Source organism: Castor canadensis, chromosome X (genome assembly GCF_047511655.1).
Source record: "Castor canadensis chromosome X, mCasCan1.hap1v2, whole genome shotgun sequence".
Lineage (NCBI taxonomy): Eukaryota > Metazoa > Chordata > Mammalia > Rodentia > Castoridae > Castor > Castor canadensis.
In genome coordinates, this window is record NC_133405.1 from 44,881,867 (window position 1) to 45,120,379 (window position 238,513).

General features: G+C 37.9%; 3 protein-coding genes and 1 pseudogene across 9 annotated transcripts; 2 read left to right on the forward strand and 2 right to left on the reverse strand.

Moving 5' to 3' along the window:
* Positions 1-38,448: 38,448 nt before the first annotated feature.
* Positions 38,449-131,936, forward strand: Acsl4 (acyl-CoA synthetase long chain family member 4). Of its 5 annotated transcripts, none has more exons than XM_074063338.1 (16): positions 38,449-38,540; positions 79,201-79,249; positions 88,597-88,836; positions 89,179-89,356; positions 91,644-91,753; positions 97,447-97,585; positions 100,287-100,437; positions 100,722-100,845; positions 104,534-104,605; positions 108,207-108,346; positions 109,166-109,338; positions 111,258-111,332; positions 113,442-113,633; positions 123,568-123,682; positions 125,137-125,294; positions 129,058-131,936. In XM_074063338.1, the coding sequence occupies exons 3-16, from the start codon at positions 88,609-88,611 to the stop codon at positions 129,213-129,215; spliced, it is 2,013 nt and encodes a 670-aa protein (XP_073919439.1). In that variant the 5' UTR covers positions 38,449-38,540; positions 79,201-79,249; positions 88,597-88,608; the 3' UTR covers positions 129,216-131,936. The 5 variants fall into 5 exon arrangements, with proteins under 5 accessions (XP_073919439.1, XP_073919441.1, XP_073919440.1 ...); XM_074063340.1 differs by having other exon boundaries at positions 38,451-38,540; positions 88,600-88,836; XM_074063339.1 differs by lacking the exon at positions 38,449-38,540 and adding an exon at positions 65,493-65,673.
* Positions 131,937-146,070: 14,134 nt separating this feature from the next.
* Kcne5 (potassium voltage-gated channel subfamily E regulatory subunit 5) lies at positions 146,071-147,516 on the forward strand. Its single transcript, XM_020158908.2, has one exon. The coding sequence runs from the start codon at positions 146,233-146,235 to the stop codon at positions 146,674-146,676; it is 444 nt and encodes a 147-aa protein (XP_020014497.1). The 5' UTR covers positions 146,071-146,232; the 3' UTR covers positions 146,677-147,516.
* A 30,859-nt stretch (positions 147,517-178,375) lies between these two features.
* On the reverse strand, positions 178,376-180,060 carry LOC109698641 (mitochondrial outer membrane protein SLC25A46-like; annotated as a pseudogene).
* Positions 180,061-200,833: 20,773 nt separating this feature from the next.
* On the reverse strand, positions 200,834-207,368 carry Nxt2 (nuclear transport factor 2 like export factor 2). Of its 3 annotated transcripts, none has more exons than XM_020182989.2 (5): positions 207,292-207,368; positions 207,014-207,098; positions 206,102-206,188; positions 203,929-204,073; positions 200,834-202,943 (listed from the first exon to the last, which is right to left on the reverse strand). In XM_020182989.2, the coding sequence occupies exons 2-5, from the start codon at positions 207,026-207,028 to the stop codon at positions 202,762-202,764; spliced, it is 429 nt and encodes a 142-aa protein (XP_020038578.1). In that variant the 5' UTR covers positions 207,029-207,098; positions 207,292-207,368; the 3' UTR covers positions 200,834-202,761. The 3 variants fall into 3 exon arrangements, with proteins under 3 accessions (XP_020038578.1, XP_020038579.1, XP_073918587.1); XM_020182990.2 differs by having other exon boundaries at positions 207,221-207,364; XM_074062486.1 differs by lacking the exons at positions 207,014-207,098; positions 207,292-207,368 and adding an exon at positions 206,601-206,886.
* Between the last annotated feature and the right edge of the window lie 31,145 nt (positions 207,369-238,513).

The window sequence follows — 238,513 nt, forward strand, 5'->3', positions numbered from 1 at the left end:
TATTAAAAAAAGGTAATAATAAAACTACACCTGAATAACAGAAAACCTTAACTGATTACTTCCCAGTTTCAAACAAACATGATTTTCAGTAAGGCAGAGCTAGTAAAAATCTGATTTACTCTCACTCTTCTGGTCTGCTGTGTCTGTAGGGCCAAAACAGAGGCAGTTTAGGTTGGTGAGGGGCAGTTTAAAGTATGCTTCTGGCCTCATAGGGTGCAGAGTTTCCTTTTCTGTGGTGAACTGAGCTGACTTCACCTTTTCCAGTTTGGTCTGGTAAAGCTACAAATTTCATGTTCCACATTTACTTAAAGGCACCAAAGTTAACTCCCATATGGTTATAAAAAACATTGTCTATGGAGACAGGTGAATAAAAATTTCTCAGAGATAAAGTTTGGTTTCTAACAGTGGAAATAGGCTTAATGACATTTGGCCTCTGATGGGGGTGTAAATTCAGAGTTTCAACAGGTAATAGTTATACGCATCTCTAATTTTAAAAATCAGAGATTATAAAGCCCCATGATTTCTCACTGTTGGTGGGTGGATAAGAGGAAGGGAAGAGGGCATAAGGACAGTCATAATGGAAGGTTTATTAAATTGTTATATTATAAAGAAAGCTGAGCAATGAGTAAGCCATTCCCTCCAGAAGCAAGGCCATCTGGCAGGTTCTTGGCAGAATTAAACATGAAACAAAGAAAATTACTTGTGAAATCCTTTTCAAAATCAAAAGCCATTCTTATTTCTCATCTAATGAGAAAAATGGTACATACTTACCTAGAGTATAAACTGCAAATGTCTGTCTCACTGTCCTTGGATGTTTTGAGATGAGTGGGGAGGATTGCTATTTTAACAATTGAAACAAAATAACTCTCCTGCAGCTGCCACCTTCTTGCTGTGTGGTTTATTATGCATTCATATTGAAATGATCCACTTCCTGGTGGGAAACCTCACCTTGAAAAATCATCAAGCTCTCTGGCCACATATTCAAATATAGTTATGAGACAATGAGAAATATTAGCAGAGTCATTTAAGGAGAAGTCAGTCTTTTGATAAGATGGCATCAAAGAGTATCTCCCAGGAGGCATCACATTTCCTTGTGTCATTTTCTAAAATGGCACAAAATAAAGCAGCCACTAGTGAATGAGATTACCTTGATTCTGATTCAGTAGAGTCCTCAGATAGCTTAGGTTAAAATACCTTTGAAAATTAGAGCCACTAAGCACATTGTGGAAGTCACTAATACTCCTGTAGCATTTAGCCCCCATCTACACCCCTAATTCCATATGCCATTGGTGATTCACTTTGCTTTGTTCCTTCACTACTTATACTTTTTCGGGGGATGGGTAGAGTAAGGAGGTCTGTTCACTTATGCTTCTTATTAAGTGGCATTTAGTTGTGTGGGAGTCCTCTTTGGTTAACATGTGATAATTCCCTGAAGCCTTTCTAGCCTTTATTTTCAGCTAACTAAAACTTCTGATCCAGAAAGAGTCAATGATTTAATCCAATCATCCAATCTCTCTCTCTCTCTCTCTCTCTCTCTCTCTCTCTCTCTCTCTCTCTCTCTCTCTCCTCTCTTCCTTTCTTTCTTCCTCCCTTATCCCCTATCCTCCCTTCCCTTTGTTTGGTCTGGACATTCTGAGTGTTCTGAGAGCTAATTCCAGGCATCCAACCAGGTCCTTGAAGTCATTGCTTTCCTGGATTCTCGTGATTCTTGAACTAGCTTAATTGCAGGGTGAGCCTTCTAGATAGGGTAACTGTGGTAGAAAATGTTTCTAAACTTCACTTGACTTCCAGAGGAAATTCAAGGGTCTCTTAAGCCACTCTTGTACCCAAAGATTTGGAATGAATGTTTACTTAGTGGTCTAAAAATAATTTGGGGGCAGGAGTGGCTAGCCAGCTTGTTACTTCGGTATAGAGAGAAAACATTTGTTTGTACTCAACACATATATAATGCCTTACAGTTTTCAATGTTGTTTCATTAGATTGTTCCACTTGTGAGGCAAGGGGCTTAGTAATATTCCCATAGGGAAACTGAAATCAGAAGATTAAATGACTTCTTCAAATGTATTATTCCAAACTCTTCAACTGGAAGGATCACTTTTCACAAAAGGGAATTTATTTGTTCACATACCTGCTTGGTACCTAGCAGAATTGAAGGGAGAAAGAGTTGCCAAGAACTAGGTGCTTAGAGATTGAAATAAGAACTTAACATTACGAGAACTTTCTTTCCACTCAACTTCATTTCTTCTTGTCTTTGCTTGGATTCATTCTGTAGAGGCTCTCTCTATATGTGGGAAATATGGTGGAGCCTATCTCCACTCATATACTCTTATAAGTCATGATCAAATTGAGAGCTACCTTTATGTAAGGTTGTCAATTCACTTAGCTTAGGCCATGTGACCTCTTCCTTAGACCAATCCCCCTTTCCCAGGAAATGCTATGCTATGGTTGGATAAGACCTGGGTCACGTACTTACTCTTGTATTCAGGCAGGATGGCAACAACCTGGTTGCCAGCTTCACTCTCTTGGCAAGGGATCAATTGAGAGAAAGGTCTCCAAAGGAAATGATAAAGCATGCAGGGTAGATAAAAACAACTTACACAGCCTACTACGTGAAAATTCTGAAAAGTCCAGTTCGTTTACCCTAAAACATTCTAAGTTCTAAGTTCTAAGAGAGTGAGGAGAAACAAACTGGTTGAACATACAGAAAAGTGTTGGAAGAATTTTAAAAGTTATTTTATAGCTCTTAGTCATTATTTTTGGGAAGCCACGAAATCTAGACCTGGAGAAATGAACTGTTTATATTCAACCCATAATTGAAAAGAGGAAAATTGTCTTAATGAGATTGGGAAGCTAAGAGAGAAGTAGTTTTCAAACATTTTGGTCTGAGGAGCCCATTATATTTTCAAAAATTATTGGGGACTCCAACGATCTTGTGTTTATGTAAGTTATAGCTATCTAGATTATCAAAGTGAAAATTAAACTAAGAAATTTACAAATATCTATTAGTTTATTTTTCAGACTGGTGGAGTGGAAAAATAAAAATAACCCATTTGAGTGTAAAGATAGCATTTTAAAGCTGGGATGTGGCTCAAGTGGTAGAGTGTTTGCCCAGCAAGCACAGGGTCCTCAGTTTAATCCCTAGTACTGCAAAAAGATAACATTTTAATGAAAAACAGTGATAATTTTCTATCACTTTGTCAGGGATGCTCTTAGGTGAAGTGCATCTCTTTTTCTGCTAGTACATGTGACTAGTAGTATATTTTGGTGCCCTTGCCTGGATGTATGCTACTACCAGCACTTTTACCCATCGTTGTTTGTTTACCATCATTACAAATGCCAACATTCTGGAAAAGCAAATCATAATTAGGTGTCTTTATGAAAACAATTTTGACTTCTCCAACACTCTAAAAGGATCATATAAATGCCTATGCATCTGTAGACTACATATTGAGAATCAAACCTGCTCTAGTAGAGGAGATCCCCAAATAATTCATTTGCCCATTGAGATCATCAAGTAATCAGCCCAGCTTTATATAGAACAAATCCATTCTATGACATTTACATTTTAATTTCCTTCTTTGCGAGAAAAGTTAGGCCAATGAGGGAAACAGTACCATTGTAATGAAATCATTTTGAAATTGTTTAAAAGTCATGTTAGGTTTTCACAGTCATCAACATCAAAAGGCATTTGTTGATCTTGCAATTCCCTAGAACAGATCTCTTTTGCTTCTAAGGGATTATAATGTAAGCCAGAATACATCAACAGAGTTCATCATAGGAATACATATGTAAGAATAGCAAGTAGCAAAATAAAAAATAAACAAGCTCAGTTTTAAACAATTTAATTAATATATTAAATACTAAGATCTCATTTAATGTCATAGTCTTGTCCATGATACCATACTCAATGGTAAGTGGTAAATACTTGTCAATGCATAAGACATGAAGGACTATGTCTGTCTGGAAGTCCATACTAAAATAAGAGAGTGTCAGTGGCTCATTATTAACCTGGAAAGGATGCCCGATGTGGTATATTTCATAGACTAAATTCTGGGAATGGTGTATAAATCCACCTATGACTCCAAAAAGATTGCTGAAGTAATATACTTATATATTGTTCTACCTTGGATACTTGATTAAATTGAGACTGCATCCTGGGAGCATGCCAGGTAATATTTATTAACCTATCAGGCCACTAGACAAAGTTTCAGGGCATAGAACTTCTAGAGGCAGAACTTTGTAATTATAAATTTGAATGTTTATTTGTTTAACATCTGCCCTTCTCATACAATCACATAGCCTGATTGTAGAGTACTGTTCAGTAAATATTTGCTGAATAAATAAAGAATTGATTGCTACTACATGGTTGTTCGCTACCTATCTTTCCTGCCCCATCCCCCATCATGCTCCATCTGGCTCTCTGGGCTCCAATCATAGCTTGTTTTCATCTACTGAATGCACCATACTTTCTAGGGTCAAAGAACCTATGCCCTTCCTTGTGCTTATACTGATTCCTTACCATATTGCCTAATAGAGTAGCTCATTTGTCCAATTTCAGTTCCAGATTTCTTTTTCTTTTTTGTTATAATTATTCAATTATATTAAATATACAAATTAATGTGTTTCACTGTGACATTTCCATACATACATATATATCATACTTTGATTGTGTTTACCTTCCCTTCCACCCTCTCTTGCCCTCCCTTCTTCTCCCCAGTCCCCTTCAACTTCCCCGATAGTACACTCTTTATTTTCAGGTCACCTTCTTTTTAGTTTCCACACATGAAAGAAAATATGTGGTACTTATCTTCCTGTGCCTGGTTAATTTTGCTTAACATGAGGATCTGCAGTTCCATCCATTTTCATGCAAATGTCATAATTTTGTTTTTTATGACTGAATACATGTACTACATTTTCTATATCCATTCATCTGTTGATGGGCACCTAGGCTGATTAGATAGTTTGGCAGTTGTGAACAGTGCTATAATAAATATGGGTGTGCAAGTATCTCTACTGTATGCTGACTTTATACCCAGTAGTGGTACCAGTTCCAGGTTTAGATTCAGGTTCTTCAGGGAAGCCTACCATGGGATCTATAACTAGAACAATCCTCCAACAAACTTTCATAGTACCTAGTATGGGTACGATTTACATTTGTTTGTGTGGTTATTTGAACAGTGTTTCTCACTATCCTCACCTTACTAGCTTCTAATTTACATAAAGGTAGATACTAGCTGTTTTCACTTAGCATTACAGACCACAGCATGGTGCCTGGACATGGTAATTGCTTCATAATTCTTTGTTAAATGGAGAGAATAAATGGGGTATGCTGCTCCCTTGTCATCTAAAACCTCTGATACCATTTGGGATGGCACTGGAGGAGCCATCACTTATCCTTCCATTTCTTAAATTCTTCTCACCTCCTTTTCCCCCTCTGCAGTTCATTTGTGTTCTGTGGTTACCTAGCTGAAGTGGCCATTAGCACTCTGATAGTCTAGAATAATTATTTACAGCACAGGTGGGTAAACAATGACCCATGAGGTAGATCATAGCTTGTTTTTGTAAATAAAGTTTTATTGGAATAAGTATGTGCATTCATTTACATACTGCCAACCACTGCTTTTGACCCACAGCAGCACAGCTGAGTAGTTGCAACACAGACTGTCTGGCCTGTAAAGCCTAAAACAATCTCCCATCAGGCCATTTACAGAAAAGGTTTATCAATCCCTGATTTGCAGAAATGTATGGGTTTTTTGAAGCCCTGTATCTGTATTTAACTTCCAACATATCACTGGACTTCCTAGTTACAGACTTATAATTATCACTGTGTGTGAGGGATTGACACAAAATGATATTGGGTAGCTGGCAGTTTTCCCATACAATCTTGACAAAAGATGTTTTTTTGATCAGTAAGTCAAAGTTGCCCTGTATAGCACTGAAAATTTTGAGTCTCTTGCGGAAAATAGCTAACGTTTACCCAGAATTCCTTCCTTCCTTCCTTCCTTCCTTCCTTCCTTCCCTTGCTCCTTCCTTCCTTCCTTCCCTACTTCCTCCTTTCTTTCTTTCTCTCTCTCTCTTTCTTTCTCTTTCTTTTTTTCTCCTTCCCTCCCTCCATTCCTATTGCTCTCTTTCTCTTTCCCTTCCTCCTTCACTCTCTCTCCCTCTCTCTTTCTCTCTTCTTCCTTCCTTCCTTCCTCTCTTTTCTTTCTTCCCTTCCCTTCTCTTGCTTTTCTTCAGTGCTGGGACAGACTCTAGCAACAGTGCTACTACTGAGCATGTATTCAGCAAGTTCAATGTGTTCCTTATACAGATTATCTATTTATTCCTCATGACAATTCTGTGGTACACAGATTATTGTTATTATTATGATTATTGCTTAACAGATGAAGATAGTATGGCACAGAAAGGTTATGCAGCATACCAATGTCACACAGCTTATGGCTGTAATTCAGAAGGAATTTGGTTTGTGAACTCTGACTCACGACAAGATCCCATGCTCTTAACTACTCTGTGATCCTGTCTGTTTGAAGCATTTACTCTAAAAGAGCCACATTATTTTCAGTTTCTAAATACTAAGACAATTTACGTGCTCTTATTTCCAAGTGGGCTATTTAGAGTTTTGAGGTTTAGAGGTAAGATGTAGAAGGGTTTGAAAATCCCATTGCTCAGCAGAGTGCAAGATATACAAAAATCAGTCCATAAATGTCTTTACATTGTTGGCAGTGAGATGACATTGAGTATAAAGAGGATGAAGACAAAGAAATCCTCATCAGGAGTGTTTCTTAATCCCAGGTCATTGCCAATGAGTGAGGAAATAGTTTCTAGGTAATTGGTTTCAGTGCCTGGGAATCTGGGTACTTTGGAGTACTTAAGAGGAAGTATAAATATCTCAGTGCTTTGATAACTTCTTCTTTACAAACAAAATGGAAAGTAGAAGTAGTCAGTAATTAATTAACTGTATAACTAAATCAGAAAGTCATACTCTAGAAAGCTTAAAAATAATGAAAACACAGTTTGAAATGTGACTATAAAATCTAACCTGTTTTATTCAATTTTCTAATATAATTTTAACAGACTTCATCAGGACAGTTTTGTCATGACTACATCCACAACCACTGGTTAGCTCTCTTGTTTCTCCCTATCTTTTATTCATAGTTCTTATGGGGACTGGTTAGTTGAGTGGTATACTCTGGTAGACCATCTCATCTTTCTACAAAGTTGCCAAGTATGGTCTCAGACAAAGGAACATTGTTTAATATGTTCAAACTCTAACAAAATTAAGATTCCCTTCATCAACAGATAAACTATATTGTTTCAATTTGTGCATAAAGCCTTGTCTCTGTCTTTTGTGGTGATAACTGAACCATTTGGGGGAAGCATGTCCTGTATGTTATGGTTTGTGTTGCAGTGAACTAACATTTTTTCAATGTTTGCAGTCTGATTAGAGTCTGTGACTTGGTTATTGGTGAAACCATGCTGACAATTAACACACTTGATTTGGTCAGGTAACCAATGCAAGGAGCATGTATATGATTTGTTCACTTTCCACAACAACCTCATACCATTTTAATGATGGAGGAACTTGCAAACCTGAAGGAATTTTCAAAGCAGTCAGACTTATTCAAAGGTTGCTATAGCCCAGATCAATTGCGGGCATTATGTGCTTTTGCTAGGTCAAAATACCAGGTGAAATCCTGATGCTAGTCCCATTTTTGCAAAATTTACCAAATGACCACACACAGAGAATCATTTTACTGCTTCATGTCCCATTCTCATTCTTCAGGTTCATGGTTACACAGTGCTGTTTGAAGATGGATTTTGCCAGCTAAAGGAACAGTAGGAATATGTTCCTCATTTTTTCATTTGATAGCTATTTATTGTGTGCCTGTGTGCCATCCTATATTGTAAGTGCTAAGCAGACAAAAATCTGCTCTCATGGAGCTTGCATTCTTGCTGGGAGGAAAAGAGAAACACAAATATAAGGGGCTGGAGGTATACTCAGTGGCAGAGTACTTGCCTAGGAGGTATAAGGGCCTGATTCTATCCCTATCACTGAAAAAAAATGATGGCAGGTGGTGATAAGTGCCATAAGCAAATCTATGAGGAGGGAGACAGAGACATAGGTGGCAAGGGTGAAGGATGGGTGCCACTTTAGATAAGGCATTTAGGACAGTTAAACAGTAGTTAGGGAAAGTCTTCGTTTAGTGTATCACATAGCACTTGCTGAATCAGAGTGAAGTCTGGATGTCAGAGGAATTGCATTTTAAGTGAGTAGCAACAACAGATAGTTGGCAAATTCCTACTGTGTGGCCCAGTGGGCTAAGTCAAGACTTTCGAATTCTTATTATGATTAAAAACTAATCTCTAGTTTATATTTTTTATAGTTTCCATTTGTGAATTAGACCATTCATTAATATAACATTTTATTTAGATCTTTTGATATTTAGTTGTGGTGGTAGAAGCAGCTAGCATGTATATTGATAGCTCAGCAACCTTTGTTTTAAAAAGAAACATGATTTAGAAATAAAATAAAAACAGGAATTGACACATATATCATGTAAAAAGGTTATCATTAAGGCAGACTAACTCTGAGTGGATGGCTTACTTTTTGGCATGATCATATCAGACATCTTAAAAATGCTTTCAGATCTGTGATATCATCAGGCTCTCGTAACAACCCCAAGAGATAGGGAGGACAGGTGGTATTACTGATATGGAAACAGAGAGAGTTTGTATGGTGTACCCCATGATCATCCAGCATATGACTCATCAGACGCACAGACTCCTGACTCTGAATGTACTTATTGTCTGAGAAAAGAATTATTGGGTAACTTCTTAATTCAGAGGTCAAAATGCTGAGTCGACCAAATTATTAACTTGTTGCTCCCAGCTCTCAAGGGCATAGAAAATATGAACTATAGAAGTGAGCCAATAAAGAGTAAGAGTCCTTGCTTCCCCCCTTCCCCCTCCCTTTTTTTCTTATTCCCTTTTTCCCAGAGCGAGGTCATTGTCCTGAAGCCTGTATACTTTAAAAGTATAGCCCTATTCTCAGAGAATGATAGGCATGTAGGTCATTGACCACCCACAATAGAGGGGCCATCCCTTTTCCCACCCTGGATGAAACCACACTAGTAAGAGTATAGCAGCTTTCTCTGAGCCCCAATTTTTTGCTCATTATTTTAACAAGTATGTCTGTCATGATATTCTCAACTTACACTATACTTACTAGCATTTTCCTCATGATATTTTATACAAAGTGAAAGCACCCCCACAAAATGGCACTCCCTTCAACAAATGGAATGCTGATTTAAACAGGGAAAAGTTGTTTTTCTGGACAGTTCCAAGTAATTGGGTGGCCAAGGAAAAGAAAAAAATCAGGATTTCTGAATTATGGAATTGGAGAAATCATCCATGCATCATTATAACATCTTTACCCTTTCAAATATTGTCTTTTCCTAAGGCCCAGTCTTCACTTCTCTGTCATCTCACTTACGCATTCTTCCTAGTTAAGCTCACCAATATCTACAGCTTAATTACCACTTGCACAGCAGCAAATTCCCCAATCTATATTTCAGAACAGTATATCCAACTGCCTACTTGACCACTTCTATAGGATGTCACAAAAGCTCCTCAAACTCAACTTGCTTCCCAAACCTGATCCTTTTCCAGGTTTCTCTGTCTCCACGGTTTGTCCCACCATTTAAAATAACTATATTCAAAAATCTTTTGACCTCTCCCTGTCCTTGTCTCCACCCCCAAACTTGTGTTCATTAAATTCTTTACTTCCTAAAAATATTAAGAATCATTTTCTTCTTTCCATCTCCATACCACCATTGTAGCATGACCTCTCATCTAGGTCTCTGCAGTACCTGCTAACCTACCCAAGCCTACATTGGGTCTTTGATGAAGAATGCCATATCATTGTCATGTTAAAACCTTCATGAGTTCCTGTTATTCCTACAATAAACAAAAAACTCCTTATTGTGGCTCTGAGGCTCTGCTTGATCTGGCACATACTTATTTTTCAGCCTCATCTAGAACTCCTCAATATCCACATTACAGTCCATTTTTCTTTAAATATTTATTTATTATTGTTATTGCTGTGCTGGGGCTTGAACTCATGGCCTTCCCCTTCAGCCACTCCATCAGCCCTATTTTTGTGAAAGGTTTTTCGAGATAGGCTTCGAACAGTGATCCTCCTGATCTCTGCCTCCTGAGTAGCTATGATTACAGGTGTGAGACACTGGCACCTGGCTTATTTCTTATTTTTTGAAACAGGGTCTCACTGTATAGTCCAAGATGGCCTCCAACTTCCAATCCTTCTGCCTCAGCCTCCTGAGTGCTGGGATTATAGGCATGAATCACCACACCTCACCAAAGCCCTTCTTTCTGTAAAACATTTGTGGACCTTCTCTTTGAAAACAACAAGGCAAGCTTCTGGGCTCTGCCAAAGAATGGAGCAAAGGGAAAAGGTTTCTTTGTTCTGAGGACCCCCTCTAGTATATGTGAGCTGCATTACCACCCAGGGCTCCTTGGCTATCCGTCCTCTAGGAGGGCTGCCCTTCCAAGCATAGACCTCAGAAACTGGCATCCTGGGTCTTGATTACTTGATTATCATCAGTGTCCACTCACTAGACATGAGTTCTTTGTGAGCAAAAACTCACCATGGGATTCCTAGTGCTTACCAGAGCGCCAAGCATATAGCACACTCTTTTTCTTTCTTTCTTTTTTTTTTTTTTTGGCAGTTTGAACTCAAGGCCTCACACTTGCTAGGCTGGCACTCTATCACTTGAGCCAATCTGCTAGCCCTTTTTTGTGTTCCTTATTTTATTTTTGAGATAGAGTCTCACTTTTTGCTTCAGTGGGCTCGTCTTCCTCATCTCTATCTCCTGGGTAACTAGGATTACAGGTGTGAGCCACTAGCGCCAGGCATAGCACACTCTTGATAAATACTGGAGCAAATGGTGAATATGTCTAAGCAGATTGGGCCAGTCCTCTTCCTCCCCGAGGACTAAGTAGTGAGCATGTTCAGTGTTTTAAACCTTTATTAAACTACTGACTGGATTCACATCTATGCCCAAGTTCAGATAGTTTCCTAAGTTTCTAATAGTATGTTCTAGGATGGAAAAAAATAGACCTAAGCATGGCTCCTGTTAATTAAAATGCCAGTGTGATGAAAGGAATAAATACAGCCTTACAACTGGAATTTCTGATGTAAATCATTACAAATAATGTCATCTAATGGTGCCGTTAGATTAATTTTTCATTGTTTCCCCTTTTCTTATGTCTACTTATTAGACATTATTTTTTCTTTCATATTGTACAAAGTAACAGACTTTGTTATAACATTTCTGTGCACGTATATAATGTACTTTGATCATATTCATCCCCATCACCCTCTCTTGACCCCCCTTGACACTTCTGCTGTTTGCCTTCCTCTTCCCAAAGAGACTCGCTTCTACTTTTGCTAGACTTTATGTTTTTAGAGCAGTTTGAGGTTCACAGAAAAATTAAACAGAAAGGATAGTTTTCCTATACACTCTGACCCTACACATGCACAGCTTCCTCCCTACCAGCGTCCTGCTCCAGAGTGCTGCTTTGTTACAAGTCACCATCCTACAACATTATCACCCAAAGTCCATTATTTACATTAGGGTTCACTCTTGATATGCAATCTATGGGTCTGGACAAACGTATGTGTCTCCTAATAGACTTGCGAATCATTTTTGATATCCACAACATAACTTTATGAGAGTTTGGTTGGAATTGCATTGAATCTATGTATCAACTTAGGAAGAACTGACATCTTTACAATATTCAGTCTTCCTATCCATGAACACAGACTATCTCTCTTATTTAGTTCTTGTATTTATTTCATCAGAGTTTTATGGTTTTCTTCGTATAGATCATGTACATATTTTGTTAGATTTATACTTATTATACCTAGGATACTAATTTAAATGGTATTTTGGGATTTTTTTTCAAGTTCCACTTGTTTATTGTTGGTAATATAGGAAACAGTTGAATTTTTTATATCAACCTTATATCCTACAACCCTACTATAATTGCTTATTAGTTCTAGGATTTTTTTGGTCAATTCTTTCATAGATAGTCATGTCATATACAAACAAAATCTGTTTAATTTCTTCCTTCTCAATCTGTATACTTTTTATTTCTTGCTCTTGTATTATTGCATTAGTGAGATCTTCCAGAACAACGTTTGAAAAGAAGTGATGACTAGGCTATCTTTGTCTAGTTTCTCACCATTAAATATGATGTTACCTGCAGAGTTTTTGTAAAATTCTTTTATCAAGTTGAGGAAGCTTCCTCCTATTCCTAGTGTGCGGAGAATTTTATCATGAATAAGGTTGTACTTTATTAATTGCTTTCTGTGCATCTATTCATGTGATTGTATGATCATGTGATTTTTCCTCTTTAGTTTTTGAAGTAATAAACTGCACCAATTGCTTTGCAAATGTTGAAACAGATTACATATCTAATATATCTTATCTGGTTGTGGTATAAAATTCTTTTAAACGTCATTAAACTCTAGTTGCTGAGATCTTGTTGAAGGTTTTTGTATCTATGTTCATATGAGATGTTGGTTTGTAGTTTTATATTCATATAATGTTTGTGTGATTTTGGTATTAGTGTAAAGTTAGGCTCATAAAATGAAGTAGGAATCTTTCCCTTTGCTCCTATCTTCTGAAAGTGATTATGGAGAATTATTATAATTTCTTCCTCAAATGTTTGGTACAGTTCATCACTAAACTCATTTTGGCCCTGGTGTTTTCTGTTTTGGAAGATTATTAATTATTGATTCAATTTCTTTATTATATTAAAAATGTTCTATTTCTATTCAAGTGTATATTTCTTCTTGTGCACGTTTTGGCAGAGATCTATGAATTGGTTCATTTCATCTAGGTTATCACATTTTTATAGTATTCCTTTGTTATACTTTTTATGTCTACAGGCTCAATAGTGATGCTCTTGCTTTCATTTTTGATATTAGTAATTTGTGTCATCTTTGTTTCTTAGCATATCAGAAGGCTTATCAGTTTTATCCACCTTCCCAAAGAGCCAGTTTTTGGCTTTGTTTATTTTTCTCTATTGATTTACTATTTTAATTTTATTGATTTCTGCTCTAATATTTATTACTTTTATTTAGCTCACTTTGAATTTAAATTGATTTTGTTTTTCCAGTGTTCCAAAATGAAAGTTTATTGTGTTTAGATTTTTCTTCTTTTCTAAAATATGCATTCACTGCTATAAATTTCTCTCTAAGCACACTGTTTTCATTGGATCTTACAAATTTCAATAGTTGTATTTTCATTTTCATTGAGTTAAAGTATTTGTAAATTTCTCTCAATATTTCTTCTTTGCCCCATTTATTATTGAGAAGTGTGTTGTTTAATCTCCAAGTATCTTGGGTTTTCTGGTGATCTTTCAGTTGTTGATGCCTACTTTAATTCCATCATGGTCTGAAAGCATACTTTGTGTAATTTCTATTCTTTTAAATTTGTTCAGGTGTGTTTTATGGACCAGGATGGTGTCTATTATGGTGTATGCTCCATGTGAGATTGAAAAAAATACATATTCTGCCTTTGTTGGCCAAAATAGTGTATAGAAGTCAATTTTTAAAAGACAAGGTGTCACTACATAGTTCAAGCTGACCTGAACTCACTATGTAGACCAGACTGGCCTTGAAATTGTGGTCCTCTGTCCTCACCTTCCAGAGTGCTGGAATTAGAGGTGTGACCCATAATACCTAGCTTAGAGATGCCAATTATATCCAATTATTAACGATGGTGTTGAGTTCAGCTGTATCCTTACTGATTGCCTGCTGGATCTGTTCATTTCTGGTGGAAGGGTGTTGAAGTCAACTATAATAGCATATTCATCTATTTTTTCTATTTGTCAGTTTTGCCTCATATATTTTGATGATCTGTTGTAAGGTATATACACATTAAGTATTGTTATGTCTTCTTGGAGAATTGACTCTCTTATTATTAGGTAATGGTCTCCTTTATCCATGATAATGATACTTTCTTTAAGGTATGCTCTCTCTGAAATTAATATAGCTCCTCAAGGTTTTTTTAAAATTAATGTTAGTTTGATATATTTTTCACAGTCTCCTCACTTTTTAAAGTTTTACTTTATTTTTATATTTAAAATTTTTTTATTAGTATATGATAGTTAAATGGGGGTTTTGTTGTGACATTTCTATATATACATATATTGCACCCTGGTTTAGTCCATCTCCTCCATTATTCTCCCTCTTCCACCACTCTCCTTAAAATAGCTTTGACTGGTTTCAATGTTCCATATTCATATATGTATAGAAAGTACCTCAACCATATTCACCTTCTTTTGCCTTCCCTTCATTTTTAACTTATGTGTGTCTGTATATTTAAAGTAGACTTACTATAGACTAAATACAGTTGGTTCTTTTTTTGTTATCCACTCTTGTAATCTTTGTCTTTAAATTGGTGTATTTAGACCGTTGATATTTAAAATGATTATTAATATAGTTGGATTAATATCTACCATATTTCTTACTGTTTTCTATTCATTACCCTTATTCTTTGTTCCTAATTTTGCCTTCCACTCTTGTTCTGTCATATTTGGTTTTAATTTTTTATTTTATATGATTTAATTTTCTCTGTTCTTAGCATATCAATTATACTTTTTGTAAACTTTTTAATGGTTGCCCTAGAGTTCTTAATATACTTTTACAAACAATTCAAGTCATTTTCTTTCTATGTATCCCAGGCTGGTCTGGAACTCACACTAATACTGCCTCAGCCTCCTGAGTGTTGGGATTACAGATGTGCAACACCATGCCTGGCTCAAGTCCTTTCAAATAACACTGCAGTACTTCATGTGGAGTACAAATACCTTTCAATGACAACATATTCTTGATTATTCCCTCTTGTCCCTTTTATCATCGCTGTTACTTCATTTATACATAAGTATACATATATAGACATAATCTAAGACATCATTGCTATTATTATTTTGAACAAACTCATCTGCTAGATCAATTAAGATTAAGAAAAAAGTTTTTATTTACTTTCATTTATTCTTTATCTAATCCTTTTTTCCCTTTCTTTATGTAGATCCAAATTTCTGATATACATCATTTTCTTTCTCTCTGAAGAACTTAACATTTTGCAAGCAAGTCACTGTTAACAAATTTCTTTAATGTTTGCTTATCTTAGAAAGCCATTATTTCACTTTCAGTATTTTTCTTTTTTGTGGTGGTATTGGGGTTTGAACTCAGGGCCTTGTGTGTGCTAAGCAGGTGCTCTACTACTTGAGCAGTCCTCACCTTCAGTCTTGATAGGAAGTTTTGTAGGGTACATAATTCTAGGTTGGTATTATTTTTCACTCACCACTTTAAATATTTTACTCCACTCTCTTATTATGTATAGTTTCTTTTGGCAGACATAAGTCTTGCCTTTACTTCCTTATAGTTTTTCCTCTATCTTCTTTCAGATTTTTCTTTATCTTTGATTTTGTAATATGATATGCCTAGGTGTAGTGCATTGTTTTTGATTGTTTGGTATGGGTTTTGCCTAACGTTCTTTAAGGTTCTCGAGTCTGTGATTTGGTGTCTGACGTTAATTTGGCCAAATTCTATTTTTTTGAGATAAACTTTCATTGTGTATCCCAGGCTAAATTCTATTTTTTTGAGATAGACTTTCATTGTGTATCCCAGGCTGTCTTTGAACTCACAATCCTCCTGTCTTAACCTCTTGAGTGCTGGGATTAAAGGTGTACACCAACATTCTGAGCTAGGGCAAATTCTTAGTCATTATTATTTCCAAATTTTTCTGTTCTTTCCTTTTTTACTTTCTTTGGTATTTCTATTATGTATATGTTATATCTTTTGTAGTTGTCTCACAGTTTTTGGACATTCTGTTTTATTTTTTCAGTGTTTTTTCTCATTGCTTTTCAGTGTTGAAAGTAACTATTGACATATGTTCAAACATAGTGATTCTTTTCTCAGCTATGTCCAGTCTACTAATAAGCCTATCAATAGCATACTTCATTTATTCTATATTATTTCAATCTATAGTATTTCTTCTTAATTTTTTTCTTGTTTGCATCATTAATCTATTCATTTTTGGTTTTGTTTTCTGGTGTTGGGTATGGAACCTTAGAGCCTTCTGCATGCCAGGTAAGCATACTTACATTTCCAGCTTTATGCATCTGTTCTTATATGTTGTATACTTTTTCCGACTAGGTTGCTTAGCATATTAATCATAGTTGTTTTAAGTTCATACTCTGATAATTCCAACATCCCTGTCATGTATTGTTCTGATTATTGTTCTTCCAGATTGCATTTTGTATGCTTTTTAGTATGCCTGGTAACATTATTGAAAACCAAACATGAATGTAACTCTGTTAAACATGCCTGTTTGATGTTCTGGTAAAGTGTGGTAGAGGGGAGAGGAAGCATTCTCTAAATCTATGATTAAGTCTCAGTCTTTTAGTGATTCTGTTTCTCTGAGCTATAAACTTCACAGGTGCTTCTTAGTGTCTTCCCTCCTCCAACATTAGGTGGGACAGAATGGCTGGAGTTGGATCCATTCTCTGTTTCTCTTCCCCCACATCAGTTAGATTCTGATAAAATCCCAATGGTTAAGGCTCTGGTAAATACATTCTCTTGAGAACAGTGCTTGTTAAGAACAGAATGATGATTTCCTTCCCTTTATTGGAAGCTCGGGGGAATTTTTCTCTGACCTTCACTGTGAGAATTAAATCTCACAGAGGAGTATTTAGCTTTCAGACTTGTCCACACTGAGTATACAGCAATGCATCAATTACAATTTAGGTATTTTTGCCCTGTACTGGTTTCTGTGGAGATCTCTGCTCATGGTTTCTGCATAGGTAAGCTATGATTCTCCAGATCTACCTGTATCTCCAGGTTTTTTTTTGGGGGGGAGGAGAAGGGAGGGTAGTGGTTTCCCCTTTGACCTTGTTTCTCTGACCTATCTAAGGAGAGCTGTTGACTTTTCAGTTTGTTAGTTTTTTATTTGCTAATAGGATTGAGTGGCAATGTCCAAACTCCTTACATGCTGGACAGGAAACCAGAAATGTCAGTTGTGTTTTTTTGATAACATGAGTATAGATATTAGCTCTGCAACTCTTAGATAAAATTAGAAAAAAAAAGAAAATGATCTAATCTATATTAAGGATGAAATATTGGCAGGTTGTAAAGTGGACTTCATTGTACAGTAACTGTACAGTTGATCAAAGAGCTATTATTTTTCCCTAGGAAAAATTTAATTTTTCTGTAAGAAAAGAGTATTAACTTCAGTGGGGGCACAATCATGGTTTGCTTTCAGGAGACAGAGGCTATATCCCAGTCTATTCTTTTAAAAAATTTTACTTTGCTCAATTTCTACACCATCTCTTCCTCCTATATTGTTGAAAGAAAACACTATTTGCAGAGGCCTCCACATGCAAAAGAGTGGTTGGACACAGTCATGGTGATGCCATCTTCTCCACACTGGTATGTACAAGAAAATCTAGCTACCATTTGTGTGGCCTTTCATGGTTTGTATCTCTAAAGTTCTTTTCCAAGATGTAGCCTGTATTTCCCAAACTACCTGCTCACTCTTCCCCACCATGAATGTTCTGTTCCTGTCAGGCCAATTTCTGTGCTCTTCCCAAGACACTCTATTCATTCCCAGTCTCTGCTCTTGCTCATATTGTCTCTTCCAAGGAAGTGCTCTGTTGTTCTCTCTGCAGTCCATCTAAAGTCCACACTGTGAAATCATCCACTATACTAGCCCTATTGAACTTGTTCTGATGTTTCTAGTCTATGTCACAGCAGTTAGCCTGATGGTTTTATTTGATAACTTCTTTTGTTTTATGTGTTCAAATCTTGTCTCCTCAAGATGAGATAATACATCTCTTTCATATGGCCCACAGCATCTAGTACAGTGGAAGGCACATAGCAACTTCTGCATGTTGATGACTTGCTTGATTGATATATGCCACATTGGAGTGTTTACTGTTATGAATGTCTGAAATTCAATAGTTATGTGAAAAAAAATCCTTAAAGCATTGCTTCACTTTGACTTTACAGCATTTCCTTGGGGAAAGAGGTAACTATAAACATAGTTACCCAACCTGTACTTGCTGTGTGGAAACTGTTGGAATGTGTCAGATCTAGTACAATTCCACTCACCTTCATTCAGAGACTTCTTTTTGGTGATGCTGGTTTGCCATATGGTTTTAAAGATTTCTTAAAAGCAATGGTGACATAGTTATCGAAGAAACCAGAGTATTCTGGGAGTGTGACTCAGTGGTAGAGCACTTTCCTAGCATGTGCAAGGCCCTAGATTCAATTCCCAGCACAGCAAAAAGGAAAAAAAAAAAGAAAAAGAAAATAAAAGGAAGAAAGAAAAAAATACAAAGGCACAAGTCTGGCAACCTTTGGACTGAGGTTGCTTTAACACTACTTCTGCTTACTCAAATCTCCTGATAACTCAATTTTATAAGTATGATTTTCTGCTTTATCTCAGTAGGATTTGGCACTAATATTCACTTGCCTGTTTCTGTAAATATTTTAGGGTGCTGTATTAAACATCCATGATGTACTCTTGTATGTAAGTTCAGTACTATTCATATTTACTTTCTTGATCCTTTGCACACTATGCTGTAGATATTTTTCCATGGCACACATTCACACTACAAGAGCACACTACTTGCACCTCATATGTTAATTCAGAAGCAAATTAGAAGCTTAATCTAAAGAAAACCTTCCCAGTTCCTTGTTGGATTATTATCCAACAAAGCTGCCAATGATAAAAATGGACCTACCACATAACCTTACTTCATCTCAAGTGTAGAGGGGAAGGTCAGGATTCCGATGTCTACATTATAACTAACCATATAGCTATGAAATATTAAATGGATTTTATATGAAACTTTAAAATCTCAGGAAAGAAGACATGTGGTTATAGCCCAAGAAAATTGTGTTCTTAAACTATTTGTCAATTGATAATATATTCCAAAAGTCTTGGCGTTCACTGAATTTTTATCTGTACTTGCCACATGCAAAAAGTGTGAATGCTTGTTTTTCCACATTGACTAAACAGTTCAAAGAAAATGAGATAGGGGGCAAAATAATGGGTGTAGTTACTTAAAAGCAGAAAAGTTGGGATTTTCAATGGAGTAATGATGTGAAGAAACCAACTCTCACAAAAGAAATACTACCCATTGAAAGAAGGGTTGGCTCTCAACGGGAAGTGTTTATAAAAGGATATTTGGAGCTTACTAAGAAGTATAAAGTAAATATAAGCTTGATGACTTTTTCGAAGGAGGAGTGTACTTGTTAGGTAGGAAACTATCTGAGGAACACTAGGGAATTTACACAGGATCAGAGGTATAACCACTTACTGTGTTACACAAGATAACTTGAAGGACTCTCAATGGAAACAATAGGGTCCCCTTAGATCTTGGAGGCATGTGATGGCTTGGGTGTAAGATCAAGACGGGTTTCAGAAGTCTCAGTTCTTATTAAAACTGACACTTAGAAAACAAGAAGTATAACTTTTTTTTTGTAGTCCTGTGTCTAGAACTCAAGGCCTTGCACATGCTAGGCAAGCACCCTACTACTGAGCTATAGCCCCAGCCCAACAGTAGTATATAACCCAAATATCCTAGATTTTTCCAGCTGGTGAAATGAGATCACATGAATGCTACTATCCAAATTTCATTAGCTATAAGCTGCCATTTGTTAACAAAGGAAATTAACCCCCTCCCAAAGACTCTCCAGTTCTTTCCCACCATCCTCAGCAGGTTGGTTTACCACATGTGCTAGTAACAAGTTCACTCTCTGTAGCCTGCTACTCAACACTGTCTCTGCTGCTCATGTTCATTGTGCACACTGCACCCTTGACACATCAGAAAAACGATTAAACCTTGAAAGAGTTGGTGACTGCCCTTCTTACTGAGAAAGTTTTGGTGACTTTCTTTCTTACTGCTATCTTTCATTTCTTCAGGTTTAATTTCAATAAAGGGTCAAACTCTTTGGTTCCTTCATATTTATCTCTAGAAGACAACAGAAATTAATATTCATGGTTGAACAACTACTACTTGAGAAGTTTTTCTTTTAACATAAAATGCTATCAAAACTGACTAATGTTGGGTTTGGATGATTCCTTTGGCTTAAAATCATTCTAATTTCATACCTGCAGTTGAAGCCTTTTGTTCCATAAATCAGTGGAATATCTTTCCAGGACAAAGCAGCATTACTGTAAAGACAGTATCATTCTCAAACTACAGCAATTGCAACAATGATGAAGTACAAGTAGTCCTTCTGAATCGGTCATCTCAATGTGCAGATTTCCAAACTGAAAAACATATTGAACTATTACCTCATGTCTTGAAGTAGAAAAATGTATAGACTTGATTTTTTAGATGGTGTTACCCATAAGCGAAATGAACACAAACCTACTTCAATTGGTATTCTGTGAATAACCAGACAAAAGTGGAGAGGAGGAAAGTTCTGGAAGCTGTGGATGAAGACACAGGAGATTTTAAAGTTGTAAGAAGATTTAAAGTTGTCAAGAGTTTCTGACAACAGGCAAAACCTGGACTAAAAATATTGTCAAGGGTAGAGAGTGCTATAATGAAAAGGCAAATGATTATTTTGACCTAGAACAGTGAGTCTCAATTGAGGGAGATTTTGCCCTCTAGGGGACATTTTTGTTTAAGTGTTTTTTTAAAAATAATTTTTTCATGTTTTAATTTTTTTGAGACAGGATCTCAAAATTTTCTAATTTTTTGAGGTCATCAAATTTGTGATCCTACTGCCTCAACTTACCCAGTTCTAGGCTCACAAGTGTGTGCCATCATGTCTGAAGACATTTTAAAAATAGTTAAAAATTTTGGAATGGTTTTAGAGTTAAAAACATGTTGACAACATAGTCAAAAACTACTGTATACCTCCACTGAATTTTCTCCTATTGTTCACAACCTATATTAGTATGATATATTGTTACAACAGGGATTAATATTGACATGTTATTATTAACTGAAGGTTATACTTTATTCAGACTTCTTTAGTTAGTACCAAATGTTCTTTTTCTGTCTTAAGAAACCACATTGTTTGTAATTGTCATGTTTCCTTAGACTTTCCTTGACTGTAAACCGTTTCTCAGACTTTCTTTAGTTTTGAGGAGTATTGATTAAGCATTTTGTGGAATGTCCCTCGAATGGGATTTGCCTAAAATCACTTTCATGATTAGACTGTGATTATGAGATCTGGGGGGAAAGGCCATAGAGGTGAACTGCCATTCTTATCATATCACATCATATTCTATATCATATCATATCATATTATATCTGGAGCTATCAGAATAACATCCCTGATGACAGTAAACTTGACCACCTGTCAAAGATAGTGTTTGTGAAATTTCTCCATTATAAAACTATTTTCTTCCTTTCCATACGCTACTGTTAGGAAGTAAGCCACTTTGTGCAGCCTTCACTTGAAGGATGAAGAGTTATTCTCTACCCCCTTAAAAAGAGTGTATCGACATCAATTATTTAGAATTTTTCTGTGTGAGAGATTTGACATTTATCTCATATTTACTTATTTATCCATTAATGTGGAGTCCTGGATATTTATTACAAACATTTCTTTACTTTTTGAGTGAACTGTGAAGGACACTTTTGGCGTCTGGTGGGAAGAGACCAGGGATGCTGTTCAATATCCTACAGTGTAGAGGGCAGATATAGGCCGAGAGCTCTCTGGCCCCAAATACCAATGGCATGAAGGTTGAGAAACCCTGCTCCAGAGTTTCCTATGTTCTCTCTGCTAGGAGCTGCCACATATGGAAATACAGCTCTGACCTTATCATTGAAGTCACTGAGTAAAAGTTGTGTTTTCAGGAAATGTTGTTGGAATATCTAAAATGAATAATTCTTTTGGCATTCTGAAGATATACAGGGGTTTTAATTTCTTGAAGGCTCTGTATGTATAAAATGAGCTGGAAAGTTGAGGCATCTATCCAGGCTATTCTAATGCAGTCATATAATCTGCCTACACTGTTATTGAAGAACAATTGACTCGGCATGTAACAGATTGGTAGTATGAATTGGATGAATTTAACAGTATATGTGTTCCAAAGGCGGGGGAATCAAGAGATGCTTTGGAATGAGTCTGGAGATGGGAAAGGTGAAATTAAAAAGAAAATGCAATTTCCTTCACAGCTTACCTTCTCTACATGGCATTTTTTACTTCCTTTTCTTGAACTAGAACAGTGGCAGTCCACAAAGACCAATTTTGCCCTTCCCCTGGAATGTATTTGGCAAAATCTAGGCATGGTTTCGGTGGTCACAACCTGAGGTGGAAGGAGTGCTACAAGCATCTTGTTGGTAGAGATCAGGAACGCTGTTAAACTTGCTACAATGCACAGGGAAGCTCCCCAGTAATAATCTAGCTCAGATGTCAATAGTGCTGAGGTTGAAAAATCCCTGGACTAGAGGAAAGGAAAAGAATCTTTCAGATGTTCATATTAGTTTTTTGCAAGAGGAAGGTATATGTCTTGGCATACCCCTCTTCTTTTATTTACCTTTTTCTTATTTCTGAGATATGGGCTCACTATATAGCCCAGACTGACCTCAAATTTGTGACCCTTCTATCTCAGCCTCCAGAGTACTGGGATTACAGGCATTTGTTACTACATCCAGCTTGCACATTCCCTTTTAAATTATGCATGTGTGTAGAGCCAATCCCTTTTTGCTGCTGCTGTTATAGATTATTGTTGATACTGAAAGAATTTTCAAGGCATAGGTATACTTGAATAAATCAGACTTCTTACCCTGGACTATATTACCCTGAAAAACTGGCACTTCCCTACCTCTCTGGTTTCTTTCCATGTCTGTCTAGCCTTGGTTTTCTGCGATCCAATCAACTATACATGGCCCAAGCCCACAGGGGCCGTACAGCCTTTGCTCTTGGTGATCCTTCTGCCTGGACCAGCCTTTGTTCTGACCTGGGCATAGCTGTGTCACTTTCATCATTCATATCTCAGGTCAAATGTCACATTCTCAGCAAGCCCTTCCCAAATTACCCTATCTAAATTAAACTTCATCTCTACACAAAAGGTACATTTTGGTCTCATAGATGCATTTTATGTTGTCCATGACACACCACCTTCTAAAGTCATCTCATTGCTTGTACTCTACATTAACATATAATTTCCTTAAGAGCTGCGGTCATGTCCCTTTAGTTCAGCACAAAGCTGTATGTCTCATTTCCAGTCTGGCACAAGGTTGGAGTTAAGTAAGTATTCGTTGAATGATTGAATGAATGGATGAATTAATTTGCAGTAAAGAATTAAAATTTCTGTAAATTGGCTGGGCATGGTGGTTACTTGGGAAGTGGAGATACAGAGGATGGTGATTTGAGTCCTGCCCAGGCTAAAGTCTGCGAGACCCCATCTCAACCAATGGCTGGGTGTGGTGGTACATGCCTGTCATCCCAGAAGTGCAGGGACACACAAATAGGAGGATCATGATCCAGGCTGGCTTGGGCGTAAAGTGAGATCCTATCTCAAAAATAACCATTGCAACAAAGCCTGTGGGAGTTGCTCAAGTAGAGCACCTGACAAGCAAGTGCAAGGCCCTGAGTTCAAACCCCAGTACTGCAAAACAAAAGCAAAAACAAAACAAAAAAAACTCTGTAATTCAGCAGAAAACACATTTTTTAGTGCTAGGGTTGAACCCAGGGCTTAAGTAGGCTAAGCATATGCTCTACCACTGAACTATACCCTCAGCCCGGCAGAAAATACCTTTGGCTGCCTCTTTTTAAAAAATTTTATTTATTTAAAAAATTGTTTATACATTTATTCATATGTGCATACATTGTTTGGGCCATCTCTCCCCCATCACCCTCCCCCCACCCTCTCCCTCCACCCTGCTCGCTTCCAGGCAGAACCTGTTCTGCCCTCTTCTTCAATTTTGTTGAAGAGAAAACATAACAGATAATAAGAAAGTATTTTTGCTATCTTGAGCTAAAGATAGCTATACAGAGAGATTCCTTGCATTGCTTCCATGCACTTGTGTATTACAACCCACATTGGTTCATCTCTACCAGACCTCTTCACTACTTCCCAGTCACCTTCCCATAGTGGCCTCTGCCAGTTTAAGATTACTTTACTTGCTTCTCTACAGTGGGCACATCACTTTCAAGTTTTAGGTTTCCTTCCTTTTCCCTATCCCTTGTGTGTGCGTTCTCCCCTTAGCGTGTGACCCATGTCCAATAATATTACTGCATTTGTTTTAGGTCTGTAAACCTCATATGAGGGAGACCATATGATTTGTGGCCTTCTGAGCCTGGCTAACTTCACTTAAGATGTTGTTCTCCAGTTCCATCCATTTACTTGTGAATGACAAAATTTCATTCTTCTTTGTGGCTGAATAAAATTTCCTTGTGTGTAAATACCACATTTTCTTAATCCATTCGTCAGTAGTGGGACATCTTGGCTGTTTCCATAGCTTGGTTATTGTGAATAGTGCTGCAATAAACATAGTCACATTCCTTTGGGTATATCCCTAGGAGTGGAATTGCTGGATCATATAGCAGATCAATGTTTAGTTTTTTTAAGAAGCCTCCATATTGTTTTCCAAAGTGGTTGTACTAGCTTGCATTCCCACCAGCAGCATATGAGGGTTCCTTTTTCCCTGCATCCTCGCCAACATTTGTTGTTGTTGGTGTTCTTGATGGTAGCTATTATAACAGGAGTGAGGTGGAATCTTAGTGTGCTTTTGATTTGCATTTCCTTCATGGCCAGGGATGGTGAGCATTTTTTCATGTGTTTTTTGGCCATTTGGACTTCTTCCTTTGAAAAAGTTCTGTTTAGTTCAGTTGCCCACTTCTTTTTTGGTTCACTGATTTGGGGGGAGTTTGGTTTTTTGAGCCCTCTGTATATTCTGGGTATCAGTCCTCAATGAGGGAATATTTTCTTCCACTCTGTGGGTAGTCTCGTCAGTTTAGAGACCATTTCTTTTGTTGTTTAGAAGCTTTTACTTTCATGTAATCCCATTTGTACATCCTTTCTCTTAGTTGCTGGGCTGCTGGAGTTCTACTGAGGAATTCTTTGCCTATACCTGTTGCTTCCAGAGTATTCCCTGCTCTTTTCTGTACTAACTTCAGAGTTTTGGATCTGACATTAAGGTCCTTTGAGTTGATACTAGTGCAGGGTGATAGGCATGGATTTAGTTTCAGTTTTCTGCAGGCAGATAACCACTTTTCCCAGAAACATTAGTTGTTGGCTACCTCTTAAAATGAAAAAAATTGGAGTAAAATTTCAATATATATGGATTATTTTCAAAGAACCACTTATGGTTTTCATGCTACATCATTTAGGAGCATACTACATAATATCCTAATTTGGTTAGATCCTAAAATGATTGTACTTGTTATTGCATATAAATGAAAAAAATCATTCAAGTCACTGTAAATTTAGTGTTGAATTTTTTAAAAGAATAATTAAAAATTTGTTCCTAGTTTTTGTGTATTTAAGAGAAGGAAAAAACCTTTAGGACAGATACAAATGTTAATGCTATAATAAAGCAAACAAAGCTGTTACATTGTTGGACTTAGGCTCTAAACAGATATAGGAAACATTCATTCTTAGAAAATAAGCCAACAGAAATGATCATGATAATCACCCATAATTCATTGAACACACATTTTACCCCAAGGGAACTTGATCTAACCAGTTTTGCTTCCTGAGGTACTCTATCAGCAGTGTCTTCTCAGATACTTTTCATGAACTTTTAAAAAGTGAAAGCTTGCAATCTTTTGCTTCATGCTTACAGTGCAGATTTATTTCATAAATAATTTACTGAGATCAAATTTAAATAATACAAGTTAAACATTTTTTGGCTATCCTGGGGTTTGAACTCAGGGCTTTGTACTTGCTAGGCAGGTGCTCTACTGCTTGAGCCATGCCTCCAGCCCTTTTTGCTCTGATTATTTTGAAGTAGGGTCTTAACTTTTTGCCCAGGTTGGCTGGACTGTGATTCACCTAGTTTAAGCTTTCTGTTGTAGCTAGAATGACAGGCGCATGTCACATCATCATGTCCAGATTTTTTTTTTCCATTGTAGATGGGGTTTCACACACTTTTTTTGTGTTGGCTGGCCTGAAATCTTGATACTCCCAATCTCAGTCTCCTGCACAGTTTGGGATGACAGGTGTGTGCCATTGCACCCAGCTATGAACTGAGATGGGAGTCTTGGAAACTATTTGCCTGGGCTGGCCTCTAACCATGATCCTTACAATCTCAGCCTCTGAAGTAGCTAGAATTACAAGCATGAGCCATCAGTGCCCAACCAAAATGAGACGTTTTAAAGTAAATAACTAAGTGACATTCAGTACATTCCCAATGTTGTGCAACCACCATTCCTATCTGTTTCTAAAACCTTTCCATTAGTCCAATGTAAAACTATCTATTAAGCAATGTCTCTCCTTCCCTGAGCTCCTGCACGTACCATTTTCATTTGGTCAATAGAAATTTATTTTGGGCAACACAATGTGAGATCTTTTGTGTTGGGCTTCTTTCACTTAGCATACTATTTTCAAGGTCCATCCATGTTATAGCACGTATCAGTACTTCATTCCTTTTTATGGATGAAAACCATTCCATTTATGGATATAATAAATTTGCTTGTACAGTGTCTATTGATAGGAATTTGGACTGTTTCTACCTTTAAGCTGTTGTAAATAGTGTTGTTATAAACAAGTGTGTACTGTTTTCAGTTATTTTGGGTAAATACTTAGGAGTGGAATTATTGGATTATATAGAACTCCAGGTTTAACTTTTTGAGGACAGGAGTGGAATTGTTGGATTATATAGTAACTCTAGGTTTAACTTTTTGAGGAATTGCTGAACTGTTTTCCAAAGCAACTGCACCATTTTTCATTCCTAGTCAGAATGTAGGAAAATTTCAATTTTTCTAGCACTAATAGTCGTAGTGTAGGAAGATTACAGTTTTTGCCAACATTTACTATTTTTTGATGATCTTTTTGTATTATTACAGCCATCCTAGTGGGTGTCAAGTGCTTCATTGTGCTTTTTATTTGCCTTTCCCTAATGACTAGAGATACTGAGGATCTTTTCATATGTTTCTTGGTCATTTTCAATGTAGATTATTTCTCACTTTAGAGTATTTCTGAAATTCCACAGTTTCTTTTATATACTGCAGAGGATGGAAAAATTAGAAGCAAACAAGAATGACAAAGGTAATATTACAAAACTGTATTTGGCAGGTGCCAAATATCTTCCTGTCCCCTACCTGACATGCCACATTTTCCATAACATTTGGAAATTCCTTTCTGATATCAAGTACACAGACCTGGAATTTTTCCAGATACCATTAAATGAAATAGAAAGAGTATCATAAAAGTGGTAGATGGAAAATAAGAAATGCCATGGCAGATGGGACAACCTATGAACTCCATGAATCCACTGATTACAAAGGAGGTTGCAACCAGGAGTGAACCTATAAAGAAGTAGATTGACAATAGGGAAATAATGGATAGATAAATTGGAAAACATTGGTGATTTTTTTCCTTAACAAATTATGTAAAGGAGAAGAAATCATCTTTCCCTTCAAAAATTCCACTTGCTACCTCAGCCACAGTCCACATAAATTGAACAGATCATATTTTCCTGTTCTTCTTAGATATTCATGATGCTTTTTTATTCAAGCAAACCAGGGCCCTTTAACAAGTGTGGTTATAGTAATTTTGCTTACAGTTAAATTGTAAAGCCTCTGGGAAATTGGTATGAGGCAGGCAATGTGGTCAAGTGGGATAATGTTGAACTGAGAGTCAGGGGATCTGTGTTCTATTCCCCAGTTCTGAAATAGCTAGGTTTGTAACCTTGCATAAATTACCTAACCTTTGGAGCCCGTTTCCTCATTTGTAAATAAGTAAATGACTAGTCTCTAGATGATCACTAAGATTCCATTTGAAAAGTTATGTTCAGTACTTTAAATTTCAAACGAAATGCATATTCTTTGTTGTTTACACGTACACAAGTAAAAGTGTTGCCTCAGTCAAACCTGTATCAACAGAATTCAGGCCTAGAGACACAGACTTTCAAGTCCTGAAGCCATTGTTGGCGTTGTGGACTGGCCAAGAGCCTTCGCCCACTTGAACATGTGGTGATCTGCCCTCTGCCTCAAGGCTTCTTAATCTACATTTTGCAATGTGTGTCATAGATGTTTCTTTATCAAACACAGCTCACTGGTAGAGACAGGCTATAGCTCTATTTCCTAGTCAGTGGATAAAATATTTCTCATCTTCTGATTTTTTCCAGTCTTTCATTTTATAATTTCTGTGACCTAAAGTGAGGGCACTTTGACTTTTATTTAATCTGATCATCAGTTCTGTTTTTTTACAGGAAAAGTACTGGGTTTTGAAATGCTTTCCTTTCTCTGCCCCTCATTTGTAGGAAAAGTCACAATAAATGCTGAAGCTATCATCTGAGTCTTTCTCTCATAGGTACCAATGAGCTTGGGATGAACTCATTGCCGTTGGCCTTTTATTTTAATCCCAAGATTATAAACAAGCTATGCTGTGCTGTCCCCAAATGTAACATAGCCCGTCCCCAGTAGATCTTATACTCTGGAGTCCTCATCAGGGTCATGTGTGATGAAAACAGCTGACATGCTCATTACATTAGTACTGCTCACTCCCAATGAGGTGTTCTCATCCTGAACATTGAAGCAGATAAAGGCTCTATCAAAATTCACTCTCAGATACCATTATCAGGGAGCTTATCTTACTGGCATTATCTAAACATCTGTTCTGGGTATTTTTATTATGTCTTGGCTATTTCTTTTTTTGTTAATTTGCCGGTATTCTTTGCACCAGTGCTCTTTGTATTTTCTGTGGTTAGTGTTTCTTTTAGCCCTTGGTCAGCTTGTTTATTTAAAAAAAAGCAGCAACTTCTACAAAATGTGGGAAAACAGGGTAGAATATGGGGAGGGAGGTATAATTGAAGCTGAGTGATCTTTTAAGGTGAGTGTGTTTTATTCAATTAAGCTTTCTCTCCTATCACTTTTTTTTGCAGTAGAATGTTAAAACAGTGTACCCCTGAAAAATTCTCCCCAAACTCAAGTCCTAAAGAAAAGAAATGACCTTTCTTTACCCTGAATCAAACATTGTTTATTTGGGGTTGGTGGCTTTTTTCAAGAATCATTATATTAAATTTAATTTAAAATTTCATTTGTGACTTTAATGCATCAGGTTATGAATATGTTCTTTTATTAGCAGTTTGCTTATCATTAGGACTATTACTACAGATTCTTTTTTTCATTTTCTTTAGAAGATCAGAGAAGAGTGTTTTGATATGAATCAATCATCTTTAAATTTATCATTTGATTTGGCAAGTTGACATAGAGCAGTTATAATAAACTAGAAGGGAACACAGATTTATGTTCATAACACACTATTTATATTCCTGGAAAAATTTAGGGGCCGATCCAAATACCTCACAAACAATGTGGGATGGATTGGATAAATTATGTGGCATGTACATACTATTATGCAGCCATACATATCATGTCTTTAATGACTTTTTAGAAATGTGTAGGAGAGTTCATGTTCAATGTTAATTGAGAAACAACACAATACTATATATAAAATGCCTTGAATTTTGGGAAAAAAATCTGTAAGAAGAAATGGTAATTTATCAGAATATTAACACTGGCTCTCTCAGGGTAGTAGACTTACACATATAAAAAGTATTCTTTAGTCTACAGCCATACCACCCTGAACATGCCTGGCCTCATCTAAAAAGTATTTTTCATACATTTTTGGTTTCTCCTACAATTCGTACAATGTATATTTTCTACAACTACTGCTTTTAGAAAGTTATAAAATTGTTATTAGACATTTGGTGAGGTTGTGACAGGGTCTCTCTTTGTAGTACAGAGTGGCTTGAAACTCACAATTCTCCTAGCTTGGTCTCCAAAGTACTGGAATTATGGACATGCACTACCATGCCTGACATAATTAAACACGTTTAGTGAAAGTGACTTACACAACAATGAACTTTTTTGCCTATCAGAATGGCAAGATTTTTAGATAGATAATATTTAATTTTGACAAGGATATGAAGAAACTGGAAGTCATACACTGAGTAGGAGACTCTTTTAGAGGTAATTTGACAGTATCTTTTACAATTTAGAATGTACATCCTTTTTCAACATCATTCTCATTGATAAGGCTCTAAGAAAGCTTTTTTTTCTTTTTGTGGTACTGCAGATTAAACTCAGGGTCTTGTGCATGTTAAGCTAGAGCTCTACCACTGAGGTACGTCCCCAACATGTATGGAAAAGCTTAACTAAATACACAAAGATAGATGAACAGGAATGTTAACTGGAGAATTATTTCTAATAGTCTAAAATTAGGCAAAAATCCTGAATGTTCATCAATAGGGGTAAGGTTAATATTTTATGGTATATCCATACTATGGAATACTGTGCAACAGAAAAGAATAGGGTATAATTATTTAGATATCTTGATACAAATATAATGACAGGGAATGTAGTTTGTGATAAGTGAATAAACAATATATAACATAATATAGTCTTGTTTTTATTTAAGTTTTTTATTTTGGGGAGCTAGTATCCTCATTTTTTATAAAAGAAATATATGTGACCATATATGTGCACAGCAAACATCAGAAATGATCTATACCAGATAATTAAGAGTTTTTGTCTCTGTGGAGGGACATCAGAAATTCCTTTATTTATTTCTATTTGAGCAAAAGAAGTGAACTGCACTTCTCTATAATAATAATAATTGCTATTATAAGTGGAAAAGTGGGGCTCCCTGAATGAAAATTTGGTTTATAAATAGGCTTTCAGGATGTATTTGGTCCAAGTACAGTGATATACACCTATAAAGAATTTGGACACCTTCACATAGGGCCAATTTTCACCATGACTCAATAAATATAGTCACAGGGAAGAACTGAATCATAAGCCGATTCAGATCTCCACACTTAAATCTTTGCCCGACAGCAATAAAATAAGCTTTGTTGAACTATTTCATAAATCCTTTTCAAATGAGCTTGCAGAAAGTTGAGGTTACCCACAGATTCTGAAATCTACACACACACAGAGTTTGGATTAGAAATGACTTTCTTAAAACTTATGAGTCCACTTTCATAGTATTTGCTACAAACGTCTTCTCATGAAAAGGGTTCTTCTTGGGGTCTAATATAGAAGTAGGGTATTTCTAATTGAGACTACTTCCCTTTAGGTAGAATTATGTGACAATGAGATAAGCATATAAAATATATTTATTCATCCATATTCATATTTTCCTCTGAAAATTGGTTAACATTCAGTATTTTTTGCCTAATTTTCCACTATTATAAATAATAGTATCTAACTTATAGGCTTGTTGTGACGGTTAGATGAACTAAAGCATGCAATGTGCTTGGTGCAGTGGCTGGCTCATAGTAAGTGCTCAATAAATGGTAGCTCTTATAGTCAAACATATTGCTAAATATTTTCTATTTGAATAACAATAACTTGGCTTATACCAGGTGTCATATAGGGTTCAAGTGAAGCAGACAGTTTATTGTGGTATTATAGTTTGAAGAAAGTTTGCTTTGAATAAATTTCTAAAGATTTAAGCAGAGTGAATATTTACATATAATTATAAGGTTTGTGCATTTCATAGAAGGCATAGACAAAGTGAGTATTTGAAGGGTTGAAGGGATGTGAGGGCGATCTGGCTTCGACATCTGTCACCCCATTGATCGCCAGGGTTGATTCGGCTGATCTGGCTGGCTAGGCGGGTGTCCCCTTCCTCCCTCACCGCTCCATGTGCGTCCCTCCTGAAGCAGCGCGCTCGGTCGAAGAGGACGACCATCCCCGATAGAGGAGGACCGTTCTTCGGTCAAGGGTGTACGAGTAGCTGCGCTTCCCTGCTAGAACCTCCAAACAAGCTCTCAAGGTTGAAGGGTTGAAGGGAATGGGGATGAACTTGGAGATCAGACAGTGATTTGGTGAATGAAGTAGCTGTAGACACTTCTCAAGACTTAAACTCCCAGCCTTAATGAAAGTCACTCAGGAGCAGGGGAAACTGGAGAGACTGTTCTGGTTGAGGTTTACTTTTTAAAAAACATTTTATTAGTATATGACACTTATACAGGGGGTTTCATTGTGACATTTCCATAGATACATGTATTACCCTGCTTTGGTTCATCTCCTCCATTATTCTCCCTCCTACCCCATTCCCTTTCTTAAGGTGACTTGAACAGGTTTCAATGTTCCCTATTCATACACGTGTAGGAAGTACATCAACCACATTCACCCTCCTTTACCCTCTTCATTTACCCTCCCCTTATCATGATCTATTTTACATTCCTGTCCTTCATTGTTTAAGTGTCTGTTCCTTGTTCAGTGGGGATTTTGCTTTGATGTTTTACTTGTATATATACTGTGCTTAAGTCAGTCTAACCCCCTCCACTACTCTTCCTCATCCTTTTCCCCCTACCCTGTGTTGTTCAACAATTTTTAGAGTGCTTCATTGTGCTTGTTCCTACACAGATGGGCTACATTTCATTAGCATTCATTCTATCATTCTTTTCTTTTTTTCCTTCTCCCTTGTCTCCTCTAACAGTCACATTTGGAAACAAGTTCTGTATATATTTATATGTATATGTGATAATGCTTGTATTTGCATTGGATCTATCTTTACATATGAGAGAAAGCATGCAACCTTTGTTTATCTGAACCTGGCTAACTTCACTTAAGATGATGTTCTCCAGTTCTGTCCATTTACCTGCAAACAACAAAATTTCGTTATTCTTCATGGCTGCATAAAATTCTATTGTACATAAATATCACATTTTCTTAATTCATTCATCAGTTGTAGGGTTGTTTCCACAGCTTGGCTATTGAGAATAATGATGCAATAAGCATGTGTGTGCAGGTGTCTTTATTGTAAGCTGACTTACATTCCTTCAAGTATATGCCTAGGAGTGGAATTGCTGTATCATATGGCAGTTCTGTTTTTAGTTTTTTGAGAAGCCTCCATACTGTTTTCCATAGTCGTTGTACTAATTTACATTCCCACCAGCAGTGTATGAGGGTTCTTTTTTCCTACATCCTTGCCAACGTTTGTTGTTTGTGTTCTTGATGATAGCCATTCTAACAGGAGTGAGGTGGCATCTTAATGTGGTTTTGATTTGCATTTCCTTTATGGCCAGAGATGGTGAGCATTTCTTCATGTGTTTTTTAGCCATTTGTACTTCTCCCTTTGAAAACATTCTGTTCAGTTCATTTGCCCATGTCTTCATTGGGTCATTATTCTTTGGGAGTTTAATTTTTTGAGCCCCTTATATATACTGGTTATTTATTTCTTGTCAGATGTAGACCAGATAGACTTTTCTCCCATTCAATGGGCTGCCTCTTCAGCCTGGTGACTGTTTCCTTTGCTGTGCAGAAACTTTTTAGTTTCATATAGTCCCATCTGTCAACTATTTCTCTTAGTTGCTGAGCTATTGGAGTTCTATTTAGGAAATTATTGCCTATGCCTATATGTTCCAGTGTATTTACTACTCTTTCCTGCACCAGTTTCAAAGTTTCTGGTCTTATATTAAGGTCCTTAATCCACTTTGAGTTGATACTTGTACAGGATGACAGACAGATATGGATCTGGTTTCAGTTTTCTGCAGGCAGATATCCAATTTTTCCACCAAGTAGTTTACTTTTTTTTCTCATCTGTAAAATGAGGAGGTTGAACTTGATAATTGTGTTAGGCTTTTCCTTGTTGTGTCAAAATACCTGACATAAACAACTTAAGGGAGGAAGGATTTATTTTGGCTCATGGTTTCAGAAGTTTCAGTCCACAGTGGTTGTCCATTGTTTCTGGGCTGTGGTGAGGCAGAACATCATGGCAGGGAACATGTAGCAGAACAAACCAGTTTACCTCATTGTGGACAGGAAGGAGACAAAGAGGAAGGGACAGGGGACCAGGTGTAAACTTCAAAGCATCCTCAGAAACCTACTTTCTCCTAAAGTTTTCAGAACCTCCCAAAATTGTGCCACCAGCTTAGGACCAAGAATTCCACACATGGGCCTATAGGAGACATTTCATATTAAAACCATTACAGTAATTAATAACCACCATTTTCCACACACTTGCCATGAATCAGGCATTTTATGAGCATAATTTCATTTAATCCTCTCTCAGATGAACCTTATAAGTAAGGTACCTTTATCACCCCCAACTTACAGATGAAGATGCGGAGACTAAGACAGAGGTTATGTAACTTGGTCCAGGGTGACTTACCAAGGTCCAAAACCCATATGGTTTCCCTCCTACTACCTGCCTCCCAGTGACCTCCCAGCTATAATGGCCAATGATTCTGAGTAAGAAACATTTTTTAAAAAATTGTCATTTTATGATTTCTTTTAACAAAGACTAATGACTAGGACGTGTTGAAATTTTCTTGTATGTGAAAGAGCAAATCTCTCTTGTAAGAGAGATTTGGGTGAGTTATGAGGTTGATGATCTATCTTTTTCTAACATTACTCAGCTAGAATTACTAATAGAGTATGCCAAAAAAGGTAACTGGGAGGACACCTGTAATCTTAGCTACTTGGGAGTTTGAGAATATGGTTCTAGGCCAATCCAGGCAAAAAGCTTGTGAGACCCATTTCAACCAATAGCATGTGCCTGTCATTCCAGCTAGAGTGGGAATCCTAAAATAGGAGGATCACAGTCCAGGCTGATGTAGCCAAAAAGCTACACCCTATCTCGAGGATACCAGAGCAAAACGGCCTGGAGACATGGCTCAAGTAGAGTGCCTACCTCACAAGTGCCAAGTCCTGAGTTCAAACCCTAAAACCACTAAAAAAAAGTACCAAAGGTAAATTTCTTACAGATTTGGTGATAATCACAGTACATTTCACTCCACCCTGGCCTTATGGATAACAAGATTTTTTTTTCTGGGGGAGGGATAGCTGCTGAAGCAATTTTCAAAGATAACTGCCAAGGATTTTATTTAGAGGGAACAGGAGTTAGCTTTTTAAAAGGACACTAAATAAGTTTCACAAGAGAAACTGAAATTAAGTCCCACTAGAACCATATTGGGATTTTGATGTGGACTACACTGACTTTATAGATTTATTTGGGAAGACCTGACTTCTCATAATGTTGGATCTTCCCATTCAGGGGCATTAGATGTCTTTGCACTTGTTTTGGTTCCTCAATTAATTTAAAAACTGGTAAAAAGCATGGAAATGAAAAGAAATGGTTATTTGAAAAGATGAGTCATTTCTCAAAAATATTTAAATCTAACTATTATGCCTCTGGCTATTTTCCTATTGTTTTTATTTGGTGCAGGGGATTGAACTCAGGTCTTCTTGCACACATGCTAGGAAAGTACTCTATCCCTGAGCTACACCTTTAGCTCTGCCTTTGATCATTTTTGAAAGGAGCAGCTTAGGTCATCACTTAGTTCACAGTGAGTCTTCTGCCTAGGTTTCTGATTTCACAAGTTCGTTCAGACACACCACTAAAGAAAACATTTGGCCTGGTTATTAGGTCTGCAGAAAATAAGGTTTGTTAGTGGCAAAATCTAACATAACTTGTCTATGCAAGTATTATTATAAAATCCTGCCATTGTAATTAGACCATGGGAGGAAATTATTATTCCACTAACCTGTGAAGTAAGTTTAAAATGCAAATACGTGTTATACAGTCAATGAAGAACAGTTGTTTTCTGTCCTTCCATAAATAACTAATGCCAAGAGCAGCCTGGCTATCTGTTTCAGCTTCTTGTTACACACCAGCAAAATGGGCAAGTCCTAAATATCAGTGCCTGCTAACAGAGAGGTCTTGTTAAATTCTGTTTAGCTTTGAAAGGTTTAATGTCTATGCTTTCAGTGTTTTTATGTTGTATTTTGAATTTGTTGATCGCATTGTGCATTTTCTCAACTATTCCATTTCCATATACTTATTCTGTTTCTAATTGGATTGACAGTTCTGGGTAGGAGATATTCCCGAGTGAGGCTGACCTAGCGGCAAGCACCGTGGTGTGGTAGGAAATCCAGGCTCTGTTACTAGTTAGTTATATGAATGGAGAAGTCATTTCAATTGCATCTGTTTCTTCATCTTTCAAACAAGGATAATAATCTCCCATGTTCCTAACTAGTAAACAATGGTGCAAATGTTCTTTCTAAAATGTCAGACAGCTGCTTGGGGAGTGTTTTGTTCCTAGGTTCTTGGAGGGTTTCTGATGGAAAGAAATTAAAGGTTTGTTTTGATTCTGAAAAAGGAGGAGCTGGCAATAGTATGGATATATTTGGTTTCCTTTTTGGAGATGTAGCTTTTGTTTCCTCTTCATCCTGGATGCGTATAAATGTGGAGGAAAAGGCGAGATATGGTAGGTAATAAAGATGTCCAGAACTGTGCACTAATAAATAGTTCAAATGATGAAGATCTTGAAAATACAAGAAATTTCTTGGTCTAAGTATATTATATGCATGTATGGAAATATCATAATGAAACCCCTTTGTGATATATATATATATATATATATATACACACACACTCACACACATACATACACACACATATATATATATAAAATCTTTATATCTCATAAAGTTGGAGGAACTTCACTAAATTGAGGACTACTGAGTTTAGAGAAATTACCTAATTGAAGCTGTTTGGGTTAAGAAACTGATAAAAGAAACTGGCAAAAGTGCTCTTTAATTGCAATCTCCTTTTCATCTTGGTCTAACAGATTGGTTTACGTGCTACAATGGACTTGTATCGTGCCTGTGTTTTAATTCCACAAATAGACACTAAGTTTGTTGAGGGCAGGGAGGATGTTCCTCTGAGTTCTTTTGTGTTAATCCTATTATAAATGACAGTTCACTGTAAACCCTAGGTACCTGGTGGATTATATAGTTGACAAATGATTACCTATTTCTGGTATTGCAACAAAATCTCATAAAAATAAACACAGCAATTAAGCTTGTTGTTTGAAGTCCTGAACTTTCTAGGTCAATCTTGAAAAAAGAAAGTACACGACTGTCTTAGCAATGTTTATAGGCATATTATATGTAAGTGGGTGGGTCTGTTGGAAATTAAATGAGTTAATATGGCTTCAGAGGAGCAACACACAAAAGCTGTAAGTCTGTACTCTCAATGAGCCACATATAGTCATCTGAGATGCTTATTAAAAATTGACATTTCTCAGCCTCACTCAGATTCACATCAAAATATCTGGAGGTGATACCTCTAGGTACCCACATTTGAACAAGTACCCTAGATGATTCTGATGCATACTAAGGTGTAAGCACTATTGTAGCCCTTATGCTGAGATGGTGAGAAATATAAACATATATGTGCATATATGCATCTGTTGAGTCTATGAGAAAATGCAAAATAGCAAGTGAAATGAAATGCCCATTACTGGCAGAAAGAGGAAGTTAGTCCACCATTATGCATCAGGGAACTGGAAGACTACTTGACATTTATTTCTTTGGGTGATATATTCTTGGCAGTCATTTGCAATTACAGTCTGTCCTTTCTGAAGTCCTGAGACAGTTCATTGGAATTTTATTTTTAACAGTAATTTCTCAGATCTCTTGGGGAAACCATTTGTAGGTCTGGATAAGCAACGATCAGGGCCAGTAAGATGTCACAGTGCCGTGCTGACTTTTGTGATTAGTCGTGGGGACTTTTTGCCATCACACCATCATGCAAACGGAAGGCATAACGTGAAAACCCTGCATCCTTGAGATAGTTCATGAGCGGGAGGGAGTAAGGGTCTTAGGGAGGTGAGAGGCAAGATAAACGGATGAGAGGCATTAGCTCAGGCTTCCAGGAGCAGGCTGTTTTCCGTCAAGAGTGTTAACATCGCTCTCTAAAGGAAGAGCGATAAAATCCAAAGATGAGTATCTTGAAAGGGCAGCTGGATGATGACCTCAGGGGAACTTTCATCCTGGGTGAAGCGCTAGGAAGCAGGTGGGGGCGTGGGCCCATTCGGCTCCTCTCGGCAATTAGGTGCAAGGCCCTGCGGAAACACACTCAGCGGCACTGCCAGCAAGCCAGGCGGCAGTGGCAACCCGCGGGGAGCCGTTAGCCGCCTCCGCGCCCCGGCAGCACCCCTCCTTCTCAGCTGGAAGCGCGCTGGGCTCCGCCTCTTCGGCTGACGTCCTGGGCAAGCGGGGGCGGGCGCGTGGGTGGGCCGAGCAGTCTGCCGCCTGCGATTCGGCCGGCTCAGCCACACCACCGCGCGCCCCCGCTCCGCCCGCCCCTCCGGGCGCGTCTTTTCCGGGCTCGCGCCGCGCCCCGCCCCCGCAGGCTGTCCGGGTGCGCGCGCGGCTGCTGCGGCTTTTTCTCCGGCCTCCGCGAAGCTCCTCTCCTCGCCCCAGCGCTAGCGGGCACGCGGCTCCTCTCCGTGAGCTTCCCGAGGGCCGGGTGCCGGCTGCTGCGAAGACGTGGTGGGCAGCGCCTTGGGTAAGTACCCCTGGCTGGGGAGGCTTGCGGCCCCCGGGACCCCTGCCCCGTGGGTCTTGGGGTCCCAGCTGTCGCGGGGTAAGCGCACATTACCTGAGCCGGGAGGAGGTGGGGTGGGCATTCCACTTCCCAGAAGGGGCTGCTTTCTGGTGGAGCCCTGCACATCTATCTGCCCGCCTCCCCCGACGCCGGGAAGATCCCCACGGTCACTATCTTCTCCTTTGATAGAATCTGGGGTCCTCGAGAACCTGGCCTGCTTCTTCCTGTCGCTCCAGGTACCCGGAGGTCCACAAGTCATCTTCCTGATCGGGTGCTAGGGTTTGTCATGACCCTATTGAGAGGAGCACATCAAGTGCCTGTTAGACCTCCAAACGACCTTTAGGGCTCCCCTAGACCTCAGTTTCATTGTGACCCCTCCCAGTCGCTCTGTGTCTGAGGATCAGGGGATCTCTCTGGCTTTACACGCATCCGCCCTCTCGAATTTGAGGGATGCCTTGGCTTCCCTTTTCCTTTTAGCATCCATACCTTGATGAATGTTAGAAAACAGCTGGGTTCTAGCAGAAGCATGCACCCCCTGTTCTTTCTGTCTACATCCCTGCTTTCAGTGGGCGCTGTATATTTAGTATTGGCTCTATTCACTTCCTCTTCCTCTCATTTGAGTGCCCGAAAGAACTGTGGCTGATGTCTATAGATATAGAAAAACCTAGGAGAATATGATTCATTGCCTAACCCCATCAAGGGGTTACATATTTGAAATAAGACGTCATTTCTCCGTTTTACTCCAGCATCTCCTCTTTCGAAGGCGAGTTTTCACCGTCTTGAAATTAATTTGCTTCATTCGCTCTTTTCACCTTAAAGAAAAGTCAGTGCTCCCTTTGAGAAACGAAGGTGAGATGCTGAATCAGTGTAAAATGGCATTGAAATGAATCCTGTTGATAAAGTGAGCACTTTGCTTTATTGTGAGTGACTTAATCAACTGCTTAGTTTCCTCTTCTGGAAAAAAAAAAAGAAGTCCAGCTATCGTACAGTTGCACTCGAGCATAATGAAGGTTTCCTCTCGTGGTTTGACTCTTGGACCTCTGAACTCATGCTTAGTAACATGTTGCTGAATAACAGACAGTTAACCTGATGAAATTCCTATTTTCCATTCTTACTTGTTATTTCAGTTTTTGTTTTATTTTGCTTCTGACAAGAAAGAGTTTTCAATGTTGATACATAAAGTAGCAAGTGGAGATTCAATTATAGTACTGCCATGAGCATATCAATCAAGATTTTTAGTACTGTGAGGCCTCTTCTTTAAATTGTAAAATAGCTCATCTTTTCAATTTTAGCTGCTAGAGCAGAAGACCTGTTAGACTTCTCTTAGAATTAACACCGTGCCCTTTAAGTGGGGGCTGAAATATTAAATTACAGGTTTGCTTTCACATTAGAATAAAGTACCTTTTGGTCCTGATATGAGAAGCAATGAAAATCCATGGAAGGTGTAATGCAGCCGTGAAAAGTCTTGAGTAAACTCGTTTTTGTGCTTTTTTTTTTTTTTTTTGAAAAGCACAAAATTGATTCAGATTAAGATTTTTGCTTGAGTGTCTTGGGTATAGATGAGATGGATGGAGAAAGAAGATTTTTGCCCATTTTAGTGAGAAGAGAAATGAATTGGGACTCTGGAGAAGCTCAGAATTCAGTCCCAACTGTAGCTACATGTGGAACCTTGGTCAAGCCACTTACCTTTCTTAGTTTTCACATCTATAAAGTAAGCATCTTGATTTGAACTCTGTATTCTTATGCTGTATAAATATGATATATGTATATAGTTAATGTACTTTACATTAAGGCTATGACATAAATCCAGTTACACTAGCTGTTTAGTGAGGGTTTTTTGGCTGTATTGGGATTTGAACTCAGGGCCTCATGCTTGCTAGGCAGACACCCTACCACTTGAGCCACTCCACCAGCCCATACCAGCTGTTTAAAACATTTTTCTGTCACTCCAGAGGAACTAATACAGAATCCTTAAAATGACAGGTTATCATAAGCAGGGGATCAGAAACCAATGTAAAGATCATTGATTTGGAGATGAATCAACATGGGTCATGACACATGGGTACATGAAAGCAATAGTAGGAATCTTTCTGTGTAGCTATCCTTAACTCAACTAACAAAATCGCTTTGTCTTCCTTATTATGCTTATGTCTTTTCTTCAACAAAATTAGAGATAAGGGCAGAACAGGTTCTGCCTGGAACTGAGGCGGGGAGGGGGGAAGGGTGGGGTAGGGTGAAGGGAGAGGGTGGGGAATGGGGGCAGTGGGGAGAAATGACCCAAACAATGTATGCACATGTGAATAAATCAACAACAAAAAAAATTTTTCTGAAAGATCTGCATATATTAGCTTAAATCTGGATATACTTAGTTATTAATTTATTCTAACTTTATGAATTACTACGTATGGAAGTCTATACATTAGGAAGTAGTTTTACAAAAGGCAAGTATTATATGTTGTATATAGTTTATAATATATATTACATATGTAATATACATAATATACATTATATATTATTATACATTCCACTTACAAATGAAATGTATATATACCAAAATGAGTTTGAAACATTCATAGCTTTTAGAACCTTGTAAGGGAATGTATATATACTGCCTTATAAATGTAATTAGCTGGAAACTTTAAAAAAATATGCAGACATTTCATTTATTCTGTTTATTAATTCATTCAATTCTTTTTGTTCCTTATCTGTCACTTACTTTGTGCCAGGCCCTCAGGATATGATGGGTAAGAGGACAGCCCCTACCCTATGAGTTTATAGGTTGGGATGGTTGTGGGGTTGTAGAGAGACAGATATATGTGCAGTTTATTTATTAAGAATAGCAAGGGCCAAAATTAGGGGCATAAATAAAATCCTGGGGAAATTAAGGCTTCATAGAGGAAGAGGAGATGTTTGCATTAATTGCAGCCCTTGGACTCTTTTCAGCGTGACTTGTTTGCTTCCTTGATTTTCAGTTGCTGAACCTTTATCAAAAATAAAACATTTCTTTGTTTACTCCTTTGACTAATTTTACATATACTTTTTCATTTTTTCCTTTTGCCTTTGAACGTTGACATACTTTTAGATTATCATACAGTTGTGAGAAACAATACCCATTATCTGATTTCCCCCAATACCAAGTAATTGAAATAGGTACAATCTATCCATCTTATTCAGATTTCACCGGTTTTCGCATGCATTCATTTGTGTGTATACAGTTCTATGCAATGTTATGTGCATGTGACCACCACAGGCAAGCTACTAAGCAGTTCTATCACCACAAGCATCCTTTGTGTTACCCTTTTATATTCATAGCCCTCTCCCTCTCTCTCTCCCTGACTCCTGGCCACCAGTGACCTGTCTTCCATGTCTGTTATCTTGACATTTCAAGAACTATATATATATATATATATATATATATATAGTTCAAGAACTAGGTAGTAACCTTTTGATATTAGCTTTTTTTTTTTTCACTTGGCACAGTTCCTTGGAGATTAAGGCAGGGAATGTATCCTTTATCAATAATTTGTTGCTTTTCATTATTAAATAGTGTTCCATGGTGTGATTTCTTTTTGTATTTTGGTGGCTCTGGGGTTTGAACTCAGGGCCTCATGCTTGCTAGGCAAGCGCTGTACCACTTGAACCACTCTGCCATCCCATGCTTTTTAACCATTCACCTGTGAAAGGATAGCTGGTGTTTCCAAGGTTTTATTTGTTTTGTTTCTGGTCTGTTATAAACAGAGCTGTCATGAACAGTTATGTACAGGTTTTTGTGTGAGCATAAATTTCTATTTTTCAGTACAATTGCTGGGACGTATGATAGTTTCATGTTTAGTTTACTGAAGAACTGCCAGACTGTTTTCCACAGTGTCTGTACCATTTCACATTCCTATCACAATGTGCAAATGTTCCTCATTCTTGTCCGTACTTGATGTTGTCGTATTTTGTATGTTAGCCATTCCAATAGGCATGTGGCAATATCTACTCATAGTTTTAATTTTCAGTTTCCTGACAGCTAATGATGTTGAATGTCTTTTCATGTGCCCATTTGCCATCTTCTTCAGTGAAATATTTGTTCACATCTTTGTCTATGGATTTTTTAAACTGTTGGGTGTTGGAGGTTCTTTATATGTCTTAAATACTAATCCTTTGTTGGGTGTGTGGTTCGACAGTATGTTCTTTCAGTCTGTATCTTGTCTTTCCAGCCTCTTCACAGGGAATTTTGTAGAACAAAAGGCTTTAATTCAGATAAGGTCCAGTTTATTAATTTTTCCTTTTATGGACAGCTTTTGTGGTCAAGAGATCTTAGAGTTTTGTTATTTAATTTTATTCCCTTCTATTCTGTGTAGTATCAATTACTTTTCTGCAATCAGTGTGAGCATATTCTTTCTCAACAATGCTGGAGCTGAAATATGTTCTGTAACAAGTGGCCTAGAGTTTATCATGTGTATACATACTCACACATACTCTCACATATTAAAATGGCTGCCATCCTCCTTTTTCTGCCTTAAAACTATGATGTTTACATCACCAGGCTGTCAAATGCAATGTAAAAAATTGTGCTTTAAAACTAAATGGAAACCTGATATGCCAAGGAGGTTTTTGGTTTCACTTTCTAAATTAAAAATATTTTGGCAAAACTATAGTTTTCCATCACATATCTTGTTACCTAATCCAAAGAACAAATGTGTGATCTCATTTAAACATACCTTTGAAAGTCTGTTTCTGCATTTTAAGTAGTGAAGTTACAAATCATGACTGTATACTTAATAGGCTTTCTCTAGTTACTTTATCAGAATAATAAATAAAAGATTATTGAATTTGACTGTTTAGGCTGCATATTTTCCTTTTCATAATAGCTACTTAACATTCATTTTAACTGTTTTTGAAATAAATATTAGGTTTAAATTATGCTTATAATTTTATATTTAAAATTTATGTGTTCATATTATGAGAACTTATAGCAAAAGGTTAGTGATTAATTTTGAGAATATTCATTTTTGCAAGGTACTACTGGAATTATCACTTGGCCTTTTGTTGTTGCTATATTTGCAGCTAGGGAAATGGATTCTTATTTGAAAAAGATCAAACTTTGTTATAAGGCAGGGACTTGCAAAATACTCCCTGTGGCCGAAACCTGCCTACCACCTGTTTTTGTAAATAAACTTCTATTGGAACACAGCCACATCCATTCATTTATGTATTGTCTGGTTGTATTCACAGTGCAACCTTATGGCCTGCTAAGCCTATTTACACTTCTGGGCCTTCATAGAACAAATTTGATGAATCCAGAGACAAGGCAACCTTATAAATTACCATTTTTGTATATTCTAAAGGAAATTTAATAGACTTTTGGTTATATTTCCAGGGGACATTGTGCTTCAGAAGATTGTCTTCATTTTCCTGGCTAAGCCTGGCAGCTGTATTAAAGCATGCAAAGAGAGCTGGGAAGGTTGATTTTTGTTGTTGTTGTTCAAAGTGGGCTATTTCAATGTGAATGTAAATTTACATGTGTGGCAACAAGTAAAATTTAGACAGAGGCCTATGTAGTCATGATGCCCTTTAGAGATCTTACTGTGAGCCAGAGTGGAAATGAGTAAGCCAGTTATGGCAGCCCTTTTGCTCCTGAAACTGCTATATGAACTTTAAATACATAGTAGGATAAAGCTATCAAACTGAATTTACACTGTTGTTTATTATATTGTTTGCACAGCTTCCTTCTAAGTTAAGGTCATACTATAGTTTTTTAAATGCCCTATGTGGGATGTTAAAAATGGAAATGGAGTTAGGACAGTTGGCTTTACCTTTGCAAGGAAATGGATCCTCACCTCCCCTCATGCACAGAAATAAAGGAAATATTTTTAAAGCATAAGTATATTTTTTAAAACTTCTGGGAAGCATAAGATACCACAACAAAGTTAAAAACACAAGTGGCAGACTAAGGGAAAATAGCTTCTGCATATGCTGTAGAAACTTTAATTGACTTCCGCTTACCTGACTCACCATATTAAATGGCGATCTTCCTTTCCTTTGTAAAATATACTGTGTGCTCTTAGTAGGTTGGCCTCATTATTCCAGTGTGCTTGTGGACCCACCAATAGGGAAGATGTTTTTATTAATAAACCTGTATAGGTTGGTTGTACATGCTTTTTTGTTTGTTTGTTTTTGATTTTGTGGTGCTGGGAACAGAACCCAGGACCTGTGTATGCTAGGCAAGTACTCTACCACTGAGCTACATTCTCAGCCCATGATTTTTAAACATATAATTTAAAAAATATTTTAATAACCTTATAAAATATGACTGGGGAGAATTGGAGTTCTTACTGAAAACTTTCAGATAAAATGATATGATGTCTGGAATTTGCTGCATATTTTATGGGGGTGGACAGTGGAGGTGAGGAATGGGCAGTTGTTAAAGAAAATGCAGCTCAGCACATATGGATAACTTTTGAAGCTAGGTGAAGGTTAGTGAGTTCATTATAATGAAAGAAATTGAGTTAGGAAGAGTTACTGAAAGTTGCTAAGAAAAATACTGTTGAAGGAAGGCAGAACACATCCTGTCTCTGGGGAGTTGGTACCAGTGGGAGGGGGGAGGAGGTGGGGAAAGGACGTAGGAGGGTGAATGTGGTGCAAACACTGTGTACATGTGTATGTAAATGGAAAAACGAGACCTGTGGAAACTATTCCAGGAATGGGGGGAGAGAGGGAAAAGGGGTGAATTCAAGTATGATGTATTTGATAGAGGTAAGAACTTTTGTAAATGCCACAATGTACCCCCACCCAGCACAACAATTAAAAAAAGAAAAAGAAAAATACTGTTTAATTAGGTATGGGTAAATCGACTGTAAAAGATTTATGTAAAATAAATATAAAAATGTTCTGCACTCACATTGCTTTGCAAGTATTTTCAGTTCTTTGAAGCTTTGCCCTAAGGATTCAGATTAAATTTCTTTACAATCCATAGGCCTGGGTTAAAGAAAAAGGTTATGACTTTTTGGCCCTATATCAAGTGTTTGGTGAATGAGTGTACCTTTACCACTGATAAAATGAAGATAAAATTAAATGTTTGTCATAACATTTTAAAACTAATTTTTCACCCGAATTGACCTTTTAAAAGAAATAACCAACTGTTCCAAATCACATTAGATAAAGGGCCTTTCACTTTATAATCTGCATAATCTAATGAGGGTCTACAGACCCAAAGGAAAAAGGTGCCCATTAGAAAAAGGGGTGTAGGATTATGAATGGGCATTTCCCAGAAGAAGAAATAAAAATGATGAATAAAAAAAGAGAAGATGCTCAAAGTCCCTCAATTAGGGAATTGTAAGCCATTTTTTAACCAAATAGTTTGGTTGGTATAAAGTAAATGTAATACTTTTAGCAAATGGGTACTCATATGCTATAAACCTGTTTTTTTATAAAGAATGCCTACATTCTCTCATTTAAAAATGTACATGTATTTTAATCCAACAGTTCTGTTAGAAAACATTTCTAGGGAAATATCTGCACATGTATAGAGAGCTATGTAAGGTTTCACTGTAGTGAAACTGTTCATCAGTGAAAATTTGGGAGCAACCTATATATCCACTATTAGGGGAATGATTTTGATAATAAGCTTACTATAGAATACTGTAGAGTAATTAAAGAAAAACTCTTCAGACAGACCTATATGGACTGACATAGGAGTTCCAGAGTATGGTAAGTGAAAGAGAGGTGGAATGGAGTCATACAACAGTTTTACACCAGGATTCCACTTATCTAAAACCAAACAAACTTTATTATGTATATAGATAATAAAAAAGGTCTGATTGATAACACACTAAGAGTAGTTATCCCCAGAGGAAAAGGCTTCCTTATGGAAGGCAGTATAGGGATACTTTTACTTTTTACAATTCCTTAGTATATTTAACAATTTACAGTTGCTATTTTGTTAGTTCTTATACAGATTAATAAGAAACATTTGCACACTGGAGCATACTTACAATATGATTCCGTTATTTTATAGCAACACTGTGCTAGATATGGAATGGTTTGCACCCAGTAAGTACTCAGATTTTTAACAAAAAACAAAACTTTTCCTCCCGTTGTTGAAATACTATTTATATTTTCTAAATTTTCTACATGGAAAATATGAGGAAGAATAAAATCACCAGAATCTCATACATAGATGCATTGTTAACTTTCTGTTACATATGGTTATATATATGCACGTGTATGTGTGGACATTTCTATGCACAGGTGCAAACACACACACATATATATAATCTTTGTACAGAAATGGGTCCTTGATTTGTAACTTGGTTTCTTTAACTTGACACTATACTGTGTATCTTTCAAGATCAGTAATTCTGAATTAGTGAAAAAGACATCTGGTGAGAAAAGAACATTGTGTCATGTAAATATAGTGTTTTAGTTAAAATAATTTGTTTCTAGGACAAATTATACTCTTGGGGAAAAATGCTATGGTCGCCAAAAGTAAATAAGCAAAGAAGTTTTAAGTTTCCAGTGTTGAGCCAGTTCAGTTCTGTTTTGAATTTAACTATGAACATGCTACAGTTATGTGTCAATAGTTAGGATATATTATGAGAAATGTGTCATTAGTTGATTTTGTCGTTGTGCAAAGAGAGCAGGTTGTATTTATGCAAGTTGATTTTGTCATTATGTGAACATCACAGGTTGTATTTACACAAACCTAGATGGTATAGCCTACTATGTCCATACCTCTGCTTTCCTATGATAGCTTGATAATTTTGTTTACATCAGCATCACCATAAACAAGAGTAATGTGTTGAAAACAGCCTTGCTAGGTGATAGGAATTTGTGAGCTCCATTGTATTTCCTGTCATTAATGAAAATGTCATTACGTGGTTCTTGACTATATTTAAGTTGCAGTTAAAGTGATGATGTGTAAGTGCAATATATTGAAATGTCACAAGGAAGCTTTTTTATGTGAACTTGGGTTTTAATGAAGATTATAAAAACTGAACCTGAATGATTATTTTTGTTTAAAGAAAAACCAGTTTCTTTGTCCACTGTTTGGCTAAAGGTGTGCATGGTGAAGTTCTTTATTTTGCAACTTAGAAATGTAAAAAAAAAATCTAGGTATCTTTGTCTAAGATATCCCTGAGTATACAGCATATAAATTTGAGTATTAGGAGGACTGTGTTGGAGGATCAAGTTTGATTTGGGCAAGTATGTTTGTATGCTGCTTCCTTGAATCATTTTAGAGGTATGTATTAAGCAAATCCACTGAAGGTTCATTATTATCACTGAGCTTATATTGTGGGATTTAGAGGCAGAAATATGTTAGTTAATTTTGTTGTTTTTGAGCCAGGGTCTCATAGTATAGCCCAGACTGGCCTCAAGCTCATAATCTTCCTGTAAAAATTCAGCCTTCCAAATGCTGGGATTACAGGTATATGCCACCATGCCTTGCTAAAATGTTATTTTTTATGAAGACTTTTTGTTCCTTTGATCATTTTTCACAAATTTTATAAAAGAAGACTATACCTTGTGGACAATTATGTTAATGTGAAGGCCTTGCATATCTATTCACATTTTTGTTGTGATGACTGAAACAGTCCCTCTTTTTCAAGACTAAGACTGTCTGCATCTTGACCTTTTTGAAATTGATTTAATAGCTGGAGGATTTTCTTTTCATAGAAACTGTCAAATTAGCAGACTTTACAGGGGAGTCAGACTAAAGATTCTCTATTTCTCACTTGATTAATGAGAAGGGCATATGAAATTAGACTATTAAAAAGGTGTTCAAAATGTTAAAGGTGGATTCTAGTGGTTGTTTTGAGGTTAATGCAGTGGGGGAGACATGGTGAAATATCTGTTTTAAGTATTCTGTTTATTACCTTTAATGTGTGCTCAAACTATTTTAATACTATAAAAATGTAATGATAGAGTTTTGAAGGACCACTTCCCTGGGGGTACCTGAATGATGTGTCATAAAGAAAACCCAGAGAAACGGACAGAGCTGTTACTGCTGAGAAGGTAGTGATTGTTCATTGTGCTCAGAATATGTTAGTCATTGCTGCTTCTCAAATGAACCGAAAGCTGAAAAGTTCTGTCAGACAGGAAACAGGAACTTGGTGAATGAGCTTAAAATTCAGTCATGGCTTTGAGAAGAGAAGAGAGGACACACACTAATATTGCATGGGTTGAATCCAAGTAAATGAGGTTGTGTGCCACATGGTCTCAAAGATATTACGTTGAGAAATAGCCTAAGAGAATAGTTGGAAAAAATTTACAGAAGGATAGAACAGGACAGAAGTAGTCATAACTATTGTCACATGAATTTGTTTTAGACAAGTAGAACAGAAAAGGGAAAAGCAGGCCAGGGGTAATGATATTACTATATAGCTGGAACCAGAGACTTCATGGTTTCAGAATATTTGAGGTGGGGAAGGAATCAGGTACCAAGGCAAGACCAAAAAGGTCTTCTGTGCCCAGACAATTACTTATGTGGTAGAATTTTGTGAAGTTAGTTTCTATAACCTGGAAACTAGAAAAGGTAGGATTCAGGTGTACCTTTGATGAATTATGCTACCTTTAATTGGGAAGCTATGTAGTGTCTATTTTCCCAAATAGAAATGTCAGTATTTGCATACTCATTCAAATATGGTTACGTGTTACACATTTTTAAGCAAAATGACTACCTCCTGAGGATGTTATATGACTCAGAATTTCCCTCCAGAAATTTTTGGACTGCTTAAAACCACTTAGATCGTGTTTTTAATGTCAGATATAAAGATCAGTATTTTTATGTGGTAGCAAAGCAGGTTTTTCATTTATATACATATTTACATTAAATTTTAACATTTCATTGATAACCAAGAGATTAAAAATTAAAATATTATTTGTGGGGAACGAACTTTCTTTAGGAAACAGTCCCCAAAGAATTCAGTAGTTTCCTCTTATCTGCAGTTTCACTTTCCACAGTTTCAGTTACCCGCGGTCAACCACAGTCTGAAAATATTAAATGGAAAATTCCAGAAACAAACAATTCATAAGTTTTAAATACCCTTTATTACAGCTTAATGTTTGAATTGTTCTATTTTATTAATTGTTATTGCTAATTTCTTACTGTGCCTGCTGTGTAAATTAAACTTTATCATTGGTATATATGTTTAGGAAAAGGCATAGTATATCTACAGTTTGGTACTATTCACAGTAGTACCATCTGAGGAATGTCTTCAAACCTATCAGCCATGGATAAAGTGGGGGGGGGGCACTCTATTTTATGAAAGGTGGTGTCCCTGAAAGTACAGGCTTTTTTAGAAGAGACACATGAAAGATGAATACTTTCATGGTGAATCCCCTACCTCTTTTTTTAATTCCTGTTTTAAATGGACTTCCCTAGTATCATTTTTATAGCATAGCCATGTCTTTGCATTTCTTTTGGGACTTGCTTGGCTAGAACTGCATGACTGGTTACTCTCAGACTCAGGAGTACAAACTAGTAGGGTTAAAAAGGCATTGGCTCCAGCCCTGCCAGCTCTCTTGAACCCTAGCTCAGTTGGGGTGTAATAGTGGGGTATATACAGACATAAGAGCTCCTCAAAGGTGGCAGCTCCCAGTGGTGGGGTAGCTCCCCAACCCCTGTCTCATTTTGTGGTTACTGTGCATTTATGCCATTCTTGTTTGGTTACATGAAATATTTCTGTGGGGTGATAGGCTTGTGATTACAATAATATTTAATAAAATTGGCATTTTTGTTTTTGGTTGTACTGGGGTTTGACTCACAGATTCAGTCCTGCTAGGCAGGCATTTTACCATTTAGCCACACCTCCAACCCTTTTTTTACTCAGGTTATTTTGGAGATAGTATCTTGCTTTTTGCCTAGGCCAGCCTGGACTGTGATCCTCCTAGTTGTGCTTCATGCCATAGCTGGGATGACCGGCACATGCCACCATGCCTAGGTATTGGTTGAACTTGGGTCTTAAGACTTTTTGCCCTGACTGGCCTGGAACCACCATACTCCTGATCTCCGCCATGTTTGAGTCAACTGGCCAGGCTGGGAGATTTGTTCTGAACACAAGTTTTAGATAACTGATGTTTTTCTAAAAAATTTAAAAAGAAAAACCCTAATCCTAGATACCATGCTTTTGTATGTATATATGTATGTATGTATATTGTGTATGTATGTTTGTGTTTTAGCTTCAAGGATAAAGTATTTCCTTATATCTTGTTTCCAGTTTTTCTCTACTGGGGAAGACTGGTGACTACTGCCTACCTACCCACCTTTGATTGAAGGAGCACCTTGCATAGGGCACTGCCAACAGAAAAGAGGAGGTAGATACTGTACTAGGGTGTTCCCAAAAATGAGGGGAAAGTGACAGTGAATATGGTCTATAGGCAGAGTGTACCTTGGGTTTTGAGAACCAGGAATCTGAAATCCAGTTTGTACTTAAAAGACATATTTTAAAAAGTAAGTTGGGGCCTAGGAGTTCCTTAAGCTAAGTATTGAGAAACTCTGCCATGTGTGATGATCACAGTCTCCAGTGACAATCTGTAAAATCGAGTCAAAACTCTGTCATTCTTTTTCAAAGGTGAGATTATTGGTTTTAACACTTATGTGCTACATTAATTAAATGTGAACAGCTCATAAAATAGGTAGTTGACTTTGGTTACAAAGACTGTTTTTCAACCTAGATTTCTCTTACTTTTCCTCGTTCCTTGCTAAGGAACAAACATTTAAGGTCTTTTTATCTGTCTAGTCTTTTCTGGATGTTATAACAGTTCGTCACAAAAACATGGAAAAATGTTTCTTTTGGATTGGGAGGAGTGACTAGAAATTTAAGATTGAAAATTAGTTCTTGAATTTGTGAACTCTAATGATGACCACCTCTACTTTCTTGTTTTTTGAGTCAAATTGGCATCCTCCTGCCTTAGTCTCCTGAGTGCTGAGATTGGACTCTGGAGTTAAACAAAATAAATTTAAGGTTGCACAGTTACCTGTTTGGGTTGCACAATACTGCGCTGTGGAATGACTCTCTAAGCATTTGGAGTTTGGTCCTTGACCAGGTATGCAGCCTTGCCATGCTATTGCTAGACTCGGCCTCTACTCCCATCTGCCCTGATTTTACCGTTTGGGTCCCATTGCTGCTGAAAGATCAGGATGTTGCCTGAACTTAGCACAAGACTCTGAACCTCAAGTATAGTGTCCCTGGAAACCACAAGATAAGGGTTTGAAAGCATTTTGGTAATACTTTTTCTTATTTTTTACAAAAATACAGCTGGCCCGAAAGACACTGTGTTTATAATCAGCAGAGCTTAAGATGATGTGTGGTCAGAGAGAATTTCACAACCATCCTGTGTTGACCTTAGTTTTGCTTTTGAAGAAGAGTAAGCAGCACATTGTTCCATATACGTGAAAAAGCAAACTATCTTCTTATCTTTTTACTGCTGTTGACATTAGTTGTAGATGCCTCAGAGAGGATTCAATTACTGCCTAGTTTAAAGATGATATATTTGAGATTAAATAATCAGAGAAGTAACTGCAAAGGGTTGTCTTAAAGGCACTTTACATTGCCAGTGCAGCAGAAGCTCAATGCATCAGGGATTTATAGGTAATATCTAGTAGTAGGAAATACCAGCATTTGAAATTACAGCAGGTTTGTTGGCTGACCTTTGTATGGGGATCTCTAACTCCTCTTCCTTACATAGCGTTTCATTGCTCAGGATCTTTTAGTACTCTAGTGATTCTCTTGCAATCTGTTCTTATTTTTATTTTATTTTATTCTGTAGTTTTGAGGATTAAGTCCAGGGCTGTGAGGATGCTAGGCAAATGTTGTACCACCCTCAGCCCAGAATTCTTGCTTTGGCACTCTGTAGAAGTACCTTATATTAAGGCATTTGAAATGCTTAGGTAATGAAACTTTCATTGACTGTGTTCCATGGTGGGACTCACCTATTCTAAATTTTACCCTTGCTGGAATAATATAACCAGCAGGAGTGTTGTTTGTAACAGCTAGCTAGTCAGTAGATGAACTTGATCAATACCTTTTAAGTTTTGTTTGTGTTTTTGACACTGTATTTTCCCCCTCTAATCTCTCTTAAAATCTCATTTTCATCCTTTGCCCCGTATATCTTTTCATGCTCAAATATTTGAAGGAAACTTTTCTTTGGTGGCATTGGGGTTTGAACTCAGGGTTCACACTTGCTAGACAGGCGCTCTTACTGCTTGAGACACTCCACCAGTTTCACTGAAGGAAACTTTATTTCATTTATTTATCTATTTTTGCAGTACTGGAGTTTGAACTCAGGGCCTATGCCTTGAACTACTCCACCAGTCGTTTTGTGTGATGTTTTTTTTTTTGAGGTAGGGTTTTGTGAACTATTTGCCTGGGCTGGCTTTGGACTGCAATCGTCCTGATCTCTGCCTCCTTCGTAGGTAGGATTATAGGTGTGAGCCACGCGTGCCCAGCTGAAGGAAACTTCAAAAATTCACTCTTAGGCAAGCCAGCTAATACCTAAGCAGTAACAGGTATAACTGGATAATGGCAGAGGGTAGCCAGTATTATAAACTTGATTTTGGTGATACAGGAGTTGGAACTCAGGGCCTTGCACTTAGTAGGCAGTTGATCTACCTTGTGAGCCACACCACCAGCCCGTTTTGCTTTTTTAAAAAATTTTGTTTGTGTTTTTATTAGGATGTATTCATTATCCAGGGGGTGATTCGTAGTGACAATTCCGATTAGACTTACATTGTACATTAGTTACATTGCCCCATCGTCTCTCCCCCTCAACCCCCTCTCCACCCACTTAAAGCAATTGCAAGAGGTTATTTCGTTCTGTTTCATATAGGTATATGAAGTCCATCTGCCTTATACTGTCACCTTACTCTCCTTCCTTCACCCTTCCCCTCCCACTGTTACCTCCCACACTATACCTATTTCACAGTCCTGGCTTTCATTATTAATATTTAAGTTGTTGTTCAAAGGGGTTTCTCAGTGTATGCCCACTGTGGGTGTACTTCACTTTGATCTGTTCAGCCCCTTCCATTACTCTCTCTTACCCCTTTACCTCCCAACCCCTGTTTTTCAACGGCTTTCAGTACACATCCTTATATCCTCTACCTTCACATAATTATGGTATGTGAAATTACTGATGCTCTATCGTTCTCTTTCCTTTCTCTCTTTCCCTGAGTTCCATAGAGTAGTTCCACTGTTACAAACATGTTCTGCATCTGAGTTTGTATGTGGTCATGCTTGATTTTAATGTCTATGTTTACCTTTGGATCTATCTTTGACATAAGAGAGAAAATGTGTCTTTTGTGTTTCTGGGCCTGGCTTACTTCACTTAACATAATGTCCTCCAATTGCATCCATTTACCTTCACACCACATGTCATTATTCCTTATGGCTGAGTAATACTCCATTGTGTATATATTCCACATTTTCTTGATCCATTCATCAGTTGTAGGGTATCTGTGTTGTTTCCAGAGCTTGGCTATTGTGGGTAGTGCTATGATGAACATTGGTGTACAGGTGTCTCTATTGTATCCCATCTTACTTTCCTTTGGGTAGATGCCCAGGAGTGGTATCACTGGATCATATGGCAGTTCTATCTCTAGTTTTTTGAGGAATCTCCATACTGTTTTCCATAGTGGTTGTACTAACTTGTATTCCCACCAGCAGTGTATAAGGGTTCCTGTTTCACCACATCCTCACCAGCATTTGTTGTTGTTACTACCATTGATTATGGCAATTCTAACTGGGGTGAGATGAAATCTAAGTGTTGTTTTGATTTGCATCTCTTTTATCTCTTTTATCAGGGAAGTTGAACACCTTTTCATGTATTTTCTGGTCGTGTGTACCTCTTCCTTGGAGAATTCCCTGTTTAATTCATATACCCATTTCTTCACTGGGGTGTTGATTCTTTTGGGGTTGAGTTTTTTGAGTTCCCTATAGATTCTGGATATCAGTCCCTTATCAGATGAGTAGCTGTCAAAGATTTTGTTCCATTCTGCGGGCTATGTCTTGAGGCTTATGACTGTTTCCTTTGCAGTGTAGAAGCTCTTTATTTTGATGGAGTCCCATTTCTTCATTGTTTTTCTTAGATGCTGAGCCTTTTGAGTTCTGTTTAGGAAGTTGTTCCCTATACCTATCTCTTCAAGTGTACCCCTACCACTCCCTGGAGTTGTTTCAGCGTTTCAGGCCTTATATTAAGGTCTTTAATCCACTTTGAGTTGATTTTGGTGCAGGATGAAAGTCAGGGATCTAGTTTCAGTCTTCTACATGTGGATATCCAGTTTTCCCAGCAGCATTTGTTGAAAAGGCTGTCTTTTCTCCATCTTGTGTTTTGGGCTCCTTTGTCAAAGATCAATTGGCTGTAGATGTGTGGGTTTAAGTCTGGATCTTCTTTTCTGATCTGTTGGTCTTCATGTCTGTTTTTGTGCCAATACCATACTGTTTTTATTGTTATGGTTCTGTAGTATAGTTTGAAGTCAGGTATTGTGATGCCTCCAGCATTGGACTTTTTGCTCAGAATTGCTTTGGCTATTTGAGGTGTTTTGTGTTTCTATATGTATTTCATGATTGGTTTTTCTATTTCTGAGCAGAATGTCATTGGAATTTTGATAGGTATCGTGTTGAACATGTAGATTGCTTTTGGTAGTATGGCCATTTTCACAAATGATCCATGAGCATGGAAGTTCTTTCCATCTTCTGATGTCTTCTCCAATTTCTCTCTTCAGTGGTTTTTAGTTTTCATTAAAAAGGTATCTGGTTTCCTTCGTTAAGTTTATTCCAAGCTATTTTATTGTTTTTTGAGCCTATTGTAAATGGGATTGTTTCCTTGATTTCTTTCTCAGTCTGTGCATTGTTGGTATATAGAAAAGCTACTGATTTCTGTATGTTAATTTTGCATCCTGCTACTTTGCTGAAAGAGTTTATGATTTGTAATAGGTTTTTTTGGTAGAGTTTTTGGGGTCTCTTAGGTATAGGATCACGTCATCTGCAAATAGGGATAGTTTGACCTCTTTCTTCCCTATTTGAACTCCTTTTATCTTTTACTCTTGTCTTATTGCTCTGGCTAGGAATTCCAAAACTGTATTGAACGGGGATGGGGAAAGCAGGCAGCCCTGTCTTGTTCCTGACTTTAATGGGAATGGTTTCAGTTGTTCTCCATTTAGTATGATGTTGCCTCTAGGTTTGTCATATATAGCCTTTATTATGTTGAGGAACATTCCTTCTATTCTTAGTTTCTTCAGAGCTTTTTATCATGAAAGGGTGTTGAATTTTGTCAAAGGCTTTTTGTGCATTATTTGAGAGGATCATGTGGTTTTTGTCCTTGTTTCTGTTTATATGCTGTATTAACGTTTATGGATTTGCGTATGTTGAACTATCCTGGAATGAAATTGACTTGGTCATGGTGTATGTTCTTTTTGACATGTTGTTGAATTCTGTTTGTATTTTGTTGGGAATCTTTGCATCTATAGTCATTAAAGATACTGGCCTATAATTCTCTTTTCTGGTTACATCTTTATTGAGTTTTGGAATGAGTGTAATGCTGGCTTCATAGAATGAGTTTGGTAGTGTTCCTTCATTTTCTATTTCCTGGAAAAGTTTGAGGAGTATTGGTGTCAGTTCTTCTTTAAAGGTTAGGTAAAATTTGGGTATGAATCCATCAGGTCCTCAGCTCTTCTTTGTAGGGAGACTATTTATTACTGCTTTGATTTCATTACATGTAATAGGAGTATTTAGGTGTTTAATATCTTCTTGGTTCAATTTTGGTTGGTTATATGCATCTAGGAATTTATCCATTTCATCTAGATTTTCCAGTTTACTTGAATATGAGTTTTCAAAGTACTCTAATGATTCTGCAGATTTCACTAATATTTGTGGTTATGTACCATTTTTCACCTCTGATTTTATTAATTTGGGTCTTTTCCCTCCTCCATTTTATCATGTTGACTAAGGGTTGTCGATCTTGTTAATCTTTTCAAAGAACCAACTTTTCGTTTAATTGATTCTTCATATAGTATGGTTTCGATCTCATCGATCTTGGCCCTGATCTTTATTATTTCTCTCCGTCTGATGGTTTTGGGTTTGGTTGGTTCTTGTTTTTCAGGAGCTTAAGTTACATCATTAGGTTGTTTGCTTGAGAGATCTCTGTTTTTTTTTAGTGTAGGCACTTATAGCTATAAACTTTCCCCTTAGCATGGCCTTTGCTGTGTCTTACAGATTCTGGTAGGTTGTATTTTCATTTTCATTGGATTCTAGGAACTTTTTGATTTCTTTGTCCACCCATTGGTTTTTTCAGCAGTGTGTTGTTCAGTCTCCATGTGTTCGAATTTTTTCTGGGATTTCCTTTGTTGTTGAGGTCTAGTTTTATTCTGTTGTGATCTGATATGATTCAGGAGGTTATTTCAATTTTCTTGAATTTTTTGAGACCTGCTTTATGTCCTAAAATATCAACGAGCTGCAGAAAAGAATGTGTATTGCCTGGTTGTTTGGTGAAATACTCTATAGATATCAACCATGTCTATTTGGTCTAATGTGTGGAGTAGCCCTGAAGTTTGTTGATCTTTTGCCTGGATTATTTACTTATTGGTGACAGTATGGTTTTCACTTCTCCCACCATCACTGTGTTAGCGTCTATCTGTGCTCTGAGGGCCATTAGAGGTTTTTTTTTTTTTTAATACAGATGGGTGCCCCTGTGTTTGGTGCATATATGTTAAGGATTGATATTTCCTCTTGATGGAATTGTTCCTTTAACTGATATGAAGTGACCTTCATTGTCTCTTCTGATTGATTTTAGTCTGAAGTCTACTTTTTCAGATCTGAAATAGCTACTCCTGCCTGCTTGTGGGGTTCATATACTTGGAAACTTTTCTCACCCTTTGACTCTAAGCCAGTATTTTTTTTTTAAATTTCTTCTTCAGTGAGATGAGTCTCTTGTAAGCAACATATGGTTGGGTCTTGTTTTTTTTTTTTTTAACCTAGTTTGCTGGTCTATGTCTTTTGATTGGGGCACTGAAGCCATTCACATTCAGTGTTAATTTTGAGAGGTGCCTGTTGTTTCCAGCCATTTTTATTCACCTGTTGTTTAGTTTTACCTAGTCCTTGTTTACTGGTCTGGCTTGCTCAAAAGGGTTTATTCTTTCTTGAGTCTTCCTGTCTCACTCTAGTTTCTTCTTCTACATGTAAAAGTCTTTTAAGTATCTTCTGTAGTGCTGGATTGGTGGTCATAAATTCCATTAGTTTTTCCTTTTTGTGGAAGGTTTTAACTTCTCCTTCAGTTATGAAGGATAGTTTTGCTGGGTAGACTAGTCTAGGTTGACAGTTGCTTTCTTTCAGGACCTGAATTATGTCTTTCCATGACCGTCTTGCATTTAGAGTTTGAGTTGAGAAATCTGTTGTTATTCTAATGGGTTTGCCTTTATATGAGACTTGACTTTTTCTTTTGCAGCTTTCAGAATTCTTTCTTTGTTCTGTGTGCTGAGTGTTTTGATTATGATGTGTCTGGGGGATTTCTTTTTTGGTCCTGATGGTTTGGTGTTCTGTAACCTTCCTGCACCTGGGTGACTCTCTTTCTCGAGGTTAGGGAAGTTCTCTGCTATTATTCTATTGAATAGGTGGTCAGTGCCTTTAGTTCATATCTCCTCTCCTTCTACACCCATGATTCATACGTTTGGTCTTTTGATGGTGTCCCAGATATCTTGCTTGTTACATTCATATTTTCTTAGCATTCTTTGATGATCTTTTACTGTTTGATCTTATTCCTCTACTTTGTCTTCCATTCCTGATACTCTATTTTCAACTTGCCCCACTCTGTTCACCAAGCTTTCAATGAGATTTTTATTTGGGATATTGAGTTGTTTATTTCAGGTTGATTATCTTTTAGGGTTTCCATATCTTTATTGATTTCCTCTTTCATATCCTGGATAGTCTTCTTAATTTAATTCATCTGTTTGTTTGTATTCTCTTCAAGCCCATTTAATTGTTTATTCATATCCTCTTTGAGGTCAAATACTAGCTTTTGTGCTTCTTTTTTGAGGTCATTAACCATTTTTACTATTTTTTAGAATTCATTATTTGATATCTCTCCCTCTACACAGGTGTTTAAATTCTTAGTGGTGGAATTGGCTTTTGATGGAGAGCAGTTGTCTTGCTGTTTCATTCTGCATTGAGATTTATGCATCTGGAGTTGTTTTTAGTTAGGGTTTTAATCCCCCTCTGTGAGGGGAGTGGAGGTCCCACTCTTTGATGGGGGTGCGGGGACTCTCCTGCAATCACAGTGGTGAGTGCTGGATCTCTGTGCACTGTGGGAGGCAGGCATCCTAGCACCTGCAGAGTAGCAGATTGGAACTCAGTGGAAGAGCTGAGATTCCAGCTCTTGGACAGGAGAGACAGGACTTTCCTGCAGGGAGTTGGGGGCTCTCCAGCTGTCAGGCACAGTGGGGAGCACTGGGCCTCTGTGCACCTCAGAAGGCAGGCCTTCTGGTGCTACTCAATGGGTAGGTTACAGCTTTATCCCCTCAGTGGGGAATCTAGCGGTTTTGGTCTTTAAAGGAGAAGCAGGGGCTCTCCCATGGTTGGACACAGTGGGAAGTGCTGGGCCTTTTTGTGCCTTAAGGAAGCAGATCTTCTGATACCCAAAGAATGGCAGATTACCACTCAGTAGAAGAGCTATGTTCCCATTCTTTGATGGGGCAGTGGGGGCTCTCCCATGGGAGGACTTGGTGGTTTGCACTGGGCCTCTGTGCTTTTGTGGGAAGCTAAGCCCCCTGGCACCAGGACAATAGCAAAGTGTGGAACCTGGGGTTCACTTGTGTGTGTTGCAGCAGGCTCCTGGCACTGGGTAGTAAGTTGAGGGTGCCTGTGGGGCAGCAAAGCCGGCAGGCTTGAATCATCTGGTGCCCACAATGCAGTGGATGCCCAGGAATCTACTTGTGTTGTGGCATGGGCTTCCAGGAGCTATGGCAGCTGCTGCAGGAACCAGGGGTACCAAGCCTTCAGGCAGCGGGAGCCCTGGGGCCTGCTTGCCAGCACAGGCTACCAGGAGCCACAGCAGCTGCTGTAGGCACTGAGGAGCTAAGCCTGTGGGCAGCAGGAATTCTGGGGTCTGCTTGCCAGGTGCTGGCTTCCAGAAGTCACAGGACCTGTTGCAATCATGGGAGAACAAAGCCTGTGGACAGCAGGAGCCCTAGGGCCTGCTTGCTGGTGTGGGCTGCCAGGAGCCATGGCAGCTACTATAGGCATGGGGGACTGAAGCCTGCGGGCAGTGGGAACCCTGGGGCCTGCTTGCCGGCACAAGCTTCCAGGAACGTGGTACAGCAGCTGCTGCCCACTGGGGAACCAAGCCTGCTGGCTTGCGCCTTCTGTTAACGCATGTAGCACCCAGAGCCCTGGGTGCTGCTTATACAGGGGCACCAGTTTTCCCGGCTTTTCAGGGTGAAGGTAGCAGGTCATGTAGTTGGGGGGAGTGTGGATCCCTGAATTCCTGTGTGTGCCAGGAAGCAGGACTTACTGCTGAGCAAGCTCTGAGTAATGGAGCCTGGAGCCACTTGGTGACTTCAGGGGTAGGGGATTGGGAGTGTTGAGCTGCAAGTCGTTCTTCCTGTTCTTCCTACGGTTAGTTGCTTCTGTATTTGAGGATTCAGAGAGGTCTTTGTTTCTTGTTGGTTATGGGGCCCCTGTGGGTGCCTTTTGGGGTTCCCTGATCTTCCTTCTTCAGGGTGGTTAGTAGCCACTGGGGTATAGGGATGTCAGCAACCCGCCATCTTGTTCCGGAAGGTCGAATTCAACTTTTAATTAACCCATTTCCTGATTCTTATGTGTCCAGGTGACCTGCCTGAAAGTAAAAAGAAATCACACAGCTGCTGGAGCTGTGTAGCCTGACTACTCTCCCTGCAGCAGATGCCTGACAAATATGGCAATAATGTGGTAGGCACCGTCCCATTTTGCTTTAGTTACTTTTTTGGTAGGGTCTCCCTTTTTTGCCTTGGCCAGCTTTCGACCAGGATCCTCCTACTTACATCTCCCTTATGGCTAGACTTACAGGTGTGAGCAACTGTGCCCAGCTTTATTGGTTGAGATGGGTCTTGCTAACATTTTGCCTAGATGGCCTCAAACTGAGATCCTCCCAATCTACCTCCAGAGCAGATGGGATTGTTGGAATGAACCACTGCACCTGGCTTTGTTATTAACTTTAAAAAGTCTATAATCATCTGGTTGGGCTATTATTATAGGGTTGAGGATTGCCTCATGGGTGACCTTCCTTTCCTATTCAACCCATATATCCAACTCTCTGTGTTAGGTTGCTATCCACTTAAAATACTGTCCATTGAACAGTTTTGTGAGGGCAGAGCATAGCATATACTCATTGAATGTTTCCTTAACAAATGCATTCATGTGCACTTGTACTACTTGGAAACTAGATTTTAAAATGTGTTATGAAGGAAAAGGATTGTTACTGGCTATTCTTAACTTTTAATTCCTTCCCTCTTCAATTCTGCATATTGTTATGGTAGATGGTCTTTAGCTATGATTTTTACAAAACCAAATAAGCAGAGACTTAACCGTTTTTTCCTGCTTGAGTCAGTGTGCTCAGCAGGGTGACATCACTTCCATATTTAGGAGAGGCCAGATGATACAGTAATAACTGCTGGAAGGTGTAATGGCTTACTGCCAAATAATTTATTTTTACCACATTCTTGTTTGTATGTAAGGATGGCTTAGCCAAATGGATTCTTTCTTCTAGATTGAAAACAATTGGCTTGTATTTATTTTGTATAAAATGTGATATTCATACCTGGCCTATTGTTTTTAAATAAACATTTAATTTTGGAATAATTTTAGGTATATAGAAAATCTACTAAAGATAGTTCAAAGGCCCCATGTGTAATTTTTAACTATCTTCCCCTAATGTTAACAGTTTATATAGCATAATACTGGTGTAATACTATTAACTAATCTACAGAAGTCACTTGGACATCCCTAGTTGTTCTACCAAAGTTTTGTTTCTTTCTGTTTTAGGATCCAAATATATTATACACGTTTATTCTAGAAAACATATATAGGTAAAATGATAAAAATAACACCAAAATATGGGTAATCCTTCTACTCAGAAGTAGTTGACACTTTTGCTATACATATGTTTTCCTGTGGAAAATATCAGTACATTACACACACACACACACACACACACACATACACACACATACACACACACACACAGACTTCCCTAAAAGATAGACTGCAGAACATATTTTCATGCCATTTTAAAATTTACTTTTTTACACTTAAATATAGCATTTACTTTTTTTTTTGGTTTTAGCCTCTTCCCAAGGCTGCTGTTTTTAATATAGTTTATTCTATATCCTCGTGTATTTTGTTTTATCTATGTCTTTTCTCAGTTAATTCTTTATTAATTTAAGTAAAAGACCAACTATGTATTGTCATCTCCCCCTCACAAGCCAGACAAATATGACATACTCGTATCAGTAGCAATGGCTTAATATATGTGTATGTTAAGTTGAGCCATTTGAAATTGCTGGTTATGTATATAACCGATTTTTGACTGCTGATAGTTTTATATGGTTCAACCTAAAGTTTGAAAACAGTTTCCAGGTTATTAGGATCCCCTTCTCCCTGTCTCACTTCACTGAGAATCTCTGCATTCAGAATAGTGAGCTGACTCTGAAATCTTTTGATTAGGCAAAAATATCGATAGCCCACTTTCCAGGAGCTCTGACAAACACAATATCCCCAACTAGGTGGCAGCCTTGGAGAACTTGAACTCCAGTGAATTGCTCCTGCCCAACTGTATATTGGAGATAGACTCCTGAGCTCTCAATGTAAGCTCTGCAAGACAGCCGGATGGTAATCCTGGTTTCAGTTGGGTGGTGGGTAGCTAGAGGCACTGGCGCCACCCAGTGGCACCTTCTAGACAAGCTGCTTAATGCTCCTGTGCTCTCCACAAGATGAAATACTTCTATTTCTTTCTTGTATGATCTTCACATGGTTTCACCTTCTTTTTCTTCTCTTCACTTATGCCACTAGCACTTACGGGTTTCATTTAGCCCTGCTGATATTCAGGGAGATATACTAGCCATATAATTTTGTTGTAATACTCTTTGGAATATGAGACATGAAATAAATAAGTGTAGACACATTAAACAGACTGTTGTTCACTCGGTTTGTGAAGCCATGATTTTCTTTTACCCAAAATGTGCATCAGGTGTATACTTGCACAGATAATCGCTTTTCTGATGTTAATGGAAGGTCTCACTGTATGAGAGGAAGCACTCCTATTTATCTCAGATGTGTGAAAGATTTAGCGTAGAAATCCTTCCTTGCTTTCCTTTCTCCATCACATAACTTGTGATTTCATTCCATGCTTATTCAAGGAATGGTTATTAAGCACCTATTCTAAAGCTGTACTGTGCTAAGTCTGAGTATTACAGAGGTGATCAACACAAACCTTAGATAAGTTTAAGTGCAGCGCTACAGGGTGCTTGGAGGGCAAGCACCACACACACACCTGACATAAATAGGGGGTGAAGAGATGCTTTCTGCAGGTTTCATTGTAACTACGACTTCAGCCAGGAAAAGGGAGAAGTGAATGTTCTTGGCAGAGGGAAAAATGTGTGCTGGACGAGGAGGTGCGAGATTAAGGTTGTTGCTTTTAGAGAAACCGTAAGTTCACAATGGCTACAGCTGTGAGTTCAACTCTTAAGCCTTGCAACAGACTCAGCGGGCAGTAGTAGTATTCCCTCCACTTTTTAGTTGCGGCGATTGATGTTAAGGGGTTAACTTACCCTAGGTCACCCATCTGTAGTAAACGAACAGCCAGGAATTGAAGATAGGCTCTCTGGTTATAGCATGTTGGCTCCTAACTGCCATAAGATTGCCTCTCAGCTGAGGCATGGTGTTATGTGGGAGACTTAATGAGCACTTCCTTGATCTTCAGTGAAGCACAGCACCTGCTAATCTGTGGTCTTTTTTGCTGATGGGTCATTTTAAATAAAATCTTTATTAGTGAACCAATTAGTACTGTGTACGAGAGACGCAGCTGGTTCAGGAGCTGGAGCTTATAGGATCTGGATTAGGTTAGAAACGGTCAGATTTGCTATATCATTGATTGGGAACCAAATACTTCATTTGACATGCAATTCAAAGGGTGTGCTCCCATATTTTCCTGATAATCATAGATGTGAAGTCATATGTGTATGTGTGTATATATATATATATATACACACACACACACACACACACACATATATATATAAAGCATAAAATATTCTCTGTGAGGATAGAAGTTTTGTTTGATTGATAAGTTAACTTGGCAGTATCTTTTTCTCTGATTTATAAAGTTAATTAAAAGGTGAACACAACTTCTTAAATAGGATTATAGTCTTTGAAATATAAATCAACATGGTGGCTCATGCTTGTAATCCCAGGTACTTGGGAGGCACTGATTGGGGGGGATTGCAGTTTGAGGTTGACCTAGGCAAAAAGTTAAGGAGACCCCCATCTCAACAAATAAGCCAGGCATGGTGGTGCACATTGTAATCCCAGCTCCATAGGAGGCATAGGTAGGAAGATTGCAGTCTCAGGCTGACTTGGGAAAAAAGCATGAGACACTATCTGAAAAGGAACTAAAGCAAAAAGGGCTGGGGGAGTGGCACAAGTGGTGGAGTGTTTGTCTAGCAGGTATGAGACTCTGAGTTCAAAAATCCCAGTACTGCCCCCTCAAATACACACACACACACACACACACATCAAAAAGCTATAAATGTAGATATTTTCTTACTGTGCATCTGATTTATTCTGTATTTAAAATAATGTGTTTTTGTTTGTTTGTTTGGTTTGAGACTGGGTCTTACTCTGTACCTCAGGCTGGTCTTGAAATGTCTGTGTAGCCCAGGCTGGCTTTGGACATATGATCCTCCTGCCTCTGCCTCCCAAGTACTGAGATTACAGGTGTGGATCACCACGCCTGCTTTAAGAGTTCTTTCAAATGAGGAGCTGACTTCAGTTTGAAGTCAACAGTTATGGTATTAATGTAGGTGTTAGTTGGATTGTAAATCTGCAGTTGTACATAAACTATTTTAAATTATAGCAGTTTGATACTGTTGTAGCACAGGAATAAAATAAAGAGTCATGTTTGTTTGTGTTTATTGGATATAGCTGGTGCTTTTGTTCTCTCGCCCGTTATATACTGAGTGTGAATTCCAGGAGGAGTCTGTACTTGAAAGTGGTTTTCCAGTACTGAAGGCTGACTTCTGCTAATGCAGGCACACATTTGTGCCTTGTTCTCTCTGGGAACAGAGTTACGATAACAAGGGTCATCATGAAGGTGTTTTTCTCAAGAGAGGGGCTTTGATAATACCCTGGGGCAACAGCTGTGACCTTGGCATGGTATTTGGCAACCTGGGAACTGTGTTCCCCTTATAGAACCCATTCCTCCAGGGGTCAAATTTGTGAGTTTAGCTTCAGAAGCTCTGGCACAACAGAGCTAATCATCAGCCCTGGAGCAGTTTCCCTTTGCTTTGGAGTAAAAACGTTATTTTTTTGAGTAAATATACTATTGAATATTGTAGTGCAGTAGCATGTGTAGCACCTATATTCCTTCTGTCATTTTTAGTATCGTGAACTTGGTGCTGCTGCCCTGTCGAGGTTATTACAGGACACTTTCATAGACATGTGGGCCTTACAGGAAGTGAGATTACTTAATGGTACTTTACATTGCCTAAAACATTTTGAAATGAGAACTTTGAGGGAAAGAAATGATTCAGCCTTTTCTACTCGCTACTTCTTTTTGAAGTCAGCTAGTATGTATTTGTAATGTGATATCAAAGTTGACTGGAATGTCTGAAGCACAACCATCTTAGGTAAGACTATATCGTTTAAAGTTTGAGTGTTTTCTCCCAGAGGCCAGGTTGTAAACAAGAGAGGGCTGCTGGAGAGTTCACTTCTGAAATCCTCTCTTCACAGTCCCTCTGATCACCCATGTGGAAAACAACACTCTGGGTAGAGTAATAACAGCCGTTAAAGGAGTCATACTTTCTTGGTCCTTTTTGCTTGAGATACTTGCTCTTGGAGCAGGTTTCACGCCGTATGGGGGACTGATTCTGGTAAGTAGGAACATTTTCATTATGGGGTGATAGTCTGCAGATATGATATCTAATGTAGATATCATCTGGTGTTTGAGTTCCTGTTTGTTTCAATAGAATAAGTGGAACTCTGGGCTGTACCAAAATTATTTATTCTTTCATCTGTGTGTGGAACCCCTCATGATTCATAATTTCCTTTAGAGTGGTAGTTATTTTTGTTGTTGAATATGGTGGGACCTGAATAGTAGTCAATTTTTAGTTAGTCTGTGTGTGTGTGTGTATGTGTGTGTATTTTTTTTGCAATGCTGGGGATGGAACCCAAGGCCTTGTGCATGCTAGGCAAGCACTCTACCACTGAGCTAAACCCCTACCCCCTCATCAATCACATTTTGACATAGGTGACAAAGATGCTTAGCCTTTGGAAACAGTTAATGTTGTAGTCATAATAAAAAAATGAAATGTCATTTTATTTAGCTTCATAGATCATTTCACATGAACAAAAATGAGTTCATTTTACTTTGAGTGCAGTTTAAAACGGAAGTGTCTAAACTGCTTTCCTTAGTACAGCTTAAGTCAACTCTGGGCTCTTTATAAGTATCCTTTTGCCCCTTGAGCAGTAGGGCCAAACCTCTTTTTGGCCATATTCATTGTCACTCATCAACACTCATTTATACTAGAATGAATTGAAGAGCTAGTGCTGTATTTTCTACTTTATTATTAAGTGATAAAAGTAATATATTCTCTTAGAAGTTTTAGAAAATGTAGGACAAATATAATTATAAAACTGAAAATCACTTATAATTCTATAACCTAGAGATTAACATTTTGGATTGCAGCCAACATAAATTTCAGGAAGTTGATGTTGCGCTTTAAGTTTCATCTTAACCATCTTGGCTTCATATCTTACATATTGTCTCATCCATAAACACTCTTTGCACTTGATTAGCTGTGTAGTGTTTGATCCCATGAATACATCATTATTTTATCAATCTCCTTTTGACCATTTGAAGCTATCGCTAATTATTCTGTTATCTATACCATAGTGATGGCTCTACTTTATTTTTTGTGAGCATCTCTCATTATTTCCTAAGGCTATTCCTAAAAGTAGAAAATGAAGTTCCCAGACCATGAGGTATGACTTAAGGCCTCTTGCTGCACATTGCTAAATTGCTTTCTATAAAGCATGTACCAGGCTGGGTGCCAGTGGCTCACACCTGTAATCCTAACTAATCAGGAGGCAGAGATCGGGAGGATTGTGGTTTGAAGCCAGCCTGGGCAAAGAGTTCCATGAGACCTTATCTCAAAAAACCCTTTGCAAAAATAGGGCTGGTGGAGTGGCTTAAGGTGAAGGCCCTGAGTTCAAGCCCCAGTACTGTAAAAAACAACAAAAACAATAAAACGTACCAATTTCTACCTCTTTGAACACTATATAATGTACTTACCTCTTTCAACACTATGTTAAGTACTTTTTTGTCTACCTTTGCCAGCACTAATTTCTTTATTTTTAATTGGCCCTGCTTTTGATGGAATCCCAATGCGTTGCAGTCTGTTTTAGTCAATAAAATTTACTCATGGCTGAAATGAAAGATGGAATGCAAGTAGTAGTACTGCGAGGAACTGGCAGCCCCAGATGATACTTTGAGAATCATTGAAACAGGCCATAGTTTAGCTCTAGGAGTCTCTGTTTCTAAAAATATATTTTTATTTTCTTAAATAGTTTATAGGGGAAAGGGCAATATTTTTCCTAAAATTATTACTCCCTAAATTTTTACTGCTCATTCTGTTAATCATTTCTGTGCATACAGTTATAAGACTCCTGTTTTGTGGTTTTTAAAAACAAAGTATGACTTCTGGCTGAAATTGCACAAATTCTGTAGAAAGTCATGATTATCCTAGGGAGTATTTTTCTCATCAAGATCACTTAGGTAAAAAGCTCTTCCTTGAAGTATTATTCAGGTCTTTAGTATTTTAATTAAAGCCTTGGGAATTCAGACTCATCCATGTGTCAACACACTTCTTGAATAAACTTTTAAGAGAGAGACTTGGTAAATTCAGTGCTGGCTATTATGCAATCTATTTGTTCAGAATATTTAAAAATCAGTGTCGAAAGATCCTTGAATCCCTGAGTCAAAAGTTTCCACTGTGACAGCGATTTTCATCTTTTGAAAGTATTTCCTCCTAGTGGTTGTTTTATGATAGTCAAGCCAAATCTAAAGTGGACCTCAAAAATAGGATTTATCAGTGGTTGTGACTTTAAAAAATTGTTTTTTTCTTATGGTACTTGGTTGTGAACACAGGGCCTTGCACTTGCTAGGCAGGCATTTTACCACTTGAACCACACTTTCAGTCCCACCCCCCACCAAATTCTTTTTTTTTATTGTGCTAGGTGGGGGTACATTGTGGCATTTACAAAAGTTCTTACAATATATCAAATGTATTGTACTTGAATTCACCCTCTCCACCATTCTCCTTCTACCCCCCCATTCCTGGAAAAGTTTCAACAGATACCATTTTTCCATTTACATACATGTGTATACAGTATTTGCACCATATTCGCCCTCCTTCACTATTTCTTCACCTCCTCCCCTCTCCCACTGGTACCAAATCCCTCAGGCAGGACCTGCTGTGCCCTCCTGTTCTCCAGTTTTGTAAATGAAAAAAAATGACATTTTTGTTTGTTTAAGATAGCCACATATGACATTTCCTTGTAACATTTCCGTGTGTGTGTGTATGTGTGTGTGTGTGTGTGTGTGTGTGTGTGTGTGTGTGTATGATATAACCTGAATCGGTTCATCTCCTCTATTTTAGTTCTTTCTACCTTAGTCCCTTTTTCATAGTGACTTCAACAGGTTTAAAAATTCTATATTCATTCTTGTATAGAGAGTACATCAACCATATTCACCTTCTTAACTTCCTTCTTTTACCCTACCCCTCTCGTATGTGACCTCCTCTTAGTGTGAACTGTTTTTCATAATATTGCTGTATTTGTATTAGGTCGCTATTCCACATATAAGAGAAAACATGCAGCTTTTGGCCTTCTGATCCTGGCTAACTTCACTTAAGATGATGTTCTCCAGTTCCATCCATTTACCTGCAAATGACAAAATCTCCTTCTTCTTTGTGGCTGAATAAAATTCCATTGTGTATAAATACCACATTTTCTTGATCCACTCATCAGTAGTAGGACATCTTGGCTGTTTCCATAGCTTAGTTATTGTGAATAATGCTGCAGTAAACATGGATGTGCAGGTGCCTTTGCTGTAACCTTACTTACATTCTTTTGTATAGCCCTAGGGGTGGTATTGCTGGATCATATGGCATTTCTATTTTTAGTTTTTTGAGGAATCTCCATACTCTTTGCCATAGGGGTTGTATTATTTTATATTTCCACCAGCAGTGTATGAGGGTTCCTTTTTCCCCACATCCTCACCAATATTTATTGTTGTTTGTGTTGTTGATGGTAGCCATTCTAACAGGAGTGAGGTGGAATCTTAATGTGGTTTTGATTTGCATTTCCTTTATGGCCAGGGATTATTGTGAGCATTTCTTCATGTGTGGTTTTTTTTTTTTTTTTTTTAGCCATTTGGACTTCTTCCTTTGAAAAAGCTCTGTTCACCTCATTTGTCCATTTCTTCATTGGGTCATTGGTTTTTTGGGAGTTTATTTTTTGAGCTCTCTGGTTATCAGTCCCTTGTCGGATACATAGCTGGCAAAGACTTTCTCCCATTCTGTGGGCAGACTTATCAATTTAGTAGACCATTTCTTTTGTTGTGCAAAAGCTTTTTAGTTTCATGTAGTCCCATTTGTCCATCCTTTCTTTTAGCTGCTGAGCCTTTTGAGTTCTATTTAGGAAGTCTGCCTATGCATGACTTCCAGTGTATTCCCTGTTCTTTCCTGCACTCGCTTCAAGGTTTCAGGTCTTGAAAGGTTTCAGGTTTTAGGTTTAAGGTCCTTGGTCCACTTTGAGTTGATACTTATACAGAGTGACAAACGTGGATCTAGTTTCAGTTTTCTACATGTAGATATTCGGTTTTCCCAGCAACATTTGTTGAAGAGGCTGTCTTTTCTCCATCATATGTTTTTTGTACCTTTGTCAAAAGTCAGGTGGGTGTAGCTGGATGGATTTATATCTGGGTTTTCTGTTCCGCTCCACTAAACTTCATATCTGTTTTGTGCCAGTAAATGCAGTTGACAGCTTGTACACACCTGTTTTCCCAGCTACTCAGGAGCCAGAGGCAGGAGGATCACAAGTTTGAGGTCAGCTGGACAAAAGTAGTAATGGGATCCTGTCTCAATAGCAAAATAAAAACAAAAAGGGTTGAGGGTGCTTGCCTATCATGTGCAAAGCCCTCGGTTCAATCCCCAGCACAATAATTAAATAAATAAACAAACAAACAAATATAGTTGATATATTGAGAACTCATAAAGAAAATTTTTCCTTGGTTTTATTTTTGGTGTTTTCCTTGGTTTATTTTTCGGACTCAATTTTATCTTCTGTAGTCATTGGGGACCAAGTGAACGTTTTAAAATTACAGTTTTCATCTTGTTCAATCTTTTTATTTAGTTCTTACTGAAATCTTGCAACATAGGTAAAGAATAGTTGAATTACTTCAATACCAACTAAATCTTTCACTCCATAATATTTTTTTTTGCGGTTCTGGGGTTTGAACTCAGGGTTTCACACTTGTTAGGCAGGCGGTCTACCACTTGAGCCACTCTGCCAACCCCATAATTTGTTTTATACTGAATTATTTTACCCTAGAGTACACCCCTACTTAAAATTCAAGATTTAAAAATTTTTTATTAAAAAACAAGTGGAATTTCAAAGCCCTCTCCTTGCCTTCAGTTTTTCATTTTGTGGACCAGATGTTGAAAATCTCTCTAGCTTTGGTAGATTCTGGGAGCTCATCTCCCATCCCTGCACTTCAGGCAGGTGGCGCTGTTCTCTCCCTCTTTTTTCATGTCTCCCTACTTTATCCTATTATGCTAAAATAGACCTTTGCTTCAACTTAAAAAAATAGATGATTTTTCTCACTAAATATCAGGGAGGTGTGCATTAGTGGCTAAGGAAAAATTAAATAGCGACACTTTTCCGAAAGGTAAATATTTAAACTGAATTTGAAAGCTGAGATAAAGAGAAACTGTATAGATTGAACTAAGCATCAGTTAAAAGAGCAAATGGGTAGAATAAATCACCCAGGATTTCTCATGTTAGTATGCACCCCAGTGCTTCCTGTCTCCGTCACCCTGTTGTCTGTCACTGGTAGCAGAACAAGAAAAGCATCATCGAGCGAAACTGACAGGTAGAGTACACTGTAGAGGCTGCGGGGAAAAAAAATGGATTGACTTGTTTGGTAACCTCATTGCTACATGTTCTAATTTATATTCATTTAAAATTGGAGAATGATTATAATGGCATAATTAAAAATTGGCTTTGAAAACTATTCCACAGATAGATAATAATTAATAAATATCCTGTCCTTTATTTTTTAAACTTTGAGGTATAATTGACATACAAAATTCTGTACTGATTTAATGTATGTAACTTGATGAGTTTAAAGATAAGTATACACTATGAAAACATCACCATAATATATGAAATAAACCTATCCAGCACCTCTGAAAATTTCCTCCCATCTTCTTAATTATTGTTGTTATCATTACTTGTGCGTTGGTGGTAAGAACGCTTAACGTAAGATCTATTCCCTTAGTAAAAATTTAAGTATATAATATAGCATCTTTAACTACAGTTACCATATTGTTTAGTAGATCACTAGTAATTATTCATCTTGTATAACTGAAGTTTTGTACCCTTTGACCAAAGCTGTTTCTTCCTCTCCCCATCTCCCCATAAACTGCCTTTTTACTCTCTGCTTCTATGAACTTGGCTATTTTGGTCCTTACATATGTGTTATCATGTAGTATTTATCTTTCTGTGCCAGGCTTATTTTACTAGCATGATATCCTCTTGATTCATTCCTGAGAAAAGTTTCTCTTTAAAAACTAGTTCACGGTTTTCATTTTAATGCTTACTTTATCTCTGAAATTCTGTAACCTTGTTGGTAAGAAGTAGAATTTATATGCCTGCAGTTTATCTTTGTGTTCTGGGAGAAGCATGATACTCACATTGTAGATTAGGCACTTAATAGACCTCTTAATCTGCATAACAATTATAGGGGGAAAACGTATGTAACAAAATGGACTCTAATAGAATTATTAGCTAGGGTTGGCTATTTGGGGGGTAGCAAACTAGATTCTGTCAGTTGAGCTTAGATGAAGATATAGGTCTAGTATATAAATAAGCATTGACTGAAAGCTGATAAAATAAAATTTTATCAGAATACTGCAGATTTAAGCATGCAAAGAGTTATTGACTCTTGTCCTAGATATACAATTTATATGTTTTTCCAACACTCAAAAAATAATTCATGGATTATGAGTAGAACCAAGGATCTTGTCTGGCTAAAATAGTCTCATCTTTCTAAAATTTAATGGTAGCTTCTTGTCATATTTTCCCAAAATATCTGTTAAAGTTGATAACCTAAAAAAAGAGCTTAAAATAATTGCAAACAAATGAATTGAAGGTTGATGTTAACTCTGAGGGATAAAAAATGGCTCAAATCAGCTATATCCCCTGTAAGAGTTACTTCCTTTTATTTGTTCTAGGAACTACTTGATGCTATTTACAAGACAAAGTAGGATACAGAGGTAATAAGATGTTGCCTTGCTCTGAATGACCTTATAGTTTTAGGTGATAGTTTTAGGTAAGTATAGTTTTAGTAAGAGAATTTCATAAATATTACAGGGTAATATAGAATTTAAGGACCGTGAAAGAAGAGCTGTAAGCATTCAAAGAAGGATACAAATTCTAGATTAAGGTATCAGTGACAGTATCCTAGAAAAGCAAACTTTTGAGCAAAATCCTACGTAGAAGGAAGAGCATGAATAAAGTCTCTGAAGCAAGAGAACTTCAGAGAATGTGCTCTGGCAGTTTTTAAGGCAGAGTACAGATTAAGTAGATATTTTTGCCTATTAAAATAATAAAATTATTTTATAGTAAAATACTCACTGCTGATGGGAATATAAGTAAGTATAGCCTTTCTGAAAAGTAAATTTGTTGTATATATGAACAGACATCCCCACGTTCCTACCTATACCCCTAAAAGTTCTATAATTGATGTGGTTATAACACTTTTAGGAAGTATGAGGGAAAGTTTTTATAATCTCGAAATCTGAATATGACCCAGAAGGCACAACGAAGATTTATTTTGCTACCTAAAACTTAAAAAGTAATTTTTGTCCAAAGGAAGCACCCAAAATGAAAAGAAGAGGTATACTGGGAAAAATATTTATTTCAGAAAAAGGGCTTACTAATATAAAAAGAGCTCTTAATGAGCCAACAAAATAATGTTTTTTCCACTTAGGTGGAAAAATGGGCAAAGGACTTGAACAAGGCCCTAATATAAAGGGTTCAGATACAGTGAAATATTTTACAGTTTATTGGCTAAAAATGAAAGACACAGTGAAACTCTTTTTGGCACTTACCATGCAGTTCAGTCCGGGGCTGGAAGGGATATGGGGAAATGGGCATGTTGATAGACTGCTGATGGGAATGTGAAATGGTATATTCTTTTTTTAGAGGGCATACTTGTTTTTTTGAAATCAATTTAAAACTTTTACAAAAGAGTTTTAAAAATAATAACCATTCCTGTGGCCCTTTGCTCAACTTCTATTATTAACATCTTCTATAATTCTATCCATAGCACAATTGTCAACACGATTAATATCAGCACAATACCGTTAACTAAACCACAGGCTTTCTTAAAATTTCTACTAACTTCCTTTTTTTCTGATCCACTATCCATTCCAGAATCCCATCTCCTCTAACCCACAACCATTCCTCAGTCTGTCTCTCTTTTTCAGGACCTTGACAGTTTTGTGGAGTTTTCTGGTATGTGTGTGTGTTTTAGTTATTGTTTCATTTTGCAGTGCTGGGGATCAAACTTAGGGCCTTGCACTTGCTAGGCAACCACTCTATCACTGAGTTACATACCCAGTCCCAGAGCTTGACAATTTTGAAGAGTACTGGTCAGTTTCTTTGTTGAATGTCCTCAGTTTGGGTGTCTCTGATGTCTTTCATGATCAGATTGAGATTATGCAATTTGTGCAAAATTACCACAGAAACAACGTGCCCTTCTGCATGCGTCTTATGGGGGGAGAAGGATATGATGTTACATCTTACTGCTGTGATGCTAAATTTGGTCATTTGCCTAAGGCAGTATCTGTCAGGTTTCACCACTGTGAGTTACGGTTTTTCCTTTCTAAGAATACCACAGAAATAATGTGCCCTTCACAGCACATAATACCAGAGCTTGCGTGATGTTGAGGTGCCTTATAATTGATGATGGTAACTGACCACCTGGTTAAGATATCAACTGTATTTCTCTGCAGTAATGTTACTATTTTCCCCTTTGTAATAAATATTAACAATTACAGTATATTTTATTGCATCAATGCATATTTGGGGAGGTACTTTGAGACCATGCAATATCCAATTTTCAGCTTTGAACTTTTGCACACCAGTGTTAGCATTCACTGATTTTTTTTGTCTGTCTGAAACTCGATCTCTGTCTCTTACTCTGTAGAAAAATTACTTTAAAATGCATCAAAGACTTCAATGTAAGGCCTAAAACTTTGAAACTACTAGAGGAAAACACAGGGAAGACCCTTGAAGAAACAGGCATAGGTAAATGCCTTTTTGAGAAGACATCCAATTGCTCAGGAAATAAAAACCCAAATTGACAAATGGGATTGTATCAAATTAGAAAGCTTCTGCGCAGCCAAGGAAGCAACAGAATCAAGAGACTCTACTACAGAACGGGAGAAAAATGTTTGCCAGCTATTTATTGGATAAAGGATTAATATCCAGAATATATATATAAAACTCCAAAAGTTAAACAACAAAAGAATAAACAATCCAATTGGTCAGTGGGCAAGTGAATTGAACAGAGAGTTCTCAAAAGCAAAAACACAGATTGCCAATAAACACCTGAAGAAATGTTCAACATTCTTAGCCACAAAAGAAATGCAAATTAAAACTGCACTAAGACTCCATCTCACCACAGTCAGACTGGCTATCATCAAGAAAACAAACAGCCCAATCTGTGGGAGGCTGAAATTGAGAGGATTGTAGTTCCAGGCCAGTGTGGGCAAAAAAGTTTGCAAGACCTTATTTCAATGGAGAAAAAGCTGAGCATAGTTGCTATGGCAGAAAGCTTAACATAGGAGGATTGCTGTCCAGGCTGGCCTGGGCAAAAAAGCAAGACCCTAACTCCAAAATAACCATAGAAAAAAGGGCTGGAGTTATGGCTCAAGTTGGTGGGAATGTAAATTAGTGCATCCATTATGGAAATCAGCCTGGTGGTTCCTCAAAAAACTAAAAATAGAACTACTATGTGATCCTGCTATACTACTCCTGGGCATATAACCAAAGGAATGTAAGTCATCATATACGAGACATACCTGCACGCCCATGTTTATACAGCACTATTTACAATGGCCAAGCTATGGAATCAGCTTGAGTACCCATCAACACATGAATGGATAAAGAAAATGTTACCTATACACAATGGATATTTTTCAGCCATAAAGAACAATGAAATTAGGTCATTTGCAGGAAAATGGACAGAACTGGAAATCATCATATTAAGTAAAATAAGCCAGTCTGAGGAAGACAAATACTTTATCTTCTTTCTCATGTGCAGAATCTAGACCTAAAAAACAAAATGAATGACATGCGTGTAAAAGGCGGAACTGATTGGGGAGTGAGAAACAGTGGGAGTGAAAAGAGAAGCTTGGCGGGGGGATATGATCAAAGTACTTCATACACATGTATGAAAATAAAATAATGAAACCTGTTAAAATTCTTTAATAGGCTGGGCAGGTGGATCGACCAAGAGAGCCCCTGCCTAGCAAGATCAAGCCCCTGAGTTCAAAATCCCAGTACTGCCAAATAAAAATTATTTAAAAATGGGAAGGGAGGTAGGATAGAGTAATAGGGGGTACATGTGATCAAAGTACATTATTTGCATGTATGGAAATGTCACAATGAAACCACTTTGTACAATTAATATATGCTAATAAAAAAGAGATAAAAGTTTTTAAAATTGTATGTTTATGCATTAAAAAGGATACTTTCACTTTAATGTATTTTTAATGTTTGAATATTGGAAAATACTTTTTAAAAAGTCTACCTTTTCCATGAAGCAACATTCTAGTCTATGACAGTTTGGAATTATGTCCATATCCTTTTCACTCTACAGAATAGATTTTGGATAGTTGTACTTAAGTTTTGTCTTTAATATGCTTTAATATTTGTGAACAAAGTAACCCACAATCTTATAACCATTTAAGCCCCCTGAAATATTTACATGCACATATATTCTTAAGGGGAAAAGGAATATTCTTCCACAGCTTAGAGTCTGAGCAGTACTGTCTAGTAGTTTCACTAACATAGGATTGTTGTCTTGCTTTAACTGAGTCATTATCTTGTTCTTTATAATTTTTTAAAAATCATTTTTAAGTATAGTTATTTATGGAATATTTGGAAGATACTAAATCAGCACAAAAATACAAAAACATAAAATTCACTTATAATTACCACCTAGCAGTAACTAGCTTTAATATTTGGTGTACATGTTGTTAATTTATGGATAAGCAGTGCTCATAGTATGTATAATAGAACCATGCATACTGTCTTGTACCTATATTATTATTTTTTGATATTTCTAGACTTTGAGCTCTATTTTACTAAGGCAGTTTTTCATTTACTACTATGTGCCAGTATATGAATTACTTCTAAAATAAGAACTATGAAAGACTACTGCTTAGGAAATTACTTTGAAAGGACTTGCCAGAATTTACTTTTAGATTTGAACCTTATGTGCTAATGACTTTGTTAATATTTTCCCATTGTTTTGAACCATCCTATTTTAAACTTGTTAAGATTGGTCCTTAAGACATTAAATACAGAGGGACAAATCATCATGCTTGAAACATTTTCAACAGATGATATCACAAGTTTAGTGTTGACTAAGAATGTTTCAAAATATTAACAGACTAATTTATTTACAGAGAGGGCCTAAACCAAACTTGTTAATGGCTTGTTTTAAAGACTGTCTCCAAATATGAGGGTTGTCTGAAGTTGAACAGCACTCCCTTGTATCTGTATCGCTGTTTGCTTCTTTTTTTTTTTTTTATCACATTTTACTCTCCTGTTAGCTGTGTGGACATTTTTTTGCTCTCTGGCATTTGGATAGTTGGGTTTTTTTCAGTGCTGTCTTCTTCCATAATTGTAAGATGATAAACTGTTGATGCCATATTATCTTTTTTCCATGCTGCCAGTATATTATTAAGTAGAAACAAACATTATATGCTTCAGTGTATTCAAATTTTGTTAAGCTAAGACATTCCACCTTTCTAAAATTACAAAATATTTGAATATCTATGAAAGTGAATAGCCTGCATCATTTTCATTTTGATTTTAGCCAAGTCATCATTTTCCCTGATTATTTGTATTTGTAAATAGAACCTGTATGGTGGTAATCTACTTAGTTCTTTTATATTAAATTATTTATTCAATTTATTTTAATGGAATGACTTAGGAGGGCACTGTTTCATGGGAGGAGGCTAGGAGAGAGGAGAGTGCAGGGTCATTGAGTTAGGTTAGAAAACAATTTGGCATCTTTTCTCTGATGGGTAGCATTGCTTTCATTTCTTTGTGCATTCATATGTGTATGCACGCACTCGTGTGAACATGTGTTGGGGAATCTAACCCAGGATGGTACATGCCAAACACGTGGTCTACCACTAAGCTACATCCCCAACCCCTCTTTCTTAGGATGAAAAAAAAGGGCTTTAAGGATGTGGGCACTGAGAAACATCTTTTCTGTTGTAGTAAAGAGCCTCTGAGAGTTGCTTTTCCTCCCCAGTTGATTTAGGACTATAAGACCGGAAGCGAGTATAAGGATGAAGCCGGAATGCTCATCTAGCTGAGAGAGTTCTCTGACACTTGATCATCCTTTCCAGTTTCTTCCTCTTTGATAGCATGGGTCAGATGTTGACTATCCTTCGCAAATATTTATTGATGGAATTGTATTCCAGATTTAGCAAACTTACGGATAGTTTTGTGTATTTGGCCATCATTTCTCTCCCACTCCTCATCACCTATAGATCTTTAAATTATTTTATAGAAGGATGTTTTATCACTTTTCAGTTATCAGAATTATCACTAGGGGAAATAATATAATTTGTATATAGAACTATGAAGGTTTTCTTCTTCAGCATTCACCTTGGAGCTCTTTGGATTTTATTTTAATTATGTATATGCAGGGTTTCCCACTTGATGTTAATAGCAAATGGGAGAAAAGTAAGAAAATAATAAATAAATAGTACAACTTCTGTTTATAATTAGTCTTAACCATTTGTGTTCAGACTTAGAATGATACTGTCTGTAGTACTCTCTACCTCAAAGCAGACTGTGGATATTAATTTAAAGTTGAAAGTAGCTCTATTAAATATAATAAAAGGCATCATCTGTTAGTGATAGGTCTAGGTATAAATCATTCTTTCCTTCACCTTTGTGATAGTGTCAAAGAAGAAAATTAATGACTTGAATTAGTACCAGCTAGTTAGTGTGGTGATTACAGTTATGTGGATGTTTGTCGTTTATGACTTCCATTGGGATATCTAGATTAAAAAGAAACTTGGAGGATTGTTCTCATAACATAATTGTACACAAGTGGTGCTGAATATTGCTGAATGGAATAAAACTTCAGAATAATAACATCATCCCCAGGATGCCCCAGTGGTGTTAAAATGTAAATAAGCAGTATGGAATTCATAAAGGGCCCTATTTTACTGTTCTGAGTATTCAGTGGTAACTTGTTTTCCCCTTCGTTGTCCAAAATAGGTTAATCCTCAACCATTGACTGACCCTTAAAAAACTTTTTTTGGTATATTCGTGTTAAAGAATATCACACAAATGATCTGTTTTTGAATTTAAGGAAGGTCTGGGTTTCTACTTTCACAAGTACTGCATTTGTATTTGAAAAGAATCTTGCATTGTTTAAAGGAAAGTATTTTTGGTTTTGATAGGAAAATAGCTGGATGCCTACAGGCATTTGGGAGTGGGGTGCCTTTTCTTGGTAGGTTGATGAGTTTGCTGTGGTCAGATGGTATTTCATCTCTAAAGTTGGTTATGATCCCGACAGTGGGGAAATCAAAGGTGTAAATAAAACCATTAAGATCATGACTTCTGTCTCTTGCCATGTTTGCATAGAGTCTTCAAGTCTAGCTTAGTTAACTTTTCTGAGATTCTAATAGGAGTACTCCTCAGGCATTCATCTTTAGTAATATCTTATTTTTCCTTTGGTGCCTGTCTTATCATGAGCTAAGGTTTACAGAAAATGTGAAACAGTGCTTGACCTTTCTTTTACAGAGGTTCATTTACCACGAAAGTGTATTCATAGATGTTTTCTCTTATTACAGATTGAAACCGCAGAAGATTATACGTGTTCTTCTTTAAAAGAGGAAATCTGTAAGTCTGCATCCTTTAGAAATTCTAAGTGTGTAATTGTATTGAATTTTTGATAAAATTATGGGACTACACTAACCAGCATGTGGACTCTTTTTATAGTGGAAAACCCCATTAGTATTTATGGTGGTGTTAAAAAGGCAATATTTGTAAAAGTAAAATAGGAAAACGTTTTATTCTATGCGGCTTCTAAAATTTAAACCATTTGCTATTCATTTATAAAAAGGCAAGTGGTAACTAAAATCCTAATAAGTTCTTTCTCTTTGAGTTATACCCAAAAATGGAGTCACAGATTAGAGCTAAAATTCTGACTATTAAGGTGTATAAGCTCTGTGTCTTTGGCAAGCTTCTCAGTGTTCCATTGCCTCAGTTTCCTCATCTTAAAAATGAATGTAATAGCAAGCACCCAATCAATGGCTCATTACTACTGAGGAAGTAGTAATCTGTAGCAGTTTATATTTGCCTCAGTAAATCATAGCTTCTTCCAGTTTAGTGGCTATTTCTCAAACTGATTTAAGTATATATCTGATCTTCATAAATTTGTCAGCACTACCCATCACTGAGGCATCTACTGTAGACCATGATATGGAATAAAAAAAACACTGAAACTTAAAGATTATAGTGTTTAACCTTGGGCCTTGGAAATTACCTAGTCTAGTGGTTCCCAAATATGTTGATCTTTAGACCACTGCTGGCTGGTGAAGAAGTTTTCACAAGTTCATGGTGAAGTGAGGAAAAGAACACTAGGTTGTGAGGTTTTTAAAGCTAAATATTTTAAGTTTAAAGAGTTGCTGCTTCTCATAGGATATATCCTTCTAATTTGGGGGGAGATAAACACAGTCTTTATTTTATAAAATGATAGTTATAGTAAATGGTAGGGCTTTTTAAATATCCAAGCCTGGCAAAAATTGGCAGCTCTGTGTCATTTCCTCTCACCCTCTTTAAATATTTTTAAATTGGTCTTTGATATCTTAAAATCTGAATCCAACTTTATTTTATACATGAGAAGCTATTTAATTTGTCCCAGGTCTGATAGCTAAGCAGCTCTCATGCTGTCTCTCTGGTATTTCTAGCCTTCTGATAGTTGCTTCCATTATAATAGGTTATGAATAGAATATATTGTAGTTCTTTTGTGGTAATAACTATTTTTGATTTCCAGGCATAATGAAATTCAAAAGACTTAATCTTATCTAGATAAGTGCTGAAGTTCACTGATTAGCCTGCATTAGAAGAATCTTAAATATATATGGCTGTAGATTTTCATCAGCAAGCCAGAATTAGCTTTCTCTGAATTCAGCCATATCAGTAAGGTTAGCATTTCCTTTGGAAATTGGCAGACTGTGGTACTTTGTGAAGGCTAGTATATCAAGCTTCTAAAGTTATTTTCCCATGGAGAGTACTGTTTTCTTCTATACATACACACCTACACACACACACATACGTGTTTATAGCATCGGCCTGCAGCAATTAGTCTTACCCAATCCAATTCTAGATTGGCTAGAAGAGAAAAAACTATCAAAGTGAAAAATAGGATTTGTCAAAGCATTGGCAGAACATCTGACCAGTTGTGTTCAAGAGTTTACACATAGTTCCCTGTAGCACTTTTGAGGTTCTCCATCAATGGTCATAACTTTGCCTCAACTATCCCAAAATATGTTTAAAAATGGAAATAATTATGTCATTTATCACCCTGGCCTCACTCACCTTAGTGAAGCATGGGCCAGGTGTAGAATGAATATGATGAGAGAGAACAGCATGGAACGTATTCCTATCCCAGCCATGGAGATGTTAACATTAGTGTATTTAGCTTTGTATGGCTTCCTTCTTCAGTTAAGAATTTGTTAATTTCTGAAATGTCAGATACATCCATCATGAAATGTTAAGGATAAAAATGACATTTTGCACTATTTTCTATCTTTGGAATATATGCTCTTTTCTTTACTAGTGCTAATATGTGAGCATTGACTATAAGCTTTCAATATTTAACTGATTTATCAGTCTTTGAGTTCTTAGTATTGTCTCACAAGATATGCCTACTACTGATGAGCACATTGAGCTCTTTAAGAAACCACAATACAGTTTCGCTGGAGGGCAATTAGGCAGCTGAATTTTAGTGGCTTAATTGCCACTGTATAAGAAATAGTTTGACTGTGTTGTGACTAACTTTTAGCAGTATAAAGTACTGAGAAGCAACACTGGCAAAGAGCCATCCTATTGAACTGCCTTCCCTTCTAGAAAATGGGGAGGGCAGGTCATGTGGTTAAAAAAAAGTCCTACTTGCAAAATTCTCACTGTGATACAATGCTAGTCCTGTTGGGAGTACTGCTTATTAGAGATTTTGGATCCTGCACTCATTGTTGGCAGCCCTCAGTTGTATTACTTTATGATAATAAATATGTACGATGACAGGAGATAAATGTATAAATTATAGATATATACTCTGTATATTCCTTACTTGAAGAAAACACATTTATTATACCTATAAGTATGAACAAAATGCAAGTCTACGCCATGGTATAATTGGGCAGTTTATTTTAGCAGCAAGGTTTTGTGTACAGGGACCTATAGCAATTACTCCTTAGCAGCAGTTGTTGAACCATGATATTGTCATTGTGCTATCTGCCTCTTACATCATTGAACCATTTGTATTTCTCCCTAAATACCTAACTCCCAGACTTAGTTTTTCTCTCATTTAATAAAGTTGGATTGTAACATCATGCTTTGCCAATAAGTGCTATTTTCTAGCACAATTTCTCTTCAAAATTCCTTAGGCTTTGGATTATATACAGTCAATTTCTAACTTAAGAAATCTACATATTTAAAAATCAATCGTCTCTATTACTAAAATGAGGAATAGATATATAATCATAGACAGTGTATGTAAAGTGTACAAACAGAACATTGTCTCCTAGATCTCCATATTTCAACATATAGAGATAGGATCCCAATTATATATAGCAACCTATGACCTAGAAAAAACATTATCTGATGAATCCTGGGGTTGTTCTTAAGGCATTGTGGGAGGGAGGAAACTTACATTAGAGCATGAAATAGCATCTTCAACATGGCTGCGAAGGTGCTTTCTTTGCTGGGAAAAGCTGGGAAGAGACTGGTAGGATGGCAACTTCAGGAGTTAATACCGCTCCAGGTGGTAAACAGGTTTGGTTAATCTTGTGAGAGACGCACCCAAAGATCAGTCATAGCTGTAAAATGCTTTCAGTCAAAAATAACTAGGCACAGGTGTAATGTGTTGGTGTGGGACATGGAGAATACATTCATTCTAGGCTTTTGTTTTGCACTTTATTTACAGTATAACAATTTTTAGTTAAGTGAGACTGACAACAGCAGTTTGATATTTATTTCATGGGATGATTCAATCTTACAGACTATCTGATAGCAAGAGATTCTGCTGGGAATTCTTAAATGCCTTTATTTTCTTAAGATATTAACAATTTTGTAAGTTTTCATATTAAAGTGTGAAGTTAACGATATTGCAATATAACTTCTTAAAGTTTTATTTCATTTACCAAATGCAACTTAAAAGTCATAGTATTTGAGCTTTCTCTTGTATGTTTTAAGTCATTTGGAAGTTTTTAATAGTGTGTGAAAGAAAAGTAAGATTTCGATTAAAGCACTCCACCCTTTTCTAAAAGTCTTGGTGATGCAACATCTATTTAGAAATATGATCTTTTAAAATATAATAAGCATTCTTATCTGTTTAATCTTTTGAAACTTTCATAATTGTTTTCTGATTTAATGTTTCATAGATACAACTAATCTTTGCAGAAAAATTACCTATTTTGTATTTAAATTATTCTTAAATAATATATGACTTTAAAATGTAATCTCTTCAAATAGCACTTACATAGTTGATTTTCAAATTGATATTTAATGTTTTCATAAGATCTTAATATCAAAGACAGATGAAATTAGTTACTACTGTGCCTTTCAGCTTGGCAGATGCATTGATCCTTGCTTGATTTAGCACATTTTCTAAGACTTTTGAAAAAATATCTTGGCATTAATCAGCTTCAGTTTATCAGTTTTTCTTTTTCATTCTTAAATTGGTGTTGTGTCACATGCTCCTGGTGGAGGTGATTTCGTCTTTTAAATTCAGACTTTAATCAGTATGTAGTGTTTGTTTACTTTGGGCACTAGAGCTTAATGTATCACTAATGCTTTTTGTGTTTAACCTTTCTCAGGGTGTTTGAAGTAACTGGAATGAAATACTTATCATTAAACTTGAGCTCAGAGCAAAAAATAAAATTATACATGATTCTTCACTAAAACTTCTGGGATTTACTGGACATCTAACAAATTTTTTGCCTCTGTAAAATATCTAAGTGCTCAAAATTGTTGTAAGGACTTTTTTCACACATAAAGTTTGTCACTCTTACTTATTTTAAATTGTTCCAGTATGACCAGAATCATAGGCAATAGAAAGAAAAGTATGGAATTTAAAATGAGATAGGCCTCGGTCCAAATCCCTTCTCAACTGTGCTGACTTTGGTCAAATATTTTATCTCTTTTGAGTCTCTGTAAAATGAGGGCTTTACCTCAAAGGGGTTTTCTGAAGGATTAAATGAGATAATACATCTGAGAGACTTGGCACAGTGCCTCCCACATACTAAATGCTCAGGAGGTGGTTATAAAAATGATCCCTATATGGAATGATAAACTTCAACAGGAGTATGACTGAAGGTTCTGCCCTGCTCTTTCCTGATGTACAAATACATTACCTGATCTCAAGGCAGCACAACTCAAGAGTTCATGTCCACTAACAGTGGGGCAGCAGTATACTTTCCATATGTGGAAGGACAGCATATCTTCATAAAAGTAATCAGTGAAAGTGTGAAAGTGTACCTAGTACAAATTGTGTAACTTTCCTGCTTTTATAATACCAATCTTTACCCTCGGCACTAAGCAGTTTTTCCAGTTTCATACTTTCTATCAAGCAACCAATAACTTGGGCAAATTTATTTTAATTACCATGGATTTTAATAGCATAGTATTTCCTGGAATGTTGGCATGGGCAGGTGATGACTAAGGTTAAGTACATTCATGTTATTGTACTTCGAAGGATACGCTTTTACTTTTTAGGTTCAGAACAATTTCATTACCTTCGTATTCAACAAACTTATTGACCAGCTAACACATAAAGGTACTTGTCTGGTGGCTGTTTTAGTAGCAAACAAATTCTGCCTTATAGAGCTTGTGTTTGAATAGGGACATAGACAACATGAAAAATAAAACCTATTGTATATTAGCAAAAACTGCTAAGGAGAAAAATAAAGCAAGAAAGGAAACAGAGTGGTTGGAGAAGGCCTCACTAAGAGTATATTTTTTGAGTTAAGACAAAAAGGAGGTAAAAAAATAACCTACACAGGTATTTGAGAGAACATTCCAGGCAGAAAGAATAGCAAGTATAAAGACCCTGAGGCAGGCTTGATATGTCCCAGGAACATTAAGGAAAAAGTGATATCACTGCAGAATGAGCTAAAGGGAGTGTAATAGGAAGTGAAGTCAGAAACTTGAGGTCAGAGGAAAGATCATGTAGGCTTGTAAGTCATAGTAAGGGCTTTAGCTTTTATTCTGAGGGAATCATTTGGGGATTTTGTGAAAGGTTTTGAGCAGAGGAATGATGTAATCCAACCCACATTTTAAAATGGCTGTTGAGTTTAGAATTTATTACAGGGATAGAAGGTGGAAGCAGGGAAATTAAATCAACTATTTCATTTGTCCATATGAGAGATGATAGTGCATTGAACCAGGATGGTAGTAGTAGAGGTGGTAAGAAGTAGTTGAATTAGATATCTGTTTTGTAAGTGGAGCCATTAGGTTTTACTGATGAATTGCATGTGCAGTATGTGAGAAAGGAGGAGGAGCGAAGCCAGGATTTTTGGTTAAAGCCACTGGAACACACAGAGATGGGCAAGACTGAGTGAAATCTGTTTGTGGAAAGGTCATCAGTAGCTCAGGTTTAGTTTTTGGTGGTACTGTGGTTTGAACTCAGGGCTTTGTGCTTGCTGGGAAGGTGCTCTGTGTAGCACTTAAGCCATGTCTCCAGTTCAATGGCTGTTTTGAGCATGCTAAATTTGAGGTTCTGATCTGACTTCTAAATGCATGCACTGAGGAAATAGTTGGCTATTCAGATCTGGTATTTCACAGAGAGAGAAATTTTGGTCTCATCACCATATATAAGATATAAAAATCTGTGAGACTAAATGAGATCACCATGGGAGTGAGTGTAGATAGAGAAGTGTTGAAGGACTGAGTCCTCAGAGGTCAGGGAGATGAGGAAGCAGCAACTCTTTTGCTTCTCTAAGGGATCAGACAGTAACTATTATGATTCAGTTGAAATGGTGGTTCCAATGAGTCCCTTCAGGAGTTGTCACAGCCTCTCCCCTATCAAAGCAATTCTTGTTTTCATCTATATTTTTATTTTCACATCCACGTAAGATTTTAATTCAACTGGACAACCCATGACCCATCACTAAATGATCTCTCTGGTGTCTTATCACCTGAATGCTCTTTGGGCATTGCCTACTACGTGTGTTTCTGTGTGCGTTTACGTCTCTGTGCTAAGCACTGAAGATTATGTAGAAGGCATTTCTCAACCTCTGAGACTTAAACCAAGTATGTATAAAAGGTTAAATATGCGTAGCATCTTGAACAGCTAAAAACATACAATGACGTTTAAATCCAAATAAATTATAAGCCTTTAAAAGGCTGCTTTCTAACGTCTTTGTATAGTTTTGACCCTAAGTTTGACAATTTCTTATTTGAGAGGGTGGTATTTGTCCCAGTGGACCATTGTGTAAATTTGAAGACATGCTCTTTGTATTCTGATATTATCCCTAAGAATTTATATATTCAAATAAATATTTTTAATTTCAAATTAATTACCATTTGGTACTCTTATATGCCCAATAAGAAATTATTTAAAAAATTATACATGCAGGTAGTTTATCATCTGGGACTATCTTTTAAGTTTTATTCAGTGGTATTACAAAATCTTTGTTATAAGATGTATTGGGTTTATAGAGTTGAGAACTACTGGTCTATCCTGTATAATTAGGTGCCCAGATGTTTAGAAATGACGTATAATATAGTCAAGTAGATATTCTTTATAATGTAGGAAAGTAGGAAGAGGAAAGATTATTGTGGATTTAGGTCATTGTAAGATTTCTGATGAAGGAGTGGATTATTAGAGGAGACTTTGCATATTTGAAGACACTTGACATACCTTATCTTGAAGAAATGAATGGCCAGACTTGTCAGGGAGACTGAGAAAGCAATTCTTATTTGTAGGGTAAATCAAAGAATTCAGAGTTAAAAGGGTCCAAGGAAATTGTGTGGGACAGAAATTCTTAGTTCAGGGTCCATTTCTTCTATGAGGTTAAGACCTACTATTAGTCTAATCCCAGACTTGATCCCAGACTCAGATGATTTGCCCCAGGTTATACGGCCAGTTAGTGGTAGAGATGAAGACTGAAACTTAGCAGCATTTAGTTTCTTGCTCATTTCACCATACTCAGCTGACAGACATTAAACAATGGCACAGGCAGGATTAAGCCACCATTTTGTAGTAATTGAGGCAAAGCAACTAGCCTGGGGTTAATACTAAGTTTGTTTCCATAAGAATTGAAGAAGGATGGGCATCAATTTATCTTGTCAAAGTGAATTAATATTTTAATTTTTATAATTGAAATATGCCAGCTCTCACCAGAAACTGTTTTCTTAGCTGAAGGCAGACTCCCTGAGATATTATTATCTCCGAGACTATTCTGCATTTCCTTTCCAATGGCACTGTTTTTCTGACCTGCCCCCAGTTTTCTGCCTGATCAGATCAAAGTTAACTTAGCATGATTGGTCAAATCCCATATTCCCATTGCCTCTCTAGCAAACACACACTCCATGCCCTAGTCAGACTATTGTCCTGGTTATTGGCACTCCCTGGTCTCCCAAAGTCCTTTCATTTCCTCTTCTGTATCCTTCTTTCTGTGGTTTCCCAGCCTGGGCTGCACTTCATTCTTCCTCCATTCCACATGTCTAACATACGGTCCAGCATAAGTCTAATCTCCACAGAGCCCTTTGTAGTTACTCTTGGTGATTTTGCATTTGCTCTGAATTCCTTTTGCATCTTTTGCTTGTACTGTACACCATCAAACTGGGTTATAGATTACCTCAGTGCTTTTCAGTGGTCACCTTGGGACTGCGGTTCCAGGAGGTCCTGGGTGGAACCCTAGACATCCCTAACCCCTGCTTCAGCCAGAGTAACTCCAGTGTTATATAGGGGCAGTTTGCATGAGTTTTCTTTTGAAGGAATGGTTTATCTACCCCCTTTGACTCCCCCAAATTTGAAAAACACCAGATCTATTGTATGGGCTAATTGCCTCAGATGTGTTAACTCATAATAGGCAGGGGCCAGGAGTTAATACCAGTCTGACTTATAATACTCCTCCCAGGCAACTGAGCAGATTTGAGCACAACTTGAACGCTTAGGAAATTACTATACAATCATATAAGCTCCTGTTTAGGGAATAGAAGATAGTGGTCAGTATTACCTCAGAAATTCACCTTAATGAAAATGAAGAACTCAGAATAATACTTCTGGGTTGTTCTTTGAGAAATAGACCTAAATTTTTAGTCCATCCTTGTTTGCATAAAAAAACCTAATCCTATTTAAAGTTGTTTGGTTATTGATATACCTTACTATATTCTAGAGTTCAGCCAAACTTAAGTATCATATTTGTGCATTTGTGTAAGCATTAAAGTAATGCTACTCACCTGACTTACAGAATGATACACAGAGTACCAGTACACCTAAAAACCTGGAAATAATGAAATTTGGAAGTTTGTGCACTAAAACATTTCCTTAATGGTTGAAAATGAAAATGCTAGTCTTTCATGCCAGTTATTTCAGCTTTCTGTATCAAATCAATTATATGAACTAATAAAGATCTGAATATTTAAATAAATTATGCTATCAACTTGTTAATACTCTTGTTTTATTTTTTTCTCCTGATCTCTGCCTGGTTCATTGTCTTCATCTACAGGTGTACTTTATTGTCGGCTTCCAAAGATTACTAACTTTTATCTGTATCACTAAAATCAAACTGCCTTGGCTATATTGCTACTCTTATTGCTGCTTCCGTTATTGCCTTCCTCAGCAAAATAAGGCTTTCAGAAGCCAAAGAATAACACGAAATAAGCACCATTTTAGAAGCCTTTCCACTATGAAACTTAAACTAAATGTGCTCACCATTATTTTGCTGCCTGTCCACTTGTTAATAACAATATACAGTGCCCTTATATTTATTCCATGGTATTTTCTTACCAATGCCAAGAAGAAAAACGCTATGGCAAAGAGAATAAAAGCTAAGCCCACTTCAGACAAACCTGGAAGTCCATATCGTTCTGTCACACACTTCGACTCACTAGCTGTCATAGACATCCCTGGAGCAGACACCCTGGATAAATTATTTGACCATGCTGTATCCAAATTTGGGAAGAAGGACAGCCTTGGGACCAGGGAACTCCTAAGTGAAGAAAATGAAATGCAGCCAAATGGAAAGGTTTTTAAGAAGGTAATGAATTTTTGTACTTTTTAAATTTTATTTTTAAAGAGGAAGGTACATTTTACTTTGTCATAAATCAATGGCATTTTGAGGTTGAGGATGTAGCTCAGTGATAGCATGCACAAGGCCCTGGGTTTGCTCCCCAGCACCACAAAAAAATTAATTAAATAAATAAATAAAGTGCATTTTAAGAATGCTGGCATTCTATTACAATGCTGTGTAACAAATTCTCAGAAGGTGCTCAGTTTCTGTATACTCACATAAGGGCATTTTTAGGGTTTTATACTTTGACTATTATAATTGCTTATTTAAATAAATATCCTAATATTGCAGAATGTCTTCTTTTAACAGTTAATTCTTGGGAATTATAAATGGATGAATTATCTTGAAGTGAATCGCAGAGTAAGTAACTTTGGTAGTGGACTCACTGCATTGGGACTGAAACCAAAGAATACCATTGCCATTTTCTGTGAAACCAGGGCTGAGTGGATGATTGCAGCACAGACCTGCTTCAAGTACAACTTTCCTCGTAAGTGCTTCATGTTTTTTGGCTTTGCTTACATATGGCACTTGTTCTGAGATGCTACTGTTTTCATAGTAGATGTTCTGGACTTGGGGGTGAGATAAAAGTGTTGCCTAGAATACAAGAGGCTGTGGGTTTGATCCCATGTACCACAAAACCATGAATAAGTAAAAATAAGCAAAAAAATCTTTGAAATAAAGTAGGTGTTCTTTAGCCATTTTTCTGCTTCATTTATGTCCATAAAACACTACATAATGTTGGGGCTAAACAATATCCAATAACTCCTGTTAAAGATGGCAATTTCTAAGAGCTAGTATGGGAATTGGCAATTTGGTGACTGTAATTTAGAATTTTACTTTTCAATTGGAAATAAATTGTACCCAAAATATTTGGGGATTGAAGGGTAAGGTTTTGGAAGTGATACACCAAATGACCAAAACAATAAAAACATTATTACTTTGGACAGTTTTAGTGATTGCTTTACTTTGAAGTCTCTTTATTTGACTTATTCCATTTTGTACATGAAATAAGCATGTGACAGCTTGGACTGGCATTATAGTTGTTAGAGAGTAAGTGGGATATATTTCTGATTTGTAAGCATTTGTTTTAACATTATACGAGAAATAATTTTTAAAAATTGAGTTCAGAACAATGTCTCGTCATGTGGAGAGTGGATTATAAGAAGCCTATGAGAACTGGGCATAAGCAAGTTGAGATGCATCTCAACTGTTTTTCCTAAGATGTTTATCTGTAGGCCAAGATTGGCACAGCCCCAGCCACAATAGAGGAAATTGCGGAACAGCTGCTTCTCCTAGGTTGTTTATGTTCAGAGAAGCAGGAATGCAGGTTTCTCCTGTTACAGTGTCATGCCCCTCCCCGAGAACTGCTGCTCCACCCTGTTTACCACTGGGTATAAAAGACTCACTGAAGGAGGATGCAAGGCTTTTGCTTTAGGGGCTTTTGCTTGTTGGCTTTTGGCTTTTTGATGTGGGAGGCTTTGGAAGGGAAAATAATTGCTGAAAAAGAATTGCTAAAGGGGAATTGTTAAAGAGGGGTTGATAGAAAGTCTGCACTGGGAACTTTATACATAGGCTTTAGAAAAGCTAAGCTAAAGAAAAGCTAAAGAGAACATGGGACAGTGCAAGTCTGAGCACCAAGGCTTTAAGAAAGCTAAAGAGAGAGCATGGGACTGTACAAGTCTGGGGATAAAGACTTTAAGAGAGATTATGCTAAAGAATAGCTAAGAGAAAACATGGGACAGTGCAAGTCTAAGGAAAGAGACTTTAAAGAACAGAAAAGAAGACTTTAAAAGCAAGGTTTTAGGGAAACACTTTAGAAGCAAGGTTTTAAAGAACTGTTAAGGAGTAAGTCCTTAAAGAATAAAGATAGAGAAAAGAAGGAAAATAATGAAGAGAATAATAGAGAAAAAAAGCAATGAGGGTTGTGCGTCTCCACCTGAGCACCCCATACACCTAGCCCCAACTTTCTGTCTGTCTGCATATCCTGTTTTTCTACATCTCCAGTCACCCCCAATTAGCCCCAGTTAGGTTCAGTAATAACCAGGAGTGAGCTTAACCAGGATCCAACAAGGGAGCGGGAAAAAAAGCTCGCTCCATTGTCATATCCCAGCACTTGGTTATATGTTAAATGAATTAGGGCACCATAGATCTAGTGTAGGAATCAGTTTCCATTTCAAACAAACAAAAACAGATAATATGAAAATGATCCCTTACATAACCTGTCACCCAGCTTCAACAATCAACTGTGAAAAGTGGCCTTCAATCTTGGCTTCAGTTTATGTTATCTTTGCTTGGTGGCTCTTAAGAAATAGATCTACTTGGCCCCTCCAGGTAAGGTATGGAAGTCACCAATCAGATTGGAAATTGATGTCACTGCAAAAGCTTCTTATAAGAGGGAGAAAGGGTATAATTTGTGACTGGTCTTCCAACCTGAGATCCTCAAAATTTTCAAAAGTTTATTCTTCCTCTGGGGTTATCACCAATAGCTCTGACCTGAATTAAGAGTTCAGCCAGGAACCATTGGCTTTAGGCATCTCAGGTGACTAATTTTTGGCCAGTTGTGGCACTGCCAGTATTTCTGAGTATCTTCAGGTTTAAAAGGTTAGACTCCTGGGAATTTGCAAGACTAACTTTGGGGTATAAGAGAGGACCATGAAATTAATTTATAAGATGTTTTTGTGTCTATTGGTGTACCTGTCATGAAGGACTGGCTTAATAATGTAACTTTCTAATAAATGTTAATCATTTAATATTTGTGTTTGTTTATTATGTAGTTGTGACTTTATATGCCACACTTGGGAAAGAAGCAGTAGTTCATGGACTAAATGAATCTGAGGCTTCCTATCTGATTACTAGTGTTGAACTCCTGGAAAGCAAACTTAAGGTAAATAAGATATTTTAATTTTAAAACTTAAATTTCTTTTAAACTAATACATAGAACATAAAATTATAAATATTAATGGGGTATCATGTAATGTTTCACTGCATGTATACATTGCATAATGTTAAACACATCTGTCTCCTCAAACATTTAATCAGTTCTTTATGGTAAAAATGTTCAATATGCCTTCTTCTAGTTCTTTTTTTTAAATATACAGTACATTATTGTTATCTGTAGTTAGTTAGCTTCAATATACATAAAATGCTTACATGGTGTAATGTTTAATAAACATATCTGTGTCCTCAAATATTTATCATTTATGTTAAAAACTTTCAAAATCCTTTCTTTTACCCTTTTGAAGTGTACAATGCATTATTATTGTCTATAGTCACATACTGTGCAGCAGCACTCCAGAACTTCTCACTCCTATCACACTATGACTTAGTACCCATTGATTGACCTCTCCACATCCCTCCTTCTACTTTCCCCAGTCTACTCTCTACTTCTGTTAAATCAACTATTTTAGAGTCCACACATGAATGAGGTCATGTGTTACTTGTCTTTCAGTGCCTGGCTTATTTTGCTTAATAATCTCTAGTTCTACATATGTTGTTACAAATGACAGGATTTCATTCTTTCTGATGGCTGAACAGAATTCCACTGCTTACATGTACCACATTTTCTTTATCTAGGCATCAGTTGATGAATACTTATGTCATCTCCATTTCTTGACTATTGTGAATAGTGCCACAATAAACACAGGAGTGCAGATTATCTTTTCTACGTACAGATTTCATTTCCTTTAGATGTGTGCTCAGAGGTGGGATTGTTGCATCTTCTGGTAGTTCTATTCGTCATATTTGAGGAGCCTGTGTACTGTTTTCCTTAAGAGCTGTGCTGACTTACAGTCCCACCATCACTGTGCGAGGGTTCCCTTTTCTCCACAAACTTGCTAACATTTTTTGATATCAACATGGGATGAAATGATATCTACATTATGGTTTTGATTTGCATTGATCAGTGATTTTGAACATTTTTTCATGTACCTGTTAGTCGTGTATATGTCTTCTTTTGAAAAATGTCTATTTAGATCTATTGCCCATTTTTAATCGAGTTGGTTTCTTTGCCATTGCTCTTGCTAGGCAGATTCTCTAACACTTGGGCCATGCTTCCAGCCCTTTTTTTGCTTTAGTTATTTTTTAGATAGTATCTCACATTTTTGCCTGAGGCCAGCCTTAGACTGTGATCTTCCTGCCTGTGCCTCCTGAAAAGCTAGGGTCACATATGTATGCCAACACACCCAGCTTATTGGTTGAGATGGGGGTATTGCTAACTTTTTTTTTTTTTGCCTGGGCTGGTCTCAATCCACGATCCTCCCAATCTCTGCCTCTCTAATAGCTGGAATTACAGGCATGTACCACTATGCCTAGGCTGCTTATGAGTTTCCTATATATTCTAGATGTCGACCCCTTGTCAGATGTACATAGTTTGCAGATATTTTCTCCCATTCTATAGGTTGTCCTTTCAGTTTGGTGATTGCTTCCTTTGTTGTGCAGAAGATTTTTAGTTTGATGTAAATTGATTTATTTTTGCTTCTGTTTCCTGTGCATTTGGGGTTTTGTCCAAAAAAATCATTACCCATTCCAATGTCCTGAACTGTTTCCCCTATGTTTTTATCTAGTAGTCTCATAGTTTTTTGCCTTTCTTTTAAGTTTTTAATCCATTTTGAGTTGATTTTTATAACTGGTGAGAGATAGGGATCTAGTTTCACTCTTCATCTGAATATCCAATTTTTACAACACCATTTATTGAAAAGACTGTTCTTTCTCCCAGGTGCATTCTTAACACTTTTGTTGAAAATCAGTTGGCTGTACATAAGTGGGTTATTTCTAGGTTCTATGTTCTTTTTCACTGGTCTCTGTGTCTGTTTTTATGACAGTGCCATACTGTTTTGATTACTATATCTTTGTAGACTATTTTAAAGTCATATTGTGTACTCTGTCCTGCTTTTTTTTGTTTTTTGATCAAGATTGCTTTGGCCCTTCAGGGTTTTTATTGTTTAATATAACATTTTGGTAGGAATTGCATTGAATCTGTAGATCGCTTTAGGAAGTACAGACATTTTAGCTATTGGCTTATTATAAATGTCCTTTATTATGCTGTGGTACATTCCTTCTATGCCTAAAATTTGTTCAATTTTTCTTCTGTACATAATTTGTTCAGTGTTTTATCATGAATGGGTGTTCAGTTTTGTATTCTGCATGTATTGAGGTGATCATAAGGATTTTTCCCTTCATTCTGTTGACATGGTGTATCATATTTATTGATTTGCATATGTTGAACAATCCTTGCATCATTGGGATGAATAATCTTTTTAATGTGCTGTTGGATTTAGTTTATTTTTAAAAAATATTTTTATTAGCATATATTAATTATAGAAAATAGTGGGTTTCATTATGACACTTTCATGCATGTTTTTCATACATGTTTTTTCGTGTTTCATAAAAGCATGATCATGTCTTTGCATCTATAGTCATTGAGGAGATTGACCTGTGGTTTTCTTTCTTTTTTGTGTATGTCCTATCTGGTAATGCTGGCCTCAAAATGTGTTTAGAAAAAGAGCCCTTCCTCGTCAATTTTTTTGGAACAACTAAAGAGAATTGGTATTATTTCTTCAAAATGTTAGGTAGAACTCAGCAATGAAGATATCTGGTCCTGGGCTCTTCATTTTTTATTATAAATTTTTATTAGGATTTATTCATTAAACAGGGGGGATTCATAGTGACAATTCTGATTCAAATTGTATTATACATTATTTACATTGCTCCCACCCCACTTAAAGCAATTACAAGAGGCTTTTTAGTTCTATTTCATATAGGTATATGAAGTCCATCAACCATATACCATCACTTTAATCTCCTTCATTCACCCTTCTCTCTCCTACTAGTACCCCCCCACACACACTGTGCCTGTTTTACAGTTCTGATTTTTGTTATTAATGTTTAAATTGACGTTCAGAGGGGTGTCTCAATGTATGCCTACTTTGGTCTGTTCAATCCCTTTGAATACTCTCCCTTACCCCTTTACCTACCACCCCCCGTTTTTCAACAGCTTTCAATACACATCCTTTTATCCTCTACCTTCACATCTTATGTTATGAAATATTACTGAAGCTCTATCATTCTCTTTCCTTTCCCTCCTTCCCCAAGTTCCATAGAGTAGCTCCACTGTTACAAACATGTTCTACATCTGGGTTGTGTAAATTTTTGTCTTTGGACCTATCTTCCACTTTGAGAAAACATGTGCCTTTTGTGTTTCTGATCCTGGCTAACTTCACTTAGCATGGTATTCTCCAATTGCATCCATTTACCTTCAAACCCTATATCGTTATTCCTTATGGCTGAGTAATACTCCATTGTGTATATGTACCACAATTTCATGATCCATTCTTCAGTTGTAGGGCATCTGGGCTGTTTCCAGAGCTTGGCTATTGTGAATAGTGCTGAGATGAACATTGGTGTACAGGTGTCTCTACTGTTTCCTGTCTTATGTTCTTTTGGGTAGATAAATTCTGGGGTTGAACTCAGACTACACCTTCAGCCCCTCCACCAGCCCTTTTTTGTGGTGGGATTTTTCAAGAGAGGGTCTTGCGAACTGTTTGCCTGGGCTGGCTTTGAACCACGATCCTCCTGATCTCTCCCTCCTGAGTAGCTAGGATTACAGGTGTGAGGCACTGGCACCCAGCCTTGGCTCTTTTTTAAGGGCGACTGATTCAATCTCATTACTTGTTCAGGTTTTCTGTTTCCTAATAATTTACTCTTGGTAAGATGTAGGTGTTTGAGAATCTGTCTATTCTAGATAATCATTTTTGCATATAGTTATTCATAATAACTTCTAATGATCTTTCATATTTCTGTGGGGTCAGTTATAATACCTGTTTTCACCTCTGATTTTTACTTATTCCATGTCTTTTTCTTAGTCTAGATAAGGGTTTGTATTTTGTTTATGTTTTTGAAGAATTAGCTGTGTGTTTTGTTGATCTTTTTTGTCTCTATTTTGTCTACTTCTGCTCTGGTCTTTATTATTTCTTTCCTTCTTGTAATTTTGGGTTTCACTTATTCTTGTTACTCTAGTTCCTTGACATGCAGTGGTTGACTATGATAGTTCTAGTTTTTAAAATATTTTTTGCAGTAAATTTGAGCTATGCCCTAGCTCTTCTTTTCTACTTTTTCAGTGTAGGCATTGATTGCTATAAATGCCCTGCTTAGTACTGCTTGTTTGTATCTTATAGGTTTTGGTATTTTTTCATTTGTTTCAAGAACTCTTAAGGTTTCTTTCTTAATTTCTTCCTTTATCAATTTTCATATATTTGTATTGTTTTCAAAGTTTTTCTGGTTATTTATTTCTAGTTTTGTTGTATTGTGGTCAGAAAAGATACTTGATATGATTTCAGCTTTTGAAGTTGTTTTGAGATTTGTTTTGTGGCCTATCTTATATTCTGTCTTGGAGAATATTCCATGTGCTGATGAGAAAAATGTCTACTCTGTATGTATTAGATGCAAAGTTCTGTAGGTATCTGTTGGGTCTACTTGGTCTAAGGTGCAACTTAACTCTGATGTTTCTTTGTTGACTTTCTGTCCAGATGATCTATCCATTGCTGAAAGTGGAGTATTAAGGTCCTAACTATTGTATTGAAGTCTCTTTCAGTGTATTAATACTTGCTTTATATATTTGGGCATTCCAATATTGCATGCATGTATTTAGAATTGTTGTTTCCGCTTGCTGAATTAATCCCTGCATCATTATATAATTACCTTCCTTGCCTCATTTTATTGCTTTTGGTTTAGAGTCTATTTTATCTGAGATTAGTATGGCTACTTATGCTTTCTTTTGGATTCCATCTGCATGGTGTATCTCATTCTATCCCTTCACTTTCAAAGTATGGATGTCCTTAGTGATGAAGTGAGTTTCTTATAAGCAACATATAGTTAGGTATTTTTTCAAAAATTTGTTCAGTCACTCTGTATCTTTTAACTGGATAATTTATTCCATTTACATTCTAGTGGTGTGTTTTGATTCCATATTAGTTTTGGTTTGTCTATTTGTGGTTACCATAAAGCTTACAAAAATATTTTGATTATAACAAGCTATTTTGAAATGATAGCAACTTAACATGATCATAAATATTAGAAATAAAAAAGAGAAAATACACTAATAAGAAAACTATATTTGTACTCATTCCCTCCAACATTTTGAGCTTTTTGAGACAGGGACTTGCTGTGTAGCCCATAATGGCCTGGAACTCACTATGTGGCCCAGACTGGTCTCAAACTTATGATCTTCCTGCCTCAGCTTTTCAAGTACAAGGATTATAGGAGTGTACTACCATAGCCAGCCACATTTTGAATTTTTGATAACTCATTTTACATGTTTCTGTATCACCTGTCTCTTAATACGTTAATGTGATTATTGTTATTTTAAATTGCTTTGTTTTTTAGTCTTTATCCTAAAGAGATGGATGATTTATACGTCATGTATAGTATTAGAGCACTCTGAATTTGTCTGTACAGTTAGTTTTTCTTAATACTAGGATTTTCTTTAACAGTAGTGTTAACTGGTAGACTGGAAAATGTTCAATGAGAAAGTTTTTGTGGCAGGCCCAAATTTAATAGATGAGTTTTCTTTCTATTCAACAGACTGCATTGTTAGATATCAGTTGTGTTAAACACATCATTTATGTGGATAATAAGACTATCAATAAAGCAGAGTACCCTGAAGGATTTGAGATTCACAGCATGCAATCAGTAGAAGAGTTGGGATCCAAGCCAGAAAACTGTAAGTAGAGCAGTTATAATGAATTTATTCATCAATTTAAGGTTTGTTATTTCAGTAGGGTAGGAAAAGAAGTGACATGAGTGAAAACACTAAAGTTCTTTGATTAAAATAAAGTTTTGTAAGTACATGTAAAAACGATATAAAAGTAAAGTTTTGAAATGTTTAAAAGATGCCAAGACTACAGGTGATTAAGATTTTTCCCCTTTCTCTTCAAAAAGGTAACCATTGCTTAAAATTTGCTTAATAGTTGACTTGTAATAAATGGTTTAGACTTTATGACACTGCCAAACATATCTTTAAAAAAAAAATAACCCACAATGAACTTCCAATTTAGACTCATAAAAGGAAGATATCTCAGACCTTCTATTCAGTAAGTGTATTTTTTAAATGTTACTGATCATTTTTTTTCAATACTTGGTTTTGAACATAGGGCTTCATGCTTACTAGGCAGGCTCTCTACCACTTGCACTGTATACCTCTAGCCCTTTTTGTTTTGGCTATTTTGGAGATAAGGTCTCGTGTCCTGGACTACAATCCTCCTATTTTACACTTCTTGCCAAACCAGGCTCACAGGGTGAGCCACCATGCTCAGCTTTTTTTCTTAAGATGAGGGTCTCACAAACTTTTTGGCCCAGGCTGACCTTGAACTGAGATCTTCTTAATCTTAGCCTCTGTCATGGCTTGGGATGACAGGCGTGGGCCATTGTGTCCAGCTATTGGGTGAAATGGGGTCTCACATATATTTTGTCTGGGCTGGCCTCAAACTGTAATCCTCCTGATCTCAGTCTCCCAGGGAGCTAGGATTACAGGCCTGAGTCACTAGTTACTAATGTTAGTGATCTTAGTGATATCTCAGCAAAATTATGCTTGGATTTATTCTACCGCTGAAGTAGTAGTTGGTATTTCATTGAAAACAAGTAAATGTACTTTGTAGCAAAATGTCAGTTCAGATGGTCACTAAGAGAGTAGAGGAAATTAATACTCATGTAAAAAGTTTTCTTCTTGTGTTAAACATGAAGGCCACAGTACTGTACAGGTGAGGAAAGGATTCATTTGAGCCAGAGAAAATGTTGGTTGGTCCTCTACTTAGCCTCTGAGTATTTTACCATTAGAGAATGGAATATGTTTACAATAACAGGGATAGATTATAGCTTTCAACCATGTCTTAAAAATAGCAAAGAATCTGTGTGAGATTTTACCCTACTTGAAAGTGAACAAGTGAGCCTGCCAAATTTGGAGACAGTTTTTGTTTTGTTTTGTCTTGTTTTAACTTAAAACAGTAGTCAGAGTATCATATTAACATTTATATAATAGGAAAATAATTCTGAGCTTTGAGAACCCAAATATTTCATTATCATCATTGTTCTGGATAGTTAAGCAGACCTGCTGTTTACTCTGGGGAGAGAGACTATCTCTGTATACATATCCTTGAAAAGAAAGTCTGGAGCAAATCAGTGCCTCTGCATTTAAGATATTCAGAAATGCAAGAGATCTGTGGAGAATTGTCTCTCAACACTAGGTTGACCCTGCAAGATTGAGGTATACTTGGCTGGAAAGTTCTGATTGATAAGGGCTCCATTGCCATTCATCTGATTCACCAGGGCATGTTGGCACAAAATTTAAGAGGCTGTCTGTCAGTCCTCATAATTTTGTTTGAGCAATAAACATGACAGGCCACAGTCTTACTTCCATTCCTCTCTGGGATCCATACATTTTTGTGGTACTTTACCTGAGTAGACCATTATGAGTGTGATGACACTTTTTGCCCATTTATTAAAAACCGGCTAGATGAGAAGAGTCACATTGTGTGCTTAGACTGGAAAGAATCTGATCTATCTATTGTTGCTGCTTCAGTTAATTATCAAAGGAGATATGCAGTCTCTATTTGCTTGGTTTAGAATACTGATGGTGTTTTTAAAAAGCACTCAATTTGGCCAGTTTAAGTATCTAACTTGGTGTTTAGATGTTTCTGTGGTATATCTTGCTTTTAAAATTTTTAATTTTAACTGCTATATAAAATGTAAATAATTTTTAAACAAATTTTTATTCTACTAATCTTTAATTGCTTTTTAATTTTGATGATACATCTGTGCATTCTTGGCTGCCTTGGTGTATTCTGGGAAGGAAAGGAGGTTACTGTGTTAGCTGTGTCCAGTGTGCCATTTTAAAGTTAGTACCTTAGAATTTTAGAATTGAAGTCACCTTAAAGATCAAATCAGTAGTTTTCAATTGGATTTGTATGAGACCTTTTGTTCCATCTCAGACATACAGAATCTGAATTTTCAGAACTAGTATTTTGTTTATGCTCTGCAGGTGATTCTGATGCCCACCAGTGGTTAAGAACCATAATCCAGTTCATTCTACTCAGTTTAGAGATGAGAAAACTGACTTGAGGAGCTTACACACAATACACTGTACTCCTGATTGTCTAAAGCCCCAGAAAAATTTCCACAAAATGACTGCACAACACTGTGAAGAGGCATGAGCAGACAGGGTTTAGGCTAACCATACAGAAAATGAGCCAAATTCAATTTGAAATTCTCATTGCAGCCAATCAAAATTTGGTAACAATTTTTGTTTTGATTGTCAATACAGATTATTTTCTTTAAATTGTTTCTCATCATGCAAAATCAAAATGTCTTATTGCCAAGTAATTTAACTGTTGAACTGAAGAAAATGTGGTGTTGTTTCATTCATTTAGCAAGCATTCCTCCAAATAGACCGTCTCCTTCAGACATGGCCATTGTCATGTATACCAGTGGTTCTACTGGTCGACCTAAGGGAGTGATGATGCATCATAGCAATTTGATAGCTGGAATGACAGGCCAATGTGAAAGAATACCTGGACTAGGGTAAGAGAGAATTATTCAACCTTATTCTTAGAAATACAGAGTTCATGTTCGGCATTCTCTAAACTCAGTCTATATTGAAATGATAACTTTTTGATTTTTTTTAACTTAAAATGCCTTTTCTTTTTAAGACAGGATCTCACTATCTTTCCCAGGTTGCTGTCGAACTCTGATCTACCTGCCTCATCCTCCTGAGTGCTGGGATTACAGGTGTTCACTGCTATTCCTCACTTTAATAAAAATACCCTTTCAAGATTAGCTAAAATGTTTCTCTTATTTTGTTTTAGACCAAAGGATACATATATTGGGTATTTGCCTTTGGCTCATGTGCTAGAATTGACAGCAGAAATTTCTTGCTTTACCTATGGCTGTAGGATTGGATATTCTTCACCGCTTACGCTGTCTGACCAGGTGACAAACTTTTCAGTGTTCATGATCATATTAAGTTACCATGTTTGGGTTGTTACTAAAATGAGATATTTTAATTCACTTAAAACTTTTTCTGTGACTTCAAAAATAGCTTTTGTGATTAGTGTGTCTGTGATAAATGACCCTATGGATCTGTTAGCACTGCTTTAGCTGCATATGTTAAAATTTTGAAATGAATAATTACTTTCATCTTGTCTTTTTGTGTTAGATTTTTATTCTGGAGAATTAAGATGCAGTGCATAAATACACTGAGTCTTTTTGACATATTAATTGGGAACATTGACAGATTCTTTTGGAGGAGATAAGGGATTTAGCCTAATTTTCTCTAGACCTGTGTTGTTTAATACAGTAGTTACTCAGCACATTTTAAAAAGAAATAACTAAAATGAGATTTTAGTAATTTTGGTTCTCATCTCTAGCCACATTTGATGTTCTCATTAAGTATATGTGATTACGTCACAGCACGGATAAGGAGTATTTCCATCTGTGCAGAAAGCACTATTGGACAGTACTGCAGTATCTCCAAGGGCAGCCCTCAGCTTGCTATACTGAAAACTGAAACAGGGTTCTCCCTTCTCCTTGTTCACAGCAGAAGGTCCCAGCAGCCGGGGCGAACTCATGTAGTTTAAGCATGCTTGAAATTATACATTGAATATTTATTGTCCATAGTTCTGGTACATTTCTTCTTTGGAATGGTTGCTATGAAAAAAACCTTAAACAGGCATAGGGGGTTGAAAGAGCTACTGCAGTTGCTGCGGGGTTTGGAGTCTGAAAGTTAAAGTGAGTATAGTTAGGAATGACTTGACTCTGTACGACTCTGCTGCTACCATCCTTGCAGGCCCAGCAGCTATTTTTCAGACCCCCCCAGGCAGCAGTGCCTTTTGTTTGGGAGTCTGATAGAGTATGCAGTTCATAAGGAAATGTATCCTTGGTGCTCAGACTTGGAAATTGTAGTACTTTTGTTGTTTTTGTAGAAATACCAGTTTAGGCAGGGGTTAGGTAGATTGTACAGTAGTAAGACAAAAAAAAGTTAAATCAGTTTTTTAGATTTGAGAATTCAGTCACCTTTTTGTGTTTCAATTTTTGCTTTTGATGTTTAGTTTAAAGTTCATGTATGTTATGTGCACTACTTAATTAGATTTAATATACACATGTAGACCTCTGTTGTTCACCATGTAGATCAAAAAGGATGCTTTCAGCATCCCAGAATGTCTCTGTGCCCCCTCCTACTCATTACCACATTACCACCCCACAGAGATAATCCATTCTTCTTTTTTGTGTAGTTTTTTGAGACAGAATCTCTCTGTATAGATCAGGCAGACTTGTGTCTCACTATACAGCCCAGGCTGACCTCACACTTGGGATCCTCCTACCTCCATCTCCTAAGTGCTGAGATTACAAGACTTGCGCCTCCATGTCTGGCCAGCCATTCTCCTTTTAAAGTGGATTTTTCTATGAAAAAGTGTTCTGTTCCAAACATCTGTCACCTTTGTATTTTGGAGGACACAACCAGCTTGTAAAATGGAGTGTTATGTATTTAATATAACCATACCTAACTCAACCCAAATTTCACATTTAAACTCTGATATGATAGTAATAGGATAAGTAAGCTGTCAAATAAACTAATAAACTGAACTTGATCTATAAAATTCAAGGTAGATCTATGGTTAAGACTGAGACTTTATTGTAAAAAGTTTAAAAAATCTGTGAGGATTATGTATTGAGGCATTAAATGGGTTTTTCATATGTTCAGTGACATCATCAAAATGTAAAAACATTTCCATAAGCTTTGAGTATGTTTTTCCCCCTTTGGGGAAGTTCGAAGCCAGAGACTAGCAATCCCTTCCCCCCTTTTTCACTGCCTTTCTGAGAACAATAGCCTCAGTCTGGGTAAGGAGGAGCAGTTGGAGTGTATTGCTGGTCCGACTTAATTCTTGTTGTCTTTTAGACCATGCTTTAGTACATTGGGAGCCTGTTAAATAAAAATTCACACCTACCTAGTTTTTAAATGAATTTTGCTATAAAGATTCTGAATTTTACTAGGAATCTAAAACTCAAGAGTCATCCTCACATAGAAAAGCAGAAAAACATACGAAACCAGAGGCACCACATTTGAAGCTAGCAGATGATAGTGATATTGTTATTATTGTAGTAGCTGTGATCTTAATAAGATAAAATAACTTATAAATGCAGGGTGAGCATCCCTAACCTGAAAATATGGACTCCAAAATCCGAAACTTTTTGAGCCACAAGTGGAAAACTCCACCCCTGACCTCATGTGACAGGTCACAGTCAAAATACAAGAGCACTGAAAATATATAAAATTATTTCAGGCTATGTGTATAAAGTGAATATGAGGCATAAATGAATTTGATGTTTAGACTTGTGTCTCATTCCAAGATACTTCATCATGCATATTGCAAATATTCCAAAAACTGAAAAATAATCCAAAATTTGAAACACTTTTGGTCCCAAGCATTTTGAATAAAGGCTACTCAACCTTTATTACTAAGAATACTAAAGAAAATAGGAAGGGCTCTTTGTGATTCCTGCTACCCTAGAACTGCTCTATATAGTAAAAATTGGTCAGTAACACATAAAGGTCAACTCCCTACTTGAAGAACTTGAAAGCTCATTTTCTCTTTGCAGAGCAGCCCTCTTGTGCCTGGTGTGCATGCCTATAGAAGGTTTCCAATCACAAATGTACACATACTTGCCCATGTATAAACCACAAGGAGTTATTTTGTCTCCTTTATCCATATTAAAGAAAAGTAGGAGAAAAACAATTTAGTTCTACCAGCAGAACCTTCTATATGGCCAAGTTGGTAGTTCTTGTGGATCACACTACTATTTTAGGGCTAGTTTTCTTCTTCCCTGTATTAGCCCCTGACTAACACATGCTACATCTAAACTTACAGACTAATAAATTGCATTTCAGATTATTTTATCTACCTTTTTCGGTGGATGACTTTATCAGTTTGTCTACTGACTGATCTGATGCTTAAAATCCCAAATATTATGTATGTATAAAAGAAAGGAGGGAAGGCAGGAAGGAAGGGAGGGAGGGAGGAAGGGAAAGAGGGAGGGAAGGAAGACATATTTTGTGTTTATGTATATATATGCATATCTCTGCTTGGCTACTGGCAGTATCCTGCCTATGCTACCACTTGGAGTATTACCAAATTAGGATTTCTGTATGTTAATTGATGCTCATAGTGGTGCTTTTGAAATGTTTCTTTGCCTATTGATTAACCAAAGAAGTTCAAGTTACCTTCAGTTTTGTTTTAGTGTTAATTGTTTAATGGAACTTTGTTTTGAAAATTTAGTCTGTATAAAAAATTACCTTTAATAAAAACCATAGTATGTGCTACATTTGATGATACATTATTGGTAAGAATCATTCATTGACCAAAATATCCTATCCTATTGTCAATCTGGATCAGAATAGCTCTTCTAAGGAAAGCCAACACATACTGGAAGCCATAATCTGCAGGATAAAGCACTAAAGCAATTACATTTCAGACTTTAGGCTATGGTAGTTGTAATGGATAACTCAGAGCAATAGATCAAATTCCATGTGTACATCTGTTTTAGTTATTAATACTTTAATTACTCCATTTTTTTGCTAAGGTTGATTTCCCTGATCATGTTTACTTTTTCTTTAATGTAGTCAAGCAAAATTAAGAAGGGAAGCAAAGGTGACTGTACCGTACTGAAGCCCACTCTTATGGCCGCTGTTCCGGTAAGTATATATAGAGTATGAATATGAACAGAACGGGGTCACTTAAATAATTTCTTGCTTACGTTTCTATTTTTTACAAAGTAACAATCTTAAAAATATGCATACATTTTTAAATAATTGTACTTTGTTGAAATCATGGCAAATGTGTTCCTTAAAATCTTAGATATATTGAGAGAGATAAGATGGCAAATTCCTGAAATGTATGCTGATACTTGAAAATTAGGTGATGAAAATGACTTATTCAAATTACCTCATGTGAGAAGTAGAATATGCTCTAAAGATCATTTTGTTTAATCTATTAATTTTTAAAAATGAGGAAACTCTAGGCTGCCCTCAGAGAGATGAGGCAGCATTTCCAGGGTTATGGAGTTGATTAGTGACAGAGCTGAGCCTAGGATGTGAGCCTTCTGTCCTTCTTAGCATGACCAAGGAAAGTGCGAATTTGAAAGAGATCCCCAAAGAAAAAAGTTTATTTCTAGATATTCAAAATACTCATGTAAAATACTGCCTTTTTAAGAAACAGGATATTATATTTTTATGCCTTGTAATGATGAATTTTAATACAGTATTTCAAATTTGCATAATTAAACATATTCTAGCACTTGGAAAACCCCAGGGAGATTGTACATCACTATTGCTTGTATTGCAATCAGACTTTAAATCTTATCCCACTATCTTTCATAGAATTACTTTAATATGTGGAATGTCCAAATTAGATAATCAAATGTTCAGTCCAGGTTTTTCTAAGCATTGCAGATGCTTAGAAAAATTAGAAGCCTTTTTAGCTTCTAATTACAAAATTACCAAATAATCAAAGTATTAGGTCAGAGAAAACTCTGCTTTTTTATTTAGAAGAGCTGTAGAATTCAGCAGATTTTTGAGACTTCTGACTAAAAACATCATGAAGTGATGCTAAGGATAGCTAGCGTAGTGCTTACTATGTTCCAGGCTAATCCTTCTCCTAAGACTTCTAGGTGGGTCCTGTTATCCCCATTTTATAAAGAAAGAAACTTGCCCAAAGTCTCACAGCTTGTAGGTGATAGACTTAAAGCTTGAATTCTATCAGTCTGATGTCAAAGTCCATGACTATCTACTTAGGACTGTTTTGTGTTTTGTTTTTGCTTTATTATCTGAAGTATAGGACTCCCTAGTAAAGTGCATCCTTATGTAGGAGGGGGAAGGGCCAAGGTGTCAAGGAAGTAATCTCTGATTTTAGGCATATTGTGTCTTCAGAGAATCACTTTGGTAAAGATGAATACCTGGGTTTCTTTGCCTTGTGTGTTATTCAGACTTTCATCACTCTGACCAACTACCTGAGAAACAATTTAAAAGAAGGAGGAATTTATTTTGGCTCATAGTTTCAGAAGTTTCAGTCCATGGAGGCTGATTCCATGTTTCTGGGCCTGTAGTGAGGCAGTACATCTTAGCATAAGGGAATAGAAGAGGAAAACTTCACCTCATGACAGCCAGGAAGCAGAGCCAAGTAAGATACAGTCCCCGAGGATATGTCCCCAGTGATCTACTTCCTCCAGCCAGCACCACCTTCCACAGTTCCACTAACTCCCAATAGTCTGTTCAGAGTTTGAATCCATTAGTGGATAAAACCATTAATTAGGTCTGGGCCCTTATGACCTAGATGTCTCTAGAAATGCTCTGCAGACACATCCAGAAGTGTTCTTTACCAAGTTCCTAGGCTTCACTCAATCCAGTCAAGTTGACAACCATCATGTATAATTTCTGATTGGTTCCAGCCAATTGGAGGGACTCATGAAAGAACAGAGGGTAGAAAGATAGAGGGAAACCTGCTTCTGCTCCTTCCCTACTGGGCTGTGAGTTTGGCTATTATCAATCACTTGTAGGACAGCTTCTGTCCTATTAGCTGTAACCAGGTCTTTTCCATGACTATAGTCCTTACCCAATTTCCAGTGATACCTTCCTCTTACTTTTCAAGTCTAGCGACAGTAAATGGTGCTTCACCAAACCTTGTTTGTTCCCTTAGTTCCTCCAATTCTTCTAAAAATAGACTTTTTTAAAGACAGGAATGAATCTATTTTTTAAAGATGGGAATGAATCTATTGAGAATTATTGTTGATAGATTCTATTTATTGAGTTTGTTTATTTCCTGGGAGAGAATAGATCAGATTAGTACTATTAATATTCACAATGTGAGAATTCAGAACAAATCACTTCTTATAAGCAGTAACAAAATTGAACATCATGTAATATTAGCTTGAGATAAAGGGTGATTTGATAAGCTAACAATAAATCCTGCCAACTTGTTAGAACTGTATCGTGTTTATTCGCTGAGGCTTTTCCATACCTGTAATTAGTATCTAGTGTTAGAAAAAGCAGTGGAAGTGGTTCTCACACATCGATCTCACCCCCATGCATTTTCGTTTGTGTGTATATGTTTTAAGATCCCATATGCTTTTTAAGAGGGGTGGTTATAGGTTGTTAAAGTCCCTATAGGGAGATACTGGGATTTCTCCATCACAGATCTAGAAAAATATTTTAGTCACACAATTGTGATTCCTTTTGTGGAAATGGAGAAAATAACCTTATATATCATGCTTTGACTACTGTGGTAGCCTTTTTAAGGGATGGTTCTGTTGACCTCTTTTCTGAATTACTCTGCTCTAATAGTGAAAGAACCATCCATCTATAAACTTGTTCATTATAGTACCACTTAAATTATACTGGTGATTGATGCTATAAGTATTTAGAACCAGGTATTTATATAAACAGGTTGCTGTGTGCAATGGTTCTTATTCATTTGTACTAAGTAATTTTAAGAAAGCATTATTTAGTGATTGGGCTGTTTTTTTTTCAAACATATTAGACTGGGTCAGTACATCCTAAGCCTTGTCCTACCTCTAATTTCCAAGTAGAAAATTTTTTTGTGTCAAACATATTAGACTGGGTCAGTACATCCTAAGCCTTGTCCTACCTCTAATTTTCCAAGTAGCTATGAGCAAGAATCTTATTCATCTTCTTGTCTTTGCTTCCATGAAAATTGAGTATAAATGCCTAAATTGCAGGAACGTAAGATTTTAAAGAAGCTATTACACCCTCTGCCTGGTAAGAGGGTCATAAGGTCATTATAATAAAGACAGAGTATCTGGATTAGATTCAACATTGTTAGGTATTTTGGTGCTGTGTGAGAATAAGTGAATTTATTTGAAATAATTTATTTTTCTTGAAAAATTCTCATTCTCTGAGAACTGAATGAATTTTCTGCACTCTAGTTAATATTTCTTAAAGTTTTAGATGAACTTTGTGTATAGAACTGAAGAAATCTTTGTCTTTGGCCTATTTTTAAACTAAAGTTTTATTTTATTTTAGACTGACAAATGAATTGTACATTACTTGGGATACAATGTGTTATATCATATGTATTATTCTTAGTGTTTTTCCCTTAGTCTTTTTGAAGTCATAAACAAGTAAACTCAGTGAAATTAATTCTATAAAGAAGGAAATAAATATGTCTATTATTCTAGTGACTTCTACCTAAGATGTTGTAAATAAGGTATCATTAATTAAAGACTAAATTAGTATTGGTATAATTCTTTTCAGATTATTGAATATCTTGCTTACCTTTTAGGAAATCATGGATAGAATTTATAAGAATGTTATGAGCAAAGTTCAAGAGATGAATTATATTCAGAAAACTCTGTTCAAGATAGGTTATGATTATAAATTGGAACAGATCAAAAAGGGATATGATGCACCTCTTTGCAATCTGTAAGTACATTTCATAGGCCCTGTTATTTGAGCTTTTATTTTTATGTATGTATGTATTTATCTTTTTGAGACAGAATCTCACTATATTATCCAGTCTGGGCTCAAGCTATCTTCCTGCCTCAACCTATCTAATAGCTGGGACTTTCGGCATGTACCACTGCACCTATAAATTTTTTATGTTTTTAAGTCTGAAAGATGATGAAATAAATGCCAGGTTAATTTAGTTTGAATATTACCACCATGATCATAGCCTGAATTTCTCCTTTAGCAGAAGACCCTCAATGTAGTAATTGAACAAATTTTAATGATGAAGTAAATATTATAAAATTGGGTTCATGGAGACAAACTAGAATAGACTTTTTGTTATTATTATTATTATTATTCATTTATTCACATGAGCATTCAAAAGAATAGACTTTTGAATTAAGACACATGAGTTTAAAGATGCCAGTTGTAAATTAAGAAATGATCTTCAAGATTTATTCTGCATGAAGGGTTTTGATTTATTGTATTTTAAGAAATAGTACAGTAAGTATGTTAATATAACTGTTATTTTAAATGTGGTACTGGGGAGTAGGGATGTGGAAGCATTTGAAGGGAGATAAGATAGGTGACTAAATGTTCCAAAGATAACTTTAATTTTTTTCTTTCACATAGTTTTCTTTTACTAGCTGTTGCTTTGTTTATCCCTTATCACCATGATTCTGAAATGTAATGTTTAACCAAGGTTGAGAAATCTTTCTGAGAGTTTATAAGTTAGCAAGGTGCTGAGAATAATGTATGTACATGTGAAAATCATCTGTCCCCTCTTTTGTGAAGGTTACTGTTCAAAAAGGTGAAGGCACTGCTAGGAGGGAATGTCCGGATGATGCTGTCTGGTGGGGCCCCACTGTCTCCTCAGACACACCGATTTATGAATGTCTGCTTCTGCTGCCCCATTGGCCAGGGTTATGGACTGACAGAATCATGTGGAGCTGGGACAGTTACTGAAGGTAAGCATTGTTAATGTGGCAAATAATTCTGTATTAGCCACTACTAATAAAACTATTTGCATCGCCTTTGGAAGCCAAAGTTATTTTATAATATCTTTTACATAATAGCAGATTAAATATAAACCTACATAGTTTCTCTTAGAATATCACATGTGCCCTTTATTTTTCATCCTTATAAACATTTATGCCATGTTGTGAGTCCTCAAAATTCTGTCACCCTGGTCCTTTAATCTTCTTTCTCTGAATTTCCGCCACTTTGGAGAATTGCACTCTTGGGAATGAAGTATCACTGTCATGCCCTTCTCCAATATACATTCCTGTCCTGACATCTGTCCTTTCTTTTCTGTTATTTTCAACACCTAAGGCAAGGTTTCTCAATTCTGACACTGCTTACATTTTTTAACCTATCTGGTTCTTTGTTGTTGAATGTTCTCTTGTGCATTGAAGCATATTTAGCAGTCAGATAATAGTAGCAACTCGCTTACTCCAGTTGTGACAATGAAACATATTTCCAAACATTGTCACATATCTCCTAGGGGGCACAATCATACCAGGTTGAGAAATACTGGGGTATAGAAATTTTTTGATGTTCTCACTATCATTTCATATTCACTGTGTCCAGAATCAATACCCTTATTCCAGACTGTCTCCCTGTTGCCAAATTATTTGTTTGTGTCAGTGGCATCTCCATCCTTAAAGTCATTCCATATATCAGCTTTGAAGCCATCTGATTGTTTATTTTTGCTATCTTTAACTTTCATCAGCTCTTTCCACTGCTTCATTAGGTTGTTTCTTCCCTCCGTGCCAAATTTATCATCCTACCCTTTATTACTTCAACTGCTCTGTGGTGACAGCCCATCAACTACTATGTCTGCCTGTGCTATAGCGTATCAAATCCATCCTGTCTCCTTTCACTAGACACACCTACTCCATCCACTGTTTGACATATACCAAATCTAAACACACTTTACCTAGCTTCAAAACATCTTTAATTTGGCACCATTGATCCTATCCATCATTATTTTCCACATCACCTTTTCTCTCCAGGCAAGCCAGTCATCTCAAATTTCTGCAGTTTTTAATTCTCTTCTCTTGGAATGCCCTTTTTGTTAACTGCTAATAGCCATTCTTTAGTGCCCAATTCTTCATTGAAGTCTTTCTCAACTACTTTATTTTACATTGATCTTGCTAGTGCTAACCATTAGTACCATGCAGTTTAGTATTTAAACATTCTCTAAATTGTTTCTCATATATTTCCTCTGAGGTAGTTTGCAAGGTCACTGAGGGCAGGGTCTTTTTGTCCTTTATGTGTTTTCTTCAAACTATTTAGTGTAGCTAGGTATGTAATGAGCTGTGTATAAATATGTGACTATGGTTAACAATAATCACAAATTGTAAAGGGATAACATCATTAGCATTATGTTTGATAACAGTGGCTAACATTTATTGAACACTTAGTGTGTGCTAAGAAGTGTTAAGCACTGTCCATATATCATCTCACTTAATCCTCACAGCATATTCCTGTATGAAGAAAGTTCTGTTACTGTCTGCATTTAATAAATGAAGAAATGGAGGCTAAGACAGGTTAAGTAACTTGTCCAGGTTACAGGGGCAGTATGTGATAGAGCAGGAATTCCCAACAAAATCTGTCTCATCAGAACCCTGGGTAGATAATGGTGGAGCCACCCCTTCTTTTCTTCCTCCTCTAACAGAGATTTTCCTACATAATTATCTAAAATGTAGCCCTGAAAAGCAAAAACACACAGTTGATCTGGAGATAAAACACTGAAAAGTGAACATACTTTGCACTCATCACTGTGGCCTCTTCTTTTGTCATCTAAACCCATTGTTTCTGGTATCTCATTGTGTACATCTGAAATGTGGTATTGCTAATATTTTTGTTGCTTTTTCTCTCATAGTTACTGACTATACTACTGGCAGAGTTGGAGCTCCTCTTATTTGCTGTGAAATTAAACTAAAAGACTGGCAGGAAGGTAAGAATTTCATGGCAAGGCAACAATTCTAGCTAGAATTCTAGATAGAATTCAACTACTGTGAGCCTGAAGAGTTCCATTCCTTTAAGAAAGTGTTTGGTTGTCTGAGGCAGCAAATGATTTTTTGTGATTGCCTGTTCCCTGTGGTTTCTTTTTCCTCAGTGATACTTTTAGGTTCCTAAGAGTGGAAAAAAAAATGTCTAGATTCTAGGCATAGTGACTCTCAATTTAGGAATACTTGATGGTTAAAGTGGAAAAAATATCTTTATGGGGCTATCCCTTGGTTTGGAGGTGAGGAACCTTTAAAGCTCAACTTTGTGACGATGTTGAGGCAGAAAAAGAAATCCCAGATATTCATGGAACAGAGTGACTGATTACACACATATGCACATCAGTGTCTTACATCTTGACTCTAGCAAAGATTTTCAAAGTCAAGACTCACCTGTCCAGCAATTTGTATAGTTGAATTTTTACATGCAATGGCCAGCCACTTAAAGGAAACCTGCACTGTACAGACCTGGGTGCTAATCCCTTTTACAAATGAGCAGTAGGCAAAAGAAAACCAGTCTTCCTATGATGAGCATAATAAAAGATATTAAATATACATTAATTGCCATAATGTGGATTATTAAATAAATAATAACAGCCTAGCCATGCAAGATAAAGAAAGTAATTAAAAAGCTCAGGATTTTACCTTGAGAAGGAACTGGGAACTGAGATTTGAAGAAGCATAAGTTCCTTTGTAGGGTACCTCCATTAGGTTGTCCAAACCCCAGGCAAATGAATGGGTTTCATCTAGCATCACTTTTAAATTTCTGAAAGCCTTTCTCCTTTATGATTTTCTTATTCTGTGAAATACTATTGTCAGTTCTCTATGAGAAAACAAATATTTCTTGTTTAAAATCTACTTATTTATTTATTTTGGGATGGGTTTTTCCTATGTTGCCCAGGCTAGTCTCAAATTAAAAATTACATTTAAAACCTAAGTGCATTCCCAAGAGTTTTGCATCTTAAGACTAAGTCCTCCTTTCTTCCATTCCAATTTTAGAATGAAAATATACATGGTGTGTGTTTATTTGCATTGGGCATCAGCATCAAAATTGTTTTATTAGAAAAGTTGTTAGACACTGGAACCAGGGAAATGTTTGTAGTAAAACTTAGTAAGAATGATTTTGACTTTAGTTTTTGTTTTCTCATTTCTTGGTGTTGTGCTTTAATGTCAGTTTGGGGGAGCGGGTCCATTTTTGGACATGTATTTGGGATTCTACTTGCTATGAAGGATTCTTGGCATTATACAGTAGGAATGATCTTAATGTTTTATACACAATGAGTTTTGTTATTTTGAAACATCAGTAGTTTAAAATTTATAAGAATAGCTAATGGCTGAAAGGTACTCTGCTTTTAATCCTTTGATGACACAAAATCTAATTATCTCAGTTTACAAGTTTAGGTTTTGGTATATTTTCCTTAAAGTAACCTTTATTCAGTAATAAAGCTTTACTTAGTAGGGAATAGTGTTAAAATATTTTAGTAGTTATCAGTTCTTTCAGTATCTTAATTTTTTTAAATTTTGATTTTTAAATTCTTAATTTTTAAAGTCATGACTGGCCATAGACAAAATTCATAAAATTCCCCTCCTGTTTCTCATAGCTTCCCCTTCCCTCTCACTTAATGGTGTTGCCTTTTTAAGGTACTCACTATCTGTTCTACCTTCCTTAAAATCTTCTTGGCAAAAGATCTGAAATGTATTGATATCAACAGATTAGTAATTTAGTAGTAAACAGCCTTAAGTGCCACTTTTTGTTGGGAATGATTTCATCTTAAGAGCTCTACGAATCCTAAGCTTTCATAATGTTCCAAGTGTGAAGTTTTATGTCATGGGCAGGTTTGGGATAGGAGGTTGTCCATGGTAATTATTGTCTCCTCTCATGCTCCTGAAATCATAGCCATCCACTATCCTCATGTAAAACCAGCTAAATTAAACTAGTGTTCTCCTATAACATGATGTAAATTTTGATCTGCAGAAAAATGTTAACAAAGGGACTTTAAGCATTAATGACAGTAAATTTTCTTTTAGAACAATAACTGATTTGCTTTTATGGTTTCTAGGTGGTTATACAGTTCATGACAAGCCAAACCCCAGAGGTGAAATTGTAATTGGTGGGCAGAATATCTCCATGGGATATTTTAAAAATGAAGAGAAAACTGCAGAGGATTATACTGTAGATGAAAATGGACAAAGGTGGTTTTGCACTGGTGATATTGGAGAATTCCATCCTGATGGATGTTTACAAATTATAGGTCAGTATATTCTCTTTTCTGTGGGTTTTTTTTTTCAGTTTTTATAATTTTAACCCATGTAAAAGATATAATGGTCAGGTCATCAATAAGGTTGATGTTTCCATTGGTTTAAACTTGGGGAAGGTTATTTTACTTACGCCTCAGCTTCTCCATCTGCAAAATAGAGATAGTTACCAACCTCACAGGGTGGCTGTTAGGATTAAATGAGTTGACATATATAAAATATTCAGAGAAGTACCTGAACTTTAGTAAGTTGTAGCAACCATAGCAGCAGCAGCAGGAGCATTGGGGATGGGGAAATCTGAGTAGGAAAATAACAAATTGGTTAATAAGAAAACAATTATAGTTCAGAAGAGGGCTTTTTTTGGTCAACTACATGTGGTTCTGCCTAACTATTTACTGTAATACACCCTACTCTAAGCCTTCCCTACCCTTTATTGTGTACTCCCTTTACCTCCCCACTCAAGAGACAGAATAGGCCCATTTTTTTTCACGGTGGCCGTTTCTATGGCTCTAACTAGCCCTGAACCCTAGAACAGTACATTAATCTTCAACACCAGTCTGTTCTTCTAAGAACATCTGCTATTTTGGCACTTCCCTTACTTAGCCTTCAGAAGTAGACATTTAAACTCAAAAAGCAACTCCAAGGGAATATTCTGTTCATTTTAAACATACAAAAGTTAAAAAAATTGACTTGCTGAAAAGGACCATTCTGCACTCCAGGGCCTCACACATGCTAGGTAAGTGCTCGCCACTGAGCTACACTTTCAGTCCTCTGTTCGATTCTTAATTGCACTACAATCAAAGGTTGTTTCTTTTTTTGTTATTCATTTATTCACATGTGCATACATTGTTTGGGCCATTTCTCCCCTCTACCCTCCACTCCCCACCCCCTCTCGCTTCCATGTACAACCTGTTCTGCCCTTATCTCTGATTTTGTTGAAGAGAACACATAAGCAATTTTAAGAAAGACAAAGCGTTTTTGCTAGTTGAGTTAAGGATAGCTACACAGAGAGATTCCTAGCATTGCTTTCATGTACAAATGTGTTACAACCCAAGTTGATTCATCTCAAACTGACTTTTTCACTAGTTTCTGATCTCCCTCTCATACTGACCTCTGTCACTTTAAGGTTTCTGTATAAGTCCCTCTGTAGTGGGGACATCAAACACTTTCATGTTTTGGGTTTCTTACCTGTCCCCCATACCTCCCATATGTGCTCTCCCCTTACCATGTGACCCAAGTCGAACCACATTGCTGTATTTGCCCTAGATCTAAAGTCTGCATATGAGGGAGAACATACGATTTTTTGTTTTTCTGAGCCTGGCTAACCTCGCTCAGGGTTATATTCTCCAGTTCCTTGATTTACTTGCAAATGATAAGATTTCATTCTTCTTCATGGCTGAATAAAGTTCCACAGTGTATAAATACATTTTCTTTTTCTTTTCTTTTATTTTTTTATTATTTTATTATTCATATGTGCATACAAGGCTTGGGTCATTTCTCCCCCCTGCCCCCACCCCCTCCCTTACCACCCACTCCGCCCCCTCCCTCTCCCCCCCACCCCCTCAATACCCAGCAGAAACTATTTTGCCCTTATTTCTAATTTTGTTGAAGAGAGAGTATAAGCAATACTAGGAAGGAACAAGGGCTTTTGCTAGTTGAGATAAGGATAGCTATACAGGGCATTGACTCACATTGATTTCCTGTGCGTGTGTGTTACCTTCTAGGTTAATTCTTTTTGATCTAACCTTTTCTCTAGTACCTGTTCCCCTTTTCCTATTGGCCTCAGTTGCTTTTAAGGTATCTGCTTTAGCTTCTCTGCATTAAGGGCAACAAATGCTAGCTAATTTTTTAGGTGTCTTACCTATCCTCGCCCCTCCCTTGTGTGCTCTCGCTTTTATCATGTGCTCAAAATCCAATCCCCTTGTTGTGTTTGCCCTTGATCTAATGTCCACATATAAGGGAGAACATACGATTTTTGGTCTTTTGGGCCAGGCTAACCTCACTCAGAATGATGTTCTCCAATTCCATCCATTTACCAGCGAATGATAACATTTTGTTCTTCATGGCTGCATAGAATTCCATTGTGTATAGATACCACATTTTCTTAATCCATTCGTCAGTGGTGGGGCATCTTGGCTGTTTCCATAACTTGGCTTTTGTGAATAGCGTCGCAATAAACATGGGTGTGCAGGTGCCTCTGGAGTAATCTGTGTCACAGTCTTTTGAGTATATCCCCAAGAGTGGTATTGCTGGATCAAATGGTAGATCAATGTCTAGCTTTTTAAGTAGCCTCCAAATTTTTTCCAGAGTGGTTGTACTAGTTTACATTCCCACCAACAGTGTATGAGGGTTCCTTTTTCCCCCGCATCCTCGCCAACACCTGTTGTTGTTGGTGTTGCTGATGATGGCTATTCTGACAGGGGTGAGGTGGAATCTTAGTGTGGTTTTAATTTGCATTTCCTTTATTGCTAGAGATGGTGAGCATTTTTTTCATGTGTTTTTTGGCCATTTGAATTTCTTCTTTTGAGAAAGTTCTGTTTAGTTCACTTGCCCATTTCTTTATTGGTTCATTAGTTTTGGGAGAATTTAGTTTTTTTTTTTTTTCATTTTTCTTTTATTATTCATATGTGCATACAAGGCTTGGTTCATTTCTCCCCCCTGCCCCCACCCCCTCCCTTACCACCCACTCCACCCCCTCCCACTCCCCCCCTCAATACCCAGCAGAAACTATTTTGCCCTTATCTCTAATTTTGTTGTAGAGAGAGTATAAGCAATAATAGGAAGGAACAAGGGGTTTTGCTGGTTGAGATAAGGATAGCTATACAGGGCATTGACTCACATTGATTTCCTGTGCGTGGGTGTTACCTTCTAGGTTAATTCTTTTTGATCTAACCTTTTCTCTAGTTCCTGGTCCCCTTTTCCTATTGGCCTCAGTTGCTTTAAGGTATCTGCTTTAGTTTCTCTGCATTAAGGGCAACAAATGCTAGCTAGTTTTTTAGGTGTCTTACCTATCCTCACCCCTCCCTTGTGTGCTCTCGCTTTTATCATGTGCTCATAGTCCAATCCCCTTGTTGTGTTTGCCCTTGATCTAATGTCCACATATGAGGGAGAACATACGATTTTTGGTCTTTTGGGCCAGGCTCACCTCACTCAGAATGATGTTCTCCAATTCCATCCATTTACCAGCGAATGATAACATTTCGTTCTTCTTCATGGCTGCATAAAATTCCATTGTGTATAGATACCACATTTTCTTAATCCATTCGTCAGTGCTGGGACATCTTGGCTGTTTCCATAACTTGGCTATTGTGAATAGTGCCGCAGTAAACATGGATGTGCAGGTGCCTCTGGAGTAACAGTCTTTTGGGTATATCCCCAAGAGTGGTATTGCTGGATCAAATGGTAGATCGATGTCTAGCTTTTTAAGTAGCCTCCAAATTTTTTTCCAGAGTGGTTGTACTAGTCTACATTCCCACCAACAGTGTAAGAGGGTTCCTTTTTCCCCGCATCCTCGCCAACACCTGTTGTTGGTGGTGTTGCTGATGATGGCTATTCTAACAGGGGTGAGGTGGAATCTTAGTGTGGTTTTAATTTGCATTTCCTTTATTGCTAGAGATGGTGAGCATTTTTTCATGTGTTTTCTGGCCATTTGAATTTCTTCTTTTGAGAAAGTTCTGTTTAGTTCACATGCCCATTTCTTTATTGGTTCATTAGTTTTGGGAGAATTTAGTTTTTTAAGTTCCCTGTATATTCTGGTTATCAGTCCTTTGTCTGATGTATAATTGGCAAATATTTTCTCCCACTCTGTGGGTGTTCTCTTCAGTTTAGAGACCATTTCTTTTGATGAACAGAAGCTTTTTAGTTTTATGAGGTCCCATTTATCTATGCTATCTCTTAGTTGCTGTGCTGCTGGGGTTTCATTGAGAAAGTTCTTACCTATACCTACTAACTCCAGAGTATTTCCTACTCTTTCTTGTATCAACTTAAGAGTTTGGGGTCTGATATTAAGATCTTTGATCCATTTTGAGTTAATCTTGGTATAGGGTGATATACATGGATCTAGTTTCAGTTTTTTGCAGAATGCTAACCAGTTTTCCCAGCAGTTTTTGTTGAAGAGGCTGCTATTTCTCCATCGTATATTTTTAGCTCCTTTGTCAAAGATAAGTTGCTCATAGTTGTGTGGCTTCATATCTGGATCCTCTATTCTGTTCCACTGGTCTTCATGTCTGTTTTTGTGCCAGTACCATGCTGTTTTTATTGTTATTGCTTTGTAATATAGTTTGAAGTCAGGTATTGTGATACCTCCTGCATTGTTCTTTTGACTGAGTATTGCCTTGGCTATTCGTGGCCTCTTGTGTTTCCATATAAATTTCATGGTAGATTTTTCAATCTCTTTAATGAATGTCATTGGAATTTTGATGGGAATTGCATTAAACATGTAGATTACTTTTGGGAGTATCGACATTTTTACTATGTTGATTCTACCAATCCATGAGCATGGGAGATCTCTCCACTTTCTATAGTCTTCCTCAATCTCTTTCTTCAGAAGTGTATAGTTTTCCTTGTAGAGGGCTTTCACATCTTTTGTTAGGTTTACACCTAGGTATTTGATTTTTTTGAGGCTATTGTAAATGGAATTGTTTGCATACATTCTTTTTCAGTTTGCTCATTATTAGTGTATAGAAATGCTAATGATTTTTCTATGTTGATTTTATATCCTGCTACCTTGCTATAGCTATTGATAATGTCTAGAAGCTTCTGAGTAGAGTTTTTTGGGTCTTTAAGGTATAGGATCATGTCGTCTGCAAATAGGGATATTTTGACAGTTTCTTTACTTATTTGTATTCCTTTTATTCCTTCTTCTTGCCTAATTGCTCTGGCTAGGAATTCCGGTGCTGTGTTGAATAGGAGTGGAGATAGTATTACCACATTTTCTTAATCCATTCTTCAGTGCTGGGGCATCTTGGCTGTTTCCATAACTTGGCTATTGTGAATAGAACTGCAATAAACATGGGTGTGCAGGTGCTTCTGGAGTAACCTGTGTCGCATTCCTTTGGGTATATCCCCAGGAGTGGGATTGCTGGATCATATGGCAGATCTATGTCTAGATTTTTAAAAAGCTTCCAAATTTTTTTCCAGAGTGGTTGCATGAGCAGTGTACGAGGGTTCCTTTTTCCCCACATCCTCGCCAACACCTGTTGGTGGTGGTGTTTTTGATGACAGCTATTCTAATGGGTGAGTGAGGTAGAATCTTAGTGTGGTTTTGATTTGTATTTCCTTTATGGCTAGAGATGGTGAGCATTTTTTCATGTGTTTTTTGGCCACTTGAATTTCTTCTTTTGAGAAAGTTCTGTTTAGTTCAGTTGCCCATTTCTTAATTGGTTCATTGATTTTAGGAGAGTTTAGTTTCTTAAGTTCTCTGTATATTCTGGTTATCAGTCCTTTGTCTGATGTATAGCTGACAAATATTTTCTCCCACTTTGTGGGTGGTCTTTTCAGTTTAGAGACCATTTCTTTTGTTGTGCAGAAGCTTTTTAATTTTATGAAGTCCCATTTGTCCATCCTTTCTCTTAGTTGCTGGTCTGCTGGGGTTCTATTGAGGAAGTCTTTGCCTATACCTATTACTTCCAAAGTATTCCCTGCTCCTTTCTGTACTAACTTCAGAGTTTCGGGTCTGATATTAAGGTCCTTGATCCATTTTGAGTTGATAGTAGTGCAGCGTGATAAACATGGATCTAGTTTCAGTTTTTTTGCAGATGGGTAACCACTTTTCCCAACAACATTTGTTAAAGAGGCTGTCTTTTCTCCATCGTATGTTTTTAGTGCCTTTGTGGTACTAAAAATAAGGTGGGCATAGTTGTGTGGATTCATATCTGGATCCTCTATTCTGTTTTTGTTCCAGTACCATGCTTTTATTGTTACTGCTTTGTAATATAGTTTGAAGTCGGGTATTGTGATACCTCCAGCATTGTTCTTTTGACTGAGTATTGCCTGGGTATTCATGGCCTCTTGTGTTTCCATATAATTTTAATGGTAGATTTTTCAATCTCTCTGATGAAAGTCATTGGGATTTTGATGGGAATTGCATTAAACATGTAGATTGCTTTTGGGAGTATAGACATTTTTACTATGTTGATTCTACCAATCCATGAGTACAGGAGATCGCTCCACCTTCTGTAGTCTTCCTCGGTCTCTTTCTTCAGGGGTTTGTAGTTTTCCTTGTAGAGATCATTCACATTCTTAGTTAACTTTACTCCTAGGTATTTGATTTTTTTTGAGGCTATTATAAATGGAATTGTTTCCATGTATCCTTTCTCAGTTTGTTCGTTGTTGGTGTATAGAAAAGCTAATGATTTTTGTAAGTTGATTTTGTATCCTGCCACCTTGCTATAGCTGTTTATGGTGTCTAAGAGTTTTTGGGTAGAGTTCTTTGGGTCTTTATAAGGTATACGATCACGTTGTCTGCAAATAGGGATATTTTGACAGTTTCTTTACCTAATTATATTCCTTTTATTTCTTCTTATTGCCTAATTGCTCTGGCTAGAAATTCCAGTACTATGTTGAATAGGAGTGGGGATAGTGGGCACATTTGTCTCATTCCTGATTTTAGGGGAAATGGTTTCAGTTTTTCGCCATTAAGTATGATGTTGGCTGTAGGTTTGTCATATATAGCCTTCATAATGTTGAGGTACATTCCTTCTATTCCTAGTTTTCTTAGAGCTTTTATCATGAAGTGGTGTTGGATCTTGTCAAAGGCTTTTTCTGCATCTATTGAGATGATCAAGTGGTTTTTGACTTTGCTTCCATTAATGTGCTGTATTACATTTATAGATTTACATAAAGGTTGTTTCTGTAGAGTGGGATCTCGGGCTATGGGTAGGTCAGTCAGTGCTCACAAGAAAGTTGTCAAGCTGATGATTATTCAAGCTAGATCATCCAGTGCCAGTACTTTTTAAAAACTTTTATATTAGTGTGTATTAATCATACAAGGCAGTTTCATTATGGTATTTCCATACATGCATACAATACACTTTGATCAAATTCAGTCCTTCTATTACTGTTGCCTATTACCCCTCCCTTTTAAAACAGTTTTAACTGGATTCATTATTCGATTTTCATACATGTGTATAAAGTACTTCAATCATATGTTACCCTTAGCATCCTCTCCTTTTGCCCTCCTCCTGCTGCTAGCTTCCACTCCCAAAGAGTCCCTGTTTTACTCTCCTGTCATTCACTTTTTAAGTTTTAGATTCTGCATATGAGAGAGAATACGTGATATTTGTCTTTCTCACTCTGGCTTATTTTGCTTAATATTATGTTCTCCAGCTCCACCCATTTTCTGCAAACAACATAATTGTATTGTTCTTTATGGCTAAATAATAATCCGTCTCCATTGTGTGTGTGTGTATATATATACATATATATAATACATCATATTTTCTTTATCCATTGATCAGTTGATGGGCATCTAGGCTGATTTCATAGTTTGGTGATAGTGAGTGAGTAATGCTGCTATGAACATGGGTATGTAGCTATCTTGATTGTATGCTGACTTATATTTCTTTTTGTATATGCCAAGGGGTGGTATAGCTGGATCATATGGTAGTTCTATTTTTAGTTTTTGAGGAACCTCCATAATGATTTCCATTGTGGCTGCACTAATTTACATTCTTACCAACTGTGTGTGTGGGTTCCTTTTTCCCACACATCCTTACTAGCATTTGTTGTTTTCTTGATGATTACCATTCTGACTGGGGTAAGATGGGATCTTAATGTTATTTTGATTTACATTTCCTTTATGACTAAGGAAGTTGAACATTTCTTCATGTATTAGCCATTTGTATTTCTTCTCTTGCAAACTCTGTTGAATTCATTTATACACTTATTAAACTGGAGTATTTGTTCTTTGGCTGTTTGACTTTTTTGAGCTCTTTATATATTCTGGATATTAATCATTTATCTGATAAATAACTGGCAAAGATCTTCTCCCATTCTATAGGTTTTGTTTTGATTCTGGTAGTTTCTTTTGCTGTGCAGAGGCTTTTTAATTTGATGTGAACCCATTTTTCAATTCTTACTTTCTAAACAATTGGGATTCTATTCAGAAAAGCATTACCTATGCCTATATCTCCAAGGATTTTCTCTGTTTTCCTCTAGCAGTTTCAAAGTTTCTGGTCTTACGTTAAGATCTTTGATCCATTTGGAATTGATTTTTTTTCAACACTGTGAGAGACAGGGGTCTCATTTCAGTCTTCTACATGTGAACGTCCAGTTTCCCCAAGACCATTTGTTGAAGAGGCTGTCTTTTCTCCAACATAGGTTTTTTGTACTTTTGTCAGAAATCAGATGGGCATAGCTGTGTGTGGTTGTTTCTGAATCTTCTATTCTAGTCCACTGATCTGTGTATTTGTTTTTGTGCCACTACCATGCTGTTTTTGTTATTATGGCTCTGTAGTATATTTGAAGTCAGGTATTGGGATACCTCCAGCATTGCTCTTTTTGCTCTGAATTGCTTTGGCTATTTGGGATCTTTTGTGCTTCTGAATACGTTTTAGGATTGATTTTTCCACTTCTGTAAAAACTGACATTGGGATTTTGGTAGGGATTGCATTGAATCTGTAGATTGCTTTGGTAGTATAGTCATTTTCACAGTGTATTAATCTTACTGATTCATGATCATGGGAGGGCTTCCCATTGCCTAGTGTCTTCTTTGATTTCTTTCTTCAATGTTTTATAGTTTTTATTTCAGTGTCTTTCACCTCCTTTGTTAGATTTATTCCTGGGTATTTAATTTTTTTGAAGCTATTGTGAATTGAATTGTTTTTCTGATTTCTTTCTCAGTCCATTCATTATTGGAGTATAGAAAAGCTACTGGCTTTTGTACGTGATTTTGTATCCTGCTACTTTGCCAAAAGCATTTATGAAACATAAGTTTTTATGTGGAGTCTTTAGAGTCTTTTAGGTATAGGATTATATCATGTGCACATGGGGATAATTTGACTAGATTTTTCCTATTTGTATCCCTTTTATTTCTTTCTCATGCCTTATTGCTCTGGCTAAGAATTCTAGCATTGGACTGAATAAAAGTGGGAAGGGTGGCACCCTTGTCTCATTCTTTCCCATTTTGTACAATGTTGGCTCCAAGTTTATTGTATATAGTCTTTATTATGTTGAGGTACATTTCTTCTATTCCTAATTTCTTCAGCTATGCCAGTACTTTCTTTGCATGCTATAATTTTAAAAAGATAATGCCATATATGGAATAATTGGAATTAATATTTGTTGAATGTGTTCTATATGAAAGACACTGTGTGACATGTATGTATGAGGTAGGTATCTCTGATTAAAAAAAAAGCAAAAATGAGAGAGACTAACTGACATGCCAAGGATCACTATAACTAGTACTAGGCTGACCTTCCATTCAAATCTCATGCCCCCAAAGTCTGTTCCTTCCATTAACTTCATTGTAATAATTAAGATTTTGATAAAATATTAAAACTTAGACTGGGTATGGTGGCACATGCCTATAATTCCAGTGACATAGGAGGGGAGATGGGTACGAGAGGATCACAAGTTCGAGTCCAGCCCAGACAAAGATACTATTACCTTATCTCAGAAACAAAATCCAAACAAAAGTTCTGGAGGGGCTATGGCTCAAGTGGCAAAGTGCTTGCCTTATCCTATGCAAGGCTCTGGGTTCAATCCCCAGTGCTACAAAAAAAAAAAAGATGTTATAGCTTTGGTATAGGGTATAACTTTTTTAAACTAGTACCTCTTTAGGCATTTTGGCAAGTATTATATACAGCAAAATTCTAGAAGAAACATCTTTGTAAATAAAAACTAACACAACCACATTCAAAGAAAATCAGCATTGTACATACTTTAATGAAACAGACTGAAAATCACTTAACATTCTTCATGACCTTATAGATCGTAAGAAAGATCTGGTGAAGTTACAAGCAGGAGAATATGTTTCTCTTGGGAAAGTAGAAGCAGCCCTGAAGAATTGTCCACTTATTGACAACATCTGTGCTTTTGCCAAAAGGTAACTTTCAAAAGTTGTGTTTTGTGTTTCATATACTTATAGTAAAAGGAAAATTAGAAAAGAATTTGACTATATGTCACCACAAGAGTAACATCAAACTCCTCTTAAGAGTTTTCATCATAGGTTGGGAAATTATACAGTTAGGAAGGTTCTAGAGTTCAACAGCTTGGAGCTTACTTGTGACAATTTAGATATTATAACTATATATTAGACACCTACTCTCTTACTAAATTCTTATCACAAGTTATTTCATCTAATACCCACAACAACTGAGACTTAGCCTAAGCAATTTTTCCAAAAAGGTCACTCAGCTACTACGTGTTGAGACGAGCTTTCCACTCAAGGTTTTCAAAATCAAAAGCCTAAGAGATTGAATCATTTTCTTTAATATGTTTTATTTTTATGACTTTATCATTTTTAATCATAATTGTAAAGAAAAGTAAAAAAAATATCATCTTTGCTATTTCTAAGTGTACAGTTTAGTGGCATTAAGTGTATTTACATTGTTGTGCACTGAATCTCCAGCACTTTTTCATCTTGCATAATTGAAACTCTCTACCCATTAAACAGCTCTCCATTTCCCCCTTCCCTTGAACCCTGAAAGCCCCCATTCTACTTTCTGCTTCTATAAATTTGACTAATCTAGATACCTCATATAAGAAAAATTGTACAGTATTTATCTTTTTATGATTGGCTTATTTCACTTAACATAATGTCCTCAAGGTTCATCCATGTTGTGTATATATCAGAATTTCTTTCATTTTTATGGCTAGATAATATCCCATTGTACATAGAACTATATTTTGTTTATATATTCATCTGTCAATGTACATTTACTTTGCTTGCACCTCTTGGCTATTGTGAGTAATGCTGCTGTGAGCACGGGTATACAAATTTTTCTTTAAGAGTCTCATTTCAGTTCTTTTTGAATAAATACTCCAGTGCAGAATTGCTAGAGCTTATGGTAATTCTATTTTTAATTTTTTTGAAGAGCTGCCATACTGTTTTCCACAGTTTTTCTAAGAAAAACTGCCAAATCTATTTTTGTGAAGAATTTCCCTCTGGGTTTTAAGATCTTATAGCTCTTAAATGTTTAGGTATTTGATCTAGTTTGAATTAATTTTTGTATCTTTTGTAAGGTAAAGGTCCACCTTCATCCTTTGCATGTAGATATCTAGTTTTTCCAGCACTATTTATTGAAGAAACTGCCCTTTTGCCGTTGAGTGGTCTTAACACCCATTTGCATAGATGCAAGGGCTCATTTCTGGGCTCTCTTTTCTGTCCATTGGTCTGTTTGTCTTTATGTTAGTACTATGGGTTTTAATACTTCTTAATGAAAATTTAACAAATAAGAGGAATGTATATTTAAAATTATTCATACTATACATTTCACTGAGTAATTTGAATAATTTTGCACAATGTTTTAATTTCTATTTTATTTTCTAATTTTTTAGTGACCAGTCCTATGTAATCAGTTTTGTGGTTCCTAATCAGAAAAGGTTGACACTTTTGGCACAACAGAAGGGGGTAGAAGGAACTTGGGTTGACATCTGCAACAATCCTGCCATGGAAGCAGAAATACTGAAAGAAATTCGAGAAGCTGCAAATGCTAGTAAGTATAATGTTGTTAGACTACTGAAGTCCATAAGTCTTCTTATAATATCTTATGCATTATACTCTTCAAGGTATGTGTTAATAATAAAATATGGGGTTCAAAGGATCCTACCTCTTTTAAGAGTATATAATGAATTTCCATGTAGGAAAGATCCTTAAGTGTCATATGGTAAAGTGTCTAATTATTTTGGCAGTACTGGTGTTTGAACTCAGGGCTTCATGCTTGTTAGGCAGGTGCTCTACTGCTAGAGCCATGCCTCCTGCCCCTATCCAATTCTTTATTTCTTGTGACAATATCCCTGCCAAGTGGTTATTTAGTCTATCTTTAGAGCAGTCCATCTTTGGAGATATGTGTTTTGTAGGTATATTGTATATGCAAAGTAAAAACTGATAAGTCTTTAATAAATGGCATAGCTGTGAGTGTGCTTTTGGCTCTGTACATGGACTATCTCAGATGGTGCATTTATAACTAATTGGAGACCATCAGAATATATACCACGTGCCAAACAGTGTATAAGACATTAGGAATACAAAAGGTGGGAAGACAATTCTTACTCTCAAGGAGCTCATTATCCAATGAGAGGGACATAAGAGATAGTAGTCTTAATAGCACTAGAGATATGAACTGATAATCCTGGCACTGTGAATGAGAGGACTGACCTAACTCCATCTGGGAGGTTATGGAAGGTTTCCTTATAGAGATATTACTTAAGTTCATTTTTCAGGATTGATTAGAATTGACTAGAGAGGCATTTTGGGCCAAGGCACTAACTAGTAAAGACAAAAGGAGTTCTGTGCAGAGAATAACAAGGAATTTGATGTTCTTGGTAAAATACTAGGTGAGGCTGTAGAGATAGATATGTATGCCATTTACCAAAATTTGGACTTAATTCTGTAGGCAATGGGAAGGTTTTTTCAGGTTAGTGATATAGTCAGATTTTCATCTCTGGTAAATTGACTCACTCTGGAGGCCAGACTAAAGATGCATTTGAGGCAGGGATTGAGGGGGTAGTGCTGGACTAAGGCAGAAGGCCAGTTTAAGAGAGCTGTAGTAGGTATTTTGATGAAGGTGGGAATGACAAGGGCCTGAACTAGGGAATCAAGAAACATTTAGAAGGGCTGGTGGAGTGGCTTAAGTAGTAAAGTGCCTGCCTAGTTCAAACCCCCAGGACCATTCCCCCCCAAAAAAAGAAACATTTAGGAGGCAAAATTTGATCTATAACATAGGCAAGGGGTTTGTGGTGGCCCCTAGATCATAGCTCAAATGGCAAAGTAGATGTTCCTACTGACTGAGCTATAAAAAAAACAGAATGAGAAACAGCTAATATGAGAAGATGATGAAGCCAGTTTGGGGCATACATAGTTTGACATGCCTGTTGGATAATCAAAGTTGAAATATCCAGCAGACAGTTGTATATGCTGGTCTGAAACTTATGAGAGAAGCTTGGGTTGTTGTATAGACTTCAGGATAGTCAAAGCTACAAAAGTGGATGGGCTGACTTTGGGAGAGAATGTAAAGTGGTAACAGAAGGCTGAGGATGGGCCCCTGGACAACACCAGCATTTAAGATGCATGGAGAACAAAGAGTGCAGAACAGTGTTGAGAGAGCTGCAGGAAAGGGAATGAGCACCAGTTTCATATTGGCAGAGTGGTCAGACAAAGCCTATCAGAACATTGATTGGGAAGTGAAATAATATAAAATAATCAGAATTGTATTCAGCTAGTCTGTCTAAAGTTATACATCTTTTCTAGCAGACTTCTTCATGTTTAAATTTAAGTGTGAGGTATCCATGGCATCGTAAGAATGCAAAGTAATTGTTTTCAGGTAACTTGGGCAATTACCAATCGCTATAAAAATTAATATATGCTGCCACCTGTAGATCACACTTTATAATGTTCAAGTTAATTCAGATAAAACTGCCATATGTAAAATTGTTTTTGTTTTTCCTTCCCCTAATCTTCCATCTTTCTCATTTATTGGCAATTACTTTATTCTATTTGTAGGAAACTGTGATTATCCATTGCTCTGTATAACTCATGGTACTTTAGGAGTTCCCAAAATGAAACCCCTAAAGTAGCCCTTTTTTCTCTTTAAATAGCAGTTTTGCTAATGGAGGTTAAATATAGGGACATTTATACATATGCTTTAATTAACTTGTGTACAACTGAGATAATATGCTTGCCTTCCTAAGATTTTCTCAAGTGTTTCTGGAATACGATCTATGTAAGTAGGGAAAGTAAAAGAAAAATAAAAGATTTTGGAGCCAAATCTATACTTGAGAACTTACATGTTTCCTGAGATCCAGACGTGATCTGGGGAGCAGATGTTTCCGGCACCCCTGTATAACTGAGCTGTAATCTGTTAAGAGAGTAGATATGATCAGTACAAGCAAGTTTTATGTTCCTTTGTTAATTATTCAGGAATTATTTTTAGTAAGTTAGTTCTAAGTAATATTTGAAAGATTATTTTCATATTCAGCTTTATATTGATTACTAATTTTAATGAAAAAATTACTAGTTCAACTAAGGTTTCATAAAACTTAAACTACTACAGTAACAAGAATTCTCCTTAATTTGAATTCTTTATGCTTGCCACTGAAACCAAATTGTTTATGAAGTCAACTAGGCTATTCAGAAGTAGGTTTTTAGACATACAGATGTTTGCTTCTGCACAATTATTATTTTAAATCTCATGTGCAAATTAACTTTACTGCTAATGGACCTTTAGAATTTAAGGATGACCTTGTATTAAAAATAAATTACTTGGTGGAATATAACTTAAAATTAAGTTATAAGAATTGAGCTAAAGGGCTAGTGGAGTGGCTCAGCAGTAAGAGCTCCAGCCTAGCAAGTGTGAGGCCCTGAATTCAAACCCCAGTACTGCCAAAAAAAATCTCTTAAGAATTAAGCTAAGGTGATTGGATACTGTATTGATTACCTCTCTGTCTTTGTTTCCTTATACTTCCCCCAACATGTAGTGGGTTGTCTAGTTCAAGTACAATATGTGCTGCATCTCTTCTTAGACCATTTAAAGAGGATTGAAATTCACAATCCCCTTTTTGGTTCATATTTGAATATATGCTACAGCTTATGAAGAATATTTGTCTAGAGACTTAATTTTCTGTAGAAGGAATTAATAAGCTTGTATGTATTCATTGAGGGCTTTCATTGTAGCCTTGTTGATGGCAGTGAAATAAACAAATGACCATACTTCCATGGAGCTTACATTCTAATGCGTGAGACATATATATATATATATATATATATATATATATATATATATATATAGGGGATAAGTGCTTTGAACAAAACCTAGTGTAAGAGGATATAGAGCAACAAATGGATTTATCTTGTTGCGAGTGCTCAGGGAAGTCCTCTCTGGGGAGGTGGCATTTGAGCAGACACCTGGATAAAATAAGGGAGCCATGCAACTATATTTGGTGAAGAGAATCCCAGGCAGAGGGAATCTTCCGGGGCTTTATAAAGCCTCTGAATAGGATGGTGTGGTGTGTGTGTACTTTGAATAGAAACTACATAGACTTAAAACTGTCCAACTGAAACAACTTATATATACTTTGAGAAATATAAAATCAAATTATAAGGTAGTGGTATCTTTAATAATTGTCAGACATACCATTAAATAAGTTTACCTCATCACCTGCATCATCTAGGTAAATTTGGCAAAACTCATGTTTTATTGATTACTCTTCTCTCCCCTCTCTTTCCCCCTCTTTCTCCCATCACTTCCGTTCTCATTTCAGTGAAACTAGAGCGATTTGAAATTCCAATTAAGGTTCGCTTAAGCCCAGAGCCATGGACCCCTGAAACTGGTTTGGTAACTGATGCTTTCAAACTGAAAAGGAAGGAACTGAGGAACCATTACCTCAAGGATATTGAGCGAATGTATGGGGGCAAATAAAATGTCACTCTCTTATTTCCGGTGATGTAGGAAGTGATCTGGTGGTTTTTCAATTCTAGAGTTTAAGCCTTTGTTGAACTGTCTGTTAGAATGTAAGGTATATCATTCTAAAGACATGGTAATTAAAAAAAAAAAACAAAACTGATTAAAATAGTTGTCAAGTCTACTTTAACTTAGTTTTTGTATAGTTCTAGTGAAGCTGATATCAAAGTTTTTTCCCTTTAGATGTGTTCTTAATTTTAGAGCAGAAATTCTGTTTTTAAAAAATTAGCCTAAGATACAATTGTTTTCATAAAGAAGAATATTTAATGTTGAACAAAATAAAATGGAGTTGGAGTAGAATGTAGTTTGAGGAAATTTGCAGCTTCCAGTGTCTATTGTCTTCCTAGTTCAGAAGTTTAAATAGTGAGCATGACGAAAATATGTAGTAACACTACTCAAAGCAAAGTGCTGTGAGGCTTTAAAATTCTCTTCCAACCTTTTATCCTGAAGGGAAAAATCAGTTATAATCTAATTTACAAAGTCAAATAATACCTCAGGAGGTATTATTTTAAGACCATAATTCTTGCATAGGTTACACATAGAATCACTATAATATTGTGAATAATTACAGTTCCTAAACTAAGAATAAGACAACATATACATACCAAAAATATCTAGTAATATGATTGGAAAGGAAATTTAACTACTCCTTTGACACATTGAGATCTAAAATCAGTAGCTGTAATTATTTGGATTACTTAAGAAGAAAGTACATTTTTTAAATGGTGAAAAATGCCTTTCTGTGTTTGTTCAAAGTGAAAGACTGAGACCAAGAGGAAAATGATAGAAAGTCAGTCAAAATTAAACAGGAAGCATTTTCTGTATTAGAAAAGCTGAAGAAATCATAAGTGTTTGGAATGGTGGCCCTTGCACAGCCCTGAACCTGGGAAAGAGATTTAGTCTCTGAATTTATTGTTGATAACAAGCATTGATTTTTAAATGTACTCATATTAAATTACATTTGTAATTTATGGTCTGTTTGCTGTTGCTGATTTGATTCTTGATCAGTAGTTTGCATTCCAGAAAGCCTTTCATTTTGCTTTAATTTTAGCAAAGCGGGTTATGACAAGTAACTTCTCCAAAATCTTGTTCAGACCTACTACGGGTGGCTTATTATCTTGGATGAGTTTTGGGAAATTAAAGAGAAGAAAACACTGTTACCACTTTCTTCCTGTTTGTGAAGAATTTAGAAACTGGAAATACTAGATTTGGGAGAAGGGCAGAGTTACTGGGTAAGGGACTGATATGTGCTCAGTAACTTGGAGTGTGGGTTTCTTTTTAAATCTTTAATTAAAGGCTGGGATTATATGTCCCTGATAGATATTCACACTTGAACCATAGTTACTGTAAAAAGCAAAAGTTCTTAATACTGTTATTCTTTGCACTTTTTCTTAATCATTATATATATATATATACATTTTATATGTGTGTGTGTGTGTGTGTTGCTTACATTGCATTGTACGGGTGTGGGCCACCACTACAAGATAAATTCCTTTCGCTCTCAAATATTTATAAAGAGAATATTTAAATGTTATGTATATGGTGGTAATGAGGAAAAATCATCTGGTAATATAAGCAAGAATGAAGGTTTTTGTAAAGATTTCTGTGCAGTGTTCTGCAAAGTAAAATTCTAGACAAATTTTCCTTGAAGTTATGTCTGAGTATTCTCATTCTTCCCAACTTGCCTTTGAAGAGTGAAAAACCATTATCAAGTAGACTACTATTCAGCTTCTATTATTCCTGGCTGCTGTTTATCCTTTAAGGGTGATTTTCTTAGACTTTTCCAATATGTGGTCCTCCATTTGGAATGGTGATTTTAACATATGAGTGCATGCATACCATTTTATCTCAGATGTTTGCAACCCCACCCCCATCTCCCAAAAGCTGGAACACTGCCAACTGATCTGTTGAAGAGGTCCTTTCAAAATGTATCATTAATGCTGACGGTTGGGTGCTGCTAATTCTTTGCAAAAATCCAAATATTGTTAAGGGACCAGGGAGATGCCACTACCCCCTGATTTTTCATCCAAAAAATACATGTTTATGAAAACAGATATCTTTCCATATTCATAGTGACTTTTTAAGTATTTGAGCCTAAAGATTTCGATCTCACACTTTTATACCTGTTTAAATCGTTCACAGTTATTATTACATGTCAGCCATCAAATAAAGTTGTATTTGATAAATTTACTACAAGTATGTACATTTCTAAGTCAAACACTTGTGACTTTTGCTTTAATCATATGAAAGTATCTTGCCTCCTTGATATTTGTATTCATTTGTTTCCTAGAGTGGATGTATAATTAATTGTGTGACTTTTTAGAACTGAAATACAGGTGAATGATTCAAAAAGTCAGAAACAAAGGGGAGTTGTGCGTGTTTGATCTCAGAGACTGGTTAGTAATCCTTGCCTATGCTTTCCTGATAGCATATGACAAATGTTTCTAAAGTAAGAAGATAAGAATGGGTTAAAGATTGTGTGGCGTTTGGGATTTGGAAAGAAATATTTTAATTTTTTGAATGTAATAAAAAATTATGTATTCATATTTGTACTTTCTGTTAAAATGCACGATTGCAGGAATGTTATTTAGATTTTGTCTTTACTCTTGATGAAAAGCTTTGTCCTTGTTTTTAAGTTTGCACTCAAATCATATGAAATAAATTCACCCATGTTATCAATCCAATTTGTACTTACTATGCGTCGAGATAAAACCTGTAAATTTGAAGATTAACCAAACCTTTCTAAAGCCCCCATTTCTAAGTTTGTGGAATTATATCAAGATGTTAACCTAGATTTGGATTATTTGCATCCAAAGCAATTACTTTAATGCATCAATAGAGTACAGTCCCTTTGCAACAGTGAAATTGTGTGACAAACCGTAGTCATATTGTATAGATTAATGGTAGATTCTAATAAATGGTAACAGTTACATTTAGGCTAATTTATATTTAGGGAAATGATGAATTATATGGGAGTATGTATAAGGCAGCGTTGAGAGCTCTGGAACCAGACTGCTTTTATTTCTTGCTTTTGCCACTCACTAGTTTTGAGAATTTTGAGCAAGTTAATTAATATCCTGAACAGTATTTCTCCATTTGGGAAGTGGATTTGATTTATAATAGGATCTACCTCATAGGCTTGTTGTGAGGGTTAAAATTAAGTACCCATGTAAAGTGTTTAGAACAATAGCTTACATTAGCTATTGTGGTAATTGGTATTCTGTGTGGACAATATTCATCAATCAGGTTGGTTTTGGTACTGACTAGCACACTCAGGGCATTGAAAAATTTTCTGTCCCTGAAGATTTTGTGGAAAGAGTTTTAGATTTAGTGTTAGGAGACTTGGCTCATTCTGTCACTAGCTATAAAACAGTGGTCAGATTTCATAATGATATTTCACCCTTAGTTTCTTCTTTCTGTTTGAAAAACAAAGAAAGCATAGACTCCAAGAAAGATGCCTTTGCCAAGAAAGAAAGATAAATGACAAAAGAGCCTCCCTAAGGTTTACCATGTCTGGATTTCTTATTGCATTATTGCTGTCCCAGGCTGGCTTTATTTTATTAAAATGATGTCTAGATTCCAAGTTTTCCACCGGGATGTGAGGCTGTGGATGGTGTCATCACACAAAGTGAGAATTCTAGGAATAAAGACCCCTCACGGTTTGTTTGATTGGTCTTTTGAGACAAGGTTCTCACAGGTTGGCCTCAAGCCTTATGATCCTCCTACCTCAACCTCCCACGTTCTTGGATTTCAGTTGTGTGCCACCATGCCTGGCTCATGTTTTATTTTTAATAGGGTTGTACACACAGATTTTAAAGTGGTGTTTTCAAATATCTTATTGTGATCCAGAATGCTGTGCACATATACTTGCGTGTATGTAAAATAATATTTTACAAAGATGAATTTGTGAAAAAACAGTACGGATGAGATGTACACTGGTTTTCTATTTGTTTTTAATCCACTGAATTGATTTGATGATGCTGTAAAATGATGCCATCCAGTAGAACTTTCCATGATGTTTACAGTGTTCTCTATCCTTGCTATTCATTGCAGAAGCCACCAACATGTGGCTATTGAGCATTTGAAATGTGGTTAGTGTGACTGAGTAGCTGAATTTGTGATTTTATTTCCATTTTGGACAGCACAGCTCTAAAGAAAGTACAAAGCACAATTTGAAAAGCACAGGTTTAAAGTGTGCTATTCTGCAAAGTCTATGAAAGACAGCTGTCACCTGCCCTCTTTCCCCCCCCCCTTTTTTTTTGGTCTCAGAGGCAACCACTTTCAACTCAAACTTGACTGTTTTGGTATGTACTATCTTGTGTCTAACTAACGTGCTTTACTACTTAATGCTTCTTGATTTTGTCACTATTGACCTCTCTCTACACACAGACATACTTCTCATCCTCCCAATATAGATGTGTAGTTAAGTCAGCTAGTTTTTATGACTATGCTCTTCAGAACTGAAATGTATAGTAGGAAAACCATGATTAATTTTCCTTTCTTACACTTTAAACTCCCCAGAGCTAGTAATTATCTTTCTTCCACTTGCTTGTATTCTGTGTACTTATCACTAATTCAACCCCAGATTCTCCACCAATCATCTAAATCTTATCTCAGCACTTCTGGGACTGAGGGTGTGACAGGGTGGTAGACCACCTGGCTCAACATATAGAAGGCTAGATTGATGCCCAGCACTACAAAAAAAAAAAAAAAAGAAAGGAAAAAGACTTCCAGATAATAAGAATTCTAATAATCTCATCTGGAATAAACTTTTCTAGAACCTTCTGATCTACTCTATTGTAGATCATTCACCTTCGTTTCCCTTGTGTATGTTCATTATCTCGGGATGTACCTTCATCATCATCCTGAGATTTTCTTTTTCTTTTTTTTAGTACTGAGGTTTAGTACTGAGGGCCTGGCACTTGTTAGGCAGGTGCTCTACCACTCTACCACTTAAGCCATGTCCCTAGTCCTGTTAACTTTAGTTAATTTTTAGATAGGATCTTAATGTTTTTTCCTGGTCCATCCTGGACCACAATCTACCTATATGCCTCCCACATAGCTGGGATGACAGGCATGTATCACCACTCCCAGCTTATTTCGTTCAGGTGGGGTCTCACCAACTTTTTCCTAGTCTGGCCTCAAACCATGATCATCCTGAACTCTGCCTCCTGAGTAGGTAGGATTACAGGCGTGAGAGACCATACCCAGCCTATGATTTTCTTTATTATATCTTAGATTGCCTGTTCTCTGTGTACCATGTCTTTCTCTTATTTGGATTATTACTTCTTTTTGATGGAACATATCCTACAATGGAAATATCTTGAGACCTTGATTGATAATTTGTAAAATTTAAAAATTTCCCCTCCATGTTAAGAGTATTGTTTCATTGTCATTAAGCTTCCTACCTTCTCTGTCCAACCAAACTTTCCATTCTGTTTCACTTCTTTGTTCTCCAGTATGTCAAGCTCATTCCTCCCAGTGGTTCTTCACCTTGGCCACTTAGGAATTATATGTGAAGATTAACAACAAAACAACAGTGACATCTTTTTTCTCTCTCATTGGCCAATGGTGGCCTTCCTGCTAGAACTTTAAATTCCTTCATTAGCACCCCTCTTTAGGATTAAGCCACAAAAATGTTTCACAAAAGAGGGGTTGGTCTTCACAAGTTACCAGAGACAGAGTCTCCTGGTTAATCGTCAGCTTCCCTAATTGTCCTCTGCTTGTATAAGATTGGTTTTTCTTTCACTTTGACGGATTAGCTAGCTATTTCTTTTTATACTAAAGAGAATGAGAGATTCTGACATAATGAGATATAGAACCAGAGCATTTCTTAGAAGATAGTCCTAAGTGTATCATGAATCAGAAATGAGCTGTAGCAGAGACTAGGATGTGGGATTGCCATACACCAACTTGTCCCAGTTCATATTTTTGCTTTGGGATTGTAAGAAATCCATCAAATAAAAAAAGTACCAGGAGACTCCTAGAGTCAAAAGAAGAGACAGACAGGGCTGCTAGTGGAGTAGCTCAAGTGGTAAAAGAGCCTGCCTAGCAAGCATGAGTTCAAACTCCAGTGCCCAACAAAATAAAAAAAAGAGAGAGAGAGCACATTGAAATCTACCCTCCCATGTGTCTTTCCAGAGTGACTTTTGCAGCAGAAATTTGAAAATGGTTCTTTTGGAGTCAGGTATTTAATCTTGTGCCCAGCTGTTAGCTGCCCTGGAGCTGTGAGGTGCTCATAATCATTACACATTTGCAACAGACACACCATTTTTGTAGATGCCTTTCTCATCTTAGTTGTGTCTTCAGTATTCTTCAGGATAGAGCACTTCAGCTCCCAAAGTCACTCTGGGATGGTGCAGAGCAAGCATCAACATAGGAAAATGGCAGTGTGGCTCCCCAGCAGTGAGTAAGGGACAAGGACAGTGAAATCAGGAAACGTTCCTGCCCAGTGACTGAAGCAGGAAGTATGCAATGGAACAAGTCTGCCGAATATCCCCAACATTCCTCTAGGTGGCATCATTTCCCATCCAGAGCTGCATTTGCTTACTAGGATTCAGGAGGGTGACAGAATTCACCTCTGTCAGGGAGTCCAAGTGAAGGAAAGGATATGGAGTCTTCTATTCCATTTTAGCAGGAGTCTTTGCTTTCTACGCAAGAGGCCTCCTGGGTCCTCTTTGCTTGTGAATGCTCCGTTTTTTGATCTCTCAACCCCCATCTCCTGGAGTTGTGGGTGATCTTGTTTGACCTTTGGTTTTGCTCAGAGAAGAAAAACTCCCAAACCAGTCTGGAGCTGCAGGTATTCAGCATCCTGTCTCGAGGAATAAGGCTTTACAAATACATTAGCTTGAGCTATTGGCTTCATTACTTAACACTTGGGGACTTTCTTAAAAGTTGGTTGTTGGTAGTGGATTTTTTTTTGGAGAGGGGACAGGGTTTTCCTATGCAACCCAGGCTGGCATAAAACTGTCAGTCCTCCTGTCTTGCCTTAGGCTTCCTGAGTGCTGGGATTATAGTGTGTGCCAAAATGTCCTGAAACCTCTTAAAAGGTCTTTGTTTTGTTTTGCTTTGTGGTGCTGGGATTTGAACTCAGGACCTTCTTGCATTTACTAGGCAAGCTTTCTAGCACTTGAACTACATACCCCAGAGCCCTTTTTGCTTTTTTGTTATTTTTCAGATAGGGTCTCACTTTTTGCCTGCAGCCAGCCTTGGATTGGGATCATCCTACCTTTATCTGCCACTTAGCTGGGATTACAAGTATGAACCACCATGCCCAGCTTGTCAAGATGTGGTCATGTTAACTTTTTGCCTGAGCCGTCCTTCAACTGTGATCCTTCTGATCTCTGCCCTCTGAGTAGCTGGGATTATAGGTGTGAGCCACTGTGACTGACCCATCTCTTAAAAATTTTTAAGACATGCCGGGCACTGGCGTTTTCTTAGACAGCAGAATCATTTCTGTTTTAAGGCCCTGTTAAGTTCCAGTACTATTAGATTTCTTTTGTCTTAAAACATGACACTTGGGCTGGCAGAGTGGTTCAAGTAGTAAGAGCACCTACCTAACAAGCATGAGGCCCTGAGTTCAAAGCCCAGTCCCACAAAAACCAAACAAACAACAAAAATTCAAACAAGACACTTAATAATTGCTTCTAGGACAAGTGTGGTGGCCAGGCCTATACAGTAGGTGGAGACTAGGAGAATTGCAGTTTGAGGCCCACTCAGACAAAATGTTTGCAAGACCCCATCTCAACCATTGCTGGGTGTGGTGGTGGTGTGCCTGTCCTCCCAGCTATGTGGGGAAGCACAAATAGGAGGATCCAAGTCCAGGCTGACCCTGGCATAAAGCAAAACCCTATCTCAAAATTAATCAAAAAGTACTGGCAGAGTGGCTCAAGTGGCAACACATCTGCCTAGCAAGCACAAAGCCCTGAGTTCAAACCCCAGTACAATCCAAAAAAATGCTTCTGGGCTCTTACTTAGTCCTGCCAGATGTTATCAGGGGATGTGCCTGAGCACATGATAAAAGATTATGGGGATGAGTTAGAAGCTAACATTAAGCTGAAGACTGCATGTTGAGCAGAAAGCTGGAAAAGGCACAGACCCTCTTACACTTCAGCTCTCCGGGAAAGCTTCCTTGGAAGCCTTCAGTCTGAACCTAATGCTGAAGAGGCAAGAGTGGTTCTCACCAAATTCTGGCTAGTAACAAGGCGTGTGCAATTGTCCCCAACAGGATCACCTCGGAGCCCCAGCAGCCTTCAAGGACTAAGGGGGGTGACAAGGGGACTCTCATAGGCCACAGCTCAAATTTCCAAGAGATTCATCTGTGCCTGACATATCGAATGCCCTCTGTCCCCAGGGTGCTGGCCCCTGGGGTCCTTGGCCAGTGGCCTTCTGACCCATTTATCCCAAGGGACCCATCTTTGTTATCTATGTGTGCTAAGCATGAGAACTGGTTGGCAATTCATGTTCTAGGTGCACCCCTCTTCTTGGAGAGTGTTGGTGACACGTTTTTTCCTGTCCGCAGTCCCAGGTAGGCTGTCATCAGCTCTGGGAAGGGAGACACTGTCAGTCTCATTCACTGTTTATCTCCAGTGTGTGGCACACAACGAATGAGGAAGTGTAGGCCTTGAAGGATGGTACAACTTGGATAACTTGGCAGCGTTAAGGTTTGCAGGGGAAGTGAATAATATGGATACACTTAGACCTGGTGTGCACCATGCTTTGAGCAGTGGGAAATGATCAGGAGCCACCGTACCTCTTAACAGAATGCCGTGTGATTAATGAGCCACTGAAGCATTACTGTTCAAGAACATAATTAAAATTCAAACAAACAGATGGTAGTTGACACCACTGGTCTTGATGCTCCTTTTAGCATCAAATTTCTAGTCAGCTTTCAAGTCCATTTTCCCATCTACCCACCATGGGAACAACTTCTCACATGGTCTGGGGCCTGAGTCCAACAATTCCTAAATGTTCCCGTATCATTTTCCAACTCAGAAACCCTCATGGAAACCCCTGGCACCCCAGAGGCAAAGGATGCATGCCTTCCCTGCTGATGCAGGAGTACAAGGAGGTGAACCCTGCACCTTTTCCAACTAATGTTGCGGGCATTGCTTTCCACATGGAGAAAGGTCTGAGTGAGGATTCCCTGCTCAAAGCTCATCTCAGGTGTCCCATCCTCAGGGATGCATGCCCTCTGCTCTCCGAGGCTGAGTCAAATGCCTCTCCTCTGGTTCCACAGCATGATATGCTTATTGTTAATAATGAAATAACAACCACCACCACCATTATTGAGCATTTAATCATTTCCAAGTACTTCACAAGCATTACCTTTTCAGTCCTTGCCACAACATCCTTTTGAGAGGCACTGTTTATATCCATTTTCAGATAAGGAAAGTGAAGCACAGATAAGTTGAATGACTTTGCTCAAGGTGATACCACTGGTACGAGGTCAAAGCAGAACCCAAATATAGATTTGGGTGAAGGGTGAAGCTGCTATTAAAGCACTATGCTCTGCTATGGGCCTCTAGCAGCATTTTCATCACGCCTTATTGTAATGCTCTGCCTGGCATCTGTCTTTCCCTTGCATCCCTCAAGAATGTGAGCTCCACCACAGCAGGAGCCAAGTCGCCTCTGGATCGCCAGCATCTAACACAGAACCTAGTATAGAAACAGCTAATAAACCTTACTGATGAAAAACAGGCGTCCACCAGATGGCGCTGTGGAAGTCCACGAGAAAAGTGCTCCCCCTCCCCAGTTTTCTCCTTTCCCACAAAATACCCCAAGAAGCCACATTGTTTTCTTTCCTTGTCCAGAGAAGACTGAGTGGGTGGGAGAAACATTTTCAGGATCATGTTCAGGCAGGAGTTGACACAAGTTTGACAATTTCATTTATGATCTTATTTCTTAAGCCCCAAAGGGGAGGTTGACCTTATTTCATTCTTAGATTCATGCACTTCTTTTAAAGATCTCCAAGTGCTTTTAGATCCTTGGCACCACTAGCAGGATAGAATTCAAAATCAGAATTGCCCAGAGCATCGAAGGAGGCCATGCAGCAAAATGGGAAGTTTTCCTGACTAAGAAGATTCTGATGCCTCTGCCATTAACTATTGGGAGACTTCCAGCAAGTCTCTTCTCCTTTGTGGACCTCAGTATTCTCAGCTGGAAAATAGGAGGGTAAGCTGAGACTTCTAATTTGAAAGTCTGCTATACAAAGGACATTAGACTTCAGCGTTATAACGCTGTGCTAATAAAGATCTGGTTCAAATCTCAGCTTAGCCACCTATGTGACTTTGGGCAAGTTACTTAACCTCCCTGGGCCTCAGTTTCCTTGTCTATATATTGGGAATGGTACTGTACCTACCTCTGATGGTTGTCATTAAGGACTGAGATAATGCATCAAACATGCTTAACACAGTGCTGGCACACATAAACTTTCAGTAAAAGCATTATGGCATAGAGCTGGCTCTCCCATTTTAGCAACTTTTCAGAGTTCGGATGTACGTGTAGTAGTCATCAAAACTGGGTGTAGCTAAGAAGTAAGACACACAGGCTTTGCCCTTTTATAGGTATAAGGGAAAATGCATTTCATGGGTACGAGACAAGGTTAAATATGTGATTGAAGCAGAAGGCTGCAAAAGTAAGTATGTGATCGGAGTCCTTGTACATTATTCGTGGGAGTGTAAAAAGACAATTGCTTGGGAAAACGGGTCAGCAGTTTCTCATAAAACTAAACTACACCCAAAATTTCTACCCCTAGGTATTACCTAAGAAAAGCAAAATCATATTTTCACAAAAGGATTTGTGCAAAGACTATTCATAGCAACTTTATTATAAATGGCCAGAAACTGGAAGCAGTCCAAGTGTGTATCAGTAGAAGAATTAATACACAAACTGTGGGGTTACTCAGCAATAAAGATGATGTTTGCCATGACATGATATGGTCCTCAAGATGTGAGATTCTGAGTTCAATCCCCAGTACTACCAAAAAATATGAAAAATAGAATGCCATGTGATCAGCATACCTATTGCAGCACTATTCAAAGTAGCCAAGATATGGAATTAACATTGTCACCCATTGGTGGATGAATGGATAAAGAAAATGTTGTACAGCCGGATCCCAGTGACTCACACCTATAATCCTAGCTACTTGAGAGGCTGAGATCAGCAGGATAGCAATTTGAGGTCAACTGGGCCAAAAAGTTTACAGGACCCTATCTCAACTAATAGCTGGGTGCAGTGGCACGCAAGCAATGCAGGAAGCTGAGATTGGGAGGATTGTGGTTCCACACCAGCCTGGGCACAAAAGTTTGTGAGACCCCCATCTCAACAGGGAAAAAATTGGGCATGGTGGTATACATTTGTCTGTTATCCCAGCTATGGCAGGAAGCATAAAATAGGATTTTAGTCTAAACTGGCCAAAGCAAAAGGGCTGGAAGTGTGGTTTAAGAGGCAGAACTCCTCCTGCCTTGCAAGTGTGAAGCCCTGAGTTCAAACCCCTGTACTGCCAACAAAAGAAGGATAGATGGAAGGAAGGAAGGAAAGAAAATGTGGTGTATATGCACACTGGGATATTATTCACCCATAAAAAAGGATAAAATCCTTTTATTTCAGCAAAATAAATGGAAATGGAGAGCACCATGTTAAGCAAAATAAGGAAGACGCAGAAAAAGGAGTAGCACATGCTCTCCTTCATGTGAACACTAAAAAAAAAAAAAGGCAACCTGGAAGTAGAAGAGGAATTATTAGGGACTGCGAAGTGTGCTGGGGGAAGGGGAGAGGGAAAGGTAGAAGAAATGTGGATGGATGCACATGTATGCTTTGTGAATGCATGGAGATATCACAGTGAATCTCATTACTTTGTGTTAATAAAAATATTGAGGGAGAATGGTGGAGAGGTGAATCTAATTAAGATACACTGTAAGCACACATGTAAAGGCCAAAATGAACACCCCTCTACATCTAACATGCTAATAAAAATTGTAAAAAAAAAGTTTTACTTAAAAGAATTCATGCAATGCTTTACTTTAGAGGACTTCACAGGTGAGTACCTGAATAAGCACTGGAAACAGGTGAGCATCCCTAGGGAAAGAGGAGGTTCTGATGAACCGGGACTGCCCTGAAGCCCAAGGAGATGAGGCCTTGCTTTGATCCTCTGAGAAGTGGAAAGCTACTTCTTTGCCCCGTGATGTTGTGGCTCGGTTAAGCCATGATCGTTCACTAGTCCATTATGATTGGTCCATGTTCCAGATAACACTGCTGTTACGTATTTTTCACATCGCCCTGCCCAGCTCATAGAGCTGATGTGAGGTTAATTGACATAATGTATGTAATATGCCTGGCACATGCTAAGAACTCAATGAGTGGGGCCAGAGAACATACTGATGCTACAGTATATGGCTTGGGCATGGGGCAATCCCAGCACGAGCCCACCAAGATCTCCAAGAAATCTTGAAGACAGGCCCTTGAAGCCCTCAGCCCATTCCTACCCATAGATATCATGACGTTTATCATGAGCCTATTACCGACCCAATAGTATGACGTTCCCATGGGACAACTGAGAAGCCCCAGCTGGATCTAGGAACTGTCCCATTTATTCTCATCCATCTTTTGACAACAGACCTGCTGGGTGGCTTGTAGCAGGCCAGATAGCAGTACTAGGAGCTGGTAGGGTGAGATGCTAGTAGCAGACAGTGAGCTCACATCACCTAGGAACTTCCTTTTTTCAGATGACCCTTTGGACCCTAGTGCTTTGAGTTCGGGTCTAGAGTCACAATTTCCTCCAAACCAGAATTCTGGCTGGCCTCCCTCCCCACAGCTCACTCGTCTCCATGTCCTGGCCCTCTCTACTAGTTCCCAGTTCACAAAGAAGTGGCTGAGAGAGTTAGAAAATCACTGACTGTTCGATGTACGTGTCTTACTCACCGATGTGTCTCTTGGACCCAGCATGGGGCCTTGCACAAAGTAATCTGTAATAACTAATTGCTGAATGAGTGAATGATTCATTCTCCATCTGCAGTCAATACTTCATGAGTCTGCCTCTCCTCCCCTCTTTCAGAGCCATTGTGGCTTTGCCAGCCTCTTGGACACCAACAGTGCTTACCATCTGTGCCTGTCCTGTGGCAACTAGCCAAACTCAACTCGTTCAATTCAACCAACTTCCATGGAGCTGCACTGTTGGCAGGAAGCACTCACAGTCTCAAGGAATGTCGAAAGCATTTCCTAGTCCATGGCGCCTCAATTGTACTTTTAAGAAAACGCTGGCATGGATTGGAACCTTTTCTAAGAGTTTTTGAAAGTCTAAATATATGATTATAAATTACTTCCCTTTGTCAACACACTTGATTACCATTCAGGAAATAAGTAAATCCTAGAGGATGGGTAAACAGATGAGTATTTGACAGGTATGGGGCAGGTGTGGAAAGGGTGGAGGGATGGGGAGGAATAAATAAGAAGCAGTCCCTGTCCAAAGGATTCTCTGTTTCATTAAGTGTGGTAGGGAAAGGGTTTGGCATTTCAGCCATCCAGGGTTGGCTCGGGACTGGGATTTGAAGGGATGCTCAGCAGCCCCTGGTGTAAAAAGAAAGCCAGAATCCCCACACACACCTGTTGGTTTTTGTTTTTTCCTGAGGGTTGGGACTATTTAAGTTTTATGACTATTCTCCATTTCTGTTTCCACCCTGTGATGCACATATACTGCTCCCCATGCCTGTGTAAGTTGGTAATTTGCTTTCTCTTTGGTCACGATTTCTTTTAATGGAATTAGAATTAGCCTTGGATGTGCTCGTCAAAACATTATTTTTAATTGTGAGAAATCTAGAAATAATAAAAATCTTACAATAGGAGCTAATTTAAATAAATGACAATAGGCCCATAGTCTGAAATACTCTGTAGAAAATGAGATAATGTTATAGAAAAATAGCAAGAGACATGGGGAAAATTCAAAACGTACTAAGTGAAAAAGATAGGCTATGAAACAGTGTGTGTGTGTGTGTGTGTGTGTGTGTGTATGTACATGAGCTCATGTATGCAACTATGCATGTAGGGAAATGTGAGCATACTACTGATAATTTTTTTCTTGGTGCTTTTCTGTGTTTTACAAGATTTCTGCACTGAACTCTGCAATCTGAGTTAGGGTGCAACCAGGAGGGGTGCACTGTGAAGTCTGAGAACACAAACAGGAGTATGGAACAAGGCTCCCTTCTATGAATTTTGAGGAAGGCAAAAGGCGCAATATATTGGAGAGGAACGCCAGGAGTATGCTATTTTTTTAACTCAGAGGAGGAGGAGACTGTGTCTATTGGTTATGAGAACTTAAGGCCCACCAGAGAAGACTGGGTTCCATGAAAGCAGCAATGAGAAGCACCTCGGGTTTTCCAAATATAGAGGTGAACTGATTTAAGTGGTGTTGGAGGAGAATTATTCTAGTCAAAGCCTGGTGGATTGGGCTGTAGGCAGGAAGAGCTGCCAAGAGATTCTCAGTCTGCATATTTGATCTGAGGTAATGAGAGCATGGGTTAAGTTATGGCAATAAAACCAGAAAGGAAGAAACGGATGGATCTGAGAGATGCTACCAAGAAAGAGTCAGAGCTGGAGATTCAAATTTGACTAAATATACGCCAGGTAGTAGGTGAAACCATGTAAGGAGACACTTTCCAAGGAAATAGATGTTGAGAGAAAATAGCCTAGCATCAAGTCTTCAGGGATTCCAACAGTTAATCGGAGGAAGAAAGAAGAGGAGCCAGCAAAGAAGACAGAATGATGGGCCAGAGAGATAAGACAAACGTGAGAATACGAATGCAATGCCCGGAGAGCCAAGGCTAGGACAGCTACAGGAAGAAGTGGGTGGTTGATGGTATCAAATTCATCCTCAAGGTCAAAGAGGCAAACAGCAGAAACCCTTGAATTTGGCCTGGAGGTCACTGTGAACTTACAGAGGGCAGTTTGGCAGAAAGTACTGGAGAAGATTCCAGAGGAGGGAGAGGTGGGAAAACGGAGAAAGCTCATTGATATTATCCATGTGACAAGAGTAATATCAGAGCACCGAGAAGAACAAGATCAAACTTTATAATTCTAGTTGCACTTAACCACTCGGAATCTCCATTTCCTCTTCTGAAAATGAGAATGGTCCTACTAGTTCCTAAGGCTGTTGAAAAGTACACTATAAGTTTAAATGATTATTCTTTGTCCTAGTGAAGTAGCTTCTTCTTCTAGCCCTCCTCGAGTGTACTCCCCAAACTTAAGATATTCCTAGACATGTTTTAACAGACAAGAGGATTCAGTTTAGCAGTCATATCCTTAGGTGGGGATATCCCATACAGTCATATCCCTAGATTGCTTTGAAAAGTCCCTAGCTGTGTCTTCTGGTATTGCACATGTCAAGTCACTTTTCAGTTCTTCCCTGAGCCCCTCTGAAGTGAGAGAGTTGAGCAGTGGAATGTCTTTGAGGTCTATGAGGAGTCTGTGAATCTAGGCTCTGTCTGAGACCCTGGATACTAACTTTTCACCTCAATAGACAGAAGGCTAGAGCCCGAGTGGATGAACAGTGGACTGAAGGATGGCTGGGGCTTAGGCACCAGAAAACCTTCCTTTTAAAAATTCATGGCACTTGCAGTTTGACCCCTGGATTCAATGGTATTGACGAGGCAGCTTGTTTGCAAAGTGTGCATAAGAGTATATACTTTTCTTTTATTCTCTTTGGTGAGTATATGCAACCAGACCTGACCACCAGCAGTACCTCATGTTTTTGTCCCTCACTATCTACAATTGAACCTTTTCCCTATGTGAAGTCCAATCTGTTTTCAGTTTAACGTAGTTGAAACTGATCTTTGTCTTACTGCTTTGTTTTTTCCAAAAAGAAGATACTACCTGAGGAAGAAAAAAATGGCTGCCCAAGTCCTAGAGAGACACATAGCTGCATGTCAACTTAACTGGGAGTGTGGTAAGCATATTTTCGACAACTGGCAATTTTAGATTCTGAGAGATCTAAGGAGTGTAGTCAGAGACATATTAATGTCCCTCCTTCTCTTAAAGGAAGAACTTGGTTTCATTTCTGGGAAGATGGCTTATCCAGAGGAAACAGGGTCCTATCATGCACTGTACACTCACATGCTAAGATGTGTGTGGGACCCTGGAAAAGTGTGCTTAGGAGATGAGAGCAATCATTGGAAACCATTTTGGACAACCTGGGAGTCCTACTCTGCATTGGCTTTCTAAACAAGTACCTAATCACTCACTCACCAAGTTTGGTCTCAGCATCTTCTGAATAAGATGCTCCCCTGGGACCAGGGGTGGGGTGACCATGAGAAAAAGGTATGAGGACTGGAAAGATAGGTCCTCATTTACTGGAGTAACTGCCATAGATGTGAACAAGGCTTCTCTGCTGCCATGTTACTGGAGTGCTGCCCCAAGACGACTGAGGTTTCTTTTGGGTGCACCCCGGGGCAGATCCTATCTTGGGGGTGCAGCTCCTGTATCTGAGCCAAAGCCGGGCCTGCAGGGCACATGGCCAGAACTTGGAAGGAATTCTCTTCCGCAGCCCAGGTTCCAGTCTTGGCCCGGCACGCCGCCTTGCCAGCCTGTGCTGCCTGGGGCCTCGCGCATTCCGAGCCCCCGCCCCCTCCGCCCCTCCTCTAGGCTCACCCCCTCCCTTGTCCCCTTCTCCTCCCCTACCAGCTGTCCCCTTTCTCCAGAGCGGCTAGACAGCCAGAGCCTGGGAAGAGGCGGCCACCGGGCCGGAGGGGGCGTGGTGGGGAAGGGGCGGAGGCGCGGGACTGAGGGGATAAGGAGGCCCGGCGACCGGTGCCCCCAGCCACTGCGCGCCTGCCCCCGAGCTGGGTGCCACCGCGGTCGCCGTCGCCATCGCCGCGCCCTGCCTGCCCTCCTGCCGGGCCTCTCGCTTGCTCGCTTGCTTGCTTCCCCTCGCTCAGGGGGAAAGGTCAGCAGCGTCCTGGAGCCTCCGTGTCACTCCCCAACAGCCATGAACTGCAGCGAGAGCCAACGGCTGCGAACCCTCTTGAGCCGCCTGCTGCTCGAGCTGCACCATCGGGGCAACGCCAGCGGCCTGGGCACCGGCCCCGGCCCGAGCATGGGCATGGGGGTCGTGCCTGATCCTTTCGTGGGCCGCGAGGTGACCAGCGCCAAGGGCGACGACGCCTATCTCTACATCCTGCTCATCATGATCTTCTACGCCTGCCTAGCGGGAGGCCTTATCCTGGCCTACACCCGCTCCCGCAGGCTCGTCAAGGCCAAGGACGAGCCATCCCAGGCCTGTGCCGGCGCCTGCGAGCAGGAATGGGCCGCAGGTAGCAGCCGGGTGAACGACGACGACGCCGAGACTGCCGCCCGGCCCCCGGCTCAGGGCCTCCCTCAGCCTGTCCCTGGGGCGCTGCCTGCTCCAGCCCTGGGCGCCAAGCCGGTCTAGATCCACTGCCCTAGCTCGCTGCGCCCTCTTCTAGCTTATCCCTGGGCGCGGCCCCGCTCTTTCCTCCCCTTCCAGGCTCACCTCAGACAAGGAGGAGAGCTCCAGACCTGGTCTGGAAGGCCCAGGACAGAGGAGCACCACCTTACTCCCTGCTGGCCAGTTTCTCCCTCTTTCCTCCCATGCTTCCATCCCCAGCCTGCACATCCAACTTCGCTAAACTGCCTCTGCTCTCTTGTCTTCAGACAGCCCTGACACCATGCTCCACCACTCTGGGAACTGAATCCAACACGTCCAACACTTGGCATTGAATTGAAGCAATGAGTCTAGCAGACTGGGCCGTCTAACTGGCTGCTGCTCCGGGGACTGTCAGGGACTGCTCACTCTGCAGAGCCAAGAAGACTTACCATCACTGCCAGGCCAGCAGCAGCAGCTCCAGCTTCCTGTTGCCTTAGGGACAGAGACAAAGAAAATGAAGAGACCTCAGACATCTTTTCCCTCCCTCTCCCTTTCAGCAGGAGCTAGCAGGATGCTAGGATCAGTTTATGGGATAGAATGGACTTAAGTAGAGACTGAAAGGCCGGAAGGGCTCAATGGGAGGGAACGATCTATGACCCCAACTGTATGGTTTTCTTGCCTCCCCAGTTGTCAACCCAAAGGTAACTTGTCTGAGTTTTAGTAAATTGGTCATCTGGCATGGGTAGTCGTTACTGGCACATCACCCGATACTTCCCAATGCCTCTCCTATATTGATTCAGTTATTGCTGTGTGTGCTTTGTCCATGGAGGAAAAGTCTCAGATGTCCCTTACTGTGTAACCCTGGGGAATGGCAGAGGCAGGTAATAAAGGTTCTTTAAACACTAATGTTGACTCTTCTCTCAAAGATCCCAACCTTGAGACCCAGTACTATACAGAGAAGAAGAATTTCATTTTGCCTTTTGAAATGAATTTGCATTTGAGAGTTGGGTTGTTATGACAGCTATATTTACAATAGGTCCAATATGATAGGTGTGATTGTGGGTGAAGAATAGGTTTGAGCTGGGCTGGACCCAGTGGTGTTCACCTGTAGTCCCAGATATCCAGGAGGCTGAGACAGAAAGGTAGATTGAGCTCACAAGTTGAAGGCCAATTTGAGCAACATAGTGAAGACCAGCTTATATGGCTAAATGGATTGTTTTTGCCTGTGTTTCAAAAGTTATACCCATTTATTAATTCTTCCTTCTTTTGTTCTTAATTCTGAATCACCTTTAAATATGAAGAGTCTAAATAAGGATTTCCCACTTTCCTTTTGCAGTATTTCAGGATGCTGTTTAAAAACAACTCCTAGAGCTGGGGACCGGTGTCTCACACTTGTAATCCTAGCAACACAGGTGGCAGAGATCAGGAGGATCGAGGTTCAAAGCCAGCTTGGGCAAATAGTTCACAAGACCCTATCTCGAAAAAACCCTTCATCAGAAAAAGGGCTGGTGGAGTGGCTGAAGGTGTAGACCCTGAGTTCAAATCCCAGTACTGCAAAAAAAAAAAGAAAAACAACTCCTAGGCCCATTACTCTTAGTTATTATCAAAGCTAATTTTTATTCTAAAACAGCCACACCACAGTATAAGTCTTAAGTCAGAGGGAAGATGTTTGAGCTAAGTAATGATAGCTAAAGTTAGAGGTATATGGTTATTTTTGTTGTTGATTGTTTGTTTTTGAGACAGGGTCTTGCTAGGTAGCCTAGGTTTGCCTGAAACTCTCTATGTAGCCCAGGCTGGCCTTGAACGCAAGATTTTCTTGACTTGGCCACCCAAGTGCTGGGATGATAGGTCTGAACCACCATACCTGGCCCTGGAGCTGTAAGTTTATTGATTTATTCTCCTTCTCAAGAAATGTGTCAGAAACTTACCTCTTAGGGCTAAAATGCTTATACCTGGTAATGATGATTTGGGCTTCATCAAACCTACACGAAATCAATTGCCTCTTAGCAGTAAGCCAGTGTGTTTCAATATAGCTGATATTGTTCAGTGATAGCAGGACAAAGATATTATGGGTCACTTAAATGCATTCATAGTATGCAAACCTCATTCAAGGTCCTGCCTTTGACCTTCCCATTCAACTGGTGTTATGCTGGGGCTATTAATAAGTTAAATGAACTTTGTTCCCAGGATTTGCTCCTTTCTTGAAGCTATACTGGCATTGCCCCATTGGCTCCTCTCCAGTACTAGTTCCAGCCTTAAGGTCACCCCCTCTCCTTGAAGGTGGGGGCCAGGGATTGGGCATGAGTCCAAGACAATGACGGGGAGAGATATGCTGTGAGAGCCATCTCAGCAATCTGGGGAGGCATGAGATGTAGAGAGAGGGCACCATGTACAGTAATGGTGGAAGGTATGGGGGCAGTCTCTAGCCTTGTGTTTTGAGTACAATGGGGTTCTTCATTTATGTGGCATAAAGTGGGGACACAGAGTTATTTTGATAATGAAGCACAATGACTGCTCTAGGTGTTGAAACTTTGTAAACATACTTGTACCATTTTCCATAGACATTTGAAAGAATATATTGCCAAAAATAAAGCAAGCATTGGTGTGCCAGCTGTGGGAAACCATTCCCATGCCAAAGCATTCCTGCTTTTAAAAACATTTTAACCTTTTTATGATGATTTAGGATACCCATTAAGAATGTGTAACCAGAGAAGCTATGGAAGGGTCCCTCTGAGAAAACTGAACTGGCCTATGGGGGAGTGATTTGAAATTTTTAAAAAACCACTTTTTTCAAATATTTTCCCAGTGGCAACAATGCCCTAGATAATGAATCTTCCCAAAAGTTTGGCCACTTAGGTATCTACCAGCCAGGGGAGTACCAACAGCATTAAAATGATCATATTGTGGTCAGCAAAAGCTAGAAAAAAGAAAAAGCAGGTGCTTGACCAACCTGTAGTCTTGATAACGTAATCCCAAATAGTATGAGTGGACAGTAGAAATTTGGAAGATGTTAGCCTTATTCTTAATGTGATTTCATAGGTGATAAATATTCGAATAAATTAGAGTGATTCTTTTTCACCTGCACCTAGCAGTCTATTTCTCCCCTCTGCATACATATCCTGTTTCCATTCAAGTTCAGATCTTTGGGCTGTAATAATAATGAAACCAAAGACCCATGCTTCCTTACTTGTAACTTGATGCTTTCAACAAAGAGGAACTAGGAAATGTTTTGAGATGCAATGTCTGGAAGTGCTCACCAACAGAACACCACTAAACATAAGCTTTTCTTCCATCACAGACCTATTTCTACCTTGTCAATTTTATTTTTCTACAGGGAGATAAATGGACTCTTTCCTTTGTTTCTAGTTACCATCTTCTTTCAATTTGTCATTGCTTTTATAAACCCGAGACCTGCACATAATTTGTATCAGCAAAAAGAAAAGGGCCTGGGCTGCTTTCCAAACAATCTTGCCTGGCGGCTAAAGCAAATGTGCTGTGATGCCTCAGAGAGAGCACAGGACCCGAAATCAGGAGAACTGGGGTCCAGCCCTGGCTTCATCAATTAGCCAGCTTTGTTTGTCAGAATAAACTGCTTAACCTCTCTGGGCCCTGTGGGGATTTGAGGATCAAGTGAAATCCTGAGGAACAGTTAAGAGCAATATAGCAGCTATAGATGTATAAGGTGTTCAGTTTATGTTTTTCTTTTTCTTCCTTGAGAGTACTCTTTAGCAGTTAGGTGAAGGAAGTAGAAGGAAGAGAAAATTCTCTACTCGGTAGAGTCTCTTCTTGTTGCTCAAAGAAAATTGCCAACACTGTACTTAAGTAGTAGCTCCTGGATTTCTGATCCTATCTCCCCCATTCTTAGAATCTTGGCTGACTGGGAAGCCATACATGACTGTCTCACCCATCCTACTCTGCTCCACTTTACCTGAAGGCCCATGGTGCCCTTTAAAAAATATGATTATAATACCTTATTTACAGGGCTCTGAAAGGACTGTTATATGGACTTTTGAAGACACGGGTCCTTAATGGCTGGTAGAAAACGTAAGAGAGCCATGCATGGTGGCACAAATCTGTAAGATGGAGACAGGAAGATCCCAATTTTGAGGCCTGCCTTCATTACATAGTGAGACTGGTCTCAACAAAACAAAACAACAAAGAAAGCATAAGAGAAGAGAATGAAGGGTAAGAATCAGAGGATATGGACTTTGGGAGGGACAAATTGCAGTGTAAAATTCTCCATGAAGGTTAAGGGAACATGACTGAGGACTACCAAAGGTGAATAAATTAGATGGGTCAAGATCCAGCCTTGGGAGAAGGTAGATGTGAAGTCACTTTCCAGCCCTTCTATTACTTAGCCTCCAGCCTGCCCAGGAAGACAATGTGACTAAGGCAACCCTTCTTTCTGTGCTTGGCCTCATAGCAAGGGCCCGGTGCCCCACCAATGCCCCATCAGCTGAGTTTTGAGGAAAGACAGACTCACAGTCAAAGCTTATGAACTATGTCTCTTCCTCTGAAGAGAGGGCAGTCAGAGCAGACTGGGGAATGCCTCAGCTATTCTTTTTACAATTGTGAAAAAATATACATGATGTAAAATTTACCAGCTTTATAATTTTAAGTGTACAGTTAAATACAATTAAGAACATCCATATTGTGCCACAGTGCTGTTTTAAGAGAGAAAAAAGGAAAATAACTAAAATACATAGAAATGATAGAATTTAATCATTGCCTCAGATGACTTCCCCCAGGGCATTCACATTTTACATAGATCACTTTCACTTGGGACAATGTAAAGGTGAAACTGAAGAAAGAATTTGTAATTATGGGTTTCAGTGGAATTGGGATGGAAATATACCTCAAAATATTTACATGTGTTGAGGGAACTGGGGGGTGCTGAACTCTCCATAACTTTCCAGAACATTCTGCTCTTATTGCCAAGATGCTCTTGGAACCCTGGGGAAGATTAAGGTGGCAATGAATGACTGGATTGCAGTAATTTGAATTTCCAAATTCCCAAATACCTGACCCACAAGATAGCCATTCATGAAAACACCCAGGTTTCTGGAAGAACAGGAGGTCTCTCCTTGACTCTTTTTTAAGATCTAGAAGGAATCTAGTAAGGGCTGTAGCTCCGGAAGGTCTGTCTGGCAAGAGACATAATGGCGACAAGCAACCTGTTAAGTTTGCTCCATATCTCACAGGACCACTTCTCTAGGGGTACTGTGGCCTATGGGATTAGTATTTTTATTGATTTTTAACCTTTTTTATTATCACATTATTGTACTGGGGATACATCGTGACATTTACAAGAGTTCCCCCAATATGGAATTAGTTCTTTTTTTTTTCTTTTATTATTCATATGTGCATACAAGGCTTGGTTCATTTCTCCCCCCTGCCCCCACCCCCTCCCTTACCACCCACTCCACCCCCTCCCGCTCCCCCCCTCAATACCCAGCAGAAACTATTTTCCCCTTATCTCTAATTTTGTTGTAGAGAGAGTATAAGCATTAATAGGAAGGAACAAGAGGTTTTGCTGGTTGAGATAAGGATAGCTATACAGGGCATTGACTCACATTGATTTCCTGTGCGTGGGTGTTACCTTCTAGGTTAATTCTTTTTGATCTAACCTTTTCTCTAGTACCTGTTCCCCTTTTTCTATTGGCCTCAGTTGCTTTTAAGGTATCTGCTTTAGTTTCTCTGCATTAAGGGCAACAAATGCTAGCTAGTTTTTTAGGTGTCTTACCTATCCTCACCCCTCCCTTGTGTGCTCTCGCGTTTATCATGTGCTCATAGTCCAATCCCCTTGTTGTGTTTGCCCTTGATCTAATGTCCACATATGAGGGAGAACATACGATTTTTGGTCTTTTGGGCCAGGCTAACCTCACTCAGAATGATGTTCTCCAATTCCATCCATTTACCAGCGAATGATAACATTTCGTTCTTCTTCATGGCTGCATAGAATTCCATTGTGTATAGATACCACATTTTCTTAATCCATTCGTCTGTGCTGGGGCATCTTGGCTGTTTCCATAACTTGGCTATTGTGAATAGTGCTGCAATAAGCATGGATGTGCAGGTGCCTCTGGAGTAACAGTCTTTTGGGTATATCCCCAAGAGTGGTATTGCTGGATCAAATGGTAGATCGATGTCCAGCTTTTTAAGTAGCCTCCAAATTTTTTTCCAGAGTGGTTGTACTAGTTTACATTCCCACCAACAGTGTAAGAGGGTTCCTTTTTCCCCGCATCCTCGCCAACACCTGTTGTTGGTGGTGTTGCTGATGATGGCTATTCTAACAGGGGTGAGGTGGAATCTTAGTGTGGTTTTAATTTGCATTTCCTTTATTGCTAGAGATGGTGAGCATTTTTTCATGTGTTTTCTGGCCATTTGAATTTCTTCTTTTGAGAAAGTTCTGTTTAGTTCACATGCCCATTTCTTTATTGGTTCATTAGTTTTGGGAAAATTTAGTTTTCTTATCTTATTTCCTCTTCTTGTTCCAGGCTTCTCCCTGCCACTCTCAGTTCTGGGACTCCAAAACTGTTCCTTCCCTACCGACAGTATCTAAGAATCTCATTCACTTACATCTAATCTGCTATTCATCCCAGCAATGATGGATCTTTAGTGGTAACTTTCAGACAGTGGGGTAAGGGAGAGAAAGATGAAGGGGGCGGACTTGTCCCAAGACACTCAAACCCCATATGAGTAAGGCTAGCTGTGGCAGTCACATTGTTGTGGTAAGATCCCCTAAGTGGATTTTTGGCTTTTTCTTTATCCTCACTGCTTCTAGGAGAGTTTGGAAAATTGCAAACTTAGGCCATGTAGAAGCAAACCTGCATTTGAGTCTCCAGGGGGTGGGGAGTAGGGATGAGATGGGGGCAGACATGGGAGAATTTGAGGCAGGAAGAAGGGAAGATGAACTCTTGGCCTGTTCTCCATTTAACCATCTGTCCACTGGAAGACTACCTTTGCAAACAGGACCCAAGAAGAATGGCTGAGAAGAGTGAGGAGAGAAATACAAGAATGGATCTCCCAGTATTGTGAAGGTAGAATTCTTATTATTTTCCTGCTATTTCTAAGTCTACAACAAGCCAAAGACATAGCCAAATGACAAATCCTGCTTACAGGTGACTGCTCTAGAATCAGCTCGATTAGTTTCCGTCCTATGCCCCAAGCAACTGACACTACCCCTTAGAAGTTTGAACTTTTCCTTTAGCAAGTCCAGGGGAACCCTCAACTTTTTACTTCCTCCATCATCCACTAAAGCAGAAGAGTGTGGATTCTAGCAGCAGACTTCCTGGGTTCAAGTTTATAGCTTGAATTTCATTGGCTGGGTGATGTCAGCAATGTTACTTAACTTTCTCTAAGCCTCTTTTTCTCATCTGTAAAATGGGCATAATAAAAATTGTTGTGAAGTTTGACTAGTTAACATCGTACTGGGCCCAGGATAAGGGTTTGGTGACAGTAGCTACCATTCCGCACTCCTCTCTCATCTTGACTTCCAATCTCGCCACCACTACTCCTTATTCTCAAGAGTCATCAGTTATCTTCTGATTCCATTTTCCTCACTCCTGTCAGCACACAAAATATTTCAGTCTTGCCCACCTTAAAGATAACGCTTGTCCTTCTCTCCTCTCCAGCTATTGTACCATTAGTCCTCCCCCTTTTTGATAAAAGCTCCATAAATAAACGGTCTATACTCTGGCTCTATCTCTTCATCTTCCAGCCTGGGTTCAATCCAATGCAGTAAGGTTTTCACCTTAACCACACCAATGAAACTGTTTTGTCATGGTCACCAATAAGCTGCTTGTTGCCAAGTCTAATGCTTGATTGTCAGTCTTCATTTTTTGTGACTATTTTAGCAGCATTTAAATGAAGTTGGTCACTCCTTCCTTGACACTTCTCTCTTGACTTCTCTAACACTTCAGTATCCTGATTTGTCTCTTCTATGAGCCCTTTTCCTTCTCAGTCTTATTTGCTGGTTCTTCCTCATGTCCTCAACCAAGGTTGAACTGCTCATGGCTTCTTCCTCAGACTGCTCCATTTTACTATTTCTCCCTTGGTGATGTTGACTTGTTTCAACACATTTAATATCATTCTCATCTATAAATACCATCTTTTTATAATTATGATTCCCAAATTAATATTTTTTGTCCCTGAAACCCGTACTCTGAAGTCCATGCTAGCATATCTGTCTACTGACATCTACACTTGAGTATCTAAACCTCTCTCAAAGTTAACATATCCAAGTCAGTTTTTGTGTTTTTTCTCACAAAGTTTTTTCTCCCACTTAAGAAAAAAAGCAGCCCAGGACATCTGAGTACTACTCAAATGTTTACATCTAGGCCTCACTCTTACTAGAACCTGGCCTGGTATTCACAGATGGCCCATGTTCTTGTCCTATAGGACATAATGTCACAGAACATTAATATCAGAATGTCTAATGACAAGATGTCTCATGCTGACAATTCAGATATGCCAAAGAGAAGCCATAATGTGCTTTCTTTAAGTGAAAGGTCTTGACTTAATAAGGAAAGGAAAGATTTTTAAAAATCATAGATCTGTGGTAACTAAGATCTATGGTAAGAACAAACCTACCCGTGAAATTTTAAAGAAGGTAAAAGAAATCAATGCTACTTTTGCTGTCACACCTCAAGTCGCAAAGTTACAGCCATAGTGCCTGATAAGTGTTGTGTTAAAATGTAAAAGAAAGCCAGGCGTGCTGGCTTATACCTGTAGTACCAGTTACTCAGGACACAGGTAGAAGGATCATTTGAGCCCAGGAGTTTGAGACCTGTCTGCATCATACAATGAGACCCCATCTCAAAACAAGATGTGATGATAGAAAAGGCATTTGTGTGTGTTTAGGAAAAACCGGTATATATAGGGTTTGGTACTGCCTGTGATTTTGGGCAGCCACTGGGGGTATTGGAACATATCCCCCAAAGATAAGAGTAGCTCTGCCTCTTCCACCTTTGCTTACTAAACTCTAGTGTCACTAGTCTTCTTGCTATTGTTTGCATGCATCAGCCTCTTCCCTGCCTCAAAGCCTTTACATGTTCTGTTTCCTCTGCCTAGAATGTTCTTCCTCCAAATCTTCTCATGGCTATTTCCTTCTCATCATTCACATCTCAGCTCAAAAGGCACGTCCTCAGCGGGCCTTTCTTGGCCATCCTGTCTATAGGATGGTGTACATTTTCTCCTGCCCCCACCCAATTCTTTCCCCCATTGCCCTGTATATTTAGTTCACAGCAGGAGATACTGTCTAGAATCATCATGTTTATTTACTTACTAGTTTATTGTTAATCTCTCCCATGTAGGCTGTAAGTTTCATAAAGGAGCTATTTTTAAGGTCAATTTGAAAGTATTAATTTTGTGTAACTCTTTAATGTATAATTAACGTAAGACATGCAGCACTTGGTGAACTTTGTGAAACCACCACCAAAATCAAAACAATAAAACAATCGCCTGCAAAAGCTTCCTTGAAAAGGAAGCAGTGGAAGAGTGAAAGGAGAGGGCGAAGGGAAGGTGAGTAGGATCGAAGTACTTCATATGCATGTATGAAAATAGAATAATTAAAATCATTAAAATTATTTTTAAAAGGGGAGAAGGACAAGAAGGAGTAATAGAGGGGGTGAACTTGATCAAAGTACATTATAGGAATAACACAATGAAACCCCTTTGTATAATTAATTAATGCTAATAAAAATAAGCAAAAATAAATAAAATTTAAAAAGACATTTCCTTGTGATCTTGTGTGTCTCCCTCCTACTTGCCAGACAACATGATCTGCTTCTTGTTGCTATAGGTTAATTTGCATTTCCTATCATTTTATACAGATATAATTATGCAGAACACACTTCTTCCACTCAGCATACTGATTTACGGACTCATCTATATTGTCTCATGTATCACTAGTTCATTTCTCCTTAGTGTTCAGTAATTGCAGGGATATATCACAGCTTGTTTATCCAGTCACTCGTTGAAGAAGATCTGGGTTATTTCCAGGTTTTTCCAATGATGAAAGCTTCTACAAATATATGTGTGCAAGCCCTTGTGCAGACATATGCCAAATGCAGAAATTTTGTGTATGGTTCTATGCATCATCCCCCATGCCCAGGCTCCTGAGTAACAGTGATAATTTATTTCTGTTAAAGAAATAAATGACCTTCCTTTTTAGCCCAAGTTCATGGACAGTTCCAGCATTCCTGTGCCCTCTCTAGAGCATGACCTATTCTACCTTTTGTCCTACCCTTGTCTTTCAAATCTGCAGCCCCGAATGACCCCTGGAAGGAGGCTGTTTCTACTCTTGGCTCATTGGGTTTCCTGCCAGTGCTGCTCTCTGCCCTAAGCTGGCCCCTCTGGCTGTTCAACAATCCATTCATTCCTTGCTTGCTGACTCCCTATCACATTCCCTACACCAGCTGCTCCAAACTTCCTGCCCTCTCTTCAAGCCCCCAGCCCTAGCCCTCTCCTCATTCTCAGGAGATGACTTCACCTTCTTCATTACTGAGAAGACTGAGGCCAACTGACGGGAGCCTCTGTGGCTTCCATCTGAGCGTGTCCACACAGCCATCTCAAATGCTCCAGCTCAGGAAGATGTGCTCCCTCACCTTCCAAAGTTAAACTGTCTGCTCTCAGTGTGTTGATCCTAACCCCAACTTTCATGACATTAATAACAACAGCAGCAAAAAAGAAAATGTACTTAGCTCTTGTTACGGGCTGTACACAGAAGACAACCTTGACTTTTACTGAATGTCTGTATTGTTTCTTTATTCTGAGCTTAGAAACTCATTTTTTACAAAAGCATTACAAATTCATAAATACAGTCCTATCTGTGGACTCCACAATCTGCAGATTCAACAAATCACATAACAAAAATATTTGAAAACATGATTGCATCTTTACTAAACATGAGCAGCCCTTTCTTGTCACTGTTACCTCAACAATGCAGTGTAACAATTACTTACTTAGCATTGATATCGCATTAGGTATTATAAGTAATCTAGAGATTATTTAAATTACTTGGAAGGTTATGTACAGGTGATAAAAATCACACCTTTTTTTTGTGGTACTGGGGTTTGAATTCAGGTCTTCACATTTGTTAGGCAGACGCACTACCACTTGAGCCACTCCACCAGCCCTGTTTGTGTGTGTGATGGGTATTTTTGAGATAGGGTCTCGTGAACTATTTGCCTGGGCTGGCCTTGAACTGCGATCCTCCTGACGTCTGCTTCCTGAATAGCTAGGATTATAGGTGTGACCCACCAGCACCCGGTGACCTTTTGGTTTGGTTTTGAGACAGGATCTCACTGTGTTGCCCAGGCTGGTCTTGAGTTCCCAGGCTCAAGCAATCCTCCTGCCTCAGACTGTGCAGTAGCTAAGACTATAGATGTGTGCCCCTGCACCTGGCTCACAATATTTTACATAAGAAACTTGAGCATCCACAGATTTTGGTATCCATAGGGGGTCCTGAAACCAATCCCTTGAAGGATTCAGAGGAGAAGGGAGGCTGTAGTTGGCATGGCTCATTTCCTTACTTCATCCAGGTATCTGCTCAAATGCCACCTCATCAAAGAGGAGTTTGGCTTCCCTTGCCTCTGGTTTTCTCCTTTCTTCTTGTCTCTTACAGACACGGGAAGTTCTCAGTCAATCCCAACAAACTCCCCTCTCAGATGTATTCCCAAGCACTGGAAACAGCTATCCATGGATTCTCCCAGAAACAAAAAGCTCTAATCCCTTTCTGCATGAAGGAGATATGAAGACAGTCATGAACATGGCAATTCTTAGAGACATTCAGGGAAAGATATGAAGCAACCAGTTGGAGTGAACTTGGAATGCAGGTGAAAGTTAAGACTTGGAGCCTAGACTATAACAGCCAACACTTGCATGAGGCTTACTACTTGTTAGACACTGGTTCACGTGCTCTATCTACACAATCTCAATGAATTCTCATGGTACAGAGAAGCAAAATTAGGCACAGAGAAACTTTGCCAAAGATACTAGCATGTGACAGAGGAGGGATTGGAATTTAAGCAGACTGACTTTAGCATCGGTGATCATAGTCATTATGTGACACTACCTCTCATTGAGGCCATTTAATTTCATCTTGAATCTAGGAGTCAGCAGAGGGAAATCCACACATCTATATGGGGAGAAAGGCATCAGAGGAATCCATTGACAGAGACAGAGGAGGATGGATGAGGAAGGGAATGGGAAAGTAGGAAAACTTCAGAGGACAAAGGAGAGGAAAGTTGCAAGGAGGGACTGTCATCCTAGAGATATGCTGGAACTGAAGGCTGAGAAAGGGATGTTTCATCTGCTGATGACTGCACTGGTCAGCTACCTGATGACTAGTTAGTAGGAGACAGAGAAAGCCAGAGGGAGTGGGTTAGGTACTGAGGTGGTGGTAGGAACAGAGAGAAGCTAGTGTCTACTGTTCTTTGGAGAATATTAGAAATAAAGTGATGGGGAGGGATTATCAATTAATAAACCTTGGAAGGAATCAGCATACCATCTTGGATCATGCGGACAGATTAGCTTCCTGTTCTTGAATATCCAGGAAATTCTGAATACAGTCTCTTCAGGGTCTTTGAGATCAGTAATGACTAGACTGGAGTCGCCAACTGCTATCAATAGGAGCAGTCCTCTTGGGGTCACCTCAGACTCAAGCCAAGTTGTGGGAGTTAAGCTCTAACCAGAGCAGCTTAAAATAGATGGCCTTTTAACACATCACTTCTCTGAACAGTGAAACAAGTAAAGCTTGTGTAAACGCCATGCGTGGCTGACTAGGTAGGGAGTCAGAGCTTCCCTTTGAAAGAGAAAAGATTTATTAGATTCACTGCTTGGTCTGCTTTCTCTACACACCCAAGGAAGCAAATAAAAGCCTAAAGTTTCTTGGCCTTGGATGGTGGAAGAAATTGCTCACTTGTAAGATGGGAAGTAATCTTTCTCCTCCTCCTCCTTCACTTTCCCTCCTCTCATTCAAAAGCCTCCGTAAATACCAAGCAAACATTAATATCTTTTTAACAAATGAGAAGATAATACAATGCCAAAATGCTCCTAAAGGTTACTGAGTTTTTCTTTCAGCATTCAGAAAGCATTTAAGGATCTTGCAAGACTCCAGAGACCACAAGCACCTAGTGTTCAGGCCTGTATCTCTACAAGCTGTAGAAACAGTTCCAGAATCTGCATCGATCCCAAGTCATTCTTTAAAAGTGGCTTTTATATTTTAAAATATCTCTCCTGCCACCTGCTTATCCTTAAACATCAGTGCTTGATGACCCAAGGATAGATTTGTGCTTATTCGAGATTTCCAAGTTTAAGATCAACAGGAGTTGAGACATGTTTTTCCCAGGTAAATTTCCACCATTGCTCAAACTATACTGATGGGCTGAAGCCCATCTGTTGGTGCTGACAGGTAACTTCAGTGCCAAGTTCACCTTAGACTGCTGCAGAGGAAGAGTGACCACTGATTGCTCTTTGAGCAACATGTCCATCCTGGCTCTTCTGTCCAAAAGCTACTCACAAGGAAAGGGATGTTTCATTCTCTGCATTTTCCTCTCCACCCAATTCCTTTATCTTTCTTTGTTCTTCTGCTCCTTCCCCTTGATTGTTTGAAGTTAGCCACAATTACATCCTTTCCTGTTTCCTCACCCAGGTCAACCTCAGAGTTGTTTGACAATTGGAAAAACCTCCATCTCAAAGCTGGAGGTCTACCTGTGCATGTCTGGTGACACTCACCACAGCTTTCCTAAATGAGAATGAGTTTCAGACTGACAGAGTGGCTCAAGTGGTAGAGTGCCTGCCTAACAAGGGTGAGACTCAGAGTTCTGGCCTCAGTACTGTCCAATAAAAAAAAAAAGAAAATAGAGAATGTGTTTCAGCCGAAAACTGGTAGGGAAGATGTGGTAACAAGCGGGTTATGTAGCAGGTTCAGGGAGGCCTACCACTGAGCTTTATCAGCCTATCCGAATGGAGTCCTAGGCTTCAGTTAAATAAGCCTGCTCTCATATTTAGAGAAAAGCAACTATTCTCCTTCAAATCCAGGCCCCAATCCTAATACACTCAGCCCTCCAGATCTGCAGGTTCCATATTCACAGAGTCAATCATCTGTGGAGGAAAAAAATTGGAAAATATTTGTCTATACTGAACTTTTTTCCTTGTCATTATTCCCTACACAGTACAGTACAAACTATGTACATAGCATTTATATTGTGTTAGATATTAGAAGCCGTCTAGAGATAATTTAACTTATCTGAGAGGATGTATGCGGGTGATAAGCAAATGCTCTACCATTTTGTATAAGGGTCTTGAGCTTCTACGAAATTGAGTACTGTGAATACTCAAATTCCCCTGTGAATACTGTGAGATGACTGTATGGAGGTACAACAGAGCTCACTTTCTACTTTTTTTCCTCCTACGGGGGAAGAAAGGTCAATCTGTGGGCTGCTGTGACCATGCTCAAAATGTGATGATCCCCCTTGGGAAAGAATTCTGCTTTTGGAGAACTTCACCTTTTGAGTTTATGGGTCTGTAAGACACAAAGGCCTCTTAGTCCCTTCAGCCTGTGACTGTGGGTCACATTCATAGCCTGTACATAGCTATGTACATAGTTCGTACTGTATTGTGTAGGGAATAATGACAAGGAAAAAAGTTCAGTATAGACAAATATTTTCCAATTTTTTTGCTCCACAGTCTGTGAATATGGAACCTGCAGATCTGGAGGGCTGAGTGTATTAGGATTAGGGCCTGGACTTAAAGGAGAATAGTTGCTTTTCTCTAAATATGAGAGCAGGCTTATTATACTCAAGTTTCTATACTTCCCTTTCCCTCAACTGCTTCTGGTAGGAAGTGATGCCTCCCGTGTGCCTGTGAATTGGCTGATCAGTTGAACTCACCACCCTGCTCTTTTTCTTCTATTCCTGAATTCGTCCACATTGGCTACTATTGCTGAGGGTGGCCATCACGAGCACACAAGTGTCCAGCCTAGGGATCTATCTGTGTGACACCATTTGCTCCTCTGAGAGCCACTGGAGAGCTGACTTATGGGCAGCAACAGGACAAACCATCTTTTCTCTAATTCTCTTCTATGCTGACTAAGTGGGGCCCACAGTCAGGCCCACTTAGACCTAGAGTCAAGTGGCTAGTGAATTGTTCCATCAGCTTCTGGGTTTCAGCACTCACCCAGAAGCTTATAAAATTTCTACCAGTTTCTGGACACTCTTCTCACCAGAGTGGCTTAAACCCAAGATGATGGGCCAGATCTGGAGCAAGAGCCAGGCCTATCTCCCAAGTGAGTGCCTTCTCTCCTCAGCTCAAAGCCCAATTCCCCCCTAGAGCAGCCCTGTCTCCCCTATAGCAAGCAATATTTTTTTCTCCTCCTTTTGAGACAGATTGGTAAAAAATTGGCACCATGCATACAGCATCTCAGACATCTCCATGCAAGACCAGTTCTTCACTTCTGTGGTTGCATAATTAATTAAAAGGAGCAAGTGCTTCTATTTTTTAAGAAATTGCAAAGGTAGAGAGTCCTTAGACACTCCACACCTAGTTTCCCTTATTGCTGACATGTCATATCACCAGGGCACATTTATTCCAATCAATGAGGCACTGTTGATACATTAGTATTAGCTACAGTCATACATTTTATTTTTTTTATTTTTTTCTTTTATTATTCATATGTGCATACAAGGCTTGGGTCATTTCTCCCCCCTGCCCCCACCCCCTCCCTTACCACCCATTCCGCCCCCTCCCTCTCCCCCCCACCCCTTCAATACCCAGCAGAAACTATTTTGCCCTTATTTCTAATTTTGTTGTAGAGAGAGTATAAGCAATAATAGGAAGGAACAAGGGTTTTTGCTGGTTGAGATAAGGATAGCTATACAGGGCATTGACTCACATTGATTTCCTGTGCGTGGGTGTTACCTTCTAGGTTAATTCTTTTTGATCTAACCTTTTCTCTAGTACCTGTTCCCCTTTTCCTATTGGCCTCAGTTGCTTTAAGGTATCTGCTTTAGTTTCTCTGCGTTGAGGGCAAAAAATACTAGCTAGTTTTTTAGGTGTCTTACCTATCCTCATCCCTCCCTTGTGTGCTAAAGCTTTTATCATGTGCTCATAGTCCAATCCCCTTGTTGTGTTTGCCCTTGATCTAATGTCCACATATGAGGGAGAACATACGATTTTTGGTCTTTTGGGCCAGGCTAACCTCACTCAGAATGATGTTCTCCAAATCCATCCATTTACCAGCGAATGATAACATTTCGTTCTTCTTCATGGCTGCATAAAATTCCATTGTGTATAGATACCACATTTTCTTAATCCATTTGTCAGTGGTGGGGCATCTTGGCTGTTTCCATAACTTGGCTTTTGTGACTAGTGCCGCAATAAACATGGGTGTGCAGGTGCCTCTGGAGTAACCTGTGTCACAGTCTTTTGGGTATATCCCCAAGAGTGGTATTGCTGGATCAAATGGTAGATCGATGTCTAGCTTTTTAAGTAGCCTCCAAATTTTTTTCCAGAGTGGTTGTACTAGTTTACATTCCCACCAACAGTGTAAGAGGGTTCCTTTTTCCCTGCATCCTCGCCAACACCTGTTGTTGGTGGTGTTGCTAATGATGGCTATTCTAACTGGGGTGAGGTGGAATCTTAGTGTGGTTTTAATTTGCATTTCCTTTATTGCTAGAGATGGTGAGCATTTTTTCATGTGTTTTTTCCTCATCACCTTCTGTGCACATAGCGACTTGAAGGTGGATAGTGAAACCAGGTCTGGGAATGCCCAGGCATGAGCACAGCCTCAGCACTGGGTCTGTTTTGGGAACATTTGCACATATTCTGCAGCCTCACATTTATACTTTGGCAAAACAAGTGAAGGTTCAAAGAAATAATCCTTGGCTTCTCCCTTTTACCCTATTTACAGCTGTAGAATGGCACATTCTGAGCAGAGATGGGTGTAGAGTTGGCTGGTTAACCATTATGACACTTGGCTATCTGTGGGGGTTGACCTGGATTTGAAAGAGCAAGTGCCCATTGTGCGGGGTTAATGGGGGCAGAGAGGGATCAAGTCAATGAAATGTGAGAGAATCGATATTCGGAATGCTTGACCATAGCACATTCACACATTTCACAGAGGAAGGAGGCTAGGGTTACAGCCAGCAACTGCAGAAGCTTGGTGAAAAAAACCAACCTTATGCAGTTGGCCCGAAGGGCCTCCCAAGCAGGTCTGGCGTCTCAGTATCCATTGGTGGCTCTCTTTAGCTATGGCTTAAAATTGCTTCCCCCAGTTCCTTACATCAGGCTCTACATGAACTTGTACTCCACAAGGCTTAGGTAGGGAGGCTTTTTGACCCAAGTGAGTATGCCCCAAGGGAGTGTGTGTGTGTGTTTGTGTTGGTGGGGGTGGAGACAAGCCTACAGTCAGCTAGTGGAATATGAGCTGGAGACACTCCAAGGCAAGATAGAATTTTAGATCCGGCACTGTGGGGGAGGAGGGGAACAGGAAGAAGAGATGGCCAGGGCTCTTGATGGTGGAAAGAGATGAAATCCAGCAGCCTCTGGGGCTATTAAAGTTTAGCATCTGGTCTAGGACTTTGCACAAAAATGACACATTAATTAATGTCCAATAAATATGGTTTATTGAACACTTACATTTCCCCAGGCATTATACTTTGTGTATAATTTCATCTTTAATTGCTCAGTGCTCTGTGGGTGGGGTCATAATAGTGACTCCATTTTACAAATAGGACATCAAATCCCAGACAGGTCATGTAACTGTCCAAGGTTGAAATTAGCAAGTGGCAGAGCTGGGGTTTGAATCCAGAGTTTGCACATTCACCTTCCCTCAACATAGTGGGTCAGGACTGGCAGGGTGAAGGAGCTAATTTTCTAGCTCATATCTCCAGCTCTACACTCTTCTTTCTCAAAGTCAGAGCTTCTGTCTGGCCAGTAATATTCCTCCCTATCCCCTGGGCAGGGAGAGAGGAGCCTTCCTCCACTTGGCTTAAGGGCAGGGCAGGATGGGATTTGGAATGGAGGTGGCTGGTCCACCTCTATCCTGCTCCCATCCTCTGTGATCATCTACCCTGCCTCACCCCCTCCTCCAGATCATCACCCTCTTGTGACAAGAGGTCCCTGCTGCCTCTGAGATTAATGGCTCAAGTGGTGTGTGGCGCACCGGGAGCTACCATAGGGGTGTCTCTACGAAGCCAGCTTCTGTGGGCCGCTGCGGGATCCAACAGCCACTCCACCTCACCCCTACCCGCCCCCCACCCGCCACTCCCCCCGTCCGCCTTTCTTTTCTGCCTGCTTCTACCCAATGCTCCCATCGACAGAGATACAGACGCCTGAACGCAGAGATTTCCCTTAGGTACCGGCTTAGAAATTGAATCCTGGTATTACTAGGCCACGCCGCTGCAGGCAGCTGGCCTCAGACGTGCGGGAACTAGCAGCTACAAGAATGAGGACGATCTCCAGCTCCCAAGCTGTGCACCTATCCTCTGCAGCCACCCCTCTGTCTGCTCCCTTCCCTTCCTTCCTCTTCTCTCTTCTTTTCCATCTCATTTCCTTTCTTTTCTTTCCTCTCTTTTGCCTTTGCTTCCCTTCCTGTCCCCTTCTCTTCTCTCCTCTTCTCTCTTTGACTTGTCTGTCTTGCTGCTTGTTGTCTTTCCAGTGCTCCCTCCCTCACATTTCTTCCTGCTAACTGCATTTTCAAACTGCTTGTTTTTGATCATTACATAAATGTCCTTGGTTAAAAGTTTCATCTTCTTATATGCCTCTGGAGTATGACCAATATTCACAGTCTGATGTGTGTCATGCCATACTTTTCTCTGGAGTGTTGTTAGATAAAATTTATGGGAAGCCATTGGTTTGGACTGAGCTCCTGCACTAGGCCCAACAAACCAAAGCAACATGCTGAAGTTTCCTGTCACCAAGCTGAAAGTTGCTTATCTGAGCTTCTAAGAAATGAGAAGAGCGGGGAGCTAGTGACTCACATCTGTAATCCTAGCTACTCAGGAGGCAATGATCAGGAGGATCACAGTTTGAAGGCAGCCTGGGCAAATAGTTTGTGAGATCCTGTCTTGAAAATAACCAACACAAAAAAAGGCTGGTGGAGTGGCTCAAGATGTAGGTCCTGAGTTCAAATCCCAGTATTGCTAAAAAACGAAATGAGAAGAGAGAGAGGAGCAGAGAAGAGAATACAGTTTTAAGCCATGTTAGGAAGTTCCCTCAGCTTTGACCTTAACAAGAAAATGACCAATCTGCTTTTCATTCTCTATTTCTACTTTTTAAAGTACTTTTCTGTCCATAAAGCCAACCTCTGTTGCTCAGCATATTAGGACACTCAATGTATTTTATAGAATGTGTTGCTCAATTCTAAAACCACAAATAAAAGCCAATTAGATCTTTAAACTAAGTTTGTCGTAATTTTGTCTTTTGACAGTATACACAGCCATTCACACACACACACACACACACTCGCACAAAATTTAGTTTAAGTTCTTTTATTTATTTATTTTTTTCGGTGGTACTAGGGTTTGAACACAGGGCTTTGTGCTTGCTAGGCATGTGTTCTACCACTTCAGCCACTCCTCTGTCCTTTTGGTTTTAGCTATTTTTCCAATAGGGCCAAGGGTTTATGCCCAGGCCGACCAGGATCCTCCTATTTATGCTTCCTGTATAAATGAAATGACAGTCATATGCCACCACACCCAGTTTTATTGATTGAGATGGGGTCTTGCTAGCTTTTTGCCTGAGCTACATTTGAACCCCAATCCTCCCAATGCCTTCTGAGTAGCTGAGTAGCTAGGATTATAGGTGTGAGCCACTGCACTTGGTCCACTTTTTTCTCTTTTTAGTTTAAGGTTTTTTTTTTTTTAATGGTGCTGGAGTTTGAACTCAGGGCCTCCACCTTGAGGCACTCCACCAGCTCTTTTTTGTGATGGGTTTTTTCGAGATAGGGTCTCAGGAACTATTTGCCAGGGCTGGTTTGGAATCATGATCCTTCTGATCTCTGCCTCCTGAGTAGCTAGGATTACAGGTGTGAGCCACCAGCACCCAGCTTAGTTTAAGTCTTTGACACATACTTTGTTTATATTTGAAGACCCTGGCAAAATTATAGATGCTTTCTGTTATTTGAACTCTTAAAGTGTGATTTATTGCATGTAATAGATACCAAGATAGTTAAAATATCACAATCCTTGAATAGAAATGAAGAATTTTGGTTTCATAGACGAGTGCACATTTACCAAATAAGGGTTTGGTTGTAGCTTGTTATTCAGAAACATTTTATGAAGTGCACTGAGGAGAATTCAGAGGAAGCTCTTGGACTATATGTGAGTGTTGGTGGCATTTCTTCTGAATTCTACTTAGTGCAGTTAGTTTTATATGCACACAGATATACATGGCCCCTTCCCTCATCTATTTTGTTTTTTATTTTATTTGATTGTTTTTGCATTTACTTACATGTGTATACATTATTTGGGCCTCCATTATTTTTAAAGAAAACTTCCATCATATTATGCATGGTACTCTGCATATCCTTTGAAAACAATGACAACAATAATACATCCAGGACAAACATCTGGCCAACCGAGAGCCCACTGCCCTCGCGCAATATTTCAGGCATGTGGTTGCCTGCTGCCTTACTTTACCATTGCCATTTTGATGGACTTTCAGAGTGACTTCCTTTTTTTGTGTGCTCGTGAAGGTAATGAAGGTTGAAAACTTCTCATGTGCTTACTGGTATCTGTATTTTCACTTTTCTTTCTTGCCTGCTTAAAACATTTCCCATAATTTTAACTTGTTTTTTCCCAGATATTTTTAGGAGTTTTTTATAAGATTATACTGTATTAAAACTTAAACTAAAAAAAGGAAATCAGAACTAAAACTAAATTGTGTGTGTGTGTGTGAATGGGTGTGTATACTATCAAAAGACAAAATCACAAATTTAAAGGTCTACTTGGCTTTTTTTTTGAGGGGGATTGGTACTGGGGTTTCAACTCAGGGCCTTTCATTTGCTAAGCAGGTGCTCTACCTAATTGGCTTTTATTTGTGATTCTAGAATTGGGAAACACCTCTATCAGGGCTAACTTGTGAGAATGATACATTAAGATAAATTTCTAGAAGAGACATGCCAGATCAAAGGTTCCTACATTTAAATTTTTCAGTAGTTGGGACTAGATTAGCTTCCAAAATGTTTGTAACAAGTCACTCTTCTACTAGAGGTAGGGGTAAGAGAGTTGCAGTCCCTCCATGTTTGCCAGCACTGAATATTATCAAAATTTTTAACTGATGCTAGTTTGAAGGGTAAAAAAATGCTCTTCCATCATTTATAATATTTTATATCCTTGACAACCTGTAAGGTTGAAAACTTTTCATATGCTTGTTAGTATCTATAATTCCACTTTCATTATTTGCATATTTGTAACTTTTGCCATATTTTTAGGTTGTTGGCTTTTTTCACAGAAAATTTTTGGAGCTCTTTATATTTTAGGGCTATTATTTGTTTTCTTTCATTTGAACTGCAGATATTTTCTCTTGGTGAGAGATTTTCATGGGGTCTTTTGCACTGTACAAAGTATTAAAATTTTATGCTGTCAAGTTGGTAATCCTTTGTATGACTTCTAAGTTTCCTATTTTTCTAACAAAGGCCTCCCCCATTCTGAGGTTATAGAAATGTTCTTTATTTTCTTCTAAGATTTTCTTGTGGAACTTTAAATCTGTAATCCATCTGGATTTTATTTTACATGTGGCACAAGGTAATGTTCTAAAAGTTAGATTCCAGTTATCTATCAAAGTCCACTCTTTCTAATCCAAAAATATTATCTGTTCCAGCATATTTTTGGTTCTAATCATGTAGGCCTGAGGTCTGCAAGGTAGCTCACAGATAGCCAATCCAGGGCCAGTTCCCTTCAACCACCAAGACAGACTCAGTATTTTCCATTTATCTTTTCCTATTTGTATGCTGAAATTTATTTTTTAAAATTTAGTTGACCAATAATGATTGTATGTATTCATGGAATACAATATGGTTTTTGGGATGTATCCCAACATATACACACACACATAAGGTGGAATGATTAAATCAATTTCATCAAGATATCCCATATACCAACTATCATTTTCTAGTGAGAACATTTCAGATGGACACTCCTAGCCTTGTGGAAATCTACAATAGCTTGTTAGTGACTGTACTTATTATGCTGTGCAAGAGATCACTAAAACTTGTTCCTCCTGTCTCACTGGAACTTCATACCTCTTCCTCCTCCATGCCTCTACCCCCACCCCGACTCCCACCTCTGCTTCTGTGAGTTTGTTGTGTTTAGATGCCACATGGACGTTCTATTATATGCTATTTGCATTTCTGTGCCTGGCTTTTCACTTAGCATAATGTCCTTTAGGTCATTTATCTTAGCTTTTCTGTTTCAGCGCTGTGGGAAGCTGAGGCAGGCCTGCAGCAGTCCCAGCTTAATGTAACCTTTTCATTGCATTTTGGTAAATAATCTATCAGATTGAAGTAACTTCCTTCTATGTTTGGTTTTCAAAGATTTTATCAATAGCTATGCCTACTGAGTTGTAGCAAATACTTCTTCACTATCTTCAGATAGTTTGAATTTATGGATGCATTGAATTATGTCTCTAGATTACCCATTTGAACCATATTTGCATTCCTAACATAAACTCTGCCTAATTACTTTTTTACTTATTTGCTAAAATTTTATTAAAACATTTTTATCTGTATTCATAAGTTTAAAAAGTGACCTACAGTTTTTCCTTTGTTGTATTCTTTCATTACATCTGAAAACGTGTCACATAAATTACAGTGTTCAATATAATTCTGAGGCAATTTGATTAACACAAAAATTATTTTTATTTGAAGGTTACACAGAACTCAGGAATTTTCTATTTCCCCCTATGATTACTGATTTGTTCAGATTTCCGCTAGGAAATCTTGTTGAGTTAATTATGATACTCTCTGTCTTGCTAGAAATATACTCATTTTCTTTACATTTTCAAAGATGTTGAACAAATTGCACATATTAATTTTTTCTTACAATTATTTCAATCTCTTAAGTGATTATATATCATTTTGTATTCATAACAGCATGCATTTTTAATTTTTGCTCTTTTAAACCAAGGCTTCTGAAAAATGGTGTATTTATAATGTGATGATTTTGGTTTTATTTGCTCTTTCTCCTTCATGCATCTGTGTGGAGGCTGGAGGTGGGGGTGAGGGTGGCTATGTAGTGAAGACAGTTTCAGTTTCTGTTTAAATTCTGTCCTGTGTGCTTCCTTAGCAGGCACTCTACCACTTGAGCCACTCTGTCAGTCCTTTTTGCTTTGTATTTCCCTGTGTAGCTGGAATGACGGATGTGTACCACTGCACATAGCCATTAGTTGAGATGGGGTCTTTCAAACATTTTGCCCAGGCTGATCTTGAACTGTGATTCTCCGGATCTCTGTCTCTCTTGTAGCTGGGATTAGAGGCTTAAACCACCCTACATAGCTCACTTAATTTTTTAATAGCAAAAATATTTGAGTCTACAAATTTTCCTAAACTCTAGCCACTTAGCACACATTTTCTTTTATGAAGTGTTCTTCAATTAATTGCTAGATAATTTGTAATTTCAGATTTGTTTTGATTTCCTGTTTGATCCAGGGTCCACTCAGAATAGTGCTTTGTTTTCATTTCTATGTATTAAACTTGGGGGAGTTTCTTGCTAATTTCTTGTTTTATTCAGAGAACATAGCCTATGTATTTCTATCTTTTGGAATTTCTTGGGCTTTGTCTTTTTTTTTTTTTTAGCAAGGTATGTGGTTGATTTTTAGACGTGTTCTATGTAAGAGTGAGGTGATCACATTATTCAGATTCTTTATATTCTAACTTAACCTTTTGTTCATTTTTTTTCAGTACTGCAGTTTGAACTCAGGATCTTATGCTTGCCAGGCAGATGCTCTACCTCTTGAACCATACAACCAGTCCTCTTTGTTTTAGCTGTTTTTCCAAACCGATGTTATATTTTTGCCAGGGCTGGCCTGAACCACTACCCTCCTGTTTAGGCTTTCTGAATAGCTGGGATGACAGTCATGTACCACCATGCCCAGCTTTTATTGGTTGAGATGGGGTCTTCTGAACTTTTTGCCTGGGCTGGCCTTGAAGTTTTTCAATCTCTGCCTCCTGAGTAGCTAAGATTACAGGTGTGGCTACCAAGCCCAGCTCCTGACTTAGTTTTTTATCTCCTTTATTTATTAAACATATGTACATCTTTCCATTATAATTATGGCTGCCTATTAAATTTCCTTGTATTTCTTATTTTTCCTTATTTACCCACTGCTACATAGTTTAATGTAAGTTTTATGACAAATTCTCTCTGGACTGTGTCTTTTATCATTATAATAACATATACTTGCTCTCTTTAATTCTTCTCTGGTTTCATTTTTGTTTGCATTGGTCTGATACAGTCCTTTATAGTTTTTTTCAGCCTTTCTTTGCTATTTCTCCCCAGAAGTACTCATTATAAATACCATATAGGTGGATTTTTAAAAAGCCAAAACTGAGTTGTTTTTTTTTTTTTTCGAGGAAAGGATCATATAACCCATTGTCACTTCTTGTGATAACAAATATATTTGGCCTTGTTCTTTCCATCATGCTCTGTTACACTTGTTTCTCTTTTTGTGTTTCCTTACTTTAGCTGGATTTATCAAGATTTTCAAAAAGTTCTTTATTTTCTCCCACCTTTTGTCCAAGTATTTTTGTTTTCTAAATGCAGTCCTTTTTTGTTATTGGCTACATTCCTATTTTCAACAATCATATTTTAGCTCTGTATAAACGTGCTCTGCTACACGCTGCATAAAGCTCAAGAGCTACTGCAAGATGAATTGATTGGGGCTCAGCAGAGGGGCTCATCAATTAGGCACTAATCCCTGGACTTCAGATAAGTTTCTCCTTAGGCAAGAAATAAGTGCTATAGTGTAGATAAGAATTCTTCCCTTAGACAGTAGCTGCTAGAGTTCAATTAAGGAGTTTCCTATTAAAGTCTATATGTATGTATGTGTCTGTATATATTTGGGGTGTGTATAATTATGTATATGTGTGCATGTGTGTATCTTGTGCCAAGTACACTTACTTAACACTACAGTCAACTGTCACATTGTTTTCATCTTTTTCGATTTAGCTTTAAATATGACAACTTTTGTTTATTGTGCCCTCATCTTTACTTATCTTGGAATCTTTGTTTTTATGTACTTTTAATTTGAGTAATTTCTTGAGTAATTGTCTCAAAATGATACGTGTGTAGTATATTTTTGGAGTTCTTTGTTTGTTTTAAATGTTTTTGTTAGTATATGACAGTTATATAGGGCGTTTCATTGTGACATTTCCATACATACAAATATTATACCCTGATTTGGTTCATCTCCTCCATTATTCTACTTCATCTTCCTCCCCTTTCTTAAAATTACTGTAACAGGTTTTAATGTTACATATTTCATAAATGTACAGACATTACTTGAAACATATGTGAATATGTTTACCTTTCCCCTCCCACTTGTACCCTTCCCTTAACATGATCTGTTTTACGTTCCTGTCCATTGTTTTAGTGTCTGTTCGTTGTTCAGTGAGGTTTTGCCTTGGTATTTTACCTACAAATACATTGTACTTTAGTCAGTCAAATCTAGAGTTCTTCAATGTCTAAAAATGTATTTTGCTTAGAGAGATGAAAGATACTGTAGATGGGTATAAAACTATTCAACCATAGCCCTCGCTATGGTTTAAAGGCATTATTCCATCATTTCCTTACTTTTTTTGGTGGTACTAGGACTTGAACTTGCTAGGCAGGCACTCTATTTACTAGGTAGATGCTATATGACTTGAGCCACACTGCCAGCCCTCATTTTCTTACTTTAACAGAGGAAGATAAGAAATCTGTTTCTAGACTACTTCTTTCCTTGGCAAACACAAAACCAAACTGAAAGAAACGTATTGTTTGTCTGTCAGCTTGTATGATTTTTCTTCCTATCTGTGGACTTTGCAAGTCCACTGTCACTTGATTATCACATCATTTTTCTCATTCTTGAAATCGTATTATTCATATGTCAGTATTTGAGGATATATCTTATCATTGAGACACAATTTCAACATGCTTATGCTTTTGCTATAATGTTATGGGTTATTTATCCAGCTCATTCTTTAGACAATTGATTTTGTTTTCAACAGTGACCATATCTCTAAAGTTTTAAATTGAGAAATGTTATTTCAACCTTCAGAAACTCTTTTTATGCTCTCCAATTAAATGAATCATATTGAGCATTAAATTTGTAATAAAATCCAATACAGTAATAACAGCTTTGAAGAAAAGAATGGAGTGCTATTTAACAAGACAGAGACACTTTTAAAAGGTGTTGACCATTGAATGAAGACTGTAGGTACAAAACAGCCTGCATAAGGAGAAGTCAGTGCAAGCAGAATTAAGGAAGTTCTATGTTGTAACCTGGAAGGCAGGAAGGAGGTAACTTTAAGTGATCATGTCACCCTCATGCCCCTGCCATCCTAGAAAATGAGCCAGTCACAAATCCAATATCATCCCTTTCTTGCCACAGTCATGGTTAACTGTTAGGTGCTTGCTAAAGTGTGATGTGTGGACATGTTCACTAAGTGAAAAATAGGTGGGTGGAAAGGAGAAGGCCAGAATATTCTGGGTCTTGGAAATCCCAGTGAGTAATTTAGATTTGAGGCAGTGGACAGCAGGAAGCTACCAATAGATTTTTGAGTAGGGAAGTAATATGATGTAAACAGTAGGAAAGGAATTTAAAGAGGAGAGACTGGAAATGATCTTGAAGATGATTTAGGAGATTCAGGTAGGAGATGCTGAGAATTTAGACTTGGGTAGTGGAACGAAACAGAAAATGACACATCCAAGAGATATTGTGAAGAAACACTCAATAGGATGTTTGGATAGATAAAATGAGAAGATAAAAAGAAGCTCCAAAGGTAATAATAAGTTATTTTGATTTGGAGAGGATGCAGTAGATTGTGGGGAATGTTGGTAAGGTTGGATTTCAAGCAATAACAAGACATTCACTTGGTGAAAGCTCTGTTTGATATTAGCCTATTGGTATAAGGTCACCTACTGGAGTCTTAGATGTCAAGCTGCATTAATACAGAAATGATTAATGAAAAGCATGAGGGCTGGCAGTGTGGCTGAAGTAGTAGAGTACCTGCTTAGCAAGCATGAAGCCCTGAGCTCAAACCCCAGTACTGCCAAAAATAACAACCACCACCAAAGAACCATGAGAGTAGATGAAAGGAGGAGAATAGAGGGATGTATGGGCAGATGATTAAGCATTGGGCAATCATTTTTATTTTGCAAATAGGAAGAAGCAAAGGAGAGAATGAAAGAGAAATTAGAGAAACTAAACAATGTTTAAGCAAAGGGAGGTGGTCAATGAATTCAATTATAATAGGATGTGGGACTAATCGGGTGATAATTTTATGACTTTGGACTTGACAAAGAAAGCGATTTTCAAATGTGAGCCTGCATCAGAATCCCCTGAAGTGTTTGTTCAAACAGATTGCTTGGTTCCACCCGTACAATTCCATATCCAGTAAGGTCTGGGGTGGGACCTAGTAATCCAGGTTTCTACCAAGTTCCCAGGTGGTACCGAAGCTGCCAGCTCAGGGACAACACTTGGAGAACTACTGCCCTAGAAGAGGTGTTCTTCCCCTTTCGTTGTGGATAATTTCTATCCCAGCACACCCCAGTGCTATGATATACTTCTACTCATAGCAGTTGTTCAGCAAGGCAGGATTTTCACCTAGGACTGGAGACCAGTGTATCTGGTTCTTAGAAGCAGTTCCTCCATCCTCAGGTGATTCTGAGCACCCTTCAATGGGGGAAGAGTTACTGAGCTGAGCTATGACATCAATAATTTCCAAAAACTAAATTAAAGCAAAAGTGGAACCATAACAAACAGATGATGCAGAGGCACTTAAGGATCTGTCCTGCCTCAGTATGCAGCTGCCCATGGGTGTGGTCCCTTCTACCTTAAGACTCTTAGGGTGAGTCTGTAGCTACCAGCAGTGGGGGGAGTAGGGGCAATGAGCCTTACTGTCTCTCCAGCTGGATCGCCATCCAGGGGTTGATAATCCTTGTAAACCTGTTGCCCATAGTTGTTTGCAGAAAGGCGCTCCTTGTGATAGTCCACAATGAGGGTACTGTTGATGTCCATGGAGGTAGAGAGGCGCTACTCCCTCTTTGTCTCCCTGTTTTGCCACCACACTTGCCTTCCCTAACTATATCACATACCTTGGAGCCTGAAAGAGGCTTAAGTAGGTCTCAGAGATCAGGTGATTGGTCCAAAATCACCCACAATTGAGAGTGAGGACTGGCATTGTACCCTTAGCCTAACTACCTTGTTCCCTTACAAAGGCATGGTGCCTCACTGCCTTGGTCCTTGGGGCATCACATATGGATCTCCCCAGTCTTTCACAGAGTGACCATCCTTCTTTGATAGGCTCCTTTCTTTATCCCTTCCTTAAGTCATTTCCCTTTGCCCTTTAATTTCCCCATGTCTCTGCCTCCCCTCTCCCAAGAACATGCCCTGCCCCTTCCAACAGAAATAAAGCCTTTTGAAATCTGCTGAACACCAAAAAAAAAAAAAATGTAATCATGTCCCATGTCTCTGTCATCTCCGGTGTCTGCTGAATGCCAAGGTCTTCCCTCCACTGCCTAATTTCTGCTGAATCTGCAAAGAGGAGGAGTGAACACAATTCATTCTACCAGATTTAATTTTTAGAATATTTGCCACATGTTAATTGTACAAATCAAGGTAAATAAAGAAAGATCTAGACCTCTTTATCCACTCCATAACCGGTCTCTCCCTCTGAGTGTAATATACCAATTAACAATTTGGTATATATTCTTTTATACCTTTGTCTACACTCATGAATATGTATGTGTACATGTGTTTGTTTTTCTCATGGTAGATAAAGTATTTAAATAAGGTTACACCCCATACGTTAGTCGGCAACTCGCTCCTCCAACAATATGTAAACTCGCTGCCTTTTGATTTATTGAATAGTGGGATTGAATGGCTGATATTCAGTGCAGAAGCCTTCCACATTAGATGGTAGGTTCCACAAGTATTGCATTTTGGATCTCTCCCCCAATCTGGTTTGCAAGAGAGACTCACATTTCTCATTTTTTACATAACTGAGAATTTATTTCTTTTTCTAAGAGATGTCCACCTGATCCCTCCCTTTTAGCTGCCTAATGGGCAGATGGTTATTACAATACATCACCTTCACAGCAGCTTCCCCTCATTCCTGGCTGCCCTGAGCCTGGACTTTATATGTTGGCAGTGATGGTTGTTGTTCTCTACCACACACGGTGTGCCCTTCCAACACTTAGCTATCTTAGACAGACTCAGGATGCCCAGTTTCCGCAACTGGACCCAATCTCCGGTCCTTGACTCCTGGCATGTCCCCTGTGTATCAAGTGCTTTTTTTGTCATGCTAGGTCATTCTGGGCCATCTTATCCTTCAGCTCAATTGCATATCTGTTAAGCCTGTTTCCTTCTTCACTCTGACCCCTAGCCCGAGGCTAAGGTCAGTGGACAGCTGGGAGTCCTGTGCAAATATCACTAAAGTGTGTGTGCTGACTTCGTTGCCCCTTTCACTCAGGGAACATCTGCACATGTTTAATAAAGTTATGTAACTAAGAGGTCTATTTCTCATGGACCTACATTGAAATATTCCTCTGTTTTGGGTTCGATTCTTCTGCACTGCAAACACAGGTACAGAGTCTTCCTCTCTACCCCATTAAGTGCCCTGAGGTCCCCTTGGATCTCACAGAGGTCCCAGGAAGTAAGTCTCTCATGGAGTGGTTGCATAGTGTTAAGCTGATTTATAGTATGCTCTCTCGAATAGCTTTTCCAATTTGAGGAGCTGGTACTAACGCTTCTCTTCCTTTTCCTCTACCTTCTTCTGTCTCTGGCCTCTGCCTACTTTATCTTCCCAATCCAAAAACTTTCTCCCTTCCCCCTTCTTCTCCTTCTTTTCCTTCTCCTCCTCTTCTTCCTCCTCTTCCTTTTCTCTTTCTCCCTCTCTCAGTTCTTTTTTTTGGTGATCAATAGCATTTATTTTTCCTCTCCTAGTGGAATTTAAAGTGGAAAACATACGTGTTTCAGTAAATACAGAGGACAGTAAAAAAGACTTGTTATTTATATACTGTTTCACACTTTTTGGATAGTGTTTTTTTTTTTGTTCCAGCACCGTGAATCACAAAAACAACCATCCCTGTGACATTTAACAAGTAAAGCAAGTTTTAGGTTGCATGCACTCTAAGTTGGGCAGCATCTGTGCAAAGTCACTGCACTTCAGTGCTAAGTGGTTTATGCTTGTAAAAGTGATCATCCACATGAGGAAATCTAACTTTATAATGTTCAGTGATGGATCAGTCAGATGCACGCCATTTTACTCTACAGAGTTGAACCCACCAAATTAAATTTAGGAAGACACAGATTTTTTTTATTACACTGATAAACAATTTGTCTTTGCTTATTTATTGAAATGTACTTTTCTCGCTCCTCCACAAAACACAAAGACAAATGTCCTTTAAGTTTTGTGGGTCTTTTTTTTCAGTATTCACCCAAACAAATTTAACTAAAAAGTGAAAAGTTTATCTTACCTTTTTCTTTAAGTGTATCTAGCTTGGAGAACAAAGCTTTCAGTAAATACTGAAAGAAAAAATTGCAGCCATTATTTAATGATGACCATATTGTAAGCAAGAGGCACAAATTTCTAAGTAAAATTTAATTTTATCTCCTCTAAGATAAGTCATTTGGAAAGGCAAGGCAAGTGAGGTTCCTTTAAGTATATGGTTTGTAAATGTGGAAGCAGTAATAGTTGTTATGATTACTTTATATTCTTTCTTGAGAGTGGCTCTAAAAATAGCCTGATAATTCACATTACTAGCTAAGCAAACAGAACTACAAACATGAAAAATTTTAAGCTGCTGGCAGTGAAACACTGGATGTGGATGTGGACAAATAAGCCATATTTGACTTAATCTTTCAGGTACCTTAGGTTTTGATGTTTACTCTGCAGAAAGTGCATGATTTCATTTTATGCAATAAATCCATCTACGAGCAGAGAATTTGTAGGGATACAGGTAATTCCAAGTTGTATGTGTATATATATTGGTTTATATAACACATAATATAGTCACTAAAATAGTATTAGAAGGACAACACAATTTAAGACCCTTCAGTTTGTGCTTTCATATTGCCAGATCTAATCCTTAGCTTTTTCAATGTGACATAATTTATTTGCTTAATGGTAAAACCTCCTGATATTATAGACTGCATTAAGAATAATGTGCTGTATCAATCTATAAGGTAAAATAAACATGTAAATATTAAAGTCAAGTAGAATAGATTCAACTCAATGAAATTACATTTCACATTTTGATGATAAATTTTGTTTCTGTTCAGGATCAATTTTACTTCAGCATGAGTGCTAAACTAAAATTTAATTCTTATAGTATTATCTTTACTGATTTTCAAATTTGGAATAGTTTTGATCCAAAATGTATAATTATGCCTTAAAAGAATTGAAAAATCAATATAATCAATATGGTCTTTTTCTACCAGCTTCAGTTTCCAAGCCATTTTTCACCCAGTATTTCACTTTTATCCCTCATAATTTCATAGCATATTATATTTTATGGACTAGCCAGTGATAAAAACCTAAATCTTAAATGTTAATTTGAAGCAGTGCAAAGTAAATAATTTTGATAATGTGTAAGACAGTCGCATGCAGTGTGAACCGTATTATAACAGCATCAAACCCTTTATAAAAACCAAGCACTCCTTCCTCCTGCTTTATGGTATTGATACAGTCTCTCATTCCCTCATACCATGTATTAATTGGAAGCACTTCATAGCCAAGGTTTGTATTGTCAATTATTGTGCATGTTTCTTGAACGTGAAGGCAGTGCAAAACTGTTTCCCATGTCAGAGAAAAGACTAGCAGCAGAGTTAGCAATAAGTTCTGGAAAACAAGCATCCAGCATGCTGTGCACAGGACTAGTGCTCTCAGCTAGGTGGCTATCACAACTCTTTCGCTTAGAATTAGTAGGACAAACTTCTGAATGATTGAGCCGATGATGTAATGAAGAATTCCATGCAGTACCATAGCGGAGATCAAGGAAAGAAGTGGAAGGAGTTATTTGCTGTGAGACATTCCCAAGCCTATCAATCTTCCAATTCCTTCTTTTACACAGTCCAATATGCCACTATCAGCTCGAATTATCTCATTCTGTACTGTTTCAATTAGACTGAGTAAAAAGGCATTGCTACCATATAATTTAGGGATTTCAGTACAGGGTGTTCACTTATTGAATCTGGATTGATGATCCTGAGTTCATGTCTTGACAAAGTTGATGACTGAAAACACCAAGTATAAAGTTTATTGAAAAGACAGCAAAGCTCGCAGAATAGGAGGGGCTTGAGGAAATGCTAAGCTGTAGTATAGCTGGGGTGTAGAAGTGATACAAGGCTATTCTTGGCTTAAGTCCAACTATTCTACCTTGAAACTGCATTTGTGATTGGTTGGCATCTAGTCAACTTCCTCTGAGCCCAGTCACCTATCTGTCCCCATCCTTCTGGAACAGAACATCTTGGGACGGTCTGGTCAGCTTGTCCTGGCCTTGGGGCCCACCACCCACATCTTGCATCTGTTTTTTGTTATTCTGGTAAGAGTCTTGTTAAATGTTTTCCAGAATATACAGGGAGCTCAAAAAACTAAACTCTCCCAAAATCAATGAACCAATAAAGAAATGGGCAACTGAACTAAACAGAACTTTTTCAAAAGAAGAAATTCAAATGGCCAAAAAACACATGAAAAAAATGCTCACCATCTCTGGCCATAAAGGAAATGCAAATGAAAACCACACTAAGATTCTGCCTCACCCCTGTTAGAATAGCCATCATCAAAAATACTGCCAACAACAGGGTAGGGGGAACAGGTGGCCCAAACAATGAATGCACATATGAATATATGAATAAAGAAAAAATACATTCCTTAAAAAAAAGAGGCTTGTTATTTCTCTGAGAAGCCTGTTGTTTCTCATGCCCTTTCAGATGTCTGCTCCAAAATGGAGTCATCACTGTCATTTGTTTCCTTTACACTATTAGTTTAGGATTACAAGGGCTGGTAGAGTGGCTCAAGTGGTACAGTGGCCGCCTAGCAAGTGTGAAGCCTTGAGTTTAAATCCCATACTGCCAAAACAAAAAACATAGCCAGTTTAGGACTCCATTTGTGTGAATTCACTAATTATGCCTTCTGCTCCAAGTGTGACACCCAGGACAATAAATGTACTTCCCATTTCTTTCAAAAGTCAGGGCTCTTGGCCCCTGATTTTTGTTGAAGCTGTACATAATGTTGAAGATTGTAAATGGAATGAAATGGCAATGCTAACAAGCATGGTAATTAACCTGATATTGACGGCGGAGACCAATGCAAGAATGGGCCAGAACATTATCGTAAGGAGACCTGCAAGTCCAATACCAAACCCAGCAAATCAATTCAACGTTTGTGGCTCTGCCCCTCTGCACTGGCCGGCCCACGTTCAGGCTGGAACTGTGGACATGCCATAGGACAAGCTCTGCTCTCCCACTGCAGGTTAACGCTACCCGGGATGTCTTGGGGAGTCATCAACCAGTGGCCCAGGTCCCACCTGGAGCAAGCCATCAAATCCTTCCCAGCACCGCGGATGCATCCCTGTTGGGGCAGGATGAGGCCAGCCCACCCAGAATCCACCACCACCACCACCCAGGCCATGGCCACCTAGGGCCGCACCACTTCTCCTGCTCCACAGCTGCCACTGCCGCGCCTGGGGATCTCTATCAATTCTTGACGGCCACATCTGGAAGGTTTTCTGATGAGTTCATTGACCTCTTCTTCAAATAAAAGCCCAAATCACAGAAAAGCTGGGGGATTCCTGCTCTCAGTTCTGATGGTACTTCTTGTCCTAAGCAGCCATTGTGAAATCTGTAGGGGTATTTTTTGTTTGTCACAATAATTCGGGGATGGTGTTAACATTACATGGATGGGGCTGAGGATACTCAACTTGTAATGCTGGAAACATTCCCACATAACAAAAAATTGTCCCGTAATACTTTCAAATATCTTGCTGGTCAACTGTATGTAAAATCTGATCATAATTATCTGATTCCAGCAGGGCACTAGTGCTCACATCTGTAATATTAGCTACTTGGGAGGCTGAGATCAGGAGGATCATGGTTTGAGGCCAGCCAGGGCAAATCATCTGTGAGCCCTCATCTCAACCAATTGCTGGGCGCAGCAGCATGCACTATCACAAACTACATGGGAGGCTGAGATCAGGAGGATCTTGCTTCAAGGTCAGCCTGGTAAAAACATTCATGAGATCCCATCTCAACAGGAAAAAAGCTAGATGTGGGGATGGATGCCTGTCTTCTCAGCTATGGTGGGGAGCATGAATAGAAGGATTGAGTCCAGGCTGGCCCTGGCAAAAAGCAAGACCCTATCTCCAAAATAACCAGAGCAAAAAGGACTAGAGGTGTGGCCCAAGTGGTAGAGCACCTGCCTACCTAGCATGAAGACCTGAGTTCATAACCCCAGTACTGCCAACAAAAAATTTATCTGAATCCAGAGCCTAACTCTATGCTAAATACAAAGTAGTTTTAAAAGGTTTCAAAACACTGAATTTTTCAAAACCATAACTGCCATGTAAAATGAGAGAAAAGTGTGCTTTGTTTTGTTTGAAACTACCAAGAAATTAGTTATCATTCTGAAAAACACGACACTGGTCAATAAAAGCAAATCTTTAATGATCTATATTTGTGGCTCTACATTCATGGCTTCATTGATACAAGGTGTAAACAAACCAAATATTCCAATGTTTCTTTAGTACAAAAATAACCAAGTATGTACACATTGAAATACGAATTATTTTATTCTGTACTTTCAATTTGCCTTTATATCTTTGAACTACATGTGACACACATATATTAAAATGCATAATTATATAATGACTATGAATTTGCCACCCAACCCAACAACTAAAACACTATCAATAACTTGTACCTCCTACTCTCTCCCTAAACCCTGTATACTTGTATCCTGAATTTTGTGTTTATTATACTGTTGTTTTAAAGAATAGTTTTATTACATAAGTATGCAAACCTAAAATATTTTTAAGGTTTATGAAAATGGTATCTTATGTGCATGTTCTGCCTCTGGGACTTTCGTTTATCAAGATGTTACTAGGATCCATTCATGTTACTGTGTGCAACTACATTTCATTTTCACTGCTGTATGATATTCCATAACATAGTCACTCATTTTTTGATCTTTTGGTCAACGAATGTTTGGGTTGCCACTGAGTGTTTGCTATTATGAGCTGCTCTTCTAAGAATATTCCTGCTTCTTATTTCTGGTGCACGTTTGTAGGAGTTCAGATCAAAGATTGCAATTGCTTGGTTTTAAAATAAGCTAATAAAAGATGTCAAATTGTTTCCCAAAGTGGTTATCTAGTCATCCAACAATACATAAAAGGTTTTGTTGACCTTATTATCTTCAACATTTGGAATTTTTGAACATCTTAATTTTTTGCCATGGACATAAAGTATTGTTTCATTTTAATTGTTTTGCATTTCCCTGATAACTAAGGATGTTTGGCTTCTTTTCATATGCTTTTTGGCCATTTGTGGATTTTTTTCCTGTCAAATGAATGCTCATAACCTCTGCTTGTTTTTATGTTTCTACTTAAAAAAATTGTAGTTCTTTAATCTTCTGGATAGAACTTCTTTTTGTTGTTTATGTTGTATATGTCTCCTTCACATTTGGAGCTTACCTTTCCATTTTCTTTATGCTGTCTTTTGGTAAGCAGAAGTTCTCAATGTTTATTTTTATCATTAGTGCTTTCTGTGCCTTGTTTAAGAAATTGTTTGCTTACTTAAAGTCAGAGAGTTATTCTCTAACATTTTCTTTTCAAAGTTTAAAGATTTCGCTTTTCAGAGCTAAGTGGTCAGTCTATCTGGACCATAGTTTGTGTGTGGTATAGAATAAAGATCTAACTTCTTTGGACACATGGATAACCCAGAACCCATCATTGAGCAGTCAGTCCTCCCCCAGTGATCAGCAGGGCCACCTCGCTCATACATCACGGTTCCACCTATGTGTGGATTTATTTCTGTGCCTCCATTTTGTTCCATTGGTTGGTTGGTCAATCCCTGTATTAATAGCATATTATCTTATTTTCTATAACTTTATAGTAAGTCTCTATAGATGTTCAGAAAAGTCTCCCTACCTGATTCTTCTTCTTTGGGAATAGTCTTTGCAAGTTTTGGCCGTGTGCTTTTCTACATAAAAATTTTAAAATGTTTTTATTCATATATAATAGTTGTACAAGGGGTCTCATTGTGACATTTCCATACGTACATATATTGTACCCCGGGTTGGTTCATCCCCTCTTTTATTCTCCCTCTTCTCCCCGCCCTTCTTAAAATGACTTCAATAGGATTCAATGGTGCAACTCAAAACGTGTAGAAAATACATCGACCACATTCACTCTCCTTTACTCTGTTCATTTACCCTCCTCCTCCCATTAGTGCACTCCCTTAACATGACCTATTCTACATTCCTGTCCTTCATTGTTTCAGTGTGCTCTATATTAATTTTTAAAAGATATCAAATTAAATGAAAAGCACTATTGAAACATCTATGGGTATTTTATGTAATGTAGAAATTAATTTGGGGAGAATTGGTATTTTTATGATAATTGGATGTGCCTTCTGCATTTAGGGCTTCTTTAAAACATTTTTAGAAAGTCCATGCTTTTCTTGATCAGGTCTTGCAAACCTTTGATATACTTGGACTTAGGTACCTTATAGTTTTCATTACTATTGTAAATGGGGGTGTTTTTCTATTATGAAATTTTCTAATTCTTCATTGTTTATATAGAGATCCAAATGATTTTTCAATGTTGCTCTTAAACCAAGTCACTTGCTCAAAATCTTTTAATTCATAATCATTTACAGATTGTATAGGATTGTTTTAATGAAGACAGTTGTATCAGCAAATAATTGTTTACTCAGCATTCCATTACTATGACAAAATGCTTAAGATAATCAATGGTAAGGTAAGAAAGGTTTATTTTGACTCAGTTTCTGAAGTTTCAGTCCATGGTTGCTTGGCCTTGTTGCTTTGGGCCTGTGGTAGCACAGTATGTCATAGTGGAGCATGTAGTTGAGGACAGAGGGGAGAGAGAGAGAGAGAGAGAGAGAGAGAGAGACAAAGGGATTGTAGAGGTCTCAATATCCCTTTTAAGGACATGCCCCAGTGAAGTTCTGTGGACTCGGCCCCACCTTATAAAGGCACCACCACTTCCCATGGCACCAAGGCTAGCAATCAAGCTTTTATCGCATGGGTCTTTGGGGACATTTTAGATCCCAACTATAGCAGATGGCTCCGTTTATTCCTTTTTAATTCAGACGCTGCTAATTTCTTTTTCTTGTTTTACTTCACTGACTTGATTCTGTAATACATAGTGAATAGAAGCAGTGACAGTGTGCATCCATGTCAAGTTTCTGTTTTTTTATTGTTTTATTTATTTATTTATTTTTGATGTACTGGGGCTTGAACTCAGGGCTTGAGCCACTCCATCAGTCTTATTTTTGTGAAGGGTTTTTCTAGATAAGGTCTTGCAAACTATTTCCCCAGGCTGGCTTCAAAACACGATCCTTCTGATCTCTGCCTCCTTAGTAGTTAGGATTACAGGCATGAGCCACCAGAGCTTGGTCCAAGTTTCTGTTTTTCTGTTTTTAACAAAATATTTCTGATATTTCCTTATCAAGAATAAAATTTGCTGGGATTTAGGGTGTGACTCAGTCATAGAGTGTTTGCCTAGCATGAGTGAGAACTTGGGTTTAATCCCCAGCACTGCAAAAACAAGTAAATAATTAAAAAGAATAATATTTGCTTTTTATCTTGTTTTTTTTCTTAGTAGACAACCTTTATCAAATTAAGAAAATTCTTTTCCCACAAATGTGTTTTGAATTTTATTAAACATTTTCTGCTTTTATTGGATTAATCATGTTTTATTTTTTCTTTAGTCATATTTAGCCATATGTAGTCATATTTTATGTGAAGGATATTTTATAGATTGTTTGGTTATTAAAATACCCTTGAATTGCTGGGATAACTCAATTTGCTCATGGTATATTATCTTTTTTCACCAACCACTGAACTCAGTTTGCTATTTTTCATTACAATGTTTACATTTATAGGTTCAAGAGCACTACAAATACCAACTCTATGTAGAAAGCCACATCTAGGTAGATCACATATTTCTGAAAACTAAATCAAAGAGAAAACCTTAAGTGCAGCCAAAGGAATGAAGACACATTTTGTTCAAAGAAACATTAAGATATTTGCTTGGCTTCTCAAAAAAATAATGGAAGCCACAAGACAAAGTGGTACCTTTGGTGTTGAAAGAAATACTGCAAGCCTTGAATTTCATATATAGCCAAAATACTCTTCAGAAAGAAAGGTGCAATAAAGACTTTCAAACAAAAAAAATTGAGAAAATTTGTCACTAGCAAACTCACACTAAAAGAAATACCAAAGGCTATTCTTTGATAGAAGGAAAATGAACCCAAATGGAATGGGGAAATACATGAAAGAATAAATAGAAATGGAACAGATAAATCCTTATAAAACAATAAAAACAATATCTTATGGGGTTTATGATGTACGTAGAATTTTAAGTGCATGATGACAATAACAAAAGTCAGGAGGGGAAATGGAAAGAAAGTGTTTAAGACAGCTTCTCATTATGCAAGATGTCTTTTCCAGAGCTTACTGTCACACCCATGATCCCTCCCTTAAAGTGATATTTCTCAGACTGAAGGCATGGCTCAAGCAGTAGAGTGCCTGCTTTGCAAATCCAAAGCCCTGAGTTTGAACTCCAGTCCACTCCCCCACAAAGATATTTCTCAGAAGTTTGCACACATCACTTCTACTTTCATTCCAGACACATGACTTCAACCTAGCAGCAAGGAAGGCTGGGAATGTAGTCTTCAGTTGGAAGACCAAGTGCCCAGCTAAAACTGGGGAGGGTTATTTTTAAATAAAGAAGTGAGGAGTGGATACTGGGCAGGAAGCAACTTGATTTCTTTCACATTACCCCAGGGCTCATTTACAACTGGTTGGTAGACATGTAAAGATTTTCAAGTATGGTCAGACTGGAAACAAGTATGTATAATGCCTGTGGAACAACCAGTTCATGGATATTTTCAACTTTTGAGTATTTCTAACATGTCTTTTTATGCTGCACACAGACACTATCTTGGAAAGGCTATGCTAAAAGCCTCGACTGTAAATTAATAATCTTAAACTGATCACCATTTCAACAAATGGGGATGGAGGATCAGATAGAGGTCAGTGAGTAGTTTTAGATTTGTAGTCAGTGGTGGGAGAGAAAGAAGGAGCTCTCTTGCAGGAGAAGAGATGCCAGCTTACTCCACTCCTTATGGAAAGGGCAAAAATGATCACTAATGAATTTGTAAGGTACTATGGTGTCCCTTCAATGGACTACAGAAGCAGATTTTATAGCCTGAGAAATAAATCTCCAGAGTGCTGAGGGTAGTGCTTTGGGGTATAGGACAATTGCTAGAACTGGGTAAGGTGTTGCAATTTGTCTCACCCAAAATGATCAAGATTATCCAAGAAAAACATTGACAAATGGACTGGATGCCTTCAGTAGAAAATATTTCCTACCAAGGAGACTATTTGGGAATGATCCATAGGCTCCCAAGCCATACACTGCTGGATTCCCGACACCACAGACTAGCAAGAGGGATTTGCTATTTCTTGATGTTCAGAGAGAAGCTTAAACTGTAATATTTTTGAAAGCAGCTAGGTGTGGGATAAGAATCTCATCTGTAAGCAGTTAAATTGGAAGGCAAGCTCTAGGTCGTATATTTCCCAATGGTCCTAGCTTCCTGATATAACACTGGAAGTCAGAAAAGGCAATCTAATCCAGCCATCCCTTGAGACCTAGGGGAGTAGGACTATTTGCTTAAATGAAGAGAGGAAACAAAGGAGGAAAATGGGCAGAAAATAAAATCATAACTTCCAACTCAAAAACTATTATCCCATCCACACGACTTAAAAAGGGAGGGGGTAAAATAGGATTGACCACTTCAAGAACGAGTGACAACTGCAGGAGAGAATGAGGGGTGAGGAGGGCAAATAAAGGAAGACAAGAGGAAAATAAAGAGAGGAGTCTTCTACAGGTCCATGTGCTGTAAACAGTGCTGGCTAAAAGACAGTTTGTTGTAACCCTAACTACTTGGGAGTAATAGATGGGAGGATTGGAGTTCAAGGCCAGCCCAGGCAAAAGTTAGCAAGACTCTTTAAAAAAAGCCAAGTGTGGCGGGACAAACCATTCACATCTCTGGGAATGACCATGAAAATACTGCAAGTATTGATTTTGGGGTTACAAATAAATTTTAGTTAGCAAGTGATTTCATAAATACAGAACCATCTACAGGATGGGCTGTAGATGTTTTGGAGACATATTCTGGAGTTAGAAACTAATTCCATGATGGATTGGATGTGGGAAGTGACAGACAGGAAGGTGTCAAGGTGGACTTCTGGGATTTTGAATGAACAGCTCAGTCAACAGTGAGTGGTGCCATATGTTGGAGAGGGGCAGATTTGAAGGGGAAAGTGGTAAGATTTAATTTTGAGTATAAATTAGATAAGGTGACTATGCATCCCAAAAGGGATGACAATCAGGTATGGATCTATGAGACTGGAGCTCAGAGAAGAGATCTTAGAAAAAGAAATACACTTGGGAGTGAACAGTATCTATTGTGTAAGGAAGCACTTGCTTCTCCTCTGTCGTGAAAAGCTCTTCAACATTGACTGTGAATGAAGGATCTAATGGTGCCTTTGCTCTATAACCCTGGCTCCAGATGGTGGTAGTGGTGGGTGAGGGCATCTCACTTCTTCCTGCAGATTGATAGAAAGGTCCATTCTGGGGATCATAAACTCAGTACTTGCTGCCCAGTTATGTGAGTGGGCCCCAAATGCATTTTTCTAAGAATCACAGGCATAGAAATGCAGACGATAGGAGTGCAAAAATAAAGTTAGGTCTCTATCTTACACCATACACCTCATTAAAAAATTCTCAGGAAAGAGTGCCGAGTTTGGACAGATAAAAATATAAAACACTTCATGGTTGTATTGCTCAGGGTTCTGGATTTATTCTGGAAATTGGCTCATGTGATTAGAGAAACTGAAAAGTACTACCATCTGCACGTGCAAGCTGCAGAACCAAGAGAGATGACGGTTTGATTCAGTCAATCCAAAGGGCTGAGAACCAAGGGAGTAGAAGATGTATATCTTGGGGCCCAAAGGCTTGAAAATGAAGAACTCCACTGTCCAAGGGCAGGTGAAGAGCTGGAGAAGAGAGTGAATTTGTCCTTCCTCCACATTTTTATTCTGTTAGGGTCCTCAAAGGATTGGAAGCTGCTCAGCCACATTGGTGAGTGTCTATCTTCTTTACTCAGTCTACTGATTCAAAGGCGAGTCTCTGGAAACACCCTCTCAGACACACCCAGAGCTAAGGTTTTACTACTATCTGGATATCCCTTAACTCAGCCAAATTGACAAATGAAATTAATCATCACAATGGATAATGGTGTAAACAGAAGGGAAATACAAGTGGCAGAAGGAAAAATATTTACAGCATGTTAAAAGGGTCAGTATCCATGTTCTCCAAAGGAGTCCTGTAAAGATTGATAAGAAAAGAAAGTTCAATGCAAACACAGAAAGAGGGCATGATGTGTCAGTTCATAGATGAAGCACTACAAGCGACCACATTCACTAATGCTCCACTTTATTATTTATTCAACAAATACTTAATTAGTAGCTAGTACAGGCCAAGCACTATAGTAGGTATGGGGTTTCTCTAGTAAACAAAATATCTGAAGTCCTCTTCTTCTTGGAACTTACATTCTGGCAGATGGAGACAAGTAATAAAAACTTAGATACATGCTAGCTCAGTGGTGGAAAGTGCCCTGTATGTAGCAAAATAAAGCAGAGTAAGGGGGAGAGAGAGATGGTGAAAGAGCTGTTTCAGAAAGGACAGGTAGGGAGGCTCTCTGATTGAATGACATTTGAGCAGGAGAGGCCTGAAGTGTCAATGAAGCTATCTGGTGGAACAGGATGGTGGGGAGGGACAAAGACCCTAAGAAGATGTCTTCCCTAGGGTAGTCCACGTTCAGCAAAGAGGCCAACTGGCTGGAGTGAGTGAGCGTGAGAAGAATGAAGTTAGAGAGGCAGCAGAGACCAGACCATGAGGGCACAGTGGGCAACTGAAAGGACTTTGGCTTTCACTTACATTGATATGCAAAGGCTGTTCCAGGCAGAGGAGTGACATGATCTGGCTTGTGGGTTTTAAAGGATCACTCTTGCTGTTGAGTTGGGAATAGACAGGGGGTGGGGTAGGCAGGATGGGGTCAGGAAGATCAGGCAGTGAAGATGAACAATCATATAGTCAAAAGATGATAGTGGCTTGGACCACTGTGGCAGTGGAGGTAGTGAGAAGTGGTCTGAATCAGCGGGTTTGAGAGAAAAGGCAGAATTGAGGATGACTCCACGTGTTTGGCGTTAGCGATTGGAAGAACAGAGTTGCCATTTTCCAAGTTGGGATAGTGACTAGGTTGAGCAGGTTTGAGGATAAGATCAGTTCAGTTTCGACATGCTAAAATATTGTCCTATCGCAAATGTTATTGTATTTTAATTCCACCTTTTAAAAATTTCTCCAAATCGGGATTTTGATTTGGAGCATGTTAAATTAATTTAGAGTTGTCCTTTAGATATATGAATAGGAAGTTAGTTGATTTTGAGTAGAAGTTTGGATGTCATGAGTAGAGGCGTACCTTTTAAAGCTATCACATTTTCTAGCAATTAGGGAAATGCAATAAAAATGCAGTATTATTTTTAACCCATGAGTTTAATAATTTTTCAAAGTTAATGATGTCCAGTGGGAATAAAGGTATGGGAAAATGAGCACTCATATACATTTTTTAGAGTATGAATTGGTTGAGCCTATTTAGATGGAAATTTCTTCACTTTAATCAAGATTTAAAATGTATTGGTCCTTTAACCTAACAATCACACTTGTAGAAATCTATCCGTTTAGGTATGCTTTCCTGTGTGTTCAAAGATGTTCAATGTTGCAGTTGGCAATAAAAAAATAGAAACAATTGAAATATCATGACAGAATATGGTTACATACCTTATAGTTTCATCAGTCTCGAGTATTATATTCCTGTTCAAAAGATTGACCACATGATAATAATAATAATAATTTTTAGTGGTACTGGGGTTTTGAACTTAGGGCATAACATTTGCTAGGCAAGCTCTACCAATTGAACCACGCCCCCAGTCCTTTGTGCTTTAGTTATTTTTCATATAGGGACTCCTACTTTTTGCCTCAGCTGGCCTCAAATCTTCCTCCCCTACATAGCTGGGATTATAGGTAAGAATCACCATGCCCAGCTTCTTTGTTGAGATGGGAGTTTTGCTAATTTTTTTGCCCTGACTGGCCTGAAATTATGATTCTCCCCATCTCCACCTCCTGAGTAGCTGAGATTACAGGTATGAGCTACCACACCCAATCAATAATAATTTTAAATGGATGCATATTATGTGTTAAATGTCATGCTAAGTGCTTTATGTTTATATTGCTTAAATTAATATTTGCTGCCCGTAGTCGTTTCTTCTTTCTATTCATGTTACTAATTTTTTGGCACTTACTAAATGCAAGACCTGCCTACTTAAACCATAAAAATGGACTCCCTTTCCCAGGACCAATAGTTCCTAATCTCTTTAATCTCCTTTGAAAAGCTGATGAAAGTTATGGCTCTTATTTCCAGATTCATACTCATAAATTTTTCTTGGGGTGATAACAGACTGCACTCTGGAAGCTCCAGTAATTCTGTGGACCCTACACCAGTTTCAGAATCTCTATTGTGGAGCAATGGCTCAAGGATACACAAAAGTGAAAGTGGAGTAGAAGGCAAGAACATACAGAAATCTTCAGCAGAACAGCTTCTGCTTGAAAAGTACTGGTGAATGCTCATTTTGCTGCCGGGATGCTAAGATGCCAGGATGCTGGGGTTCCTTAGTGACTATTAGCAGTGCAGTCTGGGCCATACCCTCCCATTTCTCTGCATTTGCCTCTCCATCCTCCATCCTTTGACCCTACCTCCCAGGGCTGGACAGCCCAAGTGTGTCTCCATTCCCTTTAACTCAGGTCTTCACAAGGCCAAATGCAATTGTCCATGACCCCAAGCCATCTTCCCAAATGGCTGGGAAGCTTCTCCCGTACCCTGGGAGTGAGGTTTTGCCTTGAGTCCTTGTCTCCTGATTTTTTCCCCTTGCCTGTGGACATTTATATGATAATGGCCAGGCAGGCTAGGAGGACATCTGCCTGAGAAGTCACTAGATACTCACTGTAGGTATTGATCAGTGCTTGAATTCAGCAAAGGATAGGCAATGTAAAACCCAGGGTCAGTTTTGGTTCTTTAGTAAGAAGATACTGAAATGGAGTCAGGAGTCAATGAGGTTTCTTGGGGATCAACACCAGTACAAAATAAAGAGGGAGGAAGCAGGGCTGGGCAGGAAAGTCTTCAGAACTTGAGGATTATCTAATAGTTGTGAAAGGAAAGAAGGACAAACCTGAATCAGGCAAGCTGTTGGTGTTGCTTGACAAAAGCTTAGCCAGTCCACAGAGAGCTCTGGAGCAAAGATGGTTCAAGAGAGAAGCCCTGCACTGGACTGAAATGGCAATGGCCAGGCTTTGACACCCTTGCTGTGCTCAGTCACAGAGTAGAGGCCTCAGCTCTAATACTACAGAAGAGCCTGCAGGTGCTGCAGCTGGAGGCTCTTAGCCAACCATCATCTTCAAAGTTCAAAGATAAATTCTTTTTTGAAGGGAGAATTGAGCAGTGTCCAAAGCTGCTACAACCCATAACCCTTTTCAACCATCAAGAAGATGCCTAGTATGGCTGTATTTAGGAAGACTCGCATTAATGTGAGACATCACCTTGTGATGCTTCTAAGACAAGGTATGCAACTTGTGCTAGTTCCTTCTGTCTTGCAAGGGGTGCGGGTGAGAGAGACTTCTGCTCTGTGCTATTGTATTTTTTCCTTCAGACATTAGCCTAAGCTCCACACTCAGTTACGTATACAGTTGGCCTTCTCTATCTATGGGTTCTGCATCCATGGATTCAACCATAGATTGCAAATGTCCAGAAAAAATGTGTGTACTGAATATGTGTTATCATTATCCCCTAAACAATGCAGTATGACTATTTACATAGCATGCAAGTTGTGTAAAATATTGAGAAGTCTAGAGATGATTCAAAGTATATGGGAGGATGCACACAGGTTATATACAAATACTGTCATTTTGTATAAGGAATCGAGCATCCACAGGTTTTGGAATCGGAGGGGGAGTTCTGGAATCAATTTTCCCCCCATTCAGAGGAACAGCTGTGTATTTATGAATGATATGCATTCTTGAGAATGACTCTCCATGTTTGCTCTTGTCTCTTGGAGCCTTCCAGCCAAGGAGTTAAGGAAATAAGAAACTGGTAAGACATATGAATGGACACCCATGCACACTGGCTATACGCGCAGCTAAGTCTCCCTCAGGCTTGACTCTAAGCATGTACCATGCAGCAATTACAGTAATCACTGCCATTTGTGAATTTTTAAGAATCAGAAAGGTCTGCTTTAGAATCCTGCTTCTGCCATGGAGTGACCTTGGACAAGTGACTACTACTCTGAGTCTTGATTTCCTCATTTGCAAAATGGTCATAAGACTATTTCTTAAAGTTTATTGTGAGGTCATGTGACATAGTGTACGTGAGGTGCTTAGCATGGCTTCACATACATAAAAGCTTAATGAACATTAGGTACTGGTTTTTATGCCAGGCACCATTATAGATATCCTCTCACACTCAAGCCTCATGGTAACCTAGCAATGTAAGAGTATTATTCTCTCCCTTCTATAGACGAGGAAAGAGAGGCTCTGGTAGAAGATCAGTAACTTGCTAAAGGATCACATAGCTAGCAGCTGGTAGGTCTGCAATTTACCCCCGGTCTCTCTGTTACCGTGGAGTGGAGATCCACTATCGCATATCCCACCACTTTCTGGAGTTTTCCCAGGCTGCTGCCAAAGAACTCTGGAGGTAAATAAACAGCATAAACAGGGTTTGGGGGTGTTCCCAGCCACTAATAACTTGGCGAGAAAGCAACCGTGGGGTGAAAGCCATTTGTCACAGGGACCAGAAATCAAAAGAACACATAATCATTAAGATATTTGGGAGGTGTGTGTTATATGTTGACCTGATTTACACCCAACCATTAATGATATACGGACGTTTGCCTTCTGCCAGGTACAGTCTGATCCTCAAATCACACTATGCATTTGAAGTGTCAACATTATTCAGCCACTCCTTTGAGTTATGGTATTATTCCAGCTGCTCTAAGCTCAAATACACCAGCCCTAAGACAAAAGTCAATTGCCTCCATAGTGCATCTATGAGTTAATAAACTTTACTTGAAATAAGACTAGGGAAGGAGAGGTCTCTTAGGATCAACAAGTGTGGATGGTATAGAAAAGGGGGATTGAGGAGGGCAGGATATATCCAGTGTGCAACAGGGTAAGTGTGGAGAAGCAAAATAATAAGGGCTCCAGGATGTGAGAAAAGGACATAGAAGTAGGAGGTCCCCTAGTTTCTAGTTTTACCATTGGCTTTCCAGTTTGTGACTGTGTAGTTTTTAGCTACAGTAATGTTTTTTTCACTACTGGGGGTTGAACTCAGGGCCTTGGGCTTGCTAGGCAAGCACTCTACCACTTGAGCCATGTCCCCAGCCCTGTAACTCTCATTTTCAGTTGCAAGGGCTTCCTTAACCATTATGCAGTCCATTCCACAGTTAATATAAATTACTTGTCCAGGAGAGGCTATTTTTCTTGGTTTCTTTTGCCCCTCCCTCCCCTTTTATTTTTAGTTGTTTGGACAGCAACATTTCCCCACCATCCCCCACCTCTGCCTATAGCCAAATTTCTCCTCTGATCTTTCTCCAGGGTTGACGTTTTTCCCTAGCAACATTCAAAGCCAATGAATTATTAGCTCCGAGATTGGACCCAGACTACTGGGAATTCTGGATAACACATGGCCAGATTAGCAAATTAGAGAAACTGTTCCTGGAGGCTCTTTCAGAAACAGGCCAGGGTTTGTGGGGCTAAATGGGTCAGGGGAATAAAGAGCATGCTGGTCACCTCTGGCTGTTCAGAGCTCCAAGGCAGACCATGGCATGGTACCTGGGTTTGGTGTTACAGGCTTCTCCGGCTGATTTCCTGCCCTTGAGCAAGGGAACTGGAATTAATGTTACAGTGCATGTTTTTTCTGGCTGCAGAAAGACCTCACCAAAATATATATGCAAATTGCTATCACTGCTTCCCATTAGGACCCTGACCTTTTTTTTTAATAGCAACATAGCCGACTTTATTTACACTGATCCAAGATTTTGTGGAGCTGGAGTAATCTAGCGAAGGCAATGGCAAGGTTTAGAATGACTAACTGGCTGTGGACAGTAGTACTTAATTGATTTCACCCTGAAGAAAAACAAAATATGGGGAAGGGAGGATGCCAATCATAAACCAAAAACATATACATATAACCATTGTATACGTGCAGCATGTGGCACTTTGTAAAATATTGTTCATGTGTGTCTTATTCGATCCTCATAATCACTTGGTAGACTAGTCAGGCACATGGTAGCTCCATTCAACAGCTGGAGACAGAAATTCAGAGGAAGTGAGTTTGTTGAGGTCACAAAGCACATGGACAACAGAATGGCCTCAGAATATAGATCCCCTTTAGGTCTGAGACCAGGATTTTGCCTTAGAGGCCACCACAGCCTATGTCAAGCTGGAGAGATTGATATGGAGTTGTCTGGAGTGTTCAAGGAGGAAGGAAAATTCACTTAAAATTTATTGAAATACAGCTTATGTAATATACACATGTTCAAAAGTAGTTCAGTTGGGATGCCTTAATCCTCTGCATGAACATCTGAAATAGGGCAGGCTCTTCCCTATTTTCACTCCTTTTCAGGGCCAATCCTATTCCTAGCTTCCACCTAAGAGTAAACACTTTCTTAGTTCTGAACATCTGGTACAAACCAAGGAATGGTAGGAAAAGTGTTACCCCTTCATGGCCTTCAACAAATAAGACAAGTCTGAGAGGAGAAAGAACTTTATGGTTTGTAAATCAGGGTGACATCACTGACACATTGCCATGTTTTGGAAGCTGACCCTACACTCCCAGGATAAAGTGATAGAATTCTGCTTGCTCAGTTTTTGTGTTTTTCAAACTTAACCCTTAAGAAGTAGTAAAAGTTGACTAAGCAGGTTATGACTAGCACTTTCAAAAATTAATAGAATGAAGTAAAAAATGCCAGGAATACATTGCAATTAGTATGGATTTTGGATATATATTTTTTCTTGGTTTTTTTGTGAATCTATATACTGGGTTCTGATGTAAAACGTATTTATTGTGGATCATACTAAACATTTGAAAGCCACCTATCTAGAGGATGCATGCACTGCAATCCCAGATTTATGCTGTAGCCCAAAACCCTCCATCTGACACACTGTTATAACAATACTTTACACATCTCTATCTTTTAGTGCTTCTCTTGAATGCTAGACTGAACTGATTATAGTCCACTGTGAAATCTTTTGTGCAGAAAGCATTAGGCAATGGACAAGTAGAATACTGCAGTTTGATAGCAAGTGTTTTGATCAACTACTTTTATTGTACAGTCAACTCTCAAATCAAACAGCCACATATAGGCTACAATTTTCCCCTATATATGTGGTTATGTTAAAAGCACACATAGATGTGGATTCCAAGATGGCAGCTAGAGGGAGGAAGCAGAAAGCGTGCTTCCTAAAGTAAAATCTTGGAGAGACACTGGAGACACACCTTACAGGAAAAACCACCGAGAAGAGGCAAAACTTTGACCCCTCCACACCTCCAGCCTGCGCAAAGCATCTCCACTTCATGTTGAACGAAGAAACCAGGAGGGCTCCTGCGCCCGGATGGCGTGGGAAGACGCACACCACAAGGTGAGCTAAGCAGCACGTGGTACTCCCACAGACAACCCTGGCCAGATCAGCATAGCCCCCTGGACAGACTGAACCACACCCAGCAAAAAAAGAGAAAAAAAACTGAATAATAAGCAGTAACAACAAAAAAGACACATAGCAAAAAGGACAGGGTGCCCTGAGCGCCGAAGTGGGGGGGAGGGTAATCCCTCGCAATAAGCCAGCTGGAAAAGGCAGGAGCGGTGGCACATGCCCAGCAACCAGGAGCAGGAAAGCTTGTAAAAGTGGTGGTGGGAGGACAACTCCACAGGAGGGGGGGAAGACCCACTTCCCACATGAACTGTAAATAAACAAGCTGGCCTGTGAAAGCTGGTGCAGTGTCACCTCCCCCAGTGTGCTTGGAAAGGGGAAAGCTTGCGCCCAGGAGAACTCTGAGTAAACAAAGCCTGCAGGGCCAGGTGAGTGCTAAGCTCACCCCTGGGATCTGCATAAATAACGCTTCCAGCAACAGCAGGCTGACAGCAGTGGGCAGGCAAGACACAGCTGCAGATACCATACACAGAACTGTCTCCAGACTCTTTTTTTTTTCTCCCTACCTTTGATGAGACAACCACCGAACTACACCTGCATGCTGAAAAACTTACTGAAACTGTATTGCATTTGAACTTGGGACACTTTGTGGGGTTTTGTTTTGTGTTGTTTTGTTTTTTTTAGTTTTTTTCCCTTTGATGAGACAATGACAGAACTACTTCTGAGACACCATCTCCAGGATTGGAGGCTGAGGGATGAACACCAAAATGATTTAAGACTGAAACTTTACTGCATTTGAACTTGGAGATTTTTTTTTCATTTAATTATTTTTATTTTCAATCCTTTCTCTAATGCCTGTTCAGCTTACTGTTGATTAATATACTATCCCTCCCTGTTTAGATCTTTGAAACTTTTGGTTTTTTCCTACTTGTTTATTTGTTTTTCCCTTTTTCTTAAACTTCTTTGCTTTCCATCTCCTCTCACCCTTCCATTCTGAACATCACCATTGTTATTAATACAAGCTAGAAAATACTTAATTGCACACAGTACAGGGACAATAACAACACCAAGGGCAATGACGGGAAGACAAAAAGCAGGAAAACCAGTTTCCCCACAGCAAAAAATTAGTACAGGAACCAGAGGGAAATGAAGAAAACAGATACTCAGATCCAGACTCCAACAAAATGAAGATAAACTATGCCAGAGAACCCAATGAAGCCCACAAGAACAATCTAAAAGAAGAAATCCTACAGGTAATCAATGAGAATTTTATAGACATGATACTGGATAGGGTCAACCAAAATGTACAGGAGACACTCAAGAAATTCCAAGACAACAAAAATACAGAATTTGAAAAAGCAAAAGAAGAAATAAAAGAAACCATGGAAGCACTGTATAAACACCAAAGTGAAACAGAGAACACAATTAATAAAGAGATAAATGAACTCAGGACGAAAATAGACAACATTAAAGAGGAAGGGGCTCAGGATATGGAAAACCTCAGGAAAAAGAATGAAACAGAATTGCAAAAGAAAACAGAAGGCCAATCCAGCAGAATAGAACAAACAGAAGACACAATCTCAGAACTCGAAGATGAAATGGTAATTAAAGGAAAAACCGAAGAACTATTAATTAAACAACTCAAGACCTGTAAAAAGAAAATGCAAGAACTCACTGACTCCATCAAAAGACCAAACTTGAGAATCATGGGCATTGAAGAAGGAGAAGAGGTGCAAGCAAAGGGAATGCGTAATATATTCAACAAAATAGTAACAGAAAATTTCCCAAATCTAGAGAAATCTATTCCCATACAGATGAAAGAGGCCTCCAGAACACCAAACAGACCGGATCAAAATAGAACTACCCCACGGCATATCATCATTAAAACAACAAGTACAGAAACTAGGGAAAGAATATTGAAGGCTGTAAGAGAGAAAAAACAAATAACATACAAAGGTAAACCCATCAAAATCACAGCAGACTTCTCAACAGAAACATTAAAAGCAAGAAGAGCGTGGGGTGAGGTCTTCCAGGCACTGAATGAAAATAACTTCAACTCCAGGATACTCTACCCAGCAAAACTATCCTTCAAAATAGATGGAGCAATAAAAGTCTTCCATGATAAGCAGAAACTAAAACAATATGTGACCACAAAGCCACCACTACAAAAGATTCTTCAAGAGATTCTGCACACAGAAAGTGAAACCCAACATAACCATGAAAGGGCAGGCAGCACCAAACTACAGGAAAAGAAAAAGCTAGAAAGTAGAGAGTAACCTCAACTTAGGTACACACAATCAAACCTTCAAACAACTAAGACAACTAAATGACAGGAATCACCACATACCTATCAGTACTAACACTTAATGTTAATGGACTTAATTCCCCCATCAAAAGGCACCGTTTGACAAAATGGATTAAAAAGGAAGATCTAACAATTTGTTGCTTACAGGAGACCCATCTCATCGACAGAAATAAGCATAGGCTCAGGATGAAAGGGTGGAAGAAAATTTACCAAGCCAATGGCCCCCCAAAACAGGCAGGAGTAGCAATAATTATCTCGGACAAAGTAGACTTCAAACCTACATTGATCAAATGAGATAAAGAAGGACATTCCATAACTAATAAAAGGGGAAATACACCAAAAGGAAATAATAATTATCAACTTATATGCACCCAATTTCATCAAACATACCCTGAAGGACCTAAAAGCATATATTAACTCCAACACAGTGGTTGTGGGAGACTTTAACACCCCATTATCATCAATAGGTCATCCAAACAAAAAATCAATAAAGAAATCCTAGATCTAAAATATACCATAGATCAAATGGATCTACTAGATGTCTACAGAACATTTCATCCAACTTCTACACAATATACATTCTTCTCAGCAGTCCATGGAACCTTCTCCAAAATAGATCATATCCTAGGGCACAAAGCAAGCCTCAGCAAATATAAGAAAATAGAAAGTATACCATGCATTCTACCTGATCAGAATGCAATAAAACTAGAACTCAACAACAAAAGACAAAAAATATGCCAACAGCTGGAAACTGAATAACTCATGGCTTAATGAACAATGGGTCATTGATGAAATAAAAGAGGAAATTAAAAAGTTCCTGGAAGTCAATGAAAATGAAAACACAACCTACCAGAACCTATGAGACAGAGGAAGGACAGTCTTGAGAGGAAAGTTTATAGCCATGAGTGCATATATTAAAAAGACTGAAAGATTCCAAATCAATGACCTAATGATACATCTCAAAATACTAGAAAAACAAGAACAAGCAAATCCCAAAACAAATAGAAGGAGAGAAATAATAAAAGAGCTGAAATCAATGAAATAGAAACCAAAAAAAACTATACAAAGATAGCATTTGTTGCCCTCAACGCAGAGAAACTAAAGCAAATACTTTAAAACAACTGAGGCCAATAGGAGAAGGGGACCAGGAACTAGAGAAAAGGTTAGATCAAGAAGAATTAACCTAGAAGGTAACATGCACAGGAAATCAATGTGAGTCAACTCCCTGTATAGCTATCCTTATCTCAAGTAGCAAAAATCCTTGTTCCTTCCTATTATTGCTTATACTCTCTCTTCAACAAAATTAGAGATAAGGGCAAAATAGTTTCTGCTGGGTAGCGAGGGGGTGGGGGGGAGAGGGAGGGGGTAGTGGGAGGGCAAGGGAGGGGGTGGGGGAAGGTGGGAGAAATGACCCAAACATTGTATGCACATATGAATAAAAAAAATAAATAAAATAAAAGCACACATATTTATGTGTGGTTTATTAAGGTACATAAAGGCAAGGATAAGGTATGCTTATCCTCTCTGCCCTATGTTAAACTTTCTTACAAGTATCAGCAAATGAAATCCTCTTCTGCAAAATTTCCTACCCAATTTTAATTAATCCATCAAAAGTTTCAGAATAAAACAACCAAGTATCTTCTTGGATTTTAGCTGACTTCTTCCCCCAATACTACAGTCATCCTTTTACCTCCTTGGGACTATCTTTTTGGACAAATCATACATTATCAAAATAAAAAGTAGGAAAATATTCTGACTCAAATTTATTGAGCTATATGTATAATCAAAGTCCCTGGTGCTTCCAGCCTTATGGGTTAGTCATGAAATACAAATTATGTGGTGACAGAATTTGAGCTTCCAAAGCTCATAGCCTTCCACTTCCACTAATGCTTACAAATTTAGTCCTTAATACATTCCTAACCATTTTTATCTAGGCAAAACTCATTACTTCATTTCGCCCAAGATGTCAGTGGTTAAAAGACAATTTTATGTACCACTAAGAAAGGAAACAAGGGCAATTAAACTGTGGTATGGCATCAAATTAAGATTCATACCAATCTCAGAGATTCTGAAATGTAAAATACATGTATCTTTGAAGAAATGAACACCTTATTTGTAAGGGCTATTGCCTCTTCTCCGAAAGCATCTGCTGACTTTTTTTGAGACAGGGTCTGGATATATAGCCCAAGCTGGCCTTACACTGATGATCTTCCTGCCTGAGCCTCCCAATTGCTGGGATTACATGTATTTGCCACTACATTCCACTGCTGACATATTTTTAATGCAGAATTACATTACAATTTTAATATAGAATTAAGTTAATGGAATAATTCTTTCTGGAACTCAATTATATTTTGGTTTCACTTCTTACTGAATACAGCACTTGGGGTAGTTTATCAAGATTTTCTTACCAAAAATTTCACTGGTACTTCAAACCAGTGTTTCTTAGGAATGTAACTTGGCAGGAAAAACAGGAGAAGAGAGTAGGCTACAGAAAAAGGACAGTGTCTACTGCTGTTTTCAACATTTGCGATTTTTTTAAAATTTAAAAAACATTATATTGTAAAGAAACAAATACCTGTGTTTTTGAGTCTTAAAAATAAAATTGAAACAAAACCTTAAAAGAAGCTTGATAAAACTTGTTACAGGGCAAATTTTATTTTTTTTAAGTTATAAAAATATGAACATTTCAAAAATACAGTCTAGTCCATATAACAGCAGGTCCAGCCATTTTACAAGTTATACAGAGTTTGGAGACAGCAATTCACAATGGTTCTTTATTTCAATTATTGCTGGTTATGTGCAGCTTTTGAGACTGTTCTCCACAAGGAGAAGAGCAGTATTTGGGCATTCTGATTGTTGCTGCTAAATATGTGGCTTTAAAAAAGCAATCCAAAATAAGAAAAAGCTCACTATGAATAGAATATAGTGTGCAAGTTCTGATCAGTACTACAAGGAGGTGTAGTTTTAAATGTCAGTTCCACCCCTTTCTCCTATTTAACCCAATTTTAATAGTATATATAGAATTATAGTGTGCAGTTTGGGGCAAGAGTAAACTACTAGTTTAAAATTAAGTGACAGAAAACATTAATTTTGGTTATAATGTAGAAATGAAGCTGGTATATTTAACTTGGAAACATTAAAAAATTGCAAGGACTTTTATAGTTTAACCAAAATCCTGACTTAGGTTCTTTTTTCTCTTGAGAAATTGAGACATAAGATAAATTTGTTCTTTTGAAGTGTATCACAATCTGTTGTTCTCTATTTTCTCTTTAAAAAGACAATGAGCTAGCCACATAACAGAAACATGTTTTTAAACAGATTTGCCCAATACCACATGGAAGAACAAATAATAAAATTAAATAATTTTAACTTTAAATAGCAGATAACACAGTTAACAGCAGAAAACACAGGGGAAAATCCACTCATTTGTGGGGTGGGTAATAGATATGAGTCTTTTTGGAAGACTTAGAAGTGAAGGGTGTCAAAGAGATAGCAATGGCTTTGTTCCCAAGTTTCTTGTTAGACCCTGTCACAAAGTTAGGCTTACTTCTGACATTTTACCTCTGTAAATTCTTCAGTTGAGTTGAGATATATATTGTTGATACGTATGAAGTACAAAAACCTTAAAAACTCATTCTCAGAACAAAAGTGATACTCATGAGCATTTGGCAATGATACTTATTAACTGAGTGATTTAAATCCAAACAATAGACTACATTTTTAGGAGGTAGGAATCAAGTACCAAAATTTTAACATTTGGTCTCCCCCACCCCTTACTTTTGGCTCCAACTTTGGATTTCTACATTTCTCATTTCCCATTCTCTCATTACAGTTATTAATTCTACTACCACTCATTATGTAAATTTATAGACCTGGAGCTGCCAAGAAAAATGTTTTTAAGAAGTTTTGCTTTTAAGCCACTAAAATGTACCCATACTCTTATATCAACTGGGAATATTTTTCATCTCTCTAGTTGACTAATTCTCTTCCTAAGGAAACATGTCAACATAAGACTACATAATATGCAAAAAAGAACTGAATAGCTTGACATGCAACTCAAGTATGTCAGAATACTTATGCAAACATACATTGAACTGTTTTCAAAATTATGCTGTATATTAAAACTGTGTTACCAGTGTTAACTGAAAATAGGTATGTGTTTCAGTACAAAATTAACTTAAAAACAAAAAACAGCACTTCCTCCCAGAGACTTATGTTGTGCTGATATCCTATAGATAGTGTTACAAAAGGATTCCATTTTTGAAATAGGTTAGGTTCACAGTATATTAGTACCAAGATCATATGTTTAATAGTACTTTTAAGAATGTCATTAATTGAATGTATATATAAGGCATGTAAAAATCTAGCATTAAAGCTCTTAAGGGCAACGATCCAGACTGGCAGCTGCTATAAAAGGTGCTGCTAGGAATAAAAAAATATTAAAGAAATTTAGTTTTAGCACATACTTGTTCATAGTGCTTTTACAATGAAATGTTTTAATTCACATAAACTTCTGTTACTAGAACTAATGGACCCTTTATAGCATTAAAGTTTGCACCTTTAACTACTAGCCCAATCCTGAAAACGGAAGCAATCACTTGCAATCTTCCAAACGGTGCTATCAGAAGTAGTCTGAGCAGTCAGGAGGAAATTCTGGTTGAAGTAGTGTTGCTTGTTTCCATCAAACTTCACAGTTCCACTGGTCACAACAAGAACTGTAGTCTGGGACTGGGTAGCTTGCTCTTTATTCACATACAAAAAGGAAAAGGTCAATTTCTATTTATAAACCAGATTTTTAGGCTACATTGCTTAATATAATGCTTAAAAATTTCATAAACGTTCTTTACCTGGAGCATGCACACCCACCAAAGCCAGAAAACTAAATATTCATTTCAAAAAAATTAAAATTAATTTCAGTTCAGAAAGTTTTAGAGGTAAAGTTTCAAAATAAAGAAATTTCATCTGGAATGACCATCTGCTTTCTGTATGTTTTAATATTTCATTAGATTTCTGATTTATGCATATTTTGCCTCTTAAACTATTCTTCAAGAACTATAAAGGGGAAAAAATCTTAAATAACTACTTAAGACACTAAGGACCCCACCTAGAGGTAAATATTATAAATTGCACTAATCTACTGAGTCAAATTCTGCCTTGACAAGTCATCCTTTTTCCCATAGCAGAGAAAATTTCTGTGAAGTTTCGACTGATTGTAAAAATACTAAAACACACAAATCAGTGATATGGCATATATTTTCTCTGGAAACACTGTTGTTTCCATTATCAAAAATCCCATTTACTCTTAATTTCTCATACGACTGTTTTTTTTTTTTTTTTCAGTACTAGGGATTGAACCCCAGTGTGTGCTAGGCAAGCAGTCTGCCACTTGAGTTATGCCTCTAGTCCTCATACAACTTTTAATAAGCCATAATCAAGTATCAAGTAATCCGCCAAGACCTGCTAGTGGTTCTCTGGAGTGAGACGTACCTAAAGAAGACCAGAAGTTCAATTTGACACATGAATTTTTCATAATATTTAACTTTCTCAAACAAGTAACCACTTCTACCAATGCAAGCTCCTTACTGCTTTGGTGCTTTTTCTCTTTTTTGGCAGTACTTGGGTTTTGAACCCAGGGCTCCACACTTGCTAGGCAGGTGCTCTATCACATGAGTCATGACTCCAGCTCACCAAAGGAAAACAAAGTACCTTGAAAGATCATGATCTTACCATGAACTGGTTGGCAATCTAACATATTGACCTGGAACTCACTAGAAGGCAACATCTCAAAGAAATTAGTTAGGTGTTCCAGCCCTGTAACAACATTTCCATTCCATATTAAAGTGGCCTTTTCCAGATACAGCCTGATAAGTGCCTAAAAATAAAGAAAAATTTTAAAGTTTTTTTTTTTTCCTAAATAATCATTTTCTAGAAGTAAATCAAAAGTTTACAGATGGTATATAACCACTATGGCTCTACCTCTACTACTACTTCCTTTGCCCCCTATTAGAAACTAATATGAACATGGTGCCTGCCTTTTAATCGTGGTCTTAAATAGGTATTATCCCTATTTTTTTATAAACTGGGCAATTAATTTTTTCATAGTTCCATTACAATGAGAAAATCTTGCATCCAGAAAGAGTTTTAAAGTTTTACTTTCTGTTTTAAAATGAGTTAAATCATCACAAGTTCTAAACAGATGCAGCCCCAAACTAGTTTTAATTTCTTCTCCTCTTATAATTCTGAGAATTGAGTTGCTTATTAAGTCCTACTATATTTTAACCCAGTGGTTATATACATGTGAATCATTTAATGGCTATATGTATTAGGAAGAATTAAGTTTTTAAGGTATTAGCATACTTAGTTCAAAAGAATCATAAACACTTGTAGAGCCTTTCATAAGTGATATATGTTAAAGACTACATAAGGCTAAATTCAACAGTTAACTCTTTAGGATCAAGGGAATCATTATTTGCTTTATTCTAAAATTTAACTTGGATTAAAAGGCCAAGACATATCTTGACACTGATAATGAACTAGGTTGTCTTATTTGCTACTTTATTTTTGAAAGCAATAAAGCACAATAAACATTTAAGACAAGGAACAATAATCAATTGTCATATCCTCTCTCCCTGTCTCACGTCATCAAACATCACTAGCAGGAATATATTTTATCTTTGCCTTAAAAAACAGATTTTTAAATAGGGTATTAACTTTTGCACCTGCAGGGTAGAAAAAGTCCTCTTAAAAAAACAAAACACAGTCTTATACTGATAAAGAAACCTAGGCAAGACTTACTTGAGCACATGCTGAAATAACTACTTAAAAATATAGCTCAGAGACAAATTACAATGAAAAAGCAGATGAGGTGAACCCTTGATCTACTGGAGACTAAAATGTCCACACTATGTGGATCCCTTTGTGAGTGCCAGCTATCATTGCATCCTTAATCAGAAAACATTTCTGCAACAGATTTTTCTACTACCACTGAAGGACTGAAGGACAGACCTCAGGAGGTCAAGGAAACACTTCTCCCTAGGAAACGCCTGTTTGCATCTGAAAGGCATCTCCTGCCATTGGGCAATGCAAAAATAGGCTATAAAACCCCACTCCCTGACCAACGGGATCACCGGTTCCGGGTCCCCCTGCATTCTCCAATATGCAGTCTTTCTCTTCTCTTTTCTCCAACTAAATTCTCTACAAATAAAATCTTTCCGACCTCTGCTGTTGGAGTCTGTCTGTGCTTTCATCCTCAGAGCGGGCTCAAGAACCCCGAGCACCTGAAATTCCTGCGCGTGTCATCCGTGCATCACCACTAATATTTTTTAACTATATTGGTTAACTTGTAGGACTAAGAAAAGGTCACATATTTAAATATGTATATGCTGGGCCCCATGTTAAGTACAGTATTTAAATCAATTTCAACTTATCACCCTAAAAAATAAAATGTGGTTAACAAAAGTCAGCAATTTGCCTACAGTCATGGAACTAGGTAAAGGCAAACCTAGGATATGATTCCAGATCCCAAACTCCCATGAATACCACAAGAAAACTTCCATAAGCAATTTGCTTTTAAAGAATAAGACTTAAAGAATTATACTTAAAAAGAAGCTAATTCTTCCTAACCCATGTAGACATTAAGTGATTCAGTAGTGCTTAATTGGAAACCTAATTCTCAGAATTAGAAAAGAGAAACTCAAACTACTTTTGTGCTGCATGTGCTTGGAACTTCTGATAATTCGTTTTAAAACAGAAAGCAAAATTTTAAAATTGTCTCTGTTTTTGGATGCAAGGCTTTCACATTGTGACTAATATGTAAATATTCTTGGGAAAGTCAATTAAATGTCTAGTTCAAAAAAATGATATTTAGGAAAAAGTAATAGAGACTGGAACATTAACTCACCCGTCTTCTTTTGTCCATTGTCTCATAGTAAATATTGACAAATTCCTCAGCAGCTTTACATGCCTGATCTACGTAAGTTTTAAAATCCTACAAGAAAATTTTCACAAAGGCAGTTTACCATCCCACTGATCTCTCACGAACACAAAACAGAACTCGTTAATTTATTTCTACGACTATACGGCTCTATACACAGTACACAGTCTTCCACATAAATTTATACATGTTAACTCAGGTCAGGGCTCAAAAGTTTCCAATTTTTATAATTTTCACTATTTTTAGGTGCACGAATTCAGGACACTTTTCCTAGCAACTAACCAGACTTTCAGTACTCCACAAAACATTCACCTAAAAACGAGGCAGTGGGAATCTTAAAAGGGTGTGCGTGGGAGTGTCCCTTGATAGGCTAGTAAAGTGTTCTCTTTTCAAGCAAGAAGTTAGAACCAACCTCAAAAGTTGTTAGGAAAACAAAACAGATTAAGAATGAAGTTGACGAACTAACCTGAAAACTTAGGCAGCCCCACTTAGGAAATTTTCTCACATTACATAAATATTCACCGGTGTTTGTAAATGCATTGTAAAACCTAAGAATAATGCTAATGGGGTTCACGCAGGAGGATTCAGGATTAAGGAAGTTTTTCCCCAGCTCTTTAGCGAGCCAAGCCCATTATGTAAATTAAAAACAACTAATCGCCAGATTGCAACAAGCCCTCTGTCGCTACTCACGACCTACCACCAATCTTTTCAGAGACCAGACTTTGGGGGGCGGGAAGCAAAGTGGAGGGCCCCAGCCGCAGAGGCGGGCGGGCTAGACCCTGATTCGCCACTTTTACACGTGACAAGCAGCCATCCCGGCTGGGTGCGCTTCCTCGGCAGCCCAAGCCCTGCAGACCTCCCGTAACTCTGGGCACTCACCACAGACATCTTCATCGGAGAGCCCGAAGGAGCCTTTTCCACCAGCGGCCGCCTTCCTGCGTTCTCACACGCTGCGCTCCTTCGGCTGCGGAGTGATCGAATATTTAGTAAACCAGCGAAACCCGCAAACACACAGACTTTTCAGCCCGCCCATTCCCTCCCGGAAGTAGCTCGGTCCCGCTGTTAAAAGCATCCCGATATTACAACCTTAAGTCCACTTCCCTTCCGTTCCGGTAATCCCTCCCGTCCGACTTATTGCTTGCTGGCTATTTATTTACTTGGCTTAAAAGAAAACTTCACTTTTCTAAACCAGGCACTCTAAGCGAAAGCTTCCCAACTCTGCAACGACTCACCCTGGCACTAGCTAAAACTAAAGAGACCAATGAGGGGGCCTTATTCGCTCCAGGAGGCGGGGCCAAAGTCCGCAGAAGACCAATGTCAAATGGGAGAGAGCTACTAGACCCTATAGGAAAAGGGGGTGGAGTTTGAGGAAAGGCGCGCAATCATACTGTGCATGCGTGGCAGAAAACGATTCAGACTTCTGGAACGTTCTTGAAGACTCGATCCTCAAACTCCAACATCTCTATAGAGATGTCTATAGTATGCCCCAATTTTTCACTATTTAATTTTACGGTAGCCATGTTAAACAGAAAAGGCTCATCCAGTTCCCATCCTGAGGTGACTGTGTCTTACAGACCCCCGAAATAAGTTTACTGTGCCATTCACTACTTTTTCACAGCCACATAACTATTCCGGAAAATATACCTAAATCCTTGAGTGGTGACCAAAGTACTTTCCTAAGCATTTTTACCCAGATTCATTTGTTATTTATAATAACTATGAGGTAAATGCTATTATGTTTATCGTCAAGGTATTAGTATAGCCAAGACAGAATGATTAACTATGTAGAGTCACGAAGTAGTTGAGATACCAAGTCAAGTGATGAAAATACTGTGACAAACTGGCTTCACCCCCCTTCCTTCCCTTAAAACCACTAATCTCAAAGCCACTGGTGACTTCGGGCTGTCAAACCAGAAGTCTCTGTACACCTACCATGCATAACTGGTTTGTGGGTCCTCCCTGTAATAGCTACTTATTCCTTGCTCTCTGTCTCTCTTACAGCAGTCTCTGTGAACTTTTCTCATATTTTTTATTCTTAGTCTTTCACTGGCTCTATCCCTAACTCTTAACGGCAACCGCTCCTTCTTCCTCCACGCAACAATGAGATCACCTCCCACCTGGCGAGGCGCGTGCTCCCCACTGCCACGTGATGTCAGTTGCGACTCATCTGTATCCAATCTCCAGCTCCAGCCTCTTTTCGAATTTCCAATTAACGCTCTTAGACGTTTACCAAGATGTGCTATGAACTTGACAAACTCTTTTAAGTCTAAAATTTGAACTCAATTATTTCCTGTGCACTTTTAACCTTCCATATTCTCTCAGTCATCTATGCATGAATCCTTGCAATCTTTATTTTTGGTTCTCCTCTCCCCAGCATCATTATTTATTCCTTCAACAAATATTTATTAAGCATATACTGTGTGCCAGGCATTGTGCAATGTTTTGGATCTAGCATGGTGAACAAAATAGACATGATCAATACCCTCATAGAGCTCACAGTGTAGCCAGAGTGGCAGACAATAAACAAAACATTAATGGTTTTCAAAGCAATTCCAAGCAACTAATCCTGCCTGGTTGTGGCCATTCTCTAAAGTGCCGTTCCCACCCCACCACACACGCAAACTTTGAATTATTCTATACTTCCCCAAATTCTCCAAATCTTTAACATCTACCTTGGTCTTGGTCAAGGTTCAATTTAGTTTAGTTTTCTAGAGTGCTCACAAATTATCAAAAACTAGAAAAGTTAAGTACTATTATTTGCCCAAAATAACTCTTATTTACTGATGTATTGGTGATGGCTTTTCTTGGTTGAGAAATGGTGTTTTATATGATTTCATTCAATGCTCACCACCCCCCAGAGGTAAACATTATTATCCAAACTTTTAAAGAATTGAAGCTGAAGTTCAAAGAAGTTAAATAATTTAGCTAAGATGGTGGCTCAGCTGGTGGACCTGGGAATTTCAAGCTCATACTTTTCTTATTTTGAAATATTTGTTTACTCAATTTATACCCATTCTTCCGGGATCTGGGGCAGGTTCATTCTCCTCTGTGAAGCCTTCTTTCATTTTATGTTCCCTGAAACACAGTGGATGTGATTCTTCTGAGGCTTTGGGGGTGGCTATTTCGCTGTGGGCAATAGTGCTATGGAACAGCATAGTTTATTGAGTACTGGAAGGGGGTGCATGAGTTAGAAGTAGAAGGAGGCCTCAGAGTTTTGCATGGAATTTTGTGCTGTGATATGCAGATTGCTGCACTAATGTGTGACAAGGGGGAAGGCTGGGTAAAATGATAATATAGGAATAAATATTGGGCTCTGATTTTCAGAGAAGTGAATTTAAACCATATGAAAACTATATTGAGTTGGGGAGGAGGACAAAAGGAAAAGAGGTGAAAAAGACAAAATCACTCTGCACTAGAGAACTGTATATCTGTTAAAAGTAGGGAGAATGACTAGGAAGGATATTAAAGGAATTTTCTTGTATTCTTTTTTTGTTTTGTTTTGTTTTTTGGTGGTACTGGAATTTGAACTCAGGGCCTCACACTTGCTAGGCGGGTGCTCTACCACTTGATCCAGGAAGAATTTTTCTTGAAACATAGAATGACATTGTGATTGAGCATGTTGTTGGTGGCACCAGTCTGATCCTAATCATACACCATGCAGCTGAGTAGTTCTGTGACTTCGGCCAAATTACTTAGTAATTCCATTACTATGTATTTCAGTCTGTAAAACTGAAATCATATTAATATATATTTCATAATCTGAAAATTAAATGAATCACTGTCATATTTTCTCTGCTTGAAAAATATTTTCTTACACATACCAGAGGAGGTTAGGTAGCCAACTATGTGAGAGTGTGAAGTTGGGAGAGATTAGATGATTTGAGGGTATTGAGAAGAATCAGTACAGTTCAGGAGACAGTTGAAGACCCAGGAATGAATAACAGACAGTAGAAGCAATAAATTGTGTCTATTAGGATTGGTTGTGGCTGTATTGTGCAGCCCGTTCTGGTCAAGTATAGATCTAGTACAATTAAAGTTGTTGACAGTTTCCAACACTATTGTCTGAATCTTTGCCTTACTGTGGACTTGAGCAGGCTTAATCTAGAACAATCAGGAAAGTGATCTGAGCAGTTGGCCCAGTCTTCTCAGGTCTCTAATTGGCAAGCATCTTGCTCGTACTAAATAATGCTTTAAATTTTTTTATTGAGATATACTTCACATACTATACAATCCACCCATTTGAAATGTATAATTCAGTGGTTTTAACTATTATTTCAGATTTATTTAGGCATCACCATGAAATTTTAGAACATGTTTAACATTCTTTTCTCTTTGTCAGTCAGTTACCACTTTCCTTTTGGTGCAGCTTCTGGCAACCACCAATCTATTTCCTGTCTCTATGGATTTACCTATTCTGGTCATTTCATATAAGTGAAATTGTACAGTATGTGGTCTTTGTGTCTAGCTTCTTTCACTTAGAATGTTTTCATGGTTCATCCATATTATAGCATGTGTCAGGACTTTATTCTGTTTAATTGTAGAATAATGTTCCATTGTAAGGATATAATATGTTTTATTTATCTATTCATCCACTGATAGATACTTCAGTGGTATCTACTTTTGGCTATTATGAATAAAGCTTCTATTAACATTTGTGTGGACATATCTTAGATACCTAGGAGTTGAATTGCTGACTCATATGGTTACTTATATTTAATGTTTTTAAGGAACTGCAAACCTGATTTCTATAGTGGGTCTATTTTACATTGCCATCAAATATGCATGAGAGTTCAATTTGCCCAGAACCTTACCAATACCTATTATTATCTGCCTTTGTGTTTATAGTCATCATAATGAGTATGAAGTAATATGTCATTGTGGTTTTGTATTTATCTAATACCTAATGATGTTGAGTATCTTTCCACAGCTTATTGGCCAGTTGCATGTCTTTCTAGGAGAAATATCTGCCTAAATCCTTTGTCCACTTTTAATGTATATGTATGTATTTAATTTTAACTGATACATAAATATATAAATTCTGTACATATTAATGGGGTGCCATGTAATGTTTTGATTGTGTACATTGCCCAGTTTCAAATTAGATGAAGCATACCTATTTCCTCAGTTATCATTTGTTTGTAGTAAAACTCCTGAAAATCTTTTCTTCTAGCTTTTTGAAATGTACAGTACATTATTGTTGTCTATAACCACCCTACTGTGCACTGGTACACCAGAAGTTCTTAATCTTTTTTTTTTGTAGTGTGTAACCCACTTTATATTCTTTTTTTTATTCGTTTATTCATATGTATATACATGTTTGGGTCATTTCTCCCTCCTATCCCCCACCTCTCCCTTTCCCTCCCATCCCCCCTCGCTTCCAGGCAGAATCTGTTCTGCCCTTATTTCTAATTTTGTTGGAGAGAAAGTATAAGCAATAATAAGAGAGATAAAACGTTTTTGCTAGTTGAGATAAGAATAGCTGTACAGAGAGATTCCTAGCATTGCTTCCATGTGCAAGTGTGTTACATCCCAAGTTGATTCATCTCTAACCGACATTTTCACTAGTTCCTGATCCCCTTCTCATACTGACCTCTGTCGCTTTAAGGTTTCTGTCTTAGTACCTCTGCAGTGGGGACATCAAATGCTATCATGTTTTGGGTTTCTTACCTATCACCATACCTCCTGTGTGTGCTCTCCCCTTATCATGTGACCTAAGTCCAACCACATTGCTGTATTTACCCTAGATCTAAAGTCCACATATGAGGGAGAGCATACGATTTTTGGTCTTCTGAACCTGGCTAACCTCGCTCAGAATGGTGTTCTCCAGTGCCATCCATTTATTCACGAATGATAAGATTTCATTCTTCTTCATGACTGAATAAAATTCCATTGTGTATAAATACCACATTTTCTTAATCCATTCGTCAGTAGTGGGGCATCTTGGCTGTTTCCATAACTTGGCTGTTGTGAATAGTGCTGCAATAAACATGGGTGTGCAGGTGCCTCTGGAGTAACCTGTGTTGCATTCCTTTGGGTATATCCCCAGGAGTGGGATTGCTGGATCATATGGCAGATCTATGTTTAGATTTTTAAGAAGCCTCCAAATTTTTTTCCAGAGTGGTTGCACTAGCTTGCATTCCCACCAGCAGTGTACGAGGGCTCCTTTTTCCCCACGTCCTCGCCAACACCTGTTAGTGGTGTTTTTGATGATGGCTGTTCTAACAGGGGTGAGGTGGAATCTTAGTGTGGTTTTGATTTGCATTTCCTTTATGGCTAGAGATGGTGAACGTTTTTCATGTGTTTTTTCAGAACTTCTTAATGTTACCTAACTGTAACTTAGTACCCACTGATCAACATCTCCCTAGCCCTCTCTCTCCTCCCTTACTCTCCGTTGCCTCTGGTAATCACCATTCTACTGTCAATGTTAACTTTTAAAATTGGCTAGTTTGGGATTTTTCTTACTGAGTTTTAAGCATTCTGTGTATATTATTTATACAAGTCCTTGATCAGATATACGGTTTGCAAATATTTTGTCTCATTCTGTGGGTTACCTTTTCATACTGCGGAGCTGTAATGAAGGGTATGGGAGTAGGTGAGTAGGTCAAGTTACAGCACTACAAACCCTGCTAACCTTACACGTGTTCAGCAGTTTTGAGTGAATGCTCCTTAGATTTTCACAAGCATTTGCTTGACTTCAAGTGTTCTGAAAAAGTTCATTTTGACCATTTTTTTATGGTCAGTGTTTTCATTACTTTTATGGAAGGGCAAGTTTACAAGAGCCCTTACATTGCCATTCCTGAAGTCCTGTCTAGATAGCATTTTTTTACATACTTTTGTTTGCATGGTGCTGGGGGTTGAACTCAGAGCCTTGCACATACTAGGCCAAGTGCTCTATCACTTGAGCTATGTCCAGCCCACTTTTATGTATCTTTAAAAAAGTATTATTATCAATGATATGGCAGTGAGCATGGGGTGATTTCATTTTCTTTTAGTATATAGCTGCATTATTCACAATAACCAAAATATAGAAACATAGTAGTCCATCAGTGAGTGAAGGGATAAAGAAACTGGTGTGTGTGTGTACAATGGAATATCATACCGTCTTTAAAAAGAGATCCTGCTGTCTGACATAATATGAATAAACCTGGATGACATGTGCTAAGGAAAATAATACAGATACAAAAGTAAAATATTGTATGACCTAACATATGTGGAATCTAAAAATTGTCAAATATGCAGAGAGAATAAAACAGTTATTAGGGATAGGTTGAAAGTGAAAACGGGGAGCTGTAAAACAGAGGACACAAAATAGCAGACATATGGGATGAACAAGTCCAGAGATTTAATTAAGGTACAACATGAGGACTATAGTTGACAACAGTATATTGTGTTCAGAATTTTTGTTAAATTAGTAGATTATAGCTGTTCTTGCCACAGGAGAAAAAATAGGTAACCATGTGAGATTATAAAAACATTAATTTGATTCACTATAGCAACTATTTTACTATGTATATGCATTTCATAACATCGTGTTACATATCTTAAATATGCATAATAAAACTTACTTTAAAAAGACACTTATCGGCTGGGCACAGTGGCCCATGCCTATAATCCTAGTTACCTGGAAGGCGGAGGCCAGGAGGATCACCATTGGAGGCCAACATGGGCAAAAGTTAGCAAGACCCTATCTCAACCGATAGCTGGGTATTGTGGTATTCTGGCTATGCAGAAAGTGTAAATAGGAAGATCACAGTCCAGGCTAGTCCAGGCAAAAACTTGAGACCCTAAGAATAACTAAAGCAAAAAGGACTGATGGCATGGCTCAAGTGGTAGAGTGCCTGCCTAGTAAGTGCGAGGCCCTGAGTTCAACCACCAATATGACCAAAAAAAGGAAAAAAAAAGACACATGTATCTACTAGATACTGGATTTTAAGTTCCTGGAGATCACATTATGTAATTTTCACATATTAAATACTTACTCAAACCATTGAAACTGAGTAAAACCTTATACAAAGTGGATAGTTAAAACTGAGTGACCAAATAAAATTTCCTCCTCTTTTAGCTTCCCTGTATGCCCATTCTGAATCCATTCTGAAGCAAGTGAAGGTGTGAATTAATTTCCTATAAAGGGAACTTTTTTCTTCCTGTGACATAGAAGTGAGAGCCTAATCCATTTTCACCTCATTACATTTCAATTGCCTCCTCTATGGGATATTCACAAGTCTTATCTTCAAGGGAGAACAATTCTTTCAGCTCCCTGCTGGATACTTTTTCTTCAAGTAATTATTTTCAGAATCAAAACATATAATAAGCCCTTTGTATTGGCTGAGTGCTCTGGTTTTGGGAAGTCCCACTAAGACTCTGGCCCATTCAGCCTGCAAATTTCTTAGAAAAAAATATGATTATGATTGTCAAGATATTGTAATGAAAAGTTCCAGCAGAGACATACATTTAATTAACAAGAAGAGAAACTAAAATCTGCAAGTTTCCTTATCTTAGCTCTACTTCTTACTAAATATCTATTTCTTTCTTATTGTCTCCCTCCCAGCCAGGCCCAAATTTCACCCTGCTTCCACAAACACGTTAACAAAACAAAACAAAATAGACAAAAAGTGACCCCCCTCCCCCAGCTCCCAAAAGAGAAAGAAAATGTTGCTATGGGCTTCGTGTATTGCTTAGTTTAGTATCTGTTGCCTTTAAGTGATTTTTTCCCTGATATTAACATGGCTGTATCAACATTTTAAATTAGTATTTGTCTGACATAACTTTGTCATTTTACCTTTGATCTTTTTGAGTCCTTATGCTGATATGTTGGCTTTTGTAAACAGCATATAGTTAGAGTTTTTGGCCTGAAAAATCTTTTTTCTTTCCTTTTCCTTTCTCTTCCTCTTCTTTCCTTCTTTTTTTTTTTTTTTGGCAATACTGGGGTTTTCAACACAGGGGTTTTCAACACAGGACCTCACACTTGGCAGGCAAATGCCCTACCACTTGAGCCCTCCGTTGTTTTTAGACATTTTTTCAGGTAGGGTCTTGCGTTTTTTCCTGGGGCTGGTCTCAGACTGTGATTCTTATACCTACAGCTTCTGCTATAGCTGGGATCATAGGTATGTACCATCGCACTTGTTAGTTGAGATGGGGTCTTGCTAACTTTTGTCTGGGCTGGCCTTGAACCTCAATCCACTCAATCTCTGCCTCCTGAGTAGGTGAGATTATAGACATGAACAACTGTACTCAGCTGAAATCTTTCTTTGTAAAAAAAATTATGGATATTTTAGCTACAATAGTGTTCATAAACTTTTAAGTGTATTACTTGATAGATTCTACAGAAATATATATCCATGTGACCACTAACTAGATCAAGACGGAATCTAATTCATGTGCCCCAGAAACCTCCATCCTGTTCTCTTCCAGTCAATACTCCTCAAAGGGATTCACTTGCAGTGACTTCTCTGACTATAGCTAATTTCTGTCTGGTACTGAACTTCATATAAATGTTATCACATAGTATGTGCTCTTTAATATCTGGCTTTTTAAATTTAATTTTTAATTGAAAAATTATATATACTTGCAGTATATAATGTTTTGATGTATGATACATTGTGAAATGATTATATCAAGCTAATTAGCTTATCCATCATCTTACGTACCATTTTTGTAGTATTAATGTTTAATATCTTCTTTTAGCAATTTTGAAATGTACAAAATATTATTGTTAACTGTTGTCACCTTGCTGTGCAACAGGTCTTGGGAAAACATCTGTATTTTTACATTCACCACAAGTGTGAGATTGATCCCTGTTGTTGCCTTGTAGTTCTTTTTCATTGCTGAAGCATTTGTTTATATAAATATATCACAGTGTATTTGTCCATTCTCCATTGATTGACCTTTGCATTGTTTTCAGTTTGGAGATGTTTTAAATGAAGAGGTTATGAATACTTTTGTATGTGTCTTAAAGGTACACAAGATCACTAATTGCTTTTGGGTATATACATAGGAGTGGAACTGCTACATTATAGGGTATACATATGATCAGTTTTACCATATTCTGGCAGATGGCTTTCCAATTGACACTTTCACCCACAACCTGAAAATTTCCAGTTACTCTACATTCTTGCCAACAGTTGGTATTGTCAGTCCAATTTATTATTTTTACTATTTTGGTGAGTGTATACTGGTATGTCATCATGATTTTGACTTACATGTCTTGATAGTTAATGAGTAGCCTCCTTATAATATATTTATTGGCCATTTGTGTGTCCTTTGTAGTGAAAGACCTGTTTGAAATAAAAAAAAAATGGGTAGACAATCTTTTTAAAAGTTGCTTTGTAGGATCCTTTGTATATTCTGGAAATGGGTCTTTTGTTTTATATGTATATACATTTGTTTTATATATATTTAACAAAAGATCCATATATAGATATGAAATGAGTCTTTTGTTTTATATATATGTATGTATATGTAGATATATATATATGTGTGTATGTATTGTGAATGTCTTCTCTAAGTCTCTGGCTTTCCTTTTCATTCCTTTAATAATATCTTTTGATGAACAGAACTTTTTAATTTTTATGAAGTACAATAGCCAATGTTTCCTTTTAAGGTTATTTTTTTGTGTCTTGGTGAAGAAAACTTTGCCTAGAAGTTATTAAGATATTCTCTTGTGCTTTATTACTTTGCCTTTCACAGCACATCTATAATACATCTTGAATTAATTTTTGTATGTCATATAGATCAGGTGGCCTAGAATCATTTGCTGAAAAGACTGTCCTTTCTTTTAATAAACTGCAGTGGAAGCCTTGTAATTCAGTTGATCCTTTAGATGTTTCCCACCTCTCCATTCTGTTCTACAATTTAATTGTCTATTTTTGTATCACCATCAAACTGTAATTATTGGAGTTTTGAAATAGGTCTTAAAAACTGAGAATATAAAGTCTTCCAACTTTGTCCTTTTTTCCAATGTTGTCTTACCTATTCTAGGTCTTTCACATTTTAATATTAATTTTAGATCTAACTTTTCAGTTTCCTAATGAAGATACCCTTCTGGGATTTTGATTTGGATTACATTGAATCTTAGATCAGTTTGTGGAGAATTGAAATCTTAACATATTGACCTTCCAAATCAATGTCCATGATGTAGCTCTCATTATTTAGGTCTTTTATTTCTCTCAGCAACACTTCACAGGAAAATGCTTAACTTTCATTCATTTTCCTGAATAGCTTATATGCTACTGCAAATGGTTTTGTCTTTGTAAAACATTCTAATTGTTTACTGTTGTTTATATAGATATAAAAATGATTCTTTGTGTATTTAACTGTATGCAGACTTTGTTAAATTCACTTAAATATTTTTCTAATAATTGTAAATTCATTGCATATCCTGTATACATAATCATAATCATGTTGTCTTTGAATACAGTTTACCTCTTCCTTTATGATATGTATATTTCAAGTTTTACTTTTCTTGCCTTATTGCACTATGGTTTCTACTACAATTTTGAATGGAAGTGGTGATAGTATTCATCTTTGTTTTGATTCTGATCTCAGGGGAAGTGTTCAGTTTCATTATCAAGTATGATGTCTGCTTTTTTAAAACACACTATTATAGAAGTTTTCTATTCTTTGTTATATTTTTAAATTAAAAATAGATACTGAATTTTAACAAATTCTGTTTCTGTATCTATTTGTGGCTTTCCATTTTGTTCAGCTAATAGAATAAAATGCATTGGTTGACTTTATAATGTTAAACCAAGATTCCATTACTGGGATAAACCTTACTTAATCATTAATTTTATGTGTCACTGGGTTCATTTTGCTAGTATTTTCTTTAGGATTTTTTCAGGGTGCTGGGGTTTAAACTCAGGGCCTCACACTTGATAGGCAGGCACTCTACCTCTTGAGCCACACTCCTAGTCCTTTTTGTTTTTAGTTATTTTTCAAATAGGTTCTTATGTTTTTTGCCTGGGCGGGCCTGGACCGCAAACCTCCTATTGACTCCAGAATAGCTGGGATGACAGACATGCACTACCATGCCCAGTTTTTGTTATTGGTTGAGATGGTTCTTACTTATTTTTTCTTAGACTGGCCTTTTTTTGTGGTAATGGGGCTTAAACTCAGGGTCTCATGCTTGCTAAGCAGGCGCTCTACCACTTGAGCCATTCCACCAACCCTTTTTTTGTATTAAGTATTTTCAAGATAGGGTCTCAGAACTGTTTGATGGGGCTGGCCTTGATCTGTGATCCTCCTTATCTCTGCCTCCCAAGTATCAACCAGCACCTGGCTCCACCTTGAACCACAATTCTCCTGCTGTCTGCTTACCAAGTAGATGGAATTACAGGCATGAACCACTGTGCCCAACTTTGTTTAGAATGTTTGCATCTGTAATTTCCCTTTTTTTATATCCTTGCTAGGTTTTGTAACCCTTGTTAGGTTTTGCTAGCCTAATTAAACATTCCTGAATTAACTTTCTCTTCTACTGTTTGTATGATGTATATTCCCACCCTTTTTACTTTCTACTTTTCTCTGTCTTTTTATTTAACCTGAATATCTTTTATACAGCAAATAGTTGGATTTTGTTTTCTATTTAAAAGCAACTTGGCTGGTTGATGGTGGCTCATGCCTGTAATCCTAGCTACTTGGGGAACTGAAATCAGGAGGATTGTGGTTCGAGGCCAGGCTGGGCAAATAGTTCATGAAACCCCCATCTCCAAAACAACCAGAGCAAAATGAACTACTGAAAGTGTGGCTCAAGCAGTAAAGCGCCTGCTTTGCAAGCATAAAGCCCTGAATTTAAAACTCCAGTCCCACCAAAGAAAAAAAAAAGCAATCAGATAATTTTTGTATTTTAACTGGCTTATCCCATGTAAATGTAAATTCATACTGAATATACTTGGTTGTATAACTACCATCTTGCTACTTTTGATCATAATTCTTTTTTTTTATAGCACTCTGCAGTGCTGGGGTTTGAACTCAGGGTCTCATGCTTGCTAATGAGACACTCTACCACTTGAGGCACTCCACCAGCCCCCATCTTACTTCTTTTTCCTCTTGTTCATTAAAAAAAATTCCTGTCTTCTGTTATAGTGTCCATATATTTTTGTTAAACCTATTTTTCCTCTATCACTTTTTTTTAGTAAAACAACTTTTATTTTAAGTAATCCTAACACAATTTTTGTCCTATATGTTTGTAATTAGAAGTATGTATAACTATGTCTACATTTTAAGCTAAATATTATGCAGACATTTACAAAATTGAAAATGTGTAAGTTTAGTACATATAAAATGACTAGCTAATTCTCTCTTTATTTCAAAATGCATGATACCTAAACTTTAAAAAAAAATTATTATTCATTTATTCACATGTACATAAATTGTTTGGGTCATTTCTCCCCCTTTCCCCCCTCGCTTCCAGGCAGAACTTGTTCTGCCCTTATCTCTAATTTTGTTGAAGAGAAGACATAAACATAAGGAAGACAAAGCGTTTTTGCTAGTTGAATTAAGGATAGCTACACAGAGAGATTCCTAGCATTGCTTTCATGTACAAATGTGTTACAACCCAAGTTGATTCTTATACATTCTTTTATAATTCAGTTTTAGTCATTCTACAGGTCATGCAAGGCATCCCTGATTTATTCCAATCTATTTTCAATTAGTAGTTTTACCATTTCCTGAACATACAAGAACCAATAACAGTTTCACCCCATTTATTGACTTCCCATCTTTTGTACAATTGTTGTTATGTATTTTATTTCTATCTATGTTTAAAATCCTACATTAGTTACATTTTAAGCTGTGTATATTTTACTACAATAAGAATCTGTACAGGACCTTATTATTGTCATCATTTTAAACAATTAGTGCTCTTTGTTTCTTCGTGCACTTTCAGGCTTCCATTTGTGATCATTTTCTTTCGACCTGAAGTATCACCTTTTATATTCTTGTAGTATGTATCTGCTGGTAAAAAAAATCAATTTTTGTCTGAAAAATCTTCATAGGAGGGAGATTCACATAACTTAAAATTAAACATTTTAAAGTGAACAATTCACTGGCATTTGGTATATTCACAATGTTGTGTAATCACCTCTTTATCAAGTTCCAAAACATTTCTTTCACCACGAAATGATACCCCTTATCTATTAAGCAGTTACTCCTAATTTCCCCCTCCTTCCAGCTCCAAGTAATCACCAATCTGCTTTCTGTCTGTGAATATTTCATGTAAGTAAATCACACAATATATAATCTTTTATGTCAGGCTTTTTTCACTTACTATAATCTTTTCAAGGTTCATACATGTTATGACATGTATCAGTATTTCATTATTTTTTATGACTAAATAACATTTTAATAAATTTTTTGTTAGGGTATATTCATTATATGGGGGGGATTCATAGTGACACTTCCAATTAGACTTATATTGTACATTGAAAGCTGTTGAAAAATGGGGGGTGTGAGGTGAAGGGGCAAAGGAGAGTAATGGAAGAGGTTGAATAGTGGGCCTACATTGAGACACCCCTTTGAACATCAACTTAAATATTAATAATAAAAAACAGGACTGAATAACATTTTTGTATAGGTCTACAGCATTTTCTTTATCCATTCATCTGTTTGGACATTTGGGTTTTCGCCTCTTTTAGCTATCGGAGTAGTGCTGCTGTGAACATGCATGTGCATGTATTTGTTTAGTGCTTGTTTTCTGTTCTTTTGGGTATGCTATATAGTTTTCATTTTATTGTGCTATCTTTGGTGTTGGTATCAGGGTAATAATAGTCTTGTAGAATGAGGTTAGGAGGTATCCCTACCTCTTTGATATTGTGGAAAAGTTTGTGAAAGATCAGCATTAGTTATTCTCTAAATGTTTGATAGACTTCACCAGTGAAGCCATCTGGTCTAGGGATTTCTATCTTTCTGTTGTTTTGATGGTACTGGGGTTTGAACTCAGGGCCTCGCACCTGCTAGGCAGGCACGCTGCCACTTGAGCCACTCTTCTAGCTCCCCAGAAATTTCTTTATTAGGAAGTTTTTGATTAGTGATTCAATCTCTTAACTTTTTATAAGTCTGTTCACATTTTCTGTTTCTTTTTTAGTTTTCATAATTTGCATGTTTCTAGGAATTTGTCTATTTTACCTAGGTTATATAATTGTTTGGTCCATGATTGTTCAGTATGTATCTTATCCCTTTTATTTCTGTAAGGTCAATAGTAATGTCCCCACTTTCATGTATAATTTTAGCTATTTGCATTTTCTCTTCTTTTCCTTGTCAGTCTTTCGAGGTTTTGTCAATTTGTTAATCATTTCAAAAATCAACTTTTGATTTTGTTGATGCTCTTAATTACTTTTATTCTCTATGTTCGATCTCTAGTATTTATTATTTCCTTCCTTTTATTGGCTTTGGATTTTGCCCCTCTTTTTCTAATTCCTTAAGGTATAAAGCTACAGATTTCATATCTTTCTTCTTAATGTAGACATTTACTGCATTGTATTTCTCTTTGAGCACTGCTTTCACTGTTGGCCATATAGTTCAGTATTTTATGTTTTTCTTTTAATCTCTAAAGTATTGTGTAATTTCCCTTGTGAGTTCTTTGACCTATTGTTTGTTTAAGTGTGTGCTGTTTAATTTCCACACATTTGTGAGTTTTCCAGTTTTCTTCTGTTATTGATTCCTAGTTTCATCTTATGGTGGTCAGGAAGATACCTTATATGAAATTTTTTTTAAAATGAAGACTATTGTAGCTTAGCATATGATCTATTATAGAGAATGTTCTGTGTGCACTGAGATCCACTGTGACATTGTTGAGTGGAGTGTTCTATTTATGTCTGCTAGGTCTAGTTGGTTTATATTTCCTTATTGGTCTTCACTCTACACGTTCTACCCATTATTAAAAGTGGGGAATGGCTTTAGGGCTGTCTGTTTCACCATTTTCCTATGGTGCTCTTTACCTTTGCTTTTTTATGTGGTAATTACTTAATAGCACAAAAAAATCATGTTATGAAATAAGCTGGTTACAAGTAACTTCATTTTTTTTTTTGTTGTTTGTTTTTTGGTGGTACTGGTGTTTGAAGTCAGGGCTTAGCACTTGACAGGGAGGGGCCTACCACATGAGTCACACCTCCATCCCTTTTTGCTGTGGTTATTTTGGGGATAGGGTCTTGCTTTTTGTCCAGGACAGCCTGACTGCTATCATCCTATTTTAGGCTTCTCACTGTCAGTAGAATAACAGGCATGTACTACCACACCACACCTACCTTTTGTCCATTGAGATGAGGTTTCCCAAACTTTTTCGCCCTGGCTGTCCTGGAACCCCAATCCTCCCAGACTCAGTCTCCTGCATAGCTTGGGATGTCAGGTGTATGCCATCACACTCAGCTATTGGTTGAGATGGGGGTCTCATGAACTTTTTGCCCGGGCTGGCCTGGAACCATGATCTTCCTCTTGATCCTCTTAATTTCAGCCTCCCAAGTAATGAGGATTACAAGCATGAACCACTGGAGCCCAACTTCACATTTGTGAAGGATTTTTTTGCTAGGTAAAGAATTTTAGTTTTGTCAGGTTCTTTGCACCTCCCCCCCCACCCCCGGCATTTTAGAGTGTCAATCTGTCTTCTAGCTATTATCATTGTTAAAAAGTAAAGTTTGTGTCATTGCTCCTTTGGAAGCAATGTGGTTTTTCTCACTCTAGCTACTTTTCATATTTTTATTTTAATTGTAAAAAGTTTTATTCTGGTGTATATTGTTGTGGTTTTACTTGGGTATATCCTGATTGGGTTTCAAATGGCTTCTTGGCTATGATTTTACGTCTTTTGTCAGTTTTGGAAAAATTTTGGCCACTATGTCTTCATATATATTACTTCTGCTTATATTGTCTTCTTCTCTGACTCTAATTACATGTATATAAAATATTTTGTCATTTTCCCGGTAATTAGTGATGTTGAACATTTTTTCATATATCTGTTTGTCATTTGCATGTCTCCTCTTGAGAAATGTCCATTTTCAGGTCTTTAACTCGTTTTAAAATTGGTTTTTGCTATTGGGTTATTTGAGTTCCTTATAATTCTGGATATTAACCTCTTGTCAGATGTATACATTGCAAATATTTTCTTCTGTTCTGTACCTTGTCTTTCCATTCTATTGATTATCTCTTTCCTGTGCAAAATAATTTTAGTTTGATGGATTACCATTTATTTGTCAGTTTTTGTTTTTGTTTTCTGTCCCAGAAAAGTCCTTGCCTGGGACTGGAAACATGGCTCATGAGGTCCTAAGTCCAATTCCTAATACCGAAAACAAACAAACAACAACAACGACAAAAAGCCTTTGCCTGTTCCAATGTCCTAAAGTTTCTCTCCTGTGTTTTTCGTCTAGTAGTTTTAGGTCTTACATTTCAATCTTTAGTCCATTTTAAATTGATATTTATAACTGGTCAGAGATAGGGATACAATTTCATTCTTCTGCATATAGATAGGCAGTTTTTCCAGTGCCATTTATTGAAGAGACTGTCTTTTTTCCATTGGGTGATATTGGTTCTTTTGTAAAAAAAAAATCAGTTGGCTATAAATGCATGAGGTTATTTCTGCTATCTCTACTCCATTGCATTGGTTTATTTATTTGTTTTTATGTGAACACTTGCTGTTTTGTTACAGACTGAAACTGGTGATGCCAACTACAGTTGGAGTTCTAGATGTGGTAATTTTACAAAGGCAAGTACACACAACTCCTGGATCCTTGTATACAGCTATTCACTTGGCACATGCTTCCCATTCCCATTCCTCTCAGTAATGAAAAAAAGTAGAGATGACTGTCTGTCTTTACTTGGCCCCAGAGCTGTTATAATTATTCCTGTTCTCCATCATAATATAGTTTAGAGGGAACATGATCATCTTGATATCCCATATAACATCATTCTGTTCTATTAAATTGACAAATTATACTGGTTAGATTTGATGATTACAGAGTAAAATTAAAACTAGATACCTTAAGACATATATATATATATATATGTCTATATATATATATATATAAAACAGAGATATTTCATGATCCTTCCATGCAGATAAAGTTTCTAAGGGGTCCAGTCTGGAGCATCTTGAATTTTCATTCTAAATGGAAAGGAAAATTGCTGTTCACCTTAAGTAAAGAGACTCAATCCTTGGTGAGCCTATTTGAATTTTGAAGGCCATACACACTACATTTGAACATGTTTAATCAGGTGCTGTTTGGGAAGAAGGCTCAAGAGCAGAAAAGTGTCTAGATTGTGAGGTAAGCTGTACCACCACTTTGGCCTTATGATTAGTAGATGGATCATAAGGATGGGCCTGTGGAAGACAAAATTTCTTAAGTGAAATCCCTGGAAAGCTCCAATAAGAAAAATCACATTAAACCAAAGGTTGAAATAAGTCCATGCTCTTCTTGACTAACAATTCTCTATTTGAAAAGTAATTCCCAGCTTGCTACTAGGCCATGGTAGGAACTGAATTCCTGCCTATGAGACATTGTACTTCTCATCATCAGTTTAGTGTGTTAATGAATTCACTGACTACTACAGTGAATATATGCATCAGAATTCTGTTATAAAATTGCAGCAGAAAATACAAGACTGAAAGGCATCTGCTTGAGTATACTTCCATGGGGTATGTTCTTCACTGTTCCATCATCTCTCTCATAACCTAATTTCTTCTATGAAGTTATGGGGAGTTCTTAATGAGCAGTTGCCATGGTTTGAATGTTTTTGTCCCCTCACCAAATATTGGAAACTTAATCCTCAATGCAGTAGTGTTGGGAGGTGAGGTCTAATGGGAGATATATAGGGCATGAGGGCTCTGCCCTCATGAATGGATTAATTCCACAATAAAGAGGACTTCTGTGAGTGGGTTCTCTCTTCTGCTTTTCTATCCTGATTGAACATATTGTTAGTCCTCTCCAGAGAACATGGTATTTAAGGCACCATCTTGGTAGCATGGATACTAAGATTTAACCTATGGTGCCCTGATCTTGAACTTCCCAGACTCCAGAACAGTGAGATAATACATTTCTGTTCTTTGTAAATTACCCTGTTTGTGGTTTTCTGTTACAGCAACATAAAATGGCCTATGAAATTAAGGGAAGAACTTCAGACCTGCTATGGATCTGTACAATATGCTATCATCAGCTAGAAATGGATGGTCACTGCACTGCAAGCCTTTCTAGGTGACTTGAAAGATAGTAGAGAAGGAAAATCCTTGCAGTGAACTGAAAATCTGGTTGAACTGAACTGGAACATCTAGTTGTCACTTTGTGTGGAAGGAGAGATGGCCTGAGGTATGAATTTGCTGGTCAGGGACTTGGAAATAACATGATTAGACAACCAATATTAGGAGACCTAGAGAAACAATACATAGATGCCCTGTGTAAATGTCCTATGTATATTACATAGGACATTCTGGTGTTTATCACCATTTTACTAATGAGAATGTTGAAGCACAGGAAAATTAAGTAAGTGCCCAAGGTCCCATAGAAAGAAATAGTAAAACTGGGATTTGGACTTAAGCAGTCTCATTTTGCAATCAGTGTTCTTAACTACCATGTGGAATATTGCTGTCTCCCAAGAGAAGGGAGAGGAGGAAGAGCCAGCAAGAGGCTGAGAAGTAGTGCAATTTCCTTGATCTTCAGTTTTATCATACATAAACTGTAAATCAAAATAGTGTGTTTCATGGGGTTTTTGTGAAGATAAACTCTTAGAATGCTTGCAAAATACATGTCATAGTACCACTCAATTAATGGTAGGTACTATTATTAATTTTTAGATTATTATAGTAATTCCCAACTACTCTACCTGATCACTTTCTCTCCAGCCATACCCTCAACCCAAACCAAACAATTGGCTCACACATTCCAGTGTTCACCTGTGTAGTGGTGTCATTATAATCTCACAAACTGCTCACCTGATCCAATATCCCACAGTGGTTCCCAATTGCTTACAGTAGGGGTCAGCAGACTTTTCTGGCAAAGTCCAGGCATCAAGTATTCTTGTGGACCATATGCTCTCTTTTGCAACTACTCGATCCTTCCATTGTATACTGACATCATCTATAGGTAATACATAATTAAATGAGCATGAACGTGTTCCAACAAAACTTTACTTAAAAATAGAGGGGCAAGCTGTATTTGGCCCACAGATCTCTTGCCTACAGATTTAAATCTGGTATTCAGGGCCCTGTCTACCTCTTACAGTTTTGCTTGCCACTGTTTCAAATCATGCATTCAATACTCTGGCCAAACCAGATGATGCTCTGTTCTCTTTGTTTACACTAGTTCCCTTCTCTCTGAAATGCCCTCCTCTTTAAATTCTGCCTATTAAAAATTAGTCTATATGGATCATGGTTCTTTTTTTAGCAACCAACAGAATTGCCATTGACTGAGATATAAACTTCAGATGCTCATCAATACAGTAGTCTCCCCATATCCATTGTTTTACTTGTTAAAGTTTCAGTTACCTCAACTGTAGTCCGAAGATATTACATGGACAATTTCAGAAATAAATCATAAGTGGTAAATTGCCTACAGTGTGATAAAATCTCATGCCATCCTGTTTTGTTTTGCCTGGACATGAATCATCCCTTTGTCAAGTGTATCCATGCTGTACATGATACCCTCCCATTAGTAATTTAGCAGTTGTCTTGGTTGTCAGGTTGATTGTTATGGTATTATAGTGCTTGTGTTCAAGTAATGCTTATTTTACTTAGTAATGGTCCCAAAGTACAAGAGTAGCCAACCTGGGTGCTGGTGGAGTGCCTCAAGTGGTAGAGCACCTGCCTAGCAAGTGTGAGACCGAGTTCAAACCCCAGTAGTGCCAAAAAAGGTAGTGATCCTGGTAATTTTATTATAGTACATTGTTATAATTGTTCTATTTTTATTATTAATTGTTCATAATCTCTCATTGTACCTAATTTATTAATTAAACTTTAATATGGGTATAGGGAAAATATCATATATAGGTTTCAGTACTATTCATGATTTCAGGCATCTACTGGGGGCCTTGGATTTGTGTCCCCTATGTATAGGGGAAACTACTGTATCGGACTTCTCCTTTTTCTGGTCAGCCATCTGGGTTACATTTCCTGGCCCACCTTGCCACAAAGTGTGGCCACATGCCTGAGTTCTGGGGAATGGAATGTGAGAAGTATTATGTACCATTTTCCATAAAAACCTCCCATATTTGATCCTGTTAGTTGAATGTAGAGGAGTCTTAATACCCAAAGTAGAACAGTGTCAAAGAATGGAAAGAGGCTGAGTCCCTTAATGGAAAATAGTCCTCCTGCTGACCCAATTTGAATTGGACATGAGAGAAGTAGACTTATATTTTTAAGTCACTGAGATTTGGGGGGTTTATTTCTTACCAAAACTAATACACTGGCTAGCCAAGGAATTTATTTGGAAGACAGTGAATTAGCTCAAAGAAAGAAAAAGTAAGTAAATGGGTCTCAGGAAAGGTAGAAATCAAGGCATCTTTTAGGATCTAGATAGAGGAAATGAATGGAATGTTTTTCCAGGGCACCACTGGCACTATGAATCTATCTGCATTGCTTAGGTCAAGTTTTAAACTCCTAGGACAATTCATTTGATTTGGGTAGGACCTTGTACTTACCCTTTATCAGAGAATGGCAGAGCAGTCTCCAAATGCTACACACAATGGGAATGGGGTGGGGAACAGTATTCCAAAAAGGATAACATAGCTCCCATTTGGTCTATCCTACAAAGTGGCAGTAAACCTTAGGCTTTATATTGTCAATCTGTTGAATTCTTAAGTTCAGTTATTGTATTTTTCAGTTTTAGAATTTCCATTTGGTTTTCTTTCATAGATTCTAGTTTTCTGATATAACTCACCATGTTGCCTTTTATTTTATTTTCTTAAATATTTATAGTCCATGCCATTTAGATGCAATAACTTGGTCATTATGATTTTGTATGTATTGCCTTTTTTTTTCTACTGGGCACTATTTCTTCATACTTCAGTTATTTTTTTACTGATTGCCAGACTTTGTGCCTGAAAAAGTATATAGACTCTAGATGATCTTGTGTCTTTGCAGAGAGGATTCATATTACTTTCTGCCAGGCAGCAGAAGGGAAAGTTATTTTAGGCCATTTAGCTACTGTGCTGCCCGGAGGCTGGTTTGCAATGTTTGGTAGAGTCAACCTGTTTCTAATTTATCCCATCCCTAGGATAAGCTCTTTAGGGAGACCCATGTGAGAGCCGGGGGGAATGTTTCCCAGAGGCATTACCTTTGAGAAGTTCTGAACTTCAGTTTTTTTCTGCCTTAACTAACTCTGAAACATCCACAAACTCCACTCTACTCTTTAGCCACCCAGCTAGGTTTCTAATCTTTTGCCATGTGCAACTTAAATTGGCAATTTCCTAGAAGGAAATTGTGCCAAGATCACTTTTCTGTGCTTCCTTCTTCTTTCCAGGATCATGGCTGTTCAACTCCTGGCTGGCCTTGGCAGACCTTAACCCCAATTTTTGTACCCTGAGTTCAGTGATTTCATCTGAAGCTCTGTTAGCTTCCTGGCCTTTTGGGAACTGCCTTCTACCCAGTGTGTGGTCCAAGAATTGACAAATATCTTAAGGGAAAGATAATATGCAGGAAATTTAGTTTACTTTGATGAGCTTTTCTTCGTTCTGTGATCTTACCTCTCAAGTTCTCTTCCCTGATGCTTTCAAAAAGGAATTGAAAGGGAGGATATTATACCCAATTTTTTCTGGTTCTTCTTAGTACCCCCATTAGTCTGCTACAAGTTGCTCCATCTTGAAGCAGAAGTTCTTTGAATGGTACAATATTTTAATAAGCACTGACCCTCTACAAATTTTCTTATATATTTAGCTCATTCATCCATTCCATAAACTGTATTAGAAACCAGATGTTTAAAACACCTCAGATATATAATGTTTAATGATGCTGATGACCATGTACGTTTTATTCAGGGTTCAGGGTAGGAAACAGAAGTTTCTCTGAGTATTATAAATAGGAAGGGATGTGCCTACATCTTAAAATTACAAAAACAGAAGTGTTCCACCTATTTAATTACATATACATGGCATATTTTCAGGTCAATACAGACACTACTTTTTTTATTTTTGTTTTCTTAGTTTTATTTAAAATATTCCACAATGTGGATGTTCTGCAATGAATTTGATAATTTTTTTGGCAATTGGTTCATTTATTAAATACTTTTCAGGAAAAATGTACCGAGTGGATAAGGAACCTGTAAGACATATCAGCTGTGAACTGAGGATGAAGCACATGCATGCATAAAGTCCTGAGTTCAATACCAAGAACTGACAAAACAAAAAAAATGATTAATGATCAATTGTCATGTGCTTACTTCTGTGGATACTGATTTGAACACTTGTTATATCATTACTAATATTTAGGTAGGAAAATATATTGAGACTAGACTATGTTTTTAAAGCAACTGTCACTGTAAAATTAAATACTTGTGAAAATAATCTATTGTTAAGGATTGATTTCAAAATAATTTTGGAATGTGAGAAATGTACTATATTTTCTCTCTATTTTGTATATGTTTATGATTTATGATAATAAAAGCTGTTACTATTTGAAATTGAATTTGATAATTCTTAAGAATCATCACTGATATTTATACATTATGATTTAGTAATTCTACTTCTGGAGATCTATTCTGAAGTAACAATCCTAATATGTTATAAAGAGGTTTATATTTAAAGATTAGACATTCTTCTATTGTTGGGCATTCATGTTGTCTCCAGATTGGTTTCTGCAATTAAAAATAGTATTGCAGTTGGGCATGGGTGGCTCACGTCTATAATCCTGTCTACTTAGGAGGCTTAAGATTGGGATGATTATGGTTAGAGGCTAGCCCAAGCAAAAAAGTTTGTGAGACCTCTCACCTCAATGAAAAAAATCTGGGTACGGTGACACATGTGTATCATCTCAGCTACGGCAGGAAGCATAAAATAGGATCCTGGTCCAGACCAGCTTGGGTAAAAAGAGAGACCCTATCTCCAAAATAACCAGAATAAAAAGGGGTGGATGTGTGCCTCAAGTGGTAGAGCACCTGCCTAGTAAACATGAAGCCATAGATTCAAACCCCAGTACTGCCAAAAAATAAATAGTGTTTGCTTTCTTCATCTTGTGCAATAGAATTTTCCAAGTGAGACTGTTGGGTCAAAGGGAACACATATTTTTAAACTGAAATATCTACAATTAGACTACAGTCCATAAAGTTCATAAGAATTTTCAGGGAGGGATTTAAAATACTTACACAATTACTGAAGCAGTGGGTATAGACTGCAGCGATTTTATAAACATAATTCCAGAAAAATACAGAACTGAAACCTCAAGGGAACTACTACCTACGACATCACTCCAGAACTCAGCCAGCATAAAGAACCTGCCATCTTCATCCCTGCAGCTACTGCACATCTTTCTAAATACCCAGAGAGCTAGGTAAAAAACATCTGTAGCTGTAATTCTGTGATTAGAAACCAGATCAGAAAGCTACTGTTGCTGACGTTTTTTCGGGAGTAGCACTTCAATTCCTCTTGATCTCCAGCAAGGTGAAGAGTGAATACTGCATATATACAGATAGGACTACTTTTTCTACCTTGTTAGCCCACTTTCACCTGCCAAACTTCACATAAGTGCATCTACTTGCTGACGTCTAATCCACATGAAAAATTCTAGCTGCAGGAGATTCTGAAGTGGAATGGAAGTTGAATAAGTCAATCCTTAGTAGTATCGCTTTCTATAAGTATTATACAGCATTTCTACTCCTCATTTCTGCGTAACATGGTGCAAAATACTAATTTGGGGTATTTTATGCCTATCTCTAGACCTTAGAAGCAGTATAAGAGACAGAGATGATTCACAAAACAGGATATATGCAGGCACTAGTAACAAAAATGCATATTAAAACAAGATACCACTTTTAGGCCCATGAACTTAATAAATACAAATTTGAAATACCCTGAATTGATGATGAGGTAATAAAATGGACACTTTCATTTCATTCACTACTGGTGAGAGCATAAATTGTTCCAAACATTTTGGAAAATAATTATATATATATTAAGAACCATTACTGATATTTATATACTCTGACGTAGTAATTCCACTTTGGAAACCTGTCCTAAAGTAATAATCTTAATATATTGTAAAGAGGTTTATATTTTAAGATTATACATTGCTGCATCATTTATAACAGGGAAATTGGAAAGAATCTAAATATATAATCATAGAAAATAGTTGGTTACAGTTTGGAACACCCATATTTAAACATTCTGCAGCTATAGAAATAATGCATAAGTGAAATTATAATTATGTTAGCCAGAGGCTTTTATTTTAGCCTATTGAGCACCATAGGCAAAATGCCTGTCTATGATAAAGTTTTCATGGACGTGCTAGGGGATTTGAAGCCTGATTAAACTTGTTGGCTTCAAATGTGAAGATAACTATAAAATCAAAGTCATTAAGGTTTCAGTAAATTTCAAAAAAATTAATGCATTCATTTTATAGATGATATTTTGAATTTAGAAAAATTTTAATACATTGAAAAAATTTTGGTCAGATTATGTGTTTGTGAGAATTTCTAAGTATGTATAATTTTCTAATAATATATAATTTTCTATAATTTCAAAAGTTAAACTTTAAAATTACTTCAGATTTTTAGTAAAACGTATTTAATGTAGAATGTGGGTACAAGTCAAAGTATGTGTGATAATATATGGGGTGGGGTCTCCAAAAGCAATACTGATAAGGGAGTATCATGGATTTAAAGTGCTTTGGCTAGAAAATGCCATGTTTTAAGTCCCTGTTGTGTACTAGATACTTAATATGCATCATCTTCTTTAATCCTCACAACAGTGCTGGGATCCTTTCTTTTATTTAAGGAAATCTATACTTTAATAAGGAATTTAAGCAACTAAACCCAGAGCACACAGCTAGGAAAGGTGGAGTTCAGGTTTGAAGATAGTTCAGTTTAATTTCAAAGCCTGTCCCCTTAATGAGAACCTGTGCATGTCAAATTAAAAAAAAAAGTTTAAGAAATTATATTCCTGATTGGATTATAATTTTGGAAAAATACAATATTCAATTAAATGAAAATATTTTCCTGATTCATACTATTTGTCATTACAAAATATTTTTACAATGATCATGCAACACTTGTATTAATCTTAAGAAATTTATCCTAATCCATATACAATGGAATTTTGTCATTCTCAAGTAAATGGATGGAACTGGAGAGCATCATTTTAAGCAAAGTTAGGCAGGCTCAGAAGGCCAAAAATCTCATGTTCTCCCTCATATGTGGACTTTAGGCATAAAACAATTGCAGTAATATTATTAGACATGGGTCACACGCTAAGGGGAGAACGCGTACAGGAGGAATAGGGAAAAGTAGGAAACCCAAAACTTGGAAGTGTTTGATGTGCTCTCTGCAGACAAGCTAATAAAGTAATCTTCAACTGGCAGAGGCCACTCTGGGAAGGTGACTGGGAAGTAGTGAGAGGTCTGGTAGAGATGAACCAATGTGGGTTGTAATACACATGTGCATGGAAGCACCTGCTGGGAATCTCTGTATAGCTATCCTTGTCTCAAACTAGCAAAAACGCTGTCTTTCTTATTATCACTTATGTTTTCAACAAAATTGGAGAAGAGGGCAGAACAAGTTCTGCCTGGAAGTGAGAGGAGTGGGGAGGAGGGGGAGGGGGCGGGAGGCTAGCGGGGAGAGATGGCCCAAACAACGTATAGACATATGAATAAGTGAATAAACAATACAAAAATATAAAAAATTTATCCTAGAGAAATTTGATAATACATAATGGTACAATAGTGACATCATGTGGCTATGTGGGGTCATTATAGCCTCGGCTTTAACTTCAGTTTTGGAGTTGACTACCAGAGGGCAGCACTGAGCTTTATTTTGGTGAAGTTTTCTGGGCTGAATATAGCAGAAAACTGCATCAATATTCCACCTGTCTACTTAAAACTGCCAAAAAGTAAGCCCATTATAGTACCACAAATACATACGTATGTATATGCAAGCAAAATAATACATATTGTGTGTAACTATCTATGTAAATGAACTTGTATATATTATGTAATATTATATAATGCTTTATATATGTAACCTCTAATAGTTTCTTTGCAACCTGAAGCAAAATAGCAAAGTTATTAAGTGCCAGATTCTGGAACCATGCTGCCTGAATTTGAGTCATGGCTATGCCATTTACCAGCTGTGTAACTGTGGCCAAGTAACACAACTTCTGTGGGCTTTATGTTTTTCTCTGTATGTAAAGTGAGGATTACAAATGTCCCTATCTCTTAGGGTTGCTGTGAGAAATAAAGTAAATAACATACTTGCAATGCCAGTTGAAAGGAGGTGCTGAATAATTATATTGTCTGTTACCCAAACTATTCTACTTCTAAGAACCAGTATAGCTCTTGTTGAGCATAAGTAGAGAGGGAACTTTGTTGTTACTAGTGAATTAGCAAAAGAAATTTCAGTGGAATAGGGCTAGATGAAACACTTAAAAGAAGGTTGAGAATTGCAGGTAAGGGCCCTCACTGGAATAGACAAGATGTGGAAATTTGCCTAACGTCTTCTCTTGTGATTTTTCTCTTTCACTCTTTTTTTTTAAATTGAAAACTTAAAAAATTTTTTTTCTTTTATTAATATGTTTGTGTCATTTCTCCCCGCTTCCTCCCACCCCCTCCCTCTCCCCCTCTACCCCCTCGCTACCAGGCAGAAACTATTTTGCCCTTATCTCTAATTTTTTTGAAGAGAGAGTATAAGCAATAATAGGAAGGAACAAGGGTTTTTGCTAGTTGAGACAAGGATAGCTATACAGGGAGTTGACTTGCATTGCTTTCCTGTACATGTGTGTTACCTTCTAAATTAATTCTCACTTGTTTTCTCCCACCTCCCTTGCTCTCCAGGTTCTCACATGACTTCCTCACTGTAAGGAACTATTTGTCCAATACTTGTTCTGGATGATCAAGTAGGAAAGCATCATTCTCAACCCATGTCTCATCCTTACACCTCAGTCTCAGAAGAAAATACAAGGATCCCAGGTTAATGACACATAAGGCCTTTGCAATTTTACTATGATGTACGTAACTGGGTTTCTCTGTAGTTATTTAGTAGTATAATACATCATGAAATGTAAAGCTACTGTGTTTTTGTCTTTGCAACTAAGGTTAAGAGGGATACTGGAAGCTGGGTGCCGGTGGCTCACTCCTGTAATCCTAGCTACTCAGAAGGCAGAGATCAGGAGGATTGTGGTTCAAAGCCAGACCCAGGAAAATAAAAAACCCTTCACAAAAAAGGGCTGGTGGAGTGGCTTAAGGTGTAGGCTCTGAGTTCAAACCCCAGTACCGCAAAAAAAAAAAAAGAGAAAAAAAAGAGGGACACTGGAGTGATGCATCTGCTTTACAGTTTTGTGGAGGCAGAGAGTGCCATTTTGAATTCTTTCATTCCATAGCTTCTTAGGAAGTAATAATCAATTATCCAGAGATGCTTGAATTCTATAAATTGTTAGGCTTTGATATCAGGAACATAGTACATAAACTGATATGAATTTCAATAAAACCTAATAGAATCCTATGGCCATTGTGATGCTACAGGTCAATAAGAACACTGAGAACAATACTTAACCCGACAGTGCAGTTGATGTTTCTGATACAGTGTTTCTAAAAGGTCTGTATGAATGTTCCCTAAGTTTGTCCTTATTGGCAAAGCCATATATTTTTAAACTCACAAGGACTTCAAATGGTTTTGAATTTTTGTTCCAAAATCATCATTTTACACTACAACTAAAACTTAGAGATTCAATGGAAGTTTTTGAGCAATTGGATAAATCCAATAGGCCCCATAATGTGATTTTTTTAAGAGACAGTAGATAAAAGCCTTGACTTCAAAGCTATGCCACTTTTTTTTCATGGCATGGCTCTATCACATATTAGCTGTGTGACCTTGTGCAAGTTATTTAATTTCTGTGCCTCGGTTTCTTTATCTATAAAGTGTAGATGATAATAATACCTGCCCTAGAGAACCATTGTGATGATTCAATGTATTAATATATGCAAAGTCCATAGAGCAATGTCTAGCACATAATAAACTCTCAAACATTGCTAACTATTGTCAACACTTGGAATCAGGTACTTGTGGAACTCTAAATCAAATCAAACAAATCCACTTTAGTAATTTTATTAATATGATAATTACCAGCTACTCCCACCTATAAATTTGGAATCTCCTGTCTATTTAGGATTTGGAGAACATTCCTTGAATTATGCCCTGCTAAGCATCTTAATCCTCATTAGAACCTTCTTGGGAAATACCTGCTAAAGTTCACTCATGGCACCATGCACCAGTAGATAGAAAAGGCTAGGAGTGCCTTCACCCATACTTCCATCAGGTCACGTGAGATTCTAAAATTAGGGGTTGTTTTCTTTGGGTAGTCATTGTGTCTTCCTGGAGACTCTGTTAAAGTGATAACATCAGAGGTATATTAGTAGGATGTAACAAGGATAAGCCTGGGCTTTGTTGGATCCAAATAGCCTTGGGTTTGAATTCTGACACCAGTAGTTACTGGAATCAGATTGGTTTCAAATTATGGCTCCACTGACTAGTGTCAGAGTGACTTTGGGTAAATTACTCTAACCTCTTTGGACTTTTGGAAATTCTTATAATATGGACTCACTGTGAGTATCACAGAAGACAGGTCTTCAAAAACACCTGTAACATCATCAGCACTCAAATATTATCACCTCATCATTTCAAGTCTTAGTATTCTCATTTATAAAATGGGTAATAATATCTACCTTTGTGGTTGTAATGGATATAAAATGAGATAATGAATATATAAAATGCCCACCAAATGAAAATAAAAAGAGATAATATCAACTGTTAGCAAGAATTTGGAGAAATAAGAACACTTGTGTATTGCTGACAGGAATATAAAATGGTGCAGAGACTGTGGAAAACAGTTTTCCAGTTCTATAACTTGTAAATGGAGAGTTACCGTATTTCCAATAATTCCCTATGTGTATATACAAGAGAAATGGAAACAGTATGTTCACACAAAAAATTTACATGAACAGAAGTATTCACAATAGCTCAAAATGGAAGGTCCATCAACTAATAAATAAACAAAATATGGAGTATCCAATGAAGTGGAATATTATTTGGCCATAAAGAGGAATGACATACTGATGCATGATTTAACATAACACATCTTGAAAATATTATACTAATTGAAAGAAACCAGTCACAAAAGACCACATATTAAATGATGCCATTTATAGAATAGGCAAATTCTTAGAGATAGTAGGTTAGTGATTATCTGGGGCTAGGAAAAGAGGGAAATGGAGAGTGAATTTTAATCAGGCACAGATTTTCTTTGTGAGGAGAATGAAAATGTTCTGGAATGGGAAAATGGTAATGGTTTCACAACCTTGTGAATATACTAACAATCCCTTAATTGTATGTGTTAAAATGGTAAATATGGTAAGATAATTATATCTCGATGAAAGCTATTATAAAAATGTCTGTCATATAGTAACTTTTACTTAATAGAAGTCCCTTTTAGCCATTAACATCTCAGCTCTTAACTTCAGGATTCCAGAACAGAGTCTTGAATGAATGGTGCCAAGGACTCGGAGAAACTGAGGGAAAAGGGATAAATTTAAAGTCTTGGGGTCGGAGGACTTATTTGTGCAGAAGTATGTGGGGAAGCTGGAGCTCCCTCTTGGAAGGAAAGGATGTACAGGTATTTAAGGGGAATAGAAGAAGGAGAGAAACTTCACCTACTTTGAATTTTGCAGGAAGCCAGCCTAGATCATCCTTCATATCCTGGGCTGGAATCATAGCTGATAATGTTGTAGAATTTAAAGTTGTCCTGGAGAAAGGGTAATTTGTAGTTATTAGACAAAAGGGAAAACGGAAGAAGACAGAGGCAAAATCTGAGACTGTGAGTCTGATTTGAAAGGTAGTAGATGGCAGTTATCTGTTGAGGACACATTTATCCAGAGGACTCTAATTGTTCGTTAATCTCTGGGTCAATGCATTTAGGTCAGCCCTAACTCGGCTACAGGTGGGATCAATTTAAAGGATTAGAAGTGTCACTCTAAATCCTAATCCAGGTCTTGGGATGCTGAAGAGTGATTTTTAAAAATGCTTACTTGCCTTCTCAATTATTTACTCCTTTAATGGAATTTATCAACAGACTGGAGTCCTTAGCAGGATTATAACTGTGTAGAGGATGTTGGAAATGGACACATTGAGTTAGCTATGCCAGAGATATGCATGCGTAGGCAGTAAATCGAAGACATTTGAGTGGTGAGTTACATGGTGAGTAGTTGACAGCTCTTGTTTATAAGAAAGATTGTAATGGGGGAAAACACAGCTCACTTGTGAGCTCAGACTCTGCCTGAGATATGTTAGTTTTACTATAACATGTAGTTCTTAAAAAAATTAAAGAATGAAAGAGAAAGAAGGAAAGAGGAAGAAAGAGCCTTTGAGACAGTTTTAAATCAAGATTTGGGTTTAAAGGCTCTCCTCCAAGCTTGCATTTAGTTTCTGTCATGATTCTTTTTTATTTCTTCCTGATGTTGTCTTATACAAGCTATTAACTTGATTCAGGCTGTAACAGCAAAGATGAATCATCCATAGAAGTCCTCAGCTTGACAAGCTTGGATGAGGAGCCATTTTCCTCAGAGCTATTTGTCATAGTCTTTCTTGGTATATGTTTAAAGAACAGTGTTTTCCTTGTGAAATCAGGCTTTCCACCAGATTGTGAAAGCTACCTGAAATGAAATGATGCATCCCTGGGCGCTAGCCACTTCCCATGGAAGCCTGATCCCATGCAGGTGTTCATACCTGAGTGACCTAGGCAATAGCCCCAGAATAACTGTGGGTCAATAGTTTTCTATTTCCAAAACTTTGTACCTTCAGATTTTATTTTAGTTAGGTCCATGTTTCCCATCAGGGAAGCCTTCAGTGGCTTGTTTTGAAGGCAATGGACAATGTCCTTTACATAAGAGCTAATAATTTTGTCTTTAAATCCAAACCAGGAGGTGAAGGCTTAGAGCATCCTTCCTCACTACCTCTCTTTTTTCCTTTCCGTCCTCCCCTGTTCCCCTCTTCATCCCTCCCTTCCTCCCGTCTTTCCTTCTTTCCTTCCTTCCTTCCTTCTTTCCTAATTTAATGTTTCCTTCTGTAAAATATTGGAATAGGGGATCAAGACTAAATCCTACAGCAACAGAACTTTCTGGTTCTCCAGGGAGCACTAGTAGAGTTAGAAATACCACTTCATGCATGACATACATGCCAGAAAGAGTCCAAGGGAAAACCTTCAGCTTGGGGATTCTTT

Excerpts from the sequence above, each read along its gene's own strand:
- Kcne5 (XM_020158908.2), top strand. The coding sequence starts at position 146,233 with ATGAACTGCAGCGAGAGCCAACGGCTGCGAACCCTCTTGAGCCGCCTG.
- Nxt2 (XM_020182989.2), bottom strand. Across the intron at positions 204,074-206,101 it reads CAATGGACAAAAGAAGACGG|GCACTTATCAGGCTGTATCT; the intron begins GTGAGTTAATGT and ends CTTTATTTTTAG. Across the intron at positions 202,944-203,928 it reads AGATTGCCAACCAGTTCATG|AGCAAGCTACCCAGTCCCAG; the intron begins GTAAGATCATGA and ends ATGTGAATAAAG.
- Acsl4 (XM_074063337.1), top strand. The coding sequence starts at position 88,486 with ATGAAACTTAAACTAAATGTGCTCACCATTATTTTGCTGCCTGTCCAC. Across the intron at positions 100,438-100,721 it reads GAAAGAATACCTGGACTAGG|ACCAAAGGATACATATATTG; the intron begins GTAAGAGAGAAT and ends ATTTTGTTTTAG. Across the intron at positions 123,683-125,136 it reads ATCTGTGCTTTTGCCAAAAG|TGACCAGTCCTATGTAATCA; the intron begins GTAACTTTCAAA and ends CTAATTTTTTAG.